The sequence below is a fragment of the Archocentrus centrarchus genome, chromosome 2, assembly GCF_007364275.1.
Source record: "Archocentrus centrarchus isolate MPI-CPG fArcCen1 chromosome 2, fArcCen1, whole genome shotgun sequence".
NCBI classification, from domain to species: domain Eukaryota; kingdom Metazoa; phylum Chordata; class Actinopteri; order Cichliformes; family Cichlidae; genus Archocentrus; species Archocentrus centrarchus.
In genome coordinates, this window is record NC_044347.1 from 19,830,906 (window position 1) to 20,100,667 (window position 269,762).

Here is a 269,762-nt window from a genome sequence, read left to right on the forward strand (position 1 = left end):
TGGGCAGGTGGGGTAATAAACCAGCCAGCCATTCCAAGAGCATCTTTGCCCCATTACCATTAATGGAGGTCCCATTTGAGAGCACTGGCATGGACCTCATCGAGCCATTTCACCAGAGTGCACAGGGATATTGTTTTGTTTTAGTTCTGGAGGATTATACAACACGATAGCAGTGCCACTGTCCAGTACCCGTGCCACAGTGTGGCACGGGTACTGTTTTAGGTCATCTCCCAAGTTGGCATCCCAAAAGAGATACTAACTGACCTTTGTTCATGTCTGGCACATTAAAAGAGCTTTACAAATTACTGGGCATTAAGTCTGTTCAAACTAGTATGTCCCACCCCCAGACCAATGGGCTGGTGGAGTGCTTGAATAAGACCTTCAAGTCCATGATCCGTAAGTTCATTAACAAGGATGAATCCAATTGGGATTGCTGGCTAGACGATGCGGGAGGTGCCCCAGGCATCCACTGGATTTTCTCCCTTTGAGCTGCTGTTTGGCAGAAAACCGCGGGGGACGTTGGACATACTTAAAGAAAACTGGGAGTAAGGTCTAAGCCTGAGTAAGAAGGAAATTCAATACGTTCTGGACACAAGAGCAAAACTGCACACACTGGGTAGGCTGTCACAAGAACAATTACTCCAGGCCCAGGAACATCAGCAACATACAACAGAGGGGCTAGACTCAGACAATTCACACAGGGAGATAAAGTATTTGTATTACTTCCGTCATCCAGCTCAAAACTACTCACCAAGTGCCAAGGACCCTTTGTGGTCACAGGACAAGTGGGGGACGTTGATTATAAAGTGGTGTGGTCAGAAAGGCGTGGAGCCACACAGATATACCACCTCAACCTCCTAAAAGCATGGAGAGAGGCAGAATCTGTTTCTCTGGTGAAAGATAGAGATGAGTTGGGGCCTGAAGTGCCAAATTCAATCATTCCCACCTCATTCCATTGTGATGGCAATCTCATGCCAGCCAAGAGAGCAGTTGTTGCTACATAGCAACACCAATTTGCAGATGTGTTGCCCCCCCCCCCCCCCTGCTTACTTTGAAACTCGACCAGCTGTGACGGTGTGTTCATGACCCTATAGGTTACCTGAACACAAAAGACTAATAGTTCAGAAGGAATTGGCTACTATGCTGGAGATGGGAGTAATAGAAGAGTCACACAGTGCATGGTGTAGCCCCATAGCTCTTGTGGTGAAGAAAGACTGGTCTATACAGGTCTGTGTAGACTACCACAAGATGAATGAGGGGTCACTGTTTGATTCGTATCCCATGTCCCGAGTCAACAAATTCCTGAACCAGTTGTGCTTTTTTACAACACTGGATTTGACCAAGGGCTGCTGGCAGATTCTCTCATCTCCAGAGTCTGTGGAAAAGACAGTGTTCTCCACTACATACAGTTTGTACCAATTTGTCACCCTTCCTTTTGGTTTGTTGGGAGCCCCAGCCACTTCCCAGTACCTCACGGAGAGGGTGCTGTGCCTCCACACTACATGTGCCACGCCTACCTGGATGATGTCCTCATCCATAGTGACACCTGGGTGTCACTATGTGCAGCAGGTAAATGGACTAGTTCTTATATAGCGCTTTTCTACTCTATTTGAGCACTCGAAGCGCTTATACAACACGTTTACATTTACCTCATTCACACAAGAAGCACTTCCATGATTAACTAAGCTAAGTGCTTTTTATGATCTATTTATTATCTAATTATTCACACACACTCCAACGCTTGTGTCGGAGAGCAACTTGGGGTTAAGTATCCCAAGGAGGTGGACACAGCACTGGAGTCTCTAAGGCAGGCAGGGCTCATGGCCAGCCCAAAAATGTATGCAGTTGGATGGAGAAAGGTACATATCTGGGTACCAAATGGGAGGTGGGCAAGTGCGCCCTCAGATGGAGAAGTCAGCGGCCATCACATCTTGCCCACGTCCCAATACCAAAAAAAGAGGTGAGGCAGTTTTGCGGGCTGGCTGGCTACTACTGCAGGTTTGTTCCCAAGCTGGCAGACATTTGCCAACTATGCTTCTCTATTTTATGCAGTAGCACGCTGGGAAAGGTGTTCATGGCAGGAGGAGAGGAGCTGACTGTGAGGAAGCTGGTGCCATGCACCGGAGCTGACCAGGCAGCCATTCAAAAGCATAGTGTGACACATTTACATCTTACAAGCATGCATATAAAAGTATGTTTATTATGATGTTCATTTTCATTTTCCATATATTCTGGTACAACTTGTAGACTAAATTAGGTTTTGGACACACGTACCCATTCATGTAGCCTATGTTTAGGGCCCTCATAGCTATGCTTATTCTGAAGTTTTATTGGCAGGAATTGTGAAACTTGGAAAAAAAAAAAAAAGAGTGCATGATAACACTAAACAAGAGTTACATCAAGGATTTGACTCAAACAGAACTGTAACTAGTAAACTGGGTTCACAAAAGTATAGATTAGCTATGACATTAGTTTATCTTATCTCTGCTCTCTGGATACATTTGGGGAATTTAGACATACGAAAGACCAAAATTCCACACAATCTACTATAAACAATGACAAAAAAAAAGTTCTCTTCTACTCAGAGGTATAAACTTACCCCAAATTAGGGGGTCATCTGGCCCAGTGGTCCAAAGTTAAAAGGAGCATTACCCATTCATTTACCCACACAGCCTTTCTAAATACTGGTCTGAATGAATTGGATATGAAGCCTGGATGCTAAGCAGGCATCATATGATCTTTGTTTTGTTCTGGCAAACAAAATCTGACAAAAAACAGTCAATAGCAAAGCTTTCCTTCTCTGATAACCTAAACACACTTGCACGCACAGACACACACACATATGACTGCACACATTCACACACGTCTCAGTCCATCGTATTTGCCAGTAAATCCGCATGATTGTAACATAAACACAATGATGCACAAAGATGGAGGTCTGGTGCCTTGTAGGCACCTGAGTGCTTGCAGACATGAAGGTGTGCGTTTGTGAGCGCGTGTTTTCTTTTTGCCCCGTCCCTCATGTGTAAGAACCCCGCCGCCCTGCCCTGCCATGCAACAAAGCGATTTCATCCCGCTTCACACAAGCTCCTTTGTCGAACCACCACATCTTACTCGCCACCTCCCCGCCCGAGCACGCCGTTTAGAAGAACAGATGAATAAATGGACGAGGGGGGAAAAACAGTAGACTGAAACCACAGTGGAACTCAGCGATGGTCAGCCAGGCCCACCACGCCTCAGCAAATGTTTGTCCAAACCTGTTATTTCTGGCATTGTACTGTCTCAAAGAGATCATTTTATTCTCTGAGAGGAATGCAGTGGCTATAAATAGTCAGGAGATGAAGGAGGGGAAATCAGAGATTTGTAGAGTAATTACAGACTCAGACTTGAACCCTTCTGTTACGGCTCATTTTTCATCAACCTCTGTCTCCATGACTGTCTGACTGACTGACCGACTGAGGTAAAACGGGCATTTTTTTCAATGGGAATGCAAGTCTGACCTGATATTTGACCTCCATTTGAATTCTTCTATGCCTGTTATTTACTTTATGCCTCTTGCTTGTCACAAAACCAGGAGCTGATAGAGTCAAATCTCTGTAAAGTGCCACTGATTTTTTTTGCTTTTAAATTGCTTACTTTAGTGGTTTTAATTTGAAATAAAAAAAAAAAAAATAGAAAATGCTGCTTTTTTGACATTTTTATATGAATACTTACAGCAATTTTGATGACAAATATATTATCTCCAAACTCCTTTGCTGGACTAAAACTAAACTCTTACTCTGTGTTTGGCAAGGCCTCTGCTCCTCCAGAACGAGGCTCATTTTGGGCCAAATTACTCACTTCGATGTAAGACAGATGACACGATGAATGACTTTAAGCTAAATATTGCACTTAAACATGAAGTCAGCAGTTTCTATCTGATTCAGACTCATCTGAGGTCATTTTTGTTTGATTTAAGTAAATTAAATGTTGAAATGATCGTGAAATGCAGCAACAGGAAGGCGTCAAAAGCATAACATTCCCTAGCAACGTGGAAAATATATATATATAAAAAGGAAAATTAATATTAACGGGAAATGAAACTGGTCAATACAAAGAGACGAACTAAAACAGTCAAAGAATAAAACCTTCACTCTCCTTTGTTTCCAGTGAAAACTCAAGCAGCCAGGCAAGTTGCCCTGACAGCACTTGTGTCTTAAATGATCTTTGTGGAGTATAAAAGGACTTTTAGCTCGTAAATTGCTGTAATTATCAAACATGCCCTTCTCATTTTGCACAGTCAGACCTCGTTGGCAAATTCACCCCGGCAATTAAGGAAAGCTGGAAATGAATGACAAGTAATGGTGTGGCCCACATTACTCAGATGAGGGCAAGCAATCCAGAGACAGAAGGGTGTAATGGTGGGAAATGTGCAACACAGACTGAGAAGAATTACACACCGAGTGGATTATAAACTGTGTTTGCACATTTATTCATAATAATATGGATGTGTTTGAGGCAAATCCTGTTCCTTCTTGTGTGTGTTTTTTCATTCACTATTAGTATTACTAGCTTTGGATTGGTTGCTTTTTTACCTCTCGGAGACACTTTGTTCAGTCACTTTGCTGTGGTCTGAGGGAGGGGGATGAAGAGGTGGGGGGGCACGAGATGCAAATGACAGTGTTTCAGAACACTTTGCAGCCAATCATAGACAAATTATGGCTCCATGAGGATTTTGCACAACATCCAAAGTGGCTGCTGAAGGATCAGGAGAGAGAAAGAAATGTGGAAATGTGTTTTTGTTTTGTTTTTTTTTCAGTATGGGAAGACTCCCTCCATTCATGTAGCCATTTAAAACTAAAACTACTTAAACCTACGGCAAGGGCCATAGTATTACAACGCTTCAAAATGTGAGTTTTAAGTGGAAATATGTGTGTATGATGAGAGATTTCTGAACTTTGTGGATGGATTATTTCTTTAACAAAACCTGAAACACTGTCAGAGATTTGCCATGATTTAATTAGACGAAAGAGAAAGAAATGTTTGAATCCGATGAGCCCGAGGCCTTCATGACTATGATGTACAACCAGCATAAGATCTGAACCTGTACCTTTGTTAGCCACAGAGAAATGGCTCCTCTGTGTGGCCACTTTTTAGTACTGCACAAATGTGTTTTTGAAGTACAGCAAGGTGGTTCAAAAACGTTTTTTTTGTTTTTGTTTTTTAATCATGAAATGCTGCAGCAGTTAAACACCTCTTAGGTTAAAAATGAGTGCATTCCCCACCCAAAATCCAACCTGATGACATTGTGGCTGGCAGGCATATTTTCAGGACACACCTTTTCTTTTTTTTTTAAATCAAAGGTGTTTTCCTCCATGGCTTACACCCCTCCTTATTGCAGTTTTCAAGTTTTAATGTTTGAGAAACTACACACAAGTCATCCCTACAGTGATGTTTTTATGGTCTATAAAGGGAGGGGGAGCGTGGAGAAGGAGCTGGAGGACAGGGTATTATTATTATTATTATTATTATTATTATGCAAAATGTATATTGTCTGGGATTATTAAGACATAAATTTGCCAAAAAATTAAAAAAATCTCTGCAACCAAACTCACAAGTTCCAAGTATATTTACATGTCTTTTTTTTTTTTTTTTTAACAAATTATGTGACTCTTGAGAAAAAAACAAATATGTAAATACTTGATTTAACTTTTATTATTGCAGTGAAAATAAGAGCATACTTAATTATGGAAGCTCGTTTCTCCCGCTGGGGGAGAAATGCCATTGATAATTTGGGGGTTTTTATCTTGAATTTCTTTTACTTATAATTAGAAATTGACTAACTCAAAATGCTGAGAAAATAACTCAAAATTGACCAAAAAAATAAACAAATTTCTAGTTATTAAGTGGAAAATCTGAACTTACGGACTAAATATGTGTTCACCTTTAAGGTTTCTCAAATGTTCATACCTGATGAGGTCATAAGTGCGCGTGCGGTGGAGACTTAACTATTGGGGGTAAATGAAAAAGTGTAACAACCATTAGCCATATCGCGAATTGGCCATAATTAATCTGAGATTTTAACCTGCATTAATCTTCAGCAGCAGATTAACATGGCTATGGAGGCGGAGAACCAGAAGGTGAGTCCATTGCCAAGTTTGCCATTGCCGCTTTGCTAGCGAATCTTTCAGCTAACAGGGCTAAAGTAAGTAAATAATGCCGGGTTATATTAGGTTATATGAAATAAACTTTATCACAGTTAGTTTAAGACACTTCATGAGCCACTTTTTGCCCAATAAGTTTTTGAGTAATTAAACAAAACAAAGATGCTTTTTTTTTAATCTTGTGGAAGTGGTTTAACATGCTAGCTAACTAAGTTATTTACAAGTATGTAAGAAGTGAACTAAGGGTCTTTATTAGTGGGGCATGGTGTTCTAGTTTAAAGTAAATTTTTGGCTGAAAGATATTCATGTTAAAGTTCGCTGCAGATAGGTTAAAAAAAATGAAAAAATAAGTCTTCCTTAATTATCAATTAGTTGATGGCGGAATAAAGTTGGACGGTTGCGTGGTGGTTAGCATTGTTGCCTCACAGCTAGAAGGTTTGGCCTTCTGTGTGGAATTTGTATGTCCTCCGCGTGTTTGCGTGGGTTTCCTCCCACAGCCCAAAGACCTGCCGTTACTGGGGTTAGGTTAATTGGTAATTCTAAATTGTCCGAATTTGTCTCTCTGTGTTAGCCCTGCGACAGGCTGGCGACCTGTACAGGCTGGGATAGGCCCCCACCCATTAGGTTAATTGCTAATTGTTTTCGCGGTGTTTTATTTAACTGGCATTTATTATTTTGAAGTGACCGTAGACGGTTTCAGCTTTATGAAGCAGTGAAGCTTTGTTAACATTTTGCATGTTGTAGCATAAATGGTCCTTTCTGGCTGCAGGTGCTTCAGCCTTGGCTAAGAACCTACTCTTCAATGATTTATTTTGTTAGTTGGACTTAAGTGAATGATTATTAAGTTTTATTGTTCCTAGAAGCTCTTTATAGTAATATAATATAATGCTGAAAGTTCCTCATAAACAGAGTTACATTAATTTTAGAATCCACATTGTGTAAGTGGGATTTATGCTCTCCGGCCACTTTGTTAGGTACACCTAGTTTTTGGTCGTTAACACGAATGTCTGATCAATTTCAGAAACTGGTGATCTGCTGGGATTTTCCCACAAAACCATCTCTAGGGTTTAAAGAGAAAATATCCAGTAAGCAGCTGTTCTCTGGGCAGGAAATGACTTGTTGATGCCAGAGGAGAATGGCTAGACTGCTTTCAGTTGACAGGAAGGCAACAGTAACTCAAATAACTACTCATTACAATCAAGGTATGCAGAAGACCATCTCTGAAGGCACAACATGTCAAACCTTGAAGCAAATGGGTTACAGCAGCAGCAGCAGAAGACCACACTGGGTGCCACTTCTGTCAGCTAAGAAAAACAAACTGAGCTTATAATTCACATGTAGGCTCACCAAAATGGGACAACGGAAGACTGGAAAATGTTGCCTAGTCTGATGGGTCTCGATTTCTGCTGCAGCATTCAGATGGTAGAGTCAGAATTTGGCACAGAAAACATGGATCCATCCTGCCAGTATGGACCGAAACCGATCAGACTGCTAGTGGTGTAATGCTGTAGCGGCTATTTTCTTGGCACACTTTGGGCCCCTTAGTACCATCTCAGTATTTTTTTAAACACCACAGCCTACCTGAGTATTGTTGTGTTTATGACCACAGTGTACCCATTTTCTGATGGCTACTCCCAGCAGGATAACACAGGATGTCACAAAGCTCAGATCATCTCAAACTGGTTTCTTGAGCATGACGGTGCTCCACAGTCCCCAGATCTCTATCCAATAAAGTGCCTTTGAGATGTGGTGAAACAGGAGATTTGCATCACGGACAAATCTGCAGCAACTGTGTGATCCTGTCATGTTATTATGGACCAAAATCTCTGAACCCCAGTACTACCAAGGTGTACCTAATAAACTGTCCAGTGAGTGTTCTTAAACTTGACCATTTCATAGGAAATAACTTTGAGAGCTGACTAACCAGATTATGAGTATAGTTTCTTACTGGCCTGAAGTATGACCTGGAAAAAAAAAAATTTCTGGGCCTGAGGGCCTGGAGATGTGTAACACTTTCCACAGATTTTCTTTGAAAATTAAAGTGGACATAAATATGGAAATGTCTGCAGGAAAAATAAAATAACTGGTGTTTGCTTGAATGCTGCAAATGAAATTTTACATTCCACCCACTTGGTCACACAACATGAAATCCACTGTTGTATTTAAAGTTCTTATTTTCATCCTACTGTACATCCCAGAATGGCAGCAGTTCCTCGACCAATGATGCGCTACTGCCAGGTGATCACGCTGACGGCCTGACTGACCACAACCCCACCTTTGGCTCCGTGATCCACAACAGGATTTTTGTTGGGGGGATTGACTACAAGGTGAGAGCTGCTGTTTAGCAGGGGAAAAATACGTTTGGGCAGGTAGAGTGAAGCAAAATAAATAAGCTGAAGCTGTGAGATAATCATGGCCTGTCACTCAAGTCACTCCAGAAGTCAATAACTAAAATCTAAAGGAAAACTCATGTCTCTATTAAGCAGATTTTTTAGTCTAGATGAAACATTATATATTTGCCATCTTGTTGATTCCAAATTTGATCACACCAGGGTTATTATAGTTAACGAAAACGAGCGAAATAACGAAAACTGAAATTGAAAAAACATTGTCGTTAACTGAAATAAATAAAAACTATAATTAAAAGGAAAAAACGATAACTAATTAAAACTGAATTGTGAGTTTACAAAACTAACTAAAACTAACTGAAATTATCGATAAACTGACTTTCATTTACTTGTTTTTTGGGGGGGGGTTTTTAAGCCTTGTGGATTGATATGAAATCATTGTTTCCGCTCTCCGAGTTTAAGCTGGGAGCGCCACAGGACAACTGTGTGAGTGCGCATGTGCGTGCGCTCACCGCGCTGGTCCGCAAAGTAATGGCTGCGGTCTGCCGAGAAAGCGGCAGAGTCCCGTATGGAGGTTCTTTGAGTACAAACACCTGCACACGACCACAAGGTAATTAACACACACAATCCAGCTACACAAGCATAAATGCGGACATGAGGTCGGCAACTTCTGTAGCTTGTGTACAGAGGCCGCAAAGACCCTGCAGGTTTAATTAGCGAGCATCTAACCAAGCTAGCTCCAAAACAGAAGCAGCTTCAGGTGGTGAGAACATCAGGATGCAGATGGATTTGACCTTTGACTCCTTCAAAGAGTTTGTTTTTGTTTAACACCACATGTAGGCGTTATTAATCTGCTGCACTGATGCTGAAGTTTATTGTGGAGTTTATTGTAGAATTTATTGAGTTTGGGAGTTCATGTTTTTCTTTGTTTCTCCCTGTTGATGTTCATGTGTGTCCTTAATATTACACAAATTTAGCATGTCTTGTGAACAGTTGGTTGTTGACTATATTTCTTTAAACTGTATCTTTTGTCAAGTTTTCATTACACAATAGTCACTTTTGCGCCTTGAATCTTGCACCTGATCAGGTATGAAAATACTAAAACTAATACTGAAACTAACTGAAACTAACTAAAACTAAGCATGAAACCAAAAATAAAAACTAATAAAAACGAGCAAAACCTCTCTGAAAACTAATTAAAACTAACTGAATTAGAGAAATAAAAGTAAAAACTAACTAAAACTAAACTATAATGTAAAATCCAAAACTATTATAACCCTGGATCACACACTGTTTGTGTTATTTAAAATCTGCACTCACGTGTATCAAAGAAAAGTACCTGTATCATTGTCATTGTGAGGTTGAAATTTTATTATGATGGCCATCACCACCAACTTGCATACAGCTATTTCACAGATGCCCCCTGGTGGTTGTCCTGTAAAACTACATGGGGAAAAAATAATGTAGAGCAAATGATTTAAAGCACTCTGTTTTGCAATGATGAAACAATCAAATGTGTGTTTTTGTGCATGTTTGTAGTTTAATGAAAGCGACCTGCGAGGCCTGTTCTCTGAACACGGCACAGTGAAAGATGTGAAGATTGTCTTAGATCACCTAGGGATGTCAAAGGGGTCAGTACAATGTCTTATTCCTTTCATATACAGAATGTGACTGAATATTAATGTATGCACCTGCGACTTTCTGGCCTTCGACTTTAAGCATCAGTAAAACAGTTTCCCTGGATTCTTTGCATTTTAACAGATATGGGTTTGTTACATTTGAATCCAGAGAAGAGGCACAGAAAATCCTGAATAATGTAAGTAACTTTACTGCGCTCAAACATATCGTACATCTACCTGAACTTTATTGTCTCATGTGACTTCTGTACTCCGTTCATATATTACAGGCTAATGGAATCACTTTCAAAGACAAGAAGCTCAGCATCGGTCAGGCTTTTCGAAAGCGTCAATCTTCACGTCAACGTGAGTTGACGGTCCAGTAGTGCAGGTGTTTGGCTTAATTATCAGCAGCTGTGTCTTACCTGTTCTAAAATAATCCGTGGTTTAATTCTTTTTCCCAGCGACGATCGCCTCCACAGCCAGCTGTGAACTTGCCGTGCCTCATCACGCATCCTGCACGCAACTGACCACATCCACAGGCTGTCCCTACACTTACTATAATGGAGTTGCCTACTTCCACTGCCCCAACATGAACCCTCCTTCCCACCAGTGGCTTGTACGTACTGATAGAACACCCATTTAATACTTAGTGCTGTAAAAAGCCTTGACACCCAGAGAACCAGACTGTATTGTAATTTTTTTTCTTTATTTGGTGATTGGGCTTAAAAATCCAATATCAGCTAATTATACTTTTTTTTTTTTTTTTTTTTTCAGACACATGAAACAAACAGATTTCCTTAATTTTTGTTATGTGTAGTTATTTGAGTCTTTACTCAGATAATATGAAAATGCATTTTAATCCTAAAAAGAGCTTAAACTTTGTGATGCTTTTTCTAAAAGAGACTATACCCAGAAAACCCAGAACACTGACACCTACAGATAGCATTGCAGTAATGCAGACTAATCAGATGCTCTTTTCTAACTAATATAAATACTTGTATGATTGATGACCTCCTTGCAGCCGCCGTCTTCACTGATGGTCCCTCATTCTCATCCACCTGTGTATGAGCAACCAGCCAGTCAGCCCTACCAGGTCAGCTCAGCCTTTCAGGGATCCAATCATTTCTCACCACGATACCATTTAACAAGCGCAGCAGGTTATTTAACAGCCTGCTCTCTTTCTGCCTCACCCTCACTCCAGTGCATCCCAAACCAGTATCAGTCGAATGCCGTCCAGGTAGACAAAATGCTGCTACACATGAGTTTCAGTTCAGGAGTATGTGGCCGGTTTTCACCTGTTTTTTAATGTCTGTTCTCCAGTGGCAGATGCCCTCCAGTGCAGTCCTGTACTCCCAGCAGTCACAGTATCTTTACCTGCCTGCTGATGGAGGCTCTACCCAGCCACCTGCGGTGTTCATGGAGGACTCCACAGTAGAGGTGCAGATTGATCGAGGAAAACCAAAATCCTGCAAATTTATTTAACTATATCTGTTCCCACAAGTATGTTTGCTAAAGTTTTGTGCTTTTTACCTGGAAGGTAGGGGGTTTGTTAAACTAAACTTTCATGATCTAATGTTTGTATGATGCATGACTGTAAAATGGGTTTCATTTTTGTACTGTAATTACAGCTTGAGTGTAAAAACCTCAGAGGTGTAACTGAGAATGAAATGAGGAGTTTTGTTATAATTCCACCATAGGAGTATTAAGGAAAATTGGTTTTAAGGGCGCGCTCACTTCAGCCTTTTTTTTTTTTTTTTTCTTTTCCTATGCTTGCAGTTTCGAGAGCCAACAGTGCAGCATGGTTACCCAGTATATGCTCAGAGAGCAGAAGGAACGACACATGTTGTTCTGCAAGTTGACCCTGGAAAGGTAAATTGGTTTTCTTGTGTTATAATTAAGCAGCACGCTAAGGTGGTTGGCTGGGTGTTGCTTCTGTGTCTCACTGACATTATACAGAGCCAAGAAGTGTGTGAAGCCTCACAGGGATTAATTGTGTGCTAACATGATTATTTTAGACTTTGGCCATGTTAAATATGACCATCCACCATTACAGCAGTGTGTGTGTGTGTGTGTGTGTGTGTGTGTGTGTGTGTGTGTGTGTGTGTGTGTGTGTGTATGTGAGAGTAAATACAGAAAAGAATAATGGGTCTCTGTGTTGGAGTAGGAGAGGTTTCAGGCAACACTGTTACAGCCAGCTACACTGTTTATCACCATATGGCTGTTTCTGCATGATGTTGCTTGACTGGCCCCCAGTTACAAAGATGGCAAACAAAGAGTACAAGTTAAATGGGCAGAGTCTAAATGAGGAAATTATGTTCTGGCACACCCAGTGTCAGAATGGATCATTGCTTCCCTTCTGACTCGGGCATGGTTAGTGTAACAGTCTTCACTGCATTATAATGTGTTATTTTTTTTCTCTCCAGAATCAGATGTTTCCACCCTGGTGGGTCCATCTCAAGCCAAGGCACCGCCGCCACATCCACCACAAGGACTCCCACCATCTGCCAGAATCAGCAGAGCCTTAAGACGCCTCCATGTTTCACACTCCTCAAAGGTCTAATGTAGGCTAAATCCATGGAGAGCTTTACGAGGGAAACACGTGATTTTTAGTCACTTTCTTTTTACTCTCCATGAGTAGCTGTTAAACCTGTGCCTTACAGCATAAGGCACCTAGTTGTACAGCCAGATGACTGAGGTTTACTCTGTTATACTGGAGGGGTTTTTTTTTTGTTTGTTTTTAACATTTAAGCACAAGTAGTAGCAGCAATTAAAGATGTTTCCCAGTAACAAACATTTACTGTAGTGTGAAAACACAATAAGCATGTATAACATGGAGCATCTTGTTTTGCGTTTTGTCGGCAGCGTTAGGACGTCTCAAAGCGACTCACTCTAAACCTGTTCATTTTAGAGCGGCTCATTGAAACTTTTTGTTTTTTTTTTTGAAGATATAACAGTATGGAGATTTTTTTTTTTTTTTTTTCCCTGCAGGACTTTTGTTGGGCTTTGACCCATATCTGTTTGAAACCAACTATAATTGGTTATAATTTAATTTTAAATTGAACTGGCAGCAATGCTGTGTGTGTAGAATTTTGCATCAGATTTTTTATATTTGGAAATTAAAAAGGATTGTAGTGCATCTGTAAGTGAGGGCTTTGAGGAATGTAGGGACTGGAAGTGTTTAGATCAAGTGTGCTTTAATGGAGTTTTGTATGGCTTTTAAAGCAGCAGGACCACGTTTGGTCTTTTTGACGTGTGAAATTTACTTGAGTTTGGGCCAAAAGTGACTGCCATCCTGCTCAGTTACACAAGGTGAAAATAAAAACACCTGTAAGAAACCTGAGAGAGCTCAGCATCTGCAGAGCTTGACTGAATCTGACTGCAGACTGATTAAAGCTTGGCTCTGTAGCTAAAGAAGTGTTATGTTCTATTATTGCTTTGTTAATAATATTTAATTGAGTAACTTTGTGAAAGCAACTGATTGGATTGGGGTTTTTCTAGACCTGTTTATTGTTTAGTCAGCCACTTTATAAAAGTTCATGTTCAGAATTTTCAGTGTTTTTAATGCTGTGCAGTTGAAAGCAACATTTTCTTTTAATATTAGATTTTTGCCTTTGACTTTAATATGATCAAACCTAATAATCAGTTTTATTGTTTCCCCAGATCTCCAATTACTCTATGCTGTACTTCCCCTGCCAGATTTGCTCAGTTTCAGCTATTTGTGCCTGTTTGTGTAAAATAGGCAAAATAGTTATTATACATTTGAAATTTTCTGTGTGCTTTTATGACATTGCTGTTTGTTCACTTAAAGTGCTTTTGGAAGTATTTTTGTTAAAGAAATCAACATGATTATTTAGCTCTGTAATACGGCAAATCACATGACCTCCAAAGTTTGTGTTGTTCTAACATAATTTTATTTCTTTACTGGAAATAAATGTTTGCCTTGGTGTGGCGGCCGTGTTTTGCGTTCAGTTTTGCAGCTGTTCTGAAATAATTAGTGATGCCTGAAAGGAAGAAAAATACATTTAACAGTTTAAAATAACAGATTTAAAGTAAATAGGCAAAAAAAAAATTTTTTAAATCAAGTTAAGCCTCACTGATTTAATGGTCGGTTGATATTGTCGGCTGATAATGTGTATTTATCAATCTATCGGTATTTGATTTGTAACATTAGATAAGTGAAAATGATTAAAGAAGAAGAAATCCTGTATTGGTTGGGATCTCAAGTCAAAATCTGAGTTGAAATGTACAATATCAAACTGTAAGTCTTTAAATTTGTAAGTGACTGAATATTTGTTTTTCATCATGATTAGGAAGTTGGGATTGACAGATTTGTAACACAGGCTTAGCATTATGAATGTGAAATGTGTGCACATCACTTAAATGTGTATGGAATGAAGATGTTTTGTTTTTTTTTTTTGTTTTTTTAAGAAAAAACTTTTAGCATTTAAAGCTGTAGATGTTATCCTATAGGATGTTGCCATCCTATGGGATGAGTGGGGCGGAATAATGGGCCAGTCTGGCGCTGATGAATCAGGGATTTTATCTGTATGAATGGGATAAAGACCTTGGCACAGTGGCAAAACCACCAAATGCCAGCTTATTAGAATAACAAAAGATGGAGTCTCGTGACCTTAGGCTGACGTTTATAAAAAAAAAAAGCTGCGGATGTCTGTGTCAACTGTCTGTGCATAAGTAGCATTAGACTGTTTAAATGTCACTTGCAGAAGTTTTCCAGGTGTTTGAAAAAACTGCTTGAAAGCAACATTAAAAAAAGCTTCCTGAGCATCACATGTACAAAAAAAAAACCATTCTGTGGTCCAGAAATGGCAAACAATGTCCTGTTTAAGCCTAGTGGAAGGGAGCAAACTACATCTCTACACAGTCTCTCAGCCTCTGAGTTAATGAAGTTTCCTTAATGCTCCATACTTTATGATTGATACTTTTAGGCCCACACGAGGAAAAATAGTTACATTAGCACATTGAACCTTTCATATATATTTATATTAACAATATAAGTAAAAACACTCCATAAATAACTTTGTACAAATAACAGTAGAAAATACAGGCAATAATAATGTCTGTTTAAATGAATGTTTTCTTTCTAAAACTGCCTGAACATCAGGTTTTTCACGGATACAGGATGAGAACCATACCATGAAATGTTACGATTTTGTTTGAGTGTTTCTGTTACCATCACTCATGCACATGCATTATCTTAAGCCTAGTATGGAGTTTGTACAAGGCAGCAGTTACTGTGAGAAGCCTGCATTTAAAAACCCTCAATAAGTATTTAAATAATGGATTGAATCAGCAAAAGTAAAATTAATTCAAAGACAGTTTAGCCTGTTTCCACAAACAACTGAAATACATGCGAAGAAAGCTTAGTTGAAGTTACAGTTGCTCGGTTATTGCAGTGCTTTGAGCTGATGCTCAGCGTAAATGCTAACATGCTGATGTTAATGCAAACACAAATTTAAGCATGCTCACAACTTCAGCGTATAGGGCTTTCATGCATCTCATATTTGCTATTTAGCGCTAAAATTTGTTACGCTTCATTCAAGGCCACAGCGGTTCTATGGTACTGCTAGTATAGCTGGATTAAAAAAACAAACACTCAAGGTAGATGTTTAATTGTCCCTTAAACAAGATTTCATCATTTAATTATAGAAAATATTACTAAAATTGCACAAAAGCACAACCAGCCTGAGGTATAAACAAATGTTGCTTTGGACCCCGCAGCCATCTGAGATACCTAGATGATGACCTTCCTTATTATTTTGTCATGAATTTATTCATTTAATGGGTCAAGAGGAGGTTATACCCAAGACCTGAAAAAACTTGTTTTTTTTTTGGCATTTACAGAGTTAGAAATCTTTTTGAATCAGAAGGACACAAATAACAGCTGTTGTTTTGCTGATAGTGTGAGCACTGACCCCCCGCGGGTCACGGGCATACTAGGGTGTTTTGATCAATAGTGATGAACATGTGAAAAGTGGACAACAATAAGTCGTCATCACACTGCGGTGCGTCGCTATACATAACCAGATTTGTTTTATAAAACCCATTTGGATGACAATACTTTATGCTGTGCCATCACACAGCTACTTTATATAAAAGGACAGCGGCACAGAGGACTTCTATTGAGCATCAGTTGGGCCCCCACTAAAATAACAATGGGAAAGGTAAGTTTATTATGTGTTTCTGAAAATACAGAATAAAACAAACGTTAACCTTGAGATATATGTTTGAACAGAATATAATTATTCAATGCTGTGACACGCATTTGCAGATCATATTCTACGAGGACAGGAATTTCCAAGGTCGGCACCATGAGTGCATGAGCGACTGTGCTGACCTGCACCCCTACTTCAACCGCTGCAACTCCATTCGGGTGGAGAGTGGCTGTTTCATGGTTTATGACAGACCTCACTATTTGGGCCACCAGTACTTCCTGCGCAGGGGCGAGTACTCCGACAACCAGCGCATGATCGGAATCAACGACTGCATTCGCTCCTGCCGCATGATTCCCATGGTAAGAATGAGACTGTTTTAAAGATACAGTGAGTTAACATATTTACAAGTGGGTACGCTGCATTATTGGAGTACAAAAGCAGTGTCAAAGAAGGAACACATTTATGTTCAATAAAGTCAAATCAAGAAACAAAACAGAAGAAACAAAAGTAAAATGAAGGCTATAAACTACACAATCCCAATACTTGTATATTCTTCCTTGGAGAACATTTTAGATTATAAATCTGTGACGGCCAAAACCACCATCATATTCAGTTTGCCACGTCAGGTTGGCTCAGGAGATGCTCATCTGGTGGACCCTGAACTGGAAAAGAAACATAAGCTGAGGTTTGGTTTGGTTAAGGATGCTTTTCCCAAACCATTATTGGCGTAACCTGCAACTAGTATTAGATAGATGGACTGTTTTACATGTTTATGTCTGTCTAATAAATGTTGTTCTCTCTTCAGCACCGTGGCTCCTACAAAATAAAATTGTATGAGCGTCCAGATATGGGCGGCCAAATGCAGGAGGTGAGCGAAGATTGCCCCAACGTCCAGGACCGCTTCCGTATGTCTGACATTAACTCGTGCAATGTGTTAGATGGCCACTGGCTGCTGTACGACCAGCCCAACTACAGAGGGAGGACCTACTACCTGAGACCTGGCGAATACCGCAGATACAGTGACTGGGGCGGTGCGAGTCCAAGGATCGGCTCTCTCAGGCGAATCACCGACTTTAATTAAAGCCTTCTGAACCTTGTTCCTTTGTCTGTTCTCAATAAACATACTGGGCTTAAACTGTGTTTATGTCTGTATCTTAAACCAGATGGCCTTATTTCTTTTTAATCTGGTGTTCGAGTCCCTTTGCTGTAACATTTAATCTACTCCTAAAAGAATAGTTTGACAGGAAATGTTTGTGTTGACTCACTGGTCTGACCCATCTCATGCTGCGTTGTCCACAAGTAACGAGAAGCAAATAGTCCTTAAACATTCAAAAATTCAATAAAAAGTGCAAGCAGGAAAACAAAAAAACTAAAACAAAAGAAAACAGCGGACAGCACTCTGGTCTTTAGTTCAATTTATTGATTGAGTACTTTTCAAAATATTTCACATAAAATGTCTCACATCAGCTTTCTCACATAACGATGCGTCTGATGGATCCAACCCTGGGACTCATGCCTCCCCACTCATGAAACCTCCTGTATTCACCAGGATGTATCAGGTACTGGCGTCCCCTGTAATGAGGATGCTCGTAGAAGATCCAGTAGCCATCCATTACGTTGCAGGAGTAGATGTCGTTGAGGTGGAAGCGTTCATACAGGGAGGGGCAGTCATCGGTCAACTCCATCATCTGGCCTCCAAATTCTGGGCGCTCATAGATCATCAATCTGTGAGAACCTTGGTGCTGCAGAAATGATGATGTCATTTATTAACCTTTAGAACAGTGATATCTGTGATAAAGTTTGAACAACACCCAACTGAGACTTACCATGGGGATCATACGGCAGGACCGCACACAGTCATTGAATCCCATCCAGCGCTGGTAGTCTGGATAGTCGCCCTTCCTCAGGTAGTACTGGTAGCCCGTGTAGTTGGGTCTCTCATAGACCATCCAGTTACCACTATCCACTTTGATAGAGTTGCAGCGGCTGAAGTGGGAATGTAGGTCTGAGCACTCACTGCTGCACTCATAAGAGCGACCTTCGAAGTTCCTGTTCTCGTAGAAAACGATCTGAAAAAAATTTCATTCAGGGATTTTTTTTTTTTTTTTTTTTTTAAATCAGATACATGTTTGATTAAATTAAGGTAGAGGTTCTGCTTCACTGGTTTTAGCTGAATAGTCCGTGCAGGTATGCAGAAGCACAAAAGGAACGGTTTAAAAAAAAAAAAAAGGCAACCTTACCTTACCCATTGTGCCGGCTAACTTTTGTCACACTGTAACAGCAGCAGCAGCTGTGGGCTCCAGGCTGCCTTTATAACCCATGGATGACCTATGGCATTGTGATTCAGAACAATGACCGGGCTGGTCAGCTTTTTCACACAGAACAATTTTTTTTCTTTTTCTTTGTTTTGTGAGGTCTACAGTGCAAATCAGCTGTTTTTTTCTGAGCTCAAGTTGCCCCCTTGTATTTGTTTGATGGCCTACACATAAAATCTGCAACTAAACTAACAATATATATATATATATATATATATATATATATATATATATATATATATATATATATATATATATATATATATATATGTGATTGGACTGGAATGATGAAAGCTAGTGTATACATGTTTTTTATTTTTCCAACACCAACTTACATTCACGTGTTACAGTCCACATTTTACATCACATAAAATTAATCTGTATTGATACTGCAAAGGTGATACATTTGTATTGTAAAAATGATGAAAGTTGCAGTAAATATATTTAACATGGCGCTACTTTAAGCAGCCACCACCTTGCCTTTGTGAAAAGTGGCAGCAGCCTTTTATAAGCCGAGCAATTCAAGCACTGTTTTTTTTTTTTTTTTTGGTCAGCAAACAAGCTGTTTTAAATAGCCTCATGTTTGTTGTGCTTTTGTTTGGTTCGTATCACCCTTTTCTGTGTTGTGTGGACCAAGCTCTAGAATGTCACTTTAATGCAGCCTGTGCTTGTTTAATACAAAACAGCCACAGCATCAAGTATAAAGTGCTGTTAATTGCACATCCATACATGTCTGTATTCTTGGGAGTCTGCGCTTATTATATACAATAATTGGACAGCTTCAAATATTACATTATTCTTTTAATAATTTATTATTAAAGTATTTACATACTGACCAATGTAGATTCTGCAGTTTATGAATATCTGGAGCCAGTATGTCAAAGTAGTATTGCCTGCTTTACAAGCATGAATATTTTGACCCATACATGTATGTTCGTTAGTGTGCATTTAACTGCATTAGACTTCATTCTTAATATCTTGCCTCCCTGTAAGGCTGTAAAATCTATAAACCATATGTCTATAAAATTTGATTACAAAAAAGAACACATACACATTTGCCCAAAGCACAACACTTGGTCCTTTTCAGTCACTTTGCTTTACTATTGAAAAATTATTTATAAAACTTTGCCAGTATCCGGTTGATTTATCAGAATTTAACACTTAAATACCTTTCTATCTTTCAAACAAAAAAATCAAGAAAATTAAAGAAGTTAAAAAAAAATGTATAACTCTAATGCAGTTATCCAGCATAATGGAAACTGAAAAGTAGATAAAGATATTTTTATTTGCTGAAGGTCAATAAAATATGGAGATGCTTTTTTGTGTTGCATGTAAACGTGTATACTCTGCAGCTAAATGCAGTTTTTCTAACAAGCTGACAAAAATGGTCAAATTGCTAAATGGTGTTGGAAGTTTAAATGAATAAATATATCTTTATTATTTTCTAAAAGTGGATTTAAAGATTTGGACCCAACCGTTATGTTAACTCTTAATATACGTATATGACTGGGCAAATCAGTAATTCATTGGAATTGAGTTGAAAAATACACAGATATGCATCCAGTCAATTTATTGTGCGCATCACACAGTAAAAGAGGTAAATTCACAGTAAATTATACATTACAGCTAAAACTCCATTCAAACAATACACAAATCACAGTTTCATGATAAAATATTAATACAACAAGCCACCTGTAAAACCTATTAGCCAAATAAAAGTCATAGAACAGTTAAGATTCTCTGATACGCCTGATTGAATTGAATTTCATGTCATTACTGGTGATTTCCCTGAGGTTCCTGTACTCCCCTGGCTTCAGATAAAACATCCGCCCCTCATAATTTGGTTGTTCAAACATCAACCAGTAGCCATCCATCACGTTGCAGGACTGCATGCTCGACATGTGATAGTTATCCTGGATGGAGTTGCAGTCATCAGTCACTTCATGCATCTGGCCTTCAAAGTTTGGTCTCTCGTAGATCCTCATCTTAAAGGGCCCTTTGTGCTGTAAAAGTTTTAAAAAATATATTTTTTTTAAAAAGGTGTCATGATGCTGTTAACAATTCTACTTGGCTGCTGGGATGCTAATGCCAAAAAATTGCTCAAGGCCTGGAAAGGAAATGGGAATAAGTTGTAAGCTAACGCTATTGAAGCATGCACGTGTTTTCTGTGTCACATGGAAATCTTGATAATACTTCTGGAAAGTTGTATTTTGAAAAATGTAAAAATATAAAAAGAAAGCATTTGTTCTGGTGTTAAATCATGCCTTCACTCCATTGCTTGATAGCATGCTAGATAACAAAATCTATATGCAAAACAGTTTTGAGGTTAAAGGAAAGTTCATTCATGACTCTAATAACAGCAGTATGACCAAAAATCCACTTTCTTGCTTGAGTTTAGATTGTTTTGTGACTTTATGCATTTTCTCTATGGTTCCAATGGCTGTGCTTAGCTACACTTATATTTGTGGAAAATTATCTTTGTGTGAGATAATTTCCAGAAATAAAATGTTCAAGGCTGCTGTGATTATCATAAGAGTAACTCATGTCACACAGTGCTGCATGGCAGTAGTTATTTGCTGAATACTCTGCTTCAGAAAAGGAAGTTGAGTTTCTCATCTAATGGGTAAGCCATCAGTCCATCAAACTGATCTTTTGTACATATCTGACTGTCCTTGTCTTTACTAGATGATAATGCCGTACTCATATTTACCACAGGGACAATGCGGCAGGACTGAATGCAATCATTGAAGCCGATGCTATTCTGGTAATCGGGATATTCTCCCCTGGTCAGGAGGTACTGCAGGCCCTTGAAGTTGGGCTGGTCATAGACCATGAATGTCCCACTCTCCACCCTACAGGAGCTGCATTGGCTCAGGTGAGAGGCAATCTCAGAGCAGTCGCTGACGCACTCAAAAGAGCGGCCCTGGAAGTCTCTGTCCTCAAAGAAGATGATCTAGAGAGAAAGACAATTTGTGTTTGTGTTAGATCGTTTGCAGAGAGAGTGCTCAAAGCTTCTGTGATTATCATAAGAGTAACTCAGATCACACAGTGCTGCATGGCAGAAGTTACAGAATAAAAATACTATTGAGTTTAACACAGTATATGCAGAGTTTAGTATCCTACACTAGCTGCTACATAGATCTGTACCCTGCATTACCTTTCCACTCATGGTCACACGATTTGATTTGTTGTTTTTCTCACTGGCGCGCTGCCTTTTATGCATCATGTGACATCAAAAGAATCTGCTCCAATTGTACGAAATCACTGAGTCAGCTCATCAGTATGGAAGTCTCTGTAGTCACTGTAACACACATCAAACTGTGAACACTGCACTTACTGAGATTTAACATGTAGCAGTGCAGATTTAATGGTGACAAAGCAAACAGGTTTTTTTTTTTTTTTTTGCACCATACATCATTTTCATTATAAGACATATTTATATTTGTAGAGCATTGAATGATAGTATTTAAAGATTCAAAAAGCTTTGGTTTTATGATAAAATATATAAGATTTGAATGAAAAAATAATGCATTTCTCTTATACAGTATAACTCCCTTGCTCAGTTCAGTAGACACTGCAGTTTAGCTGCAGCAACGTCCCATTGGTTTTCCTGAGATACCTCTCTAGGAGGCATATTACTGCCTCATCCTGTAATTACTCACTTATTCAAACTGCAAACAAACATCAGTGCTGTTATTTTCTGTGTCTCCCAAAACTGGAGAAAGAAAATTTAAATTTATCAAATTAAATGTTTGCCTTTCACTTACGTGTAAAGCAACATCTCATTTGTATATTAAAAAGATTTGCAATATGTTTGGATCCCATAAACAAGCAAACTGCCATAAGGTTTCTGAATGTGTGTATGCTCTAAAGGAGGATAAAGTTTTTACATTTTTTGTTTTTCAGAACATCAACAGGAAAGACTGCGTTTAGTTTTATTGCAAAACCGAAACAATACAGTGGTATCCATCCACTTTTTAACCTATTCAGTTCAGGGTGACGGTGTGGCTGAGTCTTTCCCAGGAGTCAGAGGATGAAGAAATAATATAATCTTAATCACTGTGTTTTCACAGTTGCCGGTGAGTCCTGTAAAGGATTAACTATCTTCAAAGGCTTTAAAGTACTGTAGACTGAATGAGAGCCCCAACATCCAACAGAATTATAGTATTCAGGAGTTGTATTGGATTTAAATGGGAAAACAGCATCACAGTTCTTGACCTTTTCAGTAACAGTGAAACCAAATATCAATTATACCATCATTCAATTAAATTTCAATTCAATTCACTTTTATTTATATAGCACCGAATCACAATAAACAGTCGCCTCAAGGCGCTTTGTATTGTGGGTAAAGACCCTACAATAAAACAGAGAAAACCCAACAGTCAAAAACGACCCTCTATGAGCAAGCACTTGGCAACAGTGGGAAGGAAAAACTCCCTTTTAACAGGAAGAAACCTCCAGCAGAACCAGGCTCAGGGAGGGGCAGTCATCTGCCACGACCGGTTGGGCTGAGGGGAGAGAAAAGACGTGCTGTGAAACAGAGCCAGAGATTAATATCAATTAATGATTAAATGCAGAGTGGAGTATAAACAAAGTAAATAAGGTGAATGAAAAGAAAGAGTCTATTGTGGGAACCCCCCCAGCAGCCTAGGCCTATAGCAGCATAACTAAGGGATGGTTCAGGGTCACCTGATCCAGCCCTAACTATAAGTTTGATAAAAAAGGAAAGTTTTAAGCCTAATCTTAAAAATAGAGAGGGTGTCTGTCTCCCAAATCCAAGCTGGAAGCTGGTTCCACAGAAGAGGGCCCTGAAAGCTGAAGGCTCTGCCTCCCATTCTACTCTCAAGTATCCTAGGAACCACAAGTAAGCCAGCAGTCTGAGAGCGAAGTGCTCTATTAGGGTGATATTGTACTATGAGGTCTTTGAGATAAGATGGGGCTTGATTATTCAAGACCTTGTATGTGAGGAGAAGGATTTTAAATTCAATTCTGTTTTTAACAGGGAGCCAATGAAGAGAAGCCAATATGGGAGAAATCTGCTCTCTCTTTCTAGTCCCTGTCAGAACTTTAGCTGCAGCATTTTGGATCAGCTGAAGGCTTTTCAGGGAGCTTTTAGGACAGCCTGATAATAATGAATTACAATAGTCCACCCTAGAAGTAATAAATGCATGAATTAGCTTTTCAGCATCACGCTGAGAAAGGATGTTTCTAATTTTAGAAATATTGCGCAAATGCAAAAAAGCAGTCCTACATATTTGTTTAATATGTGCATTGAAGGACATATCCTGGTCAAAAATGACTCCAAGATTTCTCACAGTGTTACTGGAGGCCAAAGTAATGCCATCCAGAGTAAGTATCTGGTTAGACACCATGTTTCTAAGATTTGTGGGGCCGAGTACAAGAATTTCAGTTTTATCTGAATTTAGAAGCAGGAAATTAGAGGTCATCCAGGCCTTAATATCTTTAAGACATTCTTGCAGTTTAATTAATTGATGTGTGTCATCTGGCTTCATTGATAGGTAAAGCTGAGTATCATCTGCACAACAATGAAAATTGATGCAATGCTTTCTAATAATACTGCCTAAGGGAAGCATGTATAATGTAAATAAAATTGGTCCTAGCACAGAACCCTGTGGAACTCCATAACTGACCTTAGTGTGTGAAGAAGACTCCCCATTTACATGAACAAATTGGAGTCTATGAGATAAATATGATTCAAACCACTGCAGTGCAGTACCTTTAATACCTATAGCATGTTCTAATCTCTGTAATAAAATGTTATGGTCAACAGTATCAAAAGCTGCACTGAGGTCCAACAGGACAAGAACAGAGATGAGTCCACTGTCAGAGGCTCTAAGAAGATCATTTGTAACCTTCACTAATGCTGTTTCTGTACTGTGATGAATTCTGAAACCTGACTGAAACTCTTCAAATAAACCGTTCCTCTGCAGATGATCAGTTAGCTGTTTTACAACTACTCTTTCAAGAATCTTTGAGAGAAAAGGAAGGTTGGAGATTGGCCTATAATTAGCTAAGACAGCTGGGTCAAGTGATGGCTTTTTAAGTAGCGGTTCAATTACAGCCACCTTGAAGGTCTGTGGTACATAGCCAACTAATAAAGACAGATTGATCATTTTTAAGATAGAAGCATCAATAATTGGAAAGACTTCTTTGAACAGTCTAGTAGGAATGGGATCTAACAAACATGTTGCTGGTTTGGAGGAAGTAACTATTGAAGATAACTCCGAAAGATCAACTGGAGCAAAAGAGTCTAAACAAATACCAGCAGTGCTGAAAGCAGCCGAACATGAAGAATAATCTTTGAGATGGTTATGAATAATTTTTTCTCGAATGTCTAAAATTTTATTTGTAAAGAAATCCATGAAGTCACTACTAGTTAACGTGAAAGGAATACTCGGCTCTACAGAGCTCTGACTCTTTGTCAGCCTGGCTACAGTGCTGAAATGAAACCTGGGGTTGTTCTTATTTTCTTCAATTAATGATGAGTAGTAAGATGTCCTAGCTTTACGGAGGGCTTTTTTAAAGAGCAACAAACTCTTTTTCCAGGCTAAATGAGCATCTTCTAATTTAGTGAGACGCCATTCCCTCTCCAGCTTTCGGGTTATCTGCTTTAAGCTGTGCATTTGCGAATTATACCACGGAGTCAGGCACTTCTGATTTGAAGCTTTCCTTTTCAGAGGAGCCACAGTATCCAAAGTCATACGCAGTGAGGATGTAAAACTATTGACGAGATAATCGACCTCACTGGGAGCAGAGTTTAAGTAGCTGCTCTGCACTGTGTTGGCACTGAAGAGCATAATAATGAAGGAATTAGATCCTTAAACTTAGTTACAGCACTTTCAGAAAGACTTCATGTAAGAAAGAGTGTTTTCACAAGACTCTACATAGTAATGTGAAAAACTTACTGCTTCTATTGAAATTAGGGGGGTAAATCAAATATACTTAATTAACTGATTTGCAGGTTTTGGCAGTTTGCTGGTCTGGAGCATAAAACCAAGAGCTGCATCTCAGATTCTGCAAGCCTCAGTTAGCAGGTTAAATGGTAAAGTAGAAAAAGACTGAAGAAGTGTGGCTTGTTTGGAAGGGTCACCAGGAGAAAATGTCTTCTCTCTATAAAGAGGTTTACATAGATGTGAAGAAACCACAAGACTTCTGAAATAATGTCCTTTGGGCAGGCGTGATCAAAGTGGAGATGTTTGGCCATAATATACAGCGCCACGTTTGGAGAAGACCAAACACATCATATTGGCACAAACACCTCATAGAAACTGTCAAGCATAGTGGTGGAGGGGTGATTTGGGTTTGTTTGCAGCCACAGTATTTTAGAGTCAAATGTGAAGCCATCTGTGCACCAGCTAATACTTGGCTAAAATTGGGTCAACAGAACAATGGCACCCTCATTTATTAACAGTGCATACGCTTAAATCGTGCTTATGAATGTCAGTGAAAAAATCAGTGATATATCAATATTTATGTACATGAATTTGTTCATACTTATGAAGAAATGTAGATGTGCTTCTGACCATGCGTACAAATAAAAGACACCCTGGCTGGCTGAGGAAATGTAAAGACAAGTCTTTAAAATGACCACCACCACAACAATTATTATTATAATATTATTAATGCCTTTGGTCATTAGTTATAGTTTTCCAAAACATAAGACGCAAAATTACAATAATTACAATTATTGTAAATTGCAATTATTATTACAATAAAAAAATGCATTTGCATGTAAAAATAAATAAATAAATGGAAAGGTGTAGCTAGTTTTCCTTATGTCATCTTATCTTAAGAAAACATAGAACTAGGAACACAACCATGAGGGAGCATGCGACAAAGGACAAAGGGAGATGGAGAAAAATAAATACCAACACAGATTAACAAGCGGATCAGTAACAAGTGGAAACACAGCTGGGGATAACTAACATAATGAACTAAGAAGTTAAACTAGATGCGAGATACAGAAACAACCAGTCGCCAAAATAAAACAGGAAGAGAGTGACCACTGAACAGGGAGACAAAATTAACTGGACCAAAACACAAGCACAGAGGCGAAGACTGAACCGGACAGAAACACAAGGGGGCAAGAATAACAGGGATTCAAGAATTAACACAAACAGACTGAAACTAAGAACAGAAGTAGATGAGAACTAAACACCTGAGAATATAAATATAAAGAAACAAACAGCAGCAAAATGCAGCAACAAGAAAATACAAAACTAGAATACAGAACCACAGCCAAAAGTACAAAGCTAATGAAAACCCAGATGTCCCCAAAACTCAAAACCCTGGGTTCAAGACCCAGGGACCATGACAGTACCCCACCAGACATTTCCGACTCCCAGACATCCCATCCCAGAAAAAGTCAACTTGACCCAAGTGGATGGTGGGGGCCCATGAAGGAGGGACTGAGTCCAAACACAAGGAAACAAAAAACCAGAGAGCTGGAGAGTTCAATCGGTGGGGAAAACCCAGGTGGTCGGCCAAGCCCAGGAGCATAGCAGTAGAGCAGTTCAGGGGTCAACTAGAGAACCAACAGAGGAGGCAAAACAGTTTAAAGGGTCAACCAGGGGAACCGGCAGAGGAGATAAAACAGTTCAGCCAGTGAACCAGAGGCAGAGACAAAGCAACTCTGGGGGCTGGCCAGGAAGAGAGCAGCAAAGGCCCAGTGATATGTCAGGAGGCCACTGACGATGGAAGGGATGGAACCTCTTGGGAAGCCAGCAATGAAGAAGAAGACCCTTTAGAGGCCAGCTTCTGTAGAGGAAGTGACAGGACACCTTGGGTTTGGCTGGCTTTGGCGGAGGAGTAGACTGTGCTCATCATGAAGCCGGACATGACGTCAGCAGCAGTGAAGGGAAAGCCCATCAGGAGGCCGGACAGGACACCAGGAGTGACAAAGAAGGAGCCCATCAGGAAGTTTGGCAAGTGATGCAAGAGGAGTGGGGAACCTCGAGAAGACTTGCAGTGAAGAAGACCCTTTGGAGGCCGTGGAGCCAGCAGGGTATGCAGCTGTCTCCTTTGACAACTGGTGCTGGCGCTGCTCAGCAGGGCATGCAGCCTTCTCCTCTGATCACAGGGCCTCTTGCAGCTCCAGCTCAGGCTCAAGATACTCCGGGTACACAGGATACTCAGGGTTCTCAGGTTGCACATGGGGCTGGGGCTGGGTCCATTCCTTCACCCGTTATGAAGGAACAACGGGTTCCTTGTTCCATCACAATGTGTTTCTGTTTCTTTTCCTGACCCTGGGAACAGAAACGAGCTGGACCCTGACCACTCTCACCCTGGAAGCAAGGATGGGTGCAGGGGAAGCCCCTGACTGTGCAACAGTGTCTTAGGAGGCCAACTCACAGCTACACAGTTTTCAGTCTCAAAATTAGCTGGCCAGGAAACAACCACAGTCTCTGGAGGAACCAGCTCAGCAACACAACTGTCTCTGATTTCTCAGGCTGGCAACACATAACACAGTCTCTGAAGGAGCTGGATGAGTGCAAAATATAAAGTTTTTGAGACACAAAGTATGAAGACTTTTTCACTCACCTTTCAGGTAGGTTCCAGAGACCTAGCGTCGGTGGCATGAGGCAGAGGAACATGCTCCAGATGTAGGCAGAAAAGCAGTCTCTGAAAGTGGCAAGGTGTGCCGACAGGCGATGGGAACTCCTCTTCTTCCTCAAAGAGGGAGCAGAGGGTGCAGTGGTGGCAAGCTCCTCTTTTTCAGCCCACGAGCCTGTATTTGCTTCCTCAACTTAGTTTACGAACTTTCCAGAACAGAAGTCTTGGAAAACTGGGGAAATAGTGGGTTCTTCTTTATTAAAGCATCTATGGCATTCAGCCCAACTGATATGGACTCTTTATTGAGGTACTTGAAGTTGCAGTCAAGGATCTTGCACACTCTACCCAGTTGCTTAATGTACTCCAGCAAAATTAAGTCCACTGGGTCCATGATGGTCGCGTGCTTCTGTCAATAAAGTGTGGCAGGCAAGATGTCGACCCAAATGCAGGACTTGGAAAACTGACAAACTTTAAACAGCTTTAATGCTGAGCTCTTTCACAACATACAAAAATACACAGAGTTAACAAACAGGAGAAACTAGGAATCTCCAGGAAACACAGAACTAGGAAACACACAACCATTATGGAGCATGCAACAAAGGACAATGGAAACAGGAGGGAGGCAGGAATAACAGGGATTCAAGGATTAATACAAACAGACAGAGACCTAGAACAGAAGTACATGAAAGCTAAAAACCTGAGAATATAAATATAAAGAAACAAACCAGGAAATGTAGCAACAAGAAAATACAAAACCCAGAACAGAATAGAGAACCTAGACATCCCAATTGTTAGTCTTTTTTCATATCAACTTTGATTCCAGACTTTTATTACTTGAGCCAAAGTGAGTGTCTCAGGGGAAATTATATTCAGCATCCGTTATTTCAGTGTTGCTTTTTATTTATTTATTTTAAATGGTTGTCACTAAGTGGAAACACTTTAGAAAGCTGACGCTTTTCTGGGTTTCTCCTCAGACCTTGGACATTATTTAAGTTTCTCCAGTCTGACTGTATCCTTCTTTCTTTTGCTTTAGCGGGCTTCTTTCTTGCTACATTGCCACCACTCTCTCCACCACCCCTCCAGGTAAACTTATAGTTGGCAGTGCACACGAGTCATGAATTTACAGTGATTTTGCATGAAAATTTTTTTTTTGTTTTTTGTTTTTTGCACAGGATAAGAGCATTTCAACACACATTAATAAATTAGGGTATATGATGCTAAGCTCAGCAGGAAATCTACAAAAGAATAGCTGAAAAAAAGAAAAGAATCAAGGTGTTGCAGTGACCCAAAGTCCAGACTTTAGCTTGATCAAAATGCTGTGGCAGGATCTTGAGAGAGCTGTGCTTAAACAAATGCATTAGCAAAAGAACTGAAGCAACACTGTAAAGAAGAGTGGGCCAAAATTCTTCCATGACAATGTGAGAGACTGATAAAGTGACACAGAAAACAACTGCTTCAAATTATTGCTGCTAAAGGTGGTTCTACAAGCTACTGAATAATGGGGTGTACTTATTATTATAATTAAATTGATATATTGATTTTAGCCATAAAATGACAGAAGGATATTACAGTAAGAACTGAACAATGACGTAGCTATATGGTGCTGTTATGTACTGGATTGTAACTAATGTTCACAATATGGTCATTTTTATATGTTAATTTGTGTGCCCACGTCAGTTATCTATAACTGAGAAGACCACAGAGCAACAGCAGCAGCATGATGCTACATCGGTGTTGTTGAAGTGGAAACTGTTGAAGGGAGGATAGTAAAAAACCAAAAAAATTGAGTGATCCAACCTCTAACTAGACATTTAGAGTCAGCTAGTGTAAAGTGGCTATTCAAGAACTAAAAGAATAATATCACTTTAAATCCCAAAACTTTGTATTTGGGATGGTTAATAATGTTTTTTGAATGCACGCAAGTATCAGGGCAAATAATCCTAATTAGAGTCTGTAATCAGGACTGTAAGTTTAAGATAAGCTTAAAAGGAAAGAAAGCATGACCCTTACATTTCTGACTCCACACATGAAGCAAAAGAGATACTTCAAAATATTTAGTTTTTTTTATTTTAATCCCAGAGTTTGTTGTGGAGTGACGGACAATCAGCACATTTCCATGATGCGTCTGATGGAGCTGATTCTCATTATGTTGCTCACTCCCATGTCTCGGAGGTTCCTGTACTCTCCTGGCCTCACATACATCATGCGCCCTCTAAAGTTGGTCTGCTCGAACATCAGCCAATGACCGTCCAGCACATTGCAGGACTGGCAGTCAGACATATAAAAGCGATCCTGGAGAGACTCACAGTCATCCATCAGCTCATGCACCTGGCCTCCGAAGTTCTCTCTTTCATAGATCCTCATCCTGAACTGTCCTCTGTGCTGATGGAGGGGGAAAAAAGATAGCAGTCAATTTCTACACATCTTTCTTATCATGAAACATGAGAAATGCAGCCTCTCACAGGCAGTTTAGCTGCAATGTAACAACTCTCTCTCTCTTTGGAGAGAGAGACCATGCACAGACCATGCACAACCACCAAAATGTCTTACCATGGGGATCATGCGACAGGAGCGAATGGTATCCATCATCGTCGTGCCCATCATACCCCCCATGCCCCCCATGCGCTGGAAATCAGAGTACTCGCCTCTCCTCAAGAAAAACTGATTACCCATGAAGTTGGGGCGGTCGTACACCATGAAGCACCCGCTGTCCACTCTGCAGGAGTTGCAGCGGTTCAGGTGCATGTGAATGTCAGAGCAGTCACTGTTGCACTCATAGGAGCGACCCTGGAAGTTCCTCTCCTCAAAGAAAATTATCTGCAGAAAATAAACAGGAAAGAGTCGTAAGCTGACAGCACCACGGAGCAGTCTTTGACAATTTAATATTTGGATGGACTTGCTTTGCATTTTGCATTTCTAACCCTCTTGGGGTCTTTGCACAAGTCTTAATCAATGTTCAACTTGTTCTATGTCATAAGATTTTTTTTTTAACACCATACAAGCAAATGAGAAATATTACCCTGCCCATGGTGACGGTTTAGTTTTTTCCAAATGATGCCAACCCGCGCCACTTTTATATACAGTATCAGCCCGAGACCACCTTCCAGACCTTTGTGTGAAACATCCTGACTCATCATGAGGTTCACGTGGCCCAGCATTCACATTTCACAGTACACCTCAATAGAGTTTGTTTAATACTGTTATTGTTACCACAACATTCAATCTGATCTAAAGATCTGATGTTCATACTACATAGATTTTTACAGAAGAGATATGAATGAAATAGGTGAAGTTGCTGGAAGCGTGCATAAATCCCAACATTCAATCACAATACCTATTGCAGAATCGGACGTACAGTCTGCCACCCTATAGTGCTGCTGTGCCACAATATAGAGTGATGAGTCAAAGGTTTCAGCACAAGCTGTGCAATGTATAAAAAGGGAAAAGGGTCGATGTTGATGAGATGTATCTGAGATTAGCTCACAAATACCATGACCATGGGGAGGGTAAGTGAAACTTAGCCAATAACATTAGGAAGTTTTAAAATGAAACCTCACAAATTCTTAATAACAGTAATCAAAATAGCTATTTACAGTCTGCTTATTTAAGTACACATCACCTGTTTTTTTTTTTTCTTGTTTTGTTCTTTTTGCAGATCATATTCTATGAAGACCGGAACTTCCAGGGTCGCTCCTATGAAACTAGCAGTGACTGCCCAGAGCTCACGTCCTACCTGAGCAGGTGTAACTCCTGCAGGGTGGAGAGCGGCCTCTTCATGGTCTATGAGAAGCCCAACTTCATGGGCCATCAGATGCTGGCAAGGAGGGGCGAATATCCAGACAACCAGCGCCTGATGGGAACGAGCATGAGCGACTGCATAAGATCCTGTCGCATGATCCCCATGGTAGGTGGATGACATTCAGCTGCTGCATTAAGGCGCAGCCACAACAGAAATGACGAGAGAGAGAGACCTTTCTTCGCATAGGAGAAGGCCAGTGAGAACGCCAGCTAAAAAAAAACAACCATGTGCTCAACGTGTGTCTGAGCTGCCCTCCTGCAAGCTAAATGGAAGAATATGTGAAATTAACTGTTCCTAGCCTTCTGCATGTATATCATTCTAAATTCAGTCTTCACTCGCTAAAATTCATCCGTATCTCCCAGCCTTCTTCAACAAACCTAACCTGCCCAGGTGCAATCCCATGACCTAAATACTAAACTTCAGCTGCATGCTAACTTCTCTGCAGGTTACATTTACTGAGGTAGACTCAAAAAGCACTGAGTTTAGAATAAAAATTTCAGACCCCATCGATGCAGCAAAATGTAGGTGTCATAAATAGTTTTTGTGCTTGGCTATGCTTTTAAAAAGCACATTTTCAGGAATTCAAAACTCGAGAGGATGGAAACATTAAAACCGAGCTTTAAGCAGTTTCCATTTGCACAAATTTTAGATTGTAAAATATTTTAATATTGTCTCTTTACGTTGTAGCTGTTCTGTTATTGCTGTATTTTAGATGGTCAAGCTCAGCCATTCTCAGCTATAGCTATATTTTGTAGACTGGCAGCTTGGGCTTGAATTTTTTACTTTCAGTTCAGAAGTCCATCATCATTTTACTTCTCTTTCCACAGTACCGGGGACCCTTCCGAATGAGGATCTACGAGAGGGAAAACTTCGGAGGTCAGATGAATGAGCTGAGTGACGACTGTGACAACATGATGGATCGTTTTCACATGTCTGACTGCCAGTCCTGCAACGTGATGGACGGCCACTGGCTGATGTTCGAGCAGCCCAGCTTCAGGGGCAGGATGCTGTACCTCAGGCCAGGAGAGTACAGGAATCTCAGAGAGACAGGGAGCAACATAACGAATTTCAGCTCCATCAGGCGCATTATGGACTCCTGTTAATTCACGCTCCGAATGTACTGTGCAGAAAAATAAAGCAAGCTGAAATCCCATGTTTCTGACACATGCCTGTTATTCGAGTGTAAATCCTGATTAGTCAGTGTTTAATTTTAACTAAATCTATGTTAGAAGGAAATGTTTATGGTGCATTTAATGGACCCTCAAAAATTTGGTATTTGGGAGAGGATTTGCGATTAGGAAATAAAGCCCACAGGAGAAACAATAAGCAATCTTGAAGGCTGATAGCGTCAAATCACGCAGTTTTATTTTAGCAGTGGAATCTCAGAACTCAAACGGGTTCCCCTAAGGACAAATAGATGCTCATAAGACACCTGTTTGTGTCTGAAAGTGAAAGGCTGTAGGGTGAAGGGAAACTGTAACTTGTAATGAGCCAAATGTGCTGAATGCCACAAAGAAGAGTGAAAACTTTCCAAGCTTATACCAAGGCTGAGAACCAAAGAAGAAGGAAAAAAAAAACAATCCAAGGAGATAAAATACAAAGCACTCACTGGGTGGGGTTAACCATTCAGGAAAAGAAATAAAATCAACATCAGTTGTTTGAGTGTTCAGGTATTCACCTTGTTTTATATCTGTCTGATCCCTTAAGTTTGGGTCTTTAAAACTGAAGCATTTATAGTAGATACAATATGAGGAAGTTCACTGATGGATTATGCAAGTGACACATCCAAGCTACTGGCTACGGCAACTTGTGGAGTGCAGAGTAATGAACGTCCCCGTGTGCTTTAACTCCTTCTTGTGTACCATCTTGAATCTTTTTTTCAGTTTGACAGTATAGCAAGTGCTCAGTTACCTGTGTATGTTGATGTTTGAGTGCTTTAAAGCTGTTGTGTGGTCTGAAGGTTCATAAAAGACTTGACTCGACTGAACAATTATGATCGTGCCTAAACAGACAAGAGCATGCAGCTCCTTATGATCTCTACATTTCTTGAGCTGACCTCCATCCAAAAAATGTAAATGAACAACAAAAAACAAATTAAGACAAATTAAAAAATTGTACTGGCTGAAAAATACAATGTGATGCCCATTTCTGACCATCACACTGTTCAGTAAGTCATGGACATCACTCCAGTACTGCATTTGGTATACAAACTGAAGAAAATGGTCAATCTCTTTAATGAAGACTGGACAGTAAAATTTGATACTCCGTGGATTCCCTTAATGTAAACACATTAAACTGCACAAAACAGACCATGATGTTTTATGATTCTAACACTAGTCCAAAAGACAGTTACAGATGTATCTGCATGGACAGATAAAGATAAAAAGATCCTTTATTGATCCCAGAAGGGAAATTATTATGTTACAGCAGCGAGAAAATAGAACAATCTACAATAAATAAACAAAGTCAGAGTAGAAGAGCCACAGCAATAAAATATATAAATGTAGGTAAAGAAGAGTAAAAGTAAGACCGACATTGCACATTAATAATTTGCATTCAGATTCCTACTGCACATATATACATATACTCAAACCAGAATATTCTGCCTGAGGCAGAGTTTTAGCCTTCTGTTGGATCAGAAATAGAAAATAAGAGCCCTAAAATTTTATTTTAGTTAGATAATCATTTAGGTTATTTGCAATAATACCTCAATTTTTAATAATACTTTCCGTTAAAAAAGGGGGATTATTATTGCTAGATAATTTCTGTCCCTCACTGTCTGACACTGATCCTCTGCCTTCACTGTTCCAGCATGTGTTTGATACAGAGCCATCATCAGGCCAGAACAAAGGCAAATCAAACAGCTCCAAGCTATTTTGCTGATATGTAAATCTACCTCATTTGGGTATCAAAGACTTGCCACACTCTGCACATTTTGTTTATCGATAAATACTTTGATGGGGCTGCAGCAAAGAATGAGGTCTACAGTGCATCCAAATGGGGAAGGTGAGATTAAAAAAAAAATAATAACTTGTTAGAATCAGTGGGTTTATAAAGACTCCTGCTCGTTTCAAATTTATTAAATGCTTACATTTTTCCACAGATCACATTTTTTGAAGAGAAGAAATTCCAGGGCCGCTGCTACAACTGCAGCAGCGACTGTGCCGACCTGCACACGTACTTCAGCCGCTGCAATTCCATCCGAGTGGAGAGCGGTGTGTGGGTCATCTATGAGAAACCCAACTATAAGGGCTTCCAGTACATCCTCAGCCCGGGGGAGTATGCCGACAACCAGCAGTGGATGGCCTTCAACGACCACGTCAAATCCTGCCGTACTGTCAAGAATGTAAGTTCCCTTTTTTTCAGGTTCCTTCAGCTACGAAATACAACAGAGGTTTCACATAGACTGCTTCTGGAAATGTGTTTTGGTAGTCCCTGCAGGACAGCATTGCAAAAGGGCACCGGTCCAGGCTGGGTGCTCACTGTTAAGCCAGCAGACTGAACAAGCAGACAATAGGAAGCACATTTGGCAGCAACTTTTAGCTTTTTCTAAAAAGATAGCCAAGAAATGCAAATTCTCTAAATCATTCCAAAAAAGCACACATATTTAATAGGCCTTGGGCAAAAATTGTCAGAAAGCACTACAGTTTCTGTCAGTTCTGTAGAGCAGTTTAGCCTCTTTAAGCTAACTGTTTTGAGTTTAGTTTGATGTCTCTGCTTTAATCAGTTTTATTCTCAATGCAACAGCAGCCAAAGGCCAACTGTTGAAGAGTTTAAAGGTGCATAAAAACTCCATGTGAGCGGATACCTTAGAGTGAAATCCTGCAAGAATTGTACTTTTTGGCTCTGGGAGGAGTTTTCCAGGACCTGTCATAACACTGTAGCAAAATTGTTCCTGGCACTGCAAGTCTGCACCAGGCAGACTGTACTTTGCTTATGTTTGCAGGCCTACGGCAGCGCGTGGAAGTTGAGGCTGTACGAGAGGCCAGACTTCGGTGGGCAGATGGTGGAGTGCTCTGACGACTGTCCTTCGGTTTATGATACCTACAAGATGCGCGAGGCCTACTCCTGTGTGGTGACGGATGGTGCCTGGGTGTTTTACGACCTCCCCAACTACCGTGGGCACCAGTACCTCCTAGAGCGGGGCGAGTACCGGCAGCACAGCGACTGGGGGGCGTCTTCGCCTGGTGTCGGCTCCTTCCGCAGGATCACAGAGTTTTAATTACCAGTCATAATCAAAAAGCGATGGACATCGCAGTCAATAAACTCAAAGCAAACTGACTTTTGTCCTTGTGGATTTCCTCAAATGTGCCTCAAACTAGATGTGGAAGATTACAGCAGCTGCAGTTGCTGACTTTTCAAGTCAGGGTTTGCTACATTTAACTTACAACAACATAAATAAAAACACAATTAACTTTTTATTATTTGATTTAAATATAGAATAAATTAAACTCTTTGAAGCACTTTACAAGTGGTTGACAAAGATGGTACACACATGTACAATGTGATGCTAGATTAGAAAGAAAGAGTGGATGAAGACTGGATGAAGTACAATATGCAGTAGTTGCCTCTCTCATTAGACCTCTTGTGTAAATATGCTCTTCATTCCAACTCCATGCAGAGTCTCATGAAACTGAGATTGCTTAAGCTAATTTTCATATTTTTTCAAAGGAAAATGTGCAACTGTATTTATAGACTGAGCAGTAGTGAATTTTTCCTTTAAGTTATCTGTTATATAATAGTTATATAATAGTTCTTAGCTGGGAGAGGAATACAAGAACCCAGCAAAGATGACAAAGGCGAGAGAAGGTAATAGATTTCCTGTTGAAGGTAATTCAGTACTGGTGATTAAATGCTGGGTACCTTTACATAATGAATTGTACCAGTAGCAGAAGAGCAATGCTCAAAGCCTGCTTAAAAAGTGAATTTAGATGTACGGTGATATCCCCCTGCAGCCACCACTGATATTGTTCCTTTAATAATCTAGATAATTCTTCAGTAACTGCAGCTGTCTTATCAAATGACCCCAGGAGTGGTGTCAGACTAAAGGGGGTGGAGAGATCATGTGAGGAATTCATCCTCCAGAGAGCATGAATGTGCTCAGTGTGCTTTTTTTTTCTGTCTTAATGATGCAATAAATGAAAGAATGGAGAAAGTTAAAATGACATTTGTTTTTGAATGACTGGGTCTGGAGTTTTGGTTTTTATTAATAACAGAATGGAACGGGAGATCACGTTTTGTTTGTGTTGGTTTCTTTTAACCATGATCCGGACTGTTTCCTAAACATAACCTGACCTTCACCGCGGTGTTGCGCTGAAGACCACGCTTGTGTCGTCATGCATTGTTTCTGGAGTTTTTCTCTGCATCTTGCGCTCATCAACAGCCCATAAAATCACCTTATTCATCATCGGAGAGGAACGCCAATCAGCAGTGGTACATGGTCAATCAAATTACTAATTACTTAGTATAATATGCAGTGTGAATGCATATCTCCTGCAAAGTCTCTGGTGCCTTCCTGCTGTGTCACTGACTCAGCTCAAAGCGTTTCATATCAAACCAACTGTCCTGCAGTGCCCTTGTTTTTGTCAGCACGCTCGGCTGCATCCAGTGGCTTTGGGATGCTTTGCACTGTGCATTTGCATTGTTTAGAGAAACAGGATTCACCGCTTCAGAACAATGTGATAAGCCTGGATAAATATTTGAATCGCTGATTGAATAATCCAGTTCACACAAAGCAAGCCATGTGCTTAGTTTTATTGTTGTTATGTATAAAGTGAATATACGAGGTGGCTGCTTTCATGTTTTATATCACACCAAGCCATTTGATATCAACATTGGAGAAGGTGCTGTATGTATATGTATGTATAGTGTTATGTATAGTATATGTAGTGTTCATGCTTATATAGCATTTGCTGATAAATGAGGGCAAAATATGGCTGAGTTAATATAACAGCAGCATTTCTTTAAACATATTTTCCCAGATCATCTTTTACGAGGAACGAAACTTCCAGGGTCGATTCCATGAGTGTGACAATGATTCCAGTGACCTGCACACTTACATCCCCCACTGCAACCCCATTAGAGTGGAGGGAGGATTCTGGGTAGTCTATGAAAGACCAAACTGCATGGACCACCAGTACGTGCTAAGCCCAGGACAGTATCCAAACTACCAGCACTGGCTGGGTATCAACGATTCCATCAGGTCCTGTTGAATTATTAGAAATGTGAGTTAATATGCATGTGTGCATAGTACACAATCAATTAAAATACAATTAGAAATCAACAATGCACACACATTCCCTTTTTCTGAGTAATTGATTTGCCGCTTTCAAGAGGCTGAAAGTCTGGGAAAAGCCAAACGTTGAAGGCCGGTCAATGGAGATGGCGGACAGCATGCCTGCATTCGCCGAGCACTGGAAAAAACACGTCAACACTTGCAAGGTGTTAGAAGGGGCCTAGATCTTCTACAAGCAACCCAACTACAGAGGGCGCCAGTACCTGCTTGAGAGGGGCGAGTACAGGCAGTACTCTGAGTGTGTGTGTGTGTGTGTGTGTGTGTGTGTGTGTGTGTGTGTGTGTGTGTGTGTGTGTGTGTGTGTGTGTGTGTGTGTGTGTGTGTGTGTTAGGGGGGTGGGGAGCATCCATCAGGCTAAGGAGCAGTAGCCTGAAAAAAAGATATTGAAAAAAGGAAAATGTCATAAACACGCTTAAAAATAAAGCCATGATACGACATGATATCCTGATTGTCATTTATTACCCATGATCCTTTTCACTCAGTATCCATACTTGATTGAGTAACATATATATAATAGAGAGCTTCAGCGAGATAAAGGTTTCAATTTAATTTCAAACATTAAAAAAAAATTTTGAGACATTATTGAGACTAAGTACTGTAATAATAAATACTGCAAAAATTGGATTCAGATGTGATGGATGCTATCTTTAAATATTAAAGTCATTTTAAGTCATAGTAAAATAAGTATGATAACTTTCAGGTAACACTAGTTAAAAGGGATCTATTTGCACCAGTGTATATCTCACATGCACATGTGTTATTTTCTATATAAAGAAATATATCATTAGTCTGTTTATTTTTTTATCTCCAAGCTGTTTATATAAATCAGTCTATTTCTTTAGCAAAAGCTGGAGGATACACACATAGTTTATTCTATTAGTAAAAGGAGGGGAAGGCTAACAAATTTTTTAGTGGGAATTTGTTCTTATATGGCAATAAGAACAGCTACAATGACAAACAAAAGGATGAGTAATAGTTGATTTGATATGTAATTTGATATGTGCAACCCCCACCCCACTCCAAAATAGAGTACATGTTGTGCAATATAATTTAACATTAAATACCGAAACACAATTTCTATGAATATGATGATAACAGCAGCCATATGGGAGGTGACATGCATGAGGAAGTGATTTTTCAGCAACATTATTCATTACTCCTTAACCAAATCTTTTTCTAGAGTTAAACAGCATTCAGTCAAAATTTCTGCATCAACACATATAAAGGCCATGTGCTAAAACAATTGCAGAATCAGCTAATGTGCCGACGTTAATGGGGAGCTCATCTGAATGACAATGATTCCCCTGGCAAGGCATTTCATCAGCCTTCATTTAAAAGTGGACCGCCGGCGATGCAGTGTGTATGAGGGGACTTTAATTTGATTGGGTGAGGAGGACCACGAGGCCGTTATGGAGCGCACAGGGAAGGTAAGTACTGTAGCTGTGCAGCATGATAATACTGTTAGGACCTCACGGTAGGCGGAGGGTGGAATGCTTGTTGCTAAATGGAGTTGAGCTGATGTTCTGTCAGGCAGGTTAGGCTTTTGTCAGATATAACCTCAAGTGCATTAATGTTCCTGCACCAATTATTGATGTAATCATGTCATTGAAACCCTGACAAAAAACACCTTAAAGCTGAATTCTTTTATTTTTAGCCACTAGGGAGCAGCACCGAAAAGTAACAACACAATAATTTATGTATAAAGTTGTTGTGTTATCACGTTAGAAAACTTTTGCAATAAGTATCCATAATATGTAAAGGTACAACTCCAATGCTGCAGTATTGTGTTCTTTGGCTAAAGAGTAACATTGCTGGTGTTATCAGTAGAGATGGTGATAGTTGGTTGTTTTACGTGTGCAACTTTTAATTTGGACTCTTGCTTGCAGATCTTTTTTTACGAGGACAAGAACTTCCAAGGTCGTTACTATGAATGCAGCAGCGACTGTCCCGAGCTCAGCTCCCACTTCAGCCGCTGTAACTCTATTCGGGTGGAGAGTGGCGCCTGGGTCATCTATGAGAGACCCCAGTACATGGGTTACCAGTACATCCTCATGAGAGGGGAGTACCCCAACTATCAGAGCTGGAACGGCTTCAATGACACCATCCGCTCTTGTCGCCTTATTAGATATGTAAGTCCTAGAAAACAGCCACTGATCCAGAAATGAAATTTAAGCCTAGCATATAGTATGTATGGTTTTTTTTTTTGTCTGTGATTTAAATTTGTAGGTGTTCCCATCACTTGTGAGGCTATGACATGATGGTTTCATTTTCACCATGTGGTCTCAGCTGCTGAAAGTTAAAGTTAAATATCACTTATTAACATATCTTTATTGTTAAACGTTCAAGACATCCAGCAGGCACAGGATCCGCATTTACGAACGTCCGGACTTCAATGGCCAGATGATAGAGTTTAGCGAAGACATGCCCAACCTACAGGACCGCTGGCGCTACCGAGACGTCCACTCGGCCCACGTCCAGGATGGCACCTGGACCTTCTATGAGCATCCAAACTACAGGGGCCGCCAGTACCTGCTGGAAAAGGGCGAATACAGACGGCACTCGGAGTGGGGGGCTCTTCATCCATCTGTTGGCTCCATTAGACGCATTGTGGACTTCTAAATCACAAGCTCACTTCCTTTTTCTCACTTTCCTCCTGTCGCTCACCCAGCTGAACAAATAAACCCACAGGCGTAGACAAAAAAATATATATATATATATATATATATGAACTGGTGTTATTTTTATTTCATGTTGTTTAAAAACCAAAAGAAAATGCAAGCGATAACGGGATAAGGTCTACTTCGTGTTGCCTGGTGTGCCAAAAGCTGGTGGCTCGTGTTAAAGCCTAGAAATAAAACTGCTGAAAAAGGCCAGCTGGTGATTCACCAACAAGGACCAGTGGTATGCCAGCAGCTATTGTTTGTTTGTGCCAGAGCTGGCAGAAATGATACAGAAGAGCAACAGCAGGTGCCCAGACAACAACAGCAAAATACTGCTGCTGCGTCAGACAGCTGTGGTATGATACACACTACTGTAGATATGACGCAGGATTTATTTACTGTCAGCAACATCTATCTGACCTGGCCTCACAATAGTGGCTTCACACTAGATACAGTGTTCTAATATAACACTGGTAATGGTTTACATTAATGGCTCTATTAATAGTGAATTATTTACTTATCATTTTTATTCAAATTATTATCTTTTGATAACAATTAAAGGATAACTTTAGGGTTGCCAGATGGGGACAGTTTGTGGATGGTTTGCTCCCCTCCAACTTGTAGTTCTCGTTCTATTTCAGGTTATGTTTTCAGTCTTGAATGGACTCTTTGACCTTTGACTTTCTGGAAAAAGTCCAGTCATTAACATCAGCCGATGCACATGTATGATTAAAAGCTTTGACTTTTTAAGGGTGATCTGTAAACGTTCATTAGCTCTGCATTCTAATGCAAAATAAGAAAGTTGTTACTCAGTGTTAATGCTTTCTTAAACCTACAACAGATAACTTTAGGCCCTCTTTAGGCCACACCCACAGGCAGCATAAAACATGGATGTGCAGTGTTGCTACTGTACAAAGCAATACAGAATCCCAAGAATTCCCCTTTAAACTCCAACAGCACGTTTCAGTAGTATGCTAGTCATATAAAATGCTAAGCTGGTCCATCCATCCATCCATATTCTTCAGCTAATCCAATTCAGGGTTAGCAGACATAATAATCCATAGAAATAATTCCCAAAGCATTCTCCATCATGCAAATGTTTGTCCCAAGTGAACTCTTGCATTGTCCCGTCTTCTGTCACTCTCCCTCTTCGCCTTCTTTGCTTCCTCTGCCTAAGCAGCTCTTTTTCTGTGGGATGATTGCATTTCTAAAGGTGTTCGTGTGTCCGCCATGGCAGCTAGCTGAAGTATCTCTGAAACTGAATCTCTAACACCAGCTTTCCACTGAGCACTTCTGGGTCTGTTTGTACAGTTGGTACTTCCTCTATGCTGTAAATCGGATCTGATCTAACGTGGGAAAATTCCCGCCCTACGTACTGATGTTATCATTTTTCTAGGGCTGTTACAAAGAACAAACACAAGAGAGCTCATGTTAAAAGGTTAAAGCAGAAATGCTGTTTAATGCCTCTTTATGCTTACATTGTAGAATTGATGATTTATTAAACAGTAGTGGAAGAAATAGAGACTACGATACGAAAATACAAGCTAAAAGTCATGAATGGAAAATGTCAATTTACAGTAAACGATTACTATTAAAATGCAAAGGACTAAAAAAAAAAAAAAAAATGCATACTAAATTATAGATTCAACTATAGCTGGCATGGTCCTGGGCTGGGGTTTCTTTTTTTGCTTTCTCAGGTGGAGGCAGACAGGCTCTGCTTTGGAGCCTCCCAGTTTCATGAGATCCTGCTGGTGACAGTTTAAGTAGTTTAATAGTTTTTGAACACATCTCAAAAGTTAGGAGAGGGCAACAAAAGACTGGAAAAGTGGTATTAAAAAGAAGCAGCTGGAGAAACATAGCTGTGTATAAAAAGAACACAGAGGCAGAGTTCACATAGTTCACCGTGCCGTCCACAAATACAGGTTAACGCTCTATCATGCAGAGAAGAAGCCATACTGTATGTGCCATCTTCTCTGTGCCATAGCTCGTTTAAAATGGACTGAAGCAAAGTGGAAAACTTCTGTGGTCGGAGGAATCGAATTTTGAAATTGTTTTTGGAAAACGTGGATGCTGCATCCTCCGGACTAAAGATGAGAGGAACCATTTGGCTTGTTATCAGTGCTCAGTTCAAAAACCTGCATCTCTGATGGCATTGGGGCCTCTGGAATTGGAAGCACACACATCTGGAATGGCACCATCAATGCTGAAAGGTATATACAGGTTTCAGCTCAGTTATGCTCCCATCCAGAAGTCTTCTTCAGGGAAGGCCTTGGATATTTCAGTGAGACAATAATAAACCACATATTGCATCTATTATATCAACATGGCTTCACAGTAGAAAAGTCCAGGTGCTGGACTGACGTGCCTGCAGACCATTCACCAGTTGAAAACATTAAAAACAAGACATTTTGCAATTGGGGTTGTATTCACATTTGTAATCTGTGAATTAATTTGTTACTAAACCTCAGAAAAACTGCAAAAATAAAGTAGTGCATTGTAAATGTTCCATTTATTAATGGCTTGGACAACAAAAGACTGTGAGAAGGCTTTTTTTTTTTTTTGGATAAAGTTTCTGTGAGAGCTGGAGTAATTTATATTTCTATGAGGATGAAAAGGATGTAGGCATGAGAGCCACCCAGTGGTTTAACAGTAGCATTAAATATGACAGGAAACAGGAGTTTTAATGCACTAAGACTGAGTGATTCAGTGAAAAAAACGAACAGATTTAAAGTTCAGAATTCAGCTAAATACTGAGAAAAGTATCATCCATCTTTTAATTCTGATGTTTTGCCTCATGATCTGATTATGTTAAATGCACTAAATATGCCATTATAAATCAACATAAGACCTAAGCAGCAACTGATCTGCAGGTCCAAACAATAATTTTAATGTTTTACACAACTTACATTTGTAATTTTGAGTAATTTGATCATTATACTTACTTGGATAGTATATAAATCAGTACTTTCTTTCCCCTAATAAATGTACAGATAAAAAGATCTATAACACACAAAAGAACAAATGCCATCAGCAGAACTGAAACATTTGATAAGAAGCTTTAAGACTGCGGTGTGTAATTTCCTGTTACAGGATATGTTCAATTATATCACACTTGACAATCTGCCAGAACGGAAGAATAAAAAAAATAATCTGTGATGTGATATCATACACAGTCGTAGATGTGTGGAGGCCGGGTAAACAGGAGACATTGCAAATCAGTAACAGAGCTGCTGACCTCAGCTGATGTTTAAACTGGAACTTTTATCACACGCACAGATCCGTTCTGGCATCTCCCGGCGCTGATCGAGCAGTTTCTAAGTCGAACACAAACAGTCGGTGCAGCCCTGCAAAAAAATAAAATAAAATAGAAGAAGAAGGCCACCTAAAGAGGTCACTCAGTGTGAAGCCATAAAGAGAAACATTTATGAGCATTTTCAGTGCTATCATATCAACATTAACCCTTAACATGAACGGCTGGTCTTTGCCTTCTTTTTGGATGCAGTAATCATGCATTGAGGTTTGCACAGTGCTTCTGAGTATTATCAGCTTGCATGCATGGGGCATACCAGTTATTGTGGAGGGACTGCACGAGGAGATTTACCCTGTAATCACGTGGAATTTTTGGTGATCTCTCCACAGCAGCAGGTAATGAAGTGGAATGAGATCAGAGTGGAATTAAAAGTGCAGCAACGGTTCTGCCACCCACTGAGATGAATACACTTCAAAAAGTCATGTGCAGTCCTGGATTAAGCCTATCGAACATTTGAGAGCTACAGAAAGTGCCGTCAGCCGCCTGTGCTCCCTCTCAGCCTCCCGGAGGCAGAATCTTTAGGTGACACGAATCCCCTGGAAGCACAAGTTCAAGAACACATAATTACAGATCTCTGTAGATCTTATTGAGGGGCACATGAGACCTAGTGACTTGCAAATGGCTAAGAAAGAACCAGGAATAAGAAATTGTGTTCACATTTTCAGAAAACTTGACCTCTGACCTTGACCTTAAGGTCAAGTCCACCAAGATTTGAACTCCTCCAAGATTTTTAGCAGATGCATCCATGGTGTGATTTTGAACATCCTAGGTCACACGGTTCTTGAGTTATCCCCCTGCAGGGTGACGAAAATACCCCATCAGCAGGCATCTGCCAGTGTCCTCAGAACAAATGATCAAAAGTTAGGTGCTGCTTTATTTTTTGCTGTGGACACGGCAGACAATTGTGGACAGAAGCGCATGTGATGAGCACATTTTAAATAATCTGTTTGCTTTTTTTAATTTAATTTTTTATTTATTTATATAGTATCTAGCTTTCCAAAAAAGCCTCATTTGCTTTAAAATACTTTAATCTTCTATTTCTTTCAGTAGTCCCCCTTTTTGGTTGTAATTTTTAATAATAATAACACTAAAGATATTATCTACTCTGTGGTGGTTGTCGTTGTAATAGTAATTTTAATTTAATAAGCAATAAATTAGCATTCCTTGTTTTTGTTGCTATTTTCATCGTTATTTCTCCCGTTGGTGAGCTTTTGATTTACCTGTTTACTTTTTAATACCTGAATTGGAGCTCTGGGCCTTTAAGAGAGCTGTGGTTTCATGAATGAAACGCAGCCATTCATAAAAAAAACACCGGGGACGGGCCACAGAACAGCCTTGACGACGATTGGCTCGTCCTCTGACTGACTCTGTCTTCTAGCCAATAGGAGGGCAGCCCTGCGCTCGATTTAGCCGCAGCTATCTGCGCTCCTCATTGAGAAAAATCCATAGCTGAATGATTAATCGAGGAGCTGCAGGGGATGTAGGAGAGGAAATCTGCGACGAGTTCGGTTTTCACACTGCCAAGAAACTTCACTTCCCGAGTGAGTCCTCCTTTCTTATCCTATCGCTTTATTAAAAGCTGGCGCCTGCTCGCTCTTGATTACATAAACCCCAAATGCATCGTCGTGTTTTGCTACAGGCTGCGAGGGGCGCAGATACGCTTTCAGAGGCGAACGCCATTTTCTTAAAATCAAAGGCATCGCTGCGCTTTTTCCCCCCGAGTATGTGCCCTCTGCACTGCGGCATTTTCCCCTGCAGCGGCTTTTTCAGCGTATTGGCGCCGGGAATCCTTCACTCTGTCCGTCTGTGCGGACATTTCTCAGTGGTTAGCTGGTCGTCCCCCCTCCTCCTCCTCCATCTTCACCACCTCCTCCTCCACCAGCTAAGGATCGTGTTTCACTTCATTGAGAAAAACAAGGAGAACCCGGGAGCCGTGCCGTTCTCTACCGAGCGTCACGCCAAACTCCATTCACAAATCTTTCAGTGGGACCTTTTGCTTTGTTGTGCGCATAAAAGGAGTAAACTGGAGCGATCTCGCCTTGGTGGTGTCGGAGCGAACGGAGGCAAAAGTTGGGTGACAACTTTTTCGTCGGACATTCACGCCTTCAGATGAAATCGATTGTAGAGGTTACCTGCGGCAGCGCGATACTTTAACCCGAGACTGAACAAACAATTATGCAAGAAGGGGAGTAGACCATTATCCATGAAATAGGTTTTCATTGTTTACTTTTATGCCATGTTGCCTGAGCTTCAGTTGGACTCTTAAGTGTTTTCAATCAGATTAATATCAATATTTTTCAAAAGAGAAACATTAAAAACAATCTATTTACAAAGCTTTGTAAACTATTAAAACATTATTTTAATAATATCACAGATATGGCTCTTACTTTATCATAGGCACTAGTATCAGGCTGGACCCCATTTTTGCCTTTAAAACCTCTTTAATTCTTCGTAGCACAGATTCAACAAGCTGCTGGAAACATTTCTCAAAGATTTTGGTCCATATTGACATGATGGCATCACACGGTTTGCACGCTGGAGAAGTGAATCTCCTGTTCCACCACATCCCAACATCACATGTGTGCTGATCTACATTAAAGCTGTTCAGGAGCCATTTCTGGTCTAGTTTTCCTGAGTGAACTGTAGCCTCAGTTTCCTGTTTTTTAGCTGACAGGAGTGGCACCCGCTGTGGTCTTCTGCTGCTGTGACCCATCTGCTTCAAGGTTTGACATCAGAGATGCTCTTCTGCAGACTTTGGTTGTAATGATAGGGAGGCAACAGTAACTCAAATAACCAATCAACTTGAAGCAGCAGTCTGGCCATTCTCCTGTGACCTCTGACATCAACAAGGCATTTTCTCCCAGAGAACTGCCGCTCGCTGGGTATCTTCTCTTTTTTGGACCGTTCTCTGTAAACCCTACAGATGGTTGTGTGGGAAAATCGAAGTAGATCAGCAGTTTGTGAAATACTCAAACCAGCCCATTTGGCACCAACAGCCATACCGCGTTCAAAGTCCTTTAAATCACCTTTCTTCCTCATTCTGAGGTTCAGTTTGAACTTCAGTAGGACATCTTGACCATGTCTACACGCCTAAATGCACTGAGTTGCTGACATGTGATTGGCTGATTTAGATATTTATATTACAGCAGTGTATATTAAGCAAGTTGGATTATTGCCTAAATATATTAATGTTGGCATATATTAACTTGATGTTTAGTCATTGTGCTCTGCCTCTTTAAAAAAGTAATCTAAGACTGTTCTCTAGTACATCAGTCATTTTCATGCAACATAACCTGCAGCCTTACTCAGCTTGGATGTTTAAACTATTATGTCACCTTTTTAAATCCCAGCTCTCAGCCTGTAAACTTTCAAACTGTTAAAACTGCTGTCTGAACTGTTGGCTTTGTGATAACCACTGTAAGCCCTCTTTTGGGCTCATAGAAAAGGATGATGATAGTATGGATGTAGGGGTAGGCCTGATGGGGAAAATGGACTGCGACAGGCAAATTATTCTGCTGAATGGCTCCACTAAATTCCAGATATATAAACTTCCCACTGCTCCTCCCAGGGTGAAGACTCCTGCAACATGGAGGGTTTTTATGACCAGCAGGTTCCCTTTGTGATCCCTGAGAGTGTGAGTCTGAAATGTTGTGATTTCATGCACTTATTATTTTTATTTGTTTTGTTGCATGTATGCTGAGTTTCATTCCTTTGCCTGTTTCCATAGAAATGTCACACACAGGAAGCAGAGAAGTGTCTCAGTGACAGGAAGAGGAAGTTCATGGACACCGAGCTGGCTCAGGACACGGAAGGTACGTCTGCCGCGTGTGCTCAGTGTGCCACCGTGTCTCTAACTGCAGGTGTGTGCACGAGTCATCAACTTCATGTGAACTGTCAAATAATTTTACACACACACATTCCAACAAATAAATATGAAACTGTTCTGCAGAGCTTTTCCAAGACCTGAGTCAACTCCAAGAAATATGGATTGCAGAAGGTAAGCATCACTAAAAAAGTCAAAAAAGAAACTGAACCATCAGCTGTGTTTACCAGAGATATTATGCATGTATGATATTTGATGAGAAGCGTCCTCAAACATCATGTCTTTTTTTTCTTCTCTCTCTCAGCTCAGGCTACAGATGACGAGCAGTTTGTCCCAGATTTCCAGTCCAACAACTGTGAGTACTACTTCTCGGATATTTGGAATTGTTGCTAGTTGTGCTCCAGTGATGGCGCACGTGATTTATGCATTACAGTCCCCGTGACGCTGTTTTTCCAGCAGTAGTAGAACTTTGAAAAGATCAAATCCAGCAGTGAACTGAACCCAGCTGTTCGTGTATGGTGGTCAAAGTACAGACATTGTACTTTGACCAACAGTGCCCCAAATATGTGTTCATCCACAGCTGAAAATAGTTCCCATCAAATATAATCTTTCCCAGCTGCTTTATTAGAAATGAAAATATAGTGTTGAGCCAATTTTAAAGAGTTATAGCTTCTTGATGGGCCTGGGACTGAGCATTTAGTTGCTGGCCTTTTAAAGGGGATTTGGATATAACAGGTGGGGGGGTAACTGGTGCAATGTTTTTTGTTTTTTTTTGATTGTTTGTTTTTTAATTATACTTTTTAAAATTCAAGAGGAGCTACAGCCATCTTTGCTATTAGCTAATGCTACTCTGGATAAACCTAGCTGACCTCCCTTATTGTGACTCATCGTCTCAAAGGTCACCGGTGTAAAACCTGTTGTTTACAGTGTTCACATTCGCTGGCATTTCCATCTATAAGGCACACTAACCTTGGAACTTTGCCAATTAAATGATGGTCATCACGTGCCAGAGGAAATGAGGGGAGATTTATTAAAAAAAAAAAAAAAAAAAATGCCACGCACTGTAGTTGTTTGAAAATGTACAGATAAGGCATGAGATGAGGAAATGGTGCATTTAGTGCTGCTGCCAAACACGTACTGCATGTGACTACTGCTGTTGTAATCATAGCTGCCTCAACAGAACGACTCCCGGTGCCGACAATAAAGCTGACGTAGAGCGTGTCGTGGATGGAAACGTTAGCAGCGTGGTGTCATCGGCGCAGCATGCTTATGAGAATCTCACCACAGATTCCTGGAAGGCTGAGATCAGAGGATTTTTGTGTGTGGAGGGGCTTTCAGAGATGCAGATGTGGGGAACAAAGGCTGGAAAAAAGGATGTTAAAGGAAAACCTAAAATCAATATCTTGTCCATCTCGGTCACGGACTACGACCTAGCAGCCTGCACTGCTGGCAGAGCTCGTGTAAATAAGACGGTATCTGTTTTATTTATGAGAACGTGAGATGAAGAGCTGGAGCCATGCAAGAGGAAACTATACTTAAGGTGTTTTGTGAGGCCTTCAGCTTCACAGAAGTGCAGTGCTGAAATACTGGAGTGCCCCTATTTAATCTGAGGTGTTTTGGCTACTAAATTATCAACATATAATAAAGGGGTTATGAGGGGAAACACAGAGTCTGAAACACCTGCTGTAAATTCTTATTTTGGACAGAGGCTTCAGATATTTACTCACCATGGTGAGCAAATGTTTGCACCAAAGCTGCCATCTAATAAGTCTCTGTTGTGTTTAGGTGTAGGTTTGGTTACGGAAGTGCTGCTTCAACAAGCACATTATTTCCCACCCATGCTCCCAGAAGTGATGTCTGTGTAATTGTAACCATTACCCTCACCAGGGAACCAGCACCAGGGAGTTAGAGGCAAATTAGAGGCGTGAGCCTTGATCAGCTGTGTAAAGGTGCACAGTACCAAAATGCCTGTCTGGCATCTGGAAACCTCTCCAAACAATCTGGTAACATCTAAAGAAAGGGCATTCATTTCTTCCTCTGTAATTATGTGTATATTATTTCCCTGTATGTGTCTTTTGCAGTGATGTTTCATGGACTGGCCGCCAGCAAAGTGAAGCGAGAACCGAGTCCGTCCAAAGACTTCTCTCCCTGCAGAACGCCTCAGGCTGACATGTGCCTTTACAGTTACAGGTAACCTGTTCATGTTTTAAGCATGTGCGTAATATACTGCAATACTGCTACGATCCACCAGGCAGACTAAAGTTTTGGATGATGCACTGTTACCTGGTCTCCTCAGTGCCTGTGAGCCCGCTCCGACTCCAGCCTCCACACCTGCAGTACGACATGGCTCCGTCCACCCTGCTGGACCTCCACCCTTACAGAGGCAGTTACAGCCATCTACCCCCCAGCTGACCAGCAGCTGCTCCCCAAACCATGCTCCTGCCCTCAGCCCCTCCCACCTCCACAACCTTCCACAGGCCAATCAAAGCCAGCGGTTCGCTGTGCCGCATCCCCCCATCAGCTGCTCCGGTGCGTCTTTCAACTCAGAGCAAAGGTGAGCTCTAACATTTTACTTTTATATGATTTAAGCCGGAAATGGATGAGCTTCAAATCCTTCAAACGTCCACTTCTTTCTTTGCCTGTCCGCGCTTCAGATTCCAGCGGCAGCTGTCAGATCCCTGCCTGTCCTTCCTCCCTCCGAAGAAGACTGCAAACACGCCGTACCACCCCCCCATCCGTGATGGACGGCCAATGTATCAGCGCCACCTTTCAGAGCCTGTGGTTCTACAGGCCCCCCGAGGGTTTAAACAGGAACTGGTGGACCCGAGATACCCAGAGCCAGGGCCTCCTGCTTCAGGTCCGGCCCGTCCCCAGAATACCTTCAGCCATGTCACAATCAAGCAAGAGCCAAGGGACTTCGGCTATGACTCAGGTGTGTGTGCGTGCGTGTGTGCGTGTGTGTTAGATGTTTATTCAGTACAGGTACTGCATCTGTGTGGGTGGACAGGTGCAACTGAATGAAATATATTTATGTCTGTTAGGGTAGTAACACAATCACATGCAGTCTTTGAATAAATGAAAGTTATTAGCCACAAATGGCTGCAGGTCTGCACTGAGACACTTTAGATTTGTTTGCAGTTGTTGAAGATTTGTGACTTTTGTGTCTCCCAGAGGTTCAAACTTGCCAGTCGTCATTTGAGAAGTCTTCTGTTTTGTACCAAAATAGCAGTGCAGGTGAGTGTGTGTTGACTTGGCTTTAAAATGCGTTTTCATGTTGCCTAAGCTGCCACAGCCTTTTAACTGTATACTTTGCCCCACAGGATTTGGCCACGACAGAGAGCCATGTTTGTACTATGACGACACCTGTGTCGTACCAGAAAGACTGGAAGGTAAGACACTGACTTACAAAATAACCCTTTAGACATTCATACTCACGGGATATGTGGAGGAGCCAGCAGAGGTCTGTGAACTAATGGTTCTGTGTGCATTAGTAGCATTTGCATACAGCTGGTCTGAGCACTCTGTCTCTAGTGGTACAGCTGGCATACTCTGGAAAATTGAGTAATGTCTGTCCAGTGAGACGAGGTTAAAATCAGGATTAAAAAACCATAAGAGTGCTGGGTTAGCAGGTGTGCTACAGGGGAGCGAACGATGTTACACACGACCTCGGCGTCAGCTGATGACTGGTGAGAAGCTCCTCCGGGATAGTGGTTTTAATGCAGTCAGTATCACCAGTGTACTCAGTGCAGTCAGATGGTCCCATGTTCAAACAATGCAGCTCTCTGCTGGCAAGCAAACACAATGAGCCAGGGTTAAAAAAAAAAAAAAAAAAAAAGGTGGGCAACTTTATTAGTAACTGAGTGATTGAGAAAATGCTAACACAAAAAAAAAAAAACAGCACGAAGGAGCTGCTGCCACTCAGCATGCTAATGTGAAAACTGGTCAGAATGGCATTGCTGGTAATTGAGCAGGAAATCCTTTAATGTAACAGTTTTAAGTGCCCAAAGCAGGAAAGATGAGCTCTGCATGTGTGTCTTGTCTTACCAGGTAAAGTGAAACAGGAGGGTCTGCCATACCAGCGCCGTGGCTCCCTGCAGCTCTGGCAGTTCCTGCTCACACTCCTGGACAACCCGGCTAATGCGCACCTGATCGTTTGGACGGGACGAAACATGGAGTTTAAGCTGATCGATCCCGAAGAGGTCAGCCATTGCATACCTAGTGTGGGACTTTAGAAGAAGCTTAATATTAATAAGACTTAAAAATATTGTTTTTAAAACAGTATTAATCCCTCCCCCATCATGCATTTTAGGTGGCTCGCCTCTGGGGGATCCAGAAGAATAGACCAGCTATGAACTACGATAAGCTGAGTCGCTCACTGCGGTACTATTATGAAAAGGGCATTATGCAGAAGGTAAACTTCTACATATGTATGAGTTTCAGCTCTTACTTTAAGGCAAACAGAAACATACCAAGAGTCTGTTTTAATCGTTTAATAAGAGTAATTAATTCCTTCTGCAGGTGGCTGGTGAGAGGTACGTCTACAAGTTTGTGTGCAACCCCGAGGCGCTGTTCTCCATGGCTTTTCCAGACAACCAGAGGCCAAGTCTGAAGCCTGACCCGGATGCTGTCCTACCTCCTAGCGAGGAGGACGGCACCCCCCTCCCCAGCTATGAAGATGAGGCTCCTTATCTGGTTGATGGAGCGGAACAAAGCATCCAAGGACTGGGTTTCCCTGATGGCTACCCGTACTAGACTCCACAGCCTGGCAGCTGAAGTTATTTTTAATAAGGTGTAACCTATAATTACTGAGCAGTGTTTGAGAACGTTAGTATGATACCTGCATTATCTGTCACACAAACACAAGAACTGGAGAACTAAGTGTGTCTTTTCCACATTTTTTTGTTTGTAAAATCATTATTATTATTATTATTATTATTATTATTATTATTATTATTATTATTATTATTATTATTATTATTATTATTATTATTATTATTATTATTAGGCCAGAAAGCTGAAAATCAATTGATCTCTGAGATGGTTAAACTCACTCAGGGAAAAAAGAAAACACACACGTAGTTCTGATTTGGATTCACGTGCTACAATGTTTTACAAACACCTGGAATTTAACTTTTTTTTTTTTTTTTTTTTTTGAGCAATACATAACCAGATGTTTTCAGAAAGAAAAAAACTTCATTGTTTCAAAAAATTTTGCCAGAGTGGTAAAATTAAGACAAAGTGGTAATTACACAAAGAAAAACAATTTTAATGGAAGAGGTCAAAGATTCTCATTAAAGCCCGTCAGAATTTTAATGTCCTGTTATGGCAGAGGTGTAGCAAAAATGGCCCGGCTCTCAGGCTGGAATTTGACGGTCAAAATACCACATTTTGCATTTTTATTATAAAAGTACTTTTTTTTTTTTTTTTTTTTTTTTTTTTTTTAAAACTGCATTCTTGAAATATTCCAGCTTTTCCTTGTGAAATTGTGATGCTCATGTTTTAACTAACTTTTTTTTAAAAAGTTTAGTTTGTTTTGTTTTTTCCTCTCAAAATGCTCCAGCTGTGTCTTTAAAACCTCTTTTTGTTAGTGACAGTGGTCTTGATACGGTTGTAATTGTGTAGCATGGCCATCGCTGTAGTTCTCATGCTTGTGAACTCTGGGATTTGTATTCCAACCAAAAAGTATCTGGAAGCCATGGCATTCCTTTATTGTTTTTGTTTTTAACCTGCTTGAGAGGGACTGACTTGTATTTTCCAGACCTAAGAACTCTCCTATAAAATTTAGTTGTTTTTGTGTACCCTTTTCTTGTTTTCAAAGCTGATATTTTTGGCGAGTTTTTCCTATTGCTGTTTTTGACAAAGGTACTGCTTCTATTTTTGATTCAGTCACACTGCCTCTCTGATGCCAATAATAAGCATGGACTTTCTTATGAATGCCTCAGAAGTTCATGTCCTTGGATAGTTTTCTGCATTTTATAGAGTTTGTTTGCTTCAATGTGTAGAAAAAGTGTATAATTATATATGGATATATTTTTGCTAAAGGCTGCATTTTTCCTGCTAAAGTATTCCATCAGCCTTCCAAGGATATACCCATTAACTCCTGCAGCTAGATGGTGGATGTAAAGGTATATTTTGCTATATGATCACCTGGTTGTATAAGATACTGAAACGGGTGTGACTTCTACCCTTGGATACTGTTATTCGTGCCTTCTGTTGATCTTTACTGATAAAATAAACTATTTTACTCTTTTCTCTTGCCTCACAGTAGATCATTTCAAATTCACTACTGTGATCAGTGAAGAAAAGCAAAGCGGTTTATTCAAAACGATGGAATCAACATTTAAGACGGTGTCTCCACTGTGAGTGAGCAGCAGCGCCCTCTGCAGTGCGCAGAGAGAAGTGCAAAAGCTTACAGCACCTGGTATTCCCAGGCGGTCTCCCATCCAAGTACTGACCAGGCCCGACCCTGCTTAGCTTCCGAGATCAGACGAGATCGGGCGTGTTCAGGGTGGTGTGGCCGTAAGCGATTGCTACATTCAAAAACAGACTTTTTATACGTGCTGTGAAAAATACGTTCTTATATTTTTATTTGATTTGTCAATATCTATTATATATTATTATAAATATCTATTACATATATCTATATTTATTTGATCTAGCGACCTGTGTAGGGCGTACCCGGCCTTTCGCCCCATGACAGCTAGGATAGCCCCCCCGCCCCGCGACCCTGTACAGGATAAGCGGAAGAGGATGTGTGGATGTACGGATCCCCTTGGCCGAGGCCTTTCTGTGTGGAGTTTGCATGTTCTCCCCGCCGCGGCCCATCGCGTATAGGTGTAACGCAGTAACAGCCAATCAAATCGCAGCTTTTTTGTCCAATGAAAAAATCGCTTGATTATTTACGTTATTGTCTGAGCGCAGGTTCGAGTCCTGCTGTGGGCAAAGCTTGTGTTACATTATCAATGAATAAACACCAGTTTTTCTATAGGAAATGTGGATAATGTTCATTTTGAACATTGCTTTTTTTCTTCTTATACACTGTTACAGACCGAGAGCTATTTTTCTGCAGTGTGTACCTATAGTTTCACTAAGTACATAATGAAGAATAAAAGGTATCATAACATTTTTGAGATACACATACCAGAGATATTAAAGTCCTCTTTTTTCCCATCAGTTTATTTTTGTCATCTAGATAACCCAGTTTAAATAAAAAGACTGAAGCTGTAACAGATTTATTGTTCTGTAATCACTAATCTGCCTGCTTATCTATTCTTTATATCACCTGCATTTTCCAGTGCTGTTAAACTCAATACTGACATAATTACTGTTGTTCAATCATTTTCTTGCCTGCCTTCTCTAAGCCAATTAACCTCATTCTGAATGCTTTAAATCTCATTGCTTTTCTTCCATTCTGTCTTTCAGACTCATTTTTACAACCCATCTCCTCCTTATTGTGATCACTCAGGGCCCCATCCAAGCTTCCATCTTCAGCTTCACCACTATCAGCTTCTAAACTCTGGAGGGGTCCTGTCCTAACTCCTGCCACCTCTGGGATTCTTTTTGCTATGATGGATTATTGGAGTCTAATTGCAGAATCACTTAAGTTATTTCTGTAACTTCTGATTTCAATAAATCATCAAAATTTTCCATGTGATCTCCCCTTATTGAACTGTTTTTGTAGACAGAGCCAGAAAGCAATAACCAAACCAAAGATAGAACACATCAGACTTGGATTATCTCCTACGCAGTCATATTTATTATAACATAAATAGAACAGAAAGGTTAGAAAGATAAAAGCTGTAACTCCTATACAAAAAGCATGGACTGTATTCATTATGTGAAGTGTTTTAGGAATAACAAGATTCAGAGGGTGATGCTCAGAGGTGCATTCTCGTGAAAATCGCCTCAGGCAGTGGAACAAGTCCAGTTTAACAACAATGTTTGGATTATAATTTGTTCGAGAGGCACAAGAGTTTGCCAGTGGTCCAGATGTGGCTGCAGCAATAATAGCAGGAGTGGTTTTCCAGGCATCCCAGTCTAGATTTTCACCAGGGATGCAGTCCGGGATCTTAAACGGTGCACAGCAATCCCTAAATGCAAGAAACACAAATATATTTAAACGTGTATATTATTAGTTGTTTATTAAATTGATCTTGAAAAAAACAACTCTATTTGTTCAGACAATTAATAGTTTGAATGACAATGAACAAAAAAAAAAGATGACTGTTCTGACCTGTCCACCCAGTGGTATCCTGCCTTTTCCACTCCATCTTCATTGCTGTCTTCAAAAGTGAGAACTTTGCGCACAGATGTGCAAGCAACACTTGTGCTGGGCCCTGAAAAGGAAAGTAGGCTTTCTGTCATTCAGTTGTGCAGGTTTTGCACAAGATGACATTATGACAAAGTGTAAAGTGGTTGTGAATATTATACTGGCATCAGTGATCTATGCATTAAGCCGAAGTTTAATTGAAAACCAATCCTAAATTAAAATGGAGACGTACCTGGATTTGACTCAGGCCCTTGTGTTTGATCTGTGGTCTCCTTCAGTAGAAACGACAGCTCCTTTGGTACAGGCACAGGAACCTTGCTCTTCTCATCTTTTGAGGCTGCACCTACAAGGTACAGGAAAAAAAAACAAAAAAAACAACCTTTTTTATCTAGACACAATAAACAAAACCTTTAATCAGATGGAAAACACTATAGTTGTTTGTTACCATCAGCTGATGATGCTTGAAGTTCAGTAGTTGTGTCGGAAGGGGGTATGGACAGTGCCGCAGAGGGAGCTACAATGGAAAAACGTGTTAGTCACTTCATAATTTACAATGTATGTGAGTGTTGGTGTTAGTAGGAACTCAAACATTCATACTCTTACTTCTCCTGTTTCTCATTGTTAAACAAATGTAAAATATCTAATTGCAACAGAAACTAAACAAATTTATTCTTCTAACCTCTACTTGTTGAAGCAGGAGAAGCAATATGAGTCAATGAACAACCATTCATTCAGGTGTTAGTGCCTAGTGCTACTTGATCGCTTTTAATACAACACCCATAAAGGACAAAAGTGCATACTCACCCCTTGTGGTTGGTATCAATTCATGAAGGCAGGTATCAATTCATAGTCCTTACAGCAGTTAATATCATGCCAGCACACAACTAAACTATCGGAGGAATGTGGCCGGAACATGGCCAGAACACAAACACAAGAACAACATGATATAACAGTTTAAGTTAAGGTTCAGTTTTGGAGGGCAATTCGTCGTGTAAAACAATTGTACTCCAGTTCTGAAACCTTTCATTAAAAACCTGTCTTTGCTCCTGAAGGCACTCTGGGTGTGGGTACTTCTGCTGCTGCTGCTGCTGCTGGCACAGTAACTACTTATGCAGAGACAGAGGAGAGGGGAGGTATCAGACAGAAAATAGCCACGGTCAGTTCTGACCTTTAGTCAAGGTGATGATGGTTTACTTACAGCTGTCGGCTTCAAGTTTTTCAGGTGAGACACTCAGCATTGCCTCCTCCAACTCTTTGTCATCATCCATTCCTGTGATTCAGGCAAGAATTAAATAAATAATTAACTTAGTTTCACATCAAAATGTTATTAAAATATTAATAAAATTATCTACCAATGGGTTTGGTGGAGGTCCTTGTGGTAGCTGAGGCAGACTGATGCTTCTTGCGCAAGTACTGCTGCAGCTTATACATCCGTGTTTCTTGAATGCAGCTCTTTTCCATGATAAAGGCCGCGTAGCCATCACCTCTGCCATCCCAAATCTCCTTCCATGTGCTCTTAGATCGTAAGCCAAAGCCAACAAGCTGATCATCTTCACAGGAGACTTCTGCTGCAGCACTCACTCTGCTGGCCTCATAATCCTGAAGAGACTTTATCTCCGTAAAACTGAGGGCATACTGTACAAATGACTGCAGGCTATCCTTACTATGCCTTTCAGCCATGGCGATCCCTGCAGCCTCTTCCTCCTGGAGACTTTTGATCAGATACATGGTGTACCCAACATCATTTTCCAGAAGCCACCGGAAAGATTTTCCTTTATATTTTCCAAACTGCAGGATGTACTCTCCTTGCACCTCACGCCTGTCGGAGGCATCCCCTCCTCTGTGACGGACCACAGTCAGAGCATTCTGATGTACCAGGTCCTCCCTCATTGGTACAGACTTGTTCTGAAGTTTGGTGTTGTCTTTTATCCGCCGAGCTTCATCTGACGGGTCTTGGAGGAGGTATCCGAGTGGCCCCTTGCGGAACACCACACAGGTTTTACCTGGGTACAATACAACTTTCTTGTGCATCTTGACATAGAAAAAAAGTAAGAAATAAACATAATTTGATTTTAAAAATATCATTTTGACACAAATACAGAGCTTTCAGGTCATAATCACATGACCTTTGACCCCACAAAAAAAGGACAAATTTATCAAAAGAAATAAATTAAAAATAATGCTGCACATTGTGGTAGGGTTTAGACAGCAAGCTCCAGGAGAAAGGTGAGGAGACAGAAGAAGTGTTTTAAAGAGCACTGACAGGAGAATAAATGTATTAAACTGTGGCCAGGGTTCAGCTGACTTAGTGAAAGCTTACTCTAGCTTACAATAGTTGTGATAAAAATGTATTTTATCCAGGCATTGCAAACTATTCTGTCTGTAAATAAAAATCATTCATGGTTGAGTGATTATTTGTTTATTCACAATTATTTATGTCAGTTGCAGTAGTCGAGCTTAACCTAAAACTGGTAGCTATAGTGTCATAGCACCTAAGTATTGCTGGCAGATTTTCAGCATATGCCTCTCATGTTTATTCATTAGCGAGCATCGCTCACGTTAGTCAGATATCGCCCACTGATTCCTTGCCATTACAACACAATCACTGTACACATGAATGAAAAATAGCAGCAGGTTCATTCATAATTTAGCGTGTCATCTCACTACGAGCCATTAATACGCTGTTTAATTACACTACACTAGTAACCTTTGTGTCACAGCGGCCTCTTAGTGTTGGCAAAATATGTACAGAACTTTGTCAGAAACCCACCGAGCTTTTTTAACAGTACAATCTGTTAATAACACACATGAAAAAATAAAACATCATGTTCATTCATATTTAGCACGTCATTTCACCACAGCTAATGAACTCTGATCATGGTAGCCAAGCGACGGAAGGACGCTAGTTTACGTGACTGCACCAGTAAATGAATTCACAACGAACACTTGTGATCCTGGACCTGCATATTCATTGTGTAGATTTACTCTTATTTCGAGCATCCTTTCTTACCTTTAATAAATGAATACGGGCCACTGATTGCTGTAGCGAGCGGTGGGTTAACTGTCCTGTCTCGGCTAAAGTTTCAAAGTGGAAATTTTTAGAAGTACCGCATCGCAAACGCACAACAGCGCCACAAGGGTCATAGTGGCCAAAAATATATTACATCCGTAGTGGTTTAGCACTACCATAGAGAATGAATGGGAAACGGTTTAGGCCGTTTAGCTAAACAATTCTCGTCCGCGCCGCCGCGGCGTGGGTCTTAACAGCCTGTGCGCTTTCTGCCTCTGCCACTGCAACGCTGTCTTGTAATAAAATAGTATTTATTATTGATATATTACTGCGAGAAAAGCATTTTTGCTGCTGAATGTTGAAGCGACAATCAATAACTAATGTTTGCAGGTTTTATCTATAACATATCAAGTAGACTATAATCGTGTTCAAACGGTATAACGCGTATAAAAAGCCCGTTGTTCATGCAGGTTGTCGCTTACGGCCATACCACCCTGAACACGCCCGATCTCGTCTGATCTCGGAAGCTAAGCAGGGTCGGGCCTGGTCAGTACTTGGATGGGAGACCGCCTGGGAATACCAGGTGCTGTAAGCTTTTGCACTTCTCTCTGCACACTGCAGAGGGCGCTGCTGCTCACTCAGTGGAGACAGCTTCAGGAAAGACTAAAACCATCATATTATCAAACAGTTGAGAATTGCCTTTTTTTCCACTTTTTTCAGATTTAGAAAAAGAACGGTGGATTTTTCATTTAGAGTTGATGGTGTTGAGATTTGCAGAGTCTGTGAGGTGAAGTTTTTGGGTGTTATTATTGATGAAAACCTGACCTGGAAGTCTCATATAAATTACTTAAGAACAAAAATGGCAACGTCTATTGCAGTACTATATAGGGTAAAGGAGTTATTTAATGATAAAGCACTGTTTATATTGTATAATGCTATAATTGTTCCACATTTGATTTATTGTGTTGAAGTTTGGGTGAAGGCATGTAAAACATTTACAAATTCTATTTTTATTTTGCAAAAAAGAGCTATAAGAATTATTACCAAAAAACATTATAGTCACCCATCAAATATATTATTTGATCAATTGGGATTATTGAAGTTTTATGAGTTGGTTGATTATAGGCAGTGGTGGCCAAAGTACTGACATTCTGTACTTAAGTACAAGTACTTGTGTTAAAAACTACTCTGGTAAAAGTTGAAGTACTGGTTCAACTTCTGTACTCAAGTAAAAGTAAAAAAGTACAGGCTCTAAAATCTACTCAAAGTAAGAAAGCAAAAGTAGCTCCTTGGAGGACGTTTCTACCTCTTTCTTACATCTTTCTCCATCTGAGTGAAGTTATCGCTCATTCTTTGCTCTCCCTTAAAATACAGCAGCTGTTCTTTTAGCTAGCAGACACACCGTGTGACAAACTGCACACACTTTTTTTGTCCTCTACGTTTTCTGTCATTTATTTTCCTCACCGTTCCGGTGTTGTGCCAAAAAGTGATCGTCTGTCAAAAAGTGATTGCCAGAAAATGATTGCCCATATTTAAACTGTTGTAAATGACTTGCTGACCTATAATCTGTGAAAAATATGTCAAACATATCTCTCGTGAATGATATCAAGTCATTTTGAGTAAGAAACAACATTTCTGTCACAAGGTAGAAGCTGCAATCAGTTTTTGGCAGCGACTTTCATATATTCTTTACTTATCAGGGTAAAAACTGTGATTGGCCAGATTTTTAAGAGATATGTGGCCAAGAGGGCAGCACAAATCAGAACAAATATGACATTACACTCTATAAAGATATTTTAAGTGACCAAAGAGGACTGGATTTATTATAATGTACGTGCTATAATGCCGAGTCATAAACATACTTGAATAACAGGTCATTTCTTCATTTTATATTTAAGCCCTTCATAAATCCTATTGGCTGCACTCTATTCACCAATATAAGCAAAGACATTACACATAAAAGCACACAGAAACATCAAAAATCACTTTCTGGCAGACGATCACTTTTTGGCACAACACCGGAAATGCAAACATTTCTCAGACGCGTTAAACCTAAAGTAACGAGCTTGTTTTGAAAATGTAAGAAGTAGAAAGTACAGATACTTGTGTAAAAATGTAGTGAGTAAAAGTAAAAAGTTGTCAGAAAAATAAATACTCAAGTACAGATACCTGAAATATCTACTTAAGTACAGTAACGAAGTATTTGTACTTCGTTACTGTCCACCACTGACTATAGGATTTTGTTGATTATGTATAGGGCACACAAAAATGTATTACCTTTGAATATTCAATCTAATTTCATTAAGAGAGAAAGTATTTATAATCTAAAGGGATTTGAAATGTTTGTAAAACCTAAAATCCAAACAAGTTTCAAAGAGAGATGTACCACTGTTCAAGGAATAAGGTTGTGGAACAATTTGGCTAGTGACAACAAAAATGCTGATTCAATTAATTTATTTGGTAGAATGTTAAAAGTTAATCTGTTGAAGAGATATAAAACTATATAATATGTATTTATACACGCTACTATCTGAGTGGTTGAAGTTTTTGTTTGGTTATTAATAAGGGTGTGAAATTTGTATATGTGTGTATGCATATATTTTTTGTTAAACAGGGGCAGAGATTTTAAGAATTTTTTCTTCTATCTGCTTCCTTTCATTTTATGAGATTTGTGTTTTTTATTATTTGTTGTTGCATTGAAATTTGCTTTGTTTTTAACTAAAATGAATAAAGATTAGAAAATTTAGGAAATCAGATTTATAGTTTGTGAGTTCAGCAGCTCAGATGGAGCTGGTGTATAAAACACTGACCTGAAAACTCAAACTGTGGTGTTTAACAGCTACGTCTAAACACACTATGATGCATCGAACAGCCTCCTGAACCACAGACCAACAAGCTGAATGTAGCAAAAAGAAAGACATGGATTTAAGTGACTTTAAACATGATGTGGTTGTTGGTTCATACAGGCTGATCAGAGTATGTCACAAACTGCTGATCTTCTGGGATTTTCCCACACAACCATCTCTAGGGTTTACAGAGAACGGTCTGAAAAGGATCAAATATCCAGTGAGCTGCAGTTCTCTGGGTGAAAATGACTTGTGGATGTCAAAGGTCAGAGGAGAATGGCCATACTGCTTCAAGCTGATAGGAAGCCAACAGTAACTCAAATAACCACTTGTTACAGCTAAGGTATGCCAAATGAATGATCTTTACTGTCATTATACACAGAACAATGAAATCAGTTTGGCTTTCTCTTCAGATAAAAGCAATAAATAAACAGAATGAATAAAGATAAAATAAACATTATACACAATTTAGCCAGTGTGAAGTGTTGTTAGCCAGTTGAAATGTCCTCAGTGTGTTTGTATAGAAGTGTCTGAGTATTTCTGTGCCATGTTTACAGTGTGTAGTGTGGTGGAAATTGGTGTAGATTCTGTCAGTGTATCTTATGTGGCTTTACTCCATTTGTGAGGCTCTTGTCTCCATTGTTTTCCCATCAGAGTGGAACAGGAACTGTGGCTAAAGGTCAGAACCTGCGGGCATATTTGGGCCTCTTGTCAGCTGTGGTCCTGCTGGAGGTGAGGTTCTGCACCAGAAAAAAAACACACAATCAACAAGTGAGAAGAACTCACCAAATATTTGTAACATGCTGTAATTTACTGGTGCCAACTGCTACAGATGTGTACTCATCCACAGCAGCAAATAGTTCCTGAAGCATTAAAGTGTAGGTCTGTGACCAGGTTTGCATATAATCCTTTTCAGTAGGAGCCAGTGGCTCATGAGATAAGAGATAAGGTATGGAAGTTAAGAAGCAACATTTTTGGTTTAGTGTGTCATTGTTGTACAGTGTTTAACAAAGAGCACTCGCACAGAGATATCAAATCAGGGGCATAAGATTATTACTTTTAAGAAAGTATCTTTCAGGCTTCTGGGAGCTGTGTGACTATCCAAGCGTTGCTCTGCAAAATGCTTAAAGAAGCAACATAAATAATCAGACGTGACTAGAAAATCAGGGTGTAACTTTTGTGTGTGTGAACAGGAAATGTCGTCATTCTTTCTCAGACTCTTTCTCTGTGTTTCCAGGTGGGATTTGCAGTGGGGCAGCCTTTGATTTTTGGCATCTCCCTGCCTGCATCTGTCTATGTGGGTGTCCATCCGTGTCTCAGCATGGTTGATTGTCACGTGTCCCAATCGATGGAGAAATCAGTGTTCATGTTCATCATGTTAGTTTTGGCCTGTGTGTCAGGACTGCTGACCCTGGTGGAGATGGTGAGTTCACAGGTCAAATCTTTGAAAGAGTCTTTTTTGTGCGTTTGTTTTAGATCACAGCATAAAACACAAAAGGTTTTAGACTGCAAGAAATCTCATTTAAAGTATGAAATAACATATTTCACTCATGGTGGTGGATAAAAGTGTAACTGTAAACTCCTGAGACCCTGAGTCCTCATGTGGAAACATTACATTTTGGTTGTTGTGCAGTTTATACTTGATGCTGCTCAGTTAGGTGTTAAAGAGTGTTAAGGAACGTCGGCTGCATTAACCTCATATGAGGACACGCTTAAAAAAAAAATGTACCAACTATGTAACAAATTAACAACTTCCTGTTTATAGATGAAGCTTAGTTTCCATGCTTCAGTCCAAATAACTAGGAGAAATTAAAAATGCAGCACAGAGGAGCATCTCTGAAAGCACATCAAGCCTTGAAGCAGATGAGCTACAGCAGCAGAAGACCACACTGTACCCATCTCCTGATGGCTGCTTTCAACAGGATAACGCACCATGTCATCTCAAACTGGTTTCTTGATCATAACAGTGAGTTCTCTGAACTCAAATGGCCTCCACAGTCACCAGATCTCAATCCAGTAGAGCACCTTTGGGATGTGATGGAACAGGAGATTCCCATCATGAATGTGGATTCATGTGTTTTGGTGGTACCAGAGGAAAAGCCAGGAGTTCTTTTCTCTGGGGATCATGAATGGCATACTTCAACCAGGACCACAGTGCTGCACTGACAGAGAAATGGTGAAATTTGGTCATTAAAGCCCTGAGATTGGGATGTTTTCAGTGCATAAGCTTGTTTAACGCTTGAGGAAATGATCTCCTGACTGATGCACCGTACACACAGATGGTTTCAGCATCTTCTTCCTTTTTTTTGTGGCAGATCAATTCTGGAAAACTTCACAACTGAAAATGCATGTTTATACGAAGATTTTACTATATATTTATGAAGTTATGAATTATGCATCTTTTATTTCTTATATTCAGTGCACAGTGCTGAAGATGGAAAGGCCCCAGATGAAGCACCAGGACAGCATGAATCATGAATCGTGCTACGAGGAGAAAGAAAGAAGCCGGTACTGAAAAGGACGACGCCTGCACATCTGAAGTGGAAAGAAGTGAGCTAGCTCAGTCTGAGACACTCATTTTCCCCATGGCACCATTTTTCTGACACTAACACACATTTATATACAACTGATACAAATCTTTTTTTTTTTCTAAACTTTTGTGTTCAGCATCAAGTTAAAGAAATTACAGCACACAGCTTTAGAACGACTCTTTTATTTTGAAAAAGAAATATTTTTAAGTCACTTGTAGCTCTGCTGAAACACAGTCACCTCCGCTTCCATGTATTTTTCTCGAATCCCTTTTTTATAAATTAGAATGGTATATTATGCATGCAATACCGCATTAGCCGCTTAGATTTTCATCTTCCACAGAAAAACAAAAAAAAAACACAAAAATCCCTTTAAAGTCCAGATGGAGCTGCTTGGAAAAGGGCGGTTGGAGAAGCCACAGCATGAAGCGATGTACACAGTTTGCGGTTGCATAGTACAGTACATGAAGTTCCTCATTTTAAAACAGCATGCCGTCTTGTATTGCACGTTACTGAAACTTTGTATGCTGGACCTCGCTGTTGTCCCACACGGGTAGACATCGCCTCATTTCAACACATGTTTACAGCAAATAGCATCTCAAAGACATTATGTACATTTATCTGTTATAAAAATAATTGCCAGCAAATATTCATGTATTACTTTTCTACTGCAATTTTTCTTCCTTGCTCCTTTTTTTTATATATATATATATATATTTTTTTTTTTAAACCAAAGAAAATCTTCCCTACAAGTTGTGTTTTGTGGTCACCTTGAGATTTAGTGAGAGAGAAAAAAAATCAATTAGTGATAAATTTCATTTTGAGAGAAAAAAGTGGCAAAACAAACAAAGCAAACCAGGTTTTGAAGTCTGTGAGTGAGTGTGGTTTTATTTCAGTCTTACATTTCTCTTCATAAAGAGAGGGATGGTGGGACGCTGGTCTGGAAATCCCTTCTGATTGTCTCAAGCAGCCCAGCTCAGCATTGGTTGGTCTGATTTTGAATGGTAGATGGCTCGCTGTTCAATCAACCAATGGGATTTTTTATGCTATGGGGCACAATGAGACACATAAGCTGCTTGTAAACAGTAGTATTATGCCCCCCCCCCCCCCCCCCCCCCCCCCCCCCCATTTGGATAACAAAGAAATAACCAGGAAATGAAGGCAAAGAAATAATCTGTGCCCTCATTCCGGATTCACATTGTAGGAACAGTTGCTCAAAAACCACCTCAGTTTTTGCTTATTCGTTGTGCTATGCAATCTTTTTTCAAAAAGTACTCTTTTCTTCACTTTTATCTAGATCTATACAAAGTGATCCACTACGCCTTATTTTTTTATGAGCCGCTCAAAATCAGAGAAAAACAAATCATGCCATGTCACTCATTTATTTATTTTTTAAGTTTATTTAATTTGGCCTCACAACATCTCAAAACTGTCAGGCTGTGAAATTCTTGGGGGCAGTCAAATATCTCCTCTATAGGTCATATTTCAGTCTCATTTTTGAATATTCAGATAAAGAATAAAGATGTTCCCTCTGGCCAGTTGAAGTGCATATTATCAAGCTTTAAAGGAGCTAATTCTGCACCTCATGAGTTTTTCAGTGCTAATTTACTCTTACAGCGCCTCCACCCACTTTATTCTACCTGCTCATGCTGCCATCTAGTGGTTGCAGGATATTTGTCCACAATTTGTGCAGTAGCTTCATCACCATTGGATGCAACTTAGAGGAACATCATACTGGATTCAAAGATGCAACCTCCTGTTAACAAATTCTACTTATTCCTAATGGAACATGTTTACATTAAAAAAAAGTAATAAAATAAAAATCAGCAGCTCCAACTTCACGTTTGTTGTTCAAATCCTATTAAACTATTACAAGAACACTCTGTATAGATCTCAGACAAAACAGTAGTAATTTGCTATTTATAAGGCACCAATCTAATGTGGTGCTGCAGCAGTCAGTACTCTACATCATTTTTGTCAGAAGGGAAGAAATCTAACATTAAAAGTAGATACAACATTTGTGTTAACATGCCAAAGAAAACTCTTGACAGACATTCTCGTTCTTACTGTACATGTGGTATTATTCCTAAAAGTCACATTTTTCCAGCTGTGTCAAGCTTGGATTCTGCAGTGATTAGGACCAAACTCAGCTTACTGCAAAATAAATGGATTTTTAAAGTGTACTGGCTTACAATTTGCTCAAAGTAACTGCATAAATACATCAAATACTTTAAAAAAGGGAATTCTTTTTATTACATATTTTATTATTTTATTGATTGATTTTCTTGCATGAATAAATATATTTAATGCTTTAATTCATTTCTCAACAAACATAGGTTTAATTTATCAGTTTATTTTGGTATTTAATTATATGGCAGGTTTGGTCCTCCGTACCCTGAAAGAAAACATTTGAATCCTTGTGATGTGCAACATTTTGGCAGTAGAAATGTTGAGAGTAGCCTTGTAACTCACTGCCTGTATGTGTCATATCATGTCACATACAAGAACATGAGCAGCACACTGCCAGTAAAATGTCTGACTTACATATCAGACATGTGGGGGTTTTCTTGGTCCTGGAGAAAGTTTCTTGTCAAACATATGGAAGCCAAAAGCTGGCAAAATTACTATAGTTTTTTTTTAAATTTTTTTTTATCCAAAGAGTAAAACCTGCCAAGATAATAAAGTCTGTTCCAGCAGTTGTTGTATTGACTACATTTTTCCTCTCCAACAACTTACTCATCTCATTATTTCAAGATAACACACAACAAGATTGCTTATTTGCCCTGATGCCTCTTTCTCATTATCCACTTGGATAAACTATAATAGGACACATATCAGGTGAATGTTACCTATTATACCTTTTAAAGTATTTTGTTTTAATAGACTAGCCTTAAAGTTGGTTCAGTGGGACCATTTGTCATCTGGAAATAGTAAGATGATTAAGTCATAATCACAAGATAACATTACCATCAAAGAATAGGATATGTACAACAAATGATAATAACACAACTTAAGATCATCATTAGCAAACGCAGCAGCTCTCACGCTCCATACAAATCACTATGTGGGCAAACTGATCTTTCTTGTCAGGGCTCAGCCCGTGTCGGTTGTTTCACTGCACTCTCTCATATATAACATATTTCTGATCTAACAGAAACTTATCAGTAAGATGGCTCCACTTGTATACCATGCAATCCACTCTAACGGTTTCTAAATGACGTAAACCAATGATCAGAATATTTTCTGGTGTCATTTCAGTGTGCAGGGATCCAGAGATATCATTCATCTGCAGTTTGGGACGTCATTTTTTCTTCTTTTTTTTTTTTTCTTTTTTTGGAGAAACATGCCCCATACTTATACAAACACCAACTTGATTACAGTAGGGTTCATTTTTTTTTTTTTTAAACGTTTGGAGGGAACATGCTCTGCAGTCAGGATAACATGCCAGCTACACAGAGAATGAACATGGTGCAACCGATCCTGCCATGTCACATTTTTACCATTTCAACCCCTCAAATCAACAAAAGGAACTTTTATAGAGATTAACCAGTGACTTGACCAGCTAGCAACCAACATCCGTATGCATGTTTTACCTCTACGTAACTTTGATGTCACTGCTAATAAATGCAAAATAATCTGCAGCTTCAGCAACAGATGGAATTTCACGTTTAACAAGCAAACAAACAGATTAAAAACAGGCCACTGGCAGGGGCAAAAACATCAAGACAGAACACCCCAGCCTGCTAAAGAGGCTCCTCCTGCATTGCTTTTAATGCCAAATCCATATTTCAACAATATCAACTGCATCTCAAGTAGAATTTTGCTATTGTATTTCACTACAATATCACACAATCTCAGCTGTTGGCTTCTCTAACTCTCCAAGTGCTAGCTGTTTAGAACAGCCTGTACGGTGGAACAGATATTCTGATCCCAGCACCATCAGAATCTGTCCTGCTTATGACGGTGGGGCTCTTCACCCAAATAAAATCCTAAAGCTATGCTACACAAAAGCTGGCCTTGCTCAAAGTGACTTTCAAATAGCAAAATAGTTTGGGAATGTGAAGCACCAGTTTTCAAAACTAGCAGCCAGAAATCATCTGCATACCAACCCGCAAACCCACCACCGAGCGCCTATCCACAACGAGGTGATTTACAAAATTGGACCTCCGTATCTACACCTCATCATGGGAGAATCCAGAATGCTAGGTACAAAATATAAGTGAAGTGGATGCAGAGGTTGATCATTTATAAGCATGCAATAAGCTAAATGGTGAGAGGATTTATACATGGCCCAGGATAGGGGGCTGCAGCCTTCAGCAGTCTGTGTGCAGAGGACTTCTATCTGACTTGGTGTGGATGCTCCAGGCACTCGGAAGTCCATACATCATAACCATCTAACCACTATCCAGAGTTAGACTGTTGACACAGGCACCAAGCCGTGTGCTGCACATCTTTTGAGCATCGTGTTAGTACAATCCCAAAAAGGTCCCAGAAACTCACAGAAATTCATTTTAAGAAGTTTTGTTAATGTCGGCCTGAACCGCCTCACTACTCACGCTGCTGACTGATGGGGGTTTGCCCTGACAGCTTGGTTAAAAAGAAAATACCTTAACATGATTCTTTTTGAATTTGAAAGAAGAAAAAAAGCCAAGTAGATAAAACAAACCAAAAAAAGGTACAATTTGGGACCATCTTGGCTCTATTTCAGCGTTTATTTTGGGTGGAATCTGGGCTATGTGGGCCATGGTGGTGAGAGGAGTGGGCTCAGAGCCGGTGCCGGGAGTCATGGCTGTAGCTGCCCGGTGAACTGCGATTGCGATGTGGCTTGTATGCATCCTGATAGGGATCCTGGTAGTCCTGGTAGGGGTCCTGCTGCTCTCTGCTATGCTGGGAGCCAGAGGACATGCGGTTGCGTCCCTTATGCGCCCGCTCGTTGTGGTAATTTTCATCCGATGTCATCAGGTTGCGTCGCTCGTTTGGGGTCGAGTGGTCTCCTGTGTGGTTGCTCTGTCGCATTCTTTGGCTCTGCTAATCACATGAACATACCAAGGACACAGATAAGGCTCAGGAGGAAAGGAAGAGACCTACTAACACACAATCCTGGCACCAGCAGACAAATGTGCTGATCAGTGGGTGTAGATTTCAGTGTTTCTGGATGCAAATGGAAAGCTACAACCAATCGTAGCAACTGCCCACAGTAGACAAAATATTATGACTGGCCTAGCATGGACAAGGCCTCGTGAAAATCTGTTGAGGAGAGGAGCCAGACATATTCAGAAACAAGTCAAACATGCACCTTCAGATTTGTGCGGTTAGACAAACACACAACAGGTTCATCTTTGTTTGTCAGAATTCAAATAAATCATGGGACAGAAATATTATCCTAACAAGTCCAATGGCAAAGCAGTATTGCACTACTTAGTTATTAGAGGACAAGTTGTGTATTTTGAGAAACATGCTTATTCACTTTCTTGCCAAGAATTAGAGAACAATATCAATACTACCATCTAAACATGCAGCACAGAAGAAAAAGTTTCTAACACTCAAGAAAGTGTAAGAATAGGATTAAAAAGGCCTAAGGATTAAAAAACTTTTTCCTGTGTTCTTTATTATCTCACCAACACACACACACACACAAACACACACCAGTCAATGAAAACATGAAATAAATCTCCCCATATAAGGGGCCTTGGGACAGGTGGGTGTGTACCTGCAGTCCAGAGATGCTGGTAGGGTAGGGAGTGAGTGTGGTGGGGCCCAGGTTGCGTCCCAACAGAGGGTTCAAGGGTGTCGCCATCGAGGTGTGGGTCGCTTTCCAGTATGCCTCGAGGTATTCGGCGAGATGCTCACAGGCGTCCTCCAACTGGTTTTCATCCAGGATGATGTCAAACATTTCCTGTTAGCAGCAGAGGAAAGTAAGCATGAAGCTGATAATCAAAATCAAAAACATGTTGCATGTGAATGAGTTTGTCTAAATATAGAAAAGCTACTTGTGTCTGTTTTATAGGTTAACTAGGAAAATAACTGTGAATAAATTTTGTTTGCTTACTGCAAGAAACATCCCATCAACAGCTTCAATAAATAAACCACTTCCATTTTATGCATTCCAAGATATAAAAATATCCCTGACTCTCACTTGACCTTAAGATGCATTTGTTTGAGACTGCAGAAATACATTTATGGACTAATGTTTGAATACAAAAACAGTAAAAGTAGGGGAACAATGAGCCACAAGCCGGTGTAGGAGGAGAAGGATCACCTACTGGGGGACACTGGGCCAATTTGTCTGCTGCCACGAGTTGGACGTTCAGGTGTTTGCTCTGGGACTTTCCTCTAGACTTGACCAGCCTCTGCAGAACCTGGAGGAAAGAGCAGGCGAGAACATCACCAACAAACCAAGTATCTCACCTTTGGGTGCACCGTCAAATGCAGGACATTCAGCTCATATCCTCCACAATTTCTTCAGAGAATTTGGAATTTTTAGTAACGTTTACATCTACAAATAAATATTATACCCAATGGCGCTTAATTGGGTCATCTTAAACCTTTATATATTTATATAAAAGCCAGAAAATTAATTTATTTTAAAATTAAAGAAAAATAAATTAAAAAATTATTAAAATATTTTAACTATCCAAGTAATTTCAAAACACTGCAATACTGCAATAATGCAGTGCTGTTATACCCCTAATACTGCTGCTTCTTCCTGATTTGTTTGTACACTGGTTACTTTTTTGCTAGTCAACTGCACAAAAGCAAGTGCTTTGCATGCTAGGAAGATGTTGCATAAATTACGTGCAAACAGTAGACACATTGTAAAAAAACAAAACTGTGGAGTCTCTGGCAGATTCTAATGTGTGAACATCTCGGTTTGATTAAACTAATACCTAAAGACTCAGTGCTGAGGGAAGAGGTGCAGAAGACGTACTCTTCCATGCAAAAGGGCCAAAGTGCAGTGTGGCAGTGGGGTGTGGTTGTGGCTCAGCTTCATGGGAGGGGGTGAAGCTGAGGGTTCAAGGGCAGTACCAGAGAAGACAGGCTGGCACAGCTGTCAGCCATCATCCAATCACGCCGTAGCACGATGGGAACGCAAAGTGTGCGGAGAAGCTGGATCTTGAACGAACTGAGTTACAATGGGCAACATCAGTGAAGACAAGCTGCTGTAAACCGAAACGTGTAAAAAAAGCACCAAATTAAATCACTTAACCTGCGTCTGTGTGTTGGGAATTCCTGGTGGCGACGTATTGCTACATGCAGATTTAAATCCTCACCACGCATGTTCATCAGAGGCTACAGTATTTCATGCTGGTCTTGAGGTAACTGTGCTTGTGATGAGCTGTTACACCCATGAAGGGACAACATCAGCCTAACAGAGAGACCATTACCTTTGCTCTGGATGTTTGTCTCCAACTGAATGACTTTGGACAGTCACTGTGAAGATCATATACGCTCAATTTCCTGTTTTGTCCAGGCTCGACTTGATAGCCGTGTAACCCACGGCCTGATAATAAGCCCATCAAAGAGAGTTCAAATAGTTTTTAGTGCGACAACATTTTTCTTCTTTGAATCTTTTGGCCTATGATCCGAGTACCTTTGGTGAGGAGACTTTAACATGGACGATGATGGGGGCCAGGGAGGTCTTGAGAAGCTGGGCTGGGTGGTTGATGGTGTCGGCATCCAGAACCACCAGCTGCAGAGAGCGGGCCAACTCAAAGATCCTTTCAATCTCACTCTGCACCTCAGCTAAAGGGACAAAACAGAATTCAAATACAGAACGAAACACATTTAGACATTTGCATGTTCTCACTCACAGTTTAGGATATATATACACTCACCTAAACTGGAGCGAGTGTTGGATCTTTCAATTATGGCCCTCTTACTGGGGTTGTTAAGAACGGACCTTTTGGCCAGTGATATATCTGCCGTGACTCGTGTGATAGTTATCCTGTAAAAATAAGACATTTCTTAAACAGTGCACTGGTTATATTTTAAAGAATGCACAAAGGAAATGTAATTGTTGATGACACAAAAAAGCAGCAATAAGAATTACTCTCGAAATTTTTTCTTTTATGCAATTAACTTTAGAATTTGTCTAACATTTATTGAGAGTGAATAAAAACTATATTTGTGAATTAACATATTTCTTCTGAAGAAGTATGCATGTAATTTAAAATGACAGATACAATAAGTTGTCACTTTTGTCTTTGTCTTACCTGCCATCAAATCTGTGTTTGAGGAAGTCAAATAGTGCTTTCTGCATCATGTCTGTTACCTGCAAAGCAAAAATGAAAAGTTGGTGAGTGATAAAAGTAGTTAATTTTTTTAATATGTCTTTGCTGTTTATGTGCTTCTTTTTTTTGCATTAAAAGTAAAACGTATATTGTATGTATACTGAATTTATGCATAATAACTATTTTATGTTGTTTGTCTATAACTAATTTTACATCTCCTTAATAGCTTGTTCTGCACACTGTTGTGAGTTTTCACTCAGAATCTTTCTGTACAGTTTCCTGAATTGAAAACTCATAATAGGAATAGAATGGCTGGACAATCTGTGGATAATCTGTCCACAGTGCTGCTCCTGTTCTCTGCCTGGTGCATGCTGAGAGAGGCTCCGGCTCTCCCTTGTGATCCTCAGTAGGAATAAGCCTCCATCCATCAGGCAAATTCAGGACAACAAGACAGATGGCACTTTGTTGCTGCTAAAAAACATAATGATGTCTGATGCCTCATCTGAGTAAGCAAAATGGATGTGACATCATCAACTCAAATAGTTACCATGTGGCCAAGTGTGGCATAAAATCAATGAAATGTACTGCTTATGTGTTAATTTTTTCATTTGTTTAATATATTTGTTATTATAATTGGCATTTTAAAACAAAAAACATGGTAAAAGGCACGCAACCTGCACTACTGTAAAAACTAAATATAATCTGTCTGTACACGTATGCATTATACCACCCAGAGCTTTAAAGTCTTAAATTTGTACATAATAGTAACAGCATTTTTAATTCTTTAACACAAGAAACACTGCAGAATTAAAGCTGCAAGCAGTGATGATAGGGCCCTCGCACCCAGGGGCACATCGAGCCGTGCTCCGGTTCTATGTCGCTACAGTCAGGAGTGTCACAAGGTCACCCGAATGTTTTCAGCCCGGTAGGCTACTTGGATGTTGTGTCATTCGGCCACTGAACATCTCCTACACCCACTAATTACTTGTCATGCTGCTGTATATTATGCCTGCACCCAACAATGAAAATTTCATGCTCACAGGATGATTATTATCAGTCTACTGCTGATTTTTCTGACGTGAAGTTATGAGTGTGACCCAATGTTGGTACATAAATGACAGACTCACACTCTCATCAAGCATGTGAAGTCTGGGGCAGATCGAACAATGTGTGCAGAATTATCAAAATTCGGCGTGCTGCTGCAAACACGGCCTTTGACGAAAACCCAAAAGCTTCACAATTAATTCATGTTCTTTATAATGAGCTTACCAAATATCATGTGTATCTGATGAAATCTATAGAAGGAGTTAGTTAAAGTTTATGGCCTGAAATTGGAGCTAAATGTCCCACTGAAAAGAGACCCAAAATCAGAGCGTTGCTATAGCAATACCATTTAATATTCTACAAAACCTTCGACAACTTTTGATGGCCGACTTGTCTACATGACACTGAGCAATTTTGGTCTCACTGGGTTGAACGCCCTAGGACAGGTTTGTTCAAATACAAGGCCTCAAAACGTCAAAAAAGGCCGCAAAAATCCCACTTTAATTCAAAATGGCTGACTTCCTGTTGGGTTTCGGATATGGCTCTAAGAGACTTTTTTGCATGTCTCAGGATGTTACATGAGCCTGCAAAATTTCATATACACAGATGAAAAGTAGCTTCACGGCTGATTTTTGGAAATTTTCTAGGCGGTGCTGCGGAGCCATTTTGCCATATTCACAGTAATCAAACCTGAAAGCTTTTATCATGACACAGGTGTGTGCCAAATTTCATGATTTTTGAGCTTTTCAAGCCCCTCATCAAGCACTTCTTGTTTCATGGCAAATCGGCTTGCCACTAAACTCACAATTTTCGCACCGAATCATCATCAAGGTCTTGTGTTTATTCAGACCATTTTTGAGGTGGATTGGTCAAAACTGGGAGGAGCAGCATATCGAAGTATAAAACATGATATTTCATGAAATTTCCAGTTCCTACTAGGTGGCGCGGTAACTATTACAGACTATATGCATATCAATGTATTCCGGGCAGGAGTCTTATTTGACCACTGATGTTTGGTGCAGATTGGGCAATATGGCTTTGAGTTACATCCATTTTGTTCTTCATGGTGAAACATTGAAATTCGCCATGCTACCAGGATCACGCCCTTTGACTAAAACTCACAGATTTGAAAACAATGTAACACCAGCTCCTTAAGGCTTTCCTGGCCAAATTTGAGATGGTTCTGCTCAACCAGCCTGAAGCTGTACCTCAAAGTGTAAAACATGACATTTCCTGTTCCCACTAGGTGGTGCTGAGACTGTCATTAAATAATGTCATATGGATGTTTTATCACACACAAGTTTGGGCTAGACTGGATGATGCATGTGTGAATGACAGCCAATTAAAATTTCATGGCAATGGATCGAAATTTGCTATGGCGCCATGGCCACGCCCTTCAATGAAAACTCACCAATTTCACTGTTTAGATTCATTCACACCTCTAGTTTAGACTGACCAATTATGGAGTTGATCCCATTAAAACCCAAGGAGCAGTTTGAAAAAATACAAGGGCTGTAAATTGCAAAAATTGCCTAATTAATTAAAAATGGTGGACTTCCTGCTAGGTGTAGGTCATCGCTCCAAGAGGAGTTTTGTGCATCTTGATCTGTTACATATGTGTACCAAATCTCGTCTTCAGGTGGCACTATAGAGCCATTTTGGAAGGCCCATTAAAATACGTAAATTTTCACGAGACCTAATGTGTGTGCATGAGTTTTTGAGCATGTTTAGGCCCGCAAGAAGGCAATTCATTTGAGAAAAGAAAATGAAGCAGATACAACAGGGCCTTCATACACTCAGCACTCGGGCCCTTAATAACAACCTTTTGCCAAGTCTGCATTCAGACACTTCTAGCTTTTTGGTTTTACTTTTACAGGTTTTGATTCGCTCACACAGCTCGCAGGTGAGGAACTGTTTGTAAATTAGTCTAAACTTCCCAGCAGTGAATGGACACAGGTAGGAGCAAGCTGATAATCACAGAGGAGAATTCAGAGGCTCATACTTGAAACTGCAGTTGTACCTCAAGATATAGTATTTTGTTTTTCTACAAAGTACAATTATTAAAAGTAATGGAAGCAATGAGTCAGTTAAAGGATTCTTTCTGTAGGAAAGCAAAAATCTGCCAATTACTCAACATATTCTCATCTGACCTCTTCGTCTCCTCGCTAGTCTGGCTGCAATCTGGATGTTACGTGGGCGATGACACATTCATAATTAACAGTGCCAACAGAAGGCTATTTTGGGGGACTCAGGGAAAAATGTACAAGACTCATCTAATTTATTGTCCTACTTGTATTTAAAATTCAGATTTTATGGATGGGTGGTGGGGTTGTATTCAGGAATTTGTTAATCATGTTTTTTTTTTTTGTTGTTGTTTTTTTAATGTGGAAACATCTGATTGTTAATTCAGCCATAAAGGCAGGCAGCTTACCTCATACCCCTTGAGTGAGGGTCCCACCAGAACTACAGGCCTCATGGAGGGAACCACGTCATATGGGGGGACGTGCTCCGTCTGTTAACACAAGCAGCAGTAGGCTCAGGCAGACACAAAATAAAACCACAAGAGACAACAGACTGACGAAAAGCAGAGCAGACAGCTGTGATAAACCTTTTTCATAGCAGACGCCATGGCTTCGCCACAGCAGGGGAAGCACAGGTGTAATAATGATGGCTGCATCCCACTTAAGAGGAGGACCTACTTTTGGGGATGCTGGTTCACTATCATGAATTACAGCAACACTAAATGGAACTAACCCAGTGTTATTATACCTATGCTGTTCCCTACAGTGAGAAGACAACACGTCTGCTCAGAAACAGGTTTATGGACTGCAGAGTCAGCTCAACACACAATCAGATGTGCTGTAAATGGGAAGCTGGTATGCTGCCATGTCAGAGCATGTAGCAAATGGTAAGTTAATTTGTCAAAATGTAATAAAAAAAAAAAAAAAAAAAAATCAGGAATATTAAGAATGAAGAACACTAAATAATAATAGAATTAAAAATAACTAAAAAAAAAAACAACACAATTTAACACATGTACAATAAATATACATATGAAAAAAAAAACATTAAGAATATTTTGAGATTGTCCCAGCTTTACTGAAAAACATATCACATTATCCCAGTTAAACATTTTTAATCATTAACATGTTAAATTAAAAAAAAACATGGTTGTTGCATTTTGACCAACTAACCAGTGTTCATCATTTGCTACATAAATTGATGCGTCTGACTGACCAACGTACACAGATTTTGCAAAAACACTTACAAAACTACAGTCTAACTCAGTTTCACAATAAAAGTACCACCATGACACAGTACAATGCCAAACTGCAAACACTTGATATTATGTAGTTACGTAAACCAGCACTTTTTATGTGCAGATCAAAGGTAAATGTGACATTTTATTTACAAAAAGGAAGTGAAAACTGTGCATTACAAATGGGATCAAAGCATATTTTGTGTACTTTCAAGACACGGATGGTAGGGCAAACTAAATGTTATATTATTAAGTAAAACTTCAACTGCATCTCATAGCTTTTTTTTTATAATCACTGCTTAATTTTATCTGGAATCAAAACATGGTCTTGCAACTGCACAGCTAAAAATTACCTACATGGATGGGATTGACTCAGACAGTTGGTTACATTATTAAGAGCTATAAGTCGAGTGGTATGGTCAAACAAATACATAAACTGACTGGCCAGCGAACCATTATCACAATGAGAAATGTTTCAGGTAAGTTTTGTGGGATCCTGACTTTTATATGATTTTTGATGAGATTTTTAAGAGGCAAGTCTTAAGAGGCAAGACATGCAATTAGATTACTTAGATTTGTCCTTTTTTCTGGCGCAGCACTTGGTCGACATATTTCTGCAAAAATCCTGGCCAGGTTCTGCGTGCAGGAACAAGGCTGAGAATTTATATATAGAGATATATAAATTCTCAGCCTTGTACTGATCCATTTCATATTCACTTAAAACCTGAGGAGTTTTGCATACAATAATAAGGTGCTAAGTAGGTGTTTCTTTGCCTTTTATGCAACAGTGAGATTGGGTAACCATCTTCATATTTACCACACGGCAGACACATGACAGGGGCGGGTCTGTTGTATACTCTCAGCAAGAAAGCTTGCCTTTTAATTGTAAAAAACCTGCAGCTGCCTTATTTAAACATGTCATGTTGTGCAGTTACGACACTTTGGCATCACAGGAATGGTGATGACTCGGCACCGTATACTTCATTAGACCTGAAGTATTGTGTGGCATGCGATCATACAGTAACTCCCTGTCAGCGCTAGTGGTTCCTGCCACTTCATGATGGAACAACAAGAACTGAGTGGATAGTACATAAGTGTGTTTTACCATCACCAACTTACCACTTTCTGTTTCTGCTTTCCTGTAGGAGGGAAGAGAAGACAGCGACAGTGATGTCAGTAGCTGCTGCCACAGGAGGCGTCACCAAAATATCACAGAAACACTCCAACATGCTTCACATGTGCAACTTTTCATTATAACTCATAACAAATGAAACCTATCAAGGATAACTATAATATGAAAAATAGAAAAAAATAAAAAAGTATTTCTATTGTCCTAAGGTTATATTCACAAAGTCACATGAGTGCAGTTCAGAGGGGGGGTCATAGTCTTGTCGTTGGGTTCACACTGTGGTAAGCCCCAGTCTCAGAGCGCCTGCAGTCCTCAACTGGAGGAAGAGGAGGATCATGGGAAAATGTACCAACAACTCTACGCAGTGAACTTATGCTCTATGCAGAGACATGGGAAGGCTTTAGAGGCTTATTTTCTCTACGTTGTTGTGGCTGAGAAGCTTGGGTCTAAGCTGGCACTTGGCTATTAACAGCCCTCTCCCCCCGTCCGATGTTCTCACCTGCTGACGATATGAGTGGTCGGATAGAGGCAGAAACCTCATCCTCCACACTGGAAGAAGAGTTCCCTCCAGACTTACTGGAAAAGACAAGAGGGGAAAAAGAAAGACAGAAAAAAACCCCACAGTATTAATTCAGAAAAGGACTAAAAACTAATTTGGAATAAAAAAAAACAATACTTTGCTATGACTTAAACTGATCTTTTACTGCAGAAGACAATGTCCAACAATACTTTTTTTTTTTTGAAAGGGTCTACTTTATTGTTATTCTCATGTTAGGTGATTTTATCTTTAACTTGATATCGCAAATTGTAAGACTGACAGCGCACACACACTATCACATTACTGGTCAGCTAAATCACCTTAAACAGCTGCATTTCCGCATCTTCTATCAAGGTCTCTGTAGTTTCCCATATTTTTATTTATTTTTTTCCATTTCCTGGTGTTTCTACTGTAAGTATTTTTATTTTCTGTGTGTTCCTGCCTGTGTCTGACTGTTTGTTTGGGTTTGTCTTTAGTACAGCTGCTTCCTGTTTCATTTTGAAATTTATATTCCTCATGTGACTGTGTTTTTACTTCCCCGCCTTTGCCCTCATTACGCTCTGATTGAGTTCACCTGCGCCTTGTTGTCCGTCTCCCTGGTGTGCATTTAGTCTGCGCATCTTTTTACCTACTTCTCCTGAGTCTTCTCTCGTGTCTGCTTGTTGCCCAAGTTTGGTTTTGTTGTTTGTTGTTTTGTTGTCTCCCACTTCTGTCATCAGTTAGGTCCACTGCTGAACTTTCCCCATAAAACTTAACATCTTCCTCATAAATATTTACATCACCTTCAATATGACATAACTGATCACAACATTAAACCTTTAACAATACTAGGGCACGTATTCGGGCCCAAAAAAATTTGCCAAAAAAATCCAGGATTGTTAAAGGGTTAACAATTATTCATTCAGGAACTTCTCAGGTTTGACATTTGTTTGTTTTTTTTTCGCTGAGAGATGAAGTCATGCTTTAAGAACTCACAAGAGTTTCATGAAACTTGGGAATTCTTGGGAATAGTTTGGCCTTTTGTTGCAGATGTCCTTTTTTAAAAGACTACAAGGATGAATGCTAATCAGTTCTTATTGTGTCTTATTGGACACTTTATTAGGTACACCTTTTCAACCACTTTAACACAAATATCTAATCAGCCAATCACATGGCAACAACTGAAAGCATTTAGGCATTGAGACATGGTCAAGGTGACCTGCTGACGTTCAGACCAAGCATCAGAATGGGGAAGAAAGATAACTTAAGTGACTCTGAATGTGGTTGTTCATGGCAAACTGGCTGGACTGAGCATTTCAGAAATTGCTGATCTGCTGGGATTTTCCCACACAGCCATCTCTAAGGTTTACAGAGAATGGTCAGAAAAAGAGAAAATATCCAGTGAGCAGCAGTTCTGTGGGAGAAAATGTCAGAGGTCAGAGGAGAATAACGAGACTGCTTCGAGTTGACAGAAAGGCAACAGAAACTCAAAGAACCACTTGTTACAACCGAGGTCTGCAGAAGAGCATCTCTGAACACACAACATGTCAAACTTTACAGCACACGGGCTACATCAGAAGAGCACACCAGATGCTACTTCCGGAAACTACAATTCACATGGGCTGACCAACATTGGACAATAGAAGATTGGAAAAATGTTCCCTGGTCTATTACGACATTCGGATGGTAGGGTCAGAATTTGGCGTGGTGGTCGTGCAATGGTGTGGGGGATATTTTCCTGGCACAGTTTGTACCCCTTAGTAACAAGTGAGCTTTGTGTAAATGCCACAGCCTACCTGAGTATTCTTGCTGACCATCTCCATCCCTTTATGACCACAGTGTACACATCTGCTGCTTCCAGCAGGATAGCGTACTCTGTCACAAACCTCAAATCATCTCAAACTGGTTTCTTGAGCACAACAATGAGTTCACTGCACTCAAATGGCCTCCACAGTCACCAGATCCCAATCCAATAGAGCACCTTTGGGATGTGATGCAAGGAAGGATTCACATCATGGATGTGTGTGATGTTATCATAACAAGATGAACACAAAATCTCAGAGGAATGTTTTCAGGGTCTTGTTGAATGTTTGCCGAGGCTAAAGGGGGCCAACCCAGTGCCAGCATGGTGTACCTAATAAAGTGACCAGTGCATTAAAGCCTCAAACCTTCAGTATTCAAACTTCATATCAGGGAAAAATAAGTCAGACTTTCCTGGTATATATACACATTTAGTTTGAGCATTTGCTTTCTTTTTTCATTTCATCTCAGTTTATTTTGTAGCACATTGATACCATTTCCTGTGGACTACTATAACAAAATAAATAGTATAATAAACAAAGAGTAGACCTATTATTATATATAAAAATGGCTTCAAATTACAGGTAATTTTACTCCAGAAAAAGAAATCAGTGAAGAAAACAAAAAAAAAAAAAATACAGTTATACATTTTTATTCATAATAGCTCTTTTCAGGATGCTGTACTGTCCAGCATCTCTCTATTTCAGTTACACTGAGCGGTCCCGTTTAATGTGGGTTCAAATGTCTCTCCCTGTCTGTGAGGTTCGATGACAAAAAGCCACAGAAGCCACCCTGTTAAGTGAAGCTTCAGCATTCCAGTCGAGTAAGATTAGTATTAAACTCAGCAGCAAGGCTTGGGGAAGTGCATGTGAGTTATTGTACAAACTCTGCATGACAGAACATTCAAGACACATTACACACACACACACACACACACACACACACACACACACACACAAGGAAACTTGAAGGCTGATAGGTGTGCTAATTACAGCTATTGAAACCATTGGGCCGGTGCAGTCGACAAGAGTAGAGACGATGGAGTAAATAGGCGTGAGTCATGGGACACTCAAAGGAAACTTAAAAAAGAAAAAGTCACAGCGATACACTAACACAGTTAAAAAGATTACAAGCCTTTTATGGAGGAGTTATGGATGGAAGTATTTTATTTTCTGTTGTCAGTTTAACCTTATAATCTCAGGAGCTGTGTGAAGGAGTCCAAGATGTGAAGCTGACAAAGGAATCAATTCAGGTTTATAGCAGAAAATTAAAAGGTCCAAAGCTCCAAGTCTAAATTCCCACAGCACTCCCCCTATCTATATGACTGTCTATAGATATTAGAAAATATCTAATTATATTTTCTTCTACTCTCTTTCACTTATCCTGTTCAGGGTCGCGAGGGGGCTGGAGCCTATCCCAGCTGTCATAGGGTGAGAGGCAGGGTACACCCTGGACAGGTCGCCAGCCTGTTGCAGGGCCAACACAGAGAGACAGACAACCATTCACACCTATGGGCTCACCAATTAACCTAACCCCACTGACTGCATTAATGATATTTTCTTGATCAATTAAATTGTCTCATTAGCTGAACAATAGTTTGGTTCATAAAATGTGAGAACTAATGAAGCATGTCCATCACAGTAATTCCAAATGTCCCAAAGCACAGGCAAAGAAACGCAATGAAGCCTCACATAAGAAAAGCTGGAGAGAGCGTGTGCTTACTCAAATTATTAATAAGACGTACTGTACTACAAAACTAATTTTAAATTGCCTTTTTTGTTTATTTGTCATTTTTTTCACAAATTTCACCTTCTTCTAACAGCGATTTGTCCAAAGATGATCTAAAATGACTGACTACATGCATCTCCACGCTACCCGATTCTCAGTCCTAGCAATAAAAAAAACCAAACTTTCAGGCGCCTGGGTGGCTTAGTGGTGAAGCCGGCGACCACATACATATGCCGTGCTGCAGTGCAGGCGGCGCGGGTTCGAGTCCCGGCCTTCCGCCAATTTGCCTGCGTGTCTTCCCCTGTATCTTTCCCCCATTTCCTGTCTCTCTCCACTGCCAATAAAAGCCGCTGTGGCCAAAAAAAAAAAAAAAAAAAACTTTCATCTAGTTAGATTGACAAGATTTTAACTCATTAGCTTAAACAAAATCTAACAAGCAGAATTTGTCTGTTCAGGTCACTAAAAACCCACAAATTCTACAAAATCTCCCAAATCTTGGTTTATCTGAATACTGTTCGCTTCATACGATCAAACATGCTACAACTTTGGTGCAAAGTTGGCTTTAAATAACTTGACCTTTATGTTATTGTTACTCAGCACATATAAAGCCTGTTATCATCAGGTTATTGTGCACACATTAACTTTTTTGTGCGATCAAATTAAGTTTAATTTACTTGACAAACAGTGAAACAACGACCGTGTTTTTGTGCTACTTACCCTTGGACTCGTCCTCTCTTTTGCTCCTGCTGGAGTCGAATGTTTTCGAGCTTCAGAGGGCTGGGAATGAAGCCGATCTCACAGCCCTCTTTCACTAACCGACCGATCCACCAGTCATTGTTGAACTTCTGAAGATGCAAACGTAAAAAGCGATCAGTTATGGGCTAAGGAAAAAAAGTTTAAACTGAATTTTGCATCATGAAGTGCGTGCTGTAGTTATGATGTTTAATTTCCAAAGTGCACATTTACCTCTTTTATATGCAGGAAGTCCTTGGCATCAAAGGAGATGGCTGTGGCTGGTACTGGAACGTCTTCGTCCAAAGCGCCACAATAGCTGACATTGGTCCTCACAGCAAATGCCACTGGTTTACTCTGAAGGATGGAAACACAATATTTAAAATATTTTAAAAGTTCTTATTCTAACAGACTTGATGATTTTTCACTGATCTGGAAAAAAAAAAACATTATCCCTAGAAGACAAAATGTAGGCATATCTATAGATAAAGTAGGGTGAACAGTGTCACAGGTTGCCTACCTTGGCTCTTTCCAGTTGAATGGCAGCCTGCTGTTCCCTCTCCTGACGGCTCTGTCCTGGTCCTTGGCTCTGGCTTGGGCTCTGGCTCTGGACCTGGGCCTGCACCTCCCGCTCCTCCTCGAGAGAGACATCTGAGTCTGATGGTCTGCTAGTGTATGAATCAGCTGATCCCTACCAACAGAAATCACACAGATTACTGAAATTATACAAACTGGATGCATGTTTTGACAAGTATTTTGGGAGCCTGTAGTCACCACCACAGTCAGAGACAAGTAGAAAACATCTCAACAAGTACTACAGCCCTTTATAAGGAAGCTAAATATATCCTAGACTTCCATGTGAGCCAGAGTTGCTGCCCAACCAGAACAGGAAATAGCCACAGTGCTATAAATGTGTTATCAAGTCATGGCTAATTCAAACTAACATTAGCACTCTGCCGCTAATATAAAAACACTCTGCACAGTGAAACACTGTTCCAATATCAAGGACTTTAGAGGAAAAGTTAGAGAACAGTGTGGTCAGATGCACCCAAATGACCTTAATTGTCTCTCTGAAAAGACCAAAAAAAGCACAAAGGCTCTGAGGTTCATACAGTCACATGGTGGCAGAGGACATGTTTTGAAACAAGGATGTACTGCAGCTTTATCTGAAAGCAACTGAGCTGCTAAGCGTCATGAAGATAAATTGTTTATTGGATCACTCGCTGAAGTTCTGGAGTTCGATGCACATCAACTAACAATCAGAGTGCCAAATACAGAGTGGTGGGTTGGGATAGTGAATGCAGAACAGGTGAAATGGATGATATTTAAAAAAAAAAGAAAAAAAGAAAGAAAACAGGCTGCCAGGAGCATCTCAGACAAAGTGGAAATTCCTTTCTTGTGCTGTCAGCAGTTTCGATGACTGTACACATTTAATATCCATTCTCTGTTCCCAGAGAGGGAAAGATTTCTTCTTTCTGTTGATCTTTTTTAACTCATCTGAAGCAATCATACCATACAGTCATGACGCATGCAGCTATTATGCATAGTACAGTCTGGCTACGCCTTCTACATATATGCAGAAAATACTTCCAACATAACCGCAGACATTTATGTGTATGGCAACATTGTGGCTTTCCTGGTGAAATTTCCTACAGGAAAAGAAAAAAATGGATGAAAAGTTACGCAAATAAAGATACTTGTGACTAACAAGGTGGTAAATCAAAAAAATTGGTGAGTAAAAATGAAAAAACAGGGGGAGATACAGGGTTACATTTTTTATTCCTTTACCACTGCTTTTGGAAAAATCTCTCAATGAAAACCATGTGGCAAAAGCCAGTATGTGTAATACCCTGGTTACTCTGTTAAGACAAACAAGTGCAAATATCTGACTGTGAGTCACTTCACGTATCAAACACACTGTTTAAACTGAAGATGATTGGGCACCGAACTCGTCAATACTGCTAAGTACGAGTACTAAGTACTGGGTTAAAGACGACAACAGGGAGTGAGACCATGTGACATCTCAGGTGTGATTACACTTTTCAATGATGATGATGATGATGCAACTTTTAGTGAGTCATCGACAGCTCCATCGTCTTCATCAGGTAGTTCATTAGACAGTTCCACTGTGTTGGTTGGCATTTTAACTTAGCATTTTTACACTGGCTACATCATGTGAGACAGTGTGCCTTAGCGTGTAACTGCAACTATTAATAATCTGACATTGTCATTTTATACTGTAAATATACATAAACACTGCGACAGTGACATCATCATCATCACAGACACTGTCAGACAGCGACCAGCGTGGTGTGCAAAATGTTGGAAATGAATAGCAAAACGTGTTCATTGAAAAGTACGGAATTAATTTGTGAGCGAAAATTTGAAATTTATTATTTCAAAACAAGTAAAGTGCTGAAAAAAAGGCACCATTGGATACCAGTATCAGTTTAAACGTGAAAGATACCCAACCCTACTAATCAGCTGCTTTGATTGAACATTAAAGCACCAAAGAGGCAACTCTGGAACTCTTTGGTGATTTAATGTTTGTCTTTGAGGACTGACGGTCATTTATCAGCTTTCTGAATGAGTCCCATCCTCGTGTCTAAGTTCTTTCCTGTCATTTCAGCCTAAATAACAACAAAGTGACGACTGAAAATGATTTCCACCTCTTTAAAAAGCACCATCGATCAAGACCAAAATCTGCTGTTGTTTACAAAAAAAGAAATCTGCCAGTTCTTGCTACTTTGACAGACTTTTAAAGCTAAATTAAGTGCTGGCAAACCTTCACAAAACTGAGAAAGTCAACTAAAGAGGACAAAGAGGTCCACAGTGATTAGATGAGCAAAGCTTATACAAAAAAGGAAGAGCAGAAGGACTCAGATGAATACTTAGAATACCTGATATTTAACTATTGCTACTACTGAAACATGATGGCTTAGAAAAAGGTCAATACGAAGTCTGAAAAGGGTATAGTAAAATAAAAGCTGGGCTTCGATTTTCAGGAGAAAAAAAAATTGTAAATGCACCAAAAAAATCGAGAGTAAGTTATAATATTGATTTGCATATTTCATTTCTGAACTTTAACATTTGCTTGCATATGCCGTAAGCCTAAAGCGGGACGCACTACCAATGGTATATTGGCATAGTGGTCCATTTTCTTGCAGCCTGTCAGGATTTTTTTTTTTCCCCCCATTTTCAAACATGCTAGGCTTGCAGCAGTTCTTCCAGCCACCTGGTAAGAATTCCTATAGTGCAACATTTTTTGCTCGAACATGACTGGATCAAGCGCTTCCTTCTGCTGTTTTAATCTAAACAATCAGCCACTAATGATGATTCAATTAAGGAAGACCATTACTCCCAAGAAGATCAATCAATTTAGTCATCACAGCTAAGCACTTTCTGTTTTTTCTTTTTTTTACAAGCCAGCAGTGGCAAGGCCTGACTTCAGCACACTGCTCATCTGAAATGTGTACATCTCATCCCAAACCTGCTGGGTGTTTTTGTAGGGTTTCCAAGAACAAAAAGATTACAGAGAAACAAACACATCACTGTGTTCCTGCTGGCTGTTTTTCAGCTGTATCAAACACACGGTCCGTCTGTACAGTTTATTCCCCTTCAGCCTGTGAGAACTGTTACATGGTGTCATCTGTGGCTCGAAAGGGAGCTTTGTCAGGTCTGGGGGAAAATAACCCTGCTGATGTCATAATGATATAATTTGGACTATCTCAGTTTCAACTTGGAGGCAAAGCTCAAATTTACAACGTGAGGCCTGAGCTTCAGTTTGGAGTCAGAAAGAAATTATCCTATAATGAAAGATGCTACTGAGTTGCATTATGAGGATGCAGTGCACTGGGGACTTTGTCCAAATGTTAGATTCAAAGTCATAACATATCAGCCTCTGCAGCTTTTAATCTTGACTGTGTGCCTCATAATCTGTTTTTCACCAATTTCCTGGAAAGTCACAAATGTACAAAAATATCTTTTTCCCCCGGTATGACTATGCATCATCACTCAACTCCATCTCGTGTATCTGTGCGGAAGATTTGAGGGTGCACTGTAGCACTTGAGCTATTATCCAACGGAGCGGCTTCACCATGTGACTCATCAACATCAGAATCCACTTCATGACATCACGATGCATGTTTCGCCGAGCCTCGTCAGAGCCCTCACAGTGCACAGTGGCACGATCAGATAAACACTTGGCAGGATGTATTTTTTGAGAAAGTCAAAAGTGGGAAATGAGGATTTATCATTGTGGCTTGAGTGGAGAAGTGAGAGATTAGCATCTTAAAATCTTTGAATCGGGGCTTGGTTCATCTCGTAGAGGAACAGAGTGTGATGAGCACTAAATGGCTCCTTCTGGATCCTGTGGTTTCCTGACATCCATTCTTACAGCCTTATAGGCAGATTGCAACCACACACACAACCACACATCACACGCATGCAGATAAAGCAAAATACACACACACACACACAACAGTGTGAATGTCACACATCAGAAGCCATCTGCCTAACACCCACCCACCCACCCAACCCCCTTCCAGTCAAGCATAGCCCACGATCATGCTACACTGTACATTTGACTTACCCATCAAAGGCCTCTTTATATATATATAAATTATATATATAATTATATATATTATATATATATAAAAAATATATTTATGTGTGTGTGTGTGTGTGTGTGTGTGTGTGTGTGTGTGTGTGTGTGTGTGTGTGTGTGTGTGTGTGTGTGTGTTGAGCTACTTCCATCAAAAAACACACAGCACGAGAGCACAAAAGCAGACTCACACACACCCGTCCTCTGTACACTCACCGCCTCAGAGTCTTCAAATCCATGCAGGTACAAATTGTCATACATGGAGGTTTGATATTCCAGCGAGCGCCTCTAGAAGAACAAGGGGGTAAAAAAAAAAAAATAAGAGTGGAGGCGGAGGAGGAAGGAGGGGGCACCCGATATTAAAAAAAAAAGGATGGATGGGGGGTTGACAACAATCCCTTCTCTCCACAGCAGAGAGGAATGATTAAAAAAATATAAAAATCTCTCCCCTCCCGTTGGATCACGCCTGACTCTAGAGGCCCGTCGCTTGATGGATGCAGCTTCTCCCCGATCCCAGAGTGCTGCTGGCTGGCTTACGTTATAGGATGGAGAGGCTCTCCCTGGAGGTAGCCCAATGCTGGCATTTCATTTCATCAGGCTTCCACGCGCACACCCACACAGACACACACATATACACAGCGAGAGCAGCAGAGGCAGCAGCGGCGGTGGCAGCAGAGCAGTGGATCCTTCCTCAATATCCAAGCCTGATGACAGAGCCAATGTGCAAGAAGCTGATTGGCTGACTGGCTGTCCACTCATCTTGGATGAGCGCTCTCCTTGATTTTTTTTTTTCTTTTTTTTTAGTGCGGGGAGGTAGCAGGGATCGGGGGAGGGGGATGGGGGAGCAGAAGAGGGGAGCAGCATCCTCCATTTCCCTGCTACCTCTCTTCCTCACGCTGCTTATTTATTCTCCAGAGAAAATTAAAAATATATGAAATGTAGTTCCAATAATAGGAGAGCTAATGAATGTCAGTATTTGATAAATGTATTTAACTGAATGTCAGTTCATTTTCCTTTGAAAATCAATTTGAGGTTGACACATTTATACTACTAACACCACTAAAATAAAAGTCAGGTTGTGGTGTGGATTCAAACTGAGCCATTCACGATTACTCAAAATACAGTATTGTTTATTTTTTTAGGGTATTTAACTACCAGTGGCACTGCTGTTGATGGCAATAGCCACAATTTAGAAATACTGAAGTCAGGAGTTCAATACACAGATGCTTTTCATTTGAAATGGTAGAAAAACACAGAATCTGTTCTATTTATGTATAGATGTGTAATTAATGTGATCAGTGACACCTGTGCTGAGCCAAAAATAGCTGTTGCTGAAAAGGTCTAGTCCAACTAGACTGAAACAACTAATAATTTAAACATCGTTATTCGCTTAATCATTTGGCATCTGGTATTTATAAATGAAAATAAAACAATAAATGAAAATTTAAAAAGTAAAGAATAGATAGGAGAAACATCCTTAAACCATGTTATGAGTGTTGATGTTGCATAGTTTGTCCACCAGAGGGCAGCTTCCCTTTTGGTAACACATGTTTGGGATGCCACAAGCATAGGCGTAGGAACCGGGGGGGACGGGAGGGGGACATGTCCCCCCCCAATATTGGAGACTGGCGCATTTGTCCCACCCAAAAATTACACCGCAGAGGAGAAAAATCTTTAACTCGCGTGCTTTTATTTTGAAGGCGCAACATAGCGTCATGCCACTGTGCTCCCCCACTCCCCTCTGAACGGCTCTGAGTGTTCGGGAGGCGGAGACAGCGGCAGGAGCCATAAACTCTTTTGAATGAGGTAAAATGGTCTGTTGGGAATGTTACCATGAATATGGCTTGTTTATAAGGGCTTGTTGTCAGTTTGCTTTCATATATAGGATAATCAATTTGTGGCTGCAAATGAAAGGCGCAATAAACATTTTGGCTCTTTTGCCTAGGCCAATGTTTTTTAACCCTTTGTGTGCTCTGGCACCTGATTGGCTAAATGCAGGACTGTAAAGAGGCACACAGCTTGTCTATTAAATGTAAGAGGTATCACTTATTTATTTATGTTGGTTTTTTTTTTTTTTATTGATATTTATTAGATTTTATTTTTGTTGGCCAAACAAACAGAGTTTCAAACTGAATAGACATATTTTAAAGCTGTTTTTTACTTAAGGTTGATATTAAAAAGTGCATAATTTGTTCATTACATTGTTTGTAAGGCTTCTTTCATGTCAGAACATTGTTTAATTAAAGAACCAGTTCTATTGCCAGTCAATCTATGTAAATGCATTTTTGACCAGTATTAAATGTTTTCGACCAATAAAACATATCAAACTTTGCACTTGTGTGTGCTGCTAAATCATTTTTGAGCTACTGAAAAATTTAGCTTGCTAGTATATGAAGGAGTGTTAGGGCCACATTGAGAAAAAAAAATAAATCATTTTGAGCATTTTAAGAATAAAGTCAAAATTTCGAGAAAAAAGTCGAATACTCTAATACTTCTTTGTACTAGTACCAGTGCAGCCACCTGATAAAGTAAGCATACAGCCTGGAATGACATGGTCATTATACTTGATAAAAGACTCAAGCCATTTTGTTTGGTGGTTTGCCCACAGCTTACCATTATAAAACATATACATATGTAAATTATACATCCAATAATATAGGTGTACACAACACTATTTTTCAAAGAAACATCTAAAAAAGAAGAAAGTAAAAGATCAAACAAAATTTTTTTATGCTTTGCTCAGAGTATTTATCTTATCTATCCAGTTTCCAATATGTGTCTCTCCCCAATAGTAAACGCATTCCTACACCCTTGGCCACAAGCACAACGACCAGCTAAATCTGGCAAAACGTAAAGCGAGAAAATAAATAACAACACATAACAAACTTTAGGGAAATCTGTTTACAGTTTGCGTGTCTGAAAGAAAACAAAAATATCCGCTGATATGTCAGACATTTAAAAATATCGGTATCAGTATCAGTCTTAAAAATCCTATATCAGTCACGCTCTGGAAAATACAGTACCTGGCAATCACCTTATGAACAAATAAGAAAATAATTTTTGGTTTAGTATCAAATATGCAAATTCTCAAAATCGCAGGAACAGTTCCAAATTCAAAGACATTCAGTTTTTAAATAACAAAACAGAGAAAGTAAGTAAATTAGCACATTTAGGAAGGTTACTGCATTGGTAAACTAATCAACGGCGTATTGGAACAGCTTCATTATTGTGATTATTAGCTAATCATTTCAGCTTCAAATTTTGTCCACGCAAACTGGTAAGCATACTATAACTTGTGCTGCTACCATGTTGCCATGTTGTGTGGCACTGTTGCCTCACGGCAAGAAAGTCCTGCGTTTGAATCCACCATCTGGCCGGGGCCTTACTGTGTGGACTTTGCATGCTCTACATGTGTTCTCTCCAGGTAGTCTAGCTTCCTCCCACAGTCCAAAGATGTGCAGTTGGTGGGGTTAGGTTAACTGATGATTCCAAAATGCCATAGGTGTGAATGTGAGTGTGAATGGTTGTCTGTCTCTCTGTGTTAGCCCTGCGACAGACTACAAACCTGTCCAGGGTGTACCCTGACTCTCACCCAATGGCAGCTGGGATAGGCTCCAGCCCCCCCACGAACTTGAAAAGGGTAAGTAGAACAAAATGGATGGATGGATGGATGGATGGATGGAGGAAGGGGCTATAACTTATCAGTGCATTGGATCTCAACACTTGAATGACAGATTTAACTAACTACTCCTATTGGTTTGGATAGCCAAACTAGCAGCTGCACTAGCCAAACCAATGATTATCATCAAAATATGATGACTATAATCTTTTTCACACTGATGCTTTTGTTTTGTTTCATGCGCTTCCCTTTGCCTAACAATGGTATGCTTTTGTACCTACCTTACCTATAGGCACACACTAAATCACTGTTTAGTTTACTTGAGCCAAAATGACTAAAGATGGCCTTTGGTCAACAAGAAAAGTACATTATCAACTCTTTGAAGTTTGGCAAAGAATAACAAATACAAGAATGTTTCAGCAAATGTGCAACGTTTCAATAATTAATGATAACAGATTAAAAAAATAGATCAGTGATTGTACACTTTGTCACAGCAGTGGCTGCTTGCAGTCTGATGGGGCCAGAATCGGAATGAGAGCTGAGCGAAATCAAAACAATCAGAAGTGAAATTTAAAATATTGCACTGGCGTCTACAATAAACTATAAAATGTTCTAGGCTACAACCAGCCCTCTGACACATGTATGACTGTGTCAGACGGCTGATATGACCTTGTTGTTTTTTTCTTAGTTTTTTCACGTTAGTGTTGAGCAATATATCAGATTGGTTCTAATATAGCACTTTTCTGCTGTACTGGAGCACTCAAAAGCACTTTACCCAACATTCATAAGAGTACTTAAGTATTTTGCATAAGGATACTTTGATATGCAGACTGGAGGAACTAGTGATTGAACCACCAACCTTCTAATTAGTAGGTGACCTGTTCTACCTCCCGAGCTACAGCCCACATTATACACTACTGTGACACACGAAGCCACATGTAGCGGCGGTCATTTTGGAAACGTTTGTATGGATCGTATTGGAACAAATGACTGATATTGCCGTTGCACCCGGTTGAGGACTGACTCTGCAGCTCTGTGCCAAAACCATCATTTTTTGTTAACAGAGCCTAAAAATATGTTATTAATTGTTTTGGTTGTTATAGTTTATCTAAACGTAGCACAAAAAAGTAAAACATTTGTGTTTGGTCAAATATTTCTTTGTTGTATTACTGTTGTAAAGCCTGGTTTTTCCCCCTTAAATGGAGCCACATTTGTAAGGAAAGTGCATTTGTGGGTTGAGCAGCAAAGTTGAGTATGTGGGCTCCACCCATGAAAAACTTGGCAAAAAATCTCAGGCTTTCCAACAGTACATGATTTATTGTCAAGAAGCATTGTTACTACAAAGAAATCATAGACCAAACACAAATTTCCTTATTTTTGTGCTAAGTTTATGGGTTTTTTGTTGTTTTATTTTCTTCAAATGTACACATAACAGAGGAATGGGCCACTGTAACCCTATGTAAAGGCCCACTTATACAAAAATATTAATAAAAATTTTGTTCTGTTATATCAAGAATCTTAAAGAGATCATTACACAAATTTCTGGACATACTGCCCAAAACTACAAGATAGTAAAAATGGACTGTCCCAACCTGGAACTTAACTAGTGTTTTGAGGAATAACTAAACTACATCATATTCATATGTAAAGAATAAGCCAGCATACTAAATAATCAAAATATGTTGTAGATTTTATACAGTTGCAAATTTATTAGACCACTAACCAATGTAAGGTTTATGTCGGAAATTAACAATTTTTTAAGTTTTTACGTTTTTTTAGGCGAATCATGTTTAGCATCACAGTGTGTTATTGGTGCACTGCCTCCTTCCACTAGCTGCACATTACCACCCCCTGCTGTCAAAAGCAGCGTGTAGCCATGATTGTGTGATTGAAACAAAAAAGCATGAGTCAGAAACTTGAAAGGGTAAAAAAAAACAATCACAAATGCCTTTTTTTCCCTTGAGGATTGGAGATCCTGTTCAGTAAGAACCTCATGTGCTGCGGCCCATTTACAGCACACAGTAATCATGACAGTAAAGCTTTGAATCCAAAAAAGGACCAAGTAAAGATTTGAGACATAAAAAGGATACAAGGATCTCTATCAGGCAATAATAGGTCACATAATAGAGCACATGGTGTACACTTTTAGGCCACAATTTACTGTAAAAAGAAAATATATATATATATATATAAAATGTTTAATCTGTCACAATGTTACTATTTTTGTTGTCTGTGTGTTTTTGTTTTTTTTTTAATTATCCAAGTTTCCACATTTGGAATAAATGCACAGAAATATCCATGTCGAACCATAATTTTCCTACCAGTCAGATCTTCTGCTCTCTGCAGTACCTGTCTGAGGATGAAGCTGGTGGAGGTGGTGCTGCCATCAGACCTTTTGAGGCGACTCCTCCTGGAATAAGTCCCTCGATTGACCTGAATGGAAAAAAAAAAAGGAAGTCTTAAGCAGCCGCTGCAATGTCACTCTAAGTTTTCTTGTGAACATCTGTTACATATGGACGCTTGCTGTTACGGGAGTGAAAGTCACAGTAGGCTAATACATGATGCAAAGTGACATCCGTGCACATGCACGTCACGCAGCAGCTGATGCTCTTTCCAAGGTCAGATAAGGTCAAATTTGCAAGCCATCTGACACATACAACACAAGCTAACTTCTGCTATATGTTCCTGCATTACACGCTTGTCTTGCCAACTTACTTTTCTCCTTACCTCGTGACTTTCTTTCTTATTCTCTTCCAAAATATCCAAATATACCAGCAGAGTTCATCTCCAGGGAGCTAAATTAATTATCTGCCAGTGATTTGCCCCATTTCTGTTCAAATCTCCAGAGTTAATGACAATGTCACCGTTAAAAAGTCAGAACCTACTTCCCTGAATTTATAAAACAGGGCCATTAATCTGGGTCACCATCTCTCTTCTGCCTCTCACATTCAAGCCAAGAGCCCAAAGCCAAGAACTGATATGAAGGATGACGTTAACTAAGTCTATGAATACCCTGCTATTATTACACACAGTAAAGATCAATCACACTGGAGGAAAATAAGTTATCAGCTATCTAGCAGGGGGCTGATACATTTCCTTCTCTTTATATTTAGTATATCCACCTAAAATCTGCTCATTTTAACACTTAAAGATGGCACATAAAAGCTTATTATATCCATTGTTTAATACTATATAGTTGCAAGATAAGTAAGGCATTTCAGTGAGTTAAAATGGCAAAAAAAAGGTATGAAAAGTACAGCACAGTATAACTTTTAAAACATTAAGTGGAACCACATAAATGTAAGCATTTTCTGCTCAGAGGAGAAATGCAGGTTGTAATGTTAGGAAACATAAAGCAAATGCTTACATTTTAAGTTCTGAAGTAAAAGTGCTTCATCTGAGCCTTTTCTATCTCATCTGTAATGCTTTTATTCATATAAATAAGTAAAAAGTAGGTATGTGCAAAGTAGAAAGTCTGTGTAAAGGGCTGAAATAAAGCCTTCATACCAACTAATGTAGTTCATTAACTACACTTAAACTGTGCATTAAAATTTTATACAAGTAAAACATCACTGAGAGGTGCTTTCGAGCCTACAAATGCTATTTATATATTTTAGAGCCTGTTGAGTTATTCTAGTTACTGTTTATTAATTTAAATTGAAATGGCGTTTTCTTGCTCTTTTAAAATAAAATGTAGCCAACTGACCAACCCTCTTCTTCGATTTGGTCGCAACAGCAGCTCGTTAAAACGAGCAGCCTCGAACACACCTGACCTACCTGAAAGATGGGCGCTTGGATGCCCTCGCCAATCTTGTTCCGTATGTAGATGTGCCGGGACATTTCGGCCAGGACATCGGTCCAGAGGGCTGGCTGCTCCGGTCCAGCCCAGCGGAGGGGCGGCGGGTTCCGGGATGCGTGCTCCAGCTTCACGCCACACAGGAGAACATGAGACAGGTGTTCCTGCTTGCTCCTCCTGCGCGCGCCGGGAGGTGCGTCAGACACACTGCGGCCGCTCGAACCACTCAAAACCAGATGCGCCCTCATGATGGACGGAACTATTTTAGAAACAGGCGGGGGGGTGTTGCCATTAAAAACGCTTCAGGTGACTATTTTAAACAGAGCAGGGAGCTAATTTTGGCTCGAAGCAGCAACAGAGAAAGATTAATTCTGCAGTTTATTGGGGCAAGAAAAAAAAACAAAAAAACATTGCCAGTGTTGCTGTATAATATAGAAGAATACAACAACACAGTCCACTATGTGTTCTTGTAGATGGTCTATTTTTTAAGTACAGTTATTTTCTTTTTGCATGTATTCATTAGTTTAGTTTATTAAGATCTCCACTAACTGCAGCAATGCAACAGCTATTCTTCCAGATCCCCAGATATTTACATTAAACATGCACATACAAAACAAAACAGATACAAACAACAAAAGCAGCTCCTTTTAACACAAATGGTGCCTTAAAACAGGGTAAGCATTAATAATATTTACATAGTATAGCGTTTCATTAACCATCGTGACTAAAGTACACAAAGAAGAATTCAATTTCATAGTAACATTTTCTAAATGTGGTCAATAGTCATACCAAATAAATATGTTGTTTTTGTTTTTGTTTTTTTATCCAGTTTTACTGCTTTCTTGTGTTATCTGCAATCAATTCTATTCCATCATAACCCTATATGAAAATGTTCCTTTCACTGAACTGGTTCCTGCTCTGGGTAATACAAATTCTCTGTTAGACTATTTGTGTCTATCTACACTGGAATACTTTTTTTATATATAAGAATAGTATTTACAATATTTGTACAATATATGTAACAATAATATTTCTAATAAATACAAGTAAAAATAATCTATATTTTACAGTTAACCAATTCAGACATTTATGCATTGTTCCAATATTTGTTCTGTACCTACAACAAAGAACCATTTGTGGTGCTCTACTTTAAACCATTTGCAGTTTCCTAATTTGATCCATTGTACCACTAGCCCATGCTGCTGGACAATAATCAACATGAGACAATATCAGTGCTTGGATGAATTGCCTAATCGATTTCAAAAAATTTTACATATCTTTTAACTATAGAAATACCATTTCCCATTTTAACGCTTTATTAAATAAGTTTTGTCCAGGATGGTTTTCTGTCTAAGATTACACCCAGGAGCTTGGTCTCATGGATTTGCTCAACAGACACATAGAAACCTTTAAAACCAGATTCTTTTCTAATGATATAGATAGAAACAATTATTGTGCTATTTCCCTTCACATTTAAGTACTGATCGTAACTCAGAATTTAAAACCACATTTAACTCCTTTTCAGTTTTAGCTGCTATGTATATGGTTGAATCGTCTGCATAGAGAGAAATAGTAGCTTTTTTGTAGGACAAGTGGCATCTCATTTGTAAAGATAATATACAACAGTCCAAGACAACTTCCTTGGGGCACTCCGCACTCTACAGCCCTAATTTCTGAAAATGTTTGTTTCCCATTACTCAGATAACTCCTCATCCATAATGATGCATACTGATTAGGTATTCGTGTACAAAATAATCAAAAAAATTGATTACACAAGAAAACTGGGGATGAAATATGCTACAAATGTTGTGTTACTGACAGAAATGCCAACAGAACTAATGTAATAAATGTTTTCCTACATTTTAATATTTTCACAGATTTCAATTATTTTTGCCAAAAACTGCAATAAATACCTTTGCCTGCATAAACAGAAAGTTCACTTTCTTCTTCGCAGTGTTTCTCAAACCTTTTGCCTTTTGAGTCCTTTAAATAAATCAAAGTCACGCACCCAAAAAGTAAATGAGTTTTCAGCGAGGGAGTTTTGTACAGTGATAAGCTCTGTTTTTTCATCCCTCTTCTGTTAATTGTGAGTTATTGTTATCTTGTGTTCCCTTGGGGCTCTTGACACCCAGGACTACTGAAACGACTGTTGTGCATCTAATTTAGGCGCACCCCTGTCAGAAAATCTAAATTTAAAAAGAAAATCCCAAGACAAATAATACCAATAATTTTAGCTATGATAATCTCACTGTTTCACTGTTTTATGCAGCCTGGCATGATTACCTTTTAGTTTTGAATCTTGGTCTTGGCTGTTTTAACATCACCAGGATATTACCTGCACAGCTTCAGCAACTCCCACTGCTAAATGGTTGCCAAGAGATTCTTTTTATTTAAAAGCCCACACCAAAGCTGGTTTCCCTCCAGACATACCAGTGAGTTCATCTGTTGTCTCATCAGCTCTTCCAATAAGCTTTTGGCTTATTAAAAAACATTTTTATGTTTTCCATTTCTCTGGACCTGCATCACCAAACTGCATGCATTTCAGCCTGCACCTGTGTAAGCAGGTATCAATGATATGAGGCGTGCATAGAGATCAGTTTGCCTGGAGTTATTATTCAGTCCCAAGAAAGATCTGGAAATGTGAGAACTTAAAAAGAAATTAGTAGTTACACGCTGTATATATTATGTTTATTTTATTTGTGTAATTAATATTAAGTTAAGGCAATAACAGCTTTTCATTTTCTCTGCAAACCCCACTCTCACGCTGCCTCACCCTTTGCTCAGCAGATGGCAGTATAATCAAAGGAAAAGTAACAAGGAAAACCTAATGTTTATCGGATCCCCAGTATAGGGAAGAGCACGACTGAGGTGTGTTTTCACCACTGCTTATCCATCCATCTGGATTAGTACATCAGATAGATAAAATGATCTGTGGTGTATACGCCACAGATGTATCCTTTAAGTGCTGTCCCCTAATCCCTTCCATGTCTCCTTTATTTTAGGGAGAATTCCAGAGAGATTTTTTTGATATAGTTCATGTGCATCACTGTACCAGGTGTCTGTGGTCAGTTGCCGTAAAATACAGCACACATCATTTATAGGTCAGTGAATGGACTGAAGTAGTCACCATCAACTTGATGGACTGTCCTGTATCTGAAACAGCACAGATAAACTGGGATCCGTACTTACTGGAGGAGCTCTGGCTGCAGTTTGTCTAACTGTCTAACATTGAGATCACAATTTTGGTTTCATTGAGAATTCTTCTAATATCTTGAGAGTAGATCTGCAACATTTTTTTTTCATAAAAATAATTGAGTTTATATTGTCACTGATCATTATCCATCCATCCCATCCAGTTTATACAGCAAGCTAGCTCCTCCGTTAGTCGGCCAACTGAGACGCTGAGTGGTTATTTTCTGTGCTTTGCTTGTTTTTTTGTTTGTTTGTTTGTTTTCTCTCTGCAAGGTACCTGAGTGCCGCTGGGCTCACCTGGTCAATAACACAGTTATTGTATAGCCTCAGAATGTCTTAGTCACTATGCTTTTAATAGCCATCTCTTCCCTCACGCAATCTGTTGTACCTGCAGGCGTGCACTGCATGAATCCTGGATGAAAACATCCTGGTCCACTGGCATGGATAACAAATCTAAGTAGAAACTTTATTTTTGGCTCCTTCAGATGAAGCATGTGATGTGAAGTATCCCAGAGGCAACAAATGGGAATAGCAATGGCTCTTTGTGTGTCAGAACTTTTTTTTTTTTTAAATAATCTACTGAAAAACTTTGATACACAGATTTATGTCTTCACATGTTCAGAGCCACTTTGATCAGACAAATCTTTGAACAAGTGAATGTAGCGGATTAACTGGCTTTAAAGTGGACGGATTATGTTGTTTTGCTCTATTTTGGGACCCTATAGACTGCTCAACATTGTAAGATGTTAAGACAACCAGCTCCCTTACAGAGGTCAGGTTTTGTTACCAGAGAGGACACAATCTTAGTTACAAAAAACAATTTAACTAAATGCTTTTATGTCTTAGGAGGGTGGTTGTTGTATTTAGGTATGAGATTAGGAATAGCTCAGTTAAAAAAAAACAAAAAAAAAACACCCAAAAGGAGTAAATTTCAAGGGTGGATCTCACAGCCTGAATTTGACCTCTCAGGAGTTTAATCTGTTTGAGTATGCTTAGGATTAAAGCTATGGATTAGGGTCAGCTAATGTTTCTTCTCAACTAAATGAATAGAAAGTGGAAGAAAAACATGACAGAACTTGTATTTGGCAACAATAAAAACCTCTTCAAAATAATAAAATCAAATATGGATAATAGATTCAACAAGGTGCTGGAAACATTCATTAGAGAGTTTCCTCCCTATTGACACGACAGCATCACACAGTTACTGCAGACGTCCCAAAGGTGCTCTACTGGATTGAGATCTGTGACTGTGGAGGTCATTTCAGTACAGAGGACTCACTGTCATGTTCAAGAAATCAGATTTTGATAATTTGAGGTTTGTGACATTGCACATTATCCTGCTGGAAGCAGCCATCAGAAGATGAGTACACTGTAGTCATAAAGGGATGGACACAGTCAGTAGAAATACTCAGGAGGTTGTGGCATTTAAGCAACACTCAGTTGGTACTAAGGGGCCCAAAATGTGCTGAGAAAACATCCCCAACACCATTACACTGCCGCCAGCAGCCTGAACCATCAATATAAGACAGGATGGATCCTGTACTCCAAATTCTGACTCAACCATCTGCATGTAGAAGAGTGGACATCAAGACGTATCAGACCAGGCAACATTTTTCCAGTCTTCTGTTGTCCAGTTTTGATGAGCCTGAGTGAACTGTAACCTCAGTTTCCTGTTCTAAGCAGGAGTGCTCTTCTGCTGCTCTAGCCAATCTGCTTCAAAGTTTGATATGTGTGCTCTTCTGCATACCTTGGTTGAAACAAGTTGTCACATTCGAGTTACTGTTGCTTTCCTATCAGTTTGAAGCAGTCTGGCCATTCTCCTGTGGCCTCTGGCATCACCAAGGCATTTTCACCCAGAGATCAGATTTTCTCTCTTACAGACCGTTCTCTGTAAACGTTAGAGATGGTTGTGTGGAAAAATCCCAGCAGATCAGCAGTTTCTGAAATACTCAGACCAGCTGGCACCAACAGCCATACCACATTCAAAGTCACTCAAATCACCTTCCTTCCCCATTCTGATGCTCACTTTCAACTTCAGCAGGTCATCTTGACAGTGTCTACATGCCTAAATGCCCTGAGTTTCTGCCACGTGATTGGCTTCTTAGATGTTTACATTAAGAAGCAGTTGTACCTAATAAAGTGGCTGGTGAGGGCAGTTTATCTTCTTTGTTCTGTGTAATATTTATGGACTCTACACTCCAGTTTTCCTGCTCCTAAATGGGATGGGGTGGAAAAAGAAATTCACATGAATAAATAAATTAATAAAGTGCATGTGGGTTGTCTATTTTGGTGACCCAGGGGTTTTTTACCAGCAGATTAAACTCGCAGACAGTAGAGCAGAACTGTTCATTGGACTGTGAACAACAAACACTGGAGTGCCATCCGTTCAGGGCAGCGATGTGAAGGGGAGCACTGGGGACTTGATGGGTAGACGCTGCTCTTTTATTAAAAATGGGAGCTAATCAGTGCTTGCTGCTTTTGCTAAATAGTTATTAAAATATTTAATAAAAGGAAGTATTTGTACCTGTTGCCGTGCCATTTAGTGTGTACATGCACACAGAGAAAAACACAACTGCCTGTGTATGTGTATTTTCTGGCACCGAGGTGTGGCTTCCCCAACAGCGGACATAGCTGTTACCGCTATGATCAAGCAGCACTGCTCTTACCCGGTGTTAGTGGGAAACAGGATTACAGCCTGAACCGCAGAAAGCAGGATTTCTAAGAACTCTGCCTCACGGCGCCTTTTATCTTACAGGAGCAATAATCCCACAAAGACTGCAGTAAAATTAAGAGTGGGCAAGCAGCAGACCTGACTGAAACTTTGAATTCCATCACTAATCTAGAGTTCTTCAGCCGTGCCTATCCCCAGACCAAATCACCCATATGATGGCATCTCTAACACAACACAATTATCTGCATATATATCGGCTTAATGAGTGATACTTCCGCAATGGTTAAGCCACCAGTATGGATTAATTAGTATTTAACCAGGTGCAAATTCTTAACTGAAATCATATTTTTAATGCTAAAATATAATTGTTGTTTTCCATGAATTTTTACAAAGTTAAAGTCCTCTTTTAACAAACTAGTAAAGTGTGCAAGTAGACAAACAGCAGAAATGTTTTCAGGTTTACTGGAGCCTTACCTTCCTTCACATCTCCACCTGCTTCTATTATTTATCTTTTATACTCTGTTGACCTGCAAAAAATAGAAACTTAATCACTGTGTTATACAAAATGGTGAGGTTACCATTTTGATTTACCTGCAGGCTCGTCCGCTCTCAAGCAACGTCAAATATTAAAGACATAAAGGAAGTGGAGGCAGTGAAGTCACTAAAAGAGGAGCACCTTGTGACCTTTGTCTTCCCTTTGCAGGCAAACCACTTTAAAAGAAGAACACCTGAGTGAAGAAAAGCTATATTGGTAATGACTCATATATCTTTGAGCCCATTTTGCTATTTTGGGGGACTGGATAGTGATGTCATATGTATAAGTCTTTTCAAAATAAAATACTTTCTGACACTGTCTTTGTGTCTCTTCATCTTATTTGCATTTGCTGCTGCAACAGCAACATTTTTCCACTGAAAAATCAAAAAGAAATCAGAGAAAATATTCATTGTGCTTACTCATCGCTTTCTCTAACGGCCAACTGTACAGGCCTGTCCCCCCAGTTTGTCACTACAAATGGGGTAATGGGGGGGGGGGGGGGGGGGGGGGGGGTGCATGCCTCTTTTAAGGTACAATGTGTCAGCAAGCTCAATAAAGTAACAGATATTCTGCAGAAACCAACCAACACAGAGGGTGTAACACAGCGGGGCATCTTGAGACTGCCTGTGCACACTTTCTCAGCATTTGGCCTCGTGCCTTGACAGCAGCATTTTTACTAATAACATTCACGGCTGAAGAAACAATCATTTTTATATAAGCAAACTGCTGACAATTCAGTGGCTCGCCACTCCTAGGTTGGGAATATTGATTTTGTTTTTAATACACAAAATAAATGTTACAATTAAATCTATTGTGCAGTTGTTTGGAATTCCAATATTTTTATTCCAATATTCATCATCCTCAAGGTCAATATCCCTATTTTGATCACGTGTATCCTCGGGTACTACTGCCTGCACTTTATCTTGTTCAGAAGTAGGGCTTAGTCTCATTTAGACATATTTCCTCTCATCTGTCGGGCATCCCGGCAAATCCTCCTCACATTTGTGATGTCAGTCTGATGTTTGTTTGTTTAAGCAATTCACTATTATCCATTCTGAAAATGTGACCAATACATTTGTTGTTCAACACACACTTCCTTAATAGGAGGGGTCTTTGGGAGCTCTCGAAGTTGAGCATTACCTGTTTTAAAGCTCCAATCTAGCTCTCCTTCAGCATTGACTTGGGCTTCTTTTCTTGTGCACGTATCCTCCTTTCATCAACTTGCCGTATCACCTCACTCTTCTTTATTTCATTTGCACACAGCTCCAAAGTTTGCATGCTGTGTAGAACATGTGCTGTGATAAACTTCATTCACATTTGCAAATGGGCACAATGATCCATAAGAACATGTTTTAGTTGTTTTGGTTTCTGAAATTTAGCATCAAATCTGGCACCAACGGGCTGCAAATTGTTGCTGGAACTCAGAGGTGTTGCCAAGATATTAAAAACATTGCATTGTCTGCAGAGCATACTAGGCTCTACTTAAAAACCACTGTCTCAGTTTTGAAAAGAGGCCATTTATAGTCCAAAATGACTACATTTCATCAGAAATTTGAAGGCACTTTTTTGATACATTTTTAAAATAAATGGCCTCATCATCAGCATACAGAAGTTCTTCTCTTGGATTTGTACCTGTTGCTGATGTGAGAGCTCTGTGGGGGAAAAAAAAAAGCACTACCAATCAGAATATTGGCACCAAAATTTATTTACTTTTGATCTTTTTTCTTGTTGTTTTTACAGTGTACATTATAGAAAAATATAGAGTAGCAAAAGTTCACAGTGTCCATAAGGCAGTGTTAACTCACATCAATCATATTTAACATAAGTGTTTTTGGGAGCAAAACAAATCCATTTCGGGGTCCTTTCTTAAAATATGAGGATATATTGTGTCCGATGTGGATCCGATTTGACACCAAAGCGGCCTTTAAATACAAAAACACAACTTTTTCTGCCGCATACAGGGTAGCAACACCCCAAATTTTAAAAAGACATTTCCATTTTCTTGGTTAAATACATACAAACATATGTACACTTTACACAAACATGGACTGTATATTCATGAAAGAATGTCAGTACATGCAGTAACTTGTAATGCAAGTATATAAACACACATATTGATCTATTGGGGCTTTTTTGTTTCATGCAATGTAAAAAAAAAAAAGAAACAGGTGCATCCATTTCTTGGTATTTACAAATCAGAGACACAAAATATGCAATACACATTTTACTGCGCAGATTATCTAATCATTAACAACACATAGCTTGGATTTAACAAGAAAATATCTGTACTTGCATGAATGGTTCAGCATTATTTAAAGCCCCTGTATGCAGACTTTACAGCAAAGATTTTTGATTAAAAAAAAAATTACACAATTCAGTTCAAATTTGTTATGATTTGGGATTAAGGGTGCAGAGTGTTTTTGGTATTACCAATTAGATTTTGCAGACTAGATTCCAATAACAGAGGAAACTTAATTGAGCAACCCTGCCAAACATCCCCCTATTTATTTAAGCTAATAATTTCCCCAGGAATTTTATTACATTATATTATATATTATTAAAAAAACAGAATCAAAATTGGCATGTTGTATGGAAAATTACCCATGGTTTAAAGAAATAACAAATATCTGACAAACATATTATCATACAAACATATACAAGTATCTGCAATGCTCTCCAAGTAATGTCCCACCACCTTCAGGAGAAAAACTGTAGACTGACATCATTTACACTCACCGACCACTTCATTAGGTACACCTTGCTGGTACCGTTTCAGACCCTTTTTTGGGTTCAGAGCTGCTTTAATTCTTCATGGCACCGATTCAACAAGGTGCTGGAAACATTCCTCACAGATTTTGGTCCATGTTGACATGACAGCATCACACAGTTGCTGCAGATTTGTCGGCTGCACATCCATGATGTGACTACTGTTCCACGACATCAAAAAGGTGCTCTGTTAGACTGAGATCTGGTGACTGTGGAGGCCATTTGAGTACAGAGAACTCATTTTCATGTTCAAAAAAACCAATTTGAGATGATTTAAACTTTGTAACATGGTGCATTATCCTGCTGGAAGCAGCCATCAGAAGATGGGTGGTCATAAAGGGATGGACATGGTCAGCAACAATACTCAGGTAGGCTGTGGCATTCAAACAAAGTGTGCTGAAGAAATTTCCTTCGCACCATTCCACCTCCTGCCTGAACATTTGATAAAAGCATAATTCTGATCCCACCATCTGAAAGTCACAGTAGAAATTGAATTTTATTAGACCAGGCAATGTTTTTCCAATCGTCTATTGTACAATTTTGGTGAGCCTGTGTGACCTGTAGTCTCAGTTTCATGTTCTTAGCTGACAGGAGTGGCACCCAGTGTGGTCTTCTGCTGCTGTAGCCCATCCGCTTTGAGGTATCATGGTTTGTGCATTCAAAGATACTCTTCTGCATAAGTTGGTTATAATGAGTGTTCAGTTACTGTTGCTTTCCTGTCAGCTTGAAGCAGTCTGGCCATTCTCCTCTGACCTCTGACATCAACAAGGCAGATTCACCCAGAGAACTGCAGCTCACTGGTTATTGTCTGTTTTTCAGACCTTTCTCTGTGAACCTTTGAGATGGTCAATTCAATTCAATTTGGCTTTATTTGTACAGTATAGCGCCAAATCACAACAAAGACCCTACAATAATACAGATAAAACCCAACAGTCAAAACAACCCCCTATGAGCAAGCACTTGGTGACAGAATCAGGCTCAGGGAGGGGCAGTCATCTGCTGTCACCGGTTGGTTGGTAGGAAAATCCCAAAAGATCAGCAGTGCCTGAAATACTCAGCCATGCCACATTCAAAGTACTTAAATCACCTTTCTTCCCCATCCTGATGCTCAGTTTGAACCTGCTGAAGTCCTGATGCCTAAATGCATGAAGTTGCTGCCATTTGATTGGTTGATTACATATCTGTTTTGACAAGCAGTCAAATAGGTGTACCTAACAAAGTGGCCAGTGAATGTAAAGTGACACGTGAATTTTTTTGGGACAGTGGAAAGAGAGTGAAGTAGCCATAATAATATGAAAAAGCCAGATAATCTAATTTAATGCATTTTTTTCCAGCTGCTTAAAGATTTACTCATTATGACTTGAATTAAGATATGCAGGGAAAAACACTTATAGTCTTTCTTAATTGAAAATACCAGTGTTCAGCACATTTTATAACATTTTACACATATGCAGAACATTTCTGACAAAGCAAAATCTTTTTGTTTTTCCTGTTCTGGAGCAGCACTTGTTTCCCAGTCACTTCAGTACATTATTAAATAAAAAAAAAATGTAGATACTTGAAACCAGCATAAGCAAGTTAATCACAAAAAAAGTTTGTTGCATGAAATTAATATTCATTTGAAAAGTCTAAGACTGACTAATGAATTATTCACATTCTGTTGAAACATACATGAACAGCTGTATTGTTTTTGGTGATTTTTGAACAGTAACCTTATAAAAACGGGCTGGTGTGCCCCACATGTTTACATAGCTCAATCAGCAGATAGAGATACCAATACAAACAGTGAAATCCATGGACACCCCTAAAACAATTCATTTAATCTGCTTTTAGAAAAGTCGGCAAACATGCATTTTTACCAATGTACAGTACGCAGGCGAGTGTGTCAAAAAATGTCCTCTTCGAGTCCATTGTTTACCCAGCTAAGTATGAAAATTAAAGCAAATAAGCTGCCAGTCCTTGTTAATTTCTTAACTTTATTCAGAGTAGAGATGTTCCATCACTTCATTTATCTGATTTTTTTTTTTAATTATAGATATCAGTCTTTACAAACTTAGTGTCCGAGCCGTCTGTAGAACATACTGGCCAAAATTGCATAAATGCCTCGTAACCAGTGTAAGAGTCTCTCCAGAGTCCAGTGGATTCAGTTACACAGAATGTCAGTGGAGTTCAAGCCCTGGAGGTTTGGGTTCTGCTTTCTGGTGCCCTGAGCACAACCAGAGCACTTCGGGGAGGGTGAAGTAAGAAGAAGGGGATCCCTGTAGATGGTTTCATCAGAGAACAAACAAGCCTTAAAAAAAAAAAAAAAAAAAAAATGGAAAAGAGGTCCTCCTCTGGGAGGTAAAAGTTGTCTTGGTTTCCCGCGTCTCTGTGTTCGTGGCTCACAAACAGATGCATGCACGAAATCTGAAACAAGGACCGGACTGATCTGCCCACCCGCAGCTCCTTAATGGTGATTGGCTCATTGTCTCCCCGATCAGTAAACCAGTCACCTCTCATTCTGGCTCTAACAAAACAGGGAACTACACGGTGAAGGATGGGAGGAAACAACTAGCCTGCCGGCTTTTGTGGGACGCTGAAAGTGCTGTCAAAATATAAACATTTGAAGAAATTCCTACAGTGATCCCAGTAGCACTTCTGTATATATGAACTTTCTCTCATTTGGGTTCACCTTTGCTTTACTTTTTCCTGCATTTTACCTTATTTTGTTTCACATTATTTCCCAAATGTGGGCTGAATAAATTATATTTTATCTTCACACAGTCTAGGTTGACTGACTGTGGGGAATCTGGGTGACAAGCATTTTCTTTCCAGTGAGAATTGTACAGGGAGATGGTGCACAACTTCCCATTTGAGCAGCCTATGCTCTAAATCTTTTACATCTTAATGCTCTAGCAACTCGTCAGTGATGACATGCACAAAATATAATAAAGTACCAATAACACTACTTTGAGCTGTGACACACCGAACGGCTTTAAAGAGAAGAAATAGTCCTTGCAAATCTGTTTGCAGTATAGTTTGGGAATTATAAGCAAGCTTCAGACAGCACAACCAAATTGTTTATACAGCTTCACGTTTGGGCTGAAGTCTTTAATATCTCACTAACAACTCTAAAAGAAATCATTTTGGCATTTACTTTAATACTATTTAAGACTTTGCTCCAATTTTTGAATGACAAACACCTCATGGTGGGCGCGTTTGTTCGCTGAAGCCTGGCCTCCTCTCAGCTGTGCATGTAGGTCCTGCAGGGTGAGTCTGGGTGGAAGTCGTACTTGCTCAAACCGGACGGGTAGTAGGTGGTGGTGGTGAACATATTTCCGGAGGGCACCGGGGAGGGGAAGTGGTTGCACGTCTCGTCGTTCACATGAATGTTGTTCTTGTTTAGCATCTGCAGTATGGAAAACCATTATTTTTTTTTAAAGAAAGAAAATTTGCATATTAAAGCACAAAATGTGGCTAGCTAATGAAGAAAATCAACAACTACCTGCTGACCACATCTTTACTGTAAAATTTGTAGAGTCCGTGAAGTATTTAGAAATATATTTCAAGCATTGAACAAGCCCACCTTAAACTCCATGGGGATGTACTTCTCATTCTTTGGCGTGGCGTTGCCCTGCTTATTGTACGTGAGGTGGTTGGGTGTGCTCGGGTGGATGACCGCTGACTCTGCCGACGGTCGGTTTAGGTGGTGACAGTACGTGAAGGCCAGAGCTGACAGGAGGGCTGCAGCAAAGAAACTGGCTAAGCCCACGGCCACCAACTGGAACAAGGTAAAAGCTGTAAAAAGAAATGTAGGCTAATTGTTATTTTTAAGGGGGATGGGTAATAATAACCTGAGATTACAAACAATCTAGGACACTACATAACTGCGAGGAAGGAAATAGTCTATCTAGAGGGTGGTGTAAAAATTTGAGCAGCTGTTATAGAGGGGCAGAAAATAAGGAGCTAAAAGCAACTGAAAGCTGATGTCACTGCAATATCGATTTCCCGTTTTTGGCTAATCCCATGCCACATGGGCCCGAAGTCACAAACAAAAGTCAATACGGTGCCCACTGTGTGGTACACATCATGAGGAGAAGTAAGCCAATAACTTTTACAAGAACAGCTAGGTGTTGCTACATCCTCCAATTAAACCGAGCAGATGCCGATTTGGTTTGGATGTAACACTGGAAGAAAGGCTGAAGACCCTGCAGATTTCATGCTGGGAATTGAAGAATGCAGGAGATGTGTGTGTGTGTATGTGTGTGTAAGGTGGGAACAATGTGTAATCATTTGGGGAGAGTGAACACAAAGACGTCGGCTGTTTTCACTCACTTCCACAGCTCTGATCCTCCTGACCGGGCAAAATGACTGCAGAAAGACAGAAATTAAAATAAATAAATAAAAAAAAAACCCATCAATGCAGTGAAGAAAAAAGAAATCACCGCAGCTCCGAGAGATCAAACAAGACAAGACCAGTTAATTTCTCACAAAGCCGTCCCTGTTCTCGAGGTAGGCACTGCTGACATCTCCATTAATTCATCTTTTTAATTTTCTCCAGATGCAGAGTGAACAAGTCAGCATTTAGCATGCCTGATCAAACTTTTGAATGTAACCGAATTTTTTCCAGCTTATATCAGCAACAGTCTTTAGCAAGCTTGTTTATTAGTACAATCATGTGCTTACCTGGCACCTCGTGAGGCTGGCATGGCCTAGACTGGGTGACGTTACCCTGGCAGAGACTGACCTCAGCCTCTTGGTTCTCATCGCAGCGACGAGTGCGATGCTGCAGGCCCTCCTCGTCGCAATCCCCCCACTCCGTCCATTCACCCGAACCTGCAAACAGATATTAACAAAAAGGCAGTGAGTAGAATCTTCCCAAGCTCTGACATCTCACACTCATCGGGAGCGATTTGCGGTTCGGTATCTTGTCCAAGGATGCTTTGGCATGCAAATCGGCGCAGCCAGGGATCAAACCACCAACCTTCCGATTAGTAGATGACCTGCTCTACCTCCTACCACCCAACAGGCGACTTCTCAGGCTGCACTCTTGGTAAGTCACCAAGAGTGCAGCCTGAGAAATGCTGGCCACAGCGCAGTGGTCATTATCATCATCAGTCAACAACCTTGTGTTCCTGCTGGGGTTGCTTTGTTTCCTGAACAAAAGTGTAAAATAGATGAGGAGTTGATTGCACCAATTTGCCTCCCATGTTGGCATTTTTTTCAAAGGCCAAGATATACAAGAGTTCCACCCATGTTCAGATCAATAGTAAAATTTGGGGCTATTTTATGAACCGTTTATTCCCGTTCTTTTTCTGACCTTCAAACGGATGCTGGGATAGGCTCCAGCAGCCACATTGTTTTCCTTCTCATCACAAATATTGATTCGCCTGTGTGGAGGAGATTTCCCATCAGTGGCCATAGAAGCAGCATTATTTAATCTCGGTAGAAAGGGCCGACAAGGAGAACCTACAGTATTTGTAATTGTGGAACTATGATGAAAAAAAAAAAAAACTCAGAAAAATCACTTTTTAAACCAGATTTTTTTTTAACCCTCAGATTAACCACAGTTAACAAATGAAATTGAGATAAAGAGCTCATTTAACAGGAAGCTGTAAGCTGACTTTTATCCAACGTTAATGTACACATCTAATTAACTGAACAGAAATTGCAGTCCTTTGTAGAGATTTTACTAATTGAGAGACTAATATTATATCTGCCGATAATATTTGTACAAAATAATAAAACCATCATTTCTTCACTTCACAAGCCTTTGTTCAACTGATCCATCTGTGTCCCAAATCTTATTATGGACCACTGAGCACCTTTGGTTTGTCTGAAACCTTCCATAGTGCAGCTTTACATAATGATTTCATACCCTCACACGCGTGTATGTTACAAAGGGCCTCTTCAGTATGCAGGCCTATGCAGATATCTCCTCCGTTGGCAGGGGGCGGGCTGCTGCATGCCCGAGTCCTCTGGTAGTGCCCTCCTCCACAGCTGGACGAGCACTGGGACCAAGCGGACCAGCAGGACCAGGCTCCATTCACTAGAATTAGAGTGCAAACCCATAATAATGTAACACACTGCAATGCAATCTAATGGCTGTGTATAAAAGTTGAATGTAGTTGGGAACTCAGTACAGAAGTGCTTTAAATCTCCAATCTTTCTAATGGCCACCAGGCGGTGACTCATATGGGAGCAAAAGAAGTCTATAGGAAAGGACACTATGGCTCATTTGATTTAATGATGCAGTACACATTTTCCTGATGACTTCATGGTCTCTAGTTTCAGGTCTTATGTAATACAATATGTTCATTTTGTGAATGATCATCCCTCTACTATTGAATCGAAACAGGCCATACATCAATGCATGCATGCTTTGGGATGTGACTACCTTATGACTGACAAGTCAGTAACACACAAGTGTAGAGTGACCATTGATCCACCACTCACTCAATGTATACACTCATTTCTAGGCTTAATGATTAATGGGACCTCACCATCCAGCTGATAACATCACAGCGGCTATGCCCATCATTTATATACAGTCTATGAGGTGCAGTCCACCAGCAGTCAGCACCCCCCTGTTACCTGGGCAGGGTTGAGTGTTGCAGTCCTGATACTCCACCGGGGATCCCACACAGGCGCTCGGGTTGATCCTGCCCTCTGCCGTCAAGCAGCTACGCTTCCGGGTTCGAAAGCCTCTGGAGCACTGCTGGGAACAGCTGGACCACGTTTCCCAGGATCCCCATCGGGCACCTTGTGGCTGGGATGAAGTTCGGACACTTGTCTTCACTAAGTCTTCAACCAAAGCTGGTAATAAATATAAAACACATCTTATGCTCTATCTTAGAATCCAAAAAACTTTTTTTTTTAGTTGGACAGGAGAACTGAAACAAATGACACTCAAATAAACAAACTGATCACAACATCTGTCACAACCTGCTGAATGAGTCAGAAATTTTCATTTAATTCAAAGTGGAGCCCCACTATTGTATAATCTTATTGCTAAGCTCAGCAGGCAGCCTGTTATGAAACAATAATTAGTGAGGTACAATGTGGGTCGCGCTGAAAAATGAGCTAGATGTCCGTGTACGCCGACACACAGATACAGTCGGTACCCACGATCACAAATTATTTACACGATTCAGGAGGACTTCCCGAGGTTTTTAAAGAGACATTTCATTAAGATTTTCTTTTCCGAGGACGGGAACTTGAGAGCAGTCACATAAGCTAAGAAAAACAATGACATTTCACAGCTTTACTTCTTTCGGAGTGAATTCCCAAAGGGTGATACAATCCAGATTCTATGAAGAGAAAAGAAGAAAAAGCCTGGATGTCTCTGAGGGATAGAGGAAGAGGACATCTGCTTCCCCAAAACAGTTCAATGATGTTTAATCAATCTGCTGACTGATGTCCACAGACAAGAAACCAGCTGTGTTTAGTGTGGCATACTGGGAGATGTGCCACCGGCAGCGCTCATAAAAGCCCAGACAAATACAGTTCCAGGCAGATAGAGTGTGTAAGACTGGTGTGTGTGGAGCTGGGCTAAGACGAGAAACTTCACAAAAATGATTCAAACCTTAAAAAAAAAATTACCCCCAGTTACCCTCCCTGTGGGATCTGGGTACACCTGCATTCTAGCAGGTAATCACCACAACAGCTGTGTTTGCACATCTACAATCAAGGTCACCTGCTGGTGACATTTTTTTTAAATTTCCCTGAGTGGTTAAGCTTGTTTTTTCATTTTTCCCAGCTTATTTGCAGTACTCACAGTCAGTCTGGCAAGCTCCAGAGCCGTCATTGGGGCAGAAACGGGTCTCCACCTTCTTCCTGCCCAACTGGAGCTGCTGGGGGTCCGGCAGAAGTGCCCGGCAGGTGTACCTGAATCTCTGCTCCTGCCGTGAGCCGTCTTGACTTACATTGACGGGCATCCACTGGGTCCACGGGGTGTTGCGACGAACTTCAGGGCAAGCCTCCAGGTTGCAGGCCTTATACTCCTGAAAAACAGAGCGGAAACGGCTCATCACCTTTAAAGCTAATGGGAAGTCAAAACCCAGCAGGCTAAAGCTACTGCGGTCTGTACTACCACAGCTACATCTCCCAATTTACTGCTGCTTTATTATGTCCTGCCAAACAACACAAACATTACAGTTTTCCTGAGGGACTCTATTATGCAGCAACTTACTGTATTTAATAGGGCTTAAACTTGAGCTTCATTGAATGCAATGATGAACAAAATCCTTTTTAGCTCTGAGATTTCCCTGATTGCAGACATTAGAGTTTAATGCCCAACAGAAGGATTTCTGGTCATTTAATTTGGTGGTGTTCATGTGCGGAAACTTTTTCACTACACTCACTAACTTTGACCGGCACAACTGAGCAAGAGGCAGACGGCATTAATTTTAAATCTATTACCAACATTTTGTCTTATTCCAATGAATGGGTGAGTGTGTCCAAACTGTTGACTGGTACTGTATATTATTTTTCTTCCCAGGTTTAGCAGAATGTCAGCGAGCAGAAAAAGCAGGTGCCGAGCCGAAATACCGTAGAGCATCCAGTACAGCTGTTTCCGTTTTCGCAGGTTCTGGTCCTGGAGTGAACCCCCCCACCACATTCAGCACTGCAGTGAGCCCAGGGTCCCCACGCAGTCCACAGTACAGGCAGTGGACATGGTTTTTTCTCATTGCAAAGCCTGGAAAGAGGAACACACACGCACACACACACACACACAGAGCTTTGTAATGCTGTCATGAGTCACATTAGTCACATTTATTGTATTTGTTTGTTTCATGTGATTGTATTGATTTTATTGATCTTTGGTTTCATCTTATTAATTTTTTTAACAAACTCTTAAAGCACTTTGGTCAACCTCGTTGTTTTTAAACGGGCTATAGAAATAAAATTGAATGTGTCATCAATGAGGCCTGATGGCTAAATTCTGACACAATCTCCTCACCTCTCCTCTCGTCCCTGGCCGACACAGATGCGACCGCCGTGGCGAGGTGCGGGGTTGTTGCAGGAGCGCTGCCTCACTTCAAATCCGATACCGCAGCTGCTGCTGCACTGGCCCCATGAAGACCAGGGAGTCCAGCCGCCATTCCTGAGGAAGACGGCACAAGAAGGCATGTGACTGAGGAGTTATTGGCACATGGTTTTAAAATGAACTTCTCCACAGCCAGTAAACTTTATGAGTTTACTGGCTGTAAAAATATAGTTAAGATTTTAAGATTTACTGTTAAGAAATCCTGATGAATATCAGCTTGCCAAACATTTGATTTTAAATGATTAGTATAAGAATAATGTATATCAGGATAAAAAGAAATATACCTTGAACAGTTTGACACCTGGATTGTGGGGCCCTTGCATTCAAACCCTCCACATCTGGCCACCGGTCCATCGCACAAGCGTGACCGGCACACACAGCTGCTAACCGAGCCCTCGCCATCATCGTGGTTACAGGGCTGCCAAGGCGTCCAAGGACCAAAACCACCGTCCTGAGTCATGTTCCTCACCTCCAGAGAGGATTTGAGAAACCAACCTGATAATTAACTTGTAATATAATGCTAATAATGCGAGCAATCAAACAAGAAACTTGATTACATTTCTATTAAAAGTGACACAGTAAATACAGTAAATAGTCTTACGGGGCATTCAGTGATGTTCTGCGTCCACTGATTCATGTTGGAGCTCTCCTCGATGGTGGTGCACCGCTTCTGTTGATGATCCCAGCCACAGTAAGGGTCCCGAGCCTCCATGCAGGAGCTAGCAGGAATTCAATCAGTCAGTGTCTACAGAAGTCTTTGCACAGATGTTTGCGGGAACGAAGGACACGAAGCCAGATTATCTACGAAATGTTGTGTTTTTCCTTATTAAAAAAAAAAAGAAAATCTCCTGTTTTGTTTCAAGTGAGAAAGCTGCCAGAGTGGGTAATACAAAGAAAACAACTTGTAATACTTGTGTGTGTTTATTGTTAACAAAACTCATAAATAGCCTGCTTGTGTCATCTCTGCTCCGAGTCTTGCCAAACTCCACCCTGACAGCTGAAAATGTGCCTCTTTGTAGGGAAGATAAATAGGGCTCTTAACATAATCATCTTTGTCAGCATTTGTTTGCAGGCCCTTCAGACTTGGACACCCTCGTGTGTTTGTTAGTAAATTTGCACACTCATCACTGGCACCAGAAAATCAATATTTTAGCAGGCTCGCAGACTAAAGGCTACAGTCTTTCATTTGCTTATGCTAAATATTTATACTCAATCATATTTATGGTCCTAACGTTCATTCATCCATAGGTAGGATTCTTTCTATTTGGATTAAGGACTAAAAAGTTTTAGGGAAAATTTACTTTGCGTATATAAAAACTGTTGGACCGAACCGTTCAGTTGGATAGCTGGAGCAGCGCTCTAATGGGATCTTCACCAATCTGTCATCAAGCCCCACAAACAACGATCTGTCATTGTGGAGGATCTGCAGACTCTTTATCGGCCCCGCTTTCCCCTCAGGGAGGATCCTGAGCTCCTCCAGGTAGCAGCCATGCAGGCTTTTATTGGTTGTGGACAGAGCCTTCAGAATGGTGCCGTATTCTTTTAAGACAAAACAAACAAGAGACAAAGCTCCAGTGTGGTGGACAAAAAGCTGCTTCGAGTAATTATTTTCTAATTAATAATTAAACGTGTCTCACCTGTGCCGATGTACATGACATGGTAGAGAGCCTGTCGGCCCTGAACGATATCCACCACCAGCTTGGAGAAGCGCAGGTTGTCCTGGGTGAGCAGGGGGTTGACGGTGACTGGCTGGACCACGTCGTTCATGAGGAAGAGTCGCTGGGCATCCTGGAGGCTGCGCTCTGTCAGGTTTCCCCCAGCGCCGCCCTCCTCTAATGTGCCACACTGAGCAGTCGAGAAGGAGGATAATGGCTGATTTTTGTGAGGCGTGCAAATAGTTTTGCACACGCTGGCTTAATGACACATTTACATTTACATTTGTTACAGTTTTAAGAACAACATTTCAGGCCTGAGTGAAATCAGACCATTAACTACAGTGCTAATTTATGTTAAATAAATGCAAGTTTAAAACTGAACATGGCTAAACATATGCTTATATACAGAAATTATATAACAGGGAATGCCACAACAATGTCCCTGTAGCTCAATCTGAATAGCACTTTGTAGATCCATTGGGAAATTTGCCAAGCACTTGTTTTTTGTTTTTGTTTTTTGTTTTTTTTGGGGGGGGGGGTTATTTGTTGGAGCTGAGTAAAAATTCTCTGCTGTGCTGCATTTAGATGTGATGAGATAGATGTCAGTCTTTTGAAAACTTCTTTCCAAGCCTTGGAGGAATAGCAGGGCAACTGTAGCAGGATGAAGCTGTTTGCTTAGCATCCTCACCATCATCTATCAACATCATGCTCTCAGAGAAAAATACAGATGCATCTACCTGATACATCTATCTTTTTCCCCTCTGTCCATGATTTGAAATAAGTTACCTGAAAGTTGGGAATAGGGTTTGGGGTGGACAGCCACGCAGTGCGGGGGTTCTCCTGGTAGCGAAATGGTCCGTTGAAGGCTTGGGTGATGGAGCTCAGATTGAAAGCACAAACAGCAGAAGCTGATATACTGTTCCTAGAGAAGAGGAGGACATTATCATGGTCAGGTCTTAGCTATTCAATGTGAAGGAAAGCAAGGATGAAATAAAAATTGCTGAACATTTCTGTGCAGAAAAAGCACATTTTTCCTAAATTGTTACATTTATAACAGTAAAATATAAGCTTTTAGTTGCTTCAGTTGAAACACTGTGTAGACTAAACTCCGATGTTTGAGGCTGTCTTCAAAGCTAGACTGCCATGTTAAAAGGTCCAACCTTAAAGAAGATATAAGCACATCACCAGCACGAGACAATAACCTGTTTTGGGTTCTATAGATAATTTCAAACTTCCTGACAATTGTATGGGAATAAATGCTTATATCTCATCCATTTGAAGTGCTATAGGGCTTAAAGTTATCCATAATTAAGGTTGTGTACACCTGAAGTGACAGGTAGATGCAGATACAGGCAGCTATAGCTGCTAGCTATTGTCTCAGCTAATTCATTTCCAAATTGGACAGCGCCTTTTTAAGTGCTGGACCATATTTAGGTACGTTAACCAAGGTGGAAGCGGCAAAAATTTAAGGCTTGTCCACAGGCCAGTGGGTGAGGTGGGTCAGTCCGTCTTTCATATATTCTATTTGGTACATGCTGCCTTATCTGATTTTGGTTTGTAAAATCTGTAAAAACCTTTCCTTTAATTAAGAAACAGGCCTCACACATTAGTGGTAAAGATGCCATAAATCAGGTCTTGCTCGGGTAAGTAGAAGGTGCTCTGCAGCTCGTGGTAGTAAAAGGGGATTTCTCCTGAGCGTGAGCAGTTGAGGCGAGCCTTCATGAAGGTGGTCCAGGTGTCCTCCAATAGAAAACGTCCGCCCATATCGTTCTTACAGACCCGAGCCACTCGAGAAAACACCATCTTCCCACAGTCATTTTCCACAGCAGTCTCTCTCAGGAAGAAGTACGCAAAACGGCCGATCTCGTAAACGGACACAAAATGAGGCTCTAGGGGAGAAGCAACAGAGCCACATGTCAGAGATTCGGACCAGCGTGAGGTGGATGAAAAACACAAATCAGTGTGGTGTTTTGTTAACCGTTGAGCCATTTGGAGTTGTACTGGGCGGTGCGCAGGGGTGGCATGTTGCCCAGGCTCCTGTAGATGACCGGGTCACGTCCAGAGAAATCAATCACCGTGGCAGCATACAATTCGCCCTTTTCTGTGATCATGGCGGTGGAGTTGTGGCGCGGATCATAGGGACATCGGGCGACACCGTTCACTGTGTCCAGCACCTGACTGAGGTTAGAAATCTAACAGAAAGCAGGGAGACTGAATTAAGAATTTGCTGCCATTTTAGAGGATTGACAAATAACTTTTTCCTCACTGTTTTATCGTCCTATTCACATTATTCCAGAACTTTTAATTAATTTGTAAGGATGATGCAATCTTGAGTTACTACAATTTCCCAGATGCACAAAGCTGCTGAAGACGTCTGTGGATCACAAAGGTGCCAAAACTATTTATAATTACTTTAACGCTTTATTAAATACAAATGTATCAGGAGAAAAGATAAGTTAGTTCATCAAATTGGCCAGAAAAAAAAAAGATTTCTTGATTACATCTTTTTAAATTCTCTCTACTTTTGCGTTTTACATAAAAATGAAGGCATCACCTTGGGATCCATAACTTATAAATGCCTTTTTTTTTTTAACCCCAAAAGTTTCTCTGCTTTTTCACACCATACAGTTTCATTAATTTCATTTAAGTGAAAAAAAAATGGTTGTACCAACCTGCCTGGTTATGCAGACAGGGGTGAAGGCATTGGTCCCACACGTAAAGAGTGTCCTTCCGCTTATCAGCAAAACCCGTATATAGTTTTGGCATTCATCCTGCAGACAAATGCACTGGAACTCAATTTTGCTGTTTCATGAGATACCGTTAAAGTGTGAATCCTGTCTAATATCACATATATACCTCAGATTTGCCTTTGCTCTGACACGAACGCTTTGTGTCTTCATCGGACGCCCATTCGGTTGCCTGTGGGGGGAAAAAAGGAAATATTTTTTTTATATTAACATTATAGGCAGCTGCACTTAATGTAATAAGTAAAAGAAAGCTGTATGAAACTTTTTATTTAAAAAAGATACTGTTAAAATTTAAATGTCTTTCAACAATAGTTCATTTTTATGTGGCTAATCTTACCTGTATGAGCGAGGTGTTATTCAAACTCAGTCTGAACAGGAAATTTCTGTAAAAGATTTTTTTACTTTAGAGCTAAAACAGCAGAAGCTCACATTAGCAGTATACAGGACATACATGTTAGCCTGTATTATCTCCCACTTTCTGTCCTGATACATTTTGATCAAACCCTTTGTGAGGACCCTGGGCAATATAACTATATGGCTCGTTTTGTCTGCCTTTTTCCTTCTTCCTTTTGGGTCCTCCTATTCCATTCAGGAACGTTCTTCAGTTTTTAGTACTGTCCTTGGACTTAATTCAGTAGATTAGCACCTACTTTTTGTGTTGACATTAAAAATAATTGTTGCTGTGTGGATTTCCATTGTTTAAGTTCTGAAACACCCACATGTTAAAAGTGGGGGCTTGTCCAGGATATTCACTCCAGACTGCTTGTATGGTGAATTGCATTTGCCAACACTATATACTGGTAACATAATGTATTTATAATGCTTGAGTGATTCATGCTTTACACGCAGATATTTGTCACCTTGCTCCTACAATGAGCTGGTTTCTTCTCAGGTCCATAGCAAGCTGGGAGAAGTCCTTTACTTCGGGATGTGTGAACTCAGACACCCAAGACCTCAGAGCTGGATGGACAAAGAATCAAAAGATGAGGAGTGAGGTTAAAAAAAAAGTAGATGCAAAAATAAGAAGTAAGGAGGAGGAGGAAGAGTGTAGAAGTAGGTAGAGAGGCAGGCAGAAGAGGAGAAAATGAAATATGAGGGACAAGAAGAAGATGATGGAAAATATTAATTATCCAGTGTTTGTCTGGGAATCCTTTTTACCAAATGATATTTGGCTTTTAACTCACGACACATTTCTGTCCAGTATGTCTGACAGCTTTATAATTAATCTTTCATTTTTTTAACCTAAAACCAGAAACCAGACTGAAAGTACACATTTGCATTCCAAAATTGTAGGGCAGGACATTACAGACTGGAAGTCTCCCAATTTTCAAACTTTCAAATTATAATCCTTCCTCTATTGATAATTCTACTCTGCTAACAGTGTAGATTCATTTAGATAGATATTTCAATTTTGGCCAAAATATGACTTAGGCCATTATGCTATTAGGCTAACGATATATATATGTGTGTGTGTGTGTGCGTGTGTGTGTGTGAACAGTGGATGGATCAACTGAAGGGCCAGATGCATCTCTCAGATCCTGTGTCAGGTCTTTGCAGGACTTTTCTTTCCTATTTCTTAAGGTTGCGACTTTCCAATGCCTGCCACTTCTTGTTTTCCACAACTTGTGCAGTTTTCTCTGATTTTTTTTAAGGATACACTGCACACCATGCTGCGATATGCCAAGTTTTCAGCTAATAGTGGTTTGTAAATCACTTTGTTGTTGCAAAAATATTATTTTATGCCTGTCTAACTGTGTTACCTTTAATATTTTTCATAGATTAAACTAAAGAAATGCTGTTGTTGTTTTTGTTACAGGCTGCTACCAACAAAGTGCCTAAAGACACAGAAAGAACCCATTTAAAATGGGATCTTTGCTAAGTTGTCTGTTATGTGTAGACATAACACTGTCTCATCCTTTGAGTTGGGTGCCTTCTTTGTGCTTGAATGATTCATAGGCCAGTGTTTAGTGATAAAACAAATAAAAAAAAGACATTCCTCTGAAAATCGTGAGGTACACAGACTGCACTGTAAATGAGTGAAAAAGCAGCCAATGACCAAAGAAAAACTAAAGTCTGGCTCCTTGGAAGCAAAAAAGACCTTTGCACAGAACTGCACCTTTTCAAAGAAATTTGTTTTGAAAGTCATTGTATAAATTTAGTTTATAATGGATGATATTTACACACCCTTGATTGAAAACCACTAGCTGAGCAGTATGACAGTGAATCAAAACTGAACGCTTAACAAAGTTGCGTTAGCTGTTTCACATGAGCTTCGGGGAGTGTGAAAAACCCCACAGACAAATTAATGCTTCCCGCAGTGTTTCAGAGCAAATTACTGCTGCTGCCTCTCAGGAATAAATGCCTGTTCCTCTCATTTGATAGCCGGCTTGTGGGGGGAAAAAAAAAAAGTATCAACAACAAAAGCGGCACAGTTTGCCAGGCAAACACTTTGAGCTGAATGCAAACTGACATCCAGTCAAAATAATACCATCAAAGGCTGTTTCCCAGTCATTAGACAGCTGAAGAAGAACATTTAATAACGCCACGCTGCAGACACAACATCAACACATTTATTAATTTTACATAAATCTTTACATTCAGTTATTTTGCGGAACTTGTCAAGCACAGTTCCGAAACATTAACACCTGTAAGTGTCAGTGTGTCTCTTTGTAAGACTTGATGCACAAGATAAACACAATTCCAGCAAATCCTTATTAATGCAGCCTAATTCCACCTGAGAGTTTTTACTGCTACCAGAATTTGGTACTTTATATTAAACTCATGCTTCATGCTTCATACTGTATTAGTTATTCTCTTTTAATGCTACACAAAACTGCATAAAACAACAAACTGAAAGGTTATGAGCGACCACCGTGTCAAGATGCTTATTAGAAACCGAACCATCATTCTTGTCTGGTCTCAGTTCTGCGTTGAAAAGCTTTGAAAGAGGGCAACAAAACAACATGAATACAAACCATCACTTGAACAGCAGTGATTTTCAGAGAGCTATTGAATCCAAATTGCTTTTGTGCACTTGCCTGTGTACATAATGAGCTGCTGCAAAGCGGACAAGTGCAGGCAGTCTACGTGCACCCTCACGTTCAAAATACTAATCCGACAGTACACAAGGAGAAACAACTCGTTCTAATTTCTTGGACTTCGTCTTTGTTAAGTACAGGGAATTAAAAATTGAAGCTCATTTTTGCAAACAAAGTCAGTTAACTATTTCAGATATTTTTGATTGTATTACGTACGTTGACATCTGCTGCTTGTGAACTTCTTTTTATTTTAACATTTTTTAAACAGCTATAGAACAAAATGCACAGAAGACAGCAATCATCATTGCTATTACTGGTCTTACAGATCCAGGATACTTTAGTAGGAACACCTTACGGGTACCGGGTTAGACCCCCTTTTGCCTTCAGAACTGGAATAATTCTTCATGGCATAGACTCAACAACGTGCTGGAAACATTCATGACACTGCTGCAGATTTGTCGTCTGCACATCCACGATCTGAATCTCCCATTCCATCACATCCCAAAGGTGCTCCGTTGGATTGCGGAGGCCATTTAAGTACAGAGAACTCACAGTCATGCTTGTTGTCAAGTTTGAAATGATTTGAGCTTTGTACACTGTGGTCATAAAGGGAAGGATGTAGTCAGCAACAATACTCACGTAGACGGTGGTGTTTGGGATAATAATAATAATAACATTGTAATAACAGCAGAATAAGCTGTGCAGCAGCTTTTAGATTGCAGAGATTAGAGCTAAAGATTTGGTGAAATGAAATTCTGAACGTTTTATGGATTTGGACAAGACTTTTGTGCGAGTACCCAGGCTGCTGTGCTGATACATTTTCATGAGAACATTTTGTGAATGGACACAAATCAGCCATTGTTACTGCGGTGGTTATCTTAGAATACAAACCCAATGAATGTCAGGTTTTCACACCAGTGAACAAAATACTGAGAGACTGCATTAAGTTAAAGTTAGTTCTTTACAAATACAGCATTTCAGCATTAGGGAGTATGCCCAGAGAACCCAATTGTGTTTCCAGGGAAGATTTTATACAAAGATCCTTTGGTAACCTAAATGTTACCAAATGCTTTAATTTAAATAAAAAAATGTATGTCCCATATAACCTTTCACATACAGTTTGGTCCTCACACATCTTTTTGTTCTTGCATGCAAGTCTACAAGTCACACATGACCTATTTCCCAACCTGGGCATGACAACCCAATCGTTGCATGGGAAGTTTTATTTAAATCACCAATCACTTTGAAAGTGGGCTCAAAGAAATGTGGCCTTTTATCCTGCTGCTGCTGCAGGACTCTTTTCACTTCACCGGCTTTCTGCAGCCTTTGTTCCCCGTCATATATTTGCAGGTGTCTATTCTGACATCAAAATGACAACACAAATTATGTTCTCTGAGAACAGAAATTGTCTCATGGACAACAGATACACGGCAGCTCAGTCTCTTCAGTTAAAATTGTTTAACTTCAGCATCAACTTTGGTGCTAGAGTGGTGCCTTTGTTTAGTTTGGCATGTGCACAAAGCGCGAGTCGCTGTGCAGCTACGAGGGGGGTGGGCCCAAATTTATTAAGAAACTAAAGTGATTAAAATTCACAAAGGCCCTGATTTGGAGCGGGATTTGGAGCGTGCCTTAATTTTCAAGTCCTAAATTCATTAACGGTCCTCCCTCTCTACAGATGATTCCTCAAAACAAACCGTCCTGAGCTGATGCACTCACCTTGGAAGGAAACAATAGGATGCTCCTTTCTGCTGCAGTCTGCAGGTTTGATGTGAGGCTCCTGGGACAGACACATGGATAAAAAGATGACCAGCACAAGGCCACAGGGGGAGAGGGCCCACACCCTCCACCCTGATGTTACCATAGTTACAACCACATCCAGTCTTCAATCAGGTCCTCAGGAATCACCTGTTGGAGCAGAAGGAATATCTGTCCATCAGCCAGACAGGAATGACAGGAATAATAAACCAATCAGTCTTGTGACAAATATCCTTAAATTTTTGGCATTTATATAATCACTGTGGAAGACTCAATATATCAGTGATAGCTTACGCTTGCACACCCTCTCTTCTCACCGTCCTCCTGCCCATTCATCTACATTAATTTTGCCAGTCGACCGGCCCCGCGGTCCCTCTGCACCCTCTCTCTGTCTGCTCTGTGTGTCCATCGCCTCAGTGTCAGCAGGACTCGGTCATGGCTAATTCACCTCTAAAGGCCAGAGCTGCCAATCTTTTCTAACGCTAACTCTCAAACCTTGGGTGCCTCTTTCTGTCTGAGGAGATCCATTCAGAGATGAGCCCGGGCCCGTAGCCAAACAGACGGGTGTGCCACATGAAGGGTCTTTGTGTCAGCGAGGTCAGATTAATTTTATATACATCAAATCTGCTCAAAGGAGATGATCTGATGACTTTAGGCACAAAGATCAAAGACCCTTATGTAGTTTGCAAAGTCTGATCCAGCTGTGTCGGACAAGAATCAGACTTTTTCTTTCTCATGTGCAGCACACAGAGGGAAATGATGCTAAAGAAACAGCAGCAAGTAAAGAGAAGAGAACGCAATCTGAGAGGTTCTCCCAGTGATGTCAACGGATTAAATATAGCAAATATAGATAAACGTCATTCACTGTGAGCTTGCTAAACACATGGACATCCAGGTCAAAATGAGGGCACTGTACTGTAAGAGACGTCACTGCTTCCTGTTTTGTTTTGAAAGGAGGAGGGGGGGGTGAATTATAGACAAATAAAGCTAAAAGAGCATGGAAAACAAGCAATCAAGCATATTTTCTGGCACTTTCTTCTTTACTGAATAACCCACAGTGAAGAGGCAGACTTAAAACAGAGCAGGAGAGGAAGCCATGCAACACCAAGGATGTTAGTGTTATTATTTCAAATTTGCTAAATAGAGAAAAAAAAATGTGAATGCAAACACGTGTAAAGACCTCAACTGTCTGTATGAGCCCTGGAGTGGCAAAAGGATCTGAACTGTCTTTTGGAACATCTCGTGAAATTTCAGTTTTAAAATTAATTGCTATAATAGCTGGTGAACCATTTGCATGTAAACACTGAAAGTAGTTTGAATAGCAGCTGAGGACTAAATAAAAGGAGACACCTTCACCATGAGAGCAAGTGAAATGCCCGATCCTGCACTGACACCTTAACGTTAAGTTGTGTTATGGCATAAATTCCACTCTAAAACTGCCTGAGCTGAGTGATAAATTAAAGGCCATAATGTTCCGACTATGTATTGAAAACTTCTTACATCCTCAACACTGCAGGACAGCATATTTCTTGTTCATGCACAGCAGCTTCTTCTCCGCCAGCCCTCTTTTTCTTTAACCCTTAAACCAGCTGCACTACAAAGAATGGAGGCGGTGAATGTCTGCCTGTCTACTGCTCACTGGGAAGACTGAATACGTGTGGAGGCAGAGGTTTTTCAGCCTGCTGGGTCTCACATTGCTGCTTAATGAAGCGACAGGAGCAGAGCCTCCAACCGCTGGCCTCGCCTTTGTTGTGGGGCCACGGTCCTCTCACCGTGCAAAGGCTGGCCAGTGAGAGGCCTAATGTTCTGGGATTTGCCTATTCAGACCAACGAGGGGGAGCGACAGTGGACGTCAGTCAGATTCTTCGGGGGAAGTAGGAAATGTGTGGATGCAGACTCTCCCTTGGTGATTAGCCTTAGTTAAAGACAAAAAGCGCATATTCATCATCCTCTGTCTACATGACAAAGTTTGTTAGGACCTCTGTTTGGTTTGGTTCAGTTTAGTCAAGTAACACCCGGACTCTTTAACACACTGTTAACCCCAACTATCCATACTGATGTTTTCCTTTAGCATTTTTACTGTGCTTTAACAATGACATTGTACTCCCTCCTTTGCTTCTGAGAGAAGAAGGCCACTGCCAATATGACCATGAGAGTTCACTTATCAGCACCACTGTCCCTAAGGATCACCCGCTTCATGTTTTCAAACTCTATAGCCTATAAATGTACACTGTAATAAAGTTCTGGTAACTAAATTTCAAGAATTAACCTGTTTGCAGTAAACTTACTGCTATCAACAAGAAAACCTGCAGCACTGTGCCGTGTAGAATCTAAGAATTACAGTATGATACTGTCATCTTGTTGGTTATCATTACACTCTTATTTTAGCGTTGCAATCTCCAAAATCCTAGCTGCATGTCCCACGAACTGTCTTTCTTGAACTATAACAGGATATGCCCCTAAATCCTTGCACTCCAAAGTGATGGGAATGCTGCTCCATCAACATTTTAACAGCCACCATGAAAATGGATGCTGACTGAAAGTGATTAATCCCTACAGACTCGGTGATGCCTGAACCTCAACGCTTAGTCACCACGTCACAAGTCTAAACACAAAATAGGTGACATAAAAACCGTGTTACTTCCAAATGCAAACATCTAGATTTGTGTTTGCCAACTGAAAATATCGAATGCATCAGCACTCACAGCTGCGTTCAAACAGCATGATGGAGGCTCTGTCATGGTTTGGGGCTGCATTTCAGCCAGGATGTTACTGATAGAATTGTGAACGCAGAAAAGTACCACCAGATTTTGATCCACCAAAAAAATACCATCTGGAAAGTGTCAGCTTCAGTTTTCAGCATGGCAATGATGACAAACATGCTGCCAATGTAGTAAAAGCATACCTGGAAAGAAAAACACACACTATCAGTCATGGATTGGCCTCCCCAGAGCTCGGACCTCATTATTGAAGCAGTGTGGGATCATCTTGAGAGTGAATGGAACAAAAGGCAGCCAGCATCCAAATAAGAGCTTCGAATGTCCTTCAAGAAGCCTGGAGAACTATTCCTGAAGACAAGAAGGCTGCCTCAGAGAGTTCAGACTGTGCTCATACCAAATATTGACTTTCTAGCTCATTAGAGTTCTACAAACTTTGTTTTTGTCTTATATGCTGTATTTCCATGTTTGCTCATTTCAATAAATCAGTGCATCTATTTCCCATTGTCCTAGCAAAACACAAAGAAATGAAGGTTGACTCAAGATTTCTACACAATACTGTATCTAAAGTAAAAAATAAATTAAAAATACAACCACTGAATTCAGGTGTTCCAATCACTTCCACGGCCACAGGTTTATCAAACCAAGTATCTAGTCAAGCAGACTGCTTCTGCAAGCATCTGTGAAAGAATGGGTCGCTCTCAGGAGCTCAGTGACTTCCAGTGTGATACAGTGTGGCACCTGTGCAACAAGTCTAGTCCTGAAATTTCCTCACTACTAAATATTGCACCGTCAACTGTTAGTGGTATTATAACTAAATGGAAGCGATTGATGATGGTATGGAGGTATTTTTCAGGAGTTGGGCTCAGCACCTTAGTTCCAGTGAAAGGAACTCTTAATGCTTCAGCATACCAAGACATTTTGGACAAGTTGATGCTCCCAACTTTGTGGGAACAGTTTTGGGGATGACCCCTTCCTGTTCCAACATGACTGCACACCAGTGCACAAAGGAGGTCCATAAGGTGGAAGGGCTGAGCAGAGCCGTACAAACTCAGACTCAAAGCCTGGTGGACCTGAGCCGCAAGATTAGCGAGCTCGCAGGCGAGAGGGGTTAGATCAGGAGATATAGTTCGGTTCTGCACAGTGAGGACGGCAATCAACGAATTTGGAATATTGGATTTTTGAATGGTTTCCCAGTAAGACTGAAGGCTGTTGGAAAAACAAGCAGCCTGTTCCAAAACAACATTTGTTATCAGGAATTCGGCTCCCCTGCCGGCCTTGGGTTGGCAACCATATCTCTCTCCAGGGCTCTGTGTGCGGCTGCTCTTCCCCCCACTCCGCGTTGTGATTTGTGAAGCTGGGTCTGGTGTACCACGGCCGCTGATGAAATTCCACCACTATCAGCGAACTGTTTTGGCTAGGACCTGGCATCTGGCTCCACAATGCCCCCACCTCTCATCTCCGTCTGCATTCCCTCCTGACCTGACCTCACCTACCGCCGCTGTCCTAGCTTTACATGTGCAAATGCTTTGCTAAGGTGGTTTTTTTGGACCCTGGTGTAGTGCTCTTTTTGAGCACTGTACCAGATGACTTTTTTTAACCTAACTTCCCCATGATGTGTTGTTTTCTCCTCCTGCCAAAGGTAGCGCTGCAAGTCGGCTGCATGACCCCAGGACACATATCCCCCCATGTGTGTTGTGTTTTGTGTATTCTTGGATGGTGTTCTGTAACTGCAATTTCCAATGTGTGAACTTGTTCACCCACATGGCAATAAACTCATTCATTCATTCATTCATTCATTCATAAAGACACGGATGAGCGAGTTTGGTGTGGAAGAACTTGACTGACCTGCACAGAATCCTGACCTCAACCTGATAGAACACCTTTGGGATGAATCAGAGCAGAGACTGTGAGCCAGGCCTTCTCGTCCAACAGCAGTGTCTGACCTCACAAATGTGCTTCTGGAAGAATGGTCCAAAATCTCCATAAACACTCCTAAACCTTGTGGAAAGCCTTCCCAGAAGAGTTGAAGCTGCTGTAGCTGCAAAGGGTGGGCTGACATCATATTAAAACCTATGCATTAAGAATGAGATGCCACTCAAGTTGATATGTATTTAAAGGCAGACGAGCGAACACTTTGGCTATATAGTGTTTAATATTATGTACATCTGAATAAGGCAGAACTAATTTTGCTGCCCAGTGACAGCCGGACCTGAGCTACAGTACTTTGAATTTGTTAGGAAAAGCTGGAAGTAAGTGCTGCAAAAATAAAAGCAGATGGCTGTTTTCCCGGAGCGGGAGCGTGTCTGAACATTTATTCATTCATGAAGCTGGCTGTGTTAGGAAAACACCACAAAGAAATAACAACCTGTGAAGAGATTAGAAACACAGAGTCTGCAATTCATGTGACCGGTTCGTGTTTGGACTGTGCGGAAAAACGAAATCCCACAGAACACAGAGTGAACATGTGACCTCCACACTGGAGCAGCACAGCCAAGACCAAGTCAGTAAATAAAGCTGAATACCAGGCTGCAGTGTATTAATACAGCTAAGTATGACAGGTGTGTACTCAAACCCCTGTTGCCTGCCAATTCCTCTCTCCTCCTTCACTGGTGCCTCTGCCTGCAATTCCTCTGCAAGACTGAAAGCTGATTCAAACATCTCACAGACAAAATGCAGACAACATAACTAAGATGCTCGTGCAGCTGCTGAAGCATGATGATAACTTCATTTTCCTGCAGCAACTTCAAAACATAAAACAGTGATGTTAACCTGTTAGAAGAGTGCTGGTAAAGTGAAGCTTTTATTTTGAAGTATGATAGGGTTTATTCAGGGTTTGCAGCAGCATTCAATACTGCCAAAATTCTCTCTATTTTTTTCTGTTTGCTTTTATTTTATTTTATTGGAGTGTCTTTTTGCCAAAGAAGTATTAGTAGATTAGATTTGCCCTGGAAATGTTTGACAATTGCATACCACTGCACTCATCCTTCTGCAGCTTGTTGAGACAAGACTGAATGAAATGCATTCTGTTAAATATTTAAAGGAAATGCACAGAGATGCATTTAAGCATTTACTACATTATCGAGAGGAGATCTATATGGATCCAAACAAGTTGTTAAGGAATGTGCACTTCACCAGCAAAACTGAGGAAGCAAACTGATGTTGAAAGTAACTCCTGCTGACCAAAGCAGTCGCTGTGAGTGGCCTCAGAGTCATTAGTGTCGCTTGCCTGGGAGAAGGCTCTGCTGTCCATCACATCCTGAGATGTAAACTAACCCTGCAAACAGAATCAGCTCGTGGCTAACTTCCTCTCTGAAACTTGTGCCCATATATAGACACTTTATCTGCCACTGGAATTCACTTTGACATTTATTGCTGGCACTTGATTTGTAGAAGTTTCTTAAACTAAAAAAAAAATAGAGAGTTCATTAAATGTGCTTGAACTTTTCCTGCACTACCGATAGTGACTGAATGTGGCGTGATGGTGGTCATAAAGTTATGGACATGACCAGCAACAATACTCAGGTAGGCTGTGGTGTTTAAACAATCAACTGGTACTAAGGGGTTCAAAGTGTGCCAAGAAAATGCCCCCTGGACCATTACACCAATGGCAGCCTGAACCATTGACACAAGGTAGGATGGATCCATGCTTTCATGTTGCTTATGCTAAATTCTGACCCTGCCCTCCCTCACAGCAGACCAGGCAGCTTTCCAGTCTTTTGTTGTCCAATGTTGGTGAGCCCTTGCAAACTGTAACCTGTTTCCTGTTCTTAGCTAATTGGAATTGCACCTGGTGTGGTCTTCTGCTGCTTCATAATTTGACTTTTTTTGCGTTCAAAGAAATTCTTCTGCGTACCCTGGTTTTAACGAGTAGTCACCTTAGGGCTGCTCAATGAAACGAATTTTAATCTCAATCATGATTTTGGCTTTCCACAATAAAATGAACATAACAGACCGATATTGAAAATGCGTGCTCCACCAAATGAATGCAGATCAAAAGCAAATCAACCGCTCCTGAAATCACTGTCTGACCACGCGCCTGCATATGCCAAACACAGCTGTCCCCTGCATCACACAGCTTGAAGTTTCCTGGAAGTAGTCTGGATGCGTAACACTAGATTAAAAGACAGACATACAACAAAAATCTAATGTCTGGCACAACAGAAGGCGAAGAGCTTGTCCCTCGAAGCGGCTCATCATTTGTTGTTTGGATTTAGGGCAAGTGAAGTTAACCAAGAACAAATCAAATGCAAAGAGTGCCCTGTGTCTGCACCACAACACAACTAACTTATCCATCTGCCTGAAAACACATCACAGACTGCAGGATTACTAATGCATGAAGGTCAAGAGAAACAATGCAGTGGATGCTAACGTAAATCATCCGACGTGCACTCAGACGTCCATAAAAGCGAGTCTGCACAGCGTGCCTGCGTAGCCACCGAGCTCACAAAGATGCACTGAAATCATCAATGCAATTGCATCCATTTGGCCAAAGATGTGTGTCCACCAAACACGGTGAGTAACAAAGGCGTCAGGAAAATGGTTGACTTACTGGATAATAGATGTTATCCCTTCCTTATTTTTCCAAAGTGGCAATAACCATAAAAAGAGAGGGAGCACAAAGCTGTCGAGTAATTTGCTACAAGTTTTAGTCATAGCCATCATGCAGGTACTCATGGAGTGAGAGACTTTATATTTTGCTTCCAGGAGATGCACTTAGGTCTGACATTAACAAAGCATTTTCACCCAGAAAACTGCCACTCATACTCAGACCAACAATCACGCCACAGTCAGTCACTTAAATCACCTTTCTTCCCCATTCTGACGCACACTTTGAACTTCAGCAGGTCATCTTGAATGTTTCTACATGCCGTGTGATTGGCTGATTAGATATTTGCAATATCAAGCAGTAGATGAGATGTACCTAATAAAAAATAAAGTGCATGGTGAGGGTAAATAACATACAAACAATAGAAATATGTTTTAAAACTGTATTAAAGTAATTGTGACAGTAACATGTATTTTAAAGTATAAATATAAACCTGTAAGCAAGGGGGTTTGGTGGAAACGATTCACACAGGGTATTATTATAATCCTTCAAAAAGAGGCTGTGTCACGTCTTCAGAAGACGGCCAGTTTGTTTTCTTTCTCACGTTGTTTGAACGTGTAAAATTACCCAGTAATTCCTCAGACAAATTTGGGAAAGGTATAAAAAAAATAAGCAATTCTTCCCCCCTGTTCTCCTTCCCCTGCACACTAAAGCTACAGAATGTAGAAGCCTTTGAAGTTTCTCCCTTGGTCCAACATTTAAGTGGAAATGTGTGTTGTGACACACTGTTTGGACAGAGCAGCAGCGCCTCTGCAGCACTTTGTCACAGTTGTACAAACTTCTCACAACGCAGAGGTTTTTGTCAGGAGACACGAGTACAGGTGTTGGTTGCTTTTTTTTTTTTTTTTTTTGCCTGCAGGTTTGTGAGATTTCTTGAATATGGTGACAAATACTAAAATTTAAGAAACATGGAACGGCCTCTTGTCTTTATTTGATGAACGGCACACTTGAACTGAACGAGCGTATCCCAGAGAAGTTATGAGGACTCTGGTAGAACATTTCAGTGCTCTGGCCAATCAAGCGCTTGATCTGACTGTAGGAAAAATAAGTCAAGGGTGAAGATCCTTTGTGGTCATGTGACCAGCAGGTTATTAAGCTTTAATACATCGGCTTGGTAACTGTGAAGAGGCCGTTTCCTTTTTCTGTCAGCATGAGTAACCTCCCCCCTCATTTCTTGCGAAACAGCTATTATAGGTAATTATCTATGTCGTGATCTGCCTACAAAAGATGCACTACAGAAGACCTTGAAAATGCTTTTTAGCACTTCCGCCACACAGGCTGCAAACCGAGCACCACTGAGCGACACTGGATGTACGTGTTAAGTGTGCTTCATTAAAATCCAGACGAATCCTCTTTAAGGAGGAACTATATGACAGCGAAATTAATTGCGAGTAATTATTTCTTCATTCGGAAGCCCTGTAATTTGTTCCTCCGTGGCATCAAAAATAAAAGGAGGGAGTCCAGCATCTGACCCTTGTATATCAGCCTCTTGTCTAAACTCTCTCCACCCGAGTATTTGGACAGCATCCAAATATCATGAAAAGAAAGAGTGGACCTCCCCCCAACCCTCCCAACCCTCACCAGCCACCCCTTTACACGCAGAGAAAACCTGGATACCAAACTCCAAATTCCTTCTTACGTTTCAAAAAAAAAGGACAACATCAAATCAGAGGGCTAAAATTCTCTTTTTGGCTGCAGCTCCTGTTTGCCCTCACCTATAATAAGTAGTGATATTGATTACCAATGAAGCCAGCTGATGCAGATTTGTGAAGCTGGAGCAAATGGACACTGAGAGGGCACCCAAAGTCTCTCCATCAAAATATTCAGAGAGGACCATTTCCGAGGCAGTGTTCTCAGCTCCTTCCTACCGGGGTGAATGGCCTCTCTGTGCAACCTGCCAACTATCTGCCAATGGCTGCTCTCTTTTACAAGTGAATAGACTGAGTTTAGCCACAGTTAAAAAGACACACTAACGTGCCATGGCTGCGCCACAATGGCCGCTCGGGTAATTTGCCAAACCTAATGATGCCGGTTTGGCCCAGGCGAGAGGAGGTAGAGAGCAGGAATCCTAAAGAGGCACACAGCTGCACTGATCCCTCTCTTCCTATCTCTCCTCACCCCCCCCCCCCCCCCCCCCCCCCCCCCCCCCAGTCTCCCTCCGTCCTCTTATCACGATCTCCATTTCTTTTGCTTTGCTTTTGCCAAATGACACAACTGCGATGTATAACCAAACACATACAGCTGCAATTTTTCTCTGTCAATACCCGCTGCCGCACTTGAAGGGAATCGCTCTGTCAGTAGACATGATTGAAGATTATTGGTTTGACAGTTCATTCTCCGTAACATGAATATCAATGTGAAGGAAGGGTGATGGAAAACTTGTAATAAAAAAATGAAGAAGCACACAGCATCAAGCAATCTTAGCTGCACTTAAATAGCATCATAATAACAATTCATTTCACATTTTTCTGGGACAAACTTTTAGTTTCTTCCATTTAGCAGTTGTTAAGTAGTTATGGTGTCACTGACAGATGATTTTATATAAATAATTGGTTAAATTATGGCTTATATCTACTTTAATGCAAACCTTATAATTCATCTAGTCTATCAAGAGATATTTTTTAAATTTTATTTAGCACTAAATGGCAAAAAAGCGAGCAAAAGTTCATTTATACATTACTGCAACTCAGCATGTATAACTGCTAATGATTATCTCCCAAGTAGATGGTGCAGAGACAGCGCTCCAATCTAATGCTTGTATTGATATCAAATTTTAAAAGACAATAGTTCTGCTTCACTCCATGGCAAGGCTGATAATCAATATTTAAGGTGCTGCGCAGAAGCTTCCAACGCTCTTGACATGGAGGAGATGGTTTGCACAGGTGGAAAACCGTGCCAAGAGTGCTAACCACCACAACGGTGGTGGTTCTCAAACTTTTCCCATCATACCCCACTTTACATAATGAAATCTTTTCATTCCCCACCCAAATCCCCGTGTTGGCGAAGCAAGGTCAGGGGGATGTGGGCACTGGTGTTGAAGAGGTGCGACGGCTCTACAGTGGTGGCTCCAGACATATTTTTCTGCAGGTGCTAAGGGAGGGCTAAGCATTTTACTGAGGGTGCTATGGAGGATCATTTGTTCTTTCAGTTCTCAACACAAGCTATTTTCAGCTGTCAGGGTGCTATGACTGAGCTATAGCACCCCCTAGCGCCCCCCCTGGCACCGCCGCTGCGGCTCTATATACACAAAAAGGTGGTGGAGAATTTCGCTATGCTAACGTACCTGCTGCTGTATACTTACGTTATTTCGTTGTTCCGCCTTGAAAATTCTTCCAACGTTCAACATTTGTTCTGCGTGACTTTTCTCCCAGGTCGTTTGTGCTTGACCTGTCATGACCCTACATCCCACCAGTAGGGCGCGCCCCACAGTTTGATAAACATTGGGTTAACCGGTGGTGCTAAATTGGCTGTAGGTTTGAATGCGAGTATGAATGGTTCTCTGTCTCTATGTGTTAGCCCTGTGACAGACTGGTGACCTGTCCAGGGTGTTCCCTGCCTCTCGACCTATGGCATCCAGGGCAACTTGAATTTGAAAAGCGGAAGAAAATTAATGACTGGCTTTGTGGTTGGATGGATCCTGTTTTGATTTTGCTGATGTTCTTTCTTGTGTTTCTAATCTTCTTCCACAGTGTTTTCCTGTCTTTGTTTCCCTCTGTCTTGTGCAGATGTTAGCGTCTTCTGTGTTCCTCTATCTCTGTTAGGATTTTTAATGTCAGTCTTCATTATTTGTCTTTTGGTTATTTTCTGTATTTATTGATAGTTGGTTTTTGTCATGTGTTTTGATTTTGTGTTCACTTCCTGTCTTTGTCTTCCCTCCTTTGTGACTGCCCCGCCCTTACTGTTTTCACCCATGTCCTGTTATCCAATCAACCCTCTCTGTATATCTAATCTGTTGTACTGCTCATGCTCACCTGATATACTTCCCATATTTTATCTCTAGTTCCTCGTTTGTTTGAAATCTCATTTGTTCCCTGTGCTTACAACTTTTGATTCTAGACATTTTTTGCATTCAACAAAAATCTACTCATAGGGGGAAAAAAAAGTAATTAATTCATGTATTACAAATGCACAGACAGCACTCTATGAGATTTTTAACCTTTGGTATTCAAATCTGTTTATCATGTCTCTCCGAGGTGTCCATTTGGCCTCTCATGTACCAATTTTCTTACACATTGTCACATCAACTTAATCAACTTAAGAAGGTCTAGATGAGAAAACAAAAGAACTAAGATTAGACAAAAAAAGGAGCACTTCATCCTCCATTGATGGCATATTTTTCTGTTGGGGATGCATCTGCACACATTAATCTTTAACCTGCAAAAGATCCATAGTCAAATGTGCCCCAGACTACCTCGGCAAATGGTCCCAGTGATCAGATCACAAAGAGTCTTGGTGCTTGTTTACACTTGTATTTACCACTGTCCACTTTTGACCTGATCAGCTAAGATTAACTTTAAGGACAAGCGTTAACAGGCTCTAGATTACAAAGAGCAGCTGCCAAACTATATTACCCAGATGAATCCACACCTCTCTAATATTAAGAGCTCCTTCACATACTGACCAGACATCTGTAAACAAAGAACAGGACTCATTCATTCAAAGCCATTACTGAGCACTGAGTAAAACCATGCCATTTAAAACAGTCATCACAGCTGATATTCCTTCTTTAGGTCACATTATATTAACTGAACAAGCTCTATGACAGCTGAGCAAACGCCATCCATTAAGTAAGACCATAATATGCTATTGAAAGCCCAGGATAAAGGCAGTAAGTGGAAGAGAGTTCCCTAAGTCAAGCTCAGTCAGCATTAAGATCTGACAGAGATTTTTTTAATAGTTTGCTGTATAGATTACTTTGTACACATAATTTAAATGGTTAGATGCACAATAAAAATGATGTATGTGACAGCATGGGGCTTTCCAAGTTATCCAATCCTTCTTATCTTAACTTCGCTGTCTGCGAATATTTCTGATTGAACAGTTTCTGATGCATAATCTGAAAATAAAATTTCCCCCCAAACCCTGCTCAGCAAACTTGTGACTTAGCGCAGCCACAAACGCCTAGGGGTACGACCGAGCCAATCAGCCAGCGAATTTTGCCCCCATTAGTGACGCTGACGACTTTTCTGTCTTTAGCCTGTGACGATAACTCTGTGTGATTTCTGACTGATCAGCAGCTTCTTGTTTCTATCTGAAAAAACACTCTTCAAGTGACTGTCCATTTGCACCGATACTAAACTACAGTAATTCAAAGAACAGACACAGTTTGACAGTTAAAAACTAATCAAAAATAAATAAATCTGTTTTTACATTTTAATCTAGATGTTTTGAAGCATAAAAAATGAAAATTTTGGACTTCAGTCTGTTTTTTGCATGCTGTGTCGCATACTAATATTTTATTATTTAAGATATTAAATAATAAGATTGATGGCTCTTTGTTCTTTAAGTGAACTTTGACCTAGTGCACATTGGTATTGTTTTGAGCAGACTAATTTTATCATGCATGGCCAGTGTTGGGAAGGTTATTGTTGAAGTGTAAGAGATAAGTTATGAGTATTGTCACAGCTGCAACTTTACAGTTGATTATTTTGAGCATTTGAACATAAACCACATTTTGACTGCTGGCAAACAAGCTTCACTCTGTGCAGTCATGCCAGAACCCCTTTCTGATTTCAGAAGGAACATTTTTGGTGAATTTCCAGCTCTGAAAGACATTCTTGCCCAACAACAAGTCCACCAGGACCAGAGCAGACTGCTGGTCACAGAGCTGTAGCTGTTATTATTATACTGCTCCTGGTCTGGTTGGAGGACATTTGCGTAGCTGAAGTAGTAGTAGTAGGCAAGTCACGTTCAAAACAAGCTGCTGTCAGATTGCTCCAAGCAATGCCTATTGATTTGACTGGTAGATTCAATTTTATTTCTATAGCGCCAAATCACAAGACAACAGTTGCCTCAAGGTGCTCTATATTGTAAGGTAAAGAACCCACAATAATACAGAGAAAACTCCAACAATCAAACAAGCCCCTGTGAGCAAGCACTTGGCGACAGTGGGAAGGAAAAACTCCCTTTTAACAGGAAGAAACCTCCGGCAGAACCAGGCTCAGGGAGGGGCAGTCATCTGCCGCGACCGGTTGGGGATGAGAGGAGAGAGACAGGACAAAAGACATGCTGTGGAAGAGAACCAGAGATTAATAATAACTAATGATAAAATGCAGAGTGGGGTATAAAAAAAGAGGTGAGTGACGATGACAGATGCAAGTTCAAAAAGAGAACTGATAAAAAACAAAAAAGTTGAGCGCATGCTCCAAAATCAATAAAATATATCTAGATGCCAACCTACGTGTAACGGTGTGGCACTCAAATTTTTCACAACTTTTCTAATTCATGTTGTCAGAAAATATATACCAAAAGACAGTATTCCTTCATAGTGAAAAGATGGAAAAGGACAAAAAGGAATGTTATGGTCTCAAGCCCAACTGATTTATCGGCAGGCCGATATTTTCTGGTACTGGGACTTAGAGCAGCCAACATATGAAAATTTAAAAAGTAAAGAAGGCAACAGGAGAAAAACAGGCCTATTCAATGACTTTTTCTTCTGGGCCAGATTTGAAAATTTTGAGATGCCACTGGGCCGAAGACCCCTACTTATATTATTTCTTGAGATTTAACTCTAAATATACTAACACCTGAACTAAGTCATAAAAATAAATAAAGGAATTCACAATAAAGGCTTTATACTGCATCATTTATTGATGAGCAAAATAATTAAAGTGCATTGCAAATTTTAACATTTGGTCCAAACCTTGACCAGAATATTTTTAACAAGGCATCTATTCACCACACATATGTTTAATAAAAAAAAAATTAATAATAACTTTTTGCAACAGTAAAGTCTTCTATAACATTTTAGATGTATTTGCAAAAGTGCATTTGTTGAACTAGAAAGACCAACTGATGCAGTGCATTAAGTATTTCAACAAAAGAAATTGCACCAAGTGAACATTTAATAACTGTAAAATTAAAGCTTCTTCTGCATATTCAAAGTAATACTGACCTAATGAGTTCAGTCTTAGAGTTCAGTCTTTGGGGTAAAATAAACAGATTTATCAGTTCAAGCAGGGTTAAAACGGCGATTTTCATTGTCAATTATATGTTTTTGACCTGTCACTGATATATATTTTGGCGGTTGTCGCGCTTGGAGAGAGTATTCTGGGCTGGCGTTGCTAGTGGTGTGTTCAAGTACAAGAGGAAGGGCGGGAATTTTTAAAACTGTCACAGCAAATATGATTTAAATGCGTTTTTGCAGCTTACATTGGGTCAGTCAGGGGGTGGGCCAGTCAAAGGGGGATCGCGGGCCGGATGTGGCCCTCGGGCCGCTAATTGAATAGCCCTGCCCTAGAAACTCAGTATGAGTGTTGATGCTGCACAGTTTGTCCACCAGAGGGCACCCTGCAAGCTTCCCTGTTGGTAACACACTTGTAACACCATAAACACAACAGACCAAAAAATACAGTGGCTGCAGTGGACACACATTGTTTTTAACACTCACTTTCACTTCAGCTCTTTGTATGTTACGACTTTGCTCTTCTCTGTAGCTGACCAATGAACCAGCAACAGCTCAAGCATAAGCAGCCTACAGGCAGGTTGTACCACATACTTTGGACACTGCCTTCATCTGACAGCAGATGATCTCTCTGTCAGTATTTCCCTAGAGTGTGCTAACGCACTGCCGGTGGAGAACCACATCGAGTTCATAAATGAGTAAATAAATAATAAATATCAGCTGATATATCAGATTTTTAAATCCCCAAATATTGATATCGGTCTCAAAAGGCCCATATCGTTCAGGCTCTACTATGTTCTATATACAAGTTCTTTACTGTTGAGAATATATTCCTAATGAATCTGTTTAGCAATCACCAACATTTTGATCAGCAGCTACAATTTAATTCACAGTAACTGATTAAAATGACTTGTGGATGACTTACTTCCCCAAACTGTGCATGGCAGATACAAACTGAAATAATATCATCATTCCAAATAAGATTCTCTTGGGTTTTGAATTTCTTGGTTTGCCGACAGTCTAAGCATTTCAATTACTAATCCAACACACATAACCAATGCTGCTGTCTCATATAATCCACCAGAACATAGTATTTGTGAAAATTATCATGGCTATTATTTTACACTAATGTCTAATTTCCATAAATGATCCCCATGGTGTAAAAATACCCCAAAGACATTAATCAGCAAACGATTTATTAATCAAATATTAGTACTCTGATTAACCAGACAGCAGCACGCTGCCAGCAATTATTTGAGGCGCAGAAGGAGACTAATTGCAATTTAAACATAAGCATACTGCTCTGTGGAAAAAGGGCAAACAGGAACATTGCACTTGCACACGTGCAACATGTGGCTCTTGCTTGAGAACGGGTTCGTTACTTAACTGAAAACACACACACACACACACACACACACACACACACACACACACACACACACACACACACACACACACACACACACACACACACACATTCAGACATAATAACCCACACTAAGGCTATTGATCCAGGGCTGGGAGTTTCCTCTGTCTCCCCTGCTTCTCTTCACACCATTCCTGTGTCAGTTTTAGCACTTATGCTTTAGCCAGAACAAAGGAAATATCCACCACACATTACACAAACTTCCACCCCCCTCAGTGTTAACAAATGGCTATCCATGCCACATGTCTGCAAAGTCACAGCTAGCGTGATATATGCTGAAGATGATGGATCAAAAAGGAGGAGGGGTAGGTGAAGGGTCATATTATAGAGGATTAGAGGAGAAATGAGCCTGTAGAGAGGTAACATGAAAACTGACAGACCGGCAGACAGAAAAACAGGCACATAAAGTAGACACAAAGACAGAAAGGACAGGACAACACAAAAGAATAAGTGATTGCACAAATACGGCCAATCTCTGCATGGGATACGTGCGAGCAGTGCACATGCTGCACAAATACAACATAGAAGAAAATAAACTTACTAGTTCACCATTACCACCAGATAGATTCGGATGACGAATGAGTGGCACGGATCCCCGAGCTTCACATGGTGAGAGGGAGAGAAAGGAAGAGGTATGAAAAACAAGAGATGGAGAACTTGTTACACATAGGCACACTGTGGCATGCTGACCAGAGAGTGTGCAGGGAGGTGAGGGGAGGTAAAGGGGTGTGTGTGTGTGTGTGTGAGAGAGAGATGGGGGGAAATGGGGGGGAGCGAAGAATTTCTATTTGTGCGGAGCAAACTGTTAACTCAATAGAAAGAGATGTTCTGCCCTGTGTGAGATCCAGTTTTAGATTTTGTTAAAGAATTAGGTCACAGTACGGTGGGAGCCAGCTCAAGCATTTGAATTAGCTGTGGTTTGTCCCTAAAACCAGCTCAGTATTGTTGTGTTTTTGCACTGCATTTAAAACAGAGAACTTATCAACATGTCCTGTTACTCACTCGTATTCCCCTCAGACTGATGCACTGATGGAGAGGAGCCGATCAGCAAACAAAGTAACTGCATACCACCACCTCTCCTTGTGAGTGCTGAAGAATATTCAGAAACCCTGGATGTGACAAGCTAGGATGGATCTGACTGTGGTCTATGTGTTGCATGCTTACTGGCTAATGACTTGCAATGGACAAGTCGCCAGCCAATGAGTGTAATATGGGTAAGCCTCCTTTCTGACTAATAATGACCATAATTTACAAAATGTACTTTAGCAATTCAACTCATGAAGTCATGGGAGCCGAGGGATGTTCTTCCATTAACATCAATCTTGTTATCATACAAGCAAAATAACTCAGAAGCTTGGGAAAATCATTATTCCAAGATAGTATTTTTAAAATACGTTAAATGGCCATGAGAAGAAATAAGACAGCTGACAGTGAGCCCACCATCATGATCGGTGGTAAATGGACTGGTACTTCTGTAGCTCTTCTCTACTTTAACTGAGCACTCAAAGCCCTTTTGAGCACTTAAAGCAATAGGAGCGCTCAAGAGATAAGAGTCTACTGCTGTTTCACTACTCTCCTTTGCTCTCTTTGATGTCTGCTCAGTGGAGCAGAGGAGATACATGTGGTGCAATAGAGAGCAGAGGAGAGCAGCAAAACAGAAGCAGAGATTTTCACACTGAAATAAAAAGTGTACATAGGCCTTTTAATTATTTGCTTTTGGGGGTGTGGCTTAAGTCTTTAACTTTTGCTTTCTCTTTCACACTCTTTGTGTCCTTATAAGCATGGGGAGGAAGGGCCACCAAAGGGAGGGACTAACATGCCTCTGGAGCTACCAAAACACTTAACAAGAAGCTTGAATTACAACACACACAGATGAAGTGTGACTTCATTCTCACATATCACGTGTTAAATTTTAACCAAGGCAAAAAAGGTTTCATGTGATCATTAAACAGGAGGAAGAACAAATGATACATATTCCTGCAGCAGCAGCAAACAGATGCTGGTGGTAACAAGTGAACCCTATATTTTTGGCCACCTCCATGTTGTTATTTTGAAGCCTGAAGTTAGCTTCTATGAATGAAAGGCTGGAGTGCTAAGTTGGCAGTTAAGGCTGCCAAGCTTGATTAGAAATGTGAATTCATAAACTATACAGGTGCAATGTAGATTCACACACGTCAGTCACTAAAACCAAAAGCACAAACTTCTGGGATGATCTGCAAGCCATAATATAGATCTAGCTTGGAGATCATCCATTATAAATGCCCCAAACACACTCACACACACACACACACACACACACACACACACACACACACACACACACACACGCTGAAAAGGTCCTGTGTGAGCCCAGTAGACTCTGACTGGGACACGCGACCAACGCCTAACTCCGTTATCAAGGTGGATGAGTTATAAACCCCCCACTCGGAGCTCTTATTAAGGGGGACCCTAGCCAGAGAGGCTTTTGTTGCACAAGTCTGTAAGTATGCTTTTTAATACTGGAAAGTTGTGCACTTAACATGGGAATCACAAGGACTAAGCCAAGTTTTGTGAAAAAGTTGCTGGGTTTGCTACAGTATATGTTATGTTGACAAACAATCAGTGGTAGATAAATAATGGATGGAATGAAATTGTTTGAATCTGGATTTGTATGCTGACTTGTTTCCATTTGAGAAGCACGCTGAAGTAAAAAAGCAAAGCATTTATGGCAAAACCTTGAAAGTTAGTGTCAAATTCAAATGCAGCGACGGCCTCACTCTTGCTCAAACTAACTATTGACATTTCAATGAGTCGCCATGAAGCCAGACAGGAGGGTGAGTGCCCTCAGCCACATTTTAAATCATCTGGATACTTGGTGAGACTTGGTGTTGGTTGACTGCAGCTGCAGCTGCAGGAGCATCGATGTGTAAATGAATCAGGAGACACAGTCAACACCAAAGTCCATTAGTTCAGACAAACATTTTGTTTGCCTACACAAAGAAATCCAGACTTCCCTCGTGGGAGACCCGATGCTCAGCATAAAGCTGCGATAACGGCCACTAATAAATTGAACTGACTGTGACCCATTAAGGGCAAAAAAGTTTAAAAGCAACCACAAACACACCATCGTTTCAACAAAAATACAAAACACCATAAATACCCCACAGCAACTGGTTGAAGATTTTTTTTTTTTTGTGCAAGCCTCTTCAAGAGGCAAGAGTTTTTGCTTGAAAAGAAATGTAAAAATCCTGAAAATGCAGAAGTCTGCGCCCTGTGTTGGAAGCAAGATAAACATTTTCCAATTCAACACACGGCATCTTTAAATTACAGCCTCAGAAATGGCAATGCAGCCCAATCTTTCTGTTGCATTCATTTACATCCAGTATTTTTGATATTCCGCTCTCCGCCGCCGCGTGCTGAGGGACAGTTTTTGCCTCTCGATGTTCCTTCAAACCTTAAAGCATAATCGCATTCTTTTCGTCATTCCTAGAAGGTTTTTTTGGTTTGTTATACATGTGTGATATTTGCTTAAGTGAGTGAACACAGCTGCTCGTGCTGTGCACCATTTGCACAGTGCTGACACTGACCACTGCTGAGTGCAGGAATGGCCGAAACACATGCTATAAGAATTCTGGGTTTATCTAAGTAATCTAAACGCACCATGAAAACTAAGGAGTAACAGGTGAATAGCAAAAAGACATGGAGGATCAATAATACTGATAAATAGAGAAATCTTCTGGCTGTAATGAGCCTGATCGGTGGGACGTATGACAGGCTAAGATCAAATAGCTCTTCTATGGATGCTCATCATCTTTGCACAGTGCTTCTCGAGCTTTGTGCAGACGCTCCATCAAGCCAGCAAGCAGGAAATATGACAGCTCCTCCTACTGTTGACAGAGACAGCAGCCAGGCACGGCTGTACAAGTGGCTGCCAATCTGATAAGGCGAAGGGGTGACCTCCTATTCAGCAATTAATGGCACCAATAAATCAAACGCGCTGAGAAACGACAGGCTCGTTTAGCTTCTCATGCGCCCAGCGGAGCCTAAGAGACAAATAACACTGTCCAGCCTCATCCCCAACTTTAACAGGGCAGGACATTCATCTCTCCCAGCCTCAGTCTCACCACAGCAGAGCACCGACCCCCCCACCACCACTACCACCATCACCCTCCGAGAGGATGGATTGCTCGCTCCTGTGCAAACTTCAGGATGACCTCCTCCGGCTGTGTTTTTGCAGCTCCTCCTGTCAGCGCTGAGGCTGAAAGATTGCAGGCACAGTGAGACTGCAGGGGAGCCTTCGGCAAAAGCCGAACCAGGACCAGTGAAAAATGACTGGGTTTAAACATTACAGAGGACGGTGGGCTTTGGGTGGGGGCTAAAAGACAGCCAACATACTGTCAACTAAACAAGTGAATATGAGCGTCTGTATCACCTTGAATATAATGATTTAAAGTTACTTCAGTGGCCTGGGACTCCCAGCATCTTATGAAAGGGTCTCAGTTTTTGTGTATTTACTATATTAAAGTTTAAAGAGTGTTACATTTTAACAGTTTTGTACATACCTGGCTGCTTTTTACTCATTGCTAAACATTTAATCATTTAGCCAAATCTTAACTTGATTTTATATTATTTTATAAGATGTCTGCTTGATAGTATCAGACGATATTCCATCCATCCATCCATCCATCCATCCATCCATTCTCTTCCGCTTATCCGGGGCCGGGTCGCAGGGGCAGGAGCCTAAGCGAGAAGCCCAGGTTTCCCTCTCCCCAGCCACCTCCTCTAGCTCATCCGGAGGGACCCCAAGGTGTTCCCAGGCCAGCGAGAGATATAATCTCCCCAGCGTGTCCTGGGTCTATCACGGGGCCTCCTCTCAGTGGGACATGCCCAGAACACCTCACCCAGGAGGCATCCTAATCAGATGCCCGAGCCACCTCAACTGGCTCCTTTCGATGCGGAGGAGCAGCGGCTCTACTCTGAGCCCCTCCCGGATGGTGAAGAGGGAGCTTAGTGTAAAAGCGAAGCTCTTGATTTACCGGTCAATCTACGTTCCTACCCTCACCTATGGTCACGAGCTTTGGGTAGTGACTGAAAGAATAAGATCGCGAATACAAGCGGCAGAAATGAGTTTCCTTCGAAGGGTGGCTGGCCTCTCCCTTAGAGATAAGGTGAGGAGTGCGGCCACAATATTCCTTTTTTTTTTTTTTTTTTTTTTGAAAATGTAACACTTGACTATCAGAGCGGCTCTAAACTTTATATAAAAAGTAACATTTGTCTCTGGTTGATTGTTTCTTTGTTGTGACAATGCTTCTTGGCAATAAATCTTATACTATAGGAAAGCCTGGTTATTGACCTTAAATGCCACATTTGTGAGGAAAATGCATTAGTGGGTTGAGCAGCAGAGTTGAGTATGTGGGCTGCGCCCATGAAAAACTTGCCAAATCTTCTCTGCCAAAGCCAAACTGCTTATTCTGCCAGACTTCATGACTTTTTGTGCTGAGGTTATGTGCATTTGTGCATTTATTATCCATATAGGTGGGTCACAGCACTTAGTTCAATACATGGAAGAGAGATCAAAACAAAATTAGCCTGTAGAGCATTTCCTCTAAGCTTATTAACAAATAATAGCACTGAAGAACATTGCAATATCAACCCTCTAATATTCCCATAATCAGTGAATTCAAACACATCAGCCCATCCCCAATGGGCTCCATTAATCAAAGCCCAGCTGCAGGAGGGCTACAGCGGTAACCCAACAACTCTTAACCCCCGAAAACCAGCGCCACCGCCAACCCCCACCACCCACGTCACCACCTTCAATGGACTCCTTGTGCAGCACATAGGGCTCCACTGTGAAACACGTCGGCGCGTCACAAAGAAATATTGACTTTAAACACTTCAAACATTCAGCTCGTTCCGTTTTAAAGACTGGCTGTGTTGGTTTTTTGAAAAGCCCGCAGTCACCGAGGTTTACCTTTCTGCTGGAGCTATAAACACACACACACACACACACACACACACAGAAGAAGAAACGGGGGGTAGCTCCAGTTTTAGAGGTTAGCGAAGAAACCCACTGACACTTACTGTGAGTCACCGAACAACATTCTGGGAAATCTGCTAAAATCAGATCTCAAACACACGTCGATTAGCATAAGGCCTGTTTGGGTCTGACCTAGACTGACATGCCTGACTGACAATATCATATTTGCTCTTCATATCTTGTTTATTTACTTGTGCAGGAATAGAAATGTAAAACTGAGAGATGGTTTTAGCAGCTGTAAACTTTGAGCTACTTCTTGACTGAGCTTTTTTTTTCGGGGGGGCAAGCATCTCACACAGCAGCGCAAAACTTCTTACCAAAATTCACACGTCACCCAAAGGTCGCTGCTTTAATTTCTAGAATGACTTCAAGATTTTCTTCTATTTGCTCTTCCCCGTCATTACCACCACTGTCCTGCATGCGAGGCGCAAAATGCAAATGCGCGTCAGAACACTGCTTTCTGCTGACTTTTAAATCAAGTTTTACCAGGTTTTCTTGAATAAATAGAGCGTAAGCACGCTCACACACAGTCTCAGTCTGCCCGTCAGAGCCTCGGGACTAAACCTGCCCATTTGCTCTTTTTCCACTCCGGCCCAACCTTGTGAAACTCTGAATGTATGTGGGTAACACATTCAGGCATCCAGTTTAACGATTTAGTGCCACTTCCATTTCAGGGGTTATATATTAGCAGCAGCACGGCTCTTGCATGAAGTCAGGCCTCTGAGCAGCTCTGTCTCTATTTGGTGCTGAGGCAGAAAGAAAAGGTGGTGGAAAAATGATTTAACAACTAAAACTGTCATGTCGTTGATCATTATATAGCAATGAACACATTTAATGCTTCCCACGCAGTCTAACTGCATCTAAATTTCAAAGCTCATCATAGATTTCACATGTTTGGATCTGTCGCCAGCCTTCAGTCAGGCAGATTTATCATCTAACCGACTGACAAATTAAAAACAGCAGCAGCAGCAAGAAGCGCAAACCTCCACCAGGGCAGCTCGCTGTCACCAACTTGAGAGAAAGGCAGATGTGAAATTTTAAAGTGAGGTCAGAGGTCAAATGTGACACGATATCTGGATGCAAACTATAATGCTCTTTATTCATACTTTCTATATGATGACAATCCACACCACACTTGTCAGTATCATAGTTTCTAGGCTATAAGGCTTTTTGTCAGTTTTCCACCAATCAATCATGACATTGACCTTGAACACTTTGGTGGATTTAAGCCAAATTTGGATGGATTGTTAACATGACCCCGCTCTACACCCCTACAAAGTTTGATCAGAATTCATTCAAAACTTTTCGAGCTCTCGTGTTTACAGGCATTATGACAGGCAAAAAAACAGAACCTCCTTGGCGGAGCTCATAATAATGATAGCGGCACATTCATGTTTACTTCCAGCCTGAACAATCTGTCTGAAGTGACTATCTGTTAATATCCCACTAATGTCACACTTTTTTTGTCTTTCTTGTGCCACGTGGATGTGATGGAAGCGGCCTTCTTGGTTTTTTTCCCCAATCAACAACAACAGTGCAGACAAAGAAGGAGGACTGATGCCACAGTGTGCTTTCCAGACAGGACGGTGCAACGGAAGAAAAGCTTATTTCTTTTATTAATGAATTTTTATTACTTTTGGAAGCATGAATGTGCTTTGCATTTGTCTTCAGTTTGTTTTTTGGCAAGTTCTTTTGCACAAATCAACTACATTTAGAAGGCTGGGTACACTCTGGAGCAGAGCCCATTTGTCAGTGTGTCCTAAGAGGAAACTATTCACTCACCATACCATCAGGCAGCAAGTTCACAGTCTTAAATGTACACTGACGCAACACCTGGAGGAACAACTGGGGCTGGTGTGAAGCCAGTACGACCACTGTACAGCCATGCCACCATTATTTACAGTTAAGCCATTGAATGGGTTGCCTAATCCTTCTAAAGATGTACATTTAATCAAACTGTCAATTTCAAAAGTTTCCTACTTAATGCTTCCAACATTGAATTGCTAAATAAGAAAGGACCAGCGCCGAATTGGAGGGTGAACTCTAACTAGAGGATGCTTCGCGGCTTTAAGTAGAAATGTGCTTTCCTGACAGCCCCACGACTACAAACTGCACATTTTTAAATGGAGTTCGGCGTTAAACTCGTGCAGCGCATAAAACGACAGATGGGGCTGAAGAAATCCATTAGCTTACCCATGAAGTAAACTTTATAAATGTAAAACAAGAAAATAAAATAAATGTTAGCTCGATCTTACCTTTCACCTTTGAGTCATCACAGGATCCCCCCGGTGGGTGAAGCTGCGTGGGTTCGGAGACAGATGCAGGATTCAGTGCAGATCGGCTGTCCACAGCTGTGGGCTCTGCTGCAGCCCTGTGAAGCCAAGAGGCAAGGCAGGCTCTGGCCGCTAGGGGTGCTGTGTGATAAACATGGGAGTCTCCGCTTTTAAAACAGGAGTTTCACCTGCACGATAGAACAGCAATAAGCGCGATTTCACATGAGTCTCACATGCACGAAAAATAACTAAGTTAGGTGGCTTGTTTTTGTAAAGTCTTAGGCCTACAGTGGGTTGTCTTTTCTCCAGTTATTGTCAGTGTGTGTGTGTGACACTGTGATGCAGAACATTTGCTCTGGTAAGACCAGCCTCAGCAAGGAGTTGGAACAAACTTTAAAAACAAAGGAAAAAAGGAGTTTGTCCACTCAAACAGGCGGTTTGTGTTCAAATTATACTTGGTGAGGGCTGTCTGCTTTTTTCACTGTTCTGCTGCTTCTCTTTCTTGATATTTCAGACCTGTAAACAAGTCTCATGCCACACAGAGATAGGCCCACAGAAACGCTACATTAAAGAAACCCCTGAGCGGAGCTTGGCTGCCATCTAGCGGGAGGATATTAAACAACCCCACTGTGAAATACAGACTTGATGTACATGTACTCTATAGACCAGGGCACTGTAAACAATTACTGCATATAAAGAACAACATTTTACCACCTTACATTTTTAGACTTATAATGCTGCATATTCAACATTTTTTTTAAAAAAAGCATGTGTGACTCATGACAGAGCTTCCACCTTGTGCCTAAATAAATAAATAAAGACCTGTTGGCATACATGACAGAACAAATAACTGGACAACTAAAAATCGACTAAAAACATATGTGCTGTTTTTCTTCTTCTGTTCTTGGGACTTGGTTTTTATATTGGCTGTATTTACTGTTGTAAATGACTTTTTGGCCTATAATCTGTTAACTTTGTGTCAAACATGCCTCTCGTAAATGGTATCAAGTCATTTTGATGCAGAAATAACATTCCTGTCACAAGGTAGAAGCTACATTCACATTTTGGCACTTTTATATATCCTTTATTTGTCTGGGTAAAAGGTGCCATTGACCATAAAAATATTTCTTTCTTTTTTAAAGACAGATCTGGCCAAGAGGGCAGCAGAAACTGCAACAAATATAACATCACAGCTCTATAAATATATTCAAAGTGGCCAAAAAGGACTGGGTTTATATTTATAATGTAGGTACAATAACAGAGTCATATACTTGCAAAACAGCTCATTTCTTCATTTTATATAAGTCCTTCATACATCCTGTTGACTACAGTCAATTTACCAATATAAGAAGAGACAGTACACATTAAAAAACAATAGAAACATCGGAAATCACTTTTTGGCACAACACCGGCACTAGGAGTACACTAGGGTTTAATCCCGGGATCCGGGATTCCCGGGAAATGCGATCAGAACCATTTCCCGTTTCCCGGGAAACGTTAGACGGGAAACCGGGAAAAAAGTCGCGCGCGTCGATTTGACTTTCAGAAAGAAAAGAAAGCTTCAGAATGTTAAATTTAAAGGAAATATTGAGAGAAGGGTTCGTTTAATGCGAAAAGCATTACTCTTCATTTCAGGCACGTTCAGCCTCCGTTTAAGGCTTCAGCCTTCATCGCAAGCGTTTTAATAGAGGTATTACACAGTTGTACTTTTTTCCTCTTTAATTTGTTGAAATCGTAGGCAATGTGTTTACCCTAAGGTATTTTGTATTATATAATTTTATATTATTATATATTGTTATATTGCATTATATAGCCTATAAAATATGCCTGCCCTGAACAATAAAGAAATATCTGTTTAACTTCGAGTGTTTCTTTTCCTCGTTTGCAGCCGCTTACTAACAACCATGAATTAGGATACGGGCCTAATGTGTGAAGAAATTATCATGAAATAGATTGCTTTAACATATTTCGCTTTTAAAATGGAGTTGAGTAAAATGTATATTTTTTAGGCTATAAGGATTGGCCAGTTTTTCAAAAGACGATTCACAGCGAACCTACTTTAACCCTCAGACACGGTGTTATAAATTTGCTGTTGCCAGAATGGCAATGACCAAGTCGTAGTGCATTACTCAAGGCCCTGTGTTATGCCATATTATAGTGAAGTACGGTAGTTAACTTTTCAATGACTATTACAGCGTTCCACTGGTGGAGATATAGTGTAACAGATGTCGCCACGACAGCGTGGCTGAGCCATTATCAATGCTGTGGAGATGAACCGTATTGTTTTGCACCAGCAGTTGTAAAATATCTTGGTATAATTCCATGTACAATGGAGGAATATTTGAATTATATTTGTTAAGGGAGTGTTGAGGAACGATACAACACCGCATAGCTCGAGCACTCAAATGCCGAGATGTAGGTTTTATTGCGTTAATCAAGCCAACGTTGCCCCCTACTGGGCATAACAGGACATAGCTGGAAAGCTACCTCTACAATATCACAATAGGTTAAGGCCGACACAGGCTACAGAAGGCCTAATTAAAATAAATAAATAAATAAACTTTTTCCCGGGATTCCCGGGAAATGGCTCGTCATTTCCCGGGATTTGATTCATGTCATTTTCGGGAAAAATATTAAACCCTAGAGTACACTGGCTTGTGACCACCCTGTGACGTCAACAATTATAATATTATTATTAATAATATCCTAGCACTTTTTTTTATATTAAAAGGTAAGAAAGAAAGCCTTAATTTTAACAATATATTGAATATATTGAAGAAGCATCCAGTTAATTTTGTGTTATAAAAGTACCAGTGTTATACTGTGGCGCTGCATTACAAAAAGTCTTCATTCAAAGTCCATTCTCGTTATTCAGAAAATAAAGGAGACTTTATTGATCATTCAGTCCTTTCTAATCACAGATGTATGCATAGCCAGCACAGAATGCAGTAGAGCTCAGTAAACGGTTTTAGTTACTTTTCAGCAGCGATAACGTGTGTGTTGTGGCTCTGTTGTTTCTATTTTCCCAGCCATGATGTAATAAACTCCCGCGCTTTAGTAATTCACCGGCAGCCAATAGAATCAACGCATTCAGTTTCCATGAGTGGATTTCAACCAATAGGCACAGAGAATCCATGTAAGCAAATGGTGAGCGCATGCCTAAGGTCCTCGGTCCAATCACCGCTGATTAGAGTCGATAAAATCAGCCAATAGGACAGTAGCAGTATTGTGTGACCGAGGCAGGGTCTGCCGGGTTCATTTCGCCGCTCCTCCACCCGGCTGCTCTTTTTGGATCTTACTGCAATGGCGGAACAGCAGCAGTTCTACCTCTTGCTGGGTAACCTGATGAGCCCTGACAACAACATCAGGAAACAGGCTGAGGTAAGAGGAGAAAAAAACTGTTTTTCATGGCTGACAAGTTCGGCAAATGCTAAAAGTCGTATGGCCGGGTTAGCAGGAGCTAACCGCCTGAGCTGTCCAGCCTGGCCGCGCGCAGGCTCTAACGTCAGGCTCGATAGCCCACGTGCGCTGTGAAGCCGAGTACTAGTCAGCTAACGCTAACTACCACCATGTTGCGTAGTTACGTGTACATAATTTCCATCTCGCAGATACCGGTGCTGTCGTGACACCGTATAGCTGTACGTATTTCAGCACGGCTCTGGCTGCTCGATAGAAAGTGAACGGTTCAGTTTGTCGGAGCCAGCGTCCAAATCTCCAGCTGACAGTGGCGCCCGGAGAGTACAGGAAGTAGCACCAAGCTAAGGAGCTACTACAGTGTTGCTAGGGTCGTTAGCTAGCACGCTAGGCTCAGCTCATTTCTAAAATATTAAAAAGGAATATTGAGACTAAACGTGGCATACACGCTTCGATACCGCTGCGGTGATGGACAGAGCCGCAAAGGGATAGGCTGTAGCTAGGCTGAGGTAGCTCATTCAAAGGGCGAGTACTTGTGGAGTGGCCTCCGGTCGCTTTAACTAAGTCAGTCTTAACTAGACAGTTTTAAAACAAGCTGCGGGTTTCCCTCATGAAGCTGATCATCTCAGTTTCAGACACGTCAGTAGCCAGGCTCGTCTCCCCGGATTAGTTTCTCGCAGAGGATTTGTTTAGGCTGCGTCTAGCTCGCCTATTCACACTCCACCATCACCACCCCACCACCGCCGTGATTAGCCTCTTGTCGCCGCACAGCATTGTTACCAGAGTTTCCCCTCTCCAGCACCCGACTTTTGGATGAGGTGGTTGAATCTTATTACACACACCCCCCACTACCAGTCAGCGTTTTTCTTTGATAAAAGTCAGACTGTCTGCCGGGATGCTAAGCTCATTGGAATTCATCCTTTATAGGAACGCCTCCCTCTGTTTTACTCGCATAATAGGAATTGATCCACCTGTGAAGGACCTAAACTCACATTTTAACAGTCAACGACTATAGTTACTCGGGAATTTTGTAGTTGGGCTCATCTCTAGTTTCCCCTCATTATTGTGAGAACTGACAAGCTATGAAGTGCAATCTTGACTTTCTGTAGCAATTAAACATGGTCTCTAGGTTGCAGTGACTAAATGCCCTCAGTGGACAAATAGGTTAGTGATTGATTCAAGTCAGGTTAAAAGGGGAGTTGACTTTATTTGCAAACAATCCAATGATTACTCAATCTGAGTTGTTTGATCATTCTGAATCTAATTGTTTGTAATCTGATTTGGGCCCAGTGTGTTGCCACAGTTGCGCTCCTCCCTGTCTCATTTTGTTATGCAAATGTATTCACTTCACAATGCTCAGGAATCCATTGAAGTTTTTTTTTTGTTTGTTTTGTTTTTCATGCAGTTGTGTTAAGAGTTTCACCCAGTCCTTCCACATGATGTGGACAACTTTTGTTTTTACCACAACACTTCTTGCATATAGTCTGACTTTACTGAAGCGCACACCCAAGATCCCACTTTATCCCTGTGGCATCTCATTTAACTTAAATGAGCCAGCTGAACAGTGTATAGCAGAACAGGCTGATCGTGTGTGTGTGTGTGTGTGTGTGTGTGTGTGTGTGTGTGTGTGTGTGTGTGTGTGTGTGTCCAGTAGAGCTTATGTTCAATTTATGTATATTAACTGTATCTTAACATGCACACATGCCACACTCTTACAGCCAATTAAAGATTTTAATAGCAAATGTCAGTGACATACAGGGCCTTTCCTGCCACAAAATGGACCTTTTTTGTGGGGGGGTAACTATGCACAGAAGTATAATTGGACTGCATGTAGTTGAGGCAGAGAGTCACTTTACCTAAGAGAAGTCTGTGCATAACAGGTTTGACTGTTTCATGAGCAAAAATATATTCAAGAAAAATGAGTAGATTAAACCCCGGTTTTAAAAGAAGTAAATATTTTTCAGTCCTGTTGAAAGAGCACCTATCTTTATATGCAGGGAAATCCCTGATATGACATCACTGGACAATCCTTTTATCATTTCAACCACAGCATCTGTTTCAGCTTGAAACGTGCTGTACTGTGGCATTGTATGTTTCTTTGTAACTGCAGTGAAGAGAACATGATGCTGTGTTACCAGTAGAATTCATATTGTGCATGGCATGTCTCATCCTGACCGCTCTGCTTTGATTTTTCTTTGCAGGAGACCTATGACAATATCCCAGGCCCGAATAAGATCACGTTCTTGCTACAGGCCGTCAGAGATGCGTCTGCTGCAGAGGAGGTTTGTACAGTGAGTGTGAGCATATCTGTGGCATGACATGTTGAATTCTTTCAGCCTGAAGTAGGAAAGCTGCAAAACTTGGCCACTTAAGGAGCCATCTGAGACATTTATGATCTGCCAACTTGTAAATGACGAAGCTTTAACACACCCAAAAGGGACATTTTTAGGTCAAAGGTCAGCCAGTTTGTTTACTTTTCACTTTTTAAATCTTAAGTCATCAACAAATGTTGTGTATAACATTTTTCACTTGTTCGCTACTTGAGTTTTCTGGGTGCTGTCACACCATTAAAAACATGGCACATTGCGTGCAAGATAAATACAGACATGCATTTTTGGCATATTTGCATGATATACTGAGTGTATTTTCCCAACTTGCTGTGTATGAAAACTCAAATCACCTGAAGTCATCAGGTGTGGGCTCAGCCTCTCTGATCCTGAATTTTATAAAAGGATTGATGGAATATTAAATGCAAATACTCTGAGAGAAAAGAGGAGCTTATCACAAAAACTAATAGTCTCATCAAAGCATTCTGGGATATTGAGTGCATTATATAGAATGTAGTAATTACCTATTCAGACAGCAGTACACACAGGAAAAGTGATGCAACATGTGACACTCAAGCCTGCATTTCTGCAATACCTTTTATCTTTTAAAAGGTGCAACATTGATGGCATTTCAAGTATGTAGCCCAGCTATCTGATCACATGTGAGGCCTCGGCACAGCCGGACTACGGTTTGTTATGAGTCACAGTTTTGGCATTCAGGCAGTCATGTTTACTCTGAATCCACCAGCTGCTTGGGCCCTCATGCTTCCTCTGCTTTACCTCAAGGTTGATATTTTTAGAGTCTTGAAATGGGAGCAGGCAGAGAGGTGCTTGGCCCAGGGAGAGTGACTCTGCCATTCTCAGATGCTTGGTCTGGTTTTATTTTATTTATATATTTTCCTTATTGACCACTCGCTCTAAAAGACTGCAGTTTACCAAACATCCGCTTTTGTTTTTTTTGTTTGGTTTTTTTTTTGCAGCAGCAGCAGCAGCAAATAGTTTTTCATGAAACTTGTTGATATGTAGATCATAAACTGTCAGACTAGATTCCTAAGAAGGTGTTGCTAATACAATAGTTATATACAACATAAACTAACTGGCCAACTAAAACTAGAAATTAGCAATTTTGTATCGTTGTCTGACTTGACTGTTGATTAGGTGTGACATCATGTTGAAACCAGAATTTTGTCCCCACAGGTCAAACAGATGGCAGCAGTGCTGCTACGGCGGCTGCTGTCTTCCTCTTTTGAGGAGATCTACCCAGGCCTGACCCTGGAGATGCAGACAGCCATAAAGACGGAGCTGCTGACAGGCATCCAACAAGAGACGTCACCAACCATCCGCAAGAAGATCTGCGACATTGCAGCTGAGCTGTCCCGGAATCTCATTGGTGATGATCCTCCTCAGATTTTTCAAGCTCCTGATGATTTCTGTGTTTTGCTGGTTTATGATTAAGTACTAAGAATAAGCAATGACTCAGTATTTCCTATGTTATTATACAGTAATAAGGGGCAAACATTCTCATGGGGTATTAACTAATTTGCTGTCAGCTTGCTGTTAAACATTATTTGTTTAATCTAGATGATGATGGGAGTAACCAGTGGCCAGAGGTGCTCAAGTTTCTGTTTGATTCTGTCAACTCCGACAACGTCGGCCTCCGAGAAGCTGCCTTGCACATATTCTGGTGAGCTCCTGTTGCATGATGAAATCAAACTTTCTTTTTTTTGTTTTGTTTTTTTTTCAGGCAGGTGTGCTGGTGACTGACTAATGTCTTGCCCTTTTTCTAGGAACTTTCCAGGAATCTTTGGCAACCAGCAGCAGCACTATATGGAGGTTATCAAACGTATGCTTGTTCAGTGCATGCAGGACCAGGCAAACCCACAGGTAGGTTTTAGAATGAGGAGTGGTATCACCACCTCAATGTTTGGGTCTGAATCCACATGGCTCTTTCTTTCATATTGCACCCCTCTCCTAGTTCCCTTTCTTAGCTTTCTTTTTAATTTCTCACAGATTCGTACCCTGGCAGCTCGGGCTGCAGCATCTTTTGTTCTGTCCAATGAAAGCAACACAGCTCTGCTGAAACACTTTGCTGATCTTCTGCCGGGAATCCTGCAGGTAAGATGCAGCACATTGGTGTCTTTGTCTGAATCCTTTTGAAATGGCTCTGAACCAAATGGTTTTATACTGTAGATATGGATGCCATCTCTACTTAAGGATAATGTTTTTGCACGAGTAATGACTTCTCAGCACTCAGAGCAACAAGATCTATTAAAGTTTAATGTTGTTTCACTTCATGTGGGATATCTGCAAGTGGAGGATAAAACTTTGAAGTACAGGTGCTGGTGCTTGCTTGGAGTTTTTTTTTTTTTTTTTTTTGAGACATGCAGTCTTATCAGTCCCTGTTATGATCTGTACTGATGGCAATCTCTACAATAAGAGGTTATTGAAGTCATTTTGAAAGCACAAGCACACACAAAGGTTTGATAGCTATTCAATCACCACTAGGTTATGAAGCAACGACTTGGAACCTGTAGTAATTCTCTTGCAAGATTGCATTTTGCATTTGATTAATGAAAGTGGAAGAGGAAGTTAGAAGGTCAAAATGTGGCATTAGGTTTGCCGCACCTGTTGAATATATTTGCATTACCTGTCTGTTTGATTTACACATCAGGCAGTCAATGAGTCATGCTACCAGGGAGATGACTCTGTGCTCAAGTCTTTGGTGGAAATCGCAGACACAGCACCCAAATACTTGAGACCGAACTTGGAGGCCACGCTGCAGCTCTGTCTGAAGGTAAGTTGGAACTTTTAAGTAGAAAATATCACAAATATCAGTCAAGTCTTGAGTCATCATTTCATGTGTAATTGTCCCATCTCCAGTTGTGCGCCGACACCAACCTTACAAATATGCAACGGCAGCTGGCATTGGAAGTAATCGTCACATTATCAGAGACCGCAGCAGCCATGCTGAGGAAACACACAGCTATTGTAGCTCAGAGTGGTGAGGACTTGATTCAGCAGCCTGGAAATGTTGCTTGTCTTGATTTGTTTGTCCACCCAGATAAGATGAGTGGAATAGTTTAGACAGCAATATTTGTATTGTGTTCTCAGTGCCTCAGATGCTGGCTATGATGGTGGATCTGGAGGACGATGATGAGTGGGCGATGGCTGATGAGCTGGAAGATGAAGACTTTGACAGGTATGAGCTTGTGCATTAGTACATCTTCAGGTGTTGGTAAAAAAAAAACATTCAGCTGGAGGTCTGCAGGGCCATCATTCACCAGTGCCAAGTTTCACCTGAATTGCTGAGTTTGTATCAGGTTGTTTTCAGTCTGCCTGAAAGTGGATTGCATGAAAGGCACAGTTCAGCAAATGCCTCCATGTAGTTTAAGTTGCTGTGTTTTTGTTTCACTAGCAACGCTGTGGCTGGAGAGAGCGCTCTCGACAGAATCGCCTGTGGTCTGGGAGGAAAGATCATTCTTCCCATGATCAAACAGCATATCATGCAGATGCTGCAGAATCGTAAGTAAATCTGCATATTACTGTAGAAACTTAAACCATGTGACACTAACTTCTGTTTTGTGAATTTGTTACCATTTGGTTTTCTACAGTAAAATCGCTTGAGTTTTAAAGTGCTTCAATTTGTATTTCCTGCTAGCTGACTGGAAGTACCGCCACGCTGGGCTAATGGCGCTGTCTGCCATCGGTGAGGGCTGCCACCAGCAGATGGAGGCCATCCTCCAAGAGATCGTCAGCTTTGTCCTCCTGTTCTGCTCTGACCCTGTAAGAAGCATAGCAGCTATTGTGTAAATGTGCAGCTCAGGTTACTTAACTGTCTTACTGTTGAGTCATTTTATGTCCCATTTCACAATCATTTAGTTACTAATGTATATGCAGCAGTTTTGCTGGTTTTGAGTGTGGCTTTCTTTTTCCTCTCTAGCACCCAAGGGTGCGCTATGCTGCCTGCAATGCTATTGGACAGATGGCCACAGACTTCGCCCCTACCTTTCAAAAGAAATTCCACGATAAGGTATCTGAAGTGACTTGAACAGCTGTGCCACTGGATTTTGTTTTCTTCATGGCTACAAAGGCTGTTTGTTTCTGTCAGGTGATCTCAGCCCTGCTGCAGACCATGGAGGACCAGAGTAACCCTCGGGTGCAGGCCCATGCTGCAGCCGCACTCATAAACTTCACAGAGGACTGTCCTAAATCACTGCTTATCCCTTATCTGGACAACTTGGTGCAGCACCTTCACGTCATCATGGTTGCAAAGCTGCAAGAGGTACAATAATTTCTTCACATTGACTTCTCCTTACTGTGCATTCACCAAGTCTCCTATATATGTCAGAAGTCTCATGTGTCGTCTTCACTCTACCAGCTGATCCAGAAGGGCACGAAGCTGGTTCTGGAGCAGGTGGTGACATCCATTGCCTCGGTGGCTGACACTGCAGAGGAGAAGTTCGTGCCGTATTACGATCTGTTCATGCCCTCGCTCAAACACATCGTAGAAAATGCTGTGCAGAAGGAGCTCCGGCTGCTGCGCGGCAAGACCATAGAGTGCATCAGTCTCATTGGCTTGGCTGTCGGCAAGGAGAAGGTGAGCCTTGATCATGAGAATAAAGTATCTGCTGAGATCCTTCCTATAAGCTAAGCTGTTGCTCTGCATATTAACATGTCTGTTTTTCTCCTATTCTAGTTCATGCCAGATGCATCTGCTGTCATGCAGCTGCTCCTCAAGACTCAGACTGACTTCAATGATCTGGAGGACGATGATCCCCAGGTAGGACGGCTTAAACATGCCTTGAACTAGATGGTTCCGAGTTGACGTGTCCTCACACAGTCGGTGTGCTGCGTTTGTTTTAGATCTCCTACATGATCTCAGCCTGGGCAAGGATGTGCAAGATTCTGGGGAAGGAGTTTCAGCAGTACCTGCCGGTGGTGATGGGCCCCCTGATGAAGACAGCCTCCATCAAGCCTGAGGTGGCCCTGCTCGACAGTAAGTAACAGTTTAACCCCTTAACTGGCAAGGGCCCGGTGACGGGCCGTTTGTAGTCCCTTTTATATGGCAGGCTAGACCCTCCCATTTTTATTGACACGTCATTCGGCCAATCATGTAACTGGCTGCACCAAATCACCTGACAAAGCTACGTGACGCCCTCTGAGTATTATTGGCTCTGGGAAACCCATTTCTTAACATGATTGGCCGAATGAGGTGTCAGTCAAAATGGGCGGGTCTAGCCTGCCATATAAATGCACTTCATTCGGCCCGCGGACCAGACGCAGCCGATTAATAGGCTATGAAATGGGTTGTTCAGAGCCAATAATAACCAGAGGGTGTTATGTAGTTGTTTCAGGTGAGTTTATTTGCTGCCAGTTAAGGGGTTAAACTCTGAAATGATACATTTGTCCACTGTTACGCATTTATACACTTCATTTATTTATTTTTTTAATAACTCAAAGATTACAGTAAGAGCATATACTCCCTGCTGGGGTGTCTGCATGTGATTTCTGTTTGTGTAATAAAGGATTTACTTAAAATTCAGAGTTTATTTCCTCCCTCCTCTTCCTTTAGCCCAGGACATGGAGAACATATCAGAGGATGACGGCTGGGAGTTTGTCAACCTGGGAGACCAGCAGAGTTTTGGCATCAAGACAGCCGGCCTGGAAGAGAAGGCCACTGCCTGCCAGATGCTGGTGAGAAAAAAATGACTTCTAAATGTCCTGAGAAAAAACTGTGGCTATGGATGTAGTAAAACACTGTATTGAGTATTTGTGCTTAGCCACATCACCGACATTGTTCTTGTTTTGTTTTCCTTAGGTGTGTTATGCCAAAGAGCTGAAGGAAGGTTTTGTGGAATACACGGAGCAGGTGGTGAAGCTGATGGTGCCTCTGCTCAAGTTCTACTTTCATGATGATATCCTTTTGAACTGCAGGATCATTAGTGGGCGGGCGGGGGGGTCGGCTGAAGTTTGGGTTCAGCTTTAACTTTGAACCCAGCTAAACCATTTCCAACAACCAGGAGGATCCAGCATGACTGGATTCCATGTGTTTAGATGGGACACTCCTTAGAGTAAACAACATTGTTTTTTAGATTATGTGGAAATTTTTAGGTGACGATGGAGATTTGTATTGGCCTTAACTGTGTCACGTGTGCGGGTTGCGGCAGCTGAGTCGATGCCCCTGCTGCTGGAGTGCGCCCGGGTTCGAGGGCCAGAATACTTGACCCAGATGTGGCACTTCATGTGCGACGCCCTCATCAAGGCCATCGGCACAGAGCCAGACTCCGACGTCCTGTCAGAAATCATGCATTCTTTTGCCAAGGTGACTACATTTGGGGCTTTTTTTTTTTTCTCCTTTCTCGTGTGTATGGTGGGTGTTTTTTGTGCATCCGGTTGGATTTGTACGTTGACTCAAGTGTTTTGTTAAAGTGCATAGAGCTGATGGGAGACGGCTGTCTGAACAGTGAGCATTTTGAGGAGCTGGGTGGCATCCTGAAGGGGAAGCTGGAAGAGCATTTTAAGAACCAGGAGCTCAGACAGGGTGAGTCTTCAAACCAGATATTTTACCCTTTGCAAAGTGCACTCATCACAAATACCATGAAGGTGATTATATTTAAACAGTGATGCATAATCCTAACACATACTTCATTGTGTTTCACAGTCAAGAGACAGGATGAAGACTATGATGAGCAGGTAGAAGAAACTCTTCAAGATGAGGTAAATATTTCTACTTGAATAAAGCTCCAAACACTATTTTTTTTTTTTTTTTTTTTTTTTTTTTTTTTGTTTGCTAACCTTGGAAAACCGTGCAAGACGTTCTAAGCCACCATGGTGTTTTTCTCCCAGGATGAGAACGATGTGTACATCCTGACCAAAGTCTCGGACATCCTGCACTCGGTGTTCAGCAGTTACAAAGAAAAGGTGCTACCGTGGTTTGAACAGCTGCTGCAGCTCATTGTCCAGCTAATAGTAAGTGATTACTGAACACCTTTGCAGTAAATATGTATATTTAAGATACTGCCAACTGAAACAATGGCAGTGCTATAAAGTCTGACTATAAACTGTTCTGCTTACCTTCAGTGTCCTAACAGGCCCTGGGCTGACAGACAGTGGGGTCTGTGCATCTTTGACGATGTGGTGGAGCACTGCAGCCCGTCTTCGTTCAAATATGCAGATTATTTCCTGCGGCCAATGTTGCAGTCACTCTGCGACACGAGCCCCGAGGTCCGGCAGGCGGCTGCCTACGGTGTCGGCGTCATGGCTCAGTTTGGAGGAGAGAACTACCGCCCCGTCTGCACAGGTATTACCTGGTCTTTACTTTACTAGCAGGTTTAGTTGCTAAGCGACACCCATACGATGGGTGATTGGATGTTGCTGCTTCGTTGCAGAGGCCCTGCCCCTGCTGGTCAGAGTCATCCAGGCAGCCGACTCGCGCTCAAAGGAAAACGTCAACGCCACAGAAAACTGCATCTCCGCTGTCGGAAAGCTCATGAGGTTCCGGCCAGAGTGCGTCAATGTTAACGAGGTTCTTCCCCACTGGCTCAGCTGGCTACCGCTCAAAGAGGACAAAGAGGAGGCAGTCCACACATTTGACTTCCTGTGTGACCTCATTGAGAGGTAGGGTGCCACAGCTTTATTTAGCTGGAAGTCTCTATTATGAAACCACTGCTGACCTTTTTATCCTCTCCGCAGCAACAACCCCATCGTCCTCGGGCCTGAAAATTCCAACCTTCCCAAAATTTTCATCATCATAGCTGACAGCGTTGCAAACGAATCGGTCAAGAGCGAAGACGCGTGCAGCAAACGGCTCGCTAATGTCATCCGTCAAGTACAGGTAAGGCCAGAAATTTAGGTGTAGCCCTAAAATGCACTCAGTATTTAAATGCTTTGCAGTTGAGCTCTTTTGTTCTTGTCCTCCAGACTTCAGCAGGATTGTGGACGCAGTGCGTATCGATGCTCAATGAGATGCAGCAGAAAGCCATACAGGACCTCCTGAGTACTGCCTGTGCCTGAACCCTCCCCCCCCCCCGTCACCTCCCTGCTCTTTAAGAAAAAAAATATATATAATAATTTAAAGCCCATTAAAAGTTGGAACGCCTGCACGGTCTCCATACACTCCCTCTTCCTCCTACTCTGATCTGTAGTGCATATGGATGCCGGCTTCACCCCCTCCCTCACCAGAACCCATGCCCCAACTACATTACTCCACCTAAATTCAACCAACCGGGGGAGCAGGTTGGATATGAATGACAATGGAGGACTCTGGCCATCCACTTCAAAGACGTTTTACCTGTATCGAAGGGAGTGGGGAATAAGAGTAAAGGGGTTTTCTGTCATGCCACCAATACAAGTCTTTGGACGTGTTTTCAACCATTCCCTGATATGTAACCTGTCTCGTCAGGCCCAGAGGGACTCATTCACCAAGTCGCCCAACAAACTCATCAGTCGGGCTCAGGAGAGCTACAGTGGGGGAAGTAGGGACGGGACATTATAGTGGACTGAGCAATTGAACGAGGTGGAAATGCACACTGGGCAATCACTGCCTGTCTCCTGTGAATTAATTTTTTTTTTTTGTGTATTTTTATTTTCTTGTTACATGTTCCCAGCATTTCCTGGGGGGAAATGTCCTCTGACTGCTGCGGCTCAGAGTTTTCAAAAGTAACGGCATGTTTAAGTGGCTAACTCTAGAAAATATACATAATTAGGAAATTTATGTTCTTGTGGTCTGGGAGAGTTGACATCATTTTAAGCAGCTTTCCTCCATAGCCTTCCAGACAGCTATTCACAGGAAATGAAATGTTTGCTGAACGGTTCACAGCCCTTATAGGTAGCAGCATAACGACACGGGGGCTCTAAGTTGGTCACAGCCATGAAGCCTGTGACATGTTGGTGGAACATGAAGTGTATAAGTGCTACCTTACTCTTAACTTTACAGTTTTGACCCTTTCAAATCCTGCAGGTATGTGATCAATTCCAGAAACTACAAAGAATAAAACTACATTTGAGAATTCTGAAAGTGGCTTTTTTTTTTTTTTTTTTTTTCTTTTCATTTTAATTCATGCAGAAACTTCATTTTCATCTTGGCCAAACCGCAGAACCCATCAACCACTTTCACTTTAAAGCTTTGATGGTGTGTGTGTGTGTGTGGTGTGTGTGTGTGTGTGTGTGTGTGTTCCATACAAAAACAGAAATTTCAAGTTTTCATATGGTGCTAAGTGCTGAACCAAAGTCGACAGTCTCACTGCTTGTGAGCACTTATTTTGAAGGATTTTCTAAACTGGATTTAAATTGATCACACATGTAGGTTGTGTGTTTTTACACACACCTAGTTAAACCTATGCAGGTGCTGGTATGCTATTGAAATAAGTTGCTCTTTCTTTGCTAGTACAGCTGCACATGAAGGCAATAAAATGTGGTGCAAGAGGAACAGAGCAGAGCTTCACTTGAACTAAGGCACTGAAGACAGGAGGCACAGGTTTTACAAGTTGAATAGAGCAGCCATGCTTTATTGGGACATCTATGCCAAAAGAAAAGTTTAAAGCTTTCAACCAAACTGAACAGTCCTGAATGTTACCCTCTGTAGACAGCTGGAAGTATTTCCCTCTTTAAAAACTAAAATCAAATATACATGAGCATGTTGAACAGCACGTGGTAAACACCAGTCTACTGGAAAGCTCAAACTAACGTCCTGCAATAAATCCAGTGTCAATGCAGGTTATGTAGAGTTCTTGATTAAACTGGGACTGATTACACCTCATGGTCATTTTCAAGGCTGCAATTTGAGGTGGTGGTAACTTTTATTGTCGTTCGCTGTAATTCACAATTATCAGCCTCCAAAAGGAGCATTAAGTTTCTAGAAAAACTGGCATGTTTTATTCCAGGGGATGTTATTAGTTTTAGCTAGGTGCACGTCGTTAACCGGCAACTGAGTGTTGTTCCAAAGCAAACTGCGGAAGCATGGAAAGGTTTTTCTGTACAGCGCTTAATTCACTTTACATTCCACTGGGGACATTTGCAAACACTGAAGTTGTCAGTTTAAATCCCCAGACCAGCTGGGAAAACCTGCTGAGGGACAATGAGTGAGCCCTACTGCACTGTAAAGCTGAACACAGGAATCCTGTGTCAGGCTACGGAGAAACTTTGTGTCCAGACGAGCTTTAAAGAGAAACCTATGACGCAAAACATACTGGTTTGACTTGTAGATCCATCGGCTTTAGCTCAGATATCAGAAAGGCCATGGTGTGGAGAAACACTTCAGAGGCGAGTAGTGTTCAGCGATGGGGGGTTGATTATGGTGAGCTACAGTTTGCATGAATGCAGGTAGTCCTTGGATTTGCATGGCTGTCTGAAGTGACAGAAAGACCCATGATCATCTACTCTGATTACACACTAAGGAGGAGAGCAGATTTATGCCACAGAGAAAATGAAGACCTTAGTTGGATCGACCCTACCGGACCACAGGGGGGATGTGTGTCAGTGTTGCAGGAGATAATACAATATTTACAGTGAAGACGTACAAGCTGGTAAGCATACTCAACAGGAAGGAGAATTTCACATTGAAACACGGTGATTTAGTCTGAGTAATTTTCACTGGACAAACAACTAGAGGAGCCTCCAGTCTGCTTCTCCCTTTCATTAAGTTTTCACTGTCCATGTCTCACAGGTAGTCCTGCTCTACTGTCAGCCTTCGTCCTCACTCCTCATCTACTGAAGCATGTCCACAAAGGCGTCGAACTCGTCGATGTTTTTCTCGTAGACCCGCAATTTCTCCGGCAGCGAGTCCTGTGGAGGGAGAACACGAACCAGCGTGACTACAAAGATTCATTCAGCGCTGTGCTGCAAATTCTGCAGCAGCGAAAAGCGTTGCTGTCAGAATTTGAAATAAGGTGTTTACCAGGTCGTCAGCCATGGACTGGGAGCTGATGTGAATTGAGAGGCTGGCCAGCTGTGGAGGGTTCTGAAACTCCCTGTAGAAGGTGCCCAGATCCATCGGCAACAAGTCGTCTTTAGAGAAAGCGGGACGCTGCGCAGACAGGAAGAGAAACCGCTGCAGTTTCACAATAAAACATCTGGAATCTTATTTTAAAGTGGACCTTTTTTTTATTCAAATCCAGCAGTACGCTATTTTTTCTTGATTTCTACTAAAACAGATTTACATGATTCAAGTTTATGATGCTTATTTATCTCATGCTGGGCTCCTAATGCAGCCCCTAATTCTCTAAAGCTTTACCCAGAGGGTGCTGAAGTGCATTTCAAACTGTGCATCTATCCATCTATAATAAAATTATAAGTTGTATAGTAGTATAAGTATAATAAAATTTAAAGACAAACATGTCAGCATTGCAGACCAAAAGTAAATATCAAGATTTTTCAAAATTAAAAGAAAAAAAGAAAAAAAAAAAAAACTACGTACAAAGTCGACCATGACGAAGTCGTCCTGCTGCCCTGATTCCTCTGAGCCCTGAGAATGAAGGCTGCCCTGCAGGGGGGACGGGCAGGGAGGAGAGTCTGGAGGATGAACCTGAACACAAACACACAGCAGAAAAAGGTGTGTCAACCTTTAAGTAAGCCTCAACTGTGCATGTTGTTCAAGATGACATTTGGGAGCATTTTTTTTTTTTTTTAAATCCACAATAACCCTGAAGTTACCATGGGATCATTCTCCTCTGAGTCCAGGCCTCGAGGAGCAAATGCAGCAAATGGCAGGTCCAGACTGGCGGCTGTTATCTACACATACGTACACAGACACACAGCAGGGTTCAGTGTGCTGGGCGAAAAAAACTGAAAGCAGCCTAAAAGGCAGCTCAAAATGACTTACCTGTGCGCTGGGCTTATTAACAAAGGCTCCGACCTTCCTTGTGAATGCATTGAGCGACTCCACAGGGTCAGAGGGGGACACGCTCCTCCTCCCTTCTTCTTTGCGCCCTTCTCCGCTCTGCAACAAGCCGTCATCATCGCCACTAAGAAGAGAGCGCGAGACCAGAAGACCAGAAATTTAGAAATGCCTTAAAAACACAACTACAGCACAAAACTGACAAACATCGGGATTCAGGCAATAAAAAAAAGTTACACTTTTTACTGGACATGCAGATGCTGAGTTAACGTAAAGCCAGGGGACAATCACCTGCTGCTCGGTGTGTTGGGGGCATGCTCTACTGTCAGATGACCATCTGCTCCATGAGGAGGCTGAGTGGGGATCAACAGAGTCCCGCCTTCCTTCCCAGGATGCAATACCTGAAGAGGAAAAACACTTTTTCAGTCATCTAAGAAGCTAATTAGGAAACAGCAAGCATGTTAACACACCCGTCGCTATGGGCGGGCCCTAGGGGGCCGTGCCCGCCCACTGATACGCTTGGGCCCGCCCACCCAAGCCAGATCACAGTCACAGATCTCAAATAAATAGATAGATAAATAAATAAAATAAAATAAATAAAATAAGCTAATAATAGTGGTGTCCCCCTGTTGGATTTCATAAACCCCCCTTAAGACTGAGATCTGGCGACGGGACTGCATGTTAATAAATAAAAGAAATCACAGTTTCAGCCCTTCATTGGGTTGTGTGGAAAACATTTATTCATCGTCAGTGTTTCAGTGTTTTCTTTTTATAGAGAACTAATTATATAAACCAGGCTTCACTCTAGTTACAGCTCTGACTTGTTTTCACATTTTAATCAGGGACTAGTTTTAAATGCAAGGCCAGCACAGTGCTGCAGTGCTTAGCACTGTCTGCCAGTCTCACAGTGTGGAGTTTCTCTGTTTTCTCCAAGCGCTCAGACTTCCTCCCACAGTTTAGTGCTTACTGAGTTCAGTTGTTTTGGTCTCCTGACTGTGTTTAAAATCTGGGGATAAAAATAATTAACTGCTGATCGTGTGATTGGTGTCATCACCTGGTTTGGATTGGCAGCAGCGTGGCAAAGCTCTGTAGCTCCTGCCAGAGCTGGCGGCTGGTAGGATAATCTGGAAGCATACAGCTGAAGAGCAAGAGAGACACAAGAGGAAATATTAAGCATGGTGGGTTTTAGCTTTATCATAAACTGTGTGATGTTTGAGGCACACACTGTGCTGTAATATGATGAGGATGATCAAACATGTCTAGTGATCAGCAGCAAAGTGAAGCTACTGAAGTTCTGCACAGAACAAAGCAGTTAAAATTTAAACAGAAGATGGAAAAAGAATTAGATGACCACACACACCCAAAAGCAAAAGTTAACTCTGAGATCACACAGCCGTTCAGTGCAGTGTCAGGTTGTCTCTCACACACACACACACACACACACACAAACACAGTCATGCTCTCACTCAGTGGCCAGTATAGACTCACTGTGTGAGTGACAAGTCCAGGAGCCAGTGGGAGCTGCAGACTGTCCAGTGGGAGGGGCTTGGGCAGTTTAGAAGGAGACGGGCTCAGTGTACACACACACTGAGACAAAGCACACGTACACACAGAGATAAACATACAATAAAAAGACAACAGGAAAGTTAAAAGACAAGGAGAGAAAGAGACAAAGAGAAATGAAAAACAGGTGTGAAAAAGGAGAGAAGAAGTCACAGGTTAAAGAAACAGACAGCGAAGAAGAAGGAGGGAGGGTACACTTACCTGAGAGGGAGGGGAGGTGGAGAAGGAGGTGGTGCAGACCTCCTGTGAGTCCTGAACGCCTGCGAACTGTCCTCCGTCCTCTTCATCTGGAGCTCTGAACAAACAGATCATAAAGTCATAAACTGGAGCACATGTACATATCTGTTTACATTAATGAAAGATTACATTAATGAAAGATAAAGTCTAAGGTCGAGTGACACAGAAGGCCATTAGAAATAAGCCACTGTATGTTTTCATTCTGCTGATGCAGCAATTCAACTCTCACAGAGATAAAGGACGGGGAGACGAAGTGTGACCTTTGGATGATGGATTGCATCACCTTAAATCTTACTACTCAACTCCTGCACTGTGTGTTTGGAGGTTGCTTTCATTTACAGAGCTTGCCAAAGCTACCTGTAGTTGCAGGGATGTCCCATGTTTGCTGGACGCTGGCTGCTGCAGGGAGGATCCACAAAGTGATCCACGATGATCCCCATGATAGGAGCCGACCTTTCAAAGTGCCTGAAGAGGAAGACGGTTAAAGTGCTGAAAAGTTAAGGCCGCTGACCAGTTAACACTGCTCTATGTCCCGTTTTGACGTGTTGGTTACCTGTTAGACATGAATGCCAGATTTGTGCGGTAGGCACACGAAAGTGTGATTGTGCCGATAGGGGTGCCGACGACTCCAACACGCACCGTTTGGAAACCTTAAAAACAAGCACAACAAAATATAAACAAAAGCAATTAAACCTATACTGGGTTCATTAAACTTCTAGTTCATGTTTTTTGTTTTTCTTTTTGGATCCAACATACGCCAGCCAAGGAGCAGAGTTACACGTACCTTCCCCTAATCCACTCAGCTGGACCTCCCCAAAGTAGATCCTAGACAGAAGAAACAACACGTTTAGATGGCTGGACTGAAAACAAGCACAAGTACAAGCGCTCATGTGGAGAAGATGGAAAGAAGTGAGATGATGCATTTTGGAAATCAGGACAGATCACCTGTATAGTATGACATAGTCATGTCCCTGCTTCCTGGACAGTTTATAAGCAGGTGTGACTCTGGTGATGGCCAGCAGAGACTTCAGGAGGACAGACAGACGATTATAGACTGCATATGACACCTTGATTTCCTTATCGCACCTGGAGCAGACAAAAAAAAAAAAAATCCAGTGACGCATTGAAGTGGGGGGGGGGGGGGGGGGGGATTTTAAATAAAGGCCAGCTAAATATAAAAATATCTCTGCAAGGAAGTTTGTTTTTATGCTGCAATGTCTGCTTCTCCCTTACTGCCTTCCTTTTGTATTCCTCTCTAAATTTGTCTCGCATGAATAAAGCCGTGTGGCGTCTGGGGACTCAAGCTTGGGACCATTACTGATACTTATAAGTGTACCTTCAAAACACAGGTGCAGAGAATAATGCCAAAATAAAACAGTGTACAGTTTCGTACTTGTGAACCTGTCAGGGTGCTCACAGGCTCACTTTAGCACCAGCATGAACAAAACAGTTAAAAAGACAGTTTTCAAACAGCAGAAATGCTTTAGCGATGAGGTATAACATCAACATGACGCTCTAACTGAGATAAATATGGAATTACAAACATCAGCACCTGACTCTTATTGTCTTTAGCACAGACTGGATATAAAGATGGACTTAGCCTCTGGGTCTGAAGAGTGAAGCAAACCTGAAGGTGGGCAACTCTTCCAGTTTCAAAAGAAGTCTGATTTTATAGAAGCCTAGAAAATGATGCCAATGGTCGCTGATCCACTCTGCTGTTGTGTTTATGGGCTCAATTACTGGCTGTAAATTTCAGCTAATACACCTACAAGACACTCCTTTTTAAACTGTGGTTCTCATTAGAGCGAAAAAGAGCGACAGGCCAGGGTATGCTTAAAGTTGGGCCTCCCTTCTGATTTACAAGATCCTACAGGATGGGATTGCAGTGTCACTCGGTTTCTCTGTCACATTCAGCTCATCCCTCTCAAAAACTTCCAAGATTTCATGGTGGGACCTCGTTAATCGGTGGGTGATGTTGATTGTTTTACTCACACTGCTGGGTATAACTCCATTTCTGAGCTTCTTCATTACTCGCTTGCTCACAAAGCTCTATGTTTTAGTATGGGTGTCTGACAGCCAAGCTTTGGCAGAGAGAATCACTGATTCTCTACAAATGCTACGCATAATAAAAGGAACCATCGTAGTTGCAGAACTGACGTAAATGATTCAAATACTACAATTAAAGGATTTGTGGTCCTGCTGGCTGATACTGTACTGACTGCACAAACGTGGAACAGCAAAAATCAGCAAGCCTCAATCATTTGGCCCATCGAAGACTTAAAAACAAAAGTAAAAACAAAATCCACTCACTTTTCATTCATCTCCAGGCACCAAGTCTCTAACTCCATTGAGTCACCCTGAGTGAAGACGTAGAAAGGAAAAAAAAGAAACAATACAGCGACATTAAGGCAACTGTATGTTTAGTAAATGATGTGGTCTGGTTACTGCTGCAAATACGTAAAACAATCCTAACATTTATGGACAAGGATTACTCTTTTAAAGCGCTGTGCTTTAGACTCACACAGCATTACATTTCGCTTTCAAAGATAAAAGAAATTCTCTTAGACTTATAACCCACGTAAACCTAAGAGACAGGTGGAGTTTATGTTAAAAAAAAAAAAAAAAAAAAAAGTGTGCATTTACAATCCATTTCGCTGTTTTACAAAACAAGAAAATGCACTGCAGGTTTTTACCTCTGATGTCTTGAGGGAGATCTCAACACACATGGAGCGTCCAATGCCTGGAAGTTGGCCAGCCAGTGCCTTTTTGGCTTCATGAGTAACCTCTGGGATGTCTTTGATGGCCAAATTAAACTAGAAGGAATATTAACAAGGAATATCCATAATCCGCACCTTGAAAAGATCTACAGTTCACTTTAAAACCAAATGATCACTACAAAGAAATACGATGTTGTTTTACCCAGTCAGATCCAGTAGGCGAAGAGGACGAGCGAGTGCAGATCTTCTCTCCGAGCCTGGCTTGGACTATCACCTGGACAGTCTGCAAACACACAAACAGGGCCGCTCAAAAATGAACCGCTATCAGAATATCAGACAGAAACCTGTCCAGAATATGATTAGCAGCATTTGTACCAGTTCCTCACCTTCAATGCAAAGAACTTAATAAACTTGTCTAAGTCCTTTTGATCCTGGGGTTTCAGGTCACTCTCCATGTTTTCAGGACCCTGCAAAAAAACACAAGAATACCCAGATTAGCAATATCTAAACACCGCTTTCTGTACAAAGCTGGTCTTAAGTTTGTAACCAAAACGTAAAGTATTCGTATAAAATTACATGTGCTTAAGTGTCTGAAAAAAACAACACAAAGGAAAAGGTGAATTCCACCCCCACTATCACTCCATTGTTCACATGTGGGGGTTTTCACACCATAAACCCCCCACTCCACATCCACTTTCTTCACAAAGCATGTCTTACAGAAACAAAATAACAACTTTGAACATACCGGCGACAGTTTAACATCTTCTAACTGAAAAAAATGAACAATACAGTAATATCCATGGTATTAACAAGAAAAGTTTATCACCGCCGCCTGAATCCTCCAAACAGAAGCTGTTTATTTAAATAAAAGCAGGCTAGCAGTCTGGGCCTCCACGTTTATATAGTCCCAATCATGTTTAGAGGTCATATTACAAAACAAAAAACAATAAAACCCTGACAGCCTCCTTTACCCAGTACATAACACCCGATGGCCCAATTCAAACACTTACAGCACCGTATTTTCTTGGATAATTGCGAAACGTTTCAGGTTCACAAAGGCGAGGCTGAGGTGCATGGGACCCACTCACGGATCAACCAGCGTTAGCCTGCAAGCTAAAGCTAGCTACCAGCTCAATAATGCACTTTAACTTCATCACGAAGCAACAATACTCACATTAGCTGTGGCCTTAACAATGGAGCGTCAATAAAATACAAGCCGGTTTAATGAAGATGAAAGCCAACGCCGTGTTCCACAAATATTTAAACGCCCACCTCAGATGTAACACAGCGTCAGCAGCGACTGTGCCACTTTTCTGTTTATCTTCTCCATGTCGACGTGTTTGGGTAGCGGCGCGTTCACAGCAGCGCTTTCGTTAAAATACAAGCCCGTTAAATTTAGAGTTTAAAAATATACATTTTGAAGACAATAAATAGCGCAAGTCATTTATTATTATTATTATTTATTTATTTATTTTTATAACCAAAGTGAATCTGTACCTGAAACATAACAACACCGGTCTTTGTGGGGAATCTGCGAATGAGAGAAGCAGGCTAACGCTAGCTGTTCCCGTGACTTGTTTTGGTTGACAAATGCTCCATTACTGATCTAGAGGTAAGAATATTGTCCTTCATTTGAGGAAAAAAAAACAAAAAAACTGTGCTCCCTGTTTGATTTGCAACTGTCCCGCTACACCTGATAGTGGAGTTTTCTCCTGAAGGGACCACAGAGACACACATAAAAACACGCACAAAACAAACTGCAATGCTAGCAGGTTAGCACATTGGCTTGCTTTGGTTCAGGACCTAGCTCTAAAGCTGATGGTTGGTTACTGACAATAAGGTTTAAAACATCAGGACAGTTTTTTTTTCTAGTGTTAATGTGTTGTTGTATACAAAGAAAGTGCTTATGGTACATTACACGTCAACACAATGCCACGTTAATAACTAGCAATATTTACTGAAAGAAAATACACGTGTAGGAAATCTGGATGTAAAATTCCTACCACGCTTGAGCAAGTAAGGGAAATAATTGTATTATGTGTATAAGAGAGTGAAAGTATAACAAGTATTTAAAACGAATCGTACTTATTAGTAATTAAGTGTTTTCTTATCCATAGCATGGCCATCCCTATAGCCATCTTGGACTGTGATCTCCTCCTGCATGGCCGAGGCCATAAGACCCTGGACCGCTTTGACCTGGACTCGGTCTCAGACAACTTCCTCCTCACGCAATTTGGCTTCCCCAGAGGCTTTATCTTGTATCTGGTGGAATTACTTAGAGAGGTGTGTAGACCTGCATCCTGTGTTAACAGTTCAGTTTAACTTTGTTTGTATGAAATCTGCAAAAACTGCTCTGTTGTGTTCCAGGGTCTGTGCAGACGAACCCAGCGGTCCAGAGCCATCAGTCCTGAGGTCCAGGTGTTGGCCGCATTGGGTTTCTACACATCGGGTTCATTCCAAACATCCATGGGGGATACGATAGGGATCAGTCAGGCATCAATGTCGAGATGTGTGTCCAATGTGACGAGAGCCCTGGTGGAGAAAGCTCCTCAATTCATTATGTTTAACAGGTGCAATAATACTGTTTGTTTGAGTAGTTTGAATAAGGAAAAAACAGTCTCTCAAACATTTGCTTAAATGATGATAATGTTTTCCAAACAGAGATCCTTCCAGCAGAGAGCAGTCCTTCCAGGAGTTTCAGAGGGTGGCAGGATTTCCTGGAGTTCTGGGGGTGTTGGACTGTGTTCAGGTGCATTATATGATACTGCATAACTAATGTGTGTGTGTGTGTGTGTGTGAGAGAGAGATATCTCATCTACAGGACGTAACTGAGTCCTCTCTCTCTTTACTTTTCATCTCCAGGTTGCCATCAAAGCCCCTAACAGTGAAGACTCATCATATGTGAACAAGAAGGGCTTCCACTCTGTGGCCTGTCAGCTGGTTTCCGATGCCCGAGGACTTTTACTCAGTGCAGAAACACACTGGCCAGGTGGACTCCAAGACACTGCTGTTCTAGAAAAATCCACTCTGTTCAAACACATGCAGGACACCGAGCAGGGCTGGCTCCTAGGTGAGTTGTGGATTGCTTATTATAGATGTTAGCTTGCGGTGTTGGAGTCAGAGATTATAAGTTTTCTGATTTTCAGGTGACAGCCGTTACCCTTTGAGGAAATGGCTGATGACGCCGGTTGACTGCCCAGAATCCCCTTCAGAGTTTCGATATAATCTGGCCCACACTGCTACACGTGAGATAGTGGATCGAACCTTCAGAGCAATTCAAACCAGATTCAGGTGTTTAGATGGCACCAAAGGATACTTACAGGTATTGTATTCTGTGGCGCAATAATCAAGTCCATATTCAATATTCGCATAATCACATTAGTAGGAATAAACCATGAGGCAATTTTCCATATAGTTTAATTTAACATATTGCAGTTACAGATGTGATTGTTTCTTGGGGGAGGTTGGTTTAGACTGACAAACAGACAAATAAAACATAAACAAATTTCTCTAACAACTGTTATGTATGGATATTTGTTTACACACTGCCCAACTCTGCACAGAACTGTTTGTTGTGTTTGTGGCGGTCCAAAAAACGAAGTCGCAGACTGCCCTCTGGTGGACAAAGGGCCTTTCTCCACTCTCCGCTTTAATTTTTATTTATTGGCTATGGTAATTGCCTTTACTTATAGATCAGTATGTGGCTAATATTGGCCAAGAATATCGACCTGCCGATAAACCGGTTGGGCTCCAAAAAAAATCTTTGGTATGAGCGAGTCACTTACAGAAAGGAAGCATTCATGTTTACTTAAGCATGGCATGCAAGGCCACGCTGCAAGTGAGTGTATGATTAGCTCGAAACCAGAACATATTAGCTGAGTTTAGTTGAAACACACCAGAACTGAAAGAGTGATTTGTCCTCTCCTGTGTATAGTACTCTCCAGAGAGGAGTTCATCCATCCTGCTGGCCTGCTGTGTTCTCCACAATGCCTCCTTGCAGTCTGGATTAGACGCCTGGACTCTGGAAAGAACGGAGCCTCTCGAGCAGCCAAAGAGCCTCAACCAGAGACCCGAGGACCGCGACAGCCAGGCAGAGGAACTCCGAAGGCAGCTCATATTCAAACACTTCAGCTGAAACAGTGGGGTTAAAGGGGATGAAGACTGGGACCAGTGCAAAGCTGAATATCACAAGAAACTCATTTAAAGCAAGAAACTCCAGGGACACGGTGTTGCTGATGCAGTTTTTTAATATTTTGCTGGATTCTACTCTACTGACTATACTAAGATAACATAGATATTTATAGATATAGAGGAACATGCAAGACGCTATACAACAAACCAAGGTGACACATCTATACACATTTCAAATAACTGAACTCCCTGGAAATGCTTGATTATTCTCTCAGGACATTCAAATATTCATGGAGGGGTTGGAATAATTAAGCACTTCCTGCTGTTTTACAACTATTCAAATTGTGTGCAGCTGCTGTGTCATCCAGGTTTCTTTACAAGTTGGGGGAAAAAAAAAAAATCACCCTCCCTGTTATTTTATTTTTTTAGTCCTACCCCACTATTTTCCCCCATTAGATTCTACAGGTTAAGATCTTGGACTATGTCACAATACAAAAACAAAACCCTTATTTACAACAAATGCACATTAAGTTGTCATTTTTTTTATGTACATTGGTGCATTAAGACTCACGGGTGAGAATGACAGGCTGCAATCACATGATTTTTTTTTTTTTTTTTGTATGTTTGGCACGACAAAACAGTCACAAAATGAAATGGATACAGACATAAGTAAGAAAAGCAGAAAAGCTGTGATGACTTAAGTTTTGGAGCTAAAAATTGGATTTCGGAGTGGTAAAACTTTTTAAAGGATGTTGATAATGGAATGAAGCTTTTATTGTGAAGGAATACCATAGTCATTATGGTTTTATTTTATTTTTTAGTTTCCGTGTTTCTTGCACCTTGTCAGAATAGTGGTGATGAAATGAGTTTTTTTTAGTCAGTTATGGAGTAAAAAAAACTAGTGGTGTTTTACTGCCTGGAATGTATTAGTCCTTTAAATGGCTTCATCAATATATACACATTTTCTACAAACAGGAATAAATACAACATACACTGCTGTCGCATGAGCACATTTTCATATCAGTATTAGTGTATTTCTTCTTTTGTTTATTCAAGATTTACATTCTTAATTTCATTACCAAAAATACAGAAATTAAACTTTTTTGCCAGCGTTGTCATGTTTTGTTTTATTCTGGAGATGATTTGTGATCGAATGATTTTCAGGGCAAAGAAATCAGGAGGGGACCCTCAGAAATTTTCATGCGACAGCAGTGGAACATAAAGACTGTATTACAGTTAAAAGACACAAACAGATCATGTCAAAGCTTTACACTTGATAAATCAGCATGTAAAACTTTGCATCATCATAAATGCCAAAACAACATACCATTTCCTCTTTTTTTTTTTTGCATAAAATAAATATGCTCTTTTTTCGATGCTCAGAATATATTATAAGTTGTATTTTTATGTTTTTTTTTTTAAAAAACATTATTTAAAAAAAAAGGAGACAATAAGATAAAGTAACTTTTTTTTGGTTGCATAAATTAAATATGCTCTTTTTTAAATGCTGCAAATATATTACATATACAATTTATAATTTCATAAAAAATACTTTTTTGTCATGTTTCCCCAACCTCTTTATGGTCCCTTGGTATGAAAAATATGATCTCTCCCCCAAAAAAGAAATGAGCAGAATTTTGGTGAGAGTTGGAAATTTAAAAATTATTTCATAGATGTAAAAAGCTGAAACATAATGCAAATGATTTGTTGTTAAAGCCAGATAAAAGATCCACACCCTGCATTGATAGCTCTGAGCGAAACTCAGTTTTGCAGAGTAACATTTTGATCTGCAAGCGAGATTTTTGTCAAACAAGCCGTTACTGTTGCGATCCCTAATGTGTAAATAAATGTGAAATAAAAGGTTTCACCCAAAAATGATGATTCAGCCATTTCCTGATAACAGAACACACACACACACACACACACACACACACACACACACACACACACACACACACACACACACACACACACACACACACACACAGTAGGGCTGAAAAGGATGAGGCCAGCCCTAAACAAATAGTGTGTTATCTAGTTTAGAGTAACATTTCCAGGTCTGTGCTTCCATGTGGGGCATTGGGTGTAAGGCCAAGTCGGTCATATTCAACTGAACAAAGTGGAAGGCACTTTCAGAATGGCACAGCTTCCAAAAGTATATGTTGATGTCTAGTTGGCAGTATTAACACATGCTGCAATCTATTTCAGAGTGTTTCCTATTACCTGTTTTTCCCCTAGGTCAACTGCTCTGCTTCACTTTGTGTGTATGGGAGGAGTTTTCACACATAAGGTGAAACAGAGAGCAGAGGAGAGACGACCAAATGTAAAATGCAGCAGAGGCTGCGTACTGAGGAAAAATTATACTCCTGATATGCAAGAACAGGAAATTACTTGCACCGCCATCAGCACAAGACACATGCACACTGCTAACAAGCATTGAACTGGTCAAGCAAAAAAGGGCTAGCCACTTAAATATGTTTGGGGTTTGGATTATTTTTACTATTTCTAAATGCATATTAATTGATAAATCTCCATATTGATGACAAACTAAGTTAGATGCAGCCCTTTATGCTATGTGCACTAATCTAATGTGGTACACCAGGAGTGTCTTGGAAGTACCACATGATAAAAATAGACTCCCACAGTTATGTTTCACTATATAAGCTTTTATGTTCTTAAATGTGCAAGGTCTTATCTTACATTTATTTCAGCCACATTTCCATAATGCTTTCTGCTTTCTTTTGCAAAGACTGTGTTGCGTTGCATTAAAGGGCAAAGCTACACTTCATTTGTTGTGGGGAGTAATTAAAGATATTTCTGGAAACAGAAAACAGCTGTTTTAGATGGTAATTTTTAGGGCTGTCATGACACAGTGACACAAAAGGTCTTTATACACAATCACAACTTTAAGTGCCTTTCTTCTTGGCAACTGTGTCTATTTTGTGCTCATGACCTGTTCAAATGAACCAAATCTGTAAGTTCTGACCAGAGGTTCTTTAAGGTTTAAATAAGGCGACTATTTTTAATGCTTTGTGAATTCTAAACTATATTTTTTTTTAAAACTGAATATAAAAAGATTTGTTGAGTATTTAAAATTATACTAGGTTTTTGTGCATAACAAGGGAAATTCCAACAAGAAGGTCCATTTAAAAATCAGGAACATTCAAGTATAACAGAGTCTGTTAAAGCGGAGAAGTGAAGCTGTACATAAAGGCATGGTAACAGAGGTGTAGGATGGGAGTATCTGCAGTCTGAAGCCTTAATTCAAAAAGCTCACTAGCGGAGATGATGACAATGGATTTACTGACAGACTAAAGAAGATGCATGTTTTGGTCCAGCTGATTGTTGATTTCAGCAATCTGGGGCATTGGGGTTTTTTGTAGGGATTCAGAGGGGAGAAGTTAGGTGAGGAGAGGTCGAGCTGTGTCAGAAAAACTCAGAGGCTCCATCTGGTTTTGTTTCTCTGAGGAGAGGAGAAAGGCAGAGACAGTTGGTTAATGTTTGACAAGTGGTGTGCAAATATTGCAGCATCGGTGGAGTTTGTTTGTACCTCTGCTCTAACTTGGGCCCACGTGTCTGGTTGCTGTGGGCGTCAGCTGTGTATCGGCTGATCTGGTTGTGGGAGTGGCCTTCTGACTGTAGCCTCTCTCCTTCTGATGCCACTAAACTGTCCTCCGGTGGCGCCCCTTCATTGTAGAAGAGCAGGCTGCGGGAACGGACTACGGCACACAAACACGCACCGTTAACTGGACAGCCCCCATGATCCATCACTGCTTTTATTATGTGAACTCAAACACTTGTACATATTTCAAAATATCTGCCATTTCAAACATCAAAATTAAAATGTTCAGTTTTTCTTTGTCATAGTATATCATTTGGGGCTGACTTTCATCAGTGATTAACCTTTTTCTCATGATAAAGGATGATGATGAGCATATCTAAAACAGTATACCTTTACTCATTGGAAATGATCTTATATACACCTAATATCAGTGAAATCCAAATGGCTGAGACACGTATATCACTTTTTAAACTTTTTAAACAACTGTATTTTATTGGATGTAGTTTATTGTAGGTTGGATATGTGTTTTGTGCTATCTGTGCTATGGAACAAATGGAGTTCTATGTTGAGTTTAAAGTCATTTGGACGAGCTTTTCTCGTATTTTTGATAAAGTTGTTTCCTGTGCGTTGACTGCTCTGCTGTGCGTATGGTGGGAGGGGCTTACACACGTGTGGTGAAACAGAGAGCAGAGGAGAAACACTAGCATGACCATAACTAACACTCTTTTCTCCACTTTTATTGCTTTGTATGAGTAACTTATAATTCTGCTTTTCTGTCCTTGGACAGTCGCAGGGCAGTATGGTCAATTTTAGGTGGTTACAGTCTATTAAACCCTTTCCCCTCACCACTCAGAGGACAGTTGTTGGCAGAAGGCAGTTGCACTTAATTTGATGGCAGCCTAACTTCTGGTTTCAGAAGGGGTTTCCCAGGGGCAAGTGGTTAAAGGAAGTGAATTTATAGAGAAGTGGAAAACAGCGCACAAGGAAAGTCAAATATTGTATCCACTTTCCAAGTTGGCTTTGAAAGAAACAACTCTGAAATGAACTTTTGAACTTAACCCTCATCACGTGCCTTTATTTTTATTTTCTAAAATGTAATGTAACCCACAGAGCAAGGTTACTCTCAATATCGGAGGGAGAGCCTTAAACTGTATTACACCATTAAGTGGAGAACTACAAAAGGAAAATTTTGATCATGACAAATCTGCCATATACACTGGGATGTTGAATACTGAACATATTTCTAGACCTACCCTGGCTGGTGGTGTAGAGGTCCGCGGATGGAGGAGAATGAGAAGAGGGGGAGGACTGAGAAGAAGAGGGGGAGGAGGGCAAAGAGGAGGTGTGAGTGACCAAGGAGAGGGGAGAGATGCAGGGAGAGAAGGAGCCCAACACCAGGACAAAACACAGGGCCATCATCTGCACAGAGAGCGCAACAAAACACGTGTTAATAAATAATAGCAACAATACTCAGCCTGTAATGCCCATGATGTATTATCCTTCTGTAGAAACTTCAATCTTACTAAATTCAGAATTTTTGTTTACTTAAAAACCGTACAATTTTTTTCTAACATCTATACCCCCCCCCCCCCCCCCCCCCCCCACACACACACACACACACACACAGCTAGAAGCAGTATACCCCCTCCATCATCACAAACCATATGAGTTTGCCTGCTTTGAGTACTACAGTTGTGTTTAACTGACATTTAGTGATAGGATCCCATCATTATTATTGACCACTTTAAGATGATTTGGCCAACAGGAATGAATCCACCCACAAGTCATGACTGCTATATAATGTGTAACTGTGTATAATAAGAGGAATTTTAAAGCTGCTAAGGTGATCTTCATAAAGACAAAAAAAAAAAAAAAAATGTTTATGATGAAAAAAAAAGTGACATTAATTGTAGTATTTTGTCAAATGCAAATAAAATCACCTCACAACAACAACAATATTCACATAAAAGTGTGTGAAGAGCTTTCCACAGCAGCAGCAGCAGTAATATTTACCATGAGGCATGTTCCTGTCTGAGTTGAGGCCATTTTACAGGAACGGGGGACGACTTTCCCCGAAATCAGTGACTGGAGCTTCTGGAGCTGCTGTAGGAGAGACCTGGAGACACAAACAGAGCCAGACATCATTTAGTGGTAGAAAAAAAAAAAAAGAGTTTGACTCTCACAGGTTGTGGCCTCAGAGGGTTCAGAAATTTGAATCTCTATAATATGTATATGGCTGCACCCATAGTGTGCACACACACGACTTAAATCTCCACTCAGACCACAACAAAAGTCTCACACACACAAACTCTGATGTATAGTTTGTTTCCCCAAAGATCAATGATCTTCTGCTGAAGCACAGCGCTCATTATTGGGTTTATTCTACATCAAAGTAAACTCTAACCACCTGATTTACTTTTGTTTTACGAGTCCAACAAAACAAGCAGAGAGCAGAGCAGAGCTGAATAGAGTCCATGAATAAAACCACAAGAAAACAGTACATTAGTGGGACCTGGGGAGCAGGGCTCTGATGGTATGAGCCGTCTGTGGCTGTGAGGACAAACTCCAACCACTAAGTGGAGACAAAGATCCAGTTTCTGACACACCCACACACAAACACACACAGCAAACCAGAAAGCCAGTTAAGCGTTTAATAAGTCAGAGATTAACCCAGACACTCAGTCATCTGTTGCTGCTTTTATTGTTTCAAATTTCCATGCTGAAATCTGTGACATGCCCCAGAACAGAGCAGAGAAACTGCAGCTTGTCAGCTGTAGTAAACTCACGGGGGGGGATGATGCTGACCTGCATCACTCACACAGGTCTTTGATGTAAAACCACAGCTTAACTTATTGCAGCTTAAAATATACAGCGCTTCAAAGCGTCACGCTGCCTGCCTGAGTGAATAAGTGTGTGTAAAAAAAACAATAAGAACAATAAAAAATTGTCAGTTAATTCAGTTCGATGCTGGAGCTGAGCCAAACTAAACATATCCTGAACCTCTGTCTGCTCTGGACTCACAGACACTAATACAAAGCTACTAACTAATGAACCAGTAGCTCTAACCAAGTCCTGCGTGAATCCAACTAGACAGAAAGAAAAACACAGCACAGAGAACAAAATGACCACTAATAACTGCATTTGGGACATTTTTAGGAACTCCGAGCTTAAATTTAGTTCATTTGTTTAAAGCCTTTTTTAGACTCACATTTACTCTTACGAGAGTGAACGGGCTGTGTGCTGACTCACGTTTCCCAGTTTGCGCCAATTCACTGTTCCTCCCTGCGGTGGGTTAACATATTCATCGGTGTGTGTGTATGTGTATGTGGTTGGAAGGGAGGGGGCTGCCTTCCATGATGAAAGCTGCTGTTAACTCGCCACTTTAATGACAGGCTGAGCGTGCCACAGACAGACAGACAGACTCCCCCCCACCACCACCACCTCCTCAGCCATCTAACCCTCCACACCCACCCACCCTTCTAACCACCCACTCCAGGATAATAGCAGATTGGTTTCATATTGTTATAATAACAGAGGAGGCAGCGGCAGCTTGGTGAGTCTATGCTTTGCTTATGGAGCACAGATACATTTCACTTTAGACTCCTTTAATTCTCTCACACTGCATATATATTAAAAGCCTGTAAAGTTTTTACCCACAGAGCATGTGTGTGTACACACACACTCGTGTACAAGCACGTGTATAACCCTGTTCGTAGTTTTGCATCTTCATTTCCGCACAAGAGCTCCGAAAAAATATGAGAACCATCTTCTTAAGGCCTGCTGCAGCTCATCTAGCTCTCAGTTTACCAGGCTGCATTCTTTGCACGCGTGTTGCTGCTTTCAGTGATCATAATCCAAACATCATTACATGAATGGTGGGTTTGTATTACTAGTGTATGGAGCCAGCACAAAACAGCTTCAGTCTGTTTAAAGCTGAAAGACAACTAAAGTATGCTGGCGTGTGTGTGTGTGTGTGTGTGTGTGTGTGAGAACCTCACCTGTTGGCAGTCTCCAGGTGTTCTACTTTTCTCCACAGGTCGCTGTTTTCTGATGTGTAATTCTCCACCCTAATACACACACAGACAAAGATATACACACAGTTTTTATTGTCTTATCTCTGCACATATCCTCCTTTTACTGTTGCTCTCATCAAAAACAAAGCCTGTTATCGTTTAAGCCAAATGTCAAACTACTTCTTCTTTTGGCTGCACCCTTTCATCTGCCTCCATCTCACCCGACCCCTAGCATCCTTTTCTGTCACACCAACCACCAACATGTCCTCCTTCATTACATCCATGAATCTTCTGAGGCTTTTCCTCTTTTCTCCTGCCTGGCAGCTCCATCTTCAACATCCTTATCTAATATATCCACTATCCCTCCTCTGCACATATCCAAACCATGTCAGCCTTGCCTCTTTACTTTGTCTCCAGCTGGGGGGGCAGTGCACTTGTACTGCTGGTCCCAAACCCAGATAAATGGGGAGGGTTGTAGCAGGACAAGTGGACGTGGATCATTAAGTGATAAACTTCACAGTTGAAAAATGAAGTCATTACGTAAGTGCCAAAAGCTGCAGTTCCGCTAATGGCCACTAGAGGCGGGCTCCAACAGCAAGCCAATCCTGATAGGCTCCAATATTAAAATGACCAACCTTAAAGCAGAAATAAATATGTTTGCAGCCTAGTTTTGGTCTTTTAAGCTAATTTCTTCACATTAAAATTTTGTTAATGCTTAATGTTACACATTATTATGGATGTGGCCACTTGCAGTCATTTGCAGATGCAGACGCAGGCAGCTATAGCCCATAACTGTTGAGACTGCTGAGCTGCTCTCCTGCTCATTTTAGTCACTGAACCAGACCTCTTGAGAATCTGATAACTTTGCCCTCTGTCCTTGGGTCCAAATATGGTCCAATGGGTGTTCATCTTTTATATCCAGTCTATTACAACTACAACTCTGATCATTATTAATGTGATTTAAGCTAGCCTAATCAGCTCTCCAACCTGTAGCTCTAACCTGACTGAAAAAGAGGCGAACCTCGACTGCTGATTCATACCAGCTGTTCTAAGTTACTGAGCTAACAGCTGGACCTCTGAACAAACTTCATGATGCAAAACACGGAGGTCCTGATTCAGAACTATGAGGTCAATAAGTTTATTCTAACAGTTGAAGCCTCTCACATGCATTTAACAAACTGCGGTCAGCTCATCATTTCCCCACTCTGCTCAAATCTATTTTAACCACTCCTTGGGTCCTAACAGTGTCTTTATAAACTAAAACTTTTGAGAGCATTTGAACTCATTTCACATTTAAAAGCACCACAGGTCACATTTTGTACAAAATAAACACAGATACTTAGAAAATTTCAGAAAGATGCCCTGCTTGCCAAAGTTTCTTCCCCTTTTTCTCCCTCTGTCTGTCTTTTCCTACTAATCCTTCTGATCTCTGTTATCAGTGTAACATCTTGCTAATGTCTCACTTTTTTAATCCTCCTGATCTCCTGCTGTGTTGTTAGAATACAACTCCTTCATACACACGCCTTTCAGGAAAGCATCCTGCTGTTTTCTTTTCGAGGGATCATCCATTAATCCCCTCCTTGTGTCCAAAAAATCATAGAGAGGTGGATTTCTGTTTCTACACGTGTCCTCTTATGTCTCTGTTGCTTTGATTCAGTTAAAAGAAGCTGTACTCGCACATAATTTTCCCCGCACTCTAGTGGGATTAATAGGGAATTTTGTATACCTGTGGAAATCTTTGTCGGCACTTATATTTGTATTTGTCGTAATGAAAGCTATGTAAAAGAAAGCCCATATTTTCAACTCTATTTTACTGTCCCTGTCAGGAAAGTCAGTGAATCTGGCCCATGTGTTAAGCAGGTTATTGGAGTCCCGCCACAGCAAGGAATGGCCGGAATAATGGAAAGTAAAGAGGAGAGAAAAGCGCTCTCTGCTTTTGCTGTTCTTTAATGAATCAGAATAGAGGAGTTGAGTGCTGATGAATGCTTTCTGGAGGGTTTTTTTTTTTTTTTTTTAATGTCAGACACACACACACATATTTATCTGACCTCACAAGCACCCGAGTTTGCCTCCAATTTAATCCCCAGCAGAGCTCTTGCGTCTGTTACTGCACTCAGCTCCAAAGCAGTTAGGGAAACCTCTAAATACAAAAAAAAAACTGGCTCTTGACTAAATTGTAACTGCCAAGCTCACACTCAGTGTTACACAACGCCACAGTTTTTTGTCTTTGGGCTGCTGAATTTTTTTTTTTTTCTTTGTTGCTTATGCATTAAATGAGCAAACCGAATTTTGCATATAAAGGCTTGCAATTAGAGTCATCTCAGGGGGAAAAAACTCTAGCTGACATGACTTTTAACACTCTCAACTACATTATAGGGTGAAAGAAGTGGAAGATTCTGCTTAGATATTGCTCTAACTAGCAGTTTAAGGGGGACCTGTTATGCTTATAATGGTGGATCCAAAGTTTCAAATAATAAAACCTGTGGTTTTTGAGGTGGCTTTTTTTTCCTAATCTTGGTTCTCTGATGTCATAGAGAGGGGAAGTCCTTACATGGTCAACTCACACCTCTGGCTGCAGCCACAGAAGCCCCATCCATCTGGTGTTAAAGCCTTCTGTTTACAAGAGGAAGCCAAAGCTGGCTTCAAAGAGAGGGGAAAGGGAGCTAAAACATCTCGTTTCAGACAAACTGTAAACTGAGGGGCAGCACCAAGGCCCTGTGTGAGATGGCTAAGGATGATTTTGAACAGTGAATCATGCTAAGCTACTCTAGCACAGTCTAAGCAGAGTCTAAGGTGTGCAAATGCTCTGATTGGACTCTTCTAAACAATAATAACCAATTCTGATACACTGCTACACTACAATGACAAAAAAAAAGGCTTTGGAAAGCACAGATGACAGTTAGAAATGTAAACCAAAAGAAGTGTGCAGAGAATGGAAAGATAAAGACGAAGACTTTTCCAAGCCTTACTTTTTCTCCAGACATTCCACATACTCTTTCTTCTTCCTCCGACTCTCCTGAGCTGAGATCTGGAGAAACAGGCAAACATCACTGCTGCACCGAAACAGCATTTCAGATCAGAGCAAAATGAAAGTTTTGGTAAATGTGTTACTATTTCTGTTTGAAATGGTAACACAAGGCAGTCCAAGATTCTGGAAATAGCTCAGTTTTTTTTCTGGTTAATAAAATGTTCAGTTCAGCCGTGCACACAAACAGAAGAAATGTGCTTGCTTACCTTATTTTTGATCTTTCGTCGGACTCTCTTCAGTGCCTTCTCTTCACTCTTAGTGAGAGGAAGTTTGTTAGGTACCGGGTAACCCTCAGCAACCAGGGTCCTCTTCTCTTCTTCTGTCAGCATGAGGGGTCCTGAACCCTGCAGTTTCTGCACAGTGAAACAAGCACTTCACCACTGCGTAACACTAAGAGGCTCCCAGAGTTCAGGCTCTTATTCACAATAGTCTGCTTTTAATTTGCATGTTTACAGCGCACACAAAATCTTGCATCTCTTTGTGCTTATTGATGTCGAACAGGATTGTGTTACACCCTGGTACAAGAAGAGCACTGTCAGATTTGTGCATCACTTCAGCTGTTCACATGTTTCAGTGCTAAAAATCAAAAAATGTTGCTGACACTGGACAATCTGAGTAAACACTGGGTCATAATGGCCTGAGTACAAATGTGATTCATTTTTTCGGAGAAAAGCTGCTGAATCAGACAAACAACAGCCAGACGGCGGATTTTCTGACTGTGTGTTTTTCTGTGTGTAGGCTCTGTTCTTTCAGCAAATTATAGGACTGATTTAACTCCAAACTGAGCCGATTTACAGATCAAAAACCCAACTGAACAGTGTCTACTTTCACAACAGAACAGAAGTCAATGAAGCTCATAAAAAAATTCACCAACAGCACGATATAAAGATACAGTCGGCTGAACATTTCTTATAGCAAACACCAAATCGCTGATTTAATCACCCATATGTATTGTAGAATAGACGAGGAGAGAAAAAGACAAAGGGCACAGAAAGCAGAGCTTCTGTAACTCACATGCGGTGCAGTGAGGAGAGGCGAAGAGGAGATAGCTGAAGAAGATGAGGACGAGGACGAGGCACGACCTCCTGGCCTCTGTTGTGGTTGAGGGGAAGACGGCGGCAGAGGGAGGTGTGGGGAGGAGGGGGGGAGCGAGCCGTCGCTGTCGCCGTGGTTACTGCTGGGAGGGGTGGGCGGCAGCTGGAGAGCATCGTCTAAAAGCAGAGCAAAGTGTGGACTGAGTGCCTCTACTTTAAACAGAGGGCCACCGAAAATGTTCATCTTCAATTCGAAATGATTCTTCTACAAAGTCTCTAGTGCAAAAAACAGATCTGCTAAAAAGTGGACTCCTCCTGAAGATCCCAAATATTGCAGTGCTGTGATCAGCGTGGCAGATACACGGACAGGAAGGTAAATATTTTTGCTCTGAATTTGGTCTCTTAGGTAGAAATGGATCTCACACAGAGAGGGTTAAACCCTCATGATACATAAAGACTTTAGTTATGGCTCAGGTTTCATATCATTTAATCTGCACATATCAATAATATTTTAGGTGAAAATGGGCACTAATGAATTTGTTTTGTAGAGCTTCTTTCAGCTGCTGCATCCTTATTCACAAGGGGTCACCGCAGCGGATGGATCCGCATATTTGATTTGGCACAGATTTTCAGGCCAGATGCCCCTCCTGACGCAGCGCTCCCAGGGATCTGTCTCCCCTCCTGGTCTCAAACCAGGGATCTTTGACATATTAGGTGAATGTGTCACACTATGAAGTCACTTCTAACATTTAAATATTCTGAGTCAGACAAACCATTTAGCATGTGAGTGTTTTAATAAGAGTGCGTGTTACCGCTGGGCAGGCTGAGGTACTGTCCAATCTCTCTGGGTTCATCTTTTATAGCAACGGGCTTCACATCATCTGGACTGCGCTCCTGTAGAACCAACAAACATACCTGACATCAAAAACACCTTTTTTATTTACATTTCATCACTGAGGAAAAGGCCAGATGGATGCTAACCGTGTGTTTCCATGGTGAGCCTCTGTGTGGAGGGGCGGGGCTTAATATGAGAGGCGGGCCTTCCATAGGTTGAGGATCTAACCTTTGACCCACATCAGGCTCCTCCTGCTTCACCAAGATGGCTGACAGGTCCTGACTGAAGCTCCATTCAAACTCTACAGAAAAGACACCACAGACAGACATCATTGCTAAAAGGAAAAAAAAAAAATGCTATCAAGCTAAATTCATTCATTTATTCAATTCAGAGTTAGGGGGTCTATCCCAGTGGTGATGGGGTGAGAGGAAGGGTACACCCTGGGCAGGTCACCAATCTATCAGAAGGGGTGACCACATTCACACCTACAGCCAATTTAGAACCACCAATTAATTCAACCCCAGGCATGCATCTAGACTGTGGGAGGAAGCGGGGTACCCGGAGAGAACCCACGCCCCGGGCTGGATACAAACCCAGGACGTTCTTGCTGTGACGTGAAGGTGCTAAGCACCACACCACCCTAAAATCATCCTTAGTTTATTATTGGAGTATTTCATGGGGATCAAATGCAAAAACAACAAAAACACAAAATAACCTTAATAACTTAAGGTTATCTTGTGGCAACAGACAACAGACTGCAGTGACTCAATCAGGCCAGCCACAGTGAGTTTGTTTTTCACCTACTGGGGAAAGCTTTACTTTTAACTTTGTAAGTTCTGCACACTAGTTTGTCCTCTTTTTTATTTAACGGATGGAAGTCTTGTAAGTGGAAAATATGCAAACCACTTGTTGCATACACGATTAAATGCTGTACTGTTGTGTATTTGACCAGACAATCCCAACTTAAGGTTCACTCACTAACTTCTTTCCACTATCAAGTGAAATCCCACTGGCAATAATCAAACCTAAATCCCAGCTCAGAAAAAGCGTTCCTGTTCTTTATAAAAACTAGAACGAGCTTCCAGTTATCTGAGAAACGTGAGTACAGCTAATCTTATTTCTCTTCAGGGAGGCTTTGCTGTAGGTCTTCCAATGGAAGTAATTGACAGCTTCCAAATCACACTTTGAAGGAGCTCAAAATATCTGAGCTCTTCCTGACAAGGCTGGACAATGTCGTTCTGGCAACTGCGGTGCATAATTTCCCTCCAGCTAGTGTATATACCCTGAAATAAAAGATGGGCTGACCCGGCAACGCGCTCTCATTATACTTTCTGAGAAGAGAAACAGTTGCCGCCTTTAAACACTGAAAATATGCATAATCGAGTGACCCGGCAATGAGGCGAAAGTGCAATTTCAAAGGAGGGTCACCAAAACACAATGTGGGTATATTTCTAAGAGGAAACAGGTAAATCATTGTTTAGTCTGCTTTGAATTCCAGAAAGTATTTTCGGACAGACACATCCAACCTCCTGAAATGACCCGAGGCAAGCCAAAGCTAACCAGGACTGACTAACATCATGTTGCTTGTTAGTGACTGAGGACCACTAATGAGAAGCAAAGAGCTGAGAGATCAGCTGAAATGGGTAACGGCTTCTTTTTTCCACTTTAATAAAACTAAGAAAAAGAGCTTATATCTACACATTGTTGGACAGTTTTTCTCTAAAACTTTTGAAACAGGCAAAATTTATGATTCTGAGCAATCTTAACAAAAGGGACTTTGACAAGACTGTGTTCACATGAAAAGCACTAACTCACTGGAAGCTTTGTTGGATGCTGTCATGACTCATAAGGGGTGCAGATGCTGGATTTTGCAAAGAGAAGAATGAAGAGTGAAAAGGATAAATAGATAAACAGTTGTAAACTCACTAAGCTGTTCCTCAGATCTGCCTTCTCAGACCCCATTCCACCTCCTTACCAGTACCTGAAGCAGCACACTCTAAAATAGCTGTTTTCTTATATTTTTAAGGCCTTTTCTAAGCAGAAGTTCTGCTAACGCCCACACAGCACAGTAGCTCTTATGTCGCTGAAAGATGGTCTGAGGAAAATCCCAAAGCCTGTCTCGCAAAACAAAACTACCAAGTTAGTTGGATAACTGCACAGAACCTAAAACAGCTGGTTTTTTTTCCTCACTCCAGATTTGGTTGGTTCCAGATTTTCTAAAGCTGGCCTACCAAGCTAACACATTTCCCCTTTGATAGTCAGAATCCAGATGCTGGGAACAGTGGTGCTATCTAATCCAAAGATATGTGACTAGGTGGGCTTTTTCTTACAACACAATTCTGAGCTTTCCATTTGGTTTCTCAATAGGTGACTTTAAAGGAGCATTCCACCAATTTTACACAAGAGAAACCAAATCGGTGGTCAGTTAATGCAAAGATTTAAAAAAAAAAAAAAAAAAAAAAATGGAGCCACACAACAGATGTCATCTCTCATGAAGATGACAGCTAACCTAATCTCTCAGAATGGATGACTTAAAAAAAAAGAAAAAAAAACTCAGACAGGGTCCTCCTGGCCTCTGTTGTTCTTGTGAGGCTGAGCAGTGTGCCTTAGAGGACAGGTCCATAATGTCTATTCTAAATAAAGTCTCAAATCTAATTGGCTGCGGTTCCTTTTTCAGCTGATCTCTTAAGGGATCACCACAGCAGATCATCTGCCTGCATCTCAACCTATCCCCGGTATCCTCCTCTGTCACACCGGCCCTCTGCATATCCTCCTTTGCTACATCCATGAATCTTCTCTGTGGTTTTCCTCTTTTCCTCCTGCCAGGCAGCTCCATCTTCCTTTGTCTAATATATCCACTATCCCCCTTCTGCACATGTCCAAACCTTCTTTTACCTCTCTAACTTTCTCTCCAAACTGCTCCATCTGAGCTGTCCCTCTGATGTACTCATTTCTAAATCTAACTTTTAGAACTTCACTCATTCTTAGTCAAGTCTGTCAAGGCTGCACAAGCATTCAAATGGAAAATTTTCATTGGACAGTGTGTTAAACCAGTGCATCTACCAGAATTAAAGGGTCAGTGCACGTGCTTTGAATTAAGTCCCTTTAAAGGTGAGCTGCTCCACGGGGCATCATTAGGCAAAAGTCATGCATTAAAAGTTTTCTGCCTTTAACGTTAAAAGTGAAACCATGACACAACTTTTAAAGAGTTAAGAGGATGTTTCATTATGTCAGCATTAACACACGAACACCAGACCAGACACTTTGATGTTTGTCACATTAAACACATCCTAAAGGCTCCCCTGGTGCACTGAAAGAGGGCTTTTGCTTTGTGTGTGTGTGTGTGTGTGTGTGTGTGTGTGTGTGTGTGTACACATCACATTAATCACATCCTGGTTTCCTAGCAACATTGTGCTGGTAAAACGGTCTGAAGTTTACAAGCAGTGTGTGTGTGTGTGTGTGTGTGTGTGTGTGTGTGTGTGTGAGTGAGAGATTGGTGGAAGCAGAGGGGGGTGATGTGTTCCCCATCAGACAGCTGGTAGTGTGTCTTGTTATCCTGTCCATCACTACAGCAGAGACACAGAATGAATTGTAAAAGTTTTAAGATGGTTAAAAAACATAATAAGAACTGCAACCAGTGGAGCTGTCAATTATTAATCAGCAACATTCCTTCCAAATCTATTTGTTGCTGATTATTTGAATCCAATAGTTCAAGCACAGTGGGCACAAACGTGGAAAGACGTATGCTTTTGAAATCACAAGGATCTGTGAACCCTATAAAAGCCTGTTAGCTTGTAACTGGACTGAAGCTGAATTTTCAAAGTGATGCTGGCAACAGAGGAAAGAGCTGATTTATCAGAATTATTCCCATTAATGGACTGTGTTTCATGTCAGTTTGTACATCAGTAGGTAGTACATGAGCACAGTGAAATGGGCTCAATGAGTCAGTGGCTATGTCAATGTCATCACAACCACAGCACTTCCTCCTCCGGTTGGCGGAGCTTTAGTCCAAGGCTGCAGCTAACAACTGCTGCTCTTGCATCCATGATTCATTTGATTATTCTACATGAAAAAAGGTGGTTAGGTCTGTGAAATGTCCTAAAATGAAAAATTACAAGCCCAAGATGACATCTTAAAATGTTTTGTCTCACAGTAGAGAAACAGCGGATTTTGGATTTTTTTAAAAATTTTATCTGACTGCAGTGAAGCAAAAAGCGAATGCCTAATCAGTTAATCATGTTTTCCACGCCACGGTTTCACTGCAATAAATGTCTCTTTAGCAAGCGTAATATGTATCTGCCATAAAAATGATGATGGTAGCGTAGCTGGATAAAACTCCACTAGCAGTGTGAGGACCCCACCCCAAACAGCTCATTAGCACCACTTTAGTATTTTTTTCCGTGCTGCCCCGACTACTGCATGATCTAACACTCATTACAGCTCGCCACCTGAAAAATATCATTCGCCACTAATGTCACTGATTAGCAGCGTGAGCCTGAAATGTTTTAGGAAATTAACGAGTGCAAAAAAAAAAAAAAGAGAGAGAAAAAACGATCAGGAGGAACACAGTATTCCAGTTTTGAGGTAGAGCCACCATTTACCTCCACCATACATCCTGCCTATCAGAAAGAGGCTTCTCCTAATGAGGCCAGTCCTGCTGCTCGCCTGAGCCTCGTTAAGTCTCCTGCCCTCATTAAGCCCTCTACCACTGTTTTTTTTTTTTTTAAATGAATAGCAGAAGTTCTTAGCTTTTAGCCAATGCATAAGAAAATGGTCCTAAACCTGGGGAGATATTCTCAGATATCACAGTGACAATTTTCATCAGCAATGCGGGAAAAAGTTTGATTAAAAAGAATAAAAGTAAATGTAAAAGTTTAAGAGAAGGAAAATCGGATTCTCTCTGTATCCATGTTATGGAATTTCATTGGATGCTGTTAATGAGAAAAAAAAAACAAAAAAAAAAAACGACTAAAAGATCTTCCTGTGTGGGTAAATTGCTGCAAGCTCAGGTAAGAAATCTGGTGTTAATGACCAAATGGCTCCTGGTAGTCATCACAGGGGGTTAATGGAAGAGAGGTAGTGGCTGTGTTTGATCTCAGCGGGGCTGCAGTAGCATTAAAACATTCAATGGATCAGCGCAAAAGGAGCTGCGGTAAAACATACGGCTTCTCTTTAACCGAATAAGAGCTGCAGCCACAACAACAACACCCTGAGAGAAAGAAAGAAAGAAAGAAAGCTTTTATGTTTTGTAGCCTATCATATTTTAAAAAATGACCACAGACCATTTGTACGCTGTTGTGTTCTGCTGTCAGCAGTGTGAGTCCTGCAGCAACAACAAAGCAAGGCAGGCAAGTCTAAGACTTCCAAGAACCACCAAACCACATTTGAGCACTACTGATTTGTTGGGATCTGCCAGAATAGGTCATCAGAGCATTTTATTGTTACTTATACTATTGTTACTTATTGTTGTAGACAGGAGCTAGGAAGCTAACAGCAAGTACTACCTAATTTCTTGATTTCCATGTAAACCATAATGACCTTCCATCTAGCCTTTGCTGTGCTCACTCTATGTGATGAGGACTTTAAGACCAAAGGGGCCTGATACAAGCTCATCTGGCCATGAGTGGACACACACAGGCTAATATGTGATATCAGTTGTATCAGTCCTTCGATAAAGAAGAATTTGTAATTCAAGCAATGCAATGTGGGTGATACTAGATGAGGCAAAAGGGGCAACTTTTTCTGGTCGTCTTATCAGGACACTTCCTGTACAAACAAGAACAATCCAGTGGTTGGTGTCAAATACGTCTGACCTTGTTTGTGATTGGTAGGTGATCCTCGCGTCTGCTGCTTTACCCATCATTGTAATTCTAATTGGACAGGACCTTCTTGTCCAGCAAAACACACTAAGATCCACAAATCCCTTCATTCAGAACAGACGGGCTTCCTGAAAGGTCAAGAATGTCTAACACCTCTTGGTGCCTAATTAACCTGACTCATCATGACAAACAGGCAGCTGCTCCTACTGTCACGCTCTCGCTGGTAGCTGGAAAGGCCTGTAAGGATGTGCACATCTTTTGGCAAGGCTGCACAGATTAGAGCTTGATTCTGGGAACTGAGATACGAGGATTTATGACCAAAGTCTTGCCGTTTCAGAAACATTTGCACGCTAAACGGCCTGGAATCTCACAAGACACCACATGTGCTCTTTTTGTATCGAAGTCCCCTTCTCCAAACTGCATAAGCAATACCGCACAGCAATGGAACTCTACACTGAGGTCCAACCCTGAAAAGTCATTATTGCAGTGATACCACAGAACTTTTCAGATGCATCAGTCTTGTCAAAATACTGCTGCGTGCCAGTATGACAGCTAATAGTTCAGGAGCGCCATAACATATGTGTCAGAGTGAAGAGTGCCAAATCTAGAAGTGAAAACTATGAACTGAGCATTCAACAAGTGGCCTATTCTGACATGCGTCTTATTTTTGTGCCAATGTACAAGCAGAAAAGGCATGTTAAGACACACTCAAAAAGCACGGTGCTGGAACCTGAATCAGTTCAGCGATAATGTGCCATTTCCCTTTAAAGCTTTCCAAAGTTGCTTTAAAAGTGAAATAACTGCAGCTCGTAAAACATCGCATCAGTGCAAAAACACTAAGGCACGCATCTGAGCACGGGCGGATGGCTCACTCTCAAGCATCATGCAGCAGATGCAGGTTATAAAACGCATGCATGCACATGTCCAATAACAAATGCATGCAATGTGCGTGTGTGTGTACCATATGTGAGCTGACAGCTCTGCAACCACACAGTGAAGAAATGAAGAAAAAATATATATCCATAAAGTACCTTGAACTCAAAGCTAATCAAATTAGTTTGATTTATTAGGCAATATCAAATATTTAACGCTTTACTTTTTACAATATCCTGTTTTGTATCATGTGCAAATGTTCATATTTTAGGTTTGGGCTTACTGACGTTCATATCATTGTAAACTGATTTATTCATCCTGATATTGCTTTATTCCCTCAGGAGCAAAGTATTATCTATCTAATACATTTTGCACTGAAAAAGTTGCACAGACTCAACGCACACAAATCAGGCAGATTGCTTTTTTGATGCAAGCTAGACTCCTCTTTGTTCAACCAAATGTGGCATTTTGGCAGCGCAGGTAATCTGATATTTATACGAATGAAGTGGATTTTATTGGATTACAGGAGACAGAGAAGCAAAAAGATAAACAGGACTCAGAGAGACAGAGAAAAGGAGAGGGAGATAACCTGACAGAGGAGAGCGAGTTTCCGTTGGCTTCGGCTAAAGCTGCAGACTTAAAACCATACGCTTGTCATACTGTTGTGTGGGTCTGTGTGTGTGTCTAAGTGTGTGTGTGTGTGTGTGTTAGGTGGGCAGGGCTTAGCTGGAGGAAAGCTGTTCATACTGGGTTCATACAGCAGGATCCCTGGGACAAACGGAGAACAGACAGCACACAGACAGACGGAAAGAGAGTAAGACAGGTAGAGACACAGAGACAGGAGAAGACATTGAGGAAGATGAGTCGGGAACAGAGCAAAGAAGGCGAGGAAAGCAGGACTCGGAATGCGCAATATTTCTTCTCGGGCAGCGCTTGCATGCAAAGTCAAATTAAGCCAATGATCATGCATTATACATGACAGGCGGTGGATTCAGCCAATCGAAGTGCACAATAGTTGACAGACAGCAGAGAGGGTCAGACTGCCTGCTAAGTGTTATATCAGACAGAAAAATGAGCCAACCAGATAACCAGGTGACAGCCAGCATGATAAAGAGCCAGACTAAACATCAGCAGGAAAGTTTTGCTTGGCTCTGCATATTTTCACAAGAAGCAAAAGCTAAGAATTAATGAAAAGCTCAAACTTACCAGAGTCTTGGTCCATTTTGACTGACAGGGCTGGGCTCTGGGGGGCTGAGTCTTCACTCAAGGAGTAGCTGTGCTCTGCTTGAATATCTGTGAGATTAACAAGGCCTTCTCACAAGGATGGAAAATGTAGCAATACAAGCTTTGTGTGTGTATTAGAAAGATTAGTGCTTTGAGAGCTTTTTCACCTACTCAGTCAATCACTCAGCTCAATTTTTTTAATCACTCTGACATATGTAGCTGTCTGTTATGTAAATGCACCATTACAGCACCAAAGAGCCACAAAGCCAATTCAGTGCTTGACACCTGATGGATGAGCTGTGTCACTGCAGTGTTTTCCGGTCTCTTGGCTGCATCAGTGATAGATATTAAGACATATTTTGCCATTAAGGCCTTAATTGATGATGATCATGGGAGCAAGGGTTCCTCATAAATGCTCAATATTCATGATTTTCTTTAATTAGACATCAGAATATGCTGGGAATTTCATTATGTCCAACAGCGAAGACGCCTGGAACGACAATTAAGCCTCTCACAATTACCAAAGTAGTGTGCGAAAGTCTTGAGCCTCCCCTCATTTATTTTTGCTTCCAAGGACTTTCTTGTAATATTTTTTAAATGGTCATAAGCAAAAGTTTCCCAGGCTTTCTGAAGGTCTTTCAACATTTTTCCTTTAAATATTCTGGGTGTTTTTTGACTCATTTTCAGTCCACTTAACACAGACCTATGACTCATTCAAGCATAAAAAGGCAACTAACTCAAGAGATGAACCAGTGTTGTGTCTACACATAACAGACAACTTAGCAAAGAACCAATTTTAAATTGGTTCTTTGTGTATCTTTAGGCACTTTGTTCATAGCAGCCTGTTACAAAAACACATCATTTTATCTCATTTCTTTACTTGAATCTATGAAAAATGCCAAAGATAACACAGTTTGACAGATATAAAATAGTATTTTTGCTCCAGCAGGGTGATTCCCAAAGAAAACCTCGCATATCGCAGCATGCTGGCCTTAAATATTTTTGAGGAAAGTGGAGGACAAAAGCAGAATTGTCTATCTACAGCAGATGAAGGGTATCTGAAAGTCTTGTCTGTAAGAAATAAGAAAAAAAATCAAAGACCTGATGCAGGACTTGAGAAATTTGGATTGCATTTGGACCTTGAGTTGATCCATCTACTGTTCATTGACGCCTCATCAGAAATGGTGGCTGTCAAGAAGCCATTCTTAAGGAAGGGAAACTGGGAGAAAAGGCTGAAGTATGCCAAAGAATAGAAGGACTGGACTGAAAATCATTGGTAACATGTCTGATGAAGTGATGAATCCAAATGTGGTTCACATTGTCATCACTTTGCAAAGGAGGAGGTCAGGCGAGAGGTATAACTGAGTGTCTACAGGCATCTGTAAAATGTAGTGGAGGCTTGGTCACGGTTTGGGCTGCATTTCAGCCAGTGGTGTTGGAGATCTTGTTAAAATTGATGGAATTATGAACACAGAAAAGTATCATCAGATTTTGAGCCACCGTGAAACACCATTTGGAAAGCGTCTGATTGGCAACAGCTTCCTTTTTCAGCATGCCAATGATCCCAAACACACAGCCAATGCAGTAAAAGCATACCTGGACAGGAAAAACACACAGTGTAACACTATCAGTCATGGATTGGCCTCCACAGAGCGTGGACATCAACATTATTGAAGCAGTGTGGGATCATGCTGACAGAGAACAGAACAAAAGGCAGAAACATCCAAGGAAGAGCTTTGAATGTCCTTCAAGAAGCCTGGAGAACTATTCCTGAAGACTACTTAAAGAAATGACAAGAAAGCTGCCTCAGAGAGTTCAGGCTGTGTTGAAGAATTGTACAAACTCAGTCTTTGCCTTATATGCTGTATTTCTATGTATGTTTGCACATTTCAATAAATTGCTGCACCTATTTCCCATTTTCCTGGCCAAATTAAAAGAAATGAGGGGTGGCTTGAGACTTTTCCAGAGAACTACAAGTATTTTATTTTATTTTTTTGGATAAGTATATATAGTGCAAGTATATATATCACAGCTTTTGATAAGGTTAAAAGGTGAACTTTTGAATGCTTTCCGTGTATATTTGACAGCACACTATACATCGATGACAACGTCTATGACCTAATGAGAGTGCTGTTGAGACTTCACGCAAAAGCGACTCAGGCGCTTCTTCAGACATGATAACACAACATGCTGGGTTTTCTTGTCCTGTCCTGTAATTATTTTAATGACTTCGTGACTATGGCAACGTCTAACAGTGTGACACTCATTTGTCTCAAGTGATGAGCTGGTGACAGCTTGCACAGGCTCAGAGCGCCTATAGTACAATAACTTTGAGCTGATAAACAGGATCCAGTAACAGGCGAGTCTAATGTGCTCCGTTCTGCAGGCAGGAGTTCTGGAATCAAACTTTGGCAACAGAAAGTGGCTCTCATATCATGAAATTTGAACTCTTTGGGATGGAAGGAGCCAGCGCTGATGTCAGTGAGACGGCTTTTGAATCAACCCAAGTAATGAGATTGGGGACTTTTCTCCCCAAAGGTTGGGCTAAAGCCAGGTATACAATACTATAGTTTCCACAAGTGAGGTGCCACCGCTGAGCCAGTTTTGTCTTTTTAGACAGGTTTAAGAACCTGCAACCAATGCTATGTTGCTGTAGTTAAATTTCAGCATGAAAAAAGTCATGGTGGACTGACACTGTGGAGTGCATCTGCAAATCATCTGTGAATTTCTTGCAGTAGCCTCTCCCATAGCCACTGATGTCTCTGGTTCCAACTTTCTAACTCGGTCCCAGCAATTTTGGCTCTGACACCATCTATTTTATGGCAAAAATGCATGAAACTGTTTCTAGAGTAGGCACTGGCACAGCATTGGTGAAAAAGAGGTAAATGTGCAATTTCGGGCTGACCTCAATGAACGATGACCAAGATAAAAGAACTGTGGTGATATCTGGAATCGCGGCGCCAAACATCTGTTATGACCGCGCCAAAAAGGAGGACAAAACATGGAAACACATAGCGAATAAATTACAGCCATGGGTCATAGCCTACAATTTAATAGCTTTCATCATCGTACCAGCCTACATAAGTTCAACCTGGTGGAGAACCCATGTGTATTTGATCCAAGGACCAATCGGCTGCTGCATTGCTGCTGATCAAGAAAAACAAGTGAGGATTGAACAACTAAAAGGAATGATGAGATGCAACAAGGAAGGCTCAGCCATAAAGAAGCTTTGTTTGTGTATGTGTGTGTGTGAGACAGGTATATTCTGATTATCTTTTATAGCAAAAAAAAAAAAAAAAAAAAAAAAGATGAGCTCACCTGGGCTGCTGTCCATGTCAATGTGTAAAAATGAAGGTCTGTCTGCCAGTAGGGGTCGCTCTAATACGTGGTCATCGAAGAAACTGTTAAATAATTCACTGCTGAAGTCGTCCATCTGGTCACCTGAGAAAGGCTGGAAAACATGACGAGAAACATGGAAATGTTACTTTATAAAACCCGTCTCACACAATGAACTTTATACAATTCACTGTTCAATGAAAAACACAAGGATAGACTGAGGGGGGTGGGGGGTATCGTCTTCAAATGTTTTGTTTTTTCCAACCAACAGTAAAAACACCCTGCTTACAGTGATATAAAAATAGAGAAAAGTGGCAAAGCTCAGATAAGCTGGGACAAGAAAATAGCTGGAAAATTACTGCAGATCGACTCATCAAATAATGGACCTATAGCTTCAGTTCTACAACAGACTTATCTCTCAGTGTCAGAAACAAAACAACATAGGCTGTGTTGATGGCATGAAGAGTCAGTCACTGGGAAACAGCATTGACAGATTAATCCTCTAGTCTGGATGAATGAGTCACTGAGCAGAGAGACGGTGCTCTGGAAGCCTGGGACAGCACGGTGCTCTGATTTCACTGGTTTATGCACACATAAATACGCATACACACACACACACACACACACACACACGCACGCACACATTATGAGTCATCCTGGTCTTCAGAAAACATGGGAAAAGCAGAACCAAAGCAGACACACATACACACATGGGTTGGTTTGAAACCCATCAACACACATCGCCTGGAGGCTCCTCAGACACAGCGACAGAAATAACTTGATTTAATTAGCAAGAAATACAAAAGTTGATTTACATGTTTTATTCCTGGAAATTAGCTTAAGCTGTGCTTCCAAGAACTGCCAGAAGTGTCACAACAGATAAAATTATTCCAGGAGCAACAATAAAGACATGATTGGGATAATAAATACAATACTCACTTCAATATTTCAAGTACTAATAATGGATCATATGCGTGGATGGAAAGGGCTTTTAAGAACTGTAAGAAACTGATTGCAGACTACCAACAGAGCACACATAAACATTAATAGCTTTAGTGCATACTATCAATTTTGATCCGTAAACATGATGACTTTCTAAGCCTTACTGTTATGATTAGATTCCAACCGTCTATTCTGAGGGACTTTTCCCCCTGAATTGTTACTGTCAGGTAGTGCTCACATGAACAGTTTACATGTAGGATTGAACCTCTTCAAAAGGTATATCCGACTTTTATTCATTGGCTTTGTTAGGATTTTCTTAGATATATCCTTACAGTGGTGTGCTGGTTAGCACTGCACCTCACAGCTAGAAGGTCTGGGTTCAAATCCACCTTTCTGTGTGGGGTTTATATGTTCTCCCCATGTCTGTGTCGGTTTCCTCCCACAGTCTAAAAATGTGGGGTTAGGTTAATTGGTGATTCTAAATTGCCCATAGGTGTGAATGGCTATCTGTCTCTCTGTGTTAGCCCTATGACAGGTTGGTGACCTGTACAGGGTGCACCCTGCTGCTCACCTTCTCCAGTCTCCTCACGACCCTGAACAGGATACACAGAAGAGAACGAATGGATGGATATCTTTACATCAAAAAAATCTTCAGAGCTCACTTAATAACCAACACTAAAACTCAAGTGAGGGTGAAAGGCCAGACTGATACGAGTCAGGAGTTACTCTGGGACACATGCAGCTGCCTAATGAAATTGTGTGGAGCAGGCACTCGTATATACAGTGCCGTGAAAAAGAATTTGCCTGGTTTCATAGTTTTTGCATATTTGTCACATTTACATGTTTCAGATCATCAAACAAATTTTAATATGAGACAAAGATAATCCAAGTAAACACAAAATGCAGTTCCATCAATGACAGCAAGTCTTCCTGAAGCAGCAAAGCAGCTGCAGACCATCACACTACCACCAGCACCACCATGTTTGACTGATGGTCTGATGTTCTTTTTATGAAATGCTGTGTTAGTTTTATACAGATGTAACGGGACTCAAACCTTCCAAAAAGTTCAGCTTTTGTCTCATCAGTCCATAGAATATTTTGTCTTGGGGATCATCAGGATGTTTTTTGGCAAATTTTTGATACGAGTCTTTTTGTTCTTTTTCGTCAGCAGTGGTTTTCTCCTTGGAACTCTCCAACGGATGCCATTTTTGTCCAGTCTCTTTCTTATTGTTGAATCATGAACTCTGACCTTAACTGAGCTGAGTGAAGCCTGCAGTTCTTTAGTAGTCATTCTGGGTTCTTCTGTGACCTCCTGGATGAGTTGTCGATGAGCTCTTGGAGTAATTTTGGTAGGACGACCACTCCTGGAAAGGTTCACCACTGTTCCAAGTTTTCTCCATTTGTGGATAACAGAGATAATGGAGATAAATGTGGATAATGGTTTTCACCATGCTGGAGTCCCAAAGCATTAGAAATGGCTTTGCAACCCTTTCCGGACTGATGGATGTCAATTATGTTGTTTGTCATCTGTTCCTGAGTTTCTTTAGATCGTGACATGATGTGTTGGTTTTTTTGAGATCTTTTATCCTGCTTCATTTTGTCAGACAGGTTCTGTTTAAGTGATTTCTTGATTCAGCAGGCCTGGCAGTAATCAGGCCTGGGTGTGGCTGTGAAATTGAACTCAGCTTAAAATGTGGTTAATCACAGTTAACTCAAGGTAGGGGTAGATAGCTTTTTTCCCTTAATAAATGAAATCATCCTTTTTAAAATATTTAAAAACTGCATTTTGTATTTACTCAGGTTACCTGAAAATATTTGACATGTGTGAGACACACACACACACACACACACAGACACTGGGGAGATGAATACAGATGCTGGGCAAACAAACAAAAACTGCAAGCATAACACATGAAGAAAATCTGATCTTGTGAATTGTGTTGATTTCTAAAACAGGAAGCAGAGAGGAATCTCTGTTACACTGAGGTGCTCCGGGTGGCCTTGACAGTGAGCCAAGAAATGGTCCAGCACACAATGGCAACTGTAATCCTATCTATTTCTGTCCTATATCAACACATTCATCTTTTATACCCACCTATGCAGAGTGATATTGGGCTGGGGATACAAATAAAGGTATTTAAAAAAAAAAAGTCCTTGAACCAGATCAATTTTTGTACTTGAACCTCAAGGCTCACTGACAGGCACCAGGCACCCAAATGATACATAGCTCAGTGTATGAAAACTTTAGTTTCTTCTTTATTAGGATTTTGTTAAATGTATCCATACATTTAACAGAATCAAAAAGATGCCTCGTGTAATTTAGAAATGGTGCAACTGCATAGTTTGTCCAGCAGAGTGGCTCCAACTCCATCAAGATAAAAACGTTTTTGTTTCAAATTAATTTTGAAACAAAAGGTCGCCTTTGTTTTCTCTTGTGTTTTGAATTCATCCATCCTTCTGTTTTCTTTACTGCCTATCCAACTTTGGGTTGCTGGGAGATAGAGCCTGGGGCAAAAAGGTTGAGTAAACCCCGCACAGGTTGCCAGATAGGCAGACATGCAAACGCCATGCATGCTGACCAGAACCTTCTAGCTAGACAGTGCTAACCACTGCACCACTGAGCTGCTTATTATAAACTCTGCAAACTCCTTCTGTTTATAGTTGTGTGATTTCCAGAGGTGGCAAAAGTACTGACATTCTGTACTTAAGTAGAAGTACAAGTACTTATGTTAAAAAATACTTTAGTAAAAGTCGAAGTACTGGGTCAACTTCTCTACTTAAGTAAAAGTAAAAAAGTACAGGCTCTGAAATGTACTCAAAGTAAGAAAGTAAAAGTAGTTCTTTGGAGGATGTTTCTACCTGCTATTTTTGTGTAAAACAAACCGAAACTCATTATTTTTTATTGTAATAATATAAAATAGTACATGAGAATACAAATGTTATTCCAATCTAAATTTTAATTCTAATGAATGCACTCAGCTTGAATCTGTTATGTACTGTAGGCCACAAACTGTGAAAGGGAATTTAAACACAGCTCTATTCTCTGTGTCCTCCATAGTAGAGGGCGACTGTGCCTCCACCTAAACACCAACATGAGGATACTCAGGGGTTACAGTGGGATTCAGAAGGTGGAGGAACCCTAAGATCAGCTGTAGTGGCTCTGCATGGGGAGAAGAATCACAGCTTTCTATTGTGAGCTGCAGTAAATGATGTTGGTGTGCAGGCTGTGATCAGCTGACCTGCTGCTGCTGCTCTGAGGTTTACTGCTCTGTGTGGATGAAGTGAACTCCCAAAGATGTAACCCAGTATTTCACAGCTATCTGAGCTGATCTCCATCCCCTACACTGACAGCATACAGGCTGTAGAAATGTTGGATTCAGTGAATGAATCTCAGCATCAGCAGATTCAGACTCATCTCTGCTGCACTGATGTAACCTGTAACTCTGACCATGAACACAAACACTGTGCTCCAGTCCAACACAGAGCTTTACTGTAAATACAGTACAACAAACTAACCTATTTATTAAACACTAAACTGCAGCATTTTCATACAATCTTTGAATAACACAAAGTCAGCATACTTCAGTTTGTTTTCCAGTCCTTACCTTTAAATCTAACCTCTCTTCTTCCTCTCCTGTCCTCTTTCTCCATCTCTGAGTGAACTTCTCTCTCTTTGCTCTCCCTGAAATACAGCAGCTCTTCTTTTAGCTAGCAGACACACTGTGTGACAAACTGCACACACTTTGTGTGTTTGCTGATATTTGTTGAGCATTTAGAAACGTTGCATTTACCTGCCACACGTTACTCCCTTCATGCTCGCTCCTCTTCAGTAGCGCTAGCTAAGCTGTTTATGTGCCGCAGCGCAACTTACGGACTCGGTCCGGCCCGCTGTGACCCCTGATTATAGCGCTATAAATGATACATTAATTATATGGGTTTGCGTATTTAATCCCTTTGTACGAGATAAGCCCCGGTGATGGAGGATACGCAGTACGATTGTCTCTTATATGTTATTATTCCTCCATTTAGGCTCAGATCGTTTTATGTTTGAAGGCGCACTGACCGGAAATGCAAATTTCTCTCTGACGTTAAAAAGTAACGAGTCTGTTTGAAAATGTAAGAAGTAGAAAGTACAGATACTTGCGTAAAAATGTAGGGAGTAAAAGTAAAAAGTAGTCAGAAAAATAAATACTTAAGTAAAGTACAGATACCTGAAAAATCTACTTAAGTACAGTAACGAAGTATTTGTACTTCGTTACTTCCCACCTCTGGTGATTTCCAATAAAAACGCAGTCACTGCTGAGTTCAGTTGAAGCCAAGATGACATAAGCCAAACCTCTGGTCAAGAGCATCTATGCACAGGAAGTTAAAGTTTCTGTAGCAGTGAACCTGCAGGGGCTGGGCCACCCGTCGTCCTCCCTGTGGTTTGTGTGCAGTTCCCTCGAGGCGCACAGTCTCCACCACAGGAGGTCTGTGGTGCTGCGTTCAGCAGGGGCTGGCGGTTGCTCTTTTGACACAGACTTCACGGTCCGAAACACCCTCGAGTCTGAGCCTACTGTAACTTGGTAGCAAAATACAATGTGGGCGGTACTGTGAGCTTATCATTTTCCCTTTTTAATATATCTCATGTACTGTAAATATACTGTATATACCCTGCCTCTCACCCTATGACAGCTAGGATAGGCTCCAGCCCCCCCACGACCCTGATGTTGAAATGGATGGATGGATGGATAGATACTTAACTTATATAAAAGATATCAGCCAGTATAGTAGTAATGGGAGTACATTATCAGTGTAGCATGCACTCAGTGGTCCTGCAGTCACCTGTGCTTTCACACACGTGAATACTCACCCATTCATAGTACATTTATCGTGACAGAGAAGCCCTGTTCTCCTGTTGCACTAAATGTTATAACAATATCCATTTAAATAACCTTGACACTGCCCCTTTAATACTGCTCCATTAGGGAATATAGGTCACATTTAAAACCGCCCTATTCAAAAACAAATCTAGAAAAGTTTCCTAATTGCTGTCATAATGGGAGTGATGCAGAGAGAAAAAGCAGAGAAAGGTCCATAATTGAAGCATTATGTACCTAAAATTAGTTCTAGTAGCTGCATTAGTTCAACAGTGGCCGTCAATATGTGGCTTTCTCCTTATGCTACTGTACTGTATGGGGTTTTATTTCATATTTGTCTACATTTGGCTTCAGTTTTGTATTCAGCTTCAGGAGTGACCCTATTTTGGGGGCTGCACATTCAAGTATTCTGACTGATAAAACTTTTTCTTCTTCTGGCTTTATAAAACCACTCAGAAATCTGCTAAGTTTCATCCTTGCGACTAAACCCTAAAGGTACAAAACCTGGAGGGTGAATTTCATCTGCGACAGAATAAGCTGCAAGGGGATGTGGGGACGATGGCTTAAGAAGTCTCTCACTTTAATACTAATAAATGTCATTCCAGTTTGTGTTGAAGCCAAATGCAGTCATTTAAATGATCAGATGCTGCCAACATTCCTTGCATCTTAACACAGCAGCAACAAAGACCTTCTTTACAACAATTCATCTCTCACACCACTAATGTGCAAATCTGTGCAAGAGCACATAGGTGTGTGTTTTCTTTACGCACGGTGGATGGAAATTTCAAGAGACCATCTTCAGATCTGATCTAATTGGCAAATTTATTTATTTAGTACATTGATGCTTTAATCTATAAAGAGCTGCTGAGACAATAAAATATTAAAAATGACATCAACATGGAAAGTCAAACTGTTGTTGTGGCAGCTACAGAGTTAATTTGTGAAGCAAATCCAAATTATACATGCAGATAAAGCAATATTATTGTGTCCCACCAAGCTGTTTTCAGACTAAAGGTCAGCATTCAGTTGACAGTTTCTGCGAGCTAAATGCTCCGATGCTAATCTGCATCACACCTGCACTACGTGACATTCAAATGGCAAACGCACTGGTAACATTTCACATTCGTGGAACTGCCTTCTTTGCAATTAATTTATTGCAATGAACTATTTTATTATTTGTACCGAGAACTCTTGTGTAGCACAGCCACACTAGAAGCATATAGATTTATTATTAGGAAGCTTAATAAACACAGAGTGGCTTAGATTTTGATCCTTGATCCTCAAACAGCTGCAGCCGGTGTGAACAGCGGAGTCAGAATCTGAACCTGTTATTACCTGAAACACTTCCCTCTTTGCTGGGAAAAGAGCCACATTAGGGAAGAAAACAGTGTTAAAAAGCAGTTGACAGGTTTTATAGCTCAGTTCAGGGCTGGTGTGTCATTAGAGGGGACAAAGCTGAGAGGTAAACCACACAAAGAGAGCTGGGAAGGAGACAGACGCATGGGGTAATTATAAATGTAGAAAGCAACTCTGCTATGCCTGTAATTAACAGTGTTGAGTCTTAACACATCTCTATCATCTCCTTTCATTTGGCTGGCTTACTGGTTAAGGTGAAGATGGTAGAAAAAGACCAAACTGAGCTGCAATTTGGTGCCAAACAGCTTACCCACTAGTCAGTGGTACTGACTAGTCAGTGGTACTGACTAGTGGGTAAGCTAGGCAAGAGGAACCAACTCCTATATACTTCCAATCACACAGTAATGAAGGAAAGTAAAACTGGATTACTGAGAAGCAAGCCAAAAACTGTATGTCATTATGGAGTGAATACAGCAATGGAAAGTATCGTAAAATCCTCAGAACATCATGTAAAGGCCAAAGGAAAATACACTGAAAGAAATATATCTTCATGAAGTCATGTAGCCCTGCAGACTGTCACTGGCAATCATGAGGATTTGATCACAGGCTTCATATAAAAGTTGGATGTAGCCGCTGTGACATCCCCCAGCGGTTTGTGAACTACTGTGTTGAGGCCTCGCGTCGAGCACACTGGCTGTCACACCATGAAATTTAGATGAAATGGTGGTGTGCTAAGTTTCTGCTAGTGTTGGTGAACTTGTTCAGCAAGATGCATCCACTGCATGGGTGCAACGCACAGACACAGATGTCTGCTATTTAATGCTGTTATATGAATAAAAAAATTACTCACTGGATACTGGATATCAAGCCCTGTTATTGTTAGATAATTGCATAAAAATTCACAAGCAGCACACGCACACACACGGCCAGTGCTCCTGCTCATTGATTCAAATTAATGACGCCTCACTCACAACTGCACTCACCTGTCCATTAAATGGTCCACACCCATAATTCACTTTAAGCCTTAATAACTTTTAAATACATACGTTATATTGAGGTGTGATCTCCAGCTCACACTGGGATGGTTCACAGCAGAGTCTGAAGCAGCAGGAAGGAGAATTTGCATCTTCCAAGTCCGGGGCCATGGTTCTCAGCTGGAAAAGGGTGGCGTGCCCACTTCAATTCCGGGATGAGGTGCTGCCTCTAGTGAAGGAGCTTAAGTATCTTGGGGTCTTGCTCATGAGTGAAGCAAGAGTGGAGCGTGAGATTGACACTTGCATTGGTGCTGCGTCAGCAGCAACCGATCTGTTGTGGTGAAGAGACAGTTGAGCATAAAAGCGATGTTGTTGATTTAGTGGACGATCTATATTCCCACCCTCACCTATGGTTACAAGCTTTGTAGTGACCAAAAGAATGAGTTGCTGAATACAAGCATGGAAATGAGCTTCCTCTGAAGGGTGGCTGGAGTCTCCCTTAAAGATAGTGTAAGGAGCTTGGTCATTAAAGAGGGACAGTGTAGAGTTGCTGCTCCTCCACATCGTAAGGAGCCATTTGAGTTGATTCAGGCATCTGAGTAGGATGCCTCCTGGACCCCTCCTGGGCAAGGTGTTTTGGGCACGTCCTACTAGGAAGAGGACCTTAGGCAGACCTAGGACACACTGGAGGGATTGTATCTCTTGGCTCTGCTGGGAATGCCTCCGTATTTCCCCGGATAAGCTGGAAGGGGAGGCTGGAGAGAGGGAGGGCTGGGGTCCTCTGCTTAGACCACTGCCCCCAGGACCCAAACCCAGAACCCAGTGGCAGAAAATGGATGGATGGACAGATGTTATATTGAGATTCACTCCCATTCAGTTATCTCGAGGGGAGAAGTTAGTCAAAAAAAAAACAAAAAAACATTTTGGTCTGTATAGATATCACTGTAAACGTGTATTTCTGCTCTAAATTTGGACATTTTAAAGTGGAAGCCTATGAAGTCTCACTCACAGCTTGACCAGCCTCAAGTGGCCATTTGCAGAACTGCAGTGTTTGCCACTTCTGCGACCTTTGAGCCTTGGATTTGAAAAATAAGATTTACACTGGCCTACACAAAAAGTTATTCTTGTTTATCATGACTGAATTCATACATTAAAAAAAATAAAAAGATACAGTCAAAGATATAATTACTCTAAACTTCATTAATCCAAGCTTTAGCTCATCATGAAGTAATACAACCACTAATGAAGACATCAAATCTGATGCCTTCTGCAGGAAATTTGCCGTCATGTTACACAGATTATGTGCTTCCTGGCCACCGTCTTAGCCACAATTGTTAGCAATGGCTCGCACTCAGACGTACTTGCAGACAATACCCTGGACAGTTTTAGGTCCAAAACCCCGCAGGACTCAGGTCCATTTTAATCAATCTCACAGTGAAATAAATCTGGTTCTCATACCCGACCATGCGGATGACTTATGTTTTCTAAAAATAAGAAAGATTCCTGACAAAGTGAAAAAATAAATTTCTTCCTGATGCCTTTGTTTAAAGCTTTTCCTATAAATGAGTTATATGAGCCGCACGTGTGTTTCATGTGTTTTAGTCTACATTTAGCTGTCTCTGATTTAAGCCTCTTGCAGGCTCTTGTGTTTGGTAAACACAGGGATTATTTTGCATGCTAATAAAGAAAAGAAATTTTTGTCATCTCTCACTTTGTCATCTTTTTTTCATCTTTATCACAAAACAGGTGAAACAATTCTACTTCACTGCATTGGCAAACTTTTTAACTGGTTTCAAAAGTCAATAAAATATTGAATGGCTGAGTTTTTTTTTTTTTTTTTCCTGTGTAAAATGAAACTGCATTTTTGAGAGACCTGGAAACATCATGTCATTATCCTGTAACGCTGGCTGCCGCAGATAAGAAAATGGTAATGTTCTCTACTGTATTTGGCTTCATGTGGCGATGTGTGGCTGCAGCGGGTTGGCTGGATTTGGCCTCACTTGAACTACATTTGTGAGCAAGAGCGAAGGGAGCTGAGGTGGTTACTCTGTGTGTGTGTGTGTGTGTGTGTGTGTGTGTGTGTGTGTGTGTGTGTGTGTGTGTGTGTGTGTGTGTGTGTGTGTGTGTGTTGAGACAGACATGAAATGAGCTATAGTTCACAATAAAACAGTAGAAAAGTATTTTTCCTTCTCTTCTCACACATGCATACACACAAAAACACACACACGGAAACACACACACACACACACACACACACACACACACACACACACACACACATACATTGCTGCATGCCTGCACACATTCCTTCTAGCAGCTGAGCAGCCAATGGACAGCCAGTATGCAAATAAGATGGGTGTGTCCTTTTAAAGCTGGAGTACAGGGTCTGAATGGAGAGTAGAATAGAATAAAATAGAAAAGAATAGAGTGTGGATGGAGAGGAAGGTAAAAAAGGCGAGAGCAGGAAGAGGAGCTCATATGCTAAAAAAGACAGTGACCATCAGCTTCAGTATCCAGCAGTGTTATTGCTTGAAGGTCACTTTGTGTGCATCTCTACTTGGAAAAAAAATGGCACCTGGCACCTATATAAATATATGATTAAAAAGTGTATAGAGTAATTTTTATGCCAATTTATTACTCAAATTAGTTTGGAAATATTTCAGGCAATAAAGTCAAACAGTGTCTTCAATGTGAGCATTTCTTGCATATGAATGAATTTCCAGTTGATAAGCAAAAACAGGTAATGGCTTAATCACAAAATAACTGTTAACAAAATTAACCAATAATTGCAACCCCAGGATTCATATAATAAAAATGCCTGACCTGTTTAACATGGTGAAAAATATTTATATTCATCTTTTGTTGCCATTGTTTCAGCAGCGGTTTAACCCCTGCATTATGTAGCTGTAGATCATATGATTAGAAAATAAAATAAAAGGCGCATTAATCCATTCTGAAAAAAATAATTAGCTGCAGCTCTAATCTAATTTCCTTTAGGATCTGGGACAACATTTATGAGTTCCCAGCAGGTGGTAAATTGGTGTTCTCCACGTATGATCAAAGCATCCGCTCAGGTTTAACAGTAGCCGAAGGACACTCACATTTAATCAGGCTTCTTGTGTTTTAATGTGATTTATGCTTAATGCTTATATGCATCTTAAGATCTTTAAGTTTTTTTTACTTCTGAGTGAGACTGAGACACAGCTCTAAATTTGGGCCCTAATCCAGATTTATTATCATAAGGTGAAGAGCTGGTTTCTCCATGTAAAAACACCTTATCTTTGGAAATTTTCAAAGAGGAATTTCTTGGAGTGATGGTCGTTAACTACAGTATATTCCGAGTTGAAAATGACAAATCGATAAAACTGCTCATCTGTGCTCATATCTGGTTGTGCTCTGCTCTCTGTCAGGCTCAGCTATTTCATTTCATGGGCAGTAATTTGCAGGAAATTGTCCCATTAGTAATAGCTGACGATCGATTTTTGTTTTTTCTTGCTGCCCACACTTATTTCTCATTCCCCCTGGTTATTAACAGGGAACGTGTTATATTGTAAGAGGTAAATAAAATACAGAATGCAAAATGCTCAAAACCCTATTGGACTGCACCACAGTGCACAGCGTATTAAAAGCCAAAGAGCTGATGTCTCCCTGTATCCATGCAGTGAGCCTTTAAGTTTTTAATAAACACATTATGGAGGTAATAATATTCCCCAAAATTCGTTTAAATGCCACTTTTAGAAAAATAGAGAGAGCTCTCCACTTATATTTGCATCAACCATAATCTCTTCACACAATATTAATGCTATGAACTTTACACCGATTTGGTACTGAAACAATACCTCTGCATTGACTACAGCTGAAATAATAATAGAATAATCTGTTTTATATAACTAGTGGATAAAATGACAGCATGCACTGTGGAAGAGCCGCTACGAGCCATTGATGGAAGCTGGTGGAGACTAAAATGGAGCTAAAAAAGAGAGTAAAAACTAAATGGACAACAACCAGGAAACCAGAAACACATCCTTAAATAAATTATGATGGCCCAAGCAAATCAAAAAACATATTACTGCAGGTTTAAACAAGAGATATCGTTTATTACAGATAAATTGAAAGAGTCTGATAAATAAAAAGAAAAATGAACCAGTGGCATGCAGAGGTCTCATGCAACCGAGACTGCTGACTTGGGACTGAAATTTGGTTAATCAGCCATCCTTTCCCATGCCCTCTGTGGTGCAGCCCAGCCTAGTGGCTTCACAGCAGAGTGGACTACTTTATTTAGAACAGTGTTGTGGGGCTTTAAACCACGAGCAGACTGCTCGGCTGACTCACCGACTAGAATAGAGGTCTGCCTAAAAAACCTGCGGCATTCAAAAAAGAAAAATTGGGATGACACAAAGTGGAAAAAGAGCGAATGAATGGAAATAAAGACAAAAGATGCTGCTCTTAACAGAGTCTGCCCTCTATGGCTTTAGCAATTAAGTGCCAGAGGGGATTGCAGAACTCTTCTGTGCATGGCAAACCTTCAGCGCGTTTGGCGAGGATGAATGCGCTGTCAGGCTGCTATTGATTTTCTCATCACAACTTAACTCTGTTTACTATCATATACATACAGCGTGGCCACTGCTGCCAAAGACACTGTTCAGAAACAGAAAGACGAGCTTAACTGCTTGTGACAAACAGGCCGTTTCCACATAACAACCACCTTGATTCTTTATCAATACTTTTCTTCCTGTCACACAATTTTTGCTTCATCAACCAATCTGCTGTTGATACTACTGATTAACAAGCATGATTCTGCGCTGCCACATCCTGTTGTTTGTCACAGTCGCAAATGAGGTGTCTCAGCGAGGATGGGGATATGCAGAAAGCACTGTGGGAAACAGGTGCTTTCTAAGGTGGGGAGGTCTAGGTCGTCATCGGTGATGACCCCCCCCCCCCCCCCCCCCTCATCCCCAACCTGATGCTTCTGAGAAAAGCGATAATTACTTTTTTTTTTTTTTTGGAAAGTTAGATTTTTTTTCAATCCCCTGATTGACAAAAAAGAAAAAAAAAAACAAAAAAACATATTCTGATAGCACGGGGTTTAGGTGAGCGCTGATGAGAGAGGGATCTGGGATTTAAAAAGGTGGGAGAACTGTCTTTTTATGCATCTGTGCTGTGTGCATGAAAAAGCCTGACATTATTTTGCAACAGGATCGGGCTATCCAAGATAAATACAGCAGATTGTAATAAAGTTGGGATTAAAGACAGCATTTCCTTATTTTATAACATGATTGAGATTTAATGAAGACAAAACAATTGAGAATGTAGTTAAAAAGTTAGTACTCTGATGCACACACACACACACACACACACACACACGCTGCTTGCACACACTATGTTAGTAATCAGGTGTACTGCTGAATTCTACATCTGCCAGCTGAACACACACACACGCAAGTTAACCAGTAACACTCCAGCTTGTGTGTGTTCCCAGTCTCTCAAACACATTAGTTTACACAATTAAAACACACACGCGCGCGCGCACACACAGCACATACAAGTTCTGAGCACTGGTTACGAGCCCCGGATGTCTGTCAGGATCTAACAGCTACACCGCCCTCCTGAGGTCCGGCTCCAGGCGGAACGGGCAGTCCAGGTGTGTTTGATTTTAACGCAAATAACAAAAAATAAAATAAAATAAAAAATAACGACTGGACAGTTTACAGTAAGAAAAAAATGTGGACTGTGCATTAAGAAGGCGATGAAAGATTGAAGGCTCACCACATTAGTGAGAAAATCCCCGTCGCTGAGTTCCTCCAGGTCCAACAGGTTGGTCCCTCCGGACGGGTAGAGTTTCTCTGCCGTTAAACTGTCTAAGATAGAGTCCATCATGACTGCGTCTGTCTGCGGCTCTCTGGACGGATGGACAGCTGTGCGCGTCTTTAAATCAGATCATTAAAAGCAGGCAGTTTGTTTTCACGCGGCCGCAGCCTCGCACCGCCTGTGTGTAAAAATCCGCCGAGACGGGCTGAGTCCAGCTGCTGCTCTCTTTCAGTGTCAACACTGACAAATGTCAGCTTTTTCACATCCTCCTCCTACTGCCAGTCTCGGAAGACGTCAGTACTTAATCCAGTTCTCTCCCCGCGTGCGCTTGCCTCAGCCACGCGCCGATGAATATTCAGAGAAGCTCCGCCCAAATGACGCCAAATAGGGGCACGCCCACAAAACAAAGTTGTAATCACTTACTCGCCCATTAACGCAAAGGTGCGACTCATTTGGATACCACGGCACAGTTCAGGGGAAAGGTTTAACAACAAATCACGCCCAAATCACAAATATTGTTTTTTAAAAATCATATTTCTACAACAACATTCATCATAAATAAGTGTTAAAACCTGCAGGAAGCATGTATATGTATAAAGTGCATTTTAAATATGTTTTTTGAGGAAAATAATGCTACTTAAGCTATATTGCATTTATGTGAAATGTGTATTTCACATAAATTTCACATAAATGGTGTCTTGGTGTTTCTTAGTTAAAGTGTTTAACTTTAAGTCCTGCTCATTTTCAAATGAAATTAAAAAAAGGGGGGGGGGGGGGGGGGGGGGGGGGGGGTGTAATAACCGGTATGTTATTATTTAATTATGGGTTATTAGACTTATTTTAAAGAGAGTATAGCATTCTTGATCATTTAATTTTAGCGAAATAATTTAATACTTAGTGTAGTAGTTCACACATTTGTCTAACAAGTGAAAAATTCCCAGTTCAGTTCCCAAGAGGAGACACAAATCCCTCTGGGGTTTTGTCAGGAAGGGCATCTGGTGTAAAACCATCTGCCAAATCAAACATGCTAAGCTACCTGCTGTGGGGAACGAAAGTACTTTTAAAAGATCTTAGTACTTCTTTTACCACTGCGTAATTACCACCGCCTGTAAATACGGAAAGCATAGTTTTTGACAAAACTACATTCACATCATAATAAACCTGTAAAGTGTAACTCATGTAAGTTATTGTTATTTTTTTAAATTCCAATTGAAACTGATGCCCTGCCAGGAGTGTGGACTTGTACACAAAGTAGCTGATGGATGTGCTCCTTCACTTCTGCAAGCTGGGCTGCAAATCCACATCATTCTCCTCCAGTATAGGAGTTTGGTGACCTTATGGCAAACTTCAACCCGAGCAGAGATCTGATCAGCCAGTGAATGAAAACATCCGCAGGAGGTGTACAAAACCTTTGGAGGTTATTTCTTTGGTAGATCCTTTTCACTTTTTTTTCAGTGCAAAGTCAGTTATTATCCAGTTATTTTACGCTCTATTAGAGGTCTGTGGACAGCTTCAGCATCAGGAAACACACAGTGTACACAGTCTATGATCCACCTGCAGTCATCTTTGAGCCTGAAATGCATGATGAAATCCGTGACTATCTTGAAGAATGGGTATTTTTGTGGAGATGAAACTGAGAAAGAAAAAGACAAGTGACCATAGAGGCTGTTTGACACCCCCCCCCCCCCCCACCCCCCCAAGATACTCCCTGCAGCTATTACACACACACACACACACACACACACAAACACACACACACAGAAAGTGGGAATGAAACAGATATTTCTCTTCTCTCCAACATGATTGCTCAGGCTTGCCTGTCTCATTTCACCCCTCTCATTCCGTCCCAGTTTGTTTCTCCTCTAAGACACACACACACACACACAGATTGAAATCTTGCAGGGCAAGAGAAACCCTGTTCATTGTTTCACAGGTGCACACAATATGTGTGCTGCAACTCTGACCTGTCACATGATCTGGCTAGATTTTAGTGGACTCAGCATGTCAGAAGGGCTTTTCCATGAATTTCACTATCACTATTTCACTACAGTGATAGTGATTTGTTGGTGTTGTTGTTTGTTGTGTTTAAGTTCACCCAGAAGCTTTAAAATAGATAGGCATAGCGATCCCCAGAGAATAAAGCTACTGACCCCGTGGCTTTCCTCTAGCACATGTCGAAGTGTTTTTGTTTTCAGTACTCATGTCACATCTGTCCCCTCAATTTGAATAGCACTGTAGCTGTCACACAGTCAGACACATCCTTTCCACATCATACACTCACATATACATATACACCAGCACATACACCCAACATATCACCCCAAACACTGACGGGTTGAGGAAGGGGGTGAGTGGGTCTTCCCACACCCCGGTTTCCTACACCTTGCCTAAGGTGGGGACTAGCTGGTGGTTCGGGAGTTGGGTTGGCTGATTACCGGGCTTGCTGCTGGTTCAGGGGGTGGGGTGGGGTGTGTCCACTCTTTCACACCTGTTATTATTTGAAGATTTGGAGACCCCAGGAAATATAGCTGCAGTATTGCTGTAGCTAATGGGGATCTTAATAAATGAAACAAAAACCTCCTAGGAAGGATTGATGAGGATGGGTTTGTCTTTGTATGTCCTCATATGAGTGAGTGAGTGAGTGAGTGAGTGAGTGAGTGAGTGAGTGAGTGAGTGAGTGAGTGAGTGAGTGAGTGAGTGTCCTATTTGCGCGTGTGGGTATGTGGTTTGTGTGTGCGTGTATGTGCGTCTGGGCCTGGGTCTGGGGCTTGCTGAGCCTGGGCCCCTTGATCATGTGATCACTCTGAGAGTGGCACAGAAAGCTTTGTAAACATGCCTGTCACTGTTCATGTTACTGTGCCAGCTTTAGTACATAGTACAACGCAGTGTGTCCCTGCGTTGTACTATGTACAATAAAGCTGCTATCACGACTCATCCAGGACTGTAAATATTCAGTATGTGTTCAAATATGTTAAAACAATCCTATGCTACATACACTGATCTGAGGACTAGCATAAATATTAAAACAATGTTGCTATGATGGGGTAACCAGCCATGGAAACTGCAGATTAAAAAACAAATCACAGAGCAGTGTAATACAATACAGTAGTTTCTTTGAAGGGTTTCTTCCAGAGCTCCAGGCAAATCTGCCTCCCATCCACCCACTGACTGCAGCCTTATACTCACCAGCCTTCTTAATTGATAGAATGAGAATATGGCATCAATTTATTATATTTCCAGTTTCTCTCAAATTGTTTTCTAACCCAAATAGCGAGGTTGAATTTATGGCAATAAGGTCGCCAGTGGAGTAAGGCTCAGTGGACCCTGAGCACTTGTTATTTATGAAGCTGATGACTCACCAGGACTTCATTTGGCCCTGAGGATTATCAGCACAGATTTCGGACAGTGTTCAAACGTGCAGGCCCCTCTCTGTATTGTTCATATTAAGGTCGTTGCAGAGGGCGTGGTGGAGGTTAAGAGACACATGCTCTTCAAAATGGACTACATTGATTATCATCAGGTATTTGTGGGTTTGTTTTATGTTCCCTTTCAAACAATAGTTTATTATGTAACGATCTCCTCTTGCTCTTCAGGTTTCTTTCACCTGACTCCGGTTTTCCCTTTTCCCCCTGTCTTTTCCTTATCTATCATTTCTCCCCTCTCTGCTCCCATTTCCTTGTCCCTTCTCACTCCTCTTTTCTCCTTCCACATATCAGTTTACGGATGTGTCCCACCCCATGGTACAAGGTGTCTCTGTTTTTCTCTCACACACACTGGTGTTATATAACTGCGGTGACCTTTCATTTACTCGAGCAAAGCCCTCCTAAACCTACAAAGCTTAATTCAAATTTGAAGCTACACTGTTTTTTGTTTGTTTGTTTGTTTTTTAACCACAGGTGGAATTTTAATGTCCCTGTTGCAGAGGCCAATAATGCATATAAAATGCAACAAAGCCTATATTTTTTTTTAATCATATCAAACCCTGGTGCTGCCAAATCAACTATAATTGAGCTATAATTAATAAATGAACACATCTTACAGCTGTGTTAATTTATATTTTTGCCAAATTAGATATAGAATAACAAACTCTGAACACAATGGCATACAGTCCTGTGCACAAGTCTTTAGCCGCCCCTCATTTCTTTATATTTCACCAGGAAAATGGGAAATAGGTGCAGTGATTTATTAAAACATGCAAACATACATGAAAATGCAATATATAAGGCAAAAACAGAGTTTATACAATTCTAACAAAGTTGAAAGTCAGTACTTGTGTGACCATCTTTATAATGTTGAAGTCTGAGCTCTGGGGAGGCCAATCCATGACTGACTGTGTGTTTTTGTATCCAGGTATGATTTTACTGCACTGGTATTGTGTCATGCTGAAAAATGAAGCTGTTGCTAATCAGACACTTTCCAGATGGTATTGCATGATGAATCAAAATCTGATGGTACATTTCTGTGTTCATAAATCCACCAATTTTGACAAGATCCCCAACAGTACTGACTGAAATGCAGCCCCAAACCATGACCAAGCCTCCACTGTGTTTTACAGATGGCTGCAGACATACCGCACACCATGGAGAGATATGTTAAGTTTTCAGCTAATAGCTTTTTGGGAATCACTTTGCCTGCCAAACGGTATTATCTTTGGCTGTTTTCATAGATTCAACTAAAGAAATGGGAACAAATGATGTGTTTTTGTGACTGGCTACTACTGAGAAAGTGTCTAAAGATACACAAAGATCCAATTTAAAATAGTTTCTTTGATAAGTTGTCTGTCATGTGTAGACACAACTGATGTTAATGCCTGTAGTTAGGTACATTTTTTAAAATTTATATCTGGAGAACTATTGATCAAAACCACTTTAAAATATTGTAAGAAAATCTAATTTGGAAGCAAAATATAGAGAAATGAGGGGTGGCTCAAGACTTTTGCACAGTACTGCATTATCACCTTTAGATTTTTTTCAGTGAAAGACAGCTGTCTGCCTAATGAAAGGGGTTAAACCAAAACCTCGGGCTCTTCTTATTTTTCTATTTTGTGCTGACATGTCTCGTCTGTCCTCCGTCCGCCAGACTTTGATTTAGAAATCAATCTCGGTGCACATCCTTGAAGGATGTCTCAATTCCTAAAGTACATTTCAAGTAGAGATGGGCGAGAAGGCAGGATTCATGTCAGTTGAACTATTACTGAGGATGCATGGTTGTATCCATTGCATACCTGCTTTTGACTAATGTGAAAGAGTAGCAAACAGCTTGTCCCTTTCTGTGACTTTGTGAATAGAATCAAAAGCAAATAGCTGAGGTTTTTTTCAACACTATCACGCAGCAGTAGATTATAACACACAGCAGTAGGTTATGGAAAGGAGATGCAGACATGAGTCACCTCATATTTATTTGAAAATATTTTAAAATGTTCTGAAGCAAAGATATTTTATTCTTATTTTGTTAGATGCCTATTGCCTTTATTTTACATGTGTACCAGCTGGGAAGAAAAAACATGTAAAGAAAGAAACTGAGCACGAGCTCAGAAATGAGAAGAGAGGAACAAATTGAGAGACTAAAACAATCTGTAGAGATGAGAGTTGTATTTATACACACAAGTACATTGAGGACCTGCTAATCTTATTACCAACACCACATTTTTATTCCTGGACTGTACTAGAGTATATTTGCATGATTCACATGTTAAATATACATACTTAATTCATCCTCTGAAGTGTTCTATTGGGGTGATATGGGACTATGAGGTCTTTAAGATAAGCTGGAGCTTGTTTATTCAAGGCCTTGTATGTAAGAAGAAGGATTTTAAACTCAATTATAAATTTAACAGGGAGCCAATGAAGAGAATATGGGAGAAATCTGCTCTCTCTTTCTAGTCCCTGTCAGTACTCTAGCTGCAGCATTTTGGATCAGCTGAAAGCTTTTCAGGGAACGTTTAGGACAACCTGATAATAATGAATTGCAATAGTCCAGCCTAGAAGTAATAAATGCATAAATTAGCTTTTCAGCATCACTCTGAGACAGGATGTTTCTAACTTTAGAAATACTGCGCAAATGCGAGAGAGCAGCCCTACATATTTGTTTAATATGTACATTGAAGGACATATCCTGGTCATAAATGACTCCAAGATTTCTCACAGTGTTACTGGAGGCCAAAGTAATGCCATCCAGGGTAAGTATGTTTCTAAGTTTTGAGGGGCCGAGTATAATAACTTTAGTTTTATCTGAATTTAGAAGCAGGAAATTAGAGGTCATCCAGACCTTTATGTCTTTAAGACATTCCTGCAGTGTAGCCCCTTAACTGGCCAGGGCCCGCTGACGGGCCGTTTGTAGTCCCTTTTATATGGCAGGCTAGACCCTCCCATTTTTATTGACACCTCATTCGGCCAATCATGTTAAGAAATGGGTTTGCTAGAGCCAGTGATACTCAGAGGGCATCACGTAGCTTTGTCAGGTGATTTGGTGCAGCCAGTTACATGATTGGCCGAATGAGGTGTCAATCAAAATGGGCGGGTCTAGCCTGCCATATAAAATGCACTTCATTCGGCGGGCGGCCCAGACGTGGCCAGTTAATAGGCTATGAAGTGGGTTTTTCAGAGCCAATAATAACCAGAAGGCGTTATGTAGTTTTTGTCAGGTGATTTTTTTGCTGCCAGTTAAGGGGTTAACTAATTGATGTGTGTCATCTGGCTTCATGGATAGATAAAGCTGGATATCATCTGCATAACAACGAAAATGTAATTTGGAAGTGTTTTAAGACGCTGTCTGGTTCAAAGGGCATATTCAAAAATATAAAAATACATATCAAAAATATATTTCAGGCAGGACCATGTACTCTAAAGAAGATTATTTCTATACAATTTATTATAGGACACGTGGCAGCGACCTCACCACCCCTCCATGTGTACTGTGTACGTGGAGTCAGAGGGAGTGGCAGCAGGACCCCGGCACACAGCAGGGCATGCATCAGTGACAAGAAACGTGCCACTGATTTAGTCGGAAACAGCATGAAAGCAGGTTCTGGGGTGGAGATGGGTTGCAAAGTGGCTTGCAGATGCACAGCCAATGTGGGCAGACTAAAACAGCTTCAGGTGTTGATATGTTCAAAAACTGGGGTTTACCAGTTCGAAGTGTGCAGGAGTACTGGCTGAGCTGTCGGATGATGTTGGCTGATATTGAGATCAATTACTATACATGCTTCCCTTTAAGGGAATTACAGTAATTACAGTAAAATTGGTCCTAGCACAGAACCCTGTGGAACTCCATAATTAACCTTAGTGCGTGAAGAAGACTCTGCATTCACATGAACAAATTAGAGTCTATTAGATAAATGTGATTCAAGCCTCTGCAGTGCAGTACTTTTAATACTTATGGCATGCTCTAGTCTCTGTAATAAAATATTATGGTCAACAGTATCGAACACTGCACTGATGTCTAGCAGGACAAGTACAGAGATGAGTCCACAGTCAGACGCCCTGAGAAGATCATTTCTAACCTTCTCTAATGCTGTTTCTGCACTGTGATGAATTCTGAAACCTGACTAAAATGCTTTCATGATTTACTCTGGCAAAAACAACAACAACAAAAACAAACAAAGCAAACAAGCAAAAAGGGTTTGAATAACAGATGGGAGGACGTTCTGTGTGCCTGAGATGACCTGAGATGAGATGACCGTACTGGGGATCTTCCCTCTCACTGATGTCCTAGTGACCTAAGAGTAGGGAAGAAAAAGCCTGACACTGAGACTTTAGAGCAGTCTGAAGCCTGAGCTTTTGCCTCACAGGGATTTCTTACACTGACATCATTATTTAGGACTCTGGCCATTTTTAGCCACCATTATAACAGGATAAATATGACAGAAAATAAGAAAAAAGAATATTAACTCTGACAATCTACCACAAACCATGTAACATTAAATCCCTGCTAATCCCTTAGCAGTAATTTAAAGTTTTATAAACTGCAGTTTGTGGATGTAAACAATCGTTATATTAGCAAAGTTGGAGAAACTCAGTAAACAACTAGCTCTGATCAGCAAATTTAAGACAGCTTTGTGGACAGAAAATGTTCACTTTGCCTGGAAACAGCAGAATAAGAGTAATTTTTTTTATTTCAGATTTTATTTATATTCATATATTTATATATATATTAGTTGAATAACCTTACTTTGAAGGTACACTTTTATATCTGAATAAGTTGATATAAGAGCAATACATCTGAATACAAACTTAAAAGAAATCCAAAGCTTGATATTTGCCTGACTGAATGCATTACCTGCATGATTGGTTGTTTATCCGCTGACGTATGTGACAGATAGCTTCTGATTGGCCGTTTCTATAATGATGCAGGTGTGACTCATCTTCTATTCTGAGTCAGAGTTGAAGAGGGGTCCTGACCTTTCATCTCCTTGGTGACCGCTGTGATGTCACCGCATCTCTTTGCTGTCATCATCCTCTCCTGGCTCCCTCTGTCTGTGTCACTAATCCACTCAAGTTGGCTGGCATCACAGGCGAGGAGAGCAGTGACATGAAAGCTCAGCGGCAGAGGACGTGCAGTTTATCTCTGTGAGAATAAATGATGTGCCCATTCTCCACCACACGGTCACTACGCTCTTTCTCACTGCCTGCGCTGACCCTGATAACAGCCCTGAGCATATTCATTCAAAGCTAGTAATCATGAATCGCTATCAGCCACTGATGTTGGTGAATATCCATTCATACTGACTTTCACATCCAAGTCTTTTAACATTAAACCACAGGTCAGGGCTGGTACTGAAAATACAGAAATGAATGAGCAAGGGGGAAAAAAATAAGGGGAAAATACAACTGGTAATCAAACAAATAAATAAATAGTGTAAAGACCTTTTGCCCTTTGTTAGCTGGGATTGGCTCCAATGCCCCATAACCCTGAGCTATATAACCAGTTTAGAAGATGAATGGATGGATGGGTAAATAAATAAAGTAATTAAAAAACTGAACCCTAGGAAAACACAGAATAAAGTGGAATGCAAAGGGGATAAATAAATAAATAAATAAAGAACAAAAAAAATGTGGAAAAATGCTAAATGAAACTAATAGAGAAATCTTTTTTTAGGTTAATAAATAAAATAAATGAAACTTTAAATGGAAACAACAGGGAATAAACAAAGCAAATAAAAATAAAATTAAAACCGCAAGCGGTGATATCGGGCCCTCGCACTCCGCGCGCGTCGACCTGTGGCGCTCGTCGACCCGTGCCGCACTCGGAGGTTTTGTGATCGTGATGGGTCTCTAGAAAGTTGAATTCTTTTATAGGAAAAGGTATCTTTTGCTCTCGGCATAGACGCAATGGAATATTTGGGGGTGTGGTCACGGCTCCAGCATGCAAAATAGGGCATGGGTCTGATTGACTTTTTTGATGGGCTGTTTGTCTAGATGATGTGGAGCCAATTTGGTCTCACTGGGTGAAATGCCCTAGGAGGAGTTCATTCAAATAGCAGGCCTGAAAATGGCAAAAATTGACACTTTCAATTGAAGATGCTGGACTTCCTGTAGGGTTTGGAGTATGGCTCCAAGAGACTTTTTTGTATGTCTTAGGATGTTACATGAGTGTGCAAAATTTCAGAGCTGTAGATAAAATGTAACTCAGGGGCTAGCTAAAAAACATGGTATATTATGATATTTAAAGCTGCCAGTAGGGGGCGCTCTAACGTTTATGGACTTTATGCATATCAATGTGTTCAGGGCAGGAGGCTTATCAAATAGATGAGGATTTTGTAAGGAATGGTGAAAGATATTTCATGTATTTCAGAGCAAAACTAATTCTGTGGACGGTCATACAAATTTTCATTTGCTTCTGTAGGGGGCGCTATTGCGCCTACAGTCTTGAATCTGTAGTTATGGATTCAGCCTGGGTGTGTACATGAGTGATTAAATTTTCAGCCTGATCAAACAAAGCATGTGCGAACAAGTGCACAAACAATTTTGGTGGTGAGGGAGAAAAACAAAGGCCAAATTTAATGGCCTGGTGTGACAAGGCCGTTTAATATTTTGTAAAGATTTCCACAATATTTGATGGGCTACTTGTGTAGATGATCTGGAGCCAATTTGGTGTCAGTGGGTGAAATGCCCTAGGACGAGTTCGTTCAAATAGCAGGCGTGGAAATGGCAAAAATTGACACCTTCAATTGAAGATGGCCGACTTCCTGTAGGGTTTGGGGTATGGGTCCAAGAGACTTTTTTGTACGTCTTAGGATGTTACATGAGCCTGTACATTTTCATACATGTAGATAAAACGTAGCTCCGGGGCTACTCAAAAAACTTGCTATTTTAAGATATTCCGAGCTGCCACTAGGCGGCGCTCTACCGTTTATGGACTTTATGCATATGAGTGTGTTCAGGGTAGCATGCTTATCACACCACTGAAGTTTGAGCCAGATTGGGCAAGTTGGCTTTGAGTTACAGCCATTTTTGTGTTCATGGCGAATCATCAAACTTTGCCGTCCCATAAGGGTCACGCCCTTTTGTCAAAAAGTCACAGTTTTGAAAACACAGTAAGTCCAACTTCTTAAGGCTTTCCAGGTGAAATTTGAGATGGTTCTGCTAAACCACCTTGGAGCTGGACCTCCAAGTGTAAAATATGACATTTCCTGTTCCCACTAGGTGGCGCTGCGACTGATATTAAATATTGTCATATGTATGTGTTCAGGGGGGCACCCTCATCCTACTGGAGAAGTTTGATGCACATTGGATCATGTAGGTATGAATGAGAGGCAATCAAAATTTCATGGCGAATGATCAAAGTTCAAAGGGGCATAAGGACCCCTCCCCCTTGGCAAAAACTCACCATTTTCGAGATTTAGATTCCCCTGGGGGTGTAGGTTAGACAAACCAAATATGAAGATGATAACGTCTAAAACCTCTGAGTTATTAGAAAAAGTGTGAGGGCTGCAAATCGCCAAATTTGCATAATTAATTCAAAATAGCGGACTTCCTGTTGGGTTTAGGGCATGGCTCCAAGAGGATTTTTTGTGCGCCTGGACATGATATACATGTGTATGAAGTTTCATTCATGTACGTGAAACACAGCGGTGGGGCTCCAGTTTAGGGGGCGCTAGCGAGCCATTTGGGCGCGCCCTTGCCCGAGCCCATTAAAATACTTAAATTTTCACCAGGTGTGACGCATGTGCAAAGTTTCATGAGTTTTTGAATATGATAAAGCCCCCAAAAAGCCAATTCATTTGCCTGAATAATAAAAAAAAAAAAAAAAAAAAAAAAAAAAAAATAATAATAATAATAAACGAAGCAATTACAATAGGGCCTTCGCACAGTTCGTGCTCGGGCCCTAACAAGGGTATATAAACACAAAAACAGATTCTAAAAGAAATATATAATCATTCATTAATTAATCAATTCCTAATTTTGGCACTTTCGGTGCTCCGTACCCTCTGACCAATATGTCACAACTTATGCCCAACTAGTGCCGCTAGTAATATACTGAGAGATGATGAAAAACAGCAAACAAACATTTGTTTTGACTCACTACAGCTCCAATTTAAAGCCTGCCTTTCTCCTTCCTCTAAAAAAACAAATAAAAAAACCCACAGGTACTTCAGTTTGTCCCAGCAGTACCTTTTATGACGCCCATCAGTAACACTGAAAAACAACATAGACAGGCAATCACTGAATGATCAATAACTGACTGACTTTTGCTACAAACAGCGTCACACTGAGGGTGCATAAAAAAGAAAATCTAATTATAACTTTAAAGCTGAGATCTGTAATTCTCTGAATATGTTGATCTCTGTGTTTATATATAAAGCTTATGGGGTTCTGTGGTTGGTTGTTGGTGGCAACTGGGTGGAGCAGTTGATGGTCATGGGGTGGAGAGAGTGGAGTGATGGAGAGTGAGCGCAAATCCAATTTTCCATGATGTCTTTACGAATCGCTGGAGATAGATCGGCGAGAAAAAGCAGTGAGGTCTGTAAGAGGTTAGAGGCTATTGAGATGCCAAAGGAGGCCGGTATTTTCCCTCCCTGCTAGAGTCTGACTTATTTTCTGCCTCTCACAGTTTTGCTTTGCACTGTCTGCCTTTTTTAGATGTCTCTCGCTGATCATAAAGTTCAGAAGTTCAGAGAAAAGGGGAGATGCATAGGAAAAAGCACAGAGACGCAGTCGAGTAATGCCAAGACTGTAATGAAAGCCAGCTTCCTTCTTTACGCACTGTTACATCATCTACACACTCCAACAACAAAGGCCGGTTTAACTGTTTCTCACACACTGATGAACTCTGCTGACTGGAAAGAATCCCGTGTAGATATATACATCATAAATGAAAACATGACAGTATAAACATGAACTTGTGACAGCAATAACAAAGTATATGAGGGCCTAAAAATGAAATATGCGATCCTTGATCATCTCATTGCAAAATGATGCGTTTATCTTCTGCAATAGCGGCCCTTCTCTTTTCAACGAAGGTTTTCCTCAAGATTTTGCAGTTTAGTGACCCGTAAACTTGTTAAGGGCTTGAGGTCAGATCTTTGTGGAGATCACTCAACTCCTTCCACACCAAAGTGGGTAGTTAAATATGCACTGTCCAAATTGCACATTTGGAAGACTGACATCTGCACCAAACCAAATAACTGTACCGCCCCCTGCTGGTGGATGGAACATATATGGAAAAACAACATTTTTGTGCATGAAAATAAACATAAATGCTTGTGTTTAATCATGATATTAACTATCTAATAAACATATCATAGCAGACAAATAACAGAAAATTACTCAGTATGTTTCTATATACATTCACCAGCAACTTTAGGTAGCTGTCTGCATGGTCAAATGACCTACTGAAGTTCAACCCAAGCATCAACATAGACAACAGAAGTGTCTTACAGTGTGTTTTAGAGGTGTGACTTTGAACTTCAGGTTGTTGGTGCCAGACAGGCTAGTCTGAGTGTTTCAGAAATTGCTGCTCTGCTGGGGTTTTCCTGTGCAATCATCTTTGGAGTTTACAGAGAAAAGTCTGGAAAAGAGAACAGATCCAGTAATCTGCAGCAGCTGTGTGATGTTGTCACATCAATATGGACCAAAAATCTCTGAGGAATATTTCCAGCACCTTGTTGAATCTGTGCCATGAAGAATGAAAGCAGCTCTGAAGGCAAAAGAGGGTCCAATTGGCAAGGCGTACCTAATAAAGTGTCTGGTGAGCATATATTTTTTAAATCCTGGTCTCATCACCCACAAATCCAGAAACCCAGAAGATGCATGATAGCTCTCAATCTGGATGACAGATACAGGAGATACTTTTAACACTAACACGACAAAAATGATCGTAAGCTACAATTTATTTATTCATTGCTCCCATTAGGGGGTGGTGGTGGTGGTTTGCCATTGTCACCACTGCATGGTCTTAGATCTGGTCAGTTTCCTGGTCAGAGCGTGGCGAACAGTCAGCATGTAGGAGCGACGGTCAGGCAGAGGGCGCTGCTGATCCAACACCAGCCTGTTTCACACACAACACATCAGCTGTCAATCAAACAACACAAAGCCTCATAAAGAGCTGCACTGAGTGCTGTTTTGAGTATATTGCTGCATTAAATATTGCATTCCTAGTGGAAACACTGAAAATATACTTCAATTTTTGTCTAGTATGGAAAGGAATCACAGCTTATGTCATGTGTTTAAGCGTATCTGAGTGCAGGCTTGATCGCACTGTGTGAAGCTGGACACAAACACACAGAAGGAAACGAACCTGACGAGCTGAAGCATCGCTGCTTCCACTGCCAGGGCCGCTTCTGCCACAGACAACTCTCTGAAACCACACCTACACACACACACACACACACACACACACACACACACACACACACACACACACACACACACAACAAAATGAATGTTTCAGTTAGTCAGCACACGAGGCAATAGTATTTATTTACTCTATTTAATATTCAAACTATATAGGTCCTGTATACGTGGAACGTGCCACTGATTTAGTCAGAAACAGCATGAAAGCAGGTACTGGGGTGGAGATGGGTTGCAATGTGGCTTGCAGATGCACAGCAAATGTGGGCAGGCTAAAACAGCTTCAGTAGCCGATACGTTCAAAAGCTAGGGTGTACAACTGACTCGGCTTACCTGAACATTATCCTTAATTAATTATAAAAGTTATTATAAATTATATAAATTATAAAAGTTTTATTACTAAATATAGCAAAAAAAGAAAAACATTGTGCAGTATCGCCATTAAAATCTGAAAATCTGAGCACTCAAACCTTAAATCTTTGGCCAGTCTCTGTCCTTCCTCTGTTGTCACCTGCCTGCCGATTTCCAGATCTGCCTTGTTGGCTACCAGCACTGCAGGAACAACTGACACATGCATGCACAAAATTGAAGTAACAATAAACCAGCTGGATGACACAATGGCACGCAGTCTGGAGTTATTCTGTCAACACACTACCTACTTAGGACAGGATGGCACAACCAAACATGGAATGTGTGTGTGTCTTTATGTGTGTGTAAAGGTGACAATAGACAGATAGAGACCTGCTGTTTGTGTGGAGGCCGGACTGCAGGCGCCGTATATGGACAGTTTTCTAAGATCTTCATTATGAACTTTCCCTCATGCACTCCACTTTTTTCAAACAAATATGCCACTTAAAGCCTCCATGGGTACGATTCCAAAGATTTAAATGTGGCAAGTCTTGGCAAGTCTCCCTACCCAGATTCTGCTTGGTTTGGTCAATGAGTGCTTTGAGCCGTGGGACCTCCAGGAAGCTGAAGCGTTGTGTGACGGAGTAGAGCAGCAGAAAACCATCAGCCCAGCGGATGGAGGACTCCAGAGAAGCTACAGAGCTCTCCTGGAGGAGAATGTAGCATAAAGCCTTGTCAGATTTATTCATGCAAAAAAGGCATAGTTGGGATATGTGTTAATTTTCTAACTTGCTCAAAGCTCAGATGAGTCAAGAGAAAAGGCTTCACACCCACCAACCAAGGGTCTACCTATCTATCTATCTATCTATCTATCTATCTATCTATCTATCTATCTATCTATCTATCTATCTATCTATCTATCTATCTATCTATCTATCTATCTATCTATCTATCTATCTATCTATCTATCTATCTATCTATCTATCTATCTATAGCTGGCTGTAAAAAAGTGAAGCAAAATAAAACAAATAAAATAACTGTGATGTATGTTACACATTGGCTGTAATTTCACAATCCAAAAAGGGAAAAGCTAGATTTACATTTATTTTTAAATTTCCCCATTTTCTACAGTGTGAATAATGTCTTTTAAAATGCAGCACAGCTGAAGCATTAAAAAAAATATGACTATGACAAAGTTATGAATAAAAGCCAACGTTTACCTTCCAAGTTAAGTCGAGAATCTCCAGATCAACAGTTTCCTGGTCGAGTACCCGGCTGCATTTGTAGGTCACCTCTGTAGAAACACACAGTACTGCCAGTGACTGTCCCAGGTAAGTAATGTAATGTTTACTGTGAGTAATAAAAAAAAAACAAAAAACATTTACCCAAGTCTTACCCTTTTTATGGTCGTATTCTCCAATAAATCGCTTGGTTATGAAACGAACACACAGGGCTGGAGACACAAAACAGACACGGGCACTGAAGGGAGAAGCAGACACTGGAGAATATCTCTCTCACACTGTGCACATTTACACACACACACACACACACACACACACACACACACACACACACACACACACACACACACACACACACACACACACACACACACACACAAAGCATCCTGTGTTCACGCCATGTCACACTGTGTCAGTGTTGCTTTGGAAATACCCTCTCAGTGGCACTATTTAAATAAATGCATAAGTGGATTCTCCATGTTTGGGTGGAAAGAGCCTGAAAGGCTTGTGTTTATCTGACTCCTTTGTCCACTGTTTAAGGACTTGCTGCGTTTTAGCAGGACACATTAAAAAGTTAAACGGGATATTTTGCTGTCTGAAATTTGCTCCACCAGTCCTAATATGAGAGAAATTAATGGAATTTGATGTGTGGCCCTTTAAACTGCTGAAGTTTCCCTGTTAAATTACGTATGTATAATATTAAAATGATATAGGTGTGCTGGAGTGTATCGTCTTTTTTCGCGGCAGGAAAGCAGCTGTATGAGCTCATATTAGATTATTTGAAAGCGAGCACAAACATTTGAAATGAAAAGTGACAAATTAGTCTATCACACTCAACTGAAAATGAGCTATTTTTAGAAATAGACAGTAGTAGTAGACACACTGGAAGCACAGCAATGGAGGTCCTACAGGTGCGTGTAAGATGAACAACTTATGAAGAGTGTAAGGTTTCCATTTTTAGCAAAACCTTTTAAACCGTGACGGGCAGTTGACCCTAAACTTAACCTCTTCTATGCACCGATGAACTGTTATCTAATTCAGAACTTACCAAACACACCCCCCTCTTCATCTGCCTGTGTTTTTCAGCTGGTGTTTTGTCCTAGTTTACCTGTTTTCCCAGTGTTCGGAGCTCCCAGAATGAGGAGTTTGACTGTAACCATTTTTTTCTGCTGCAGCCGAAATTAGTCCAGCGTGTGCCCTGCTGCTTGTCCCTGATGGAAGGCCTGAAGGGAAGAGTGAAGAGAGGAGGCTGAGCCAGTGTTAGGAGACAACGCAAAATTAAATGCTGAAATATAAAAACTATGCACACTCTCAAAGAAGCGAGTAACAACAAGGACAATGAAGCTGCAAACTGGATAGAAAACTTACTGCTGCATGAATTCTGACCATGAAGTAAAAATAAATTCCAGATATGGGGAGTAATAAAAATGAACTCTCTGTTCAGCCTCAGACACTAAACAGACAGAGAATGGAGAGATGAGCCTGTCTCCTCTCCTCTCTCTCTCTCTAGTATGTGACAAGAGCTATTTGTCTGCAGGAATGGTGTCCAACTCTGTGTGCAAATCCTATTTTGGATCCATTGAGAACACACACAGACACTCCTTTAATTACTCAATCACATCAAAACCTTGCATCTAACAGTAAAAGTTCTTTGACACCAGATATACAACCACAAATCCAGAATGTTTTCATACCTCACTATAATGGCTTTGAGACTCAGGTGAGTGCCTCTGAGTGTTTGTACACACTTCAGATTCTAAATGTCAAGTGAGCTGGAGAGAAGTTTTGGAGTAAGTGAGCAGAAAGAGTGTTTTGGAGCTCAAGTGCTTATTTAGTGTTTCTTTGTAGAATCAGTACTGTGTGGTTTTTTTTTTATTCTTTTACACAGCTACATTTCAGCTGTGTGAAGCATGTTATTTTGATTTGGTGCATGTTGAATCTCTCATGCTTTTCCTTACCTTCTGGCATGTATACATACAGTTACAATGGTGGATGCTCATATTAAACGTGGCCAAAGTTTAAAGTAATGAGGTCAGTCTGTGCACGAGTAACTCCTGTGAGCCAAAAGCCCAGGCTCAGTGTTTTATTTCAGACACTGTATTCTACACTTACATGGCCATCTCAGGCACACCGCCTGCTGTGGAAACCTTTTGTTTGTGAGGAGCAGCCAATCGGAAGAAAGTTGATCGATCTTGTGATAGGCCGCACAGAGGATCAGTATGCAAAGTTACTCTGAGAGCCTAAAATTAAGCTCTAAGCTCTATTAAAGCCCATTTTTGCTTTCTAGCCAGCTGCTGTTTAGTAAGTCATGGACACATCTTTAAACTGCAGCCAGCTGTTAATAGTTACATTTTTATTTTAAGCTGAAAGGGTAGAGGAAGTTAAAATTCTAGGATCCTGAAACACAACTAAATGAAGAATGTGTCTGAAGATGATTATGGTCTGAAGCTGAAAAAAGAAAAATCCACATAAAGGAATTTCTATTATGTGCATCTTATATTCAAAGGAGTGTTGGAGAATATTCATCAGAGATCATATGACACAAAATTAAAGGGTTGTGGTCTTTTCAGTTATGGCTGAGATTATAGATCTCTTATGAGCTTTTAAGAACTCATTTTAATTGTATTACAATAACGTAATGAATAAAAAAAAAACACATTAAAGCTGTAATAAAGGCTGTTTAAGATTTTATTCATATTTTGTATGCTTCTCAGATTTATTCAACAAAGCTCGTTCTCAGAGCCGAAAACGATTCAACGGTATACACAAGCATCGAGGGCGACTTTAACTTATGGAGAAACGCAAAGTTCAGAGAAGTGTGTTTCAGAGGAAAAAGGCAGAGTTGTTGTTCTTATGTCGGTTGTTGTCATCAGGCGTTCAGCAGACAGAAGGCTCGTCGACGGCCGCGGCTCCTTCTGTGACCGCTTTGACGCACTTCGCCATCGTTTGGGAAGCCCTGCTGATGGAGTCTGAACACACAATAAAGCCAAGATTATGACACACATTTGCGTATCCATTATTTAAAAAACAAAAACAAAAAAAAGCTATTAAAAAAAAACAACTTACCTGTCATGTAGAAGTCCTTTACTGTGAGCTGAGGTGGCACCAGAGGAGCTGCTAAGAGGTCCTGGTTGACAGTCTGAGAGGAGCAAAATGAGGAAACGGTTGAATCAAGATGTTGGGAAAATCCGATGCAGACCAGCTAACTGTGTGTGTATGTTTATGTACCATAGCGAGCTCATTGGCCTGTTTGAAGTAGTTCGCCTCCTCTACATCATCATAACGGACCAGGTTAGGAGAAACCTCGGCTAGCCTGGATCGGACCTCATCTAAAGAGTCGTAGGGCAGCGTTACGCCAGTCAGCTGTAAACACACACAGACATTCATATGATTGGCCACACTTGTTGTGTTAATTGTGAACATCAGGCCAGACTACTAGAAACACTTCCTCCTCACTTCAGACAAAGCTCTGATGATCTTCCAGTCCTCTCTGGCCATTCCAGGAGCAGTCACAGCCACCTTGGTGTGCTGGCTCCTGCCTTCAGTGTTGACATAAGTGCCATTTTTCTCTGTGTATGCAGCAGCAGGCAGGATGATGTCTGCCATTGCTGCTCCAACATCACCATGATGACCTGAAGGGATTGTAAATTGATATTAATATATTTCCACACATTAGCAGAATTTAGTTTTTCAAATCTGTGTGTGTGTGTGTGTGTGTGTGTTCATTACCCTGGTAGATGATGAGGCTGTTTTTGGGGAGGTCAGCTCTGGTGATGCAGCCAGCATCAGCTCCCAGAAGGAAAAGCACTTTAGGGGGATTCTTCCTGATGGCATCCACTCCAGCCTTGTAGCCCAGATCAAGGGCAGCCACTTGACTGGCCACCCTGCTCACACGCACACACGTACGCAGACACACACACACACAAAGTATAAGAATCAATTGTACCTCACTGCATTAGGGTGAGATTGTGTCAGTCCAAAAAGCACTAATAACCAGCAACTGCAAATCAATTGCCAAGCTGTACCTGTGAAGGACGTTGAGGACTTTCCAACCCTCCTCCACTCCGCTGCTGGCTCTGGCATTCTGAGCGATGGTGGAGACGGCGCTCAAAATGGCAGCTCCATCTTCTCTCTGCAGAGCGCTGCTGCCCACAACCACAACTGGATGCTTAGCAGCTGAAAGGACCTACCAGCAGGGAACAGAAAATGACATTTTCAGTGTGTAAAGAACCCTGCATCCATCTCATCGAACTACACGTGTGTCCATTACCTTGCAGAAGGCGTGTGTCCCATTAGCCAGTTGCTTCAGGATTGAGGTGTCCTCTCCCAGGTGATCGTATGTGTAACTCAGGTCGACCTTGTGGCCAACCATGGCAACCTGCAGCTCATTATGGAGCCAGCTGTCAGACAGAAGGACATGAGAGAGCAAAATTTAGCAAACAAACCTTTTTTACATAGTGAATCTAGTCCTGAAAACAACATTTTTCCTTTTGAAATTCTGATAACAAGTTTACCTCTTGCGGACTCGAGCATTGAACAGTGGGGCTTCATAGCGAGGGTTCGTTCCCACGAGCAGCAGCAGGTCACATTCCTCAATGCCGGTGATGCGAGAGTTCAGCAGGTAGTTGGAGCGGAGGTCAGTGCTGCAGAGTGCAAGAAGAAAAATAAATAATAGTGTCAGCTAATAAAGCCACAAGATGATGCTTCTCACACCTAAGGCATGATGGGAGGCCCTTCCTTACCCTGCGCCTGCCATAGGGAAGAGCTCCTCAGTGCAGAGGTTTTCTGAGTTGAGTCTGTTGAGGAGATCTTTGAGGGCGGTCAGAGCTTCAGCGTCTGCCATCCCTCCTGCTATGGCTGCTACCTCATTGCCCTGCACACTCTGCAGCTGCACAAACACACACTTAAGCATTATGATAGGCTACATAATGCCTGTAAATAAAACCTGTAAAATAAAAAAAGTAAATAAAAAGTGAGATCCAATCTAAAAAGGAAAGACACTTACTGCTCCAGCAACACGAGTGAGAGCATCCTCCCAGGTGGTCGGGGTCAGCTGACCTGATTCATCCTTCACCATTGGTTGGGTCAACCTCTGTCTCTTCAGACCATCACATGCAAACCTGCAGATACAATTACAGCATATAAGAAAATAGAAAAACCACCACCTGTTTTAAAGATAACTGTAGAGGGTGTCACTTTTTATGTCGAGATAAAACAAACTGTTTTCTGTCTTGGCTCAGTTTCTGGATCACCTGGTCTTATCAGAGATCCATTCTTCGTTGATGTCTTCGTGGAGCCTGGGCAATATCCTCATCACCTCACCTCCTCGTGTGCTCACGACAATATTACTGCCGACAGCGTCCAACACGTCAATTGACTCAGTTTTCCTGCAAAGACGGCAGAAAAACGTGATATAAAAATGCTCCCGGAAGTTCAGGAAAGCTCATATCTTTTATTGAAATATAAGTAGTAACCAAATAATCAAGTATCAGATCCTTTCCTACCTGGTCTCCCACGGTCTTGCAGTGAAGGCGTAGGGTTTGGAGGTGAGCGCTCCCACAGGACAGACATCGATAACATTGCCCGACAGCTCAGACATGAACATCTTCTCCACGTACGTCCCAATCTGCAGGTCATTTCCTCTTCCCGTCGTTCCCAGGTCCTCAACGCCGGCGATCTCACTGGCAAAACTGCAAACACACACACGGGCAGGACGTGCTGTTTGAATGTCTACCCCCAGGCAAGTGATACAGGTCCAGCAAAGCATGCATTGAAGCACACACGAACGTTTATGGATGTGTATTTATTAGATGACTAAGTGTGTTGATCTGTTTTTAATATATACTTAAGTTCTGTTTCTAGGAAGGGTACACAATTAGCTTTTTTAAAAACACAATGACAAAGGAATCTTGGACATTGAATGCATGTGACGTGCCTTTCGCCACATCAAATAACCGCCGAAGTCACATTATTACATTATTCCTGACTGATGTATATGAAGCACTCACCGGACGCAGCGTGTGCACTGGATACAGCGGGTCATGATGGTTTTAATGAGAGGCCCGATGTTTTTGTCCTCCACTGCTCTCTTTCCTTCTGAGAAACGGCTGCGATCTGACCCAAACTGCATGGACTGATCCTGAGAAAAGAGTTGAGTTTGCTTCTCTTAGTGCTCAAAGACTCAGCTATGCTATGCGAAAACTGACTGTTTCATCTTAATGCCCTCACTAGAATATCTTAAATTACACTTTTCCAGGGTTACCTGCAGGTCACACTCGCCTCCCTGATCACAAATAGGGCAGTCCAGTGGGTGGTTGGCCAACAGGAACTCCATTATTCCCTCTCTGATGAGACATAAACACATGAATCCATCTCTTCTTTAGTTTAACCTGATATTTTCAAAGCTAGACCACTAAAGTTTGTACCTGGCTTTGCGAGTTTTCTCTGAGTTGGTGAGGATGTTCCAGCCTTTCATGACGGGCATGGCGCAGGCTGCTACTGGCTGAAGGCACACAACACACACACTAGACATAAATAACTAAGAATTTACAATAACATTGGTCCGTAAACTCAGTCTCAGTGTGTTAGTCGGTTTAAATCCAAGAATACACAGGAGCCTGACGTTACCTTTGGTGCTTTCTCAATCTCCACTAGACACATACGGCAGTTTCCCGCCACAGAGAGGCGCTCATGGTAACAGAACCTGGGGATTTGGACTCCTACCTTCTCACAGGCCTAGTGAGGAAAGGAAATGAGACATTCATTTTAAACTTACTGAAAGCTGGGGCATGAAATTACAATCTAGGCTTTGGCAGTTGGATGCATATATAACAGCAGTCCAGGTTTTTGGTGACATTTTATGTATTATCTTGCCAATTTAGTGGTGTGCCTTGCTAAGAATTAAAGTGTGTAAATTACAAACACCCAAGTCAAAGCTTGCTATAATACGCACATTCCTATTGCACTAACTGTCTTTTATAAAACAGGACAGTGACCAAATGCCTGTCCAGTCAACCGATGTTTATAAAGTATTATAAATTCATTCTGGGTGGATGGTAATATTTCATAATATTTGAGAACTAGACCAACACCTAATGTGACATCTGTAATAGTTTGTAGTGAAACTGTGTGTTGAAGAGTGTTACCTGCAGCACAGTAGTTCCAGGCTCCACCTCCACTGGTTTCCCATCCACAAACACTTCCACCAAGTTGCTGGCTGCACGTGCTGGAGTACGCACTTCAAGTGCGCGCACACAAAGACAAAGCTTTATTGAAATAATCCAATTCAATCAACAGACACAATTTTATGCTACACACATACATACAGTATGTGCTATATATGTAAGAACTTGCAGTAACTGCTGTGCAACAGTTACCTACAGTTTAACACACAGACCCTACCTGGGGTGGATGAAGCCAGGCTGCCCTTGGCGGCTCCGGCTAGAGCTCGGCCAACAGTCGGCAGTCGCAACATGACTCTGTGAGAGGAAACATATGAGAGCTACCCTATGTGCCAATCTGACAAAAAAAATCTGCAGTCTCTGTATATAAAAAACATACGTGCATGCAGGATCCAAACTTACACATTATTATTTTAAAAATGATTAAAAAATAAAGATTAACTCCTGTGGATCAACAAAACACTAATTGCTACAGTGAAGAAAAATGAGTTTTTTTTTTTTTTTTTAATATTTGCTTCCAATTTTTCCCCATCAATATTTTGCAAATCTCGAGTTTTAATAAATGAGAAGCATGGAAAATCATGACGCTTACAAGTCAAGTTCCAGTCTGACACATCTGTGTACCTGAGATCCTGAGCAGTGACAACATACAAGTATTTAACCTCATATTTGCAGCATTGGCCTATAGCGCTCGCAGCAAGGACATTTAAAATGCAAGTCTCCAACTTTAAGATAAACTAGATAACCTCTCATCACAAGACTTTCATAGGGTGGAAAAATCTACAAAGTCACATCATCACCTGAACAGATGTGGTTTGCTGTGGGACTGTTATGTCGCACTGAATGAGTTTAGATGACAGACTCCTCTTTAGCTTTGCAGCTGTCAACAATAACAAGTGTTACTGGCGCAGATTTCCGCAATCAGCGTTTCAACGGAATAACGCAGAGGAAAGAGGAATTTTCAAATGCTATCGGAATAACAAAATATCAAAACTGAGCACAGGCTTTAAATAATATTCTACTGATGAAGGTGAGCTAATGAGCTGCGGGCTAACAACGTCAGCTAACAGTCCTACTCAAGGACACGGAGGCGCTGCATGTTCGCAAAGGGTAACTTCAGTTTGACGCTCAAATATCTCCTTTGTCGATCACTTTTAATTACATTTCAGACATGTATCGTTGGGTTTGTGTATGTATCACACGTGTTTGGTTCTTACCTTGCGCTATTTGGCCTTCTGGACCAGAACAGCGGTAATCTCAGTTATGCCACCAATTGAAACGGCTATGGCGTTAGCGGAAACAGAACGGTGTTGTACTTCCGTTTGAAACGAGGTTTTAATTTTCACAATAAAAGATGTATTTTTTTTTCAAACCGGATATAATATTCAGCACCATTTCTTTCTTGCTTTACCTGCGAAACAGGGATTGGCGAAGCCATGCTCTTTAAGTGTCGCTACCAAAATATGGTTTAAATGATTCCTAAACACACTGATAATCATCATTACATTGGCGTTTACCTCATTGCGTCAAAGTTCAGTTTTCAACATTGACTACATTTCCCATGATGAAGCGGGCGTTACCGGAACTATCTACGTGTGCATTTTCGCGACAGTTCAGGAAGCAGCATCTGCAAACAGCTACAGAAAGCAAGCAGTAGTTGGTGCTTTCTCATGTGAAGGATTGCAGCAGAGACAGGTAAGTTCGTCTTTAAGTTAAGAATTGGAGTTTTATACCAAAAACGAAACAGTCATAATTAAGTTTACTTCATGTTTGTTGTTGATATGACTTTTACGGGCCGTCTCATCTTATAAAGCAGCTAGCAGAAAGCTAACTGTGTCTGCTAGCAAACATAGCGACGAGGAGATTAAATATATGAGTGTTTATGGAGGGAATCATTGATATTATGTAGTATATCTATAGGTATGGTAATACCTAACCTGTTTATTTGGTATATATAAGAAGGCGTTACATAATTTTTAGATGTTTGCGCCAACTTTTTCAAAATGTTAGCACATAGCTGCTTCTGTTTTGTGCTTTCTAAGCAGATTTTTTATTGAACAAACTACGAGTCTCATCAGTCACAATTTACTCTAGGATATATACTATAGTAAAATATATGTATTTTGTAGATTAACAGGGTATATAATATAAGTTTGAGTTGCAGGACTGTGTGACACATTGTAAACACGAATGTTACAACTAAGCCACAGCTTATTTATTATCTACACCGAGCTATAGGAGATGGTCTCTAGGAGTTAAGCTTGATTAAACCCACTATGGCTGTTTGTCGGCTTACCAAAATCCCTTTATTTTGGGCTGATTATCCATTTTAATATACAGTAGTTACAGTAATTCATAGTCTGACGTTATATTAGCTGCACTAAATCCTTCCTACTAGACATCTCAGGGCATTTTTATGGCCAGTGCATTAAACCGAGCCTATCAGGTGTTGTAAAATTTGGAAAATTGCACGTCAAGTATCCACCATTGCACTGGAAGCTTTGCAAGTAGGCATAAAACCAACATCATTATTTGCCAGCCTGGTCCCACAGGTACCAGAAATCTGGGTTTGTTGTCCTGTTATGTTAACACATCTATTAGTGACCTCGGAGTGACTTTCAATGGGGACCTGTCATTGGATCGGGTTCATTCTTGTTTTCATCAGTTGAGAAATATCAGTAAACTTCACCCTATTGTATCTAAATCTGAGATGACGATTTTTTTTTTCCCCCCTCTTGCCTGGACTGCTGTAACTCACTCTTCACCTGCCTCAGTAACACCTCCTTGGATCGTCTACAGCTTGTACAGAATGCTGCTGCACAGATCCTTACCAGATCGTCCAAACATTCTCATGTCACACCTCTGCTGCACTGGCTCCCCACTAAATTTAGAATTCAATGCAAAGTTCCAGTTTTCACTGTTAGGGCTCTGCATGGCGAAGCACCCGTCACCTACATTGGCGAACTTTTGCAGTCATATGTTACCAGCAGGACTCTCAGATCTTCTAATCGGGGCTTGTTATCATCTCTAAATCTAGACTGCAAACTAAAGGTGACAGAGTTTTTGCAGTAGTGCCTCCCACTCTGAAATTCTTTGTTGTCCAGTCTATGATCTGCGAGCTCAGTGGACTCCTTCAAAAAGCAGCTGAAGACTAAAATTTTTAACCTGGCGTTTTGGTAGAATTTTTATTGTTTCTTTTCTGTGCTCTTCTAATCTCATTTTCAGCACCATGTTGCCGACCACATCGCCAAACAGCAATGGCGCCCTCAGTTCCAGGGACGCTGCACGCCACACGGCGGGTGCGAAACGCTACAAATACCTGCGGCGGCTGCTTCATTTCAGACAAATGGACTTTGAATTCGCCCTGTGGCAGATGCTTTACCTGTTCACCTCTCCACAGAGGGTGTACCGAAACTTCCAGTACAGGAAACAGACTAAAGATCAGTGGGCCAGAGACGACCCCGCTTTTCTGGTCCTGCTCAGCATTTGGCTATGCGGTAAGTCGGTACTCATTCTTTAGATAATTAAACAGCACTTTGGTCAAGTTTAGATGAGGATATTTGTCTCTATTTTGTTTCCACTTTGTTTGAGTATATTTAAACAAACACTTGTCCTTCCAGTGAAATCCTGATGTCAGCTTTGTGCAGTGATAACTGAACACTCCCTGTGTTACTGTGCAGTGTCAACAATAGGCTTTGGGCTTGTGTTGGACATGGGAGTCGTGGAGACGTTGAAGCTGCTGCTCTGGGTCGTGTTTGTTGACTGTATAGGAGTTGGTCTCCTCATATCAACCATAATGTGGTGAGCACTATGATGGAAATAATGAGATTTCCTCTTATTTATTCTAATTAAGACATATTGTTCGGTCTTTACTGCATGCCAAATCTTATGTGTTCTTCTCAAGGGTTATCAGCAACAAGTACCTGCTGAAACATCCCAGCCGAAACTTTGATGTGGAGTGGGGCTACGCATTTGATGTTCACCTCAATGCTTTCTATCCACTTCTAGTCATCCTGCACTTCCTGCAACTCTTCTTCATCAACCGTGAGTAGACTGTAGATCTGTGTGAGCTTAATCAGTATGTGGAATGAAATCATTAATCCAATTAATGTTCATCAGTGCAGTTAAATGTGCATCTTATGTGCTAAATGAAGGATTAAAAGACTAAAACATTTGAGTCCATTGGTCCTCTGCATTTTTAAAAAAAAATTTGTGCCACAATGGCTGATAATGTTTAGGCTTGATAATTTAAAAGATAATTGGCAGAATGCGTTACAGTATGGTTGACTGTTCTTGTTTGTTGTTCTGTGTGTTTTTAGATATTGTGATGATAAATTCAGATTGGTTCCTGGGATACTTTGTTGGGAACACTTTGTGGCTGATTGCCATTGGTTATTATCTCTACATCACCTTCTTGGGGTACAACGGTAAGTCCCCTGCACCATCATAACGTAAAGAATTGGTTTAAACTTAAATTCTTGGTTATATGTATTTTATTTTATTTTTTGCAGAATTGTACCTGCTCATCATTTATTACCTTTTAAACAGCACTTACCAAAAACATTCATTCTTAGGCACATTAGAAAATGAAAACTAAATTTCATAATTAATTAATTTTTGTGTTCAGTTTTGAGCACAATTAATCATTTTCAGGTTTTAGATTGTTGAATTGTCAAAAGAAAAATGTGTCGTCCTGTTAAAACTAAAAATCTCTAGTAATTGGTGATTAACTCCAAAAACTGATGGTATAATTGACTTAACGTATTCTACTGCCCATGAAAACAAATGTTTTATAAACTTCTGTAACTTAAAAACAAATATTTATCCATAATTAAAAAAAAAAAAATCGAATCAGCCTTAATTTTTTAATGTGACCTGTATTTTATTGTATTAAATGTGCATAACAAAACAAAAGCCTTGATCTTGATTTTGCTGCCATCTAGTGGTCATGAGGGTGTGTTGACATTAACTAAACTTAGAACACAGAAATCAGCATTGAAGGGATCAGCTGTGCAGGTTTTCTTGCTGAAATAAACAAGTGGCTTCATGCAGTGGGCTTTAACTGATTAGATTTTTTTTTTTGTTTGCTGTTTGCCATGAATAATACATTTTATTTATAGGTCATGTTTTGTTTTTCAATTCTCACAGCTCTACCCTTCCTGAAGAACACCGTGGTGCTGCTCTACCCTTTTGCTTTGCTTGGCCTCCTCTACATCCTCTCCATATCGCTGGGCTGGAACTTCACTCAGGCTCTTTGCTCTTTTTACAAGTACAGAGTCATGTAGGACTGGCTTGCCTTTGAGGTTGGACACTAGCTGGCTGACACACAAAGTATTTTCAGCTCATCTCTACTTGATAGCGAATCCATGTCCAGCTGCTGTCAGTCAGCATCTGGCTGCGAGGGACCTCTGGTGGACTCTCAGTAAATTGGGACTCTTGGTTAATTGACGCTGAGCTGTGTGACTGCTGCTCAGCTCTCTCTTGATTTTCTGTTTGGCTCTGATGTTGAGCTCCAGCTACAAAGTCAGTAAACGGTGATGTGTTTGGACTAGTTACAGAAACGAGGGGGGGAGATGAGACGCAGCTTTTACTGTTGTTCTTTTTGTATGATTTGTAAATATGACACTGGCAGGTTGTAATATAAACACAGAGGATTGTTTCTGACGAGTTTGCTGTTTCTTTTGAGTTTTAATAAAAAAATAATCAAATCTTGCTTATTGAAGAGAAAAAAGGAAAGTAGAGAAACATGGGATGCAAACTTTTTTCTTTCTTTCTTTCTTTTTTTTTTCTAAAAGTGTACATTCCAAAGCACTTTCAATAAAAGGTTTTAACTTAAGGTGCCTCAGTTTTAATTTGCTGGCACAGGTTCAGCTTGGACCAATTTAAAGCTTCCAGCAACATTCATGTTATTGTAGTTTCACAAATGCTTTTGTAGTAACACGCTTCAGTCACATGGTGTCGCTGTTGCTGTTGAAAGTCGCTGAAGCATCACAGGGTGTTACACTGGTGCTTGCACTTTATACTAAATGAAATGAGGAGTGATGCAGCTGTACCTTTATTTGTACACGTTTAGTATGGTTGGAAAATCTCATCAGCTGTATTCACAGTGTGTCCTATAGGGTTCATATTTTTATAGTGATCAGTTATGACATTCTAAATTAAATGGAAAATTAGACATTCTGATAGGTAACATAAGTCTTAACTTTATGGAAGCTGATGATGCTGAGATTCATTCACTGAATTCCACCTTGATACAAACTGTATGCTGTCAGTATAAATACAGTATAAGCAGTATACTGTCAGTATAGGGGATGGAAATCAGCCAAGATAGCTCATGAAATACTGGGCTGGATCTTGTTAAATTCAGTTGTGTAAATCCACAAAGAGCAGTAAAACAGGAGCAGCAGCAGGTCAGCTGATGACAGCCTGACACAAAGAAAATCTACTGGCGCTGACAACAGAAATTATTGTGAGCTGTGATTCTTTACCCCATGCTGAGCCACTACAACTGATCTTAGGGTTCCCGACCTGCTGAATCCTACTGTAACCCCTGACTGTGCTCATTTTCCTGTTCAGGTGAGGCAGAGTCACCCTCTACAATGTAGGTAACAGCAAATAGTGCTTTTTAAAAATTCTCTTTCTTTTTCTCTGCTCATGTTCTGCATAACAGTGTTCAAGCTGAGTGCATTCATTAGAATTAGAATTTAGATAGAAACAAAGTTTGCATTCTCATGTAAAAATATTGTTTCATCATTACATTAACATCGCACAAGGTTCAGTTAGCTTTGCACAAAACAGCTGGTAGAAACATCCTCCAAAGAGCTACTTTTACTTTCTTACTTTGACAAGATTTTAGAACCTGTACTTTTCCACTTTTACTTGAGTACTTCAACTTTTTTTTTTTAACACAAGTATCCTCTACTTAAGTACAGAATGTACTTAAGTAGAAATACTTTTGCCACCTCTGCCTGTAAGCGATTAACAAAATATCCCTAAATTTAGAAAATGTATTCCAAAGTCCATAAAAATTTTAAAAAGTGATTTGATTAACAAGAGAAGTTAGATTAAGACAATAATGTCCCATCCAACCTGGAAACAACAAAGAAATCATTCAGAAAAATAAAGATTTGCCAGCTGTAATAATGACAATGTACTGAAATACTAAATAGGAAGTAGATTTTAACAGACCAAACACAATAATATGTATCAGTCTCATAAGGTTGTATCAAATAAAGAAAGTAGAGTAGTCACACTACAACATCTTTTCTGCTGAGCTGTTTCTGCAGATGGTGATGTAGATGTGCCAGGTGTACTGTAACCCAGGCTCAAGATTAACCAGAAATTTAAACTGCACAAACTGGTAGGTCCATGTCAGTGCAGGCGAGCCTGAGAAAGCATAAGGTGTCAAGAGGAAGAGACACATTTATCCTTAAATTTGATTGGTTAAATTTCCTGAGTTTCCTGAGAAATTAATAATAATTGCCCATTTTCTTTGTTCTGCTTAAAGAACCATCTTAATCTCAACTGCCATCTGCAAATTTTGTGCCAAACAGCGCTGGGAATTGTACAGCGGGGGTGGGGGGTACCTAGCAAGTGAATGCAACTTCACTGTAAATATCAAGAGGAGCAATTCCTTTTCCCAAGGGGCCATGTGAGAAACTGGAACTGTTCAATATTAATTTGATCTCTTTATAAACTGCTTCTGGTAAGAGTAGATTTTACAGTTAGGCAATGAAAATGGGAAATAGACATTGGACAAAGGCCAACATTTTATCACTATTTATTGTGAAGAAAATCTGTATGTTTTTTTTCTTCTTTGCTGGGATAAATCTAGTATCCTTAAATGTGGACGGTTTGCCTCTTTGAGAGAAAAATAAAAATCCAGCAGTGATATTGCCTTGAAAAGCTCTACCAGTAGTCTACAGTACAAATACTTAGAGGTAGATACACTAGAATAAGATGACAATAATTCAACTTTTTACAGGGTAGAAGTACTACAAGTAATTTTAAGTATTTGTAGGTAAATAGAGTTGCATTGTAATTTCAGGTAAAATACATGGAAATTCCATTGAATTCTAGATGAATTACACTCACTGGTATAAAAATATAAAACATTTATGCCTAGTTCAGGTATCACCTGAACCCTGTGAAATTGCCTTTTAGATTTACACTGCTCCAATCAAGCAATTATTACATGAAAACAAACCTACGTTGAGAGTTAAAGATATCATTAAATGGCCTAAGATAAGATAAAACTTAAGAAATATTGAGAATTTTGATTTATTTTGTCTGTGGAATGTCACAGAGGTAGCGCAACAATGTAGGATTTTCATACATATTACAATTGTTGTTGCATTCATTCTAGCGATCAGCATGCTTATTGCCTGTAGCAGTCATGCCATGATGGTTTGGGTTTGGCCTGGGTTAGGGGTAGGGTCTTGTATCGGGACAGCTGATCGTGCCATGTGGACACGACAACTCTGACTTGCAAGTCTCCTCAAATGAAATGAGATACTAATCCCTTTTCCATTACTTGTAATGTTGCTATTTTATTTGTATGTATGAAATAAATTACCTTTGTACTTTACACTTTGTATATTTTGTATCATCAAATATATGTGGAGTTCAGGGTCATCCAACTTTACAAATAAAGGGATACCATTGGCTGTGTCATGTACCAAACACCCTGCTGCAGAGATTATCCAACACAAGTTCTCGTTATAATGCCAGTTTTGGAAGAAATTACAAGATCAAATACTTGAAACTTCCAGATGGGCATAGGCAGTTTGCAATGTCATGGTAGCCAAAATTAAATCACATCTGTCATGATTTGCTGCAACACGGCTGAGGCAAACTGGGCAATAAAATAAGGACTGTCTCACTGATGGTGTTGGAGTAAAATTGAAATGTGGTCAACTTCTCAAATGCCAAGCTGGACAAATTGTTTCTTAATTAATATTGTGCATGGATTGTCACACTGGAACACAAAAGGATCATTGCAAAAAAATCACTTTTTATTTGTAATGATGAACCAAACTGAGGCCTCTAGTGTGCACAGAGTCAGTCTACTTGATTGCATTGAACAACATTTCCTGGAACATGTCTAAGTCAACTTTATTCATGATGAAGACCGTGTGTTTTTTCTTCAGCTTATGCATGTAGTCCAGTGCCATCATGCCTCGGGTGTAGGTCCCCTCCAACTCCACTGTCACTGCAACCTGAAGCATGAACATAAGAATTTGTTGACAATGAGTTTAGATCAAATGTTTTGTACTTTAACCTTGTCATGGTGCTGGATCTTATACTCAGGGCTTTTCATTTTTGGACTATTAATATTTTTTAATTGAAAATTTTCTTCTTAGTGTGCTTATAGTTTACGTTTTCTGTGTGTATTTTATTAGTATTTTCAGTCTCTAGTTCCTAGCTGCACTTACTGTTTGTATTAGAGTTTATTAGTTCCCTTAATATTTCGCCCCATGTCTTTCTTCTGTGTTATTTCTTCATGTTAAGTTTACGTTTGTGACTGATTTCCCCTGTTTAGTTATTGCTACTCACTTCCCATTTTACATTTCTATTTAGTTGTCTCTTGTGTCCTGTATTTAGTTTTACTTTCTTCTTTGTTATTACCTATCAGTGTGTCTGTGAGTATTTATAATCCTGTTCTTGTCTTTGTCCTTAGTCAGAATGTCTGTTAAACTTACCTCGTGTTTGTCTTGCTTTTGATGGAAAATTTTGGATTCCTCTATCAGCTTTTTGTTTTGAACTTTGTACTTATACATTCCACCCAATAAAAGCTTGGCTTTCTGTTTGTTCACATCAGTGGGTCCTTTTTTGCCTACCTGTGACAAACCTGATAAAAAGCACTTGCTGCTTACCTCAACACTCTCAGTTATGAAGTTATTGATGTCAGCATCAATGTCAGCATTGACAGCAGCAGCCATGGCGTAGGCATCACAGAGATTGAACCCACATCCTAAGGGGTTTGTATCTTGAAATTCAGGTGATTGAGCTTTCTGTCAACACAATATGGCAGAGGTGTTTAGACATTTTGCAATAATAAGTAAGCACTAGTGAAGAACCAATCATTAGCAACATGTAAGGACTATATATATACCCGTCATAATATCAATTTACTTGTTCAATCCCTGCCATAGTTTTTGTTATATGCTATACTTTTTCACTTATCAAAAAACACAGCTGTTAAATAGGCCCATGATGGCACTTGCTGCAAGAACACTGAGTTCTTACTGATAACATAACATACAACTGGTAGCACAGTAGCATGGTGTTAGCACTGTTGCCTCACAGCAAAAAGGTGTAGGTTACAGGCTGGAAGTCACCATGCAGCACCCGGAGAGGCAGTGTTCTGAATTTTGAAGATGGATGAAATTAAATGCCAACTGCAGTAAATGTTTAGTACCAAGTTATGACTTAGGACATAATTATCTTTTGCTTAGTTTATGTTTATGTTTTCAGTTTTCAATGTCACCACAGCTGCATTTTGTAACAATCCAATTTTGCACACTCTTACCTCCCTTGAAATGGCTGAAATCCTTCTCACAAACTCTGATTTTTCTGTATGATTGGCAAACCAGGTGTCACAGAAGACTACGTGAGGAAAAAAGAGTGTACAAATATAAGTCTCTGTGTAATTCCTAATAGTCAAGTCAGAAGTAGTATTATTACATCTTTTTTCAAATAGTACTTAACATAAATTCTGTGCTAGCATAATGCTTTTAAACAGTACAATTGTTCAGACAGTATTGATTGTAGAACAACTTAAGTCTGACATAAGTTTCTGTTTAGCTAGTTTCTCTCCTCACCCATGGCAGGCTGTTCCTGCAGGTGAACTCCCAGGTGGTGATGTAGGTGGGGCAGGTGTAGCGGTTCAACACAATGTAAGCTGCCTCAGGGTCTGCTACAAAATTAAACTCTCCACACATTGTGGTGTTACCCCTGGCTGCACACAGACATCAACACAGACTTCATTCTCATGTATACAGGAGAGATATAAGACTGAAAACACAAAAGAGACAGAGTGAATGCTCTGTGAGGAAGCAGCCTACATTCAGTATTTCCTCCCATGATGAAGAGCGCCTTCAGCAGATGTTTGCCGTTTACTGATTGGCGCTGAATGCTGTAACCTGAAGAGTAATCAGAATTATATAGAGTGGCATTGCATGAGATCATGACTAACTCCACCTCAAGGGTTTTCTGTAGGCGTCACAATGTTTAACTTGAATTTGGTTTGTCTTCCTTTTTGCTTTCTTTAATAAAGTAAAATTTAGATACAAACTGTGTTTGTTATGGAATTTAAAAGTAATATAAATAAATATAAATAGACACAGGATGAAGTTCAGTAAGAAAAAAAAAAACCTCTTGATTTGAAAGAACAAACAATGACAAAATGCTGCATCGAAACTCAGCTGTAACAGGAATGTGTGGAAAACAGTGGAATTGCTAATCTTCTTAAGGCAGCTATTCCAGAGACACCAGCATCCAGCAAGCATGCAGATTCTTATTAAGGTGTAATACCTGCATCCTTTGGTATCACTAAATGTGTGTCTATATCCTGGTATTAATGTGTAAGAAGACTGTTCTTACAAAGAGAGCTAACTGCTAAATTTGTGTACTGACAAGTTAAGGAGAACTTTTTCAGTTTTTAGTGTCATAAAGTAACAGTTTAGATGTTTTCTGCAACTACCCTAAGTAAAGTATGTTTTCTTCTTACCTGTACAGTTTAAGCATGGAGGGTCTAAGAAACGCCTGAGCCATTTTCCGTTTTTATATATGGGGTTTAATTCATAGATCAAATAACTCTGTGGTATCGTGGCCAAGGATGTGACCTGATTCTAATTTCAAAGGCTGCCCGAGTGATGCTTAAGTGAACAGTCTGCTCAGTGGAGTTTGAGCATACAACCTTTCAATAGCTAGAAAGAGAGAGGTTTATGTAGATTTAACTTACACATGTTAAATCTACATATAGGAACTTCTTACATATTTTGATCTTTGAGCAATCAAGGTTTGGGTTACTCACTTAAACAGAAAAAAGGATTATCTGATTTTAAATCCTGAGAAACCGAAATTTCAACACACACATCAAAAGATAAGTTGTCGTTGCCAGTATTTGCACTTGGCCGGTTTTCTGAAAGCCACAATGTGTTATTGTTTCTTTGCAGCAAACAAGTTCCAGCCTGTACTCAAGAGCAGCAATATGCAAACTGCCTTTTCCCCACATACATTGAACAGTAACTGATGTTAAAAGCAGAAAGGGCAAGAATGTGCTGATGGGGTTGCAGTGGTACTTTAAAACTACAACTACAGCTGTTATTTTCTCACATTCAATGATGCGTGAACATCGTTTTCATATTCTTTGTTGTTTGGAGTATAACATGCAGTGTTCACAATGCGTGATGCGCAGTGCCGTACTGTTAAGCAGCATTTAAACTGCGATTCATCATAGAAGAATGTGATTAATGGTTTCAAATGCCTTTGTTTAGACAGCTTTTGACATTGTCCATTAAACAGGCAAAAAAAATTAATTTTATATCTGAGTGTTTCTTAGTTTTATACTAGTCAGTTAGTCTAATTTTTTCCCTTGTTTAGTCGACTATTGAATTAGCTGCCAGGAACATCCATAATCTGCATCTCTGAGCAACAGTCTCAACCATGGTCCATTCAGACTCAATGTCCTCAGCCTCCCTCTGAATGGTAAATGGACTGGTTCTTATATAACACACTTCTACTCTACTTTGAGCACTCAAAGAGCTTTATACAACATGCCTCATTCACCCATTTTTTACCCTGACAGCAGGACCGACCAAAGATTTCTTCACAAACAGTCAGGCTCCTGTGATATTCAACCGGTAATCAGAGTCTCTAGGGGCCATCAGACAGAATGAGTCGCAGTGTGTAGAGGACCAATTACTTCAAATTCTTTAGACCTTCTGCTGTATGTTGCCTGTTTTACCAGACCCTTATTAGGACCGTCGTTAATCACAAAAGAATCTAAAGCTCTGGCTGTCTAAGGTATGAGGTATATTTGACAAAAAATATGAACAAGCCTGGACAGATGAAATCTTTTCAGTGAGCAAATGTATTCCTGCTATACCGCCTGTCTATAAAATTAAAGATTATGATAGTGATAATATCGCTGGCTCTTTTTATGAACAAGAGCTACAGAAAATTAAAGTTTGCAAAGACAAACTTTATCATGTGGAGAAGATATTAGCTAAATGTAAACAGAAGGGTGAGACAGTTGTACTGGTTAAATGGAGAAACTGGCTGTAATGAAGAGGTGTAGTGGATCTACTCTGACCCAACGTGCAGCCGTGACTGGATCTGAATAACAGCTTTACTGCAGACAGCCGCTCCCCCTCTTCCAGGTACTGCTTACCTGTGCAGAATCTTATAGTGGTATGTAGTACTGGACCGTACTGGCTTACTTTCACCCATGCTAGTATCTGTCCAGGCCTGCAAGTAGCTGCTGTAAATAAATACATTCCTGTATGGCTATGGCTAATGTTCGGCACAGTGCTACTGTTGGCTGTTTCGCGGTTTTCCATGAGATCAGTGAACATCTGTCATTTAGACTGACACAATAGCCTGTGTCTGTCTGTGGCTTCTGATGCCCAGTCAGCATCACTGTAAACTCAGACCCAGTTTTCCTGTTTTGTTTTTGTTGAAGTGTAATTCTTTTTCTGCTGTACCTTTGAGGTACCTGAACATGTGTTGCTGTGTTCCAATGTTCTTCTGTTGGATCAGCAAGGTGCTGAGATACTTTACTGACCACAAAACTTAAATCTGGCCAATTGCATGTGGACGAGTAAATTAAGCTGCCCATGGCTTCTCTGTATTTTCTTGGTTCTTTCATTTTTTCAGCATTTTCTGTTTACTGAAATTTTGTCTCGCAGGGAGTCTCTCTAGACCTGCAATCCTCCATTCCAAAATTTTCCAATATCTTATTCACTCAGCTATATAAGATGTATAAGAATCTGTCTACCAGCAGAAGGTAAACCTTTGCCATTTACAAACATGCTAGATATGCTTTTGAATGTTTGCTGTACTTTGCTTTTGACTTTGCTATGGGCAAACTGATGATTTGCTTAATCCTCAGGGACACCCATGAATGATGACAAAACACTTGAACTCTAAAAGGCATGAAAATATTTTACATGTGTTGCTGTTGTTAATTCAGGTGGTCCTGATTCCCTACACAGTTGCTTTAGTTGACCATGCATCTAAAGCAATTTATTTTATTTATTTATTTTTATTTATTTATGTATTTTTTTATTTTTATTTAGTATAGTCCTTGGGGTTATAGATCTTGTACAGCACTTTGGTCAAAGTCGTTGTTTTAAATGTGCTTTATAAATAAACTTGACTTGACTTGACATTTGTGGTGCTGATGTCTGTAAGTTGTGTTTGCAGTACTTCGGCATCTAGCTAGTGCTACAGATGAGGAGCGAGCACAAAGGCAGTAATATTTTTTTAGTGGCAGGTCATTTAAAATGCAACTTTTCTAAATGATCCACAAATATCAGCAAACACCCAAACTGTTTGTGTGCAGCTTGGCACACAGTGCATCTGCTAGCTAAAGGCACAGCTGCTGAATTTCCCAGAATGAGTGAAGTTTACTCAGAGATGGAGAAAAATGGAAGAAAAACAGGACAGGAGAGGAAGAAGAGAAGTTATATTTAAAGGTAAGGAATGCTCAGTGACATTTGATTAACCAGAAATGTAAAGCTTACATTTAATGCCCTCATTTTTAAATCAGATCTGATCTGATTACAGTCTATACACGAAGAAAATCTTCTGGAGCTCACAAAAGAAATGATTGTGAGTTGTGATTCCTGTCCTCATGCCAAGCCACTACAACCTACCTGCTGAATCCACTTTAACCCCTGACTATACTCACTTTTTGTTTTAGGTGTTGAGGCAGAGTCACCTTCTACAACAGAAAATAGAACAATTTTTTTTTTCTCTTTTTCTTTACTTGTGTTCTACATGCAGTAAGTGTTCAAGTTAATTAAATTCATTAGAATTATAATTTAGATTGAAATAAAGTTTGCATTCCTATGTATTAATATTTTTTTTATCATTGCATTAATATAGCACAAGGTCCTTTGCACAAAAAAATGTGGCAGAAATGAGAGCTACTTTTACTTTCTTATTTTAAGTACATCTCATAGCCTGTACTTTTTACTTTTACTTGAGTAAAGAAGTTGAATTAGTACTTCGACTTTTACCAGAGTAGTTTTTCTATTTAAGTACAGAATGTCTGTACTTTTTCCACCTCTGCTGAGTCCATTTTAAGCCATTTTAAGCTGAAATATGACAAAGGGTGTAATTTGCCTAGAATTTACCTGTATTTGATCTGAAATTAGAAAGCAATTGTATTTACCTACAAGTACTTAGAGGTAGATAAAATAAGAGGACAGTCAAATTTTTACAGGATAGAAGAAATAATGATACTGTAAGTAATTCTAAGTATTTGTAGGTAAATACACTTGCATTGTAATTTCATGTAAAATACATGGAAACCATTGAATTCTTGGTAAATTCCACCCTTAGTGACTGGCTGAATTATAAAACATTTATACCATCTGCACTGGTTCAGATATCTTGAATCCTGGGAAATTGCTCTTAGATTTAGGCTGCATTACTTAAGCAATTCATACATGAAAATAAACCTACATAAAGAATTACAGCCATTATTAAGGTAAGTAAGGTAAGTGCTGAAGTGCTTTAATAGAGAAAGGTGAACAAATATTGATGATAATTACCTTTTATTGATTGATTTTTTCTTGATTTTGCAGTCAAGCTTTATACAACATGAAGACCTCACTGCACATCTCCCCAGAAACTGCTAGAAATGCTCTGAAGTTAGGAAATGTCACAGAATAGTTGTATTTATGACAAAATACCTGAGTATGTGTGAGGCTGCTAAATTGATACTGATTACAATTTATTGAAAGTATAGCTCCTTAAGATTTTTTGAAGGGGTCCTACTGACATGAATATAAAATGATAAATCATAGACACACAAAACAGCTTTACAAGTTAACAATTACAGACAGTCCACTGAATTTCTCCCACCCACAGCCCCAGACCTCAGCTAGTCTACAGCAAAAAAGTATTCTCAAACACTACAGGCTATAAAGCTGTAAATTAGAATAAGTTAGAATAACTGAACCCTGTGAAATTGCCTTTTAGAATTGCGCTGCTCCAATCAAGCAATTATTACATGAAAATAAAACAAAGACATCCTACTAAGAACCTACTAAGAATTAAAGAGCTCATTAAATGGCCTAAGATAAGAGAAACCTTCAGAAATATTGAGAATTTTGTTTTGTTTTGTCTGTCACAGAGGTAATGCAACAATGTTGGATTTTCATATATGGACATAAATGTAGCAATCAGCAGGCCAATTGCCTTTGACAGCTGGACAAACCATGCACAACATTGTTAATGAATGTTGTGTATGGTTTGTCATACTGGAACACAAAAGGATCATTGCAAAAAAATCACTTTTTATTTGTAATGATGAACCAAACTCAGGTGTTCAGTGTGCACAGAGTCAGTCTACTTGACTGCATTGATCAACATTTCCTGGAACATTTCCAAGTCAACTTTCTTCATGATAAAGACCGTGTGTTCTTTCTTCAGTTTATGCATGTAGTCCAGCACCATCATGCCTCGGGTGTAGGTCCCCTCCAACTCCACTGTCACTGCAACCTGAAGCATGAACATAAGAATTTGTTGACAGTGACTTTAGATCAAATGTTTTGTACTTTAACCTTGTCATTGGTGCCAGATCTTAAACCCAGGGCTTCTCATTTTTGGACTATTAATATTTTTAATTGAATATTTTCTTCTATGCTTACTGTTTACATTTTTCTGTGTGTATTTTATTAGCATTTTCAGTCTCTAGTTCCTAGTTGCACTTACTGTTTGTATTAGAGTTTATTAGTTCCCTTAGTATTTCCCCCTGTGTTTTTCTTCTCTCTTATTTCTTCGTGTTAATTTTACATTTGTGACTGATTTCTCCTGTTTAGTCCTTGTTACTTGCTTCTTGTTTTACATTTCTACTTAGTTTTCTCTTGTGTCCTCTATTTACAGTGGGTACAGAAAGTATTCAGACCCCTTTAAATTTTTCACTCTTTGTTTCATTGCAGCCATTTGCTAAAATCAAAAAAGTTCATTTTATTTCTCATTAATGTACACTCAGCACCCCAACTTGACAGAAAAAACAGAAAGCTCTGTTTAGTTAAACTGGTTGGACTTGATTAGTAAAGGCACACAGCTGTCTATATAAGACCTCACAGATCACAGTGCATGTCAGAGCAAATGAGAATCAGGCGGTTGAAGGAACTGCCCAAGGAGCTCAGAGACAGAATTGTGGCAAGGCACAGATCTGGCCAAGGTTACAAAAGACTTTCTGCAGCACTCAAGGTTCCTAAGAGTACAGAGGCCTCCATAATCCTTAAATGGAATAAGTTTGGGACGACCAGAACTCTTCCTAGACCTGGCCGTCCAGCCAAACTGAGCAATCGTGGGAGAAGAGCCTTGGTGAGAGAGGTAAAGAAGAACCCAAAGATCATTGTAGCTGAGCTCCAGAGATGCAGTAGGGAGATGGGAGAAAGTTCCACAAAGTCAACTATCACTGCAGCCCTCCACCAGTCGGGGCTTTATGGGAGAGTGGCCCAACGGAAGCCTCTCCTCAGTGCAAGACATATGAAAGCCTGCACAGAGTTTGCCAAAAAACAGATGAAGGACCCCCAGACTATGATAAATGAGATTCTCTCGTCTGATGAGACAAAGATTGAACTTTTTGGTGTTAATTCTAAGTGGTATGTGTGGAGAACACCAGGCACTGCTCATTACCTGCCCAATACAATCCCAACAGTGAAACATGCTTTGAGAGTGTTTTTCAGCTGCAGGGACAGGATGACTGGTTGCAATTGAAGGAAAGATGAATGCGGCCAAGTACAGAGATATCCTAGAAGAAAACCTCTTCCCAGAGTGCTCAGGACCTCAGACTGGGCCGAAGGTTCACCTTCCAACAAGAAAATGACCCTAAGCACACAGCTAAAATAACAAAGGAGTGACTTCAGAACAACTCTGTGACCATTCTTGACTGGCCCAGCCAGAGCCCTGCGCTAAACCCAGTTGACATCTCTGGAGAGACCTGAAAATGGCTGTCCATCAACGTTCACCATCCAACCTGATGGAACTGGAGAGGAAGAATGGCAGAGGATCCCCAAATCCAGGCGTGAAAAACTTGTTGCATCATTCCCAAGAAGACTCATGGCTGTACTAGCTCAAAAGGTGCTTCTACTCAATACTGAACAAAGGGTCTGAATACTTATGACCATGTGATATTTCAGTTTTTCTTTTTTAATAAATTTGCAAAAATTTCTGAATTTCTGTTTTTTTTCTGTCAAGATGGGGTGCTGAGTGTACATTAATGAGAAATAAAATGAACTTTTTTGATTTTAGCAAATGGCTGCAATGAAACAAAGAGTGAAAAATTTAAAGGGGTCTGAATACTTTCTGTACCCACTGTAGTTTTACTTTCTTCTTTGTCATTACCTATCAGTGTGTCTGTGAGTATTTATAATCCTGTCCTTGTCTTTGTCCTTTGTCAGAATGTCTGTCTTGCTTTTGATGGAAAATTCTGGATTCCTCTATCAGCTTTCTGTTATGAACTTTGTACTTATACATTCCACCCAATAAAAGATTGTCTTTCTGTTTGTTCACATCAGTGGGTCCTTTTTTGCCTACCCGTGACAAACCTGATAAAAAGCACTTGCTGCTTACCTCAACACTCTCAGTTATGAAGTTATTGATGTCAGCATCAATGTCAGCATTGACAGCAGCAGCCATGGCGTAGGCATCACAGAGATCAAACTCACATCCTAAGGGGTTTGTATCTCGAAATTCAGGTGATTGAGCTTTCTGTCAACACAATATGGCAGAGGTGTTTAGACATTTTGCAATAATAAGTAAGCACTAATGGAGAACCAGTTAGGACTATATATACCCATCACAAAATCAGTTTATTTGTTTAATCCCTGCCATAGTTTTTGTTATATGCTATACTTTTTCACTTATCATAAAACATAGCTGTTGAATAGGCCCATGAATAGGCCCATGAATAGGCACTTGCTGCAAGAACACTGAGTTCTTACTGAAAACTTAACATACAACTGGTAGCACAGTAGCATGGTGGTTAGCACTGTTGCCTCACAGCAAAAAGGTGTAGGTTACAGGCTGGAAGTCACCATGCAGCACCTGGAGAGGCAGTGTTCTGAATTCTGAAGATGGATGAAATTAAATGCCAACTGCAGTAAATGTTTAGTACCAAGTTATGACTTAGGACATAATTATCTTTTGCTTAGTTTATGTTTATGTTTTCAGTTTTCAATGTCACCACAGCTGCATTTTGTAACAATCCAATTTTGCACACTCTTACCTTCCTTGAAATGGCTGAAATCCTTCTCACAAACTCTGATTTTTCTGTATGATTGGCAAACCAGGTGTCACAGAAAGACTGGGAGAAAAAAGGAGTGTACAAATATAAGTCTCTGTGTAATTCTTAATAGTTAAGTCAGAAAAAGTATTATTACATTTTTTTTCAAATAGTACTTTGAACATAAATTCTGTGTTAGCATAACGTCTTTAACTGTATTGTAACAGAACTTAGGTCTGCAAGAATTTCCTGTTTAGCTAGTTTCTCTCCTCACCCATGGCAGGCTGTTCCTGCAGGTGAACTCCCAGGTGGCGATGTAGGTGGGGCAGGTGTAGCGGTCCAACACAATGTAAGCTGCCTCAGGGTCTGCTACAAAATTAAACTCTCCACACATTGTGGTGTTACCCCTGGCTGCACACAGACATCAAAACAGACTTCATTCTCATGTATACAGGAGAGATATAAGACTGAAATCACAAAAGAGACAGAGTGAATGCTCTGTGAGGAAGCAGCCTACATTCAGTATTTCCTCCCATGATGAAGAGCGCCTTCAGCTTTTTAGACAACGTAGGGTCCAGTTGCACTGTGACAGCCAGGTTAGTGAGGGGGGCGGTAGATACAAGCATCACCTGAGGGTGGAAGACAGTGTGTTGATGATTTTAATGGCCCTGTTAGTCATAATGAATTTTTTAATTGAGAAATGTGATGAGAATAAATTTGTCATTTATGTAAATACATATAGTTAGTTTTTGTAGAAACTGAAGCTGGTTAACATAAACTTTTGTAAGGTTCTGCAGTTCCTCTAATGGCCACTTGAGACTGTCTCCAAAAGTTGGCCAGTCTCCAAAGATTCTCATGTTAAAATCTACAACTTTAGAACAGAAATAAAACAGTATCTATCTATCTATCTATCTATCTATCTATCTATCTATCTATCTATCTATCTATCTATCTATCTATCTATCTATCTATCTATCTATCTATCTATCTATCTATCTATCTATCTATCTATCTATCTATCTATACGCATCTAACTTGATCCCTGTGTAAGCCACAATCCCTGTTAGTGTACATATACAGTATCAAAGAAAAATGAAGCTCTCAAATTTTATTTATGTTAGATATTTAATGCTTACTTATGTAGGAAGTTTAATGAGGCAGACTCTCACCTCTCCAGGGTTCTCGTTCACAAAGTCGATAATGGCCTGTTCGGCTTTCTTCTTCTGCACCAGATCCAGGCTTGGGGCATGTGGATCTGGAACGTCCCCAAACCCGTCTGTCCCAAAGTAATCACTTGCATGTATTGTCCGGGCCACCAGAGGCTTTGAGCAGCCCCGATACACTGGAATCTGTATGAGTATTACAGGTTGCGTATAACAACAGATCTGTCAACACAGTCATGTACAAGGGCTCTCAGTGTGATATAAACTTACATCCAGCCTGTTGCAGATTTTGAGGACACGCAGGACATTCTTGAGGACATTTTCAACAGATGTGTTGCCATTGCAGCAGGTGATCCCCAAAACTTCCACATCAGGCATGGAGAGGGCTATCATAATGGCAACAGCATCATCCACCCCAGCATCCACATCAATGATGAGCTTCTTCTTCATTCTGTTCATGTTCAACCACAAGAAGAAATAAAAATTATTATGCAAACTTTTTAAAAATATTAACCTGTTAAATCACCTACTTCTATACTTGTACATGACCAAAAGGAAGTGACTGAATTAAATTTTAAAGCTATCTTAAACTTCACAGTACAGTGATAGTCTAAGGTAATCTGAAATTATGTTTACAAAATGAAAAATACTCACCTGGTGAATGGATTCTGACAGATGTTTGCCGTTTACTGATTGGTGCTGAATGCTGTAACCTGAAGAGCAGTCAGAATTAAATAGAGTGGCATTGCATGAGATCATGACTAGCTCCACCTCAAGGGTTTTCTGTAGGCGTCACAATGTTTAACTTGAATTTGGTTTGTCTTCCTTTTTGCTTTCTTTAATAAAGTAAAAAAGATTCAAACTGTGTTTCTTTTAGAAATAGGCTGAATTTAAAATTAATTGACATAAATGTAAGTAGACACAGTTTAATCAGAATTAAAAAAACAAACTCTTGATTGTTCTGAAAGACTGAAAGAACAAACAATGACAAAATGCTACATCAAAACTCAACTGTAACAGGAATGTGTGGAAAACAGTGGAATTGTTAATCTTCTTAGGGCAGCTATTCCAGAGACACCAGCATCCAGCAAGCATGCAGATTCTTAAGGTGAAACACCTGCATCCTTTGGTATCACTAAATGGGTGTCTATATCCTGGTATTAATGTGTGAGAAGACTGTTCTTACAAAGAAAGCTAACTGCTAAATTTGTGTGCTGACAAGTTAAGGTGGACTTTTTCCATTTTTAGTGTCATAAAGTAACAATTTAGATGTTTTCTCACAACTGCCCTAAATAAAGTATGCTTCTTTCTTACCTGCGCAGTTATTAAGCATGGAGGGTCCAAAAAAGCCTTAGCCATTTTCTATTTTTATACATGGGGTTTAATTCATAGATCAAATAAATCTGCAGTTTTGTGACAAAGGATGTGACCTGATTTCTAATTTCAAATAGTGCCTGAGTGATGCTTAAGTGAACAGTCTGCTCAGTGGAGTTTGAGCATACAACCTTTCAATAGCTAGAAAGAGAGAGGTTTATGTAGACTTAACTTACACATGTTAAATCTACATATAGGAACTTCTTACATATTTTGGTCTTTGAGCAATCAAGGTTTGGGTTACTCATTCAAACAGAATAAAGGCTTATGTGATTATAAATACTGAGAAAACGAAACTTCAACACAGACACGTGAAAAGATGAGTTGTTGCTATGTGCTTGCACTTGGCCAGTTTCCTGTTATTGTTTGCTTGCAGCAAGCAAGTTCCAGCCTGCAATATGTTAAGTGCCCGTTATCAAATTTTACTCACACAAAAAGGGCTGCAGTGATAGTTGACTTTGTGGAACGTTCTCCCATCTCCCTACTGCATCTCTGGAGCTCAGCCACAAAAGCAGGAAGGGCAAGAATGTGATGATGGGGTTGCAGTGGTACTTTCAAACTCCAACTGCAATTCTGAAAACATTGAGATACTGTATAACATAAATAAATAAAAACAGAATGCAATGATTTGCAAATCTCACAAAACTGTATTTTACTCACAGTACAACACAGAAATATCAGCACCTGGATTCTTTTACAATGAAGCCAAGCTGTTGTAACAGATGCAGTGTGCAGTTTAGCATTACCTTGCTGAATTGTGCAAGGCCTTCCCTGAAATAGACATTGTCTGGTTGGGAGCACAAGTTGTTCTAAAACTTGCATATACCTTTCAGCAATAATGGTGCCTTTTCAGATGTGCAAGCTGCCAATTCCATAGGCACTTATGCCTTCAATACCATCAGAGATGCAGACTTTTGAACTGAGCGCTGAATGGTTGCAACGCTATTGAGCGTCCATGTTTTCTAAAAAGAATTTCACATTTGGACTCATCTGACCACTGAACAGTCACTTTGTCTCAGTTCATTTTAAATGAGCTTTGGCCTGGAGAAGATGGTGGCATCCTTGGGTTGTGTTCACATATCGCTTTGCATGATACAGTTTTAACCTGCATTTACTGATGACACGGTGAACTGTGTTCATAGACAGTGATTTCCAGAAATGTTCCTGCCTTCTCCAGTTGAACTGATGACCTGCATAGCAGAAACAATTTATCTAGTCTGAATGAATTGGCATCCTACTAACACTGGACTGCACAGTCTTCTGGATACTTTTGCTTCTTGAAAACTTGGACATCCACTCTGCTCACTGGTTCAACCCAGATTTAAGCCAACTTAAAGCTTGGAATGGCTTTGTACAAAGGTGGTCTTCTTTCAGATTTGTTATACAAATGCCACTAGAACACGCGAGGTGCAGATTATCTCTGCCCTTAATAGTCCATCCATCCATCCATCCATCCATCCATCCATCCATCCATCCATCCATCCATCCATCCATCCATATTCCTCCACTTATCCGGGACCCCGATTGTGGGAGCAGCAGCCTAAGCAGAGAAGCCTAGACCTTTCTTTCTCCAGCCACCTCCTCCACCTCATCTGGGAGACATCAAGGCCTTCCCAGCCTAGAGGTATCATCTCTCCAGTGTGTTCTGGGTCTGCCCCGGGGCCTTATCCTGTTAGAACATGCCTGGAACCCTTCACCCACCACCACTGTAAGCATCCTAATCAGATGCCCAAACCACCTCAACTAGCTCATTTCAATGCGGAGGAGTAGCTTGCATGCATGATCTTGTTCTTTTGGTCACTACCCAAAGGTCATGACCATAGGTGAGGGTAGGGACATAGATTGATCTGTAAATCGACAGCTTTGCTTTCACATTCAGCTCTCTGCACCACAATGGACCTGTGCAGTGTCCGCATCACTGCAGACACAGCCCCAATTGGTCTGTCAATCTCTCATTCCCTTCTCCCATTACTCATGAACAAGATACTTTCACTCCTCAGCAACTTGTCCCTGAACTGGAGTGGGCACTCCACCCTTTTTCGTCTGAGGACCATGGCTAATTCTCATACCAGCTGCTTTACATTTGGCTGCAAACCATTTCAGTGTCAGCTGGCTGAATCATTTGTAAAAAGCAGAGATGAGATTCTGAGGCCACCAAGGTATAAGCCTTCCACCACTTGACTACATCTAGAAATTCTGTCCACAAAATATAGCACACCCTCTGGTTCCCTTTCTGAAAAATGGGGACTGTTTGCCAATTCAGTGGCACCGCCCCAGGAAGAGGCGTGTCGACTAAGGCAGCCCTACAACATCCAGAGCCTTCAGGAACTCAGGACCAAGCTCGTCCACCCCAGGGGCCTTGCCACCAAGGAATTGTTTACCTGCCTCAGTGACCTCACCCCAGTGATGGGCGAGTTGTCCCCCTCATCTCCAGACTCTACTTCCCATACAGAAGGCGTGTTAGTGGGATTGAGGAGGTCCTTGCAGTATTCCTTCCACTCCAACTATACCCTCAGTTGAAGTCAGCAGTGTGAGTAAAGCACTGCTTTCTTCTCCTGAGTCACCTGACGGCCTACCAGAATTACTTCAAGGTTGTCCAAAAGTCTTTGTCCATGGCCTCACTGAACTTCTCCCACACCCGAATTTTTGCTTTGGCCACTGACCCCGGAGTTCCACAGGCTAACCAAGCCTGACAGAACTCCTCCCCTCACCTCCGGTGTCCTCGATCTAGCTGGGGGACACCATCACGACAGGCACCAACCACCCTGTATATGCACCTCAGAGCAGAAGCCTCAACAATGGAGGTGAGGGGCACGGGCCATTCAGACTCAATGTCCTCAGCCTCCCTTGGAATGGTAAATGAACTGGTTCTTAGACAACATATTTATACTCTACTTTGAGCACTCAAAGCACTTCATACATCATGCCTCACTCACCCATTTCTACAGCTAAGGACTTTCTATCTAACATTAACACAGATTTAGTATCTTGTCTAAGGATACTTTGGCATGCAGAGTGAAGCAGCCAGGGATTAAAATACCAACCTTCTGATTAGTAGGTGACCTGCTCTACCTTTTGAGCCTACAGCCTGGGGAATGCTTTTGAAGTTCTGCAGAAGGTGGGAGTTGAGGATCTCATGGACTGGGGAGATCTTATGCCTGGTGTTCCCAGCGCAATATCACAATATGTTTAGGTGTGCCAGGTCTGTTCAGCATCCTCCCCCACCACTTGATCCAACTCACCACCAGGTGGTGATCAGTTGACAGCTCAGCTCCTCTCTTCACCCGCGTGTCCAGAATATATGGCCACAGATCTGATGATAGTATTACAAAATCAATCATCGACCTGCAATATAGGGTGTCCTGGTGCAACATGCACTTATGGGCATCCTTATGTTCGAACATGGTGTTTGTTATGGACAAGCTGTGGTTTGCACAGAAGTCCAATAACAAAACACTACACGGGTTCAGATCAGGCAGGCTGTTCCTCCCAATCACGCCCCTCCAGGTCTCACTGTCATTGCCCAAATGAGCATTTAAGTCTCCCAGTAGCACGATGGAGTCACCAGATGGAGCTCCCTCGAGCACCCTGCCCAGCGATTCTAAGAAGGCTGAGTACTTTGAACTGTCATTTAGCGCATAAGCACAGACAACAGTCAGGACCTATTACTCCAACGTACAGACAGCAAGCCAAATGGATACAAGAATACTCACCCCAGCGCACTGCTTCTCACCAAAAGCAACTCCAGACTGGAACAGTGTCCAATCCCTTTCCAACCCATTGCCACTGAGGTGAGCCTGACTATATCTAGGCTGTATCACTCAACCTCATGCACTAGGTTTGTTTTTTTCCCCACCAGAAAGAGGATATTCCATTGACCCTTATGGAAGACATCCAGGGAACTGTTTACCCTATCCGGGACAGGGTTAACTATCCTGAACCAGCTTTGGGGAGGTAGCTCAAGGGACAGCATCTAGTGGCCAGGCATTAGCCCGTGGTGCCCTGCCCGAAGAGAAGACATGGTCCCACCCTCCTGTAGACGATGTTGGAGGCATCGTAGGGGTCAGGTGCAATGTGTGTCGGGTGGTGGCCAAGGGTGGAAGCCCCAGCGGGTGGATACCTGGCTTTTGGGGCTGGCTGTTGGAAATTTAGATAAGGCAGTGCAAATATCATTGCTTTGTTCAGCTTTTCTGTTCAGCTATTTCAGATCTTTTTGTCATGAAGGAGTGAAGGAGTAGAACCATCTCAAGGAGGATCAGAAGAAATGGACAGCATGTTCAATATGAGTGTCACAACAAAGGGTATGGACACTTATGACCATGTGATATTTCAGTTTTTCTTTTTTAATAAATTTGCAAAAATTTCTACATTTCTGTTTTTTTCTGTCAAGTTGGGGTGTTGAGTGTACATTAATGAGAAATAAAATGAACTGTTTTGATTTTAGCAAATGGCTGCAATGAAACAAAGAGTGAAAAATTTAAAGGGGTCTGAATACTTTCCACTGTATATTGTCACCCCACTGTTTCCATTAAGGCCTCAGCTGCTCTCTGTTCCTTGTTATGTCATTCTGTTTGTCTGCCTGTTTGAATTTTTGGACTCTGTTTTCAAACAACTGGACTTCCTGCTTCACCTAAATAAAATTGTTTTTTGTTTATTTAAGTCTGTCTTTGAGTCTCCATTCCACACAATCCACTGATTTGAGTCGAATATAACTAAACATAAAGATTGGCATACAGTATTAAGCATGGTGGGTCTAAGCCTTTTTCTACTTGTATATAAAGGATTTAACTCAGTGGGATCAGGGTGAAATGTTGGCTCTGATTTCTGATATCCAGAAAAACTGAAACTTCAACACAAAGACAGCGCATCATGAGTTGATATTGCCAATGTTTATACTTGACCACTTTCCTGATAAGCCACAGTGCATTGTTCTTAGTTTGCAGCAAGCAAGTTAAAGCCTGTTCTCCACAGCATACTCAAACGTGTCATTGCTGGTGTAAGAGCAGTAATATGCAAACTGCTCCACAGACATTTAACAATAACTGATAAGGGCAAGGATGTGGTGATAGGATTGCTGTGATTCTTTAAAACTACGCTTTAGTTCAGAATTTCAAGGTGATTTTTCTTAGATTAAAAACAAAACAAAACAAATTTAGTTTAGTTGTGTTTATATAAATATATCCAGTGGAGGAAATAATTATTTGATCTCCTGATGAATTTGCTTGATCACTTACAAAGAAATGTAAAGTCTTAAATTTTTATGGCAGTGCCATGATCCTGGGCCTTGCCTGCACCAGCTGTGACAGGCAGTTTCATTTAAAGCTCTTGGTGGCAAGCACAGTGGTAAAAAAAATCTTGTAGTTGGTCAGCAGGTTTGCATACATCTTAGGAGGGATTTTAGCCCACTCCTCTTGACAGGATCTCTCTAAATCCTTTAGGTTTTCTGGCTGATGCTTGGCAACTCAAATTTTCAGCTCCCTGTACAGATTTTCAACAGGAGTGAGGTCTGTAGACTGGTTAGGCCACTCCATGACCTTAATTTCTTTTTTGTTTCCTTTGTTTCCATGACTTCAGTGTTCTGGCTGAGGGAAGGTGGTTCTCGTCCAAGATTTTATCCTACATGGTCCTGTCCATTGGCCCCTCAGTCCAGTGAGGTCTTCCTGTACCATTAGTAGAAAAACAGCTCTAAACTATTATGTTTCCACCTCCGTGCTTGACTGTTGGGATGGAGTTCTTTGGATCATACTTCTCTTCCTCTAAACACAGCAGGTCGAGAGTTGATGCCAAAGAGCTGGTTTAATTTTATCTAACCCCAGCACTTTCTCCCAAGCTCTCTGACTCATTTCACTGGCAAACATAAGATTGTCCTGTGCCTGTGCCTTCTTGAGCGGGGGGACCTTGGGACACTGCAAGATTTTAATCCATTACAGTGTACTGTGCTACCAATGGTGCTCTTGCTGATTTTAGATCTTTGACAAACTCCTCCTGTGCAGTTTTGATCCACCACCTTTCTCATGAACATCCTCACCCCATGAGGCAAGAGCTTGCCCATCCCAGCCTTGTGCAGGTCTACAATCTTGTCCCTATCACTCTTTGTCAGCTCTTTGGTCTTGTTCATGGTGATGGAGAGGTTGCGATGGAAGAAACTGAACAGGCTGTGGTGGGGAATCAAATACTTATTTCACTCAATGAAATGCAAATCAATTCAAAATTTTTATATAATATCTAGATTTTTGGTTGATATTCTATCTCTCTCCATTAAAATAAAACTAGAGACTAATAATTTCTTTGTAAGTAAATAAAGTTACAAATTCAGATGGCATCAAATAAATTACTTCCCCCACTGTGTGTGTGTTCTTGACAGTCACTCACATAGAAATGAAGATGATCTGATTACATATGATGGGAAACTGAAACTTCTGCACAAGCACAGCAACTGACGAGTTCTTATTTACAATGCTTGTACTTGACTGCTTTCCAGATAAACGGCATTGCATTCTTGTTTGCTTGCAGCAAACAAGTTCAAGCCTGTACTCAGCAAAATGCCCTAGCTTGTCCACATATGTTAAAGAAATGGACATATCTTCTCATAATTCAACACACATTGAAAGTTAATTTTTTTAAACAGGGAACTTGTGTCTCTCCAATATCTCCTCCATCTAATGTTACCTTTTCACCTCTGCAGTGGAGTTTTGTGCTGTTTTGAGGACCCTTAGCACTAAAGTACTGCTTGAAAAGGGTGTCAATTCTTGCTCTCACAAGAATGAAAAGTGAACTTGAGGATCAGGTTTGATGTGTCTCTTGGGTACTTTGCCTGCCAGTGACAATTATATAGGAAACTATTTTAAACAGAAACCCACTGCAGGGCTGAAACATGGCCATAAAAGGTCTGTTATTGCCTTACTATGAGTGGCTGTGCTAAATTGCATTCTTGATTGCATTCTTGATACTTTATTTCAGCAAAGGTACAGGGAGTACAGGTTTGAAGGTGGTGTTCTAAGGAAGAGGTTAGCCCAGTCAGGGAGATGAAAGTAGACGGGAATACTGAGAGGCTACGTTTGCAGCAAAGAGAGAGGTGGCAAAAGTGAGTTGAACGTGAGGGTGGACACTAAAGAATGAGAAATGGACTTATGCTGATTGGATAGGCAGAGAGATTGAGCTGGTTAGTGATCGAGAATAGAGATGAAAATGTGCTAACAAGTTAAAAAGAGTGTGCTAAGAAGATGGAAGCAGTACTTTGAGGGGTTGAAGAATGCAGAAAATGAGAGAGAAACGAGAACAGATGGAGAACAATTAGTAAATCAGGAAGCACATAAGATTGGTAAGGAGGAAGTGAGGGCAGCTAAGAAGAGGATGAAGCATGGAAAGGCAGTTGGTTCAGATGACAAACTACCTAGTTGAATAATTGTTTGATAATGGCCACACTCAAGGAAATTCCACTCTAGTCCAGCTGCCAGGTATTTGGAGTTGAGTGCTGGAAGTAGTTGATTGAGGTAGGTTTGGGGCCTTTCACTTTACAGGGGAGAAGAAAAGAGGAAAACTGATTGGATAGATAGGAGGCAAGGGGGCCATATACCACAGGAGCAGCTGGTTGAAGGTGGTTTGAGTTGGCGAAAAGCACACCTTTAAAGGGGACATATCATGCTTTTAAATCCTTCCTTTAAATGTGTAAATCATTCACTTGTGGTCTATGGCCCCGTTCACACAACGTATGCGCTGGAAATGGTGTTGTTTTGATGTGTGTCGGCTTCCAATTTACATGGATGCGTTTCAGAAACACTCGTCTACATGAAGATGCTTGAAACGGTGAAAATGATGTAGTTCCCATTGCCAGGCCACAAGTTGGCTGTGTTTTTTTTTTTTTTTGCTAAGCTTGTTTACACAACACGCGCATGCGTGGAGAGACTCAGTAGGATGTGCTGCAAAGTGGACTGACGATGAGGTTGGATTGCTGATGCACACAACACTGAATTATAAAATGTCAAAAACACAAGAAAAAATTGACTCTGAATCACGCTACTTAAAGTTCACTGAAGTACTCGTGAATCCTAACCCTGTGTGTTGTTCATCTGTTAGTGCATGTACGGAAAACTGTGGTGATCGCCACCATAGTGCGCGTGTGCGAGTGCCCCCTTTTCCAAAATGCATCGTTTTCACTCCGTTCCTGTGTAAACGGGAGTCCGAAATGCATCAAAACTACACCGTTTTCCACAGCAAATACTGTGATGAAATAGCTAAGAAAAACATAATAGGGAATAGAGAAAACTGAACAGACTGAAAAAATATGACCCAAAAAGAATATAAAGATATCTACGCAGCACTGGGAGAGAATACATTTAAATTTTCTGCACTCCTAGACCCTCAAAGTACACAAAAATGTATTTAAAGGCTATGATATGTCCCCGTTAAAGGAAAACATTTTACCTGGACTGGCTGATTGTGTGTGTGTTTTTTAAAAGTAATCCAGAATCCAGTTTTATTGGAAGTTGGATCTAGTGATGGTGAGATGAAGCTAGATGACGTATTGAAGCTTTCCATTCAATTGGTGAACCCATGGATTGCAGCTTCATGGCGCTTCATTTATACGACTGCACCATCAAGTGGACAGTAAATGTAAAGCCAGGCAGAGTGATTATAATCATACCATGGCTTCAGTGTTTGAAGCTTTGAACTGAATACATGAATAAATGTTTGTAATGTCGATACATAAATTCTGAACTTATTAATATGGTGTCTATGTTTGTGATACAATGGTGGGGTCAGAAGTGAAAGTGGAAATCAAATTGGGGAGAGATTTGTGATATGAATCTAATTATTTTACTTGGTTTGTAACTGTGCTTATGTCACTAGGGACATTTCATTTATTCATTTTTATTTTTAAAATAACTGCATTTCCACAGTTCTGGGCTTTAAGTGTTTTTTTTTTTTTGTTTGTTTTGTTTTGCTTTGTTTTTTTAGATGATTTTGCCTACTTTAGAAAATACCATTTCACAGGGCACAGATCAAGCTGGGGAAACGAGAAAAGCAACAGCAAGTTTATACAAGATAGATAGATAGATAGACAACCTTTATTGTCATTCATTATACACCCAAATGTACGCAGAACGAAATTTCGTTGCATTTAGCTCACACAGAGATATAAAAAAAATATAACAATAAAATATATACCAGCATAATTTTAAAAGTTTACATAATATGATAGATGGCATTGCCGAATAAGCAAAAAGTATGTAAATATCTAAAAATGTAAAGATGTAGCACCAGGAATATTAAATATAGGTTTATAGGATAAATACATAAATACACATCTGCCTATCTAAATATATATATATATATATATATATATACATACACCCCATAAATAACAGCATAATATAAATAACAGCATGAATAAGTATAAATAAAGTGGCTAGTGAATGAGAGAGAAAAAAAAAAAGCTGGGTTGTACATTTTTCTTTCCTTCCCAATAACCTGGGGAATCTCCAGATTTCCAGTGTTTGGTTCACCCAGGTACAATGTGACAGGTTGTCACATTTATTTATATTATGCTTCTTATCAGTAATAATTCATTACTATGTGCATACCTTATTAGGACAGATCACCTCAAAATGTTCCCAGACAGGGCAAAATCTCCTCTTTCTAACTGGTTACATCACCAAAAAAAATTAAACAAAAAACCCCAGCTCAAATAGATCACAAATAAATGCTTGTGTAATGCTTGCATAACTTATATGAAACCTCTGCATGTGCAACCATAAAAGGAGATTTTAATATGGCACCTTAAATTAAGGAAATAAGTTTAAAGCTGACATTCTTGCAAAAATGAAAGAGAAAATTGTAGACCTCAGGAAAACTCTTGAAGAGAAGCTGAGGGAGCTGGTGCATCCAGCACCAATTTCAGAATTTCAGACATCTAGAGGCGTGGTAGAGAGGCGGGACATTAATCCCAACCATCATGGGAGATATGCTGAAGATGCAGAACAACCCTCAGCAACAGATTCAATTCAATTCAATTTTATTTATATAGCACCAAATCACAACAAACAGTTGCCTCAAGGCGCTTTGTATTGTGGGTAAAGACCCTACAATAATACAGAAAAAACCCAACAGTCAAAACGACCCCCTATGAGCAGCACTTGGCAACAGTTGGAAGGAAAAACTCCCTTTTAACGGTAAGAAACCTCCAGCAGAACCAGGCTCAGGGAGGGGCAGTCATCTGCCACGACCAGTTGGGCTGAGGGGAGAGACAGGACAAAAGACATGCTGTGGAAAAGAGCCAGATATTAATAATAGTTAATGATTAAATGCAGAGTGGAGTATAAACAAAGTAAATAAGGTGAATGAAAAGAAACAGTGCATTATTGGATCCCCCAGCAGCCTAGGCCTATAGCAGCATAACTAAGGGATGGTTCAGGGTCACCTGATCCAGCCCTAACTATAAGCTTGATCATAAAGGAAAGTTTTAAGCCTAATCTTAAAAATAGAGAGGGTGTCTGTCTCCCGAATCCAAACTGGGAGCTGGTTCCACAGAAGAGGGGCCTGAAAGCTGAAGGCTCTGCCTCCCATTCTACTCTTAAGTATCCTAGGAACCACAAGTAAGCCAGCAGTCCGAAGTGCTCTATTGGGGTGATATGGTACTATGAGGTCTTTGAGATAAGATGGGGCCTGATTATTCAAGACCTTGTATGTGAGGAAAAGAATTTTAAATTCTGTTATAGATTTAACAGGGAGCCAATGAAGAGAAGCCAATATGGGAGAAATCTGCTCTCACTTTCTAGTCCCTGTCAGTACTCTAGCTGCAGCATTTTGGATCAGCTGAAGGCTTTTCAGGGAGCTTTTAGGACAGCCTGATAATAATAAATTACAATAGTCCAGCCTAGAAGTAATAAATGCATGAATTAGCTTTTCAGCATCACTCTGAGAAATGATGTTTCTAATTTTAGAAATATTGCAAAAATGCAAAAAAGAGGTCCTACATATTTGTTTAATATGTGCATTGAAGGACATATCCTGGTCAAAAATGACTCCAAGATTTCTCACAGTGCTACTGGAGGCCAAAGTAATGCCATCCAGAGTAAGTATCTGGTTAGACACCATGTTTCTAAGATTTGTGGGGCAGAACACAAGAACTTCATTTTTATCTGAATTTAGAAGCAGGAAATTAGAGGTCATTCAGGCCTTAATGTCTTTAAGACATTCCTGCAGTTTAACTAATCGATGTGTGTCATCTGGCTTCATGGATAGATAAAGCTGAGTATCATCTGCATAACAATGAAAATGTATGCAATGCTTTCTAATAATACTGCCTGAGGGAAGCATGTATAATGTAAATAGAATTGGTCCTAGCACAGAACCCTGTGGAACTCCATAATTAACCATAGTGTGTGAAGAAGACTCCCCATTTACATGAACAAATTGAAGTCTATTAGATAAATATGATTCAAACCACTGCAGTGCAGTACCTTTAGTACCTATGGCATGCTCTAATCTCTGTAATAAAATGTTATGGTCAACAGTATCAAAAGCTGCACTGAGGTCCAACAGGACAACAACAAAGATGAATCCACTGTCAGAGGCTGTAAGAAGATCATTTGTAACCTTCATTGATGCTGTTTCTGTACTGTGATGAATTCTGAAACCTGACTGAAACTCTTCAAATAAACCGTTCCTCTGCAGATGATCAGTTAGCTGTTTTACAACTACTCTTTCATGCAAAGGGCAAGCCAGTGGAACGGCCATGGCATCAGTGAGATCAACAAGGGGACCCATCTGCACTAAGTGTGGTATCAGTGGACACATGGCAAGAGAGTGTCTGGGACTAACTGATTCTGTTTTTTAAAGTAATCTAGAAAAGAAAAGGAAAAAAAAAAAAAACAGAATCCCAAAGAGAAGATATGGGTCTGCCCTCCTGTAGGCCCTCCACATGCACGAGGCGTCATAGGGGTCGGGTGCAGTGTGTGTTGAGCGATGGAAAGGGGCAGAGGCCCTAGTGGACTGATCCCGGGCCATTGAGACTGGCTATTGGGACATGGAATGTCATGTCTCTGGTGGGGAAGGAGCCTGAACTAGTGCATGAGGTTGAGAGATGCTGGCTAGATATAGTCGGACTCACCTCAATGGATGGCCTGTACTGTGGAACCAATCTCCTGGAGAGAAGATTGACAGTGAGTTCTGGAGGGGCGTGACTTGGAGGAACGGCCTGCCACATCTGAACCCGAATGGTGTTTTGTTATGGGACTTCTGTGCAAACCACAGTTTGTCCATAAGGAACACCATGTTCGAACATAAGGATGCCCATAAGTGCACATGGCACCAGGACACCCTAGGTCACAGGTCGATGATTGATTCTGTAATCATATCATCAGATCTGCGGCCATATGTTCTGGACACTCAGGTGAGGAGAGGAGCTGAGCTGTCAACTGATCACCACCTGGTGGTGGCAGGGGGAGGGTGCTGGACAGAGATCTGGGGCAGTGCCACTGGATTGGCAGAGCGGAGTTGTGGTCCCCATCTTTAGGAAGGGGGGCTGGGGCACCAGGGTGGCTCAGGGCATGAGCAGGCTACCATGAATGCCTCTTGGCAATGTGGCCGGCGCTGGATTGAGTCCTGACCATGACGCTATTTGCCACGTGTTCGCCCTGGTAGTAGAATGGTGGACCAGCTCTTCATCCGCTCGAGGATATTCAAATGTGTGTGGGAGTTTGCCCATTCAGTCTACATGTGTTTTGTGGACTTGGAGAAGGCATTTGACTGTGTCCCTTGAGGTATCCTTTGGGAGGTGCTGCAGGCCTATGGGGTGTCTGGCCCATTCAATCCCTGTACAACCGCAGTGAGAGCTTGGTCTGTATTGCTGGCAATAAGTCGGACTCATTTCCTATGGGTGTTGGACTTTGCTAGGGCTGCCCTTTGTCACAGATTATGTTCAGAATTTTTATGGACAGAATTTCTAGGCGTAGCCAAGTGGCAGAAGGCTTTGCCTTGGTCTCCTCAGAATCTCATCTCTGCTCTTTGCAGATGATGTTGTCCTGTTGGCTTCATCAGGTGGTGGCCTCCAGCTCGCAGTGGAATGGTTGCAGCTGAGTGCCTGGCATGAGAATTAGCACCTCTAAATCTGAGGCCATGATCCTCAACCAGAAAAGGGTGGAGTGCCCCCTCTGGCTAAGGAACAAGTTGCTGTTCTAGATGGAGGAGTGTTTCATGAGCCTTATTCACGGATGATGGGAGAAGACTTGGTTTGAGTCCACCTTGGCCCGTGCCTTTCTGTGTGGAGTTTGCATGTTCTCCTGTGTTTGTGTGGGTTTTCTCTGGGTACTCTGGTTTCCTCCCACAGTCCAAAGACATGCAGTTATTGGGGTTGGATTAATTGGTGACTCTAACTTGGTGTGTATTTGAGTGTGAACAGTTGTGTGTCTCTCTGTGTTAGCCCTGTGACAGGCTGGCTACCTAAACAGGGTGTAACCTGCCTCTCACCCCATGACAGCTGGGATAGGCTCCAGACCCGTGTGAACAGGGTAAGAGAATGGTTGGATACTTTCATTGCACTCCTTTATGATCACTTCACAACACACATTATAAAACATTTAAAGCAATTCCTTTTCTTCCCCAAGTGAAACATTTTTAGGATATACAGGAATGAATCAAAATTTATCCTCTTAAGTGCAGTTTTTTCTGACTTTGAAAAAATAATTAAAAGTCGAAAACAATTAGTGAAAATACAATAACTATGGTGTAAATAACTAAACAACCTCCAAAGCTGTGAGTTCAAAGAAATATTCCCAGAAGCCTCTTTGTGGGCCCTGTCTCCCTTTGCAGCACAGAGGCTCTGGTTCTTTTTTTCGCTTTTATTGTAACTCGCCTGTGACTTAGAAACTGTGCTGCCTTTGAAAAAATCTTATTGTCTGGCACTGATGTTGCAACCACTCCCAGGTGTTTGCACCATTATTACTACAGCCAGAATCTTGTCCATTATGCCCCATTCTTCCACGATTCTGGTTAACTGTGAACAAATACTGTCTGCTATTAAATATGCTTCTGTGGCTCTTGATGTCCAAGTCAGTTGTAAGTACAACGTTGTCCCCACCACTCAATGCCTTTCTGACCTTAGAGCAGCAGTCTTCATAAAGAGCTGGTAGTTTTCCCTCCATTAAAGATTTTCTACTTGGAAGTTTGTGTCCTCACAAAATTCCCAAAGCCATCATCCTCCACCATGAAAAGAGGCTGCAGGTCCTTCACAATCATTTCTGCCAGGGTCCTCCTAATCTCCACTGCTCTCAGGGAATCGGCTAAGTGAAATAATAAAATAATTAAAACAATCATATAGTATCCCTTCCACAGTTAACACAAAAGGATAATTCTATATAATCAAATCTGAGCCATATTATATATAGCATATTTGTTTCAGTTCCAGTAAATGTATTCATTTTGATTGATTTGTAGCATGTTTCATTAGAATATGATTAACCTGCTGTTGCCAGCAGATGATAAAGGATAAAATCAATTATTACCTATTTTTATGTTTTTTATTAACCTGTCTTATCTGGCGGCTTGAGCAAGCAAAACTATTGTCTGCATGCTTTGGTATTT

General features: G+C 40.7%; 19 protein-coding genes, 2 non-coding genes and 1 pseudogene across 30 annotated transcripts; 11 read left to right on the top strand and 11 right to left on the bottom strand.

Moving 5' to 3' along the window:
• Positions 1–5,953: 5,953 nt before the first annotated feature.
• On the top strand, positions 5,954–14,133 carry LOC115793061 (protein boule-like). The gene is made up of 11 exons (XM_030747791.1): positions 5,954–6,119; positions 8,342–8,470; positions 10,031–10,122; positions 10,253–10,307; positions 10,398–10,473; positions 10,572–10,726; positions 11,132–11,203; positions 11,312–11,347; positions 11,431–11,547; positions 11,887–11,979; positions 12,534–14,133. The coding sequence occupies exons 1-11, from the start codon at positions 6,093–6,095 to the stop codon at positions 12,633–12,635; spliced, it is 954 nt and encodes a 317-aa protein (XP_030603651.1). The 5' UTR covers positions 5,954–6,092; the 3' UTR covers positions 12,636–14,133.
• Positions 14,134–16,253: 2,120 nt separating this feature from the next.
• On the top strand, positions 16,254–17,364 carry LOC115793224 (gamma-crystallin M2-like). The gene is made up of 3 exons (XM_030748110.1): positions 16,254–16,292; positions 16,400–16,642; positions 17,089–17,364. The coding sequence occupies exons 1-3, from the start codon at positions 16,284–16,286 to the stop codon at positions 17,362–17,364; spliced, it is 528 nt and encodes a 175-aa protein (XP_030603970.1). The 5' UTR covers positions 16,254–16,283.
• Positions 17,365–17,683: 319 nt separating this feature from the next.
• Positions 17,684–18,563, bottom strand: LOC115793182 (gamma-crystallin M2-like). The gene is made up of 3 exons (XM_030748041.1): positions 18,524–18,563; positions 18,110–18,352; positions 17,684–18,025 (listed from the first exon to the last, which is right to left on the bottom strand). Exons 1-3 carry the CDS (start codon positions 18,530–18,532, stop codon positions 17,756–17,758), a joined length of 522 nt encoding a protein of 173 aa, XP_030603901.1. The 5' UTR covers positions 18,533–18,563; the 3' UTR covers positions 17,684–17,755.
• A 1,765-nt stretch (positions 18,564–20,328) lies between these two features.
• On the bottom strand, positions 20,329–21,767 carry LOC115793200 (gamma-crystallin M3-like). Its single transcript, XM_030748075.1, has 3 exons — positions 21,756–21,767; positions 21,309–21,551; positions 20,329–20,601 (listed from the first exon to the last, which is right to left on the bottom strand). The coding sequence occupies exons 1-3, from the start codon at positions 21,765–21,767 to the stop codon at positions 20,329–20,331; spliced, it is 528 nt and encodes a 175-aa protein (XP_030603935.1).
• Positions 21,768–30,274: 8,507 nt separating this feature from the next.
• LOC115793187 (gamma-crystallin M3-like) lies at positions 30,275–37,378 on the bottom strand. Of its 2 annotated transcripts, none has more exons than XM_030748054.1 (3): positions 37,367–37,378; positions 30,722–30,988; positions 30,275–30,553 (listed from the first exon to the last, which is right to left on the bottom strand). In XM_030748054.1, the coding sequence occupies exons 1-3, from the start codon at positions 37,376–37,378 to the stop codon at positions 30,275–30,277; spliced, it is 558 nt and encodes a 185-aa protein (XP_030603914.1). The 2 variants fall into 2 exon arrangements, with proteins under 2 accessions (XP_030603914.1, XP_030603923.1); XM_030748063.1 differs by lacking the exon at positions 37,367–37,378 and adding an exon at positions 31,191–31,199.
• LOC115793170 (gamma-crystallin M3-like) lies at positions 31,445–33,073 on the top strand. 2 transcript variants are annotated; one of them, XM_030748019.1, is made up of 3 exons: positions 31,445–31,462; positions 31,827–32,075; positions 32,798–33,073. In XM_030748019.1, the coding sequence occupies exons 1-3, from the start codon at positions 31,445–31,447 to the stop codon at positions 33,071–33,073; spliced, it is 543 nt and encodes a 180-aa protein (XP_030603879.1). The 2 variants fall into 2 exon arrangements, with proteins under 2 accessions (XP_030603879.1, XP_030603887.1); XM_030748027.1 differs by lacking the exon at positions 31,445–31,462 and adding an exon at positions 31,657–31,677.
• On the top strand, positions 34,964–36,251 carry LOC115793150 (gamma-crystallin M2-like). The gene is made up of 3 exons (XM_030747987.1): positions 34,964–34,976; positions 35,074–35,316; positions 35,917–36,251. The coding sequence occupies exons 1-3, from the start codon at positions 34,968–34,970 to the stop codon at positions 36,190–36,192; spliced, it is 528 nt and encodes a 175-aa protein (XP_030603847.1). The 5' UTR covers positions 34,964–34,967; the 3' UTR covers positions 36,193–36,251.
• Positions 37,379–37,734: 356 nt separating the features above from the next.
• LOC115798903 (gamma-crystallin 2-like) lies at positions 37,735–38,760 on the top strand (annotated as a pseudogene).
• Positions 38,761–39,638: 878 nt separating this feature from the next.
• Positions 39,639–40,884, top strand: LOC115793146 (gamma-crystallin M2-like). Its single transcript, XM_030747972.1, has 3 exons — positions 39,639–39,692; positions 40,152–40,394; positions 40,612–40,884. The coding sequence occupies exons 1-3, from the start codon at positions 39,675–39,677 to the stop codon at positions 40,882–40,884; spliced, it is 534 nt and encodes a 177-aa protein (XP_030603832.1). The 5' UTR covers positions 39,639–39,674.
• A 4,787-nt stretch (positions 40,885–45,671) lies between these two features.
• LOC115792965 (ETS translocation variant 5-like) lies at positions 45,672–54,290 on the top strand. 2 transcript variants are annotated; one of them, XM_030747632.1, is made up of 13 exons: positions 45,672–45,776; positions 47,804–47,869; positions 47,963–48,095; positions 48,185–48,232; positions 48,363–48,413; positions 50,140–50,248; positions 50,355–50,612; positions 50,713–50,990; positions 51,230–51,292; positions 51,379–51,447; positions 52,106–52,257; positions 52,368–52,469; positions 52,577–54,290. In XM_030747632.1, exons 2-13 carry the CDS (start codon positions 47,822–47,824, stop codon positions 52,808–52,810), a joined length of 1,545 nt encoding a protein of 514 aa, XP_030603492.1. In that variant the 5' UTR covers positions 45,672–45,776; positions 47,804–47,821; the 3' UTR covers positions 52,811–54,290. The 2 variants fall into 2 exon arrangements, with proteins under 2 accessions (XP_030603492.1, XP_030603501.1); XM_030747641.1 differs by having other exon boundaries at positions 47,963–48,047.
• Positions 54,291–54,464: 174 nt separating this feature from the next.
• On the bottom strand, positions 54,465–54,583 carry LOC115799501 (5S ribosomal RNA). Its single transcript, XR_004021586.1, has one exon. It is a non-coding gene; the product is annotated as a 5S ribosomal RNA (ribosomal RNA).
• A 5,230-nt stretch (positions 54,584–59,813) lies between these two features.
• LOC115799451 (5S ribosomal RNA) lies at positions 59,814–59,932 on the top strand. Its single transcript, XR_004021576.1, has one exon. It is a non-coding gene; the product is annotated as a 5S ribosomal RNA (ribosomal RNA).
• A 5,915-nt stretch (positions 59,933–65,847) lies between these two features.
• LOC115792938 (voltage-dependent L-type calcium channel subunit beta-4-like) lies at positions 65,848–95,273 on the bottom strand. 4 transcript variants are annotated; one of them, XM_030747594.1, is made up of 14 exons: positions 95,151–95,273; positions 93,723–93,806; positions 83,672–83,842; positions 83,386–83,508; positions 83,137–83,264; positions 78,874–78,950; positions 78,365–78,384; positions 76,418–76,498; positions 72,925–72,983; positions 72,547–72,656; positions 72,303–72,454; positions 70,975–71,070; positions 70,422–70,607; positions 65,848–69,739 (listed from the first exon to the last, which is right to left on the bottom strand). In XM_030747594.1, the coding sequence occupies exons 1-14, from the start codon at positions 95,211–95,213 to the stop codon at positions 69,476–69,478; spliced, it is 1,614 nt and encodes a 537-aa protein (XP_030603454.1). In that variant the 5' UTR covers positions 95,214–95,273; the 3' UTR covers positions 65,848–69,475. The 4 variants fall into 4 exon arrangements, with proteins under 4 accessions (XP_030603454.1, XP_030603463.1, XP_030603471.1 ...); XM_030747603.1 differs by lacking the exon at positions 78,874–78,950 and having other exon boundaries at positions 78,365–78,383; XM_030747611.1 differs by lacking the exons at positions 93,723–93,806; positions 95,151–95,273 and adding an exon at positions 87,971–88,434.
• An 8,017-nt stretch (positions 95,274–103,290) lies between these two features.
• LOC115792865 (semaphorin-5B-like) lies at positions 103,291–146,814 on the bottom strand. The gene is made up of 23 exons (XM_030747446.1): positions 146,706–146,814; positions 138,973–139,031; positions 122,518–122,706; positions 118,624–118,723; positions 118,101–118,146; positions 117,873–117,935; positions 117,689–117,787; positions 116,995–117,208; positions 116,620–116,905; positions 115,803–115,938; positions 114,999–115,206; positions 114,693–114,900; positions 113,963–114,080; positions 113,646–113,830; positions 113,275–113,418; positions 112,863–113,010; positions 112,090–112,315; positions 110,907–111,128; positions 110,191–110,361; positions 108,999–109,148; positions 108,648–108,683; positions 107,899–108,110; positions 103,291–107,721 (listed from the first exon to the last, which is right to left on the bottom strand). The coding sequence occupies exons 3-23, from the start codon at positions 122,660–122,662 to the stop codon at positions 107,557–107,559; spliced, it is 3,282 nt and encodes a 1,093-aa protein (XP_030603306.1). The 5' UTR covers positions 122,663–122,706; positions 138,973–139,031; positions 146,706–146,814; the 3' UTR covers positions 103,291–107,556.
• A 3,089-nt stretch (positions 146,815–149,903) lies between these two features.
• On the top strand, positions 149,904–161,480 carry kpnb3 (karyopherin (importin) beta 3). The gene is made up of 26 exons (XM_030747460.1): positions 149,904–150,104; positions 152,339–152,419; positions 153,662–153,854; positions 154,046–154,148; positions 154,252–154,348; positions 154,475–154,579; positions 155,136–155,258; positions 155,345–155,465; positions 155,576–155,663; positions 155,880–155,986; positions 156,123–156,247; positions 156,405–156,494; positions 156,573–156,746; positions 156,843–157,061; positions 157,161–157,244; positions 157,328–157,460; positions 158,037–158,158; positions 158,283–158,379; positions 158,614–158,786; positions 158,894–159,005; positions 159,126–159,181; positions 159,311–159,433; positions 159,545–159,764; positions 159,853–160,081; positions 160,157–160,298; positions 160,385–161,480. The coding sequence occupies exons 1-26, from the start codon at positions 150,027–150,029 to the stop codon at positions 160,475–160,477; spliced, it is 3,288 nt and encodes a 1,095-aa protein (XP_030603320.1). The 5' UTR covers positions 149,904–150,026; the 3' UTR covers positions 160,478–161,480.
• Positions 161,481–161,940: 460 nt separating this feature from the next.
• On the bottom strand, positions 161,941–170,162 carry atg13 (ATG13 autophagy related 13 homolog (S. cerevisiae)). Of its 3 annotated transcripts, none has more exons than XM_030747564.1 (18): positions 169,989–170,162; positions 169,201–169,281; positions 169,017–169,097; positions 168,791–168,910; positions 168,408–168,454; positions 167,043–167,183; positions 166,882–166,922; positions 166,651–166,747; positions 166,455–166,562; positions 166,062–166,155; positions 165,786–165,884; positions 165,352–165,435; positions 164,589–164,698; positions 164,283–164,424; positions 164,114–164,191; positions 163,878–163,985; positions 163,359–163,487; positions 161,941–163,246 (listed from the first exon to the last, which is right to left on the bottom strand). In XM_030747564.1, exons 2-18 carry the CDS (start codon positions 169,267–169,269, stop codon positions 163,169–163,171), a joined length of 1,626 nt encoding a protein of 541 aa, XP_030603424.1. In that variant the 5' UTR covers positions 169,270–169,281; positions 169,989–170,162; the 3' UTR covers positions 161,941–163,168. The 3 variants fall into 3 exon arrangements, with proteins under 3 accessions (XP_030603424.1, XP_030603434.1, XP_030603442.1); XM_030747574.1 differs by having other exon boundaries at positions 170,087–170,146; XM_030747582.1 differs by lacking the exon at positions 165,786–165,884.
• A 10-nt stretch (positions 170,163–170,172) lies between these two features.
• On the top strand, positions 170,173–173,074 carry harbi1 (harbinger transposase derived 1). The gene is made up of 7 exons (XM_030747699.1): positions 170,173–170,426; positions 170,932–171,097; positions 171,182–171,384; positions 171,476–171,563; positions 171,677–171,884; positions 171,961–172,136; positions 172,749–173,074. Exons 2-7 carry the CDS (start codon positions 170,933–170,935, stop codon positions 172,947–172,949), a joined length of 1,041 nt encoding a protein of 346 aa, XP_030603559.1. The 5' UTR covers positions 170,173–170,426; position 170,932; the 3' UTR covers positions 172,950–173,074.
• A 1,705-nt stretch (positions 173,075–174,779) lies between these two features.
• creb3l1 (cAMP responsive element binding protein 3-like 1) lies at positions 174,780–210,884 on the bottom strand. The gene is made up of 13 exons (XM_030747653.1): positions 210,567–210,884; positions 196,652–196,784; positions 193,316–193,402; positions 185,564–185,718; positions 185,395–185,476; positions 184,563–184,759; positions 183,755–183,901; positions 183,490–183,548; positions 180,506–180,574; positions 178,521–178,623; positions 177,761–177,926; positions 176,496–176,664; positions 174,780–176,408 (listed from the first exon to the last, which is right to left on the bottom strand). The coding sequence occupies exons 1-13, from the start codon at positions 210,675–210,677 to the stop codon at positions 176,372–176,374; spliced, it is 1,515 nt and encodes a 504-aa protein (XP_030603513.1). The 5' UTR covers positions 210,678–210,884; the 3' UTR covers positions 174,780–176,371.
• An 11,965-nt stretch (positions 210,885–222,849) lies between these two features.
• On the bottom strand, positions 222,850–227,440 carry LOC115793118 (ras-related and estrogen-regulated growth inhibitor). Its single transcript, XM_030747905.1, has 8 exons — positions 227,356–227,440; positions 227,096–227,210; positions 226,143–226,199; positions 225,967–226,040; positions 225,315–225,453; positions 224,869–224,962; positions 224,346–224,417; positions 222,850–224,096 (listed from the first exon to the last, which is right to left on the bottom strand). The coding sequence occupies exons 2-8, from the start codon at positions 227,145–227,147 to the stop codon at positions 223,988–223,990; spliced, it is 597 nt and encodes a 198-aa protein (XP_030603765.1). The 5' UTR covers positions 227,148–227,210; positions 227,356–227,440; the 3' UTR covers positions 222,850–223,987.
• A 1,217-nt stretch (positions 227,441–228,657) lies between these two features.
• Positions 228,658–234,489, bottom strand: ndufs1 (NADH:ubiquinone oxidoreductase core subunit S1). Its single transcript, XM_030747540.1, has 19 exons — positions 234,386–234,489; positions 233,389–233,465; positions 233,133–233,224; positions 232,615–232,722; positions 232,413–232,489; positions 232,250–232,331; positions 231,996–232,126; positions 231,492–231,677; positions 231,240–231,374; positions 230,993–231,107; positions 230,730–230,875; positions 230,502–230,630; positions 230,258–230,387; positions 230,013–230,173; positions 229,717–229,871; positions 229,444–229,619; positions 229,216–229,350; positions 229,054–229,126; positions 228,658–228,956 (listed from the first exon to the last, which is right to left on the bottom strand). The coding sequence occupies exons 2-19, from the start codon at positions 233,459–233,461 to the stop codon at positions 228,865–228,867; spliced, it is 2,196 nt and encodes a 731-aa protein (XP_030603400.1). The 5' UTR covers positions 233,462–233,465; positions 234,386–234,489; the 3' UTR covers positions 228,658–228,864.
• Positions 234,490–234,720: 231 nt separating this feature from the next.
• On the top strand, positions 234,721–239,004 carry unc50 (unc-50 homolog (C. elegans)). The gene is made up of 6 exons (XM_030747878.1): positions 234,721–234,863; positions 236,394–236,665; positions 236,849–236,969; positions 237,073–237,212; positions 237,488–237,595; positions 238,317–239,004. Exons 2-6 carry the CDS (start codon positions 236,398–236,400, stop codon positions 238,451–238,453), a joined length of 774 nt encoding a protein of 257 aa, XP_030603738.1. The 5' UTR covers positions 234,721–234,863; positions 236,394–236,397; the 3' UTR covers positions 238,454–239,004.
• A 9,935-nt stretch (positions 239,005–248,939) lies between these two features.
• On the bottom strand, positions 248,940–254,504 carry LOC115793026 (inosine-uridine preferring nucleoside hydrolase-like). Of its 2 annotated transcripts, XM_030747734.1 has the most exons (8): positions 254,460–254,504; positions 254,076–254,256; positions 253,812–253,991; positions 253,160–253,271; positions 252,917–253,053; positions 252,646–252,723; positions 251,991–252,128; positions 248,940–249,905 (listed from the first exon to the last, which is right to left on the bottom strand). In XM_030747734.1, the coding sequence occupies exons 2-8, from the start codon at positions 254,253–254,255 to the stop codon at positions 249,753–249,755; spliced, it is 978 nt and encodes a 325-aa protein (XP_030603594.1). In that variant the 5' UTR covers position 254,256; positions 254,460–254,504; the 3' UTR covers positions 248,940–249,752. The 2 variants fall into 2 exon arrangements, with proteins under 2 accessions (XP_030603594.1, XP_030603601.1); XM_030747741.1 differs by lacking the exon at positions 252,646–252,723.
• Positions 254,505–269,762: the final 15,258 nt, after the last annotated feature.

What these genes read in the sequence shown, in the direction of transcription:
- LOC115793118 (XM_030747905.1), bottom strand. Translation starts at nt 227,147, where the DNA reads ATGGTTACAGTCAAACTCCTCATTCTGGGAGCTCCGAACACTGGGAAA. An exon ending in TCCGAACACTGGGAAAACAG is followed by an intron (nt 226,200 to 227,095) that starts GTAAACTAGGAC and finishes TTGTGTCTCCAG; the next exon opens with CCCTGTGTGTTCGTTTCATA. An exon ending in TTCTCGACTTAACTTGGAAG is followed by an intron (nt 225,454 to 225,966) that starts GTAAACGTTGGC and finishes ATTCTCCTCCAG; the next exon opens with GAGAGCTCTGTAGCTTCTCT.
- LOC115793200 (XM_030748075.1), bottom strand. An exon ending in CCTGCCGCATTGTCCCTGTG is followed by an intron (nt 20,602 to 21,308) that starts GTAAATATGAGT and finishes AAACTTTTACAG; the next exon opens with CACAAAGGGCCCTTTAAGAT.
- LOC115793224 (XM_030748110.1), top strand. An exon ending in CCTGCCGCATGATTCCCATG is followed by an intron (nt 16,643 to 17,088) that starts GTAAGAATGAGA and finishes TTCTCTCTTCAG; the next exon opens with CACCGTGGCTCCTACAAAAT.
- LOC115793187 (XM_030748054.1), bottom strand. An exon ending in CCTGTCGCATGATCCCCATG is followed by an intron (nt 30,554 to 30,721) that starts GTAAGACATTTT and finishes CCCCTCCATCAG; the next exon opens with CACAGAGGACAGTTCAGGAT.
- LOC115793182 (XM_030748041.1), bottom strand. An exon ending in CCTGCCGTATGATCCCCATG is followed by an intron (nt 18,026 to 18,109) that starts GTAAGTCTCAGT and finishes TCATTTCTGCAG; the next exon opens with CACCAAGGTTCTCACAGATT.
- LOC115793026 (XM_030747734.1), bottom strand. Translation starts at nt 254,255, where the DNA reads ATGAAGAAGAAGCTCATCATTGATGTGGATGCTGGGGTGGATGATGCT. An exon ending in AAATCTGCAACAGGCTGGAT is followed by an intron (nt 253,992 to 254,075) that starts GTAAGTTTATAT and finishes ATACTCATACAG; the next exon opens with ATTCCAGTGTATCGGGGCTG. An exon ending in TCATAACTGAGAGTGTTGAG is followed by an intron (nt 249,906 to 251,990) that starts GTAAGCAGCAAG and finishes TTCATGCTTCAG; the next exon opens with GTTGCAGTGACAGTGGAGTT.
- ndufs1 (XM_030747540.1), bottom strand. Translation starts at nt 233,461, where the DNA reads ATGTTGCGACTGCCGACTGTTGGCCGAGCTCTAGCCGGAGCCGCCAAG. An exon ending in TGGATCTCTGATAAGACCAG is followed by an intron (nt 231,108 to 231,239) that starts GTGATCCAGAAA and finishes TTGTATCTGCAG; the next exon opens with GTTTGCATGTGATGGTCTGA. An exon ending in GTCCTCAACGTCCTTCACAG is followed by an intron (nt 229,872 to 230,012) that starts GTACAGCTTGGC and finishes GCGTGTGAGCAG; the next exon opens with GGTGGCCAGTCAAGTGGCTG.
- unc50 (XM_030747878.1), top strand. Translation starts at nt 236,398, where the DNA reads ATGTTGCCGACCACATCGCCAAACAGCAATGGCGCCCTCAGTTCCAGG. An exon ending in CTCATATCAACCATAATGTG is followed by an intron (nt 236,970 to 237,072) that starts GTGAGCACTATG and finishes GTTCTTCTCAAG; the next exon opens with GGTTATCAGCAACAAGTACC. An exon ending in GCAACTCTTCTTCATCAACC is followed by an intron (nt 237,213 to 237,487) that starts GTGAGTAGACTG and finishes GTGTGTTTTTAG; the next exon opens with ATATTGTGATGATAAATTCA.
- kpnb3 (XM_030747460.1), top strand. Translation starts at nt 150,027, where the DNA reads ATGGCGGAACAGCAGCAGTTCTACCTCTTGCTGGGTAACCTGATGAGC. An exon ending in GCTGTCCCGGAATCTCATTG is followed by an intron (nt 153,855 to 154,045) that starts GTGATGATCCTC and finishes TGTTTAATCTAG; the next exon opens with ATGATGATGGGAGTAACCAG. An exon ending in CAAGTTCTACTTTCATGATG is followed by an intron (nt 158,380 to 158,613) that starts ATATCCTTTTGA and finishes TAACTGTGTCAC; the next exon opens with GTGTGCGGGTTGCGGCAGCT.
- LOC115793170 (XM_030748019.1), top strand. An exon ending in CCTGTCGCATGATCCCCATG is followed by an intron (nt 32,076 to 32,797) that starts GTAGGTGGATGA and finishes CTCTTTCCACAG; the next exon opens with TACCGGGGACCCTTCCGAAT.
- LOC115793150 (XM_030747987.1), top strand. An exon ending in CCTGCCGTACTGTCAAGAAT is followed by an intron (nt 35,317 to 35,916) that starts GTAAGTTCCCTT and finishes TTATGTTTGCAG; the next exon opens with GCCTACGGCAGCGCGTGGAA.
- harbi1 (XM_030747699.1), top strand. Translation starts at nt 170,933, where the DNA reads ATGGCCATCCCTATAGCCATCTTGGACTGTGATCTCCTCCTGCATGGC. An exon ending in CGAGCAGGGCTGGCTCCTAG is followed by an intron (nt 171,885 to 171,960) that starts GTGAGTTGTGGA and finishes TCTGATTTTCAG; the next exon opens with GTGACAGCCGTTACCCTTTG. An exon ending in GCACCAAAGGATACTTACAG is followed by an intron (nt 172,137 to 172,748) that starts GTATTGTATTCT and finishes TCCTGTGTATAG; the next exon opens with TACTCTCCAGAGAGGAGTTC.
- LOC115793146 (XM_030747972.1), top strand. An exon ending in CTTGTCGCCTTATTAGATAT is followed by an intron (nt 40,395 to 40,611) that starts GTAAGTCCTAGA and finishes TAAACGTTCAAG; the next exon opens with ACATCCAGCAGGCACAGGAT.
- atg13 (XM_030747564.1), bottom strand. Translation starts at nt 169,269, where the DNA reads ATGGAGAGTGACCTGAAACCCCAGGATCAAAAGGACTTAGACAAGTTT. An exon ending in CTGCTGCCAATCCAAACCAG is followed by an intron (nt 164,699 to 165,351) that starts GTGATGACACCA and finishes TTTCCTCTTCAG; the next exon opens with GTATTGCATCCTGGGAAGGA. An exon ending in CAGAGGAGAATGATCCCATG is followed by an intron (nt 163,986 to 164,113) that starts GTAACTTCAGGG and finishes GTTTGTGTTCAG; the next exon opens with GTTCATCCTCCAGACTCTCC.
- LOC115792965 (XM_030747632.1), top strand. Translation starts at nt 47,822, where the DNA reads ATGGAGGGTTTTTATGACCAGCAGGTTCCCTTTGTGATCCCTGAGAGT. An exon ending in GTACCAAAATAGCAGTGCAG is followed by an intron (nt 51,293 to 51,378) that starts GTGAGTGTGTGT and finishes TTTGCCCCACAG; the next exon opens with GATTTGGCCACGACAGAGAG. An exon ending in AAAAGGGCATTATGCAGAAG is followed by an intron (nt 52,470 to 52,576) that starts GTAAACTTCTAC and finishes TTCCTTCTGCAG; the next exon opens with GTGGCTGGTGAGAGGTACGT.
- creb3l1 (XM_030747653.1), bottom strand. Translation starts at nt 210,677, where the DNA reads ATGATGGACTCTATCTTAGACAGTTTAACGGCAGAGAAACTCTACCCG. An exon ending in GGGATTTTCTCACTAATGTG is followed by an intron (nt 196,785 to 210,566) that starts GTGAGCCTTCAA and finishes CATGTTTTCCAG; the next exon opens with CCTTTCTCAGGTGACCAGAT. An exon ending in CAAAATGGACCAAGACTCTG is followed by an intron (nt 185,719 to 193,315) that starts GTAAGTTTGAGC and finishes TCTTTTCTGTAG; the next exon opens with AGTTTGAATGGAGCTTCAGT.
- LOC115793061 (XM_030747791.1), top strand. Translation starts at nt 6,093, where the DNA reads ATGGCTATGGAGGCGGAGAACCAGAAG. An exon ending in TGGAGGCGGAGAACCAGAAG is followed by an intron (nt 6,120 to 8,341) that starts GTGAGTCCATTG and finishes TGTACATCCCAG; the next exon opens with AATGGCAGCAGTTCCTCGAC. An exon ending in CACCTAGGGATGTCAAAGGG is followed by an intron (nt 10,123 to 10,252) that starts GTCAGTACAATG and finishes GCATTTTAACAG; the next exon opens with ATATGGGTTTGTTACATTTG.
- LOC115792938 (XM_030747594.1), bottom strand. Translation starts at nt 95,213, where the DNA reads ATGTCCCGGCACATCTACATACGGAACAAGATTGGCGAGGGCATCCAA. An exon ending in CCTCACTCAAGGGGTATGAG is followed by an intron (nt 72,984 to 76,417) that starts GTAAGCTGCCTG and finishes TTTGCTTTGCAG; the next exon opens with GTAACAGACATGATGCAGAA. An exon ending in CAACACTCGCTCCAGTTTAG is followed by an intron (nt 72,455 to 72,546) that starts GTGAGTGTATAT and finishes TTGTCCCTTTAG; the next exon opens with CTGAGGTGCAGAGTGAGATT.
- LOC115792865 (XM_030747446.1), bottom strand. Translation starts at nt 122,662, where the DNA reads ATGGTAACATCAGGGTGGAGGGTGTGGGCCCTCTCCCCCTGTGGCCTT. An exon ending in GGCATCTTTACCACTAATGT is followed by an intron (nt 115,939 to 116,619) that starts GTGAGGCCTGTT and finishes CCTCTTCTCTAG; the next exon opens with GAACAGTATATCAGCTTCTG. An exon ending in AGAACATCACTGAATGCCCC is followed by an intron (nt 113,831 to 113,962) that starts GTAAGACTATTT and finishes TCCTCTCTGGAG; the next exon opens with GTGAGGAACATGACTCAGGA.